The following is a 285,334-nucleotide window of genomic DNA, read 5'->3' as shown; positions in this document are numbered from 1 at the left end:
GGTTCTCCAGGGCAACAAGCTGAGTTTGCTAAGGGAGTGGGTGGCTGTTTGGCTCCTCTTTTGATCAAGTGATTGATCAAAGCTTTTTTGTGAAGTAAGGGCACATAAGTAAACAAACAACACATTCATTTAGTACTTACGACCCCTGGTTCCTCTAACTGTGCGCACTGCACCACTCCTGAACCTTTAGGCCAAGGTTTGACACACAAATAATCAAACTCTCAGAAAAAACGGCATACTTGAAGAAGAAGCACTAACGATTGTCATTGCTAAAGATAAAATGTTGATCTATGACATTGTCCTCACTTCAGTGTGATATCCTCAGGGAGTAACAGCTGAGGTTTATTTCCTGTGCCGAGTTTCAAGACAAAGCCATTGTTTCAGTAGTGTCAAGGCAAAAACTGTGATTCTCAGCAGCTCTGCTGATGACGGGCCCTCCTACAGATACTTGCTCCCACTGTTGATGCTATTTTCTAGCGCTTGAATAACTTCTGAAGCACTCTGTATGCACACACACACGCATACAATTAAAAATGCTAAATCACATCCAGGCACAGAGTAGCTTTCATAACAGCTCCTGCATCCAAGGCCAGTGATGGTGACAGGGTTTCAAATATAGCACCAACTAGAAATAACTCTGTTTATGAATGAAGTACATACACGTACTGGTCCATCATTGCCTTAGCCTGAGATTATTGCAAAGTGCATTTGAATGAAGCTGTTGGTGAAGATTACAAAATGAAATAGTGACCCTTTCGCTTCTTAAGCAAGCAGTTTCTTTAGCCATGAAACAAGGCTTTTTCCACTTTAGCATCCTACTGTTAGTGGTTGTATATAACCCCACATTTCTCCCCACAGTGGAGGATATTTATTGCCCTAAAGTCTATGTTATTCACTGGTGCTCTTCCTTTAGCAGTTGATGAGTCGAGAAAACCCTGAGTCAACCTTCATGATGTCAGTTAAATGGCTGCAATCTTTTTAGCTCCTCCGTTGAATGCAGTGTAATACAGGAGCAACAGTGGCAGGCTGGGCAGCATCACAGAACGCTGATGTTTTATTATCCCAGAGGAAGAGTTAAGACACAAGTTTTACAGTAAAACGTTAAAAGCGAGGAGAATGATATATTCCTCCTTTCTGTAAAGATTATCCACTTAGCACTGACTAGCTGCATCAACTCCAACATCCTGCTGCAGATGGTGTCAGTGCCAGGGTTTTCATTATGCCCAAAAAACTCCTCCACCATTTACTCCTGGCATTAAACCATGTTTTTGGAGATTGGATAGCACTCTAAAAGGGCTTCATCACTTGAAAGTAGAGATGTAAAAGCTCCCAAGACACATTGAGAATGGATTTGATCCAACTGGGCAAACTGTCTCTAGATGTGGTCTAAGGTACAACACTGAACACAAGTGTAATTGCAAGTGCGCTGTGATTCCTCACACAACACCTACATGTACAGACCTACAGACAGGCAGTTATCAACTTCTACCTATGTTCATTTTTGTTTTTAAATCTATAAACTTGTTAATTTTGTGAGCCATGCAAACAATGAGTCATCGACATGAGCTGGACAGATCGATCGGATCTCAGTCAGAGACACCTAGATAGTATCAGAATAAAAATGATAAATGGATTCTCAGACACTGGAGTAGACAAACTCTATGTATTAGTCATATTGGCTATAATAGCTTTAGTCTTTAGTTGATTGAAAAAGTGACTCACTGAAAAATATTACAGTACATCATAATCAATTAATGGATGAGAAAGGTTGAATAAATGGATAATAATCACTGCTGCTGCAAAACTGCTACTACTGTTATCGTCTGAGTCTGACATTGTGTGAAAATTGAAATGAAAACGAAACAGGAGAATACTAAGTTGTGTTATTTTAAGTATCCCCTTTCAAAGCACAAGGACACAGTGTGTCATTGACACAAAGCTACTGAAACCCGGCCCAGCCTATATTATCGAGTTCCTCAGCTGCAGAGCCGGCAGTTTTGACTTCAGTCCAGCCTGTTTCACCGACAAGCAAGGACAGAACCTTCTGTACCGATTCAGAACTGAGCGTAGATTCCATTAACAGGCCAGAAAATTAAATTTTGATGCACAGATTTCAAAAAGAAAAAAAAGCTGTAGCCTGGCCCTGAGTGATATTGATTTTGCGGGCATATGCCAACAGGGGTATTACCGAGTAAATCATTTTGGGTATATATTGATTTGCTAATAGGTTTGTGTATATGTAATATTAAGAGTTTAACCCTACGCTTTGTTATACTTAACTATAAATAAAGAGAAAACACAAATATAGCCAAATATAGAGAACTTCAAATAAGAAAACAAGCGTATTTTTGTATCGACAATTTTAACATAAATACATATCCTTACTGCATTGTTAACTCTGTAAAATAAATTTGTTCATATTTGCGGATGTCGGCAAACATGAACCAGATATCAATAAATCTGTGAAAGGCTAATATTGGCTGATATTTATCAGTCAAACCATAAATCGATTGGGCTCGAGCTGATACTCATGACTCAACATTTATATACTTGCAGCAGGTATTTCTTTGTAGTTTGGGACTTTTCAACTGCTTCTTACTTAACTTATTTCCCTTCTTCCACTTAATCTCGCTGCAGGCTGTCATGCTCAGAATTGGTTTGACAATAACTGAAAGTCTCCCTCTTGTGCTTAATCTTCAGTAGGAGTGAGTTGGCGACCAGATTTTATTCTCATCCAATTAAATATGTATATCTTGTTGGGTGCTTAGAATTTAAGCAGATGCACTTTGGTTGTGGGAGTACAATGCTCTTTAACAAGCATAAAAAACACACAATTCCTGTTATGTCATAGCACACACTCCCAAACAAATGACTAAACATATTGCTGTATTACCCCTCCAAAATGCCTTATCATATATTTTGATAAAGCTCCTCCACACGGAATTGAATGACAGCAAAATTTGATAATTACTTTAAAGGAGATAAGGCAACTGAGACAATGTTGTGAGCATATTTCATCAACACCAATCTATACAGAGAAAGCTGACTGTGGACAACGTGACAGTAAAAAGGATTCATTTCTTGTAAGTCAGCAGTTCATCTGTTAGCACTTTTCATTTAACATTTCCTGTTACTTTACAAAGTAATGTTCGTCATACTTTGCCTGTGGCACGGGGAGGATGCTCTCTTCGGTCGTCTGCTGTTAAACACTGGATTAGTTCGATTTGTATTTATTTTAGAGGTGGTTTTTTGCATGTAACTCATTCTGCCAGGGTTTGTCCTCAACTTTTGGTATTCGAGTTTGGACCACATAAGGCTTTGCTCTGGTGCCCCTACAATGCAAGTGGGCGTGGGCAGAGCCTTGAGCAGCAGCGGCCGAACAAGCAGCTGTTGTTGCCACCCACCAAAGTTCAGAGGCTTGTTTGGCTCATCATCTGAAACTTACAAACAGCAGCATCCCCTATGCTATGCTAATGACAGCATCACCGTGCTGAAGATGGGCAGACACGGCCCTCATTTCCTCTCATTTGGACTAAGACCTGGTGTGAGGAGTATTTAGATCATAGTGAGTGCGGAGCTGACTGCAGGGTAGCAGCATGTTGGAGGCGTGCAATTGAGCTGGACCTCATAATAGAGAAGGACTTATTTTTGTCTGTAAATGAAACATTGCATCCTTTTGCTAAGCAGAGTGATGCGACTGGACGCTGACAGGAAAAATGGAAGGCACAATTTACGTTGCCCTTGGGATAGTTATTCAAAGAGCGCCACCCCAACACCACGATGACCTTTGCCCCTCCTCCTGCAATTATATGAGAGTGAGGCATGGTTTGTCATATATTGGACTATTTATTGTCTGGGATAAATGTCCTGCTAGCCATTGGAGACACAGAAATAGTCCAGCACATAACAGTAACATAACAGTCGGAGGTTCTCTGCACAGAGGTGTTCACAACCGTAACAAATCCTCTGCATTATTCAGGCGAGAGGTGGAACACCCGGGTGCAGCAGGCAGGGGCAGTAGGTGACGTTAAAACTTTGTTGCGGGGATCAAGTGATTTTCCTGACTTGCTACGTACTTTACACCAGGAGTCCAAATGGACAAAGTCCGCAGATAACCCAGCGCCTCTCACTCTGGTATTTGCCTTCACACATGCACCTCCTCCGGCGAAAATTCTGAGGAGTGGTGGAGCTCAGTGCACGTCTGAAAGCAGCTCATGTCTGCCTGCTGCAGGACAAGAATTCCACAAAGAGCTAGTGAAACAGCAGGAGGCCAGGGGAGAAGAAATGGTCATAAACCGGTGCCATTATCCATAGCTATAAAACGTTTGCCTAATGCTCTCCTGTTCCCTGCACTATTCCCTGCTTTCTTAACCTTGCTAACCTCCTGTTCCTTAATTTGTTCAAGGTAGCTCTGTAATGTTGCACCGACTTTAGGAACAGGCTGTTGAGTAAGCTCTTGGGCCCCTCAGGTGACATTTTTTAGCTATGATCTCCATTGTTTTCTTTTGGCTGTTATTGCACAAGATTCCTCACAGGGAGAGCTGTATTGTCGCAGAGGACAACACGGATAAGGTAAAAACTGAAGGCAGAATACACTGCAAAAATAAGTTTGCTCAGACGTCAGTCTGTTTATGTGTGGGGTGTAAGTTGTTTCTAAGGTAGGTGTTTCTGCCTGTAGCAGGAAATGTAAAGCCTTTAGTTCTGCAGCTTATATAGCTTACATACTCGCAAAAGTATACAGACTCCCAAGACGTCTCTATTGAACCAGTGACATTGTGTGGGTTTGGAAGGGTTGCGTTTGTGTTTGGTTGTTGCTTTAAAAGCACTGCTTTCCCTGGGTGTTATTAAAAGGGACAGGATTTCCTGTGGACAACCTGCACAGCCCACCACACCTCCCGAGGAACACGAACACATCTCTCTCACAAGCTTTGCTTTCTTTGTTCCAAGTGTTCTAGACTCAGATGTTTTTGTTAGCGACATCATATAACCATTGTTTGCAAACACAAGGATCATAACAGATTGGTTATAAAATGTCTGGTTTTGGGACATTTCATACTTGACCTTCAGAAATTCCAGCTCGCGTACTTTAGGACCAGCGGCTGATTCACTGTTTAACTTCATGATCTTGTTGGTGAATGGATTGTTATTATGGTCTGCCTAGAAGGTTTAAAATTTCATCGGTTTTTTATCTTTTGAACCCTCGTGGAAGGATATGGAATGAGTCAGGGTGGGAAGACTCGTAAACATGACTGAACATGTACGTTAATCATGCTGATATAAAAATAGTTCAGCTATCTGCCATCCTAAAACCAACCCACCCCTTTCGTACCTTAGAGATCTGTGATCAGCAGAGTCCAGAGTGATGTGATGCTGTTCTGCTGACTCAGGTAGAATTTCCCTTGAGGATGTGCTCTAATTGACTGGCTTCTCTCCAGAGTGGCTGCACCAACTGAGCCTATTCCTGCTATGAGTACTGGCCTTCACACTCAGGAAGAGAAGACTTGGTGATTATATGCTAGTATGGAAGACCCTCATTTGCAGTGTATATACAGTGATTATTGACCCTTTTAAAGCTGCTGCACATTCTTCTGCTATTACAGCAAATTCTTCAGATTTTGTGTCTGTATAAAGGGTCTTACCTGCGTGGGATGGATTCAGTAATTGGCAGGATTGATTTAGTCCTCGCCTTCTCTTCCTGAGAGTAGAAGTGCAAGAAGAAATGTTGGCCACTCGCATAATTGGGCCCACTAGTGTGAAGAAAGCAAGTCCCCAGCTCCTATAGCAAGCACTGAAGTGGTGACAAATTAACGGATCTCTCTCTCGCTCTCTGGTTTCCATTTCTCCTTCTTCACCTCTTCCTCTTTCACTCTACAAGAGATTTGCTGCTATGCTGTGGTCTTCCCTCCCTGGACCATATCATTAATTGAGGCACTGAATCATAACTCCACTGTTTGTCTTCTGTAGGAGACTATAATCATTTGTCTTCCTAGTTTATATTTTTCATTTTCAGATGTGTATTCTGTGAGCTCTACAGGCTGTTTAAAATGTAATTACCTTGAACTTGCTTTGGTCTAAACACTGATTAGCAGCTCTGTCTGCTTGCACTTACGAAAACAAAGAAAAAGAATATGCAATTTATACAGGTAATGCTACAGGTGTTGCTCAGAATAACTTAGAGGAGATCGAAAGCCTAATGTGTGTTAGAATATCCAAATATTTGACTTAAACTTCATCAACAATCATCCTCTCTCTGCAGGTGCCCTTACGGTCGGTCTAGTCCGGCAATGTCAGACCATCCACGGCCGAGACCGGACCTGCATCCCACCGCGGCTGCCCCCAGAGTGGGTCACCACACTTTTCTTCATCATCATGGGCATCATCTCCCTCACAGTCACCTGTGGACTGCTGGTGGCATCACACTGGCGCAGAGAAGCCACCAAATACGCCCGCTGGATTGCCTTCACTGGCAGTAAGTGAACGAGACAGTGACATGCAAAGAGTTATGCTTTACTAGACTCGCTGTCAGCACAGTTCCTCCGGAGCGTTCTCACTTTCCTCTCTGTCTCACTGCATCTGTCTTGACATAACCTTTACTACATTAGTATATTCATGCACATGATCTATTCGAGTGGGGGGGGGGGCGGTAAAATAGATGCGGCTGAATCTGTTGGAAAAATGGTTTTGGTTTAGTTATTCCCTCGTCATTTACAATTTAAGGGTGGATATATGCAGGACATCTGTGTGTTTGTGTTTACAAGACGTGTGTATTTGTTGGTGCGTATGTTTATGAGTGTGTGTGTGTGTGTTTGTGTTTGTGTTTCTTTTGCATGCTTGGTGACGCCTCATGCTCCCTGAAGCTGATTTATTTAGTAATGCAGCTCGTCTGGTACCTGAGTGGGTGGCTTATGTGCCACAGCGTGTTCTCTTCCTCTTTACCTTGAACGCTGCTGCTCGCTGTTTTCTCCTTTATCCCCCCCAAACACTTCTAGCACCAATAATAACTCTGCATCCATCTCATGCTCTGTGGCTGGGTTGGTTTCGTAAGGATGTGTGGGAGGATGACGTCTGATTGGTTAGTTAAGGCAGTAGATGGCCTTAAGCACACTCGTACAGATGGAGCAGTGGCTTGTGAAGTCACAATGCTCTGTACTGTTTGATTGTTTCAAAGCCTGGTGCATTTTTCATGGCACTGTGACGTCTTTGTGTGAAAAGTTGCCCGAGGATTTGAACAAGCATCCATCTCTCTCTTGCCTGCCAAACTAAATGCAGATTCATAGTTAGTTCTCGTAGCTCCTCTTGATCACTTGCAAATATCCAATGAATCCCAGTTTTATGACGTCCGGACCCCACGTCCACAACCTGTCTACCCAGTAAGATCAAATCTGTCTCCCTTACTTAGCTTCTGTTGTTTGTACAGTAATTTTGTTTGAAACAGTTTTAAAAGATGAACATATCGTCTCGTTATAGATTAAATTGTTAATAAAAAAAATGCACATTATCCATCGACGCAAAATTACTGACAAATTGAGAACACATTTTTTAAAATGTTTGCAAATTAACATTTACTCTGAACCATTGCTGCGGCAGTTGATTTATGCCGAGATGTATCCTATTTTTTTTTTTTATTAATCCTTGAGGTGTTTACAGTACGACAGGAGTCAACCTGTGGCAAATTTGATTGGTTGACTTAGTTAAGTGTCCCACAATGCAGACTGCATGTCAGGACAAAAACCAAGCCAGGAAGTCCTGGAAACTCCCCGTAGACACTTTTGTGATAAAATTGTGGAGAGTAAAGCTTTTAATGTTCCCAGGAGCACTGTTGCCTTAAAGGATAATTCCAGTTTACTTCAACCTGGTGTATTTCCCACAAATGTGATATGGCTATATGGATTGTGCTATTAAAAAAATACAACGCACACAATGGCAGCTTCTTTATAGAAGGAAAGAGGGACTCAGTGGAAGCTTTTGCAAATAGTATGAGCCTGATGTTTACATGAATAGTCTCAAATGCTTGTCCCTGAATGTGACTGGAATGAAACAATGACTTTCGTTATTGAGATATTTTTTGCGGGGCAGTTTGCCTTTATTGCTGTGTGTTCAAGGCCGAACACACAGCCTCTGTATTCAGGGAACCTGTGCTACAAAGTGAGCTAGCTTGACACCCCCCCCGTTACGCTTACTTTTAAGGATCTACATCTGACTCGAGTTGCTGAGTATTTCCCCAGTGCTGGGGATTACCAGTTTACCTGATAAAGGTGGACAGAACACCACACAACCTATATCTGTAACAGCAGGTACTGCTCATCACCTGGCTAATACCGTCCCTGCAGTGAAGCATGGTGGTGACAGGGAGGCCGGTCAAAATGGATGGAAGGATGAATGCAGCCAAAAACAGAGAGGTCCTTGATAAAAACGTGCCCTAGTGTGCAAGTGACCTGAGACTGGGGTTAACATTCACATTTCAACACCTGAAATCTGTGGAGATCTGAAGATGACAGTTCAGATACTTCTTCCATTCATTGTGACAGAGCCTGAGAGGATCCACTGAGACTAATGGTGGAATTCACTGGGCAATTACAGGTGTGCAGATCACATTGAGACTAAGCTGTCATTGAGGCCAATGTACGGCACTAAAGGTCTGGTCTAAATAATTGTGAAAATAAGAGAGTTCACCGTCGTACTTAACAAACTGGCGACATCACTGAGATGTTTGAGACCAGGAGAAATCATCCCTTAGGTACTGGACAGCTCTGAAAGATGGGTAAAAATAGAAAGCTAAAAATATTCTCATGAGCTGTCATCAAATGGCTTACACACCGAGGATGTGACCAAAATAAGTTGATGCAGCCACAGATGACTTTAAAGAACAGTCATACTCAGTGCTACCTGTACTTCTGCTTAACACTAATGTGATTGACGTTTAGAATTGATCAAGCGCACAATAGTAACATAACAGGTCCCAGTACAGTTAAGTCTGTTCTCCTGCTGCATGTCCACTGTTGAAGACAAGCAGGACTCAGCGATGGTCTAAAGCAGGATAAATATCCTTTGTGCACTTTCGTCGAAAAACGATCTATTTTCTGCCTGTGATTCTCAGAAATCTCTTTTAATGTCACAGAGCGTTACATAAGTGGACTCGGAGCTGAAATTGAACCTTCAGAATAACATCTTCAACGGTGACTAGGGAGAGGAAAAAATAGGCTTTTTAATTAGTGACCACTTTGTTATCCAGTCACAGACTTTGTACCGACTTCACCCCCCTCTCACTAACGAACCCGACTCACACTGTGCAGAACATCACAGCGTGTCCTTTTTTCTTTTTCTTTTTCGTGTGCGCTGTCTATTATGACTGCAGTGATTCTCAGCATGGGGTCAGCACACTAATTGATCCCACTGGGTTTAATACAGATGTCAGTGTCGTCAGTAGGTTTACATGCATTTAAGGAATGGAGTTACTCTTGTAATCTGTGTTAACAACCTGGTTACTGTATATCCTGACATTATGTTTATCAATATATCTATACTGCAGCTTCGTTGTTCACTTCATTGCATAAACTGTGGCATGTTCCCTATTTTGAAGTTGATACCTTAAAGTCACATCGATGCTACTCGACAGAACAACGTGTGTCACAGTGCGTCGGACTCTCTCTCATCTCCATGAGGCGGAGTCACTGATCTCGGTGCCCGCCATGCCTCTGCTGAGTGTAACAGCTGCTTCAAAGCCGTTTGACAAGCTCTATTGCGTCTCTCTAATGAAGTTGCTAAAATTGAATTCACTTCAGGCAGCATATGTTGAGTACGTTCCGCATCTTGTGTGGAGAACAAAGACTTAAACAAAGGCTGAAGTCAGATGTTTCTATCCCTGGATTTAGTAACACTGTACCTGATGTGCTCCTTTTCAACATTTATAAGGAGAGACATTTAAGAAGTGCTTTTGTTAAAAGGTATAATGCAGTTATAGCCAGATATAGACATGATCTGGTTTTCTCCACTTATGGGTATTCACAAGAGGGGTTATGTTGTTGACAAATACAAAAAACTTGTATCTGCTTTCGACATTATTGCATATTAAAAAACGTTTATATATATATATACTGCTATAATTAGACATATCAGAAGAGTCAGGTTTTTTGTCTGTGCAGAATTGTCTTTGTGTCTAAACCATAAACTAACGTTTTCTCTGTCGCTCCTCCCTCTTCCAGTGATCCTCTTCTGTATGGCGGCACTCATCTTCCCTATAGGCTTCTATATCAACGAGGTGGGAGGTCAGCCGTACAAGCTGCCCAACAACACAGTGGTCGGCTCCTCGTACGTACTATTTGTCCTCTCCATCTTCTTCACCATAGTGGGACTGCTGTTTGCCGGCAAAGTTTGCCTCCCGGGCTGAGGACTGGACCGTGCCCGCCTCTGGACGGACACAGGAGGCTCTGAAAATGTATTGGGATTTACAAAAACACACAACGACTGAAAATCAAAAACACCAAACTCTGGCCAGATGCCTGAAACAGGGAATACTCTGCTCATGTGTCAAGGGACCGCAGCAGCATGGAGTACCTAACGACTAAAAGATGAAAAGGAATCAACGAACAAAATAGTAGAGAGGGACGTGGGCACAAAGGGGGGGAGGAGAGAGAGAGAGAGAGGGCAGCTGAGGCCGACGCAGCACCCTGCCACTGTTGATTTAAAATATGGCCGTGTCTCTGTACTTGTTCTGTCTAAGGGTGCTTAATGTGCCGCTGACATGGCAACCGCGGCCACAATGCTGGCGCACATTTCTTGAGGACCGCTACAGCCACTCCTCGACTCGACTCCCCACTGCCCACCCCCCCGCCGCCCTCGGCACACATCTGCGACGTCACGACTGCTCCTGTTGCTATTTTTGGCTTCTCTTAGCTATTTCAGTTGTGTGTTTTTCTGTTGTTGTACATTTTGTGTTCCTTTTTTTTCCTCCTCCACCCCCCCCTGCCGCCTTTCCACTGAAGTAGTTTGAGTGTAATTGAGGTTCACTGAACTAGATCTTTGAGGGGATATTTTGGGGGGAGGGGTTTCTGCCAGCTAGGCTTTAGAGACGGGTTTCTTCTCGCCTGTTGCGTCCCAGGGCCCCAGGTGTGGTTGGCGAAAGCAGCTGTGGTCCCAGCTGTCTGGGCCGACACACGGGCTGCTGTGGACGAGAGAGGTCGGCGAAGACGCACCCCCTCTGGATTGTCTCCGACCAACTCCAGCTCAGGAGCAGGTGACAACGAGGGGTGACCCCCGCGGGCAACAGTACGTGGAAGTCAAGTATCATAAAGGAGAATGCCACTCAATGTAAGAGCAACCATACTTAAATGGACAGCAATAATCTATCAATGAGTGTAGACGGCGTAACCCATGATACTGATGAACACCTTTTGCCAATAACTATTAGACTGTGAATTTAGAGAGTAATCACCTGGACATAAACACACCTCTTGTATTTGTAGATAAGTTCAGGCACAAGCGCAGTGACCTTCAAAGTATTTCTCAAACATGTACATCTCTGTGGTGTTACATTTAGGCGAACTTGTACGACAGTATTGACATTTACCAACAGAAGGTGTGTAGTTATTATTAATGGTGTGAAAATAACACTTTGGATTGGTGGTATTCTCCTTTAATGTCAGACAGGAAAGAGCCGAGCCAGGAGCATTTGTTTTTTTGTTTTTGTCGGTGAAGGCAATGGGACTGCCGGTCAGGTCCGTGCACGGGGCTGTGCCTCATTGTGCTGCTCTTGAGGCCTGTGAATGTAACACACACACAAACACATGCAAACACACATTTACACACACAACCACCTCACTGTCTGCACCGTGTAGATCCACACACTAGGGCTGATACTAATTGTTTCACTGTTTATCACTGACTCTGCCTATTTTTCTTCTTTAATTAATTAATAATAATTAAATTGTCCGTTAAAGGTTCCTGCAGCCGAAGGTGATGCTTCCACCAAAAGCCCAAAGAGGGATTCAATTTATCGTAAATGATAAAGATGTCATTTTTTGCAAAAAAATGTCTGAAATGACTAACTAATCACAAATGTTGCACATTTAATTAATTTCACACTAATAAACCTCAGAAAAGTGAAAAAATGGCCAACGCAAAACTAAAAAACCTGCTCCAGGCTCCATATTTGTTTTTTAAATTCCATTGTAATTTTTCCATATTTTCTAACTTCAGGGAAAACACAGTGATGTGCAGAGCAGTGTGAGTTTCAGTGCAAGTCCAGTGAAATCCAAACTCGTAACACAACTCTTCTCCAGAGCGCCAAGCTTTGTTCAGCTCACCAAACATTTCAGTTACTCTGTCCTTCTACAGGGGTCCAAGGTTGTGCCTGGTTTACTTTTTCCTTAAAACAACACTTTCAAGATCCTTTTAAATACAAAATAACTCAATTCACTAATTATCATAAATAAAAAATGTAATTTGCAAACATTTGTCAAATATGGATCAAATATAATCTGTTGACAAAGGAGAATGATCGTTGAAAGTTCTGGAGGAATAAGCATCTTTGTTGTTTTGTTTTACACATTTGTAAGCAAATGTCCTGACATGTATTTAATATGGAAAAAAATGTGCTTCCTTCAGATCCGACCGAGTTGTTCTCAACTAATGATAAAATATCATTATCGTTTAATCTACTCGTCATGTTCTCAATAGTATAACTCTCAACTTGTTATTTTCAGATGTCTTGTTTAGTTCTGTTCAACAAAGAGAAACCCTCACATTTGAGAAGCTGTAATTTTTTTTTTACTAAAATGATTTTCAGTCAAAAGAATAGTGTTAATTCTTCCCTTGACCAACTAAATTATTATCTTACTAAAAGTAGTTGCATTTCGGCTTGAAAATAAATGAAGATAGGAATTAATAAGACGGTTTAAGATGAATTTAGTTTCACCTCCCCCACATACACAGTAAATCTCACACATTGGTTCGTACTGTGCGTGTTGACACGCTACTGGCAGGCAGATCTGGTCTTAAAAGGGCGTTTGTGTGAGTGTGTGTGTGCGTGTGTCTGTGTGTGTTGAATCAGTCACAGAGTTCAGTTGCTAAGTCTTAAGAGTTTTGTTTGGTATTTTTGTTTTCCTGCTCAGCTTTTCTCACTCAGTCTGACGATGTATACTGCTAATCTGTACCCTCTGCAGTGCCCTGTCTTTGGGTGGTTCAGTATTGTGCCATGACATGTTTTTGTTTGATAATGTACAGACACAAGAGGCAGGATTTCTGTATTAGGAAGCACTGTGCATTCAACAGTATAGGTAACAGAAGTAGAAGCACCACACATGTATAAAAAAGAGAACTTCTTACCTCATTGTTTTTGTTTCTGCTATTATTTTCTAATGGTGGCAATGTGTGCCCTCTATTTTGTCTCTTGCCTTGATCGGATGTCTTCACATAAAGCCTATGATCATAGGAAATTATTTATCACTGAATAAAAAGAGAAAAACATGGGTGTGCTTGACTCTGGCACAGTCTGAGTGGTTTATTGGGATTATTTAACAGGACGTGGCGGATCTAGCCGGCTCTTACAGATCAGTTCATTTGATCAGAGCTGAATTTTGCTTAAGGTGTTAACCTTGAGTCACGATGTTACTTCTACAGGATGTGGCCCCAATAGTCTTTTTACTCCGACTTAATTAAATCAGAAAAAACTAATGTGATCCAAGGGCAGCCGACAGGCATGCGTCACTAAAGCGCTGTGTGTGTTTTCAGAGAACAACAGTTTGAAAGCGGCTTCAGGATTGATGAGCAACTGAGGCAGAATCTTCCTTTTGAATATTCCTCTATTTTTAAGTTAATGCTGTCGGGGCTGTTTGGAGAAATTAAATCAGTAATGTTGAACTTTTTAATCTGTACTATTGTACATTTTCTTTTCCTTTGTATTAAGGATCAGTTGATCACATGCGTTAGGACTCAACCCATGGATGAGTGAATTTTACTTTCTCAGAGTTTTGTAAATATGCATTTACGCATTGTAACTGGTCAAACTGGGGAGATATTTGATTCTAATAGGTTTTAAATAAGTTTTAATGGACAAGAAAAGGCAATTCTGCATTGTTTGTTTTGTCCACATCATGAAACAATAGTCAGGCCTAAAATCCTCTTCAAACCATAACATGTAGTTTTCACATTGCATTTTCTATGTCAAAGTGAAATCGGTAATGCAATTACTCAGCCAAGTGGATGTTGGCTGCAGCTTTGTATTTTAGTGTACAGTCAAGAGAGAAAATTATCAAGTACACATGTGCTTCCCAAAATGCTGAACTATTCCTCTATGGATACTGAAACCTGCTCTAAACCTTCAACTGAACACAAAATGACCGCAAATAATTTGAAAGTGTTTTTCTACAACAATTGTACTCAGGTTATCCTAATTAACATCTACGGATAGCTTTAACACCTTTCATTCAATCAAACCTTAGTGCCATTCAAACTCAAGAAAACACATTCCTTACATCTTACACAAGTGAGCGCAGAGATCCAGGGGCAGGGTTCGATTCTCTGTTCCACGAAAAGGGTGTTTTCATTTGTTTATTTATGCCTTCATCCAGTGGAGCAAGTCAGTATCTCACTGGAGGTATGTAGCTGAAGATAAGACACCACTCCGCTCAGGACTGCACCTCCTGACCTGCAGCATTTGAGTGGAGTTGAGCAAGATTTCAGACATCCACCGACATCTGTACATTTACAAATCAAATATCTAAGGAGCTGAAAAAGGAGCCGAACACGTCCGACGAAGATTTCAACATGGAAAGATGAGATCTGAGAGCTTTTGAAAGGGATACTCAATTGTCTGGATGTTTTCCAAAGTTCATGTCTGAAAACGGCTTTAATTTAGATCATTGTTATACTGCACTGCTGTAACACAACTTTTTATTGGTTGATAGTAGGGTTGCAAAATTCAGGGAATATTCAAAACTGGAAACTTTCCATGGGAATATACGGGAATTAACAGGAATAAACTGGAAATTGTGTGGGTAACTGTATTTACAGACATAAATATAAACATTTTGTTTTGTCATAGGCTGATTTGAGCCCTGAGGAAACTTTGGGCACTTGACTATATGCTTCTTGTGTCATTCTTAACATAGGTCTTTGCCCAGTATTTGCAAATGTACACAGCCTTTCCTTCTACATTGGCTGGGGTGAAATGTCTCCACACATGAGATAGTGCATGTGGCATTGTTCTGTAGAATTAGATGAGAAAAAAGCTTGTAAAAAAACACTAAAGCAGTGCAAGAGATAAAAATAGTTGGCCAAACAATTGGAATCTTTTTTTTGAAATATTTTACAATTGAAGGATAAATGAATAGAAATAGGCTAGAAGAACAGATGAACAACCCTCAATCAGCTTGCTTATATATTTCCCCCAGTAATATCATTGAAACTTCCCTGACTAGTCCTGCCCACTCCAGCAGGCCTCAATAGCCCTGCTGGAGTGTGCAGAATGCTTGCAATTATCTGTGCATGTAATGGAGAAATGCACAGTGCAGGGTTGAAATTCAACGTGCAGCGTGTGTTGCATTCCATACATCTTTAAAATAGAGTTTTGAATTATGTTTTTAGTGCTCAGCTTTTAATTTGTGTAATTTTTTTTTCTTCAAAATTCCCCAAATTCCCGAGCTGAATATTCCCATTGAAAGTTTCCGAAAATGTTCCGCCCCTTTGCAACCCTAGTTGATAGAGCCCGTCACTGATTCTAGTCTTATAGAAGCTTCAATACAACAGTTCTATCAGTGCAGTGGTCCCCAACGTGGGGGGTTAGGATCCTCTAAACGTTCCTGAGATGAATCCAAGTGGAGGGGTCACAGATGAGGCTGTTAGACTGGATTTCCTCAGGTCAGCATATGTCCAATAGAGAGTAATTGGAGGACTGATCAACTCTGACAGAACAGTTCTCGAGATCCAGATGGAGCTGAGACAAAATCCATCCTCATAGCTTTGGCCGTAAAGGAAAAGTAGATTATAAACTATACTGCTACAATTTGTACAATACCAATTTGAGTCTGGGTAATATTCTTGGAATAAAGAAGCAGATCCGGTGGATTTCTAATCGCTGTCTAAGACTTGTTCCTGCGATACAGGGAGCTGCAGGTTTAGGACCCCGCTAAATCTGTGACTGAGTCAAAGTCTCAATCACAGATTTACCTCAATTAATGAAAAAGGCCATCATCAGCTCCGAGATCTCCCATTCGCTCTTTCACATCTCAATACATTTAAAATCCACACCTGGAGGAAAAGGTTCTCTAAACATCTATCTGATAAATCATGTGATGCAATAAGACCCACACACTGACTGGTGCCTCCACATGACATACTGCATACGTTGTGTTGGTGGGAGTAAGGGCGAGACAGAAATCTGCTGATATCTTGCAGCAACACATGCTCCGTTATTTTGTCCGCTTCCCTCTGTGACCCGAGCGCTGTCCTTCTGTCCGGTCTCCACTAGTGTCAGCTCGCTGCCAAGCGTAAATATGGCCGCCATCTGTTCACGAGAGGCCACGCCAACTCTGTGCCCCACCCGAGGAGAGGATCAACCTGGGGATGATAATGTAACCTACCGACACTCACACCACAAATCTATGTACTTATCTATCTATCGAATGAAAATAAAGATAATATAAGAATCCTGTTTATATAATAATACAAAAGACTCAGATTTCAATAGCAGAATCTGTGATGGCTGGATTCCTTCCATTCGGCTGCTTCTGTAATATTATTGGTGACGCTTGTGCTTTTTCTTACTATGACAAGTCAAAGCATCGGCTGCAGGGTTCGTTGTGGTTGCTAACTTCAGCCCCCCTCAGTATTGATCCGTCGGTAGATGGGAAGCGGATGCTCGGCAGAGGTTTGTTCGTCAGCATCCTTCACACAGCAAACCTGCTGCTGAGGCGGAAACAGAGAGAAACCAAACAGAGGAAAGCTCAGGTGCAGGACCTGTGTAACTGAGACTGATCACGATATTAAAAGAAAAGGAACATGCCGCCAGTGCATTTTGATTCATGTTGTCATAAGATTTTACTTCCTCATCTCTGGAAAACTTCTTCAGCTGTGAATGTGTGTCAAAGACCTCAAGTAAAAGAGAAAATACACTTTTCTGTTTGCCACAAGCTTGAACTGATTCTGTGGGTCAAAGGTCTCCACCAAATCACCGGACCTTGGTCAGTCATCACGTCCGGGATATTACTGTTTACACACGGCCCCTGGTGAAACCCTGAGGATCTGCTCAGTCACTTCAGGTCTGAGTTTCCCCTGGACGTTGATGCGCTGTTGTTGCAGCAGTGGGGAGCGGGGGGGGGGGGGGGGGGGGGCTGCAGGCGCTACACTCTCACGCCCCCAAGAACAAGTCCGCTGACCACTGTTTATCTCTGCTGGGCCCCAGCGTTTATTTTCACGAGGGTATTAATGTGTATTTTGATATGCCTCGTGTGTTATTTTAGATGAGTCACTGGGGGAATGCGTGGGTACATGTGAGAACAGTCTGTGCCTGCGCGAGGGATTGGACTGAATGTGTGTGTGTGTGTGTGTGTGTGTGTGTGTGTGTGTGTGTGTGTGTGTGTGTGTGTGTGTGTGTGTGTGTGTGTGTGCACTCAGAGGAACACACTGAGATTGCTGTAACCTGCTGTGCAAAGATGCTTGGTTCTTTATCTGAAGTTAACAATGCCACCAACAGATGATGATTGACAGTCTGAAAGGGAAAGTCTCTCATGTTTTGAACATTAAAAAATCTGAGTGTTTTGTAAACATTACATAATAGTTCAGCTCCAGTAACAATTAATGCCTGTAACAACACAAGCTTCGCATTCAGCGTTTAATGTTTCCTGTGCCGTCTAATCCGAGAGGGATCACAGATTTATCTGTAGCCTGACAGCCCTCTCTCTTTGTCCCCGGGACTCCGACAGCGATAGGCCAGGTGGGTCAGAGCAGGGGGGGGGGGGAGCAGTGAGCTGGCCAGCTGTCATAATACCTCAGTAATCATGCTGAAAGGCCCCGAAGACCCAAAGAGAAATGACACAGCATTTCCATGTCCTCTGGCTGCCTGCAGCAAAACTTTAAAGACATCTAATGGAAAATGACTTGAACCAAGAAAACATCGTGCTTAGAAAAAAAAGGGGGGGGGGGGGGCGCAGTTTAATTTGAATTCCAATGAGACAAAAATACAGATTAACATATAAGAGAAACCCACAAAATACTCAATAATAATTGCTCAACAGTTTCCGGGAAGTAGGAGGATTTCCTGGTTAGATGTTCTGATTGATATTTACATCTGCATCAGAGATAAAGCTGGAACCAGCAATGGTTAGTTTAGCTCTATGTGATAATTAAAGAAATCTTATACATGATGTTAATCAATGTGTTTTAGTTAATCGCCTCCCAACTTAAGTTCTAGGCTTAAGACATTAGCACATGAGCAAGTGTTTTCTACCTATTATCGATACCATTTACTCTCTGAAGGAGCTGGAGCCAATCCCAGTTGACATTTGACTAAAATACAAGAATTTCATCCTGCAGGTGGTTGAGGAGGAAATATCAGGTGATCGGCAAATCAATAGACATAAGGTTGTCCTCCGGAGACCATTAATATCTCATTGTGATCCATCTAATAACTAGAGTGGGTAGGTCTGGAAAGGCCAAACAGTCTCTTTGTGAAACCATATTTAAATATACTAGATATCAAACTGCACACACTCATAAATATCAGATCTCAAGATCTATGAATTATTCTCTGAGAAGTCAAGGGAAATGTTGAAAGTTGCCCAATCTCACAATGTTAAAGAAAGTGAAAATTAATTCCTGGAGCCACCCCCCCTGATTGTGATTTTCTTTCAAATGGAATGGGCTCTTGCCGGATCCATATCGCATCCTTCCTACCAAGCTTCATGGTAATCTGTCTAGTAATTGTTGTGTAATCCTGACAGACAAACGAGTGCAGAAGGAAACATAATCTTCTTGGAGGAGGTAATTGTGGAGATAATTCACTCAGGACCAAAAGTCTTGGACAGATCGACATAAAAACACGTGAACAATCTCATCCTCACTCCTTTTCCATCTTTCCTCCTACTGTTGCCTCCTCTTTGGTTCTCAGCAGCTCTCCTTCACACTGTAGCTGCCTGCAGCAGTGTAGCCATCATGAAAAGACCCCAGGGTCATAAACAACAACTGCTGAATGGGGACAGAAAGTATTTTATGTGCCAGGGAATATGAATGATTGATGTGGTCCTGGTTTGAGTGAATAGATTCCGGTCACTGCCTCCCTGTAGTCTGGAGAGAAGCTCAACCCAGAGACGCTTTGAGATGCTGTTGTGTTTTACTGTTGTGTGAGGTGTGAGTGCGGTCAGGGGCGACTGGAGGACGTTGCAGCCACTGTGATGATAAAAGAGCCGAATGAATTCTTACTTTCATGCAGTTGCACACTCTGTTGTTTCTTTTAAATGTTCTCATGTCTTATTTTGAGCTGCAGAAGAATAACTTATTTGAAACAAGAAGCTGTTCACGTCCATGTTCTCCTCCGTCCTCCAATGGCCACCAGGAGCATCAGGGCAGCTACTCGGCTGATTGAGTTCCCAAGCAATGGATTTTTAAGGTGAGTTGCCAGATATCGATCGCCTGCGAGCCCCTGACCTCAGCGGGAGCAGCCGCATGGAGGAAAGCTGTTTGTTGAATTCTGCTACAGTATTATCTGCACTGCTGTGCTGCTTTCTGTCCGGGCTTTTTGTGAGAGAGATTATGTCTTAGGTATTTTGAAAAGCAAAAAAAATCAGCCAGGAGGAAGCAGATATAATCAAATGTGGACAAAAATTAAATGGGCCTCGCGTCTGTGCAGGAAGTAAAGTAGCTGTGGAAGCATAAGATCAACATTCATTAGCATCCATTTGTGACATTTTTAAATAATAAACAATGTGATCTGCAGATGAATTTCACTTCAGACCGCTCTGTTGGTTTTGGAGAATACACTTTGTTTATTTGTTTCTCACCTAGATTCCATTATATCCTCATACCCAGCTTTTTATCTCCCTCCAAATACTTGATCGACTGTTCACCGGCAGGGGAGACTTTCCCCTCCCCTCTCATTGTTTGTCCTTGAAGCAGCAGCATCATCATCCCCCCTCCGATTTCATCCTCTCTGGATTGATGCAGCTCTTCCTCCTATATCTCCGAGAGAGATGAAGCTGAGCTGATTTGGGCTGCGGAGGAAGGAAGCAGCTATAAGACCAAATCAGCTGACAAAATCCATCAGACACGCCGACATTCGTCCCGACATTTCCATCAGCTACTGGAGGATTTTAGAAGAAGAGCATCAACTGAACAGATCCTTCCCATTCCCAAATATGTGCTTTGAGAGGAATGTGGGATTGAGTCAAAACGAGTGTATGATACAGTAGGAAAATAATCTTGTGTTGTGTCCAGTGAGCAGGGTCAGTGGTCTATGATACCAAACAACCACACAACTGCAACATCCCTGGTTCTATCTACTCCTGCCGGGGACTTCCCTGCATGTCACCCTCCTTTCTCTCCCATTGTTTCCCTCCTACGTCGTCTAATACAGGCAAGATGCTCAAATAACAAGAAACAGAACTGAAACCATGCAGAGTAACTTCATATGGGTGTGTGTGTGTGTGTGTGTGTGTGTGTGTGTGTGTGTGTGTGTGTGTGTGTGTTAATGAGCAGAGTGAATGTACAGAGAGCTGACACAGCACTGTGCAGATGGGTCCGACTACGTAAGACTAATAAAACACCCACACTCCCACAGTTTCTAGCACATCAGCCACTGGTGTTTGAAAACTGATCGCACCCACACACACACACACAAACACTTGTATCTGTTTTTAGCCATGCAAGCGGTGGAGTCCAGGGTCTCTCAGCTGGTCCCCCGCATCGGTCCAGACCAAAATACCTCAAGTGCTGTTGAATAAACTTTATACTTCTGTGGATTTATGAACCAGAAATCCATGACCCGTCAGATTTGTCCTGTGACCCACAGGCTGAGAGCCATTGGACTACGCCTGGCATCATCCAACCAACCCCGGCCTGCGACACAGAAACCCATGTCACAGGATGCAGATGATTGTTATATTCTTAAAGTACATTTAATGGTAATTATTTATCCTTAAGTAACATTTTAAACATGGTCATTTTTTATGGAGTTTTTTATGGGTTAAAAATGTGAATACATCTTCCTCCACTGACATATTCTTAGGTTTCAGCCACTTGCTGAATTTGCCCCCAACACAGTTTTCTCGTCAACAGGCAGTAACTGAGGGTCTAATCACCATGAAGCAGTGTATAACGTACTCTTCCATCTTAATAAATCAAATGGATCCATCGCCTCGCCGCTCATCTCTTCGTACCGTGCAGCCTCCCTTCTCTCAGCCTCTCACGTTATCTCGCTCGTGCTCTGAGGAGGTTATACATAAATTCAGGCTAATTGATTTAGCTTCAAATCCTCTCATCCTCCGAGCTGCCTTTTTTTTTTTCTGACCTCCTGCTTCCAAACACGAGCGTGGAATGAGATGACTCATCCACTTCAATTAGTCATTTCAACCAAAAACTAAAAAACAACTGCCAACATATCTCATTTTGTTTCTTTATGTAAAGACTTTCACTGGATAGTGTCAGAGGCAGAGATGTTGGGTGATTGCACTTTTCTTGTGTTACTTGACAAGTTGAAAGCACAATAGTCTCTGATGACAAAATTACACAGCGTGCATCACTACTTGTGACTCTGTGACAGCGGGTTTTAGATTTTGTACACAAGATGAATAAAGGTACATTTTCTAGATTTTTCTTGTTTATTTTTTTTCTTTGTCAGTTAATCTGCAGTCACTATTTGCCGTCTGAGTTTCACACACAAGCCGAGTACATCTCTGTTTTCTCTCCTTCTGTCAGGTTGGATCTCAGCCTGACACTGTGTGAATATAGACGGATCCTTTACCTCACAATACCTTCCACCCACATGGGACTGAGGCCCTGTCATCCACCGTGAATGTAGATATCCTGCCTGGAAACTGTTTTATGGGTTTGTGTGTGTGTGTGTGTGTGAGGTGTCTGTGTGTGTGTGTGTGTGTTTGTGACAGCTCTATCTTTGTCGCTGTGCCCCCCCCCCCCCCCCCCCCCCCCCCCCCCTCACCATATTTCCTCGAGAGCTGCTGCGAATCCTCTCAACCGTCAGAGTCACACTTCACACGTTCCCTCTGCTAAACTCAAAACTCCAATTATTTTCATCTCATCTGTCTCGATTGTATTTGTGTTTCTGCCTCATTTTCTTAGCAACTTAACATCATGATGTCTTCAAAGTAAAAGCACGATGTTTTAATGCTGTACAGCCCAGTAGCGAGATGAACTATGACCTCTGAATTATCTGACATGCAATGTATGAAAATACAACACTGGATAATAATCATTCAAACTTATTTCCATACCACACACGTGAACAGTTATACAGCTAATTCAGTTTCGGTATTGGACAAACTGTAAAATCTTTCCTGCATATAAACCAGGTAGGATGAACACAAAGTTTTCTAACTTCAATCAGCACCATAGACTGTTTATAAAAAGCTGTGCACACAACGTCTGGCACACAAACAGTAATAAGTGATAGTTTGAGGAGGACTCACTCAGTAATAACAAGGAATAATGTAGACTAACAGGCGAGATCATAACGGGCACCTCACCAGTAAGTCAAATTCAAATTCAGTCTTCTGGCGCCTCCTGCTGCCCAATGAATGAACACATGGACTTTTACTGCCAGTTCATTTTTTAGCCGTTCAGCTTGGATGCAAAGCAAATATAAAGAAAATAAAAACTGTCTTTACTCTAAACAGATACATTGAGAGTAACATTTATTTATTACTGATATGAATGAACTTATTATATCCTTATTCTGCTTCTATTTTCTGTTATTGGTTTGTACTAAACAAATCTTTTAGATATTTTCTTAATTTCCCCCCTTGCACAGATAAGTTCATGTTTGAATGTTTATGAACATTCGCATTGGAATTATTCCTTTAAATATTGATGTTCTTTTTGTTTTGAGCAGTTACTTAAACTCTAATGTATTGTTGATCCTCATGCAAATGCTTTTTGTCCAATTCAAAGCTTAAAATAGTCCCCAGCACATTTTCCATCTTTCATGTCTTGTATCTGGGCTTCTGGGAGTTGATGTCCATCCTGTTTATGTTGAGTCTTTGACGGCTGGGGAGGTCTGGCTCTAGAGCAGCTCTCCTCCTTCCCCTCCCCTCTGCAGCCGGTCAGACGAGGTGATGGCTCCTCGATGAAAGTGATTGATGGGTGGGCTGGGGCTGCATTTAATCAGAGAGTAACTCAACCCTTTATTCGCAGCCAGTGCTGAAATAACGCGTGAGCAGCAGAGGAAAGACGGCAGCGGGTCAGGACTGGTGGTTGTTTTTGGCCAAGACTTGTGTGAATTAAATTAACAAACTCACAGGCTGCATTGTAAGAGTTACATTACTTTTATGCTTTATACTTCTACTCCAGATTTAATAGAAAATAACTGCACTTTTAGCTTTAGTTACTATATGACTAGAGTTATATAGTTTAAACCTGAAATAGTGTGAGGAGTAATCTATTAGTTGACTGACAGAGTGTTGTTTTCAATGCCAACCATCAAATATTTCAGTTTCTAGCTTCTCAGATTTCATGATATAGTGCTCTTTATTTGATTTATTTTCTTTTGTCATATTTAAATTTAATAATTTTGGGCTGGGTCTGCACTTTTTCCCTCTTTTCAAATTTTACAAACCAAACAATCAAGAGAAAATAACAAATACTAACATTATTCAATCGAAATGTCAGGGGACAACATGTGTATTGAATTTTGAAAACTTTGAAATGTAACATCTACTTTTGAGATATATATTTCCCTTTAAACTGTTGTGGAGTAGAAGTGTGTCATGTTCTGTGATGAGTCTGTGAGTAGCCACAGCATGCAACCAGACACTGAGCGTGTTCCTCCACCTCCAGGTGTCACAGAAAGCAGTGTCTCCCTAAAGGGATTAGTGTCTACCTGCTCTCGCTCAATTGACAAAGATTAACTTCTACTTCTCATGCTGACTTCTTTTATTAATACACAAGGTCAGATTATCCATTGATTCACAAAGACAGAAAAATGGAACCAAGTCATTGGGACTTTTCGCCTCTCGACCCCTGAGACTCACCTTGTGACCTCTGGGATGGATTCTGGGAAAAAGCCAGTAGCCCCATGCAAACTGGGGCTAGGTCCATTGGAGACTCTAAACTGAATGTAGTTGTGAATGGTTGTATGTCGGCCCTGTGATGAGTTAACGCGCCAAACTATGAACTCTCTCTTTTTTTTTTATGAGTTTACTTCCAGAACACTTTGTATACTAAATTAACGGTTTTAGCTTTGAGGGATTAAATCGGTAACTAAACGTGATGCCTCTCCACAGGGACGATGTGTTTCTTCCAAAAATACAAAAAAGAGACACAAGGTTCTAGAAAACTATTTCCACAGCTGTTGTTTAACCCAAACAGGTATAATTGTTAACTGAAGTGAATAAACACATCACACACTTGTCCGCTAAAAGAGGGGAATACAATACAATTTTTCTCTTAAGTGCAGTTTTATACGCAAGAGCTCAGTCATTTGGCAGCTGCTCAGCCCCCCCCCCCCCCCCCCCCCCCCCCCCTTTAATTAGGAGCAGTGCATTTAAGTGTGGGCTCGGGTTTGGCAGTCTGTCTGCTGTCAGCTAAATAAAACATGAAGCGTCTATTTCTGTCTTCTCCCAAAAACACTGAGGAAGTGAGTTGTCCTGTTAACCTGCCTGGTGTCCCGCCAAAGACACATCTGTTACTTCATTTGACGTCTGAACTTTGATTACTGACCATGTGGACACCTTTTCTATGTGAAATTGTACGATAAATCCATAAATACATCACAGTGCTCCTGCAGTTATGGATCCAAAGTTATTGCATAATTGCAAATTGGTTTAAAGACCAGCTCGGCCTGTGACTGGCTGAAAGCAGCAAGTAAAAGAGCAGAAACAACATCATTTATTTACTGTTCAACATTGACTTGATTACATTGATGACTTTATGGTGAATAAATCAATATTTTTTGTTCAAGATGTAAATGTTATATACGCTTAAAAAAAAAATCTGTGTAACAACTATGCTCTGAAGCAATTTTTGTGACAACTTAAGACTTCATTGCATATGAAAACTTATGGAAACTGCGAAATCCACAAGCATATCTCATATATGTATGCCATGTGGTGTTCAGTAAAATCATCATAAAGCCTTTATAAAATACGTTCATTAATGATCATATATGTTATACATTTACAACTTGTGTTTGATTAAAAACTTCTCACATTTCACTCAAAATCTGTTTATTTTAAATGCACAAAGTGTTTGGGTGCAACCTAATCCAAGTGCTGTATTTGTTGTGATAGTGGATTAAATATTAAGAGAGTGCCACAGGGGAAATTATTTATCCCAAATGAAAATGATAAAAAAAAAACTGGCAGCGGTTGGGGGGGGGGGGGGGGGGGGGGGGGGTATATATATATATATAGGAATCGCCAAGGAGCTGCACAAAGAAGAGCCGCACAAAGAATAGCTGCGCGTTGCGTCCACACATTACGGTGCTCAGGTGAGCGCAGGTGACTGACAGGTGAGGAAGGCGACGCACCGGGAGGAACCACGAGCGCAGAGGGAACCTTCAGACCGGATTATTCCACCAGCCGGCCGCCACGGGTGTGCACGTGAGAGGCACACAGGACAATATTAAGGTAAGTAAATTAAATAAAGGTTTTAATTTGCGTCTCAGAGGAGTAGGAAGCAGACATGACACGTGATGGTGACCGGATCCTCGCATCGTTTATTCATCACTTGGACTCCTAACTGCTCATTTATCTAAAAATACAAAAGGATCCTGCTTGAGCACAATGTATTTAGTTGTCATAGTGGCTCATGATGAAACTAGTGGAGTGAATACTGATTCATGATATATCGTTACCAAGTTGTGCATGAGGATAAAGTGACATATGCAGGTTTCATACTCAGAGTCAGATTCAGGGTGCTGTACAAGGACATTAAAAACAACACAGGGACAAAATCTAAATGAAGTGATTTTAAAACCAGAGAGCGCAGTTCGAAACAAATCTTAAGAGAATAAAAGGAGTTGAATAAAAGAGGTAAAAGGAATAAAAAGGATAAATCTGTCAGAGAATTTTGAAAATAGGTTGAGATAAAAAAATTATAGACATTATATGACCTTGTGGAAGCTTAGTTAAAGGTACTTTTGAATACATTGTTGGTTCCAGCATTGTGCTGATAACAGCTATTTACAATAAGATCAAAAACAGAAAATTGTCTTAAATGACAGAGGAGATCCTAAAAGTTCACTAGTCCATATATACCGGCTAATTATGGATGAAATGATAAGAATAAAATAAGTTTTCCCTCAGCGTAAACATCACATACTGTATTTTCAACAAAGAGCTGGAACAAGCTGAGACCCAATTTGAAACATAAGTGAGGCTATTCTGCACAGGACAAAATTTATTGATATAAAAAACAATAACTAATCGATATTTCTTCCTTCCACCCATTAGGACTTCCATGGAGCTGTGTGGACCCACCGTGGGTGACAGTGGGGGCTCTTTGTGCCGGGTGAAGCAGCTTCCCTGCCACAGCGCCCCCCTCTGTCGCCTGCAGGCCAGCGCACACCACTTGCACAATCTCCCCCACCTCGCCCACCAGCCGTGGGTCAACCACCTGACCCCGGCCAACTTCTCCACCCCGGCCGTGGCAATCCGACACCGGGTAAATGGAGCAACGTCGGCAAGCTGCGGCAGCCCGGATTGTGCGGCCCTCAGCCTGGGAGAGGGGGCGCCGCTGGCCCGGGGTGTCTCCATGGGGAAGGTGCTGGTGACGGGGGGAGGAGGGTACTTTGGCTTCCGGCTGGGGAGGGAGCTGGTCCTCCAGGGGATGTCAGTGATCCTGCTGGACATGAACAAGCCCCCCTGTGATGTCCCTGATGGAGCCGTCTTCTATCAGGTATGGGGGAGTGTAAATGGACATTGTCTCGATTTTTTCCCTGCATTTCATGTTCCACAATAACTATACACCCACACTAAATGATTCAGTACAAGCTAGGACTCAATTACAGTCAAATCAAAATAGGATACGATATGAAACATACACTAAGATACAATACAGTATGATGTGCTAATCATATAGGGGATCATTCATATTTACTCATCACATCTTTCTTAGAATCCTTCAAGGAAACAGGGAAGAATCTCACTGATATTTCTGTTTTAAAATCTTGTTTATAGGTCGTAACGGTTTTTAATATGACTCTAGACATAAAAAGCCCTTTTAGCCATTTCCTCTGGTAATTTCATTTTAATATTTAACTTTGCAAATGATGAAAACTCAAACGTAATTCCACTCATATTCTTTCCCTCATTTTAAATGTGAAAAAACATATATTTTCTCTCGTGGTTCTAATCGTTCACAGCAACACAATCTGTTTTTACTTCCAGGTTTAAGTTACATACAATACACAGTACAGTAGTTTACAGTGCTCCACACAGACTTGAAAATCAACTCTAGCGTTTCCTTGCATCAGCCGGCGTTGGTGTGTCTCCCTGGTTAGTCTGCGTTCCGGCTGGAAACAGACACAGGTGAGTGATCCGACTCAGAGCGCCAGCTGCTGACTGAGTCACAGAGGCTGGAGACATGATTCGGGTTTCACCTGCAGGCCCCATGCCACACTTACCTTAATTGTCCTGTCCCTTCACTGGAGAGTTATTCTCATCACCACATGGAAACTGCAAAGCTCCCGACCTGTCTGCTGCTTCTATTTGTCACTGTGGAAATCAAAGTCTTCTACCGCTGCTTGCAGATCAGTTGTTGTTGATGAACTGCAGGTAATTCTTCTTCTCTCTTTCTTACAGAGTGACATCAGAGACTATCCCTCCCTTTACAAGGTGTGTGAAGGTGTCGACTGTGTATTCCACACAGCGTCTTATGGCATGTCCGGACCAGAGCAGGTGACTTCCCCTCAGAACTTGTCAGATTCTTCTTACACTTAATCATTCAAACGAAAGTAAACAAAAAAAGACTCTTTCATAGAATAATAAAGGGCTGCCTGTTTGACTGCACTTATAATTTACTGAATCTGTAATTATTTCATCGATGCAGCGCAAACAGAGCTTTTTTCAGTTATAGACCACGCCTCTCCTATTCTTGTCAAAACCAGGCATCTCCTGTATATGACCCACAATGCAAACAATTTCCCTGATGTCTAGAGAGCGGCTAATGCGTGTTCGACCCACTTCTTTCTAACTCCAGATTTTACATTTCATCCTCCTCGAACTTGGAGTATTTATTGTTGGCCGACAGGTGACATGACAGTGGATTTGATTTTGTGCAGCTCAAGACACAGGAGGCTTCAATCCACCTTTTTTCACTTCAATGTCGTACTCCTCAAAACCTTGAATATTTCGATTTTGTGTGAAAAAGTGTGAAAAAGTGTGAAAAAAATACCGTGAGAGGGACGAACCTCCCTGAAGCCCTCTGTGCTTTGCCAATTCTCAATGAAATCAATCCCACCTCAATACAAATAGTCTTTTGTGCTTTTTGAATTTTAAATTGAGTTTCTTAAGATAAAAAGTATCATGCAAATGTGATGGTTACACAACTGTTTCGTGGTTCTCTCGCCCATTTTCCCCCATGTGACACATCCTGTCAAGGCAGATGGATGTGATGGTCGCAGAGTTTCCTTCTCTTAGAGGTTTTTTCTTGTTAAATGGGAGTTTTTTTCTCCACACTGTCGCAGAGTATCATGTTAATACATCCGCCAAGGAAAGTGCTGTAGGTAAGAAGTAACTCTGTCTTCCTCTTTGTCTCCAGCTGAAGAAAGAGCAGGTGGAGTCAGTCAACGTTGGAGGAACTAATAATGTTATCAATGGTAGGATCACAAACACCAGCCGCTTCATACACATGGCCATAAATCTACCCAGTGATTTCTGAACACTGTTTTAGACACAAAACAAATTCATCCATATCCTTTCATAACGTGATTCCAATGCAAATCATGGGCGACAAAATACATAGTTCTCTATATGTATTCCAGCAATTATTTGAATTAATAAAGAGGCTTCAACACTCAAATGGTCAAATAATAGCTTTTTTTGTATAGAAATCAATTTTCTTGTTTGCTCTCTTCATACCCTTGATGTAAAGATATTTTTCTATAGCAGCATCACGTGTATATTGTTGGTACAGTGTGGTCTGTTCTCTCTCAGTGTGTAAGGAGAGGAGCATTCCCAGGCTGGTGTACACCAGTACCATCAATGTGGTGTTTGCTGGGAAGCCAATTGAGGATGGTGATGAGGAGTCAGTGTCGTATGTTGCCCCCGACGTGGTCGGTGAAAATGAAACAGGATCAAGTTAATCTAAAAAGTGGCCTCCACTGATGTAAAGAGGGGGGTTCACTGTTTCTCTCTGTTCCAGCACATTGACCACTACTCCAGGACTAAAGCCATCGCAGAGCAGATGGTGCTCTCAGCCAACGGATGCTCCCTGAAAGGTGGGAAACCATCAGTGTGTGTAGTGACAGGACGACACTCAAAGAATCCAATGGGAGGAGATTCTGTCCCCGTCGTTTCTTGCCTGAGTAAAAATGTTCTTGTGTTTGTTTGAAATAGCGACGGTGAGAAACTGAGGCAATGGGTAACCATTGAAACTCAGAGTGCAATTCATTACAACAGTGACTCGAGCACATTAAAGGAATGGATCTGTGAGCATGTACAAGTTTCTTGATTGAATTCAAGGGGACTGTGGCGGAGGTATTCGCTGAGTGCTTTGCCAGGACGCTTATGAACATGATACACAATGGAAAAGAACTCACACTATCAGAGAGGAAACCACCTGAGCCTGTCTTTGCTAAAACTATAATTATTGATGCTGACGACTGTCAACGCTTTGGTCTAATTTCCCTCCACTGTTGATATTACCTCATGTTTCAGAAGATTTATATTCTTCATAATCGTTTGGTGAAGTTTATTTTTCTGTCCTGTGAAGGTGGTGAGCGTCTACAGACCTGTGTCCTGAGACCCTGTGGCATCTATGGACCGGAGGAGAGGAGACACCTCCACAGAGTGATGGTGAGGGACTCAAACAAAACCCGCCTTCATTGTGTACTGATATGAAGATCAATTCCTTTTGCGTTGGAGCTGGGAAGAAAATACAGATCTTGTGTCAGTGTCTGAAGCCTCCCTGGGCCAGCCTGAAATGTTTACATTATTGATAAAGCCCTCGGGCGTCTAGTTACAACCACATTTCTTTCCAGTCTTCCCTGTACCTTGCAGAGGTTCTAAGTTTATAGTCGGCTGGTGTTTCGATTCCTAAATTTCTTCCCAATGTGTCTTTGTACAAGATACAGACCCCCACATATTTACATAGTGGCAGCCGAACAACAAAAAAGCCAAATGCTGAAAGAAGCCTCTGTCAATTGTCTCTGAATTAACCCCCTGATCCAGATCTTCTCCAAAATTGAATGACCAAAACCGCCTCAGTTTCATGATAATCCGCTCAGTGGTTGTTGTGTATTCCTGCTGAATAACAGATAAACAAACATAGATGGAATTACCATGACAGGAAATAATATGGGAGTAATGTGGTTTGTGAAAACTCACCATAAAACAAAAAACACAAGAAAATCCATCTGTCCAGTTAGTCCCACTCATCTCTCTCTTTCACTCAGGTGAACGTGGAGCGTCGGTTGTTCAGTTTCCGCTTCGGGGACCCACAGGCCAGGATGAACTGGGTCCACGTGGACAACCTGGTGCTGGCCCACACGCTGGCGGCCGAGGCCCTCACACTGAAGAGGAGCTGTGTTGCTGTGAGTGTCATCGTCCACCGCAGGACAAACACCCACACGTTCATGTGACCGGAAAACTTTTAACTCACAAAGAATTACTCCTAAAAATGTTCATCTCATCCATTTGTCACCTGAAAACATGTCAAACTTAAGTGAATGACGCCACATGAAAGATGAGTAATGGTGTTTTTTCTTGTACAAGAACGGAGAACAACAATGGCGTCAACTATACAATCACTTTCATGCAATCTTTTGTTTTTAACTCATTCATTTCTGGTCCTGTGCAGAGTGGACAGGCCTATTTCATTAATGATGGAGTCTCAGTGAACCTGTTTGAGTGGCTGACACCTTTGGTGAGTTAAAGGAGGAGGATACTGATCTGCTGTGTTTTCCTTATAGTCCACATAATCACTTGCTCCTGGCTATTCTCACTGGAACAGCAAATGTGTATTCATCCGCAGCTGAAAGTAGTCCCCATCAAATAGTAATGATTGCTACAAAACTACAATGATCAGCTGTTTTAGAACATTCCTGGTAATATGCTAGGCAGCCAAAAATTATATTAAGATGAACATTTCCATATTAGTGGATATTGGTAAATATCGCGATAAACGATAAAAAAATCATAATTTATTTTTGTTTAAAGACAGAATTTTGCTCCCAAGTGAAGGTTGAGGGTTAAATGCCTTTTTATGGGCAGAGAAGGACACCTGCTGAACTGTACATTGAACCTTTGTTGATGAAAATTATAGTTTGATAATAACTGATATTCTTTCCTTCAATTGACTTTATTTTATGTTGTTTCTTTTGCAGTTTGAAAAGCTGGGCTACAGCAAACCATTGATAAATTTGCCAGTTTCACTGGTCTACTCAGCAGGTAGCTCATCTCCTCCTCAAACCTGTGCTTCTGGTAGCTTGTTCTCACACCATATTTGTTTAAAAATTATAGAAAGTTTTTGAAATAACTAACTCCAAATGTTTCTCCGCTATTCCCAGCCATCCTGGTGGAATACTTGCATGTAGTTCTGAGGCCGGTGATAAAAGTACCTCTCCTCTTTACCAGAAGTGAGGTAATGATGGAGATCCTGCCTTTTCTGCTCGAGAGCGTTTGTTTGTGTTTTTTATCCTTTATTACCTCTCTCTCTCTCTCTCTCTCTCTCTCTCTCTCTCTCTCTCTCTCTCTCTCTCTCTCTCTCTCTCTCTCTCTCTGTGTGTGTGTGTGTGCTCTCTTCATTGTGTGCCTCTGAGTGAACTCTTTGAGATACATTATAGATGATGAATATGTGACTCTGAGTTGCACATTGTGGAGCTGTGTGTGAACATATGCACGCGTGCCTAAAATAAAGTGTGTGTCTTGTGTGCTGCAGATTAGGTTACCTGCTCAATAATCAGTAGAATCTTGTTTAAGTCTCTCGGACGAGTATTTTCCTAACAGCTCCCCCCCCTCCTTGTCTGCTGCAGCCTCTTATAAATTATGAAAAAACTAAGTGAGCGCTGAGTGGATCGAAACTAAATTTAGCAGATAAGGACATTTCAAAGTGGTAATGGTCACTGGAATCCCTCGAAGAGCATTAGCTGGTCTGTAGCACTGTTAGAAGACATGATGATTACCCTGCATCAGGCTGATGTTAACGATGCATCTTAAGGAGCTGCCGTCGGGGCCTGTAGGCTCCTCATGAATGTGTGATGAGGCAGAAACCAAAGCTGAGTGCCGTGGGCCTTCACCTGGAGATCATCCTCTCAGACAGCTGCTGGCTGGAGGATCGGTGGTTGTCCGGTGAATAAAACATAAACTGCTGCGGGTCGGAACAGGAAGTTCAAGAACACCTATACAGGAAGTGACCTCAGTACAGGGGCTGTTTCCAAGGTGAGCCGAGGTCGGGCAAACCTCTCGGCCGGGTCTCAAATGATCCTGCCAACTCTCAGGTTCCACCGTCGCGTGACAACGCACGTAGTTTCACATGTCACACTAAAATGTAAACAGCACGGAGAGCGGCACCAAGGTTCACTACTCAATTAACTTGGAAGTGATCGATACGCTTAATGAGAAGTCTGATTATTCATATTATCAACAAACCCCATCAAAACATCCAAACCAACATTCTATCTATCTATCTATCTATCTATCTATCTATCTGTCTTTCTAGCATTCTATCTATCTATCTATCTATCTATCTATCTATCTATCTATCTATCTATCTATCTATCTATCCATCTAACTATCTATCTATCTATCTAGCATTCTATCTATCTATCTATCTATCTATCTATCTATCTATCTGTCTGTCTATCTGTCTATCTATCTATCTATCTATCTATCTATCTATCTATCTATCTATCTATCTATCTATCTATCTATCTATCTATCTATCTATCTATCTATCTAGCATTCTATCTATCTATCTATCTATCTATCTATCTATCCATCTATCCATCTATCTTTCTATCTATCTATCTATCTATCTATCTATCTATCTATCTATCTATCTATCTATCTATCTATCTATCTATCTATCTATCTATCTATCTATCTATCTATCTATCTATCTATCTATGTATGCAGGGGCAAGACTCCACAGTTTGTTTTTCTAAATGTGAAGTTTTTACTGGAAGATCAATGTCCCGGACAGAGTGAACTTCGGCTTGGTCGTTTTTTGGAGGCTCAAACTTCTCTGCGGCTGAGATACAACATATGATAAACACCTCATCTACCACTGTAGGTGAGGACCATTGCTGTGAGCCACACCTTCAAGATCGACAAAGCCCACCGGGAGCTGGGTTACTGTCCGAAGCCGTACAGCCTGGAGGACTCCGTGGAGCTGTACCTGAAGTCCCAGCAGCCGCGCTCCACCTCACCTCTCCTCCACCTCTCCTGGAGCTCGCAGCTGCCCCGGCCCCTTGTGCTGCTGCTGCTGCTGGGCTTCACTCTGATGCTGCTGGCGTGGTCCTGCTTACTCAATCAGAGCTGAACTGGTAATGCTGCACTGGACATTATGTGTATTCTGACCATAGATGCAGTAAAATATGCCCTAGAATAATTTTCAGAATGTCCACTTATGTAATTTTATTTGAATTAAGTCAGTAAACTATCTCTTCCACCTTTTTCATGTCGGTATGTGTGAGTGTCTGATTAAAAAAAATGATGAATCCTTCAGACTGCTGCAAAGTGTTGATCCTGAGTTGTGTTGTCTTCGGTTTAGGTAACTCTGATTTCATTAAAAAGAGAGAATTTGTATTACAAACTTTACATTGTTTATTGAGTGTATTTACATAATATACGTAATGATTCTATGATAAGGATCTGTTGAGATTTATGCATCTTTAGAGTTTGATTTATTATTAGGGCCTGAGCTCTGACAGGCACTGACAGACAGTGAGGCCCTATTATTATTAAATTTTTTTCCAGGCAAATAAATTGGCTTTTTGAGGGCTTTAACATGTCAAATTCTTACCAAAATTTGCAGAAAATTTGAAAGTGGTGAAAATGTACGTGAACATTTACGTATTCTGGAAGAATTTTCAATGGGCGTGGAAAATTGGCTCAAAGGTGCCCCCTGAGACGCCCTGAACGTGTTCACATTTACTCGAAGATCGATCTTCGTCACACGGTGTGACTGTGGCGTGGCGTCAAAGTTTGATTACACGCCAATAAAACACAGTGTTCTGTATCTCGGACATACATGGACCATGAATCCTTTGATGCTAAGCCGTAAACAAACAACTCCACTCCTGCAGTGACAGAGTCAGTGGTCATAGATCGAAGGAATCTTTATGTCTTGCAAAGCTGACGTCTCTCTCTCTCTCTCTCTCTCTCTCTCTCTCTCTCTTTCTTTATCTGTTAATTTTGTAACATTTTTAGAAATAAAAGCATTGACAATGAATGACGATGAGCATTTTGCATTTATAATCAGCAACGAGTTCTACGACTGAAGTTCTGCGGATATATAAAATGACTTTGGTATTTGGATGAAAATCCAAATATTTGACATAAGAGCTGAGCAAGTCAGTCTGGGATTTTTTAAATCACAGGATGTCTGTGATTTAAAGATGTTTGAGGATGTGTCTGTGATTTAAAGATGTTTGAGGATGTGTCTGTGATAAAGTTAGAGTATGAGTTTTTGTGCATATTCTGCCAAAAGGGGGCGCATTTGCTCCGCTAATGATTCAGCGGTGATGTGTAATAGATACTTGCTGTTTTCACGTAACTGCGTAGAAACGACGATCCGCTGATTCTACATAATATAAATGAGACTGATCTACAATAAAAATAAACCAAAAAACCTGGCAGCGGTGGGATTCGAACCCACGCCATCGAAATGACTGGAGCCTAAATCCAGCGCCTTAGACCACTCGGCCACGCTACCGCTGAGAAACGAACGAGGGTGTGTTCTAAATTTATACCTAACAGTTTGATATGGCTGGTCTGTTCCGTTTCTTGTGGGATATAAAACATTAAATGCTAAATTACGTAAGTTGACCTTATTTTATGGCTTAAGTGCCTGGGGGCTGTTGTTTTCCTATTAGGGACGGAGCACTGCAGGAACTGACAGACAGTGAGGCTGAAATTGTAAGGATTATTGTTGTTCAGGCAATTCATTAATTGATTAATTGGCTTGTTGTGGGGTTTTGACATGCTCAAATTCTTCTTAAATGTGCAGAAAATTAAAATTAATGGATCTGTGTTGGCACTGATGATAATTATTATAAAACCTCTTCTCAGTTCAATCATATGCTGATAATACTTGTTTGCCATTGTGTTTTCTTTTGAGTTTTTTTCAATGCAGAGCAACCATAGCAATATCTTCATTTCACAATCATAATACGATTTCTTCTTGTCATGACGACTTTATTATTACATTTGTACACGACGCTTGGTCTCAGACCTCTACATCTGCTTATGTAAGACTGTGTGTTTGTGTGTGTGTGTGTACATGTTTATGGCCTGCCCCTTTTAGGTGAGCAGGGTATGCAATCCCCTTGTCTGCAGGTTTAATGGATTTGGAGTCTGGTTGAGAGCAGCGTGGTGAAATCTCAGTTGTGTAAACCCGAATTACAAGAGACAAAGCCCCATTAATGGTTTGTTGGACCACAAGGGGACAGAGTACGAGAGAAAAATACTTTCAGTACAGTTGTGTATTTGTTTTTTCTACCTCACCCTGCCACATGCAGATACTCGTTTTTCATTCTACCTGATAAAATGGTATGACTATGGCAGAACAGGTTGAAACATATCAGTGATATTATCTATGTGGTGTGGTAAGAGACTGGAGGAGATACAACAGGCTCCTGCATCAGTGCTTTTACTAGATAGTTGCAAGCAAAATCGTGTTAGTCTTCATTGAGGACACCTCTTGGTATACAGTGTTGCATTCTGCAGCAGTATACAGATATAGTTCACAGCTTCAGAGAAAAAACATCAGCATCATCACATCACAGGGAAAGTGCGAGTGATATATGAAAAATACTGTTTTGTCACTATGGGTCTCAGCAGTATAATATGTGTCACTTTAAATTCAGTCAACAACAGCTGGGCTCTGGGGGAAAAAAAGATTTTTCCAACATGAGAGAATGTTCCCATGATATCTATGCAAACCTTTTTGATTTAAACAGAATAGGTTATAAGAAAAATCAGCTATAAATGTCTTTCTGCATTTTCACGCCGCAAGAATGATTACAAACATTTTTCTTTTGCACTTCAGATTACATTAAATTTCACTTCCACTCACACTCAACAATCTGCTCTGAATATTAGCGGTAAAGAAAATAAATAACATTTCATCTCCTCTATACATCATATATAAAAATAAATAAAACAGAAAGTGGGATTCAGTCATAACAAGTGCATGGCTGGTTATGTGTTCTACTGGTATACAAAACTGTATTCCACTGATATTTCTCTTGTGACTTTCTAATGACCTTCAACCGCTCAACTTACAAAAACCAACTTGCACTAGCTGTTAAGCTAATTATCATAAACTCCCGAGTCTTTAGCTGTTACACAGTTTTTCATCCTATTACAAACATTCCAACGTTTCAGTTTACACAAGTCTTATATAACAACTACTTCTCAACGCAAACAATATTCAATGTGTGTTTCTCTCCCACAGACCAAATGATCACGTGGTCACAGGGTTGGCATTCTATTAACACTGAATACTGCAGTAGGTGGATATGATACTCATTGAATTAGCCAAGGATCAGTTAGTACGAGTTAATCTAACTATAAATATTTCCATATACAATCATATATTTACTATCTAGTTTTGTTGTTGATCTTTGGAATGCATTATTGCATCAAATCACACAGCAACAATTTTTTTAACACTTCATTTCTGTAAGGACGGAATAAAAGGAACAGTGCTGACTAACATAAATATAAGTGCGGCGACATGACAGGAGATAAGAGGATTGTAGCGTGTCTGAGACGCACTGTGCTTATTGCATCGCAGCCCCTGGATAACATCATTATAAAGCCAGCTCAAAGTTTCAAACAGAGACAAACCACCTCCATCCCCGTGTCCCTGGATGATGATTAATGCAATCACTAGGTAGAATCATGGGAAACAACGTCCCTGTCTGCGCGTCTGTTCTCGCTGAGGTCCTCTCTGGTCTTGTGGATGCAGCTGAAGATCTCCTTGAAGAGAGCCTTGTACTCCGGCTGCTGGCCATCCTCCACGCCCACGCTCAGACCAGACAGAGCCGCTGAGCTCGACAGGCGGCGCCGCGTCCGGATGCTCCCGAAGGGACTCAGGGACGTCTGGACGGCTTTACTGCTGAGTCCGTCTGTCGCCTGGTGGCATCGTTTCAGCAGTTCATCATACTTCACCTAGAAATCAAAGTTTATTTGAAATCTTAACAGTATTCTAAGGAAAAAAGTTTCAGATTAAAATGGCCCTTTAGTAGATATCAAATAACTATTTTCTTCTTGATAGTGCACATACTTAAATTGCATTATATGTGCTATGAATACCTGCAGGGCGCTGTACTGTGCATCCACCTCATTGAGCAGAGAGATGCCCCTCTGTTTCACCGCCTCTGCTCGACGTATACACAGCTGATCGTGGCCGCGTCGAATCTCGTCTGGATTCAAGGCTCTCAAACCGGTGTCGCTGTTACACCTCTGTCGCCTGTATCGTCTCTGCTCCTCGTCCTTTCCTACCTTCTCCTCGGCGTCACTCTGCACTGGGCTGGGCTTTTCCTCTGAGGCAAAGAATACTGTATCAGGCAACAGAAGCTGGTCTGGCCTTCTGACACTGGAGGAAATGGGTGGGGACACAGAGGCATACTTTCAGGAATGGGAGAGGTTATACACTTGATAGGGGCAGATAAAAGTTGTAAAATCGACTGAAGGTCATAAAAACAGAGCCATGGTGATTCAATTTGAATACAGTCCAGTATCAATTCAGTCCTGACCTTTTGGCACAGTCAGCCCGCCACAGAAGCCGCAGCTGTTCCACTTCGGCCTCCAGCTCCTTCTGCCGGGTCCAGCAGCCCGACAGCAGAGACAGCCGCTGCTCCAGATCTACGTTCTCACTGGCGGTCAACTCGCTCTCCTGCTCTGCAGCCTCCCTGCGGCTCCGCTCTGCAGCTATCTGGGCCCGAAGGGTCTGGACGGAGCGCTGCAGGGACGCTCTCTCCTCCTCCGCGTTCTGGCGTCTGTCTCGGTCGTAGAAAGAGTCCTGCGGTACCCAGAGTCCACCCACACGCAGACTGTCAGGTGATAGGTGCCTGATCAGGGACAAATTATATTTCACATTAAAAATATTTTAAGTAGGATGTTATAAGATATAAATTTATGATGGAATAATTTATGCTACATTTCAAAATCCCTTAGTTAGACTTTTTATATTAATGCATTGTATTCTATCACAATCAGCATGATAAAGAAACAAACAAAACCTTTCATGTTGTAAGTCATACAGCTCTTTGAGACAGGAGACACTCTGAGCTCCGAGGTTGCGTCGCTGCTCCGACACCTCTCTCTTGTTCCTCTCCTCCTGGGCGGCCTTGAGCCCGTCCACCTGGGTCTGCAGGTCCTCCATGAGGCTCTGAAGCCCGTCAATGGTCTCTGTTAGACTGCAGTGGAAAGGAGAGAAAACAGGATGCCACACCGAAGCTCTGCATAGATGTTGAGACTTCAAGACTAAATCCTTGGATTTCCTGATCAGCTGACCTGTGGATCTTCTGCTGGGCCAGGCGGCTGTCCTGCACTAGTCTCCGGTTGCCTTGCTCCAGATCCCTGGCGGCCACGTCCAGCTGCTCATACACTTTGGCATGCTGGTCGTTCACCTGACGCAGCAGATCCACCTGCTTGGTCAGGTACTGGTGCACAAGAGAAGGAAGCGTCAAAGATTTAGCTCGATTGAAGTCTGCAGGGTTGTTGTGTTGATATCTTCTCTAAATGACTTGTGTGCATCTAAATGGTTTTTATTCATTTCCAAATTTAAAGATTCTGGTTCCAGCTTCTTCAATGTGGGGATTGAATTGGCCCCTGAAAAATTAAGCATATTTTCAAGAATTGAATATTGGTTTATATAGTTAAATGATTAATTGAAAACTTATTCTACGATGATAGAAATACGTAATAACGTAATAACGAGTCGAATCCTAAAACATTTTAACATCAGTCACTTGCTTATCACATATAAGGTTATTTAAAATCTTTAAACTACCCACAAAAAATGTAATTTTAAGCTCTAAATCGCAGACTGAGGCATTTAAAGTAAAAGTCTTAGGGTTAAATGCCACTGATAATGTGAATAAAGTGCATGCCGAGTTCAGGACATCAACTAAATTGCTTTTCTCTGGAGGAGATCAATGCAACCACTGCTCTGGTGCATTTGTAAATGTGCTCCGACAGAAGCTCAGCGCTGTGTCGCATTCCCGTGATCAGGTGTGAGCACGGCTTTGAGACGGTCATTAGCAGCGTGAGTAAGACCAGCAGCGGACACAGCGTGAGAATGAAGGTCAGAGGGACGTATGGGGATTACCATATCAACCTCAACAAATCCTGAAGCCACCGGCCCGCTCACCGCCGAAAACAAATTAAGGCTCTTATCATCGTTGACCCGCTGAATGCGACGCACTCGAACTCAAATAGATCAGCACTGGAAGCCCCTGCCGTAATTAAACACATGGGCCCTGACATATAAAGGCGAGTTGGGGTTTATTCATGAGCTCTGACCGACAACCCACATGCAAACCAAGAACTGAGCTCTACTGCTTGGAAGATTGGACATACTTCTTCAGGTCAAAGTGTTCAGAACAGTGCACATCAAACTGTAATGTTCTGTATTTTGACCTATTTAGCCCGGTGACTGGTTGCACTCCAACAAATGAGAGAAAAACCAAAAGCTTAACCAGAATGGCACTCAGCCCACCGCATACCTCCAGCAAGGCCCAATCAAGCTGCAGCATATTGTACATAGCAGTTCCCTTAACGGGCCAGTTCCCTGGGAAAATAGTGATTACTTCCTCCCAAACATGTTTCACCTCTATCTCCTGCAGCTGCTCCTGGTTGGTGGAGTACATCTGCTGGAGGGCCTGCTCCAGCTCATGGTTCTGGTCGAGGAGGGTTTTCCCCAGCTCTGCTGCCAAATGGAGATCTGTCAGAGCACAGGAGGAACAAAATGTAAACACGAGATCCGAGACTGTTTTATTGCCCAAACTCAGGCAGCTGAATGAATATAAACCAGCTTTCAGTGGTGCAGCTCTCACTCACACACTAACACACAACTCATTGTTTCATATTATTGCTATTTGGCACATAATCACAGAGGAATCTAAGTCATACCTTGAGATCTTCTTGTGACCCTTACCCCCGCGATACCTTCTGGATTTTGTTTCTCCGAGGTGACATACATTATTTCTAATGTGGTAGTACAAAGTTTATATTTTGTCCATGTTACTATGTCGTCTCATGATTGATGAAACTTGCGTGCTATCTTTTAGTAAAAGTGTTTCCACATTTGTATTCTAGTCAGCAGCACAAACACTTTATGAACTGCACGTTAACCAGAAAACAATCGACACAGGACCAGTGACAGCCTCAGGAAATCCTGGATACACAGAGCTCTCAGGATGTCTCAGCTCTAACCCCATGACCTGCGTGACTCTCTGCGTACTTCATCAGTGAGAAGCTGCAGAGCATGACGAAGTAGTACTGAGTTTAAGTTTGTAGTTACTTTTCCTGTACCTAAAAATATGTGCCACTTTATACTTCTACTCCACTACATTTGACATGCTAGTTACTGTGTTACTAGTTACATCGTTTGTTCTACATTGGCAGGGCAATTAAACAACATCAATAATTATTGCAATATAACTTGAAAGAAACTTAAAAGAAGACATTTATCATATTAAATATAGATATTGACTGATATGAAACTTTGGCTTTATCACACACATCCGTCTTAAAAATATTGAAGAAATAATAATTTATCATCATGATAATTATCGATAAACAATGGGAAATGAACAATATTCTAAATAAAATTCCCCATAAACTTGTTTTTTCACTTTATGCGGCCGTGTCTCAATGCAGATTATTAATAATGTGACACTTATTGTGAGAATTATCGATATTGACTGATGTGAAAATGTTTATCTTGATACAACTTATGGCCAATTCACCCAGTCCTAGTTGATAAAAGTTGTTACAGCCTTTTGTTCTGGTGATCTGATAAAGAAAAAGACGAGAAAAACGTCCACGGCAACATTACACATGAGTGTGTTGCAGGACTTTTTGTGTTGTTTGTTTGTTGTGTCGTGGACTCCTTCACTGACAATCTCCAGTACAATAAAACAAGTATCCACACAGGGTGATGATGATGATGATGGTGATGAACATGATGGTGATGAGGGTGGTGATGATGATGACATGCTTTCCTCTGCAGCCTGTGTGAGTGATGGACAGGGCGCGTCCACGCAGCTCTTACCGTGCTCCAGGTCCTGCGGGTGGTGCCAGGACTCTCCGTTTCCCTCAAACTCTTCCTCCATCATCGTGTCCGTCAACATGTTGGAGCCGCGGCTGGGGGAGAGGGAGGACCCCGCATGACCTGGACCCGGCGCCCCGGCGTGTGTGTGTGTCGGTCAGCGGAGCAGCTCGGCCGCCGTCCTCCGCCTCGGGTCGAGCAGGAAGATGAAATGCATCCTCCCGGTGTGAGAGCAGCGTATAAACCCTCACTCCCTCCAGCAACGTGGCAAATATCTAATACACCACAACATCCGGTAGATGGCAGTTAAACCAAAGAAGAATATTTGTATTATATTGTTAATTAACCGTGAAATATTTCTCAGTTTTATCCGGTTTAACTTTTACCACCATTTACGGATAAAGCAGACAAAGAGAAATAACTGATAAATCTTTTTTTTTAACATTTGTTTTGGTTCTCGTAACTTCCTGCTTTCTTTGGACAGACATATCCCATCAGCGAATCACAAAGCGGCAAACGCAATGAGGAAATAACACCCCGGGCCAGTCGGGTGTTTTGTTTGCCCGTCTCCAAGTCCCGCCCCCCTGCAGCACAGAAGTGCAAAGTCGAGTTTGACAGGTTTGACATGTTTGACTCTCTTAACTCGTCTCACTCATTCAAGAAACTCCCATTTACTCTCAAACACGACACTGCTGGAAGACGCTAAACCCTCCATACGCACCAGCTCTGCAGTTTTCATTGGAATGCACAGTTTGCCCTGCTGAAACCAGCGATGCTAAACAACACCGGTGTGAAATAGGTATATCCTGGTTGTTTGATTGTCTTGTCTCTCCATGGCCGTGCAGGAGAACCTGGCCGCGGGGGCCTACACCGGGACAATGGGCAGAGTCCGGCGCCTGATCATCACCCTCGGGCTCAATCCCGTAGCTCTCGCTTATGCCATGACCACCCTGGGATCCACCATGATCAACAGCATATTCAACTTCTACTATGTCAAACTCTTCCTCAACAAGTACAAGATCTCAGAGGGAGCGTTCCAGCAGTCACAGGTGAGTGGAGCTTTCAAAGAACCTGCCGGCTGTCATCTGGGAAAAAGGATCCGACTTAAAAGTACTTATGCTATTGATTAAGCTGCTGATTGGTTCATAAGACTGATCAACATATCTGACAATGATTGGAAATGGATAGTGCGACTCTGCAGAGGCTGAGGTGACATCTTTAATTGTGTTTGCGGTGTCGTCTGAGCCACTGCCTGAAGCAAACTTCATAAGATTCAAGATTCAAGATTTTTATTGTCAAATGCACAATAATAACATTAAGCAGTGGCTGGCAATGAAATGCTTGAGTCACAGGCTCTCTTCTAGCAATGCTCAAGTAATTACAACCCCCTCCAAAATACAATAGAAATACTATCTTATTGAACCTCCTCTCCGCAGGTGATGTACATGGTTTGGAATGCGATCAATGACCCTCTGTTCGGCTACCTGCAAGACAACTCCCGGGTGGCCTTCTGCTCCCAGCGCCGCCTCTCCATCCTGTACGGAGCTCCCTTCTACTCCCTGTCTTTCCTCATAGCCTGGTTCCCGTGGCGGTCCTACGCCCCTAACGACTGGTTGAGCGGCCTACATTTGATGGTGGCGCTGTGTGTGTTTGATGCCATGCTGACCTTTGTGCTGCTGGCACATAGCGCGTTGTTTGCAGAGATTTCCAGCCACCATCAGAATCGACTAAGACTCATAAAGTACAACCAGGTAAGGATGTTATGAGTCCAACCGCTGCATTCAGCTTTCTACTGTGGGTCCCCTTGCTAACATGACACAAACTCTCCTTGCATGTTGCATTCCCTCTCTTAAATTCCGCAGGTGGCCTCTCTCATTGGCTCCTCCAGCGTCCTTTTCTGTGGTTTGCTGTCCAATAACATGGAGGACTATACAGCCTTCCAAGCCTTCACGGTGTTCATTGCTGTCATAAGCTGTGGCTTCATGCTCTATACAGGCATCCACATTGAGAGCCGCTTCGAAAACAAAGGGTCTAGACCCATAGACCCTGGGTGTGATGACCAGACGTCCCAGAAGTCAGTGTTTTCTGTGTCGCCGCAAACCACATTGATCTGGCAAATCCTGGTCAATCGAGACTTTCAGGTTTTTGTGATCATGAACTTTTTCCAGGTTTTCATGTTGGCTTTCTTCAACAACTTTACCATGATATTTGCTGAGCACCTGATTCCTCCAGATGTGCTTCCACCTCTGGCCAAGAGCATCATGTACGGAGCGGGATTCATCTGTCCACAGGTACAGGCAATGTTAAAATAAGCATTTATCTCATTTTGCTACAACACTGAGGGATAGACAAAGTACAGAGTATTTGTGCGGGTCAAATTGATGAAGCTGCTTTCTCTAGTTGCTTGTTTTGTGTCTATTTATATGTGTTGTCTGTGTGTTGTTCCTATACTATTCCTTGTCTTCCTCCCAGTTGTTGGTATTGAGCTGTCAGAGTCTGCTGCATGGCCTTGGCTATTACAGGATCATCCTCTTCACCTTCTACCTGGAGGCTGCAATGGCTGCTATCATGCTAATGCTCGGTCCTCAGCACTACTATTTTCTGGCCTTTTTCCTCACTATTAACATGTAAGCAGTTAATAGACCTTGTGACATTCTTAAAGTTATTCATTCACTGTATATAATCCCTGCACTGTCGCCCTCCTCTTCTATGCAGGGTCCTGATTCAGGCTTCCTTCAGTCTTTTCGGCTTGCCTCTGGCTGACATCATCGACACAGACCTGCAGAGGCACAACCGCAGGTAACAAAAACAACCGACATGCACACTGAGGCACTTTAGCCCTCACATGAAGATATATAATGTTTGATGTAGCGATGTCTTTGAACCTTTGTGTTTTTCAATACTGGATAAATAAGATAGCATTAAGCATATCCTGCTTTTCCAGCCGGTGCTAAATAAATGGGCAATAAATTAAACAAATGTGTATTTTCTGTTGTTATTAATAGGCAAACAAACTCCGATTATTTGATGATTTTTTTATGTCATGATTCCCCCCCCCCCCCCCCCCCCCATTCTACAGTTCCCCACTCTCCTCAATGGTGTTTGGGACGAATGCTCTGTTCACCAAGCCGGGTCAGTCTCTAGCCCCGATGATAGTGCTCTACGTCCTCAACCAGTTTGGATATGAACAGCTGAAGGAAGAAGGAGGGAATTCGAATCCAAGGTACAGACACTCACTCGCGTCTTCTTGCTTTAAAGATACAAATTTGACCTGAAACCATAACTAAAATCTTCCTCTGTCCAGCGCCCTGGCGAGCCTCCACAATGTGATGTTCTACCTGGTGTGTCTGGTGCCAATGTGCGTCGCTTGTGCTCAGGTCCTGGCTTGGAAGCCGTTTTCCATCCGCAACAGTCACACAGTAGACGCAAAGTACATTGACAACTAATGTTTCAGAGGTGGCTGATTTCTTTAGCTGGGATTTGGGTGAAATTCTTTATTGTTGAGTGAGTGATCAAGAAGAAATTAATTTCCAAATTATTGAATATTTGAGAGAATCCAGGGTGGGTTTGATGCACTTTATCGATATTTACTGTACTCGGCAAATGCGCACTTGTAAACTATCTCTGTCGCTCACCGGCACCAAGTACATACATTTAAAACACCAAAAAAAAGAAAAAAGGAAATCATAATCTCTGTAAGGAGAAGCCTTACTTCCTCTCTGACTTCCATTGCCTCCAAAGACAGTTCCCCTCCATTTATGGCATAGAAGGGAGTTAGATTATTAATGATCATTATTTGAATCTGAATGATTTGTGGTAACTACTGTATATACGATAAGCCCACTGACACTCCTTTCATTAGTAATTAATGTACTGTCTCATCCGCAAAAATAACTGGATAGCTGGACCAAACCATAGACTTCCAACATTTAAGTTTACAGTTACCTCAGGTTCATTTAATCTGAAGAGTGAATAAAATGTCACGGACATGACATTGGATGATTTTTGCCGTGAGCAGAGCAGAGGCAAACATCGTAGCTTTAACTCCAGCCCAGCGCAAATCAACTCGACAATGTGATATTTATTTACATCTGTATTTCAGATGTTCAGTTTACAGTAGACGGCAATGAAGGAGAGGAAGCACAGAAGGGAAGTTTTACCTTAGGTTGTTTGGTTGGATGGTAAAAAACCTCAGTTTTGAATGCTTCACCTCGGCTTTTTTAAGGAATGCATAACTAATGTTATCTGGATGGATCTAGATTCTTTCTGTTGGTGTTTGTAATCAAAAAAAATGGATGAGCAGAATGTGTTTCTACCTGTACATTTGTTATTGTTAGATTTTTTTTTTTTAATGAACCACTTCAAGACCTATGCTTTTTGAACATAGTGTCTTCTGAGCTACATTCAATATACATTCGTCTGTAATATGCCTTTCTATGTGCATTTTGAACTTTCTATGTTCGCGCTACATCTTTTGTTTGGTTTCCATAATTTTTTGATAAAATGTATTTCTACTATATGCTGAAAGTGAAACATGATTTATTATTTTACATGTTTGCAAGTCGGTGATATGTGTTTTGTGTCAAAAAGGTGAATGTTTGAATAATTTTGATATAAAGGGATATTTTCAAAAAGCTGCTTAAATCCAGGGAATCTTACTGTACTGTTCCTTTGTGTGCCCTGTGAAGTTTGTGCAAACAGCTTTTTAGATTTATATTCTTGCACACTTGTTCTTCTGAACACTTATCCTGGCAATCTAAATGTGTCCTTCTTCTTATTCCATATCACTTACAGTACCATTCTTTTTTGAATGTCTCCGCCCCATCAGCCAGTGCCTTGTGAAAACAATATCTCCAGAACGCGTTGAGCGAATTTTATTCAGATTTGATACAAAAACAAAGATCAAAGGTCAATGTAACAGTGATATTTTTGTTCTCGTGAACATGACATATCAGGAACACCGGTCAAAGGTGAAGGACACTGTGTCCTCATTAATACATTATCTTAAGAACACATCGAGAGAATCTTTTCAAATTTGGCACAAATCTTCTCTTTGATTCAAGGATTTAATGAGTTGGTGTTCAAACGTCACAGTAACCTCATATGAATTTGTAAAAAAAGAAAAAAAAGATGGTGACTGAAACTGCACTGGTTTCCAGAGGCATACAACTGTAGTGCTGTTTTCCCCTTAAAATGGGTTATTATCCTAAATGTATGAAAGACACTCCAGTAATACGAGAAGCTTTTGTGAACTGAACTAGATTTTCCTGGTCATCAGAGGTAAACACTGACCTGGTTTTGAGAAGAAATGTTTGAATGTGTTACAAAATACCAGCAGGATGTATAAATATAATAATAAAAATAATGCAGAACTATAAATGCCGTCAGAACACATTTAAAACTTACAAATCGGAGAGGAGAGGAACAGTGTCTTTGTTGAGGTGTGTTTATCTCATTTCATAAAAAAAAAAAAGTGACCCGGCATGCAACCAACTTGCATCCTCTGCTGATGTATCAATATCCTCAGTCACATGAGTGTCCTCCTGCCAGGTGTTGCGTGGCTGCGGAAATCCTCTCTGATGATGGTCTGACTCTGTCATTCAAAATACTTGACCAACTCAGTTGACATTTTGATAGATGTCCTCAGTTGACATGTTGATTTCAGGACTTGCTGGCTGGAATGAATTAATATCATATGCAAATAAAGATTTAAAAAGTGTGTTTTCAAATTGGCAGGAAATATGCTGCAACACAAGTTACGCAGAACTTCCCACATACAGTGCCTTGCATAAGTATTCACCCCCCTTGGACTTTTTCCCCATTATGTACTGTTACTAACTGGAATTCAAATAGACTTAAATAAACTTTTTCCCGTTTGATCAACAAAACATGCATAGTACTTTGGAGGTGCAAAATAAATTTTATTGTGACACAAACAATAATGAGAACAAAAAAGTTGACATCTGTTGGGTGCATAAGTATTCACCCCCCTGTGTCAATACTTGGTAGAACCCCCTTTCGCTGCAATTACAGCTGCAAGTCTTTTGGGGTATGTCTCTACCAGCTTTGCACATCTAGAGATGGAAAGGTTTGTCCATTCTTCTTGGCAAAAAAGATGAAGCTCAGTCAGATTGGATGGAGACCGTCTGTGAACCGCAATCTTCAAGTCTTGCCATAGATTCTCTATTGGATTGAGGTCTGGGCTTTGACTGGGCCATTTTAAGACATTAACATTCTTTAATCCAAACCATTCCTTTGTAGCTCTGGCTGTATGTTTAGGGTCATTGTCCTGCTGGAAGATGAACCTCCGCCCCAGTCTCAAGTCTTTTGCAGACTGCATCAGATTTTCTTCAAGGATTTCCCTGTATTTGGCTCCATCCATCTTTCCCTCTATTCTGACCAGTTTCCATGTACCTGCTGAAGAGAAGCATCCCCACAGCATGATGCTACCACCACCATGTTTCACTGTTGGGATGGTGTGCTCAGGGTGATGGGCAGTGTTGGGTTTTCGCCACACATAGCGTTTTGCATTGAGGCCAAAAAGTTCAATTTTGGTCTCATCTGACCAGAGCACATTCTTCCACATGTTTGCTGTGTCTCCCACATGGCTTCTGGCAAACTCCAAACGGGATTTTTTATGGATCCCTTTCAACAATGGCTTTCTTCTTGCCACTCTTCCATAAAGGCCAGATTTGTGGAGTAGACGACTAATAGTTGTCCTGTGGACAGATTCTCCCACCTCAGCTGTGGATCTCTGCAACTCCTCCAGAGTAACCATGGGCCTCCTGGTTGCTTCTCTGATTAATTTTCTCCTTGTCCGACTCTTCAGGTTGGGTGGACGGCCTCCTCTTGGTAGGTTTGCGGTTGTGCCATATTCTTTCCATTTTCTTATGATGGATTTTATGGTGCTCAGAGAGATGTTCAAAGCTCTGGATATTTTTTTATAACCTAACCCTGCTTCATATTTCTCCACAACTTTATCCCTGACCTGTTTGGTGAGCTCCTTGGTCTTCATGATGCTGTTTGTTCAGTAATGATCTCCAACAAACTCTGAGTCCGTCACAGAACAGGTGTATTTATACTGAGATTAAATTGCAGACAGGTGGACCCTATTTACTAATTATGTGACTTGCAAATGTGACTTGTGAATGCAATTGGTCGCACCAGATCTTTGTTAGGGGTTTCACAGTAAAGGGGGTGAATACATATGCACTCAACACTTTTCAGATTTTTATTTGTAAATAATTGTGAAATCCATGTAATATTTCCCCCCACTTCCAAATGATGCACTATTTTGTGTTGGTCCATTACATAAACTCACGATGAAATAAATTTTAATCTGTGGTTATACCATGACAAAATGTAGAAAAGTCCAAAGGGGGTGAATACTTATGCAAGGCACTTTACCCAATCCACCTATTGACAAATTCTAACCGCAACATTCTGCAACTAGACTTACCTCAGCTTGTACACCGTTTTGTCCTGGAGCGTGTTCGCTTCTGTCCAAGTCCATTCTGTTGTTCATTTCTTGCAGCACACTGTGGAATCTTGTTTTCTTTGTTGATTCCTTTTGCTTGAAAAGAGAAGTAGACATTTATGTCAGTACATAGATATTCAGAGATTTGTTTTTCTGTTTTTAATTTCAAAGAATAGCGAGTCAAAAGCTGCTCTGTCAGTTGTAGTGTTGTAAGATCGGACTTAACGGAGGCCTTGGCTCCTTTTCCTCTTTTTGCTTCTCTTGGCTTAAACAGTTAACACATCAAACACATATTCAAACAGAACATCATACACTCATCTACAACCTTGTCGATTTTTCCCATCCTTCTGCAGCAGATGTTGCAGCTATGCTAGAAAAGAGAGGCAGGGGTTAATTTCACATCAGCACATTTCCCATTTTCAGTCTTTGTATGAACTTGTAATAAATATGGTATAAGTAATGCACCTTTTTTAAAATGATAAGAGTCACGATTGCCGTGCTGTAGATGACCAGGAGGACAAATGAAGAATACAGAAGAATGTGCCATGTCATGGTTTTAACATGTCCTGAAAGCAAAAGGGAAGTTGTCTGTGATTCATCTTAATCAAGCATACAAACATCTGAGTGTAACTTTCAAAGTTCTTCTCTTACGTGTCACTGTAAGAGCCGTACCCAGCCCTACATGCTGTGAGCCGTTTACTGGGTTTCCAGACCTCTGTGCAGCACAGTAGTAGATCCCGCTGTCATTAATATTAAGTGGCTTGATGCCTAGAGATGCTCCCTCCAGGCTGTACTTGGGTGAAATCAGCTTGAGAGGAAAGTGGGAGTTTTCTTTGAAAACAAACCACTTATAATTAAAGCTGTTGGCTGAGCTGTGAGGACTGACAGTACAAGGCAGAACAACCTTTTGTCCTGTTTTCCTCCAGATCTCCCTCTGTCGCTGTGTTAAGCTGATTTCCGTTTTCTCCAAGCTGTCTGTAAAGAGAGACATTTATTAGATGTCAAATTCACTTTTTTAAATCCCCCAAAATGTTCTAAACTAACCAAGAACACCAGCTGTGATGCCTAATTCTTACTGTTAATGTGAAATAATAAGAATTAGAATGACTCGGTAGAGAAAGTACCTCTGCCGCGGCCCAACACTCCCCTGAAATTCCATCAAGACATACAACATTTCACATACTCAGATATCAGTCCCTTTTGAATGCCAGATTTTTGTCATCAAGATCCGTTAATTATTCCTTAAAAAAACGGTGAAAATGTTGAAAAACTTTGAAAATGTTGTGACGTTAAAGAAACTGGAAACAGTAGTCAGCCCCCTGACACAAATCAGCAACACAATTTGATGGGTTCTTCCCAGACCTATATACCAAATGCTTCAATGAAGTTTCAGTTGTTTCAGTGTAATCCTGCTGACAATGAAACAAACAAAACCTCCAAACCAATTACATAAAGTCCGGACAGAAACTAAGTTTACCTGTTAGCAGCAGGTGAGTGAGCATGAGAGAAAAGCAAAGCAGCCAGTCCATGTCTGTAGCTTGAACACTTGTGGGTGATCTCATGATTCCTTGTGTGATGTTTTGTCTAAAGGGCTGACAACATGGGAAGTGAGTAAGCAGCAATTTCTCAACACTTGGTTCCTACTTTTGTGTCGTGCATGTGAGCTTTGGGCTTTTAGAAACATGTCACGTGATTTAATAGTAATATGATTTTATGATGGCTCAATGAAGGGACAGATTCAGGATACATTTCAGAACATGTAGGTTCTACAATCATTTGTGTTGGCACCATAAATGAAAGGAGGACAATACACAGCATGTGGTCCAAAATGGTCCGTAAGGAGCAATTCAGAGACAGATTCTCGTAATATGCTTTGCAATAAATGGAAAATATGCAATGTAAAGAGATGGTCAGAAAATCTTGTTTTGTGTAGGGGGAACAATGAGAACTAGAACGCCAATCACGAGAGAGTACACCTCCACCAAGGCCCAGCAGTCCCCTTTAAATTCAGTCAAGCTGCACCAAATTGCAAACACCGATCCCCCCCCCCATCAAGATCCATGTCTTATTCCCTGGGGAAAGATCCATGTCTTACCCCCCCTTATCTCCCCCCCCCCCTTCTATCGGTATAGTGGTGAGTAGATAACGAGTGCATTATCATTTTTCGGTGAATCATCCGTTTGAGATCATGAAATCAAGTTGATTTCTGGTACTGATGGATTCACCAGTAACCCCCCCCCCCCCCCTCCTCGTGGATTCGGGGCTCGTGTTTCCCACCCTCAGTTCCGCTCGATGTGGGCGGGTCTTATCGCGCTGTCAGTCCGATTTTTGTCCAATCCGAATCCCTGCCTGTGTTTTCCCACGCCCCGTTCCACGTCGACCTGCACTCGCCATATTTCCAATCCTGTCGAGGACCCACAGCCCCGTCCGCCGCCGAGCCGAGCCGAGCCGGAGAAACCTTCCCACGGGATCAACAAGTGTGACCAGGAGGCTGCTTCTGAGCTGAGGGGAGACTTGTCTGCGTTAGCCGCGTCCGCTCATCCATTCCGCCGCCATGAACATCTTCAGACTGACCGGGGACCTCTCTCATCTGGCTGCCATCATCATCCTGCTGCTCAAAATATGGAAGAGCAGGTCCTGTGCAGGTGAGCCGGAGCTTCATCCACCATCACACTCGATGCCCCGTTGTTCTCCTAATGTTTCTGGGTAACTTTGCCTTTCTCAGCTTTGTCCACCCCATCAACTAGCACGCTCCAAGGTTGCTAGCCACATGCTAACTCTCCCCACTCATTCATTTGAGCCGGTGGCTAACGACGCTAGCTAACTGCCGATAACTAATAGAAACTGCGGTGTCTGCATTGCTTCTGTTGCATCTACTACAGACGTGCGGTTATGATCCTGAGTTTTGTGACAACAATATAAAAATGTAGCTTAGCATTAGCTGGCTCAGTGTGAGTTGAGTATGCTAGCTGAACTCTGGGTTGAGCGGGTTGTGTACACAGTTTGATGTCTGCAGCTTTGCAGAGGAAAAGTAATCATTCAAGATTAATATAAGGTTGAAGTTGCTTGTTTTATTCGCTGCAGTTTATACACACCCACTAACACACACACACAAACACTGCTCTGCTAACTTCAGGTTCGGTGCTCGACTTGTTTGGTCTGGCTTCTGACGTGGCGTTCTCCAACGGAAGTAGCTAACCTCCTAAAATAGTTTGTTACTTTCTGTTTGTTTCTTTTATTTCAACTCTACTCAATTCGCTTGACATTAGTAACGTGTTGAGGGTAAAGCTGCACACTGGGCCACACTAGATACCAGTGATTTCTAACTACACCTACCAGTAGGGTTTATGAGAGGTGAAAAGTTATTGGGTACAAGGCTGTGGGGGTTAGGTTCAAAGTGAAGAGGTCATTTTAAGGCAACAGATAACAGATGGATAGTTCTGTTTGTCTATTTGTATGCTTAGATATCATGTAGTGATGTTTTTGTTAAGGTAAGAGGATAAAATGGAAATGATTCAATTCAGAAATATATTTTACTATATGATGCCTAAAGATGCTCCCTCCATGCTGTATTTTCTATTTATATATATATATATATATATAAATAGAAAATCTCAAACGGGTGTTACAGTCTGTAGGGTCCATGATCAGGAATGAGGGAAGCCAATAACAAAAGAGAGACAACAGAGAGGAAGTCAAGCACCAATCGACCTTTAATAATGTCTTTCAAGGTCATACGTGAATGTAGCAGCGACGAATAAAAAATGCAGTTCTTGTGGGGAAGCAAATCTGCAGCGTTGTGTCGAGTTCAACTCAGGTGAACTTTGACCGACAACGTCACAGCGTCCACCTATATCATGGTTGACCCTTCTTGGCTGTCATTGGCATCACATCCTGCGATGATACATAATTCACCTTCACAGACGTTATCACCCACCTGCATTCATGCATGTGAGCCACAATGACCTTGTTCATACATAGTGTAAATCTGCTGAGAGATACCATTCACACAGAGGTGCACTGACAACAGAGGAGATGAAGCAGGTCAATGCTGACCACAAATGATGTGAGGGCACATATAAGCACAGAGGGAGACATGCTCCTGAAGGATGAGGGATGGCTGTGGCCTGAGGTACATCTCAAACAAGTCACCAGACTATCACAGGCTATCTAACACATGTAGACAATCATGCACACTCACAGAGGTTCACCCCCCTGGGCAGGGGCACATGGAGGAAACCCCCAACAATTTTAGCTGGGAGGAGACATTGTTGATCACGTCAGCATCTTACTGCCTTGTATGGATCTGGGATGATATTAAGCTAATTTATAAGATTATAATTGGCAGGGTTGCCATTTGTGTTCGTATTTGTCTTCACCCAAAAACATTAGAAACACTATTTTTTGTGTTATAAGGTCAGTGAAAAAACACACTCCGAAGCAAACCTGTACATACAGTATGTACTGTCGTCTACTGATGCCCTGTAATGTACTTGTATTGCTCATATCTACTTTCTACTATTATTGTCTTTCATTGGCAGTTTTTATATTTTGGCTCCTGGAAAGTTAAGCCTGGTTATAAAGGCCATTCTATATTTTTGGTTAAACTTACCCAGAATAATGTTAGAAAGTAAAACTGATTAAAGTTATTAATAGTCCATATCTAAGTTTCTAAAAGTGCAGATATATCATGATTCCAGTAGATGTCACTGTTCAATAAGAAAATCATTATAAGTCATGATTACTACTAGTGAAGTCATTCTGAAGTTGCTCATGACTTTGGTTAACTTTTCACCTAAATAGTAAATGTGCTTGATTGTTTCTGTTCAAGGTATCTCTGGAAAGAGCCAGATCCTGTTTGCCATCGTGTTCACCGCACGTTACTTGGATCTGCTCACCTCCTTCATCTCCCTCTACAACACATGCATGAAGGTAAGAAACCAGTCGCGCCTCAGCTCTGAAAAAATAATCCCTTGACATTGGTCTCCTGTTATTCCCAGTATCCTGAATGATGTGTGGAATGATTCTGTGTTGTTTACCAGGTGATCTACATCGGTTGTTCGTGTGCCACCGTCTATCTGATCTACATGAAATTCAGGGCTACCTATGATGGCAACCATGACAGTTTCCGGGTGGAGTTCCTGGTAGTTCCTGTAGGAGGCCTCGCTGTTCTCATCAACCATGACTTCTCTTTCCTCGAGGTTGGATAAACGTTTTGTAAATGAATTGCTTATGAGAATACTTGCAAGAATCCCTTTTATAAACATGACATTTAAACGTGACATTAATTACACTCCTGCTCACCTTGTCATCAGATCCTTTGGACATTCTCCATCTACCTGGAGTCGGTGGCAATCCTGCCTCAGCTCTTCATGATCAGCAAGACTGGCGAGGCGGAGACAATCACCACCCACTACCTGTTCTGCCTGGGCATGTATCGTGCACTCTACCTCTTCAACTGGATCTGGCGTTTCTATTTTGAGGGCTTCTTTGACATGATTGCCATTGTGTCGGGCGTGGTCCAGACCATCCTCTACTGTGACTTCTTCTACCTTTATGTCACCAAAGGTGGGTTCTTTACTTGTGTCATCCATTGAGCAACAGTATAGGTGAACAAAAAAGAAAAAAACGTACACACATGTAATATTATATGAAGTCTTTTTATTTGGTGTTCAGTCACAGTAAAAAGTTGATAAAGTGGGGTCGTACAATTCTCACATGCCCGGTTGAACTGCATTGCTTCTTAGAATTAGTTCAGAGTAAGAAATGAGGGACAAAATCCACATTCCTTGAAAACAGACAGATTACACAGTTCCGCTTGAGCTAATAGGAGGCTTCAGCGTTTGGTGAATGAAGTCCGTCTCTTCCAAAGTTACGGTTTTTAGTACAAAATTCACTCTTTGTGCCACTGTCCCTTCTTAGTAGTTAATCTACATACACAGTCCCAGGAAACACATAAAGGGAATTTTGTTAGGGTAGAAAATGTAAATGTCCGCAATCATTTTAGCCTCAGATTTGTCTCACAAAACCACAACAGGATTTTGTCTGTGGTGCTTCGGTTCCGATGACGACTGTCTTACATTTTTTCTCATCCCCCAGTGTTGAAAGGCAAGAAGCTGAGTCTGCCTGCATAAAACACGGAGAAGGAGACAGCGACTCCCAGCAGACTCAGGGGGTTGGGTGATGACATCGTGGAATCTCATGACCTATAGCAAAGGATGCCTGAGACAGAGAGCAACTAACGGGGAAAAACACTAGTCTTCTTGATGATTGCTGATTGAACTGGTAAATGCCAACAAACACCAGAGCTGAACAAAGACCATCCCGAATCAACACCTGGATTTCTGTGTTCAGCATCTTGCCTTAAACTTCTTTTCATAGCTATTCAAATAGGAGAAAGGCTTGTTTTTGTTTTTAAATGCGAGGTGTATACGCTTTTTTCTGTATTTCTTATTTTTATAATGTCACAAATGGAGTCATGTCTGAGAAGTACCTTGTTTGACTTGGTAATGAAATGCACAAATGTACAGTCTTATTAAAGAGAGAGATAAAGAGTAATGTATCTGAGTGCCTGATGAGGATTAAATCCATTTTCTCACGGTATTCTTTTTTTCTACATTAGGATCGTTTATTTTTTATCTCCATTATGTTTTGCATATCCTGTAACACACTCTCTTGTCAACATTTTAGAGGCCAACACATCACACACAAATATATTGCCATTTCATATTTCTCAAAATATTGAAAAAAAAGATTGTTTCTCTTTTAAAAATCTGAACTTTTTGTATTTACAGCTCATTCACTTTAAGATGTAACCAGTAAAATACTTTACTTAAGTGCCAGCAGTCTTTTAGTCACCAGTGTCAGTAATTTCAAACGTGGGTGTCTCCTTTTGGTATGAAACTCCTCGTGTCTTCTTGTTTTTTCTTCAGCTTGCTGTTTTAAAGAAGCCACATTTCAATGTAGTTGTTCTGCAGCTTCAATATAGATTTCATACAAACTTAAGAGCATTGCTTTTTGGATGTAGAGTTAGCACAAACTTTGTTTCTGTCATTATTGCACTCCAGTAACCAACGCACGAACACCAGCGACGGGTCAGTGATGAATGACTGAAGGTCGAGTGCACGTTTCATTCAGGGCTGAGAAGGATCCTCCAGCTCTTCGACTGGTTGGGACTTCTCATTTATGAACTGAGTGTCTGAAGTGTGACAGTTCAACAGATCTGACCTTGTTCTGCTCAGTAATTTGAATAACGGTTGTCATGCTGTTCAATGAATGCATTTATTGTGAATTTAAAGGCCAAATCTTTTCAAAATTGCAATTCCTCAAGCATTATTTCAAGTTTTGATGTCACTTTTTTTTTTGCATATGATCACCTCAATTAAAGATTTTTTGAGAATCGCCCTCCAGTGTCACTGTGATTTTTGAAGAGCTGATGAGAGTGCAGCTTTATCCTATAAAAATATTGTACACATTGAGTTTGAGCTCTTAACATTTTCTCCTTACCAAGGTGTTTGGACAGAAAACCAGGGAACAGTTTAATTTTGATGAACATTTATTCAAAGCTTCTTTACAGAAGACACTTGACAGAATGTTACATGTTTTTATCACATTTGTTGAGGCAAATCGATTTTGGTGTGGATCTGGATCATGGGGTCGGATCCAGGAGTTTTTTTTAAACTCCCTTCAACAATAGGTCATTTTTGTGAATCTCTAAAGCAATACTTATAAACAAATCTGGCATATTTAGTTGCACTGATAACTATGAGTGTAATTTGATGTTGCTTGGTTAAATTACAGGAAACTGTTTGGCCTTACGGGAGGTATCCACTGAAAACCATTCAAGTTTTGTTATGCATTTAAATTGGCTTTTATTCCTAATACTTGTAAAGAGCTGCCGTCTTGAGATAGTCAGTGTATGTCTAGATCAGAATAACTGTCTGTATTTGGCTATTGAGCCACTTGGAAATATAGTCTTTCATGTTGACATTATATAACCATTAAAATAAATATATAAATATAAGATCATAAGACTTCCTGTTTTAAGATAATATAATGATAAAATAAATCGTAACATTAACCATCAGGTGGACTTTGTGCTTAGAAAATCCATTTACAACAGCAGATCCCAGAATCAAGTCATCACACATTCAAGCATCTCTGTCCTAAACCCTGGAGCTTCAGTGGTGCAGACTCAAGGCTCCTGTACATTCCAAGGAAGAAAGTAAAGAGAAGAGGACGAGAGCGACTGTGTTTCCTTCAGTCCTGAGTTTTGGAATCCGTCTCCTTCTCCTGGACGTTAAATGGCTGATAGGAATAATGGAGAAGAGGACAAAATAAAGCAGTGTTTGACATTTAACAGCGGCTTGTGATGCTGTGCCACAGTAAGTACTATTAAAAGTAAAACCTGTAATGTGAATCGATTTACAGTATATTACCTTGATCAGTTGTGGGGAATACTTCAGGACGTTGGCGATGGATACCTGAAAAGCCATTAGGATGAGTGAAACTGTGACAGAGAAGAAGGCGAGACCGCAGAGGATGCACAGCAGAGTCAACCCGGCCACAAACAACAGGGACACTGAAAGAAAACAGAGAAGAAGAACACGTTTTTGAAAATGAAAATTCTACACATTGTAAAAAAAAAAAAACTTTGTGAGGACGATCTTGACTCGAGTGCACCTACCCTCGAACAAAACGAAACCTACTGCCGAAATACCCGCGGTGACCAGAGCAAAGCCGAGGAAAAGTCCAACAGGCAGAGCAGCCATGGCCCCGAACACCATCACTGTGAGGGTCAGGAAGGGATGGCTGCCCATGTACTGCACAAATTTGGTCTTCATCACCTGAGCCATCTGGGGAAGACACCATTCAGTCATTCAGCGGGGAGGGAAATAAAGACTGTGAATAAAGATGCTGCAGGTGATATCATTTGGGGTTACCTCTGAGTTTTGACAGCTTTGACAGCGGCTCAGCAGGGCGGTCCACCGCCCCTGCTGCTGCTGAGAGTCAGATCCACTGGTGCTGGGCTGCATCTCTACACTGTGACCTGAGGAAAACACGGGTCAGTCTGACAGCCACAATCCACCCAGTTAACCCCACAACACTGATGTACAGTCTGGACAGCTGAACACCCTCATCTGAATGTTTTGAAAAGTTCAGCTGGAAAGTACAAACCTGAACAAAGTAGAAAACCTAGTTTGAGACTCAGTGTAAAACCTCCTTCAGCTGTGTGAACCTGTGTCCTGTAAGTCTAACACTCCTACAGCAACAGCAGCAACACAACGTCTTTCTTTTATTCTTCATACTCCTCCACTTCCTCCTCCTCCTATTTCTCCTCCTCCTCTTTCTCCTCCTTCTTCTTCCTCTTCTGCTTTCCTGGAAGAGAGACTCCAAAAGGCTCGCTGATATCATTGCTGCCATCTACTGTTTACTTAATGTGCTGCAATGAAATGTTGAAAATAGGTAGGCCTTAGCAATACTGCATGCCATCCAAAGGTGGCCTGAATCTGTTTTGTGCTATTTGAGCCATATTTACCATTTAGCACATGGGCCAAGTTAGGGTTCACACCTTTCCTAGAGTCCTGCATGTTGGCCAACAATGGCCCACATTTGTTTTTCAGATATTTGGGCCTCATTTGCTTTTTCACAAGCAGGCAACTTTCGACCATTTTGGATTTAGTGGTGGCCATTTCCCACATTTTACTTCGACGAACTTGTCCCAAGGATTTCATCAGATCAACTTCAAATTGATGTGAGTGTCATCACAACAAGATGGAGATATAAACTATCTCCATCTTTGACGCCACGCCGACCGTGGCGTGGCGTCAAAGTTTGATTACACACAATCTAACACAAGGTTGTGTATCTTGGACATACATGGTGCAATCGACTCCACACTAAACATGTAAGACAAGATGCCCGGCCTGATGTCATCTAGACAGAAATGACTTAAAATCACAGCGCCCCCTTGTGGCAACCGGAAATGTCTTGTTTTTGTAACATCCTACACTTGGAAGTATTCCTCCTAGTGCACTGACCGTAACCATTTCAAGTTGTGTCAAAAGGGTGTCAAGACATTGATAATGTAGGCATAAGATAAATGCCTACATGCCTTTTTTTTTATAGCTTTTTAATTTATTTTTATTTTATAGACATTTTTTTAATTTGCAAAACAATTTTTTTTTATTTGCACAGTCACAAAGCCTCCGGCAGGTGTGTGCAACTCTGTGCAACAAGTACAGACTGACTTTGTGATTCATTGATGATGCAGAGCTTGACTTTGCAACCAGGGACACCGCAGCAGTAGTTCTCCAGAAACCCAGTAGAGGGGGTTCCCAACTCACGTCCCAGCTCTCGGAATGAAATGGCTCCTTAAAAGTCATGACAGTGCTTTCTCCCTCTCCGCCCTGTGCTGCTATGAAATACCATCATCATCATTTCCCTGGCAAGACCGAGAGGAATCAGAATATTTAATGACTGAACTTTACCACCACCGCTGATTACTTCTTCAATCAAGGATAGGAATTGCTGGCCGTGCCACCACCAACCACAAATTGAGTCTATCCCCTAGAGTTTTGAGGATAGCATTAGATAGATCTGAGCCCATAGCGTGAGGTCTTGCAGTGAGGGGAATGGCAAGGTGATGTGTTTAGAGCCACAACACAGAGATACACCCTCAGGACCAGTGATGACAACTTATTTGGAGCCTTTATTGCTGCAGGACTTTCTAATTAATCACTCTCCTTTGTATTGAGTACAGGGAAAGAACTAGGTGAGAGAGAGAGAGAGAGAGAGAGCGAGAGCGGAGCGGCTGCATCCACCTCTCCAGACTGCCGAGCACAATGAACTCAGTGAACCAGGCAGTGTGAGCATGTGTGTGCAGCTTGCAGAGGAATCCCCATTAATTAGGCTTTTCTAAGGAAGAAACCACAAAGTGTCATGGAAAAAGGATGAGTCGTTTTTTGCTTAGTCCTGATAACAAACAAACTAACAAACAAATGCATTCAAAAACACAAAAATAAACTCAGAAACAAAATGTGTACATTTTCTGCTTTATTTTTAATTCACTATGTCTAAAAGCATATTTCTTGTGCCAACAGTTGATATATTGTTCACACTATACAGAGTATGGTGATGGGACAAGGCATTAGACTTTGTAATGACACTGCCAATTAAACTTGACTGAGTGAAACATTGTTTTTAGTGGAAATATGAGTGATTCTCTGTTTCTGAGATCTTTCTCTTGCTGAGTCTCAGCCTGTGTTGTGCAAGTTCACTACTCTCATGAACAAGTTCAAAGTTCAGTTCATACAAGTGAACATGAATAGTTCACGTTCATAGTTCACCATTTAAATTCTGAACTAGTTCATATTTCAGTTCATTTCATAGTTTTAAGGTGGACAGTGAGAATGAAAGACTTAACTTGTTAAAGAAAACCTTATCCATCACTACCCCTTGCCTTTACTGTCGGAATGTTTATCAGTGTGTAAAAATCCCTCAGATAATAATAAGGTGCATCGGATCTCGGATGTAGTTGCTGAGTCTGCGTCTCTGCTTTCTCTTGCCATCTGTATATGAGACCGAGAGCTGTTGTGTTGCAGGTATGGCCTGCCCCTTTAAGGAAAGTTTGTAGTGTGTGACGTAGTGCACCAGGGTATTGTGGGAAAATACGCTAAAAGTGTGTTTATAAGGAGAAGTGACGGAGCACCGAGAGGTGATGCGAGTGTTGCTCCTGCTGTATATCCGAGAAATAAAGTGGCCGCATTCCAAGTAAAGAAACATCTCCTCCTCCTTCTTCACGGAGCGGTCCGGACGGCTGGTTACCGGCCAGACAGCGAGCCAAGATAACCAGTGACAGGGGCGGCTCCTGGTACAGGCGACGTAGGAGACTGATTTATCATGACGTGACACATGCAATGTAAAACAATACATAGTGCCGGGAAGAACCAGGAAGCGCCGCAGCCACACACACAAGCACATAATCTCCTGTGGGGGGGTGGTGGCTACAGGCTTGCGTAGGTCAGTCACCTGTGAAGACCAGCATCATCTACCCCTGAACCAGCGCGGAGAAATGGCCTTTTGCCTTCTGCCTTCTGCGCACATTCTGCGCAGAAGCCCATTGCGCACATTCTGCGCAGAAGCCTACTGCGCACATTCTGCACAGAATCCCAATGCGCAGGAATTGCGCGCACAGGTTTTTTTTATTTTTTATTTAAATTAATTTTTTTCCTGTTTTTATATTTATTTAATATAAATTAACATAGTGTAAGATATTTAGCAATTAATAGAAGATGTCCTGCCATTTTTAAGTGTACCTTATTGCCAGCTTGAAAATGGGAAAGAGTGGGATTCGAACCCGGGTCGCTGCCGACTAGGCCACTTCAGCTGATTGATTTACCCCGAACTAAGCACAAAAACGCAATGGACAAATTATCGTGTGTGTCGGTGTCATTTTATGCTGCTTTTGATAAACACTTCAGAGAAAATATTTTCTACTTTACTACATGTATCTGACAGCCTTACTTAAAAGTTACTTTTATATTTTTGGCTTTTAGATACTGGATGAAACCTATTGTTAGAGAATAACCCAGTGGGGGGGAAATATTTTTTGAGAGAAGATTACAGATTCATTCACTATACGGCTCAACAGATCACTCTGATCACTGATCCATGAAGCTTCCTTCTACCAAGTTGTGCGGTACGGAGCCGAGACACTGGCCAGAGAAGAAAACACTTGGAATACGTTGCTTGTTTGGTCTGCATATGTGTGCCATGAGAGATGGGTAACGTAGAGCGAAGTAGAGTTAGTTGGTTTCGGTTAGACTAAATCGCAGACATTTTACGGGCACTGAGCAACGACATGGTGAAAGCATTCGATTTAGACAGCGTCTCTCCTGAGGAGAAAGTATTGAAATGTCCCGAGGGTCAGTGAACAGGTAGGGGTGGGGCACGTGAAAGTTCTAGGCCAATGGCTGTAGGGTTTTGTGGGATGCCAGGCTCTCATTGGCTGATGAGTTGGCATATCAAGGGTGAATGAGGAAGGGGAGTGAAGAATACAGTGGTGGATGATGATAGGAGTGTCAGAGTTACGAACAAGAAGTGTGTCGTGTTCGCTTCGTTGGACTTTAATAAAGTTACACATAAAAGAGAGAAGTTTCCTGTCGTCTATACGCGAGGACGCTACAATATGAACTGGTGGTCCGTTCATATTCATTATTTGTCATTGAGTTGCGTTCAGTTCATCGTTCTCATAAAAGTGAACGTGTTCAATGAGCGCGTTATTTTGCGTTCGTTCATGCACAACACTGGTCTCAGCACAGTTATATACATGTACATCCGTTCGTGACTATAAAGTAAAGTAAAAGAGAAGAATTTTCCATTTCTTCATTAACACCTCTGATGTGCTCTTGAGCAAGGCATTCAACCCCCTGCTGTTCAAGTGGAGCTGTTCACAGATGGACGTCTGTCCGTGTATGACTACATTTATTAGGAAGTAAGTTGTGGCACAACCTATTTCATAAACGTATTGTATTTAGTCAATAATAAGATACAATATTACCAGTTGTTTAACGACAAATGCAGTATTTTAATAAAACTGAAAGATCTGAAAATGTAAGAAGTTGTGCGGCGTTAACTGAGCTCCTGACAACAAAAATAATTTGTACATTGATTTATGATTTCAATTTCAATTGATTTAAAGTTGGCCTGAACTAGCACAATATCATGTAAGCAAAACCACAATAAAAGTATATATATATTTATAATATATACACATTTTAATCTTTATATGTGTTTTGATTTGCAGTAAAGTGGAACTTTTGTTGTTTTTGCGAACATCCTGATAAGTATGTTAAACTCATCTTGTGATTTGCAGCCAAACATTTCTCTAAATAAAACACGGCCTGTACAATAGTTTTGAAATTGTTTTCCTGCTCAACATAATAAGTGAGCTGAAGGCAGCCGAGTTGTTTCATGGCTCCTGGGACTAATGACTCTTGTGACAAGCAACCCACTCTCTTCTACTTGAGGGCAGATTGGAACTGGAAACCTGTGGAATGGAGATATGTTTGAGTGTCGGAGAGCAAATTGACTTCAGAATATATCTACTGGCACGTGCCGAGCCGCTCAACAGATTGCAGCCGAAATGTGATTGATGAGCTGTCGGGAAATTCCAATTTGCATCCACTGATTGTGAAAACTAATCACTGAGAGAGAGGTGGCCGGGGGGGTCAGTGTTGACCGATGCATGTCCACCTCTTGAGTGGCTTGTAAAATGATATAATGAGTTACATTTTGGACATATATTCCAAAGCCGGCAGGGTTTCATGAGAAAACAAGAGGGACCTGGTGCTTTTCCTCTCTTTTGGCTCGTCACCCTTGATACCCACAGCCCTCCATCACACTGTCCACCTCCCTGTCCCTCAGTCCAGGCTTCTCCTCTCTTTGTAGTTTCACAGGCTGGTTCGGCCAACAGCTGGCCGCAGGGGGAACAACATGTCTGTGGAGTCTGCCCTGTGTCACAAGGAAGGTCCTCATTGTCAGTGCTCGTCATTTTGCCAGATGAAGGGAGCCATTTTCAGGTCCACTCCTCCGACCGGGGAGAGAAATGGGCTCAAAGAGCGCTCCCTGGAGGCTGGTAAAGGGCACTGAGGAGTATGGAGTCAGAGCCCTCTCAAAGCTGGCCATCAGCAGCAGCTGCATCACTGCACACACACACACAAACACAGACATGCACGCCTCTCTATAGTGGTGAGGGCACTTATTGACATAATGCATTGCCTAGCCCCTTACCCTAACCTTAACCATCACAACTAAATGCCTGACCCACCTAATTCTAACCCTTAACTTAAAACCAAGTCTTAACCCCTCAAACTGCCCATTGAATTTGTGACAATGTTGGTATTGAACCCCATTGAAAAATTGGCCCTCATAACTATAGATTGACATGTGCATGACCCTGTCCTTGAAATCCCACTAATTTAGAAATTAGCTTTTGACAAACTGAAATGTTTAAACTATATTTTACATAGTGTACCTTAGTGTCTTGGGATGATTTGCAGTACAGCCAAAGAGCCTAAAAGGGAGAATAGTCCGGCACATTCTCTTGAGAAAATGGTGAGTTTTGATCAGCGAGCTTTAGATGTGCTGGTAGACAGAACCATGTATTTGTGTCATACACCTTGTGCGAAGTTGGCTTCATAATATAAACATACTATGAAGGTGCATTCAACCTCCTCATCCAACTCCTGAAAGTAAAAATTTGCAGAATTATTCCTTTAATCAGTCTAACGTAATGCACCCCCCATGCCCCAGTCACATTCTGCCTGTTTGTATCTCTCAGCATATTGTGGCAGCGTTTGGTTTATCATCCACTTCATTATGGACTGGGATTGAATTTGCAATATTTAATCAGCACGTTTCCCACATTCAGTTATAATGAATCAACACCGCCCCGGCATTCAACTTTTCATCCATTAGAAGCAAAATCCATGAGGTGTCACTGAATTACAAAGCCGGGAGGAAATATATGAAAGTTGGGTCATCGGGTTTACAGACTGAAAAAAAAAAAACCTTGCAAGAAAAATGGTTCCGATCATCGAAATGCTGTTGCATTATGTTGTTTCTACTCCTCATCAGATATGCAGTTTCCCTCTCAGCTCCAGTGTTGTAATGGATTGCTGTTGCTGCGGCCATTTGTCCCTTGCATTGTGATACAGTCTTTGAATTATGATTGAAGAAGGAGTGGGTGAAAAGCTGCTGCAGGATGATTGACAGCTCTTGATAAAAGAGAGAATGAAAAGAAAGGGAAGGGTCTAGAAAGGTCATCATTAAAGAAAGGCGATTTTAAAGTAACACCGCCCCATCCATTATTTGCTGCACGTTTTGTGTGAGTCTGACCTGGAGGAGACCTTTGGACTCGAGGAAGAACAAGGGGAAGAGAGAGTCACTAAAAAGAGAGGAAGAATAGGGGTGGAAGTATGGAGACGCAGGAGGACTTCCTCTGTCTCATTAAATCTGTGAACATCCATTTGTATTTCCCATCACTTCACAATGTCTCCCTCGGGAGAGAAAGGAGAATCTTTGCTGCCCATGTGTCACGGCTTTAGTGTCAGCTGCTGGAGTTGCTCATTAGTTCAGCTTTGGTCATTAAGTGATTGTTTTGAACCAAGGGGAGGAATTCATGCCCCAGTAACGATTTTGTTTCAGGGAAAATACCTTTTTTTGGGGGGGGGGGGGGGTTTACCTCCACCAAGGAGTCAAGGGTTTCACTCAGGTTTGTTTGTTTGTTGGTTGGTTTGTGTGATTTTAAGCGAAGATAGGGAAAAAACGACAAGACGGATAAACATGAAAACTTGGTGAAGGGATGCAATATGGGAGACGGTAGAAGCCAATTAAGTTTGGTGCAGATCCAGGAATTCTTTTTACTTCCTTTTAAAAATTGCAAGATAAGGTATTTCTTTTAGATTTTCATTTATTTCCCAGATAATGATCGCATGGATCTTGATAAAAAAAAGGGTCATATATAGATAAAGACACAAATATTTAGAGGACTAATATTAAGAGTTTGGGTAGTTTGGTGCAGCTTGATTGGATTTTTAGGGGAATGTTGGGCTTTGCCAAACTAGTCTACGTTGTTTTAGTGGTTACAGGAGTGCACCACATGGTATAATACCAGTGATCTGTATGCAAGGCTTTGTGGTTTTCCAGTGTTTATGGAAGTCTTTATGATGCAAACACTTTTGTCAGGTGCTTGTGCATAATATCTGCACAACTACACTTCCGGCGTGAACTTCACAGGTGACCTTTTGTGTCTGTGGTTGTTTGGACTTGCAGTGTGTGTGATGCTCTAACCACCCCGAATTATGCACCACTCCAACATCAAGGTGGTGTGGTTGGTTAGATGAAAGCTGTGCAGAGTGTACTACATTAAACAGGTGGATATTCAGGGGGGGGGGGAGGCAGCTGGGGAGAAGGTGTGATGAAAGGGGGATTAGCATGGCTTCATCATCACAGAAAAGCCATTAGTGCTACATGAAGCTGTGAGGAGCTCAGGCAGGTCTGTTGGTTTAAGTAGCGAGCAAAGAAAGACCAGTGGCTTTCACTGGTCTTCTAGCTGTTTTTTGTAACTCCCCAAAAATCTCAAATGCTAAGTTGTGCTAAGTTGAAACTTTAAATAGATTCAAGGTTTGTTGGTATTTTTAATATATTTTCAGCTGAGCACTGTGAAGAACTGTGTGGGAAAAATAAAGGGCTTTTGCTGTCAAGGTCAAGGTGAATTTTGATGCTGTCTTTAAAATCAAAGAAACATGGAGCTGGAGACAAGTCTGGTTCTAAATGAAACCCGACACCTAACCAATCCCTGAGCGGGCACATCCAATAAAGATTAGTATATCAGTCTCTAAACATGCCAGATTTTTTGTATGGAAAGGCATGAATTATTCTCTCTCTCTCTCTCTCTCTCACACACACACACACACAGACACACCCCCCCACACACACACAAACACGCACACACAAACACACACTGTATCCCTCCTCTTCCTCTGAGCTTGTGATTATCACCTGGATTGTTACATTTGAGCTGCTGCTGTGGAACAACTAAGCCCTGTTTGTTGTGTATCCTCCCATTTTGTGACAAACTGTTATCACACGCAAGCAAACATCTCACAATGTCAAAGACGGTGAAAAAATTGATTACCCTTTAATGGGTTCTTTCCTGACACATATCCCTTCGAACCAGATTTCACTTTATTCGCTTTTGTAATTTTGCGTAATCCTGATAACAAACAAACAAACCAGGAGTGGGAACTGATACTTAGAGCTGTCCAGTTGTGATCAAATCACCAAAGAGACATGTTAACACCAGGTATGAAGAAGGATTAGCAAGCCAATCAGAAGAGCACAAGTGAAACAGGCAGATGTGTATAATACTGTAAATAATTAAAAGTATCTGGTTGGATACCAATGCTCAGAATCTAATTGAAAACATTTCTCATGGCCTTCAAACTTTATTTCACATTGTTGATAATATATCCAGACTTTGTTTGTTGTGTATCAATGTATTCAAGCTATTTATTGGAGCTGTATGATATTTACAATAACATGAGCAAAAAATTCAAATCTAGTCTGTGGGTTTGATCCGTGTTTGCTTGTGCAGAACGAGTGACTGTTTCATTTTGGAACAGTACGGCTTGTTTGCCCAAGTCATCTTGTCCCTGAATGCAACCTCCACAGATAGATAAACGCTTTTCATCACCACGGAGAATAAATTGGTCCTTCTGCAGGCATAATTTTCCACCAGCTGCAGTTCTATTCAGTAAGAGGCTCAGGTGTGACAATCCTGTGACTGTTGCCTTGCACATATAAATTGTCACTCATGTGTTTTGCCGTGTCAATGTTCCCTTTTTATTTGAAAAGCAGTTGTCGTTATCATTTCAGCAGCTCATCAGCTGAGTCAAAGTGGGCTGCAGTAAAAAAAAAAACACACAGCAGCAATTTGATGCTATCTGACACACCAGCACAATGCATAAGTTTGTTGTGAAGGAAATATCAGGAACACTGATGTGCTGGAAATCCTGTTACACACGAGTAATCCTCCCCTGGGCTTACCAGAGCTCCAGCGGACATCCTCCAGAGGGGCTGTACGTGTGAACGCAAATCTCAGAGGAGCCGAAGCGACCAGGAGATCCTCTGTAAAATTCACAATGTGTTGATGGGGTTTCTAACAACTGATGGACCCAACAATTTAAAAACAAGAAGAAAACAAATATCTTGGGATTAAGTCTCTGGCGAAGGTTGAAAAAAGTCGACAGTGTTTTTAGTGATCAGGGCCGAGGCCGGTGTCGATCGGCTGTAAACCGAAAACCAGAGATATCTGCTGCAGAATTCCGAGGTCACATCCTGCCTCCGCCTGCTGCACCAGGCCTCACCTGAACGCTCTGGAGATTTCTTTGTTGTTGTGAACCCCCTGCTGTGTTGTGCATGTGTGAGAGGCAACAGAAAACCCACTTCTTCTGTGGCGGTCATGTCGGAAAACAGCTACAGCCTACAGCACACAGAGGGGAACATTAATATTCACACGGAGTCTGTGCAGGAAAACCAGTGCCTCTGGCTGTTTTTAGTAAGAAGGCGTGTTTGCAAAATCTCAAATGATGTGCTAGAGTTTGACTGCTCATTGCTAAAACACATTTAAGTAAATAAATATGTATTTGAGGTCCATTTCTGCTGAAATGAATTCATTCCTAACCCATGCCTATCTAGATAACATCGAATTAAGAGTGACTGGGTAAAAAGTTTGGAAATTGACATTGAAATCAAACATTCTAAAACTAGAATGGCCTTCAGTGGAGCCCAAGGCCCAGCAGTCCCCTTGAGAAACCACATTTCAATTCACGAGATCACAGAGAAGAGGGCTGCGTTTTTTTTTTTTATTTCAATAAGACATACCTCAGCAGTGTGATGCAACCTGACGCACAAGAGCAACAGCTCTGCAGTGTATGCAATTGCTGTGAAGAAAATATCAGGAGCCCTGATGTGCTGGGGCTCCTGAAACACACCACAAAGTATACAGTGCACAAAGGAGAACATCAAAATTCTCCCAGTTTTACCCTGTGTTACATAGGCCAATTCGTTCTAAATGAATATCTAAAAACACATTATTTTGTTGCTGTTAAGGTAAATTAAGCAATAGCTGAGTCCATGATGTGATCACATGAGCACAGAGGAGCAGTTTGGTTGGAGCAGAAATCTGCAGGCTCTCTCCACATGATTTATCGTCTCTGCTTTGGAAATCGACAGACATGTATAATAAATAGTCTTCACGTAGATTTAATGATTTTTTCAGTAGTTCCCTGAGGAAGTAATGTTTTTTTTAAATACAAGACTTAACTATTTTATTTCTTTGACAGCAAAATATAGGCTCACATGCACCCTCTCGCACACACACACAGCAGAGGCCCAATCATAGCAGCAGTGCTCGGGCTCATCCATCTTTATTACTGCAGCAACACACTCGTACGACTCGGCGGTATACACACACACACACACACACACACACACACACACACACACACACACACACACACACACACACACACACACACACACACACACACACACACACACACACACACACACACACACACACACACACACACACACACACACACACAAACACAAAGACATATACTCTCCCTTTGTTTTTTCTCCCGTCTTTCTATCTGTCTCCCTTCATTCTCTCTCCTTGCAACTCTCCTCGTCTGTTGCTTAAGTTTCACATGAGAGACGTTTCAGGGCTGACAGGACATTTATCAGAGGGACCTACTTTATGTCCCTGCAGCGTATGGATGACCTCAGTTTAGACAATGTGGTGATGTGGATTTATTCAAAGCGGCCACTTGCTGTTTGTCTCGTTTAAACAGACACACTGTTCCTCCTCTTGTGCTGCTGGTGATTTAAATGTTTGTGCAGAGAAATGCGTGTTAACACTGAGTTTATTTCCCTTTTTACTTAGAGAGGTGTTAATTGGCTTCAGGAGCTGTGTGTATTGGTAGTTGTTAGACTGTGAGGTCGAGTAAGAGATAGAGATTGTCTAACTGTCCCTGTGGATGTATCCAGGGGGGGTTTGAAAGATGTGAAAGATGTTGAAAGTTGCATCTTGTCCTGTGTGTGAGGGTGTTTGTGTGAGTGTTTGTTCTCATGTACACTACGCTCCATCCCAATGTTGACAGGGACAAAGTGTCAGCTGAGTCAGCGCTGCTGTCAAGACTTAAATTGCGCACACACACACACACACACACACACACACACACACACACACACACACACACACACACACACACACACACACACACACACACACACACACACACACACACACACACACACACACACACACACACACACACACACAACTGGATCCCTCCTCTTCCTCTGAGCTTGTGATTATCACCTGGATTGTTACAGTTGAGCTGTTGCTGTGGCGCAATGAACACGGTATCCTCCTGAAATATAACAAACTGTTATCACACTTACACACACACACACACATAAAATAAATGTTTTCTTGCATTTCTCATTCTGTTTGATTTCCAAGGCAGAAAAAAGACACAGATGATCAGAAGCTCTATGTCTCAATCCTTAGAGATACTTCATTTATTTGATCAAAAATATCGATATATTGACCAGTACTTTTCTGCGTACTTTCTCACAGCACAGTAATACATTCTCTTTATACAGTCAATACATTCATTGGGAGGAAAAAACTGAACTTTGCAAGCCTACAATCACTCCGGTACAATAATAAAAACACAGTTTGGAAACACCGCCATGGAGAGAAGTAAAAGTCTACTGAAAAAAGGTCATTGTGTAGAAAATCACAATCAGAAAAAATACCAACAGAAATGCCAGAAGCGTCAGTTGTACATTCATGGATATATCATTATAATACTGTGCTGTATGTAGTTATATTCATTCATGAGTATAAATACACATTTGATTTCATACATTACAGGCCCTATTGCACAAACACATTAAAGCTTCTTTCTTGTCTAACCCAGGCTTAGTGCGCACACACACGCACACGCACACACACACACACACACACACACACATACACACACACACACACACACACACACACACACACACACAGACACACAGACTTGTCTTGCTATAGTTTTGAGGACACTCATTGATATAGTGCAGTCCCTAGTCCCTAACATTAACCTTCTCAACTAGAACCTAATTCTAACCATCAAACAGCCCTTTAAAATTGTGAGGATCGGCCAAAACAACAACAGTGGTTTTAAACCAAAATTTTGCCATCGACACACACACGCATACACAAACAGACACACACACACACACACACACACACACACACACGCACACACACTGTGGAACGAAGCAGGTAGAGAGAGATAGAGAGGAAACTGAGCAGATCAGAACGTGTGAGAGAGAAAACACAATTTTCCCCTCTGATTGATTTATGTGGTTATCTTTTTAATATCTGAAGAAAATATGGACGCTGGGCGTTTTTCCCCCCCTCGTAATGTGGAAGATTTCTTGGCAACAACCGACCTCACACACACCCACACAGACACACACCACCTTCCTGCTTCTGAGCTCCTCACGTGGGAGACGAAGGAGCACCTGCATGTGACATTCCCCCCCCCCCCCCCCCCCCCCCCCCCCCCGCCGTCTCTCTCAACCCTCTACTTTGGTTTCCCAGCATGCCTGCCTGAATCCCCGGAGGCCGCGGGAATGAGGCACTGGCTCTCGCACAAATGTCACATTAACATGGGCTACACACTGGATGGGGTTAACAAGTAAACATGAATGTCATGGCAACACTGATCTGGAATAAGCTCAAAACCATCCCAATGATCTTTCTTAATGATCTTTCTTAATCCCAGACTTGATCATTAGACACTAGTGATTTGCATGAAAGCACATATTTTAGCCCACATATACTAAATGGAATGACATCGATGGACGGCAGCTCAAGGATCTTGCTTGGTGATTACTGGTTATCGACCCTTTGGCTGTTCATCTCCATTGAATGATACTCAACATCCACCCCCCCGCCTCCCAACCCCCTCACCACGACCCCAACAGCATGGATTTATTTTCTGATATGGAATGATGGAGGGAAGCAATATGCTCAGTACCCACATGCAGCACAAAAGACCGAGGGAACCCGGTTCATGCAAAGTAAAGAGTACGCTTGTGAAATTAACTTTGAGCAAGTTCATTTGACATCACTTGGGAGGAATGAGGGATGAGTGGGAGGTTCGCCGAGTGAAGGAGCTGCCTCGTTCGTTTAGCCGTTCTGAAGCTAATGAATTTGTGTGGAACGAAGAAAGGGGAAGTGAGAGCGGAGTTATGGCCTAAGTGCACGACTGATCTGACAACAGGGGGAGTCGGGGAGTTTAGAGGATTATGTTAAGTCATATTTGATTCGAAAAAAGTAATTGGAAAGACGATTGCTTGAACCAGCAGAATTAGTGCGAAGGCAGCACTTGTCATAACTTAATTTTAAATTCAGCTCTGACTGAAAACTGGAGGATAATTAATAATTTACATTGCCCACCTGGGTCCAGTATTTGCTAAAATTTCCTATTTGAACTGAAGCAAACACTAGATAATTGCAGAGATCTATTGCAGCATGTTACAGACCATTGCAATACTAAACAAGCGGGGGTTTCAGGTCAGGGTCTAGTCCATAAGTTCAAAATCCTAATAATAGGTAAAATTAGGAATTCTTAATAGATACCATAGGACTGTGAGCTGTTGCCATGTTCAAATCATATGGGATGGAGAGCAGCACTGGGAAACGCTTTTGTGTTTTTCATTCATATCAGCTACTCTCAGACATGCCCTGAACTCTAGGTAATCTCATGATGTTCTCCAGAGGGTCTGCGTGGGAGGGTCTGCATGTGAGAATGCAAATGTCCGAGTCAGAGGCTCTGGACGTTCGACCAAGCTAGAAACCTTGTGACAGATACAAAACGGAAGGATACAAATATCTCACAACAGCACGTGGTCTCCGTAGCAGAATGTATACTTCACATCCTGCCTCCTCATGCTGCTATGGATGCTATGATACCTGATGTGTGAAACCCTTGCCTCACAGCTTTTTGCTTTTAGTTTGGTGCTATGACAAAAGAAAGACCAAACGACACACAGGCAGTCACTCCTCAAGTGTCTCAGAAGTTTGAGTGTCAAGAAGAACTTTGTAGGGTACGACTTTATCAGCTATGACAGACCTGGCCACCATAAATCAGCTTTAAAGACTTATCCATTAAAAAAAAAAAGCCTGAAGTGTCTGATCCCTGGAGGCAGGTATTAGCAGAAATCTACCCTTTGGCTCGGCTCCATTCTTGCGAGATAGATGAACACTTCTAATGCCCCAAAGTGTCCGCAGAATGGATGTGCGCTGATCTCTGTGTGCTGTCTACGGCAAGAGGTGTGTGTGTGTGCGTGTGTGTGTGTGTGTGTGTGTGTGTGTGTGTGTGTGTGTTACCATTTATGGTTTGGTACCGCATTGGACCTAGATAACAGTGAGACACAGTTGATGTATGTGACTCTGTTTTGGTGTTAAATGTTACTGGGCTGGCATCAGCCAGCAGCAGAACAAGAATTGATGAATTTGTGACTCTGTGGCCCTAAAAAGGATTCACTGTTGCATCATGGGACAGAAAACCTTGCACAGGGGTGAAACCAGGCAAAAGGACGGAGAACAGACTCTTCTTTCCTCTCTATCTCTCTCATCTTGCTCAGTCTGCCGGAAAGCTAAAGGGTTGAAGACATGTTAATTTTCAGTCATTATATTCATCCAGATAATGGCTAACAGTGAGTCATCAAGGACCATTAATAGTTAACGGAGGACTATCTACTGAAAGCAGAAATTTCCTCTTCTTAATATTGGAAAGGTGATAACTGGATTAATGAACCCTTGGAGCCCAAGTGACCTCAAGACACATGTTTTTTTTTTGTCTTTTGTGAAACTACAATAACAGTCAAGTTTTCCATTAATAGATATTTTACAAAGAATAAGCAAAGCACCTACTCATCATACAACAACCTGTGAGTCTGGAGGTGGGATACCATCCATGGTGAGCACTGCCTTGTTGATGTTCCGCACCACTTGAAGAGATTCAGCACACGCATGAGGAAAGACAGAGTCAGAGTCAGGGAGGGCTGGTTTCATAAAAGCCCAGTTCAACATGCCTTTGAGACGCTGCGTATCACACTGGATATGCCAGCGCCGTTTTTTATACATTTGCTGGGGAGATGGTCTTAACGAGGCGCAACTGGACAAATTGTCTGTGGCTTCTCCTGAGTGAATCACCCCTTGAGGTGCAATGCGGTCGTGCCCGCACTCTGACCGGATCGCTGCTCTGCCGAGATGACTCCCAACGCAGCAAAGACGCAGCTGCTGGAAGCGCGTCACCGTCACCAGTGCACAACAGAGAGTGTCCATAAAGAGAACCAGTGTCACCAGCCATTTGATACGTCACCAAGGATTCTATCCAGTTGTCAGTTTATACTCAAGCGCTGATACAAACAGTGTCTCATAAAAGTCATTGGTGGATGGCGGGGATATCCCTCAACCAGTCACTCACTCAAGCTGAAGTCAGTCACTTACTATAGCTTTATTTTTTTTTTTGCACGGAGGAAACAGCAAACATCATCTGATGCCGGCTGCTGCTTTGTGAATAGTTAATTGAACATGACAGGCCTGCCGAGCACACATCGGCTGTTTGCTCTTCCATCTCGCGAGACTATCACTTTGTTATTCCTCGAAGCTAGCTAAACCGTTACCTCTGTGCTCTCCAGGCGTGTTGACATTTACAGATCTCAAAAAGTCGGACTAAACTAGTCGCAATAGAGACAAATCCCAAAATACGTTTCCCCAGGACTAACGGTGGGGGCAGTTGCCGGTGGCTGAAGACTCACGAGGAAATGCAGATGGGCTTCCCGTTTTTGTCATACTGGTACACAAACATCTTGATGCAGTGGGAGTTGGCTGGTGAGATCCAGGGACTGCTTGTGATGGAGAAGTTGTGGCTGGCGTAGAACGGCGGCGGCTGCTTGCGGCAGTGGACCAGCGCTCGCAGCACGTTGGCTGCCATGCCCCGGAAACGCTTGCTGATGAAGCAGTAGAGGAAAAAGTTGACACCGGTGTTGAGCAAGGCGAGCATGTTCGCCAGATCGGTGAGCATGTGGAGCAGTCGGCCGGCACCTGGTGAGGCTGGAGGGGGGGAGTAGAAGTGGTAGAGGATCATGAGGGTGCGCGGTGCCCACAACACCGCGAAAATGGAGGTGATGGCGAGGAGGATGGCGGTGGTCTTGCCGGTAGAGTAGCCGCGGAGGCGGAAACAGCTGCGTCTTTTGCGTAGCTTACGCACGATGACAGCGTTAAGGGAGAAGAAGACGGTGCAGGGAAGGAGGTAGACGGTGGCACAGTGAGCCCACACCAGGACGTGCTGGGCCACGGTTCTCCTGTTGCTCTCTCCTCCTCCTCCTACACCACCACTGTCCATTCCTGGCAAGCTGTGCCATAGCTCAGGCCACCAGTAATAAGGAGCTGCAGACAACAAGCACCCAATATACACGGCGAAGATCACCCTCCGTGTGCGGGCTGGGTAGGAGACCGTGTGGTAGCGCAGCGGGTGGCAAACAGCGATGTAGCGGTCGACAGTCAGGGGCACGGTGATCCAGATGGAGGTGTGAATGGAGGAGAACTCCAGGACCTGCACGGCCTTGTTTAACGATGGCGGCAGCGGCGTGGCCAAGATAAAATCCTCCAGTATGAAATCGACAAAGACAATCAGGAGCAGGACTAGGATGTCAGCAGCCGCCAGAGCCAGGAGATAGTTGTAGGAGGACTTCTGACGACGCAGCACCAGCTGGGACAGGATGACCACAGTCAGGATGTTAGCTGGGGGGGGGGGGGGGGTGAAGAAGGAAGCGGTGAAGATGATTGAGTAGGCAGACGGAGGAAAGAGGGAAATGATGGAAAGAAGAAAATAAATGATGAGATTGGAAAAGTAATGGGCACAGGTTGGGGAAGGGAAATAAACAGAGAAATTGAGTGTTAGTGTACAGATCATTTAAAAGGAGCAAAATTCATCCAGCCTGCAACGAACCAGACGGCCAAAGACACACAGGTGGACCAGAGTGACTCAGTGGACAAAAGAACAAACATATAAATGAAAGGTTAAAGGTTTGGATGTGTGTTTGATTTGATTTTCAGCACCGTGGCCACTTACCATAGAACAAACAATGCCCCAAATCCTCACTTCCAGCCCACAATATGCAAAAAGGTTAAAATGCTTTATCATCCTTATAGCCATTATGTACCATCCTTCTGCAGCTCCCCGGCCCACTCATCCTCCCCCTTTTTTATTCCTCCTTTTCTTTTTCCCCTTCATCTACACGTGCTGGGTAATTCCAGCAGCACCTGCCTCTGCCTTTGGCCACCTTGTTATCTCAGGAGGGCAACGTGCAGCATCACAGCCGTGGCAGTCTGCTGAGCTCACCAATGCTTCTCACCCCGCCGCTGGCAATTTAGTTCCCTAAAAGAAAGCACAAGGAAGCCCCATCTCCCCATGCATCTTTTGAAATGTTTGGATCCATCCTCCCGACACGTACTGTCATACTTCCTCTCCCATGCTGCTAAATCAAATGTTTCCCTCCCAACCTCGTGTCTGTTTATTCTCGCTCACTTTCTCAGACAGAGCGGGTAAAATGGCCGGAAGGGAACCAGCATTCTCTTATTTTATTTGTTTTTGCCGACCTGGACGCAGACCCGGATGTGATTTGACCAAATCATGACTTCTGTGTGTGTACATGAGTCAGGAGGAGCACGGCTCTCTCCCTCTCACATGGAACTGCTGCTCTGCAATTGAATTGAATCAAGGTCATCACAAGCTTTTCTTTCTTTCGTGTCCTTTTCTCTTCCCTGTTTCCCACTGTGACCACAGGTGCATATTATTCCCGGGTTACTCCCGTCACCTTGAGTTTGCAGGTTGGTGTGAGGTGATTACGTTTAAGGATTTTCCCGAACCTAGAGGAGAGCATCCGCTGGCTTTGTTCACACTGTTACTGGGATATGAAAAACTCAAGAAATGTTTTTAAATCATTTCAATGCAATTAAACTAGTGCTCTCCGGGAAAGAAAATGCAAAATGTTCATAAATATTAAGGCTGATGTCAAATGTACCTTACACCTTTCACCTGGTCATAACTTCTGTCTGATTTGGTGCCATGAGTGAACGGAATTCTGGATTTTTCTGGCTAACAATTAGTTTTTTGAAACCATTATTCCACACTAACGGTCTGTTGATGGCCCTCGGGCCAGTTGTGGTTAAACAAATGGGTAAATGCTGGTTTTGATAAATGGGAAGAAGCCACATCATTTATTTGAATAAGGCCATTATGTCGGCACCATGGGGGTGCAAACACTTTGGATTTCTACTTTTCATCTCACAATGATCATGATAATAGGAAATTATTGTTTTACAGAATTGTAAAATCATATAAAAATATGTTAAACGCCTGAAGCAACATGCTGCAGCTCTTGGCATTTTAAGGCTATTTCTGCAAGTTGCAATGACGTGTTCACACATACCGATCCCAAGGTCAAGACTGATTCAGTTCGTGTGTCAGGTTGTGCCATGTGGCTTTATTTTGAGGAAATGAATACTTTTCTAATCCAAAGATTTCTGATTCATGCTGCAATTCACTGATCTCAACTAACAATCAAAGACACACATCTCTCTTTTGCTAACCAGCCTTGTTTGGTGCAGCTCGCTGGTGCAGCATGAATCGGTTCCCTTCAGATAAAGATTCCTCTGACATCTGACATGCACTTAGCAGCTGTAACTATCCATATAGCATGTCTGTGTGTGTGTGTGTGTGTGTCTCTGTGGTCCTGTACCCCTGCAGTAATAGATCTGGGATTGGATTAAGTATGGCAGCTCCGAGTCTGGTACATCACACTTCACAGTCTCAGCCACTATCAGCTGATTACAAATTACAACACCGGCCCCAGATAATGACTAAAGATGTCCTTGCCAGACTGGAGGATGTGCAGCAGAACACACAGAGCCACATTAACACATGCACGTGCAGACACACACACACACAAACATGCAGATGATTAGGGAGGCACCAATTCATTAACGTATGCTCTATCAATAACCATAAATGAGATGTCAAAGCAATTTACAAGACCCAAAAAGCCAATATATGTGTAGGTGGTGGGGGCTGCTGGATTGCTGCACACTCCTCCGCCGTCCCCTCTGCCTGCACACCCCACTATCCTGGAACAGACAAGTTAAATTGCTTTCTTGTTGAATCTTGGCGGAGTGTAGGATTGATTTCTTGGTTTCAGCTCCTTTCTTTCACTTTCTGTCTGTTTTTGCTCTTTTCCATTTGTCAGTTTGGGCAAATTAATACGAAATAACTGATATGGATCATCTGGATTATAATTATAAGCGCAGTACTTGCAAATAAACAAACTATTTGAAGACATTAAGTTGGAAACTCTATATATTTGTTATTATCTGCCATTTTCAGATTTAATCTAGACAGTAATATCCGAGGTGAATAAAGGTGTAAGTTTATTAGCAAATAGGTAAGAAGAAATCATCAATTCTGTTTATCTTGTTTACATTCCCAAGGTTGCTCATCTGGTGAACTATCCATCTGTCAATACATCCATTCATCCATCCATCCATCCGTTATCTATACTTCAAATCTATACACAAACAAACTCCACTCTGCTGAACTACTCATTCCCTTTTTGAGGATATTGTTTCAGCCTATTGCTCAGTTCAACCACCTTCACCTGCAGCCTCACAGCTGGTTTAACCAATAGAAGTGATGTCATCAGTGCCTGTGTGTACGAGGAGAAGTTTCCTGCCAAGCAGCTCGAAAATCTCCTGTCGGTGATCCATCAACGATCCGATACAACAGACAACACCTTTAATGTAAGACCTCGCTTTGTCGACTGTACCTCTGCCGGTGGACTCTCTCACTTTGCCCCTCTCTCTCTCTCTCCACATTCTGCTAAACACGGCAAAGTGACACGAAATGGGAACGGTGAGGTATTGACTGTCACAGGCTGGGTATTATTCTGTTTGGGTTCCCCCCGAGAGACGGGGCCTTCAACAGACAAACAAAGGGGATCTGTGGCGAGCTTGACATTTCCATTTAGCTCTTGCCAGCTTGCACCGGGTCGCCCATTCATTTCAAGTGACTCCTGCTCTTTGCGTTGTCTTTGGGGCCGAGGGGGTGCCGGAGGGGAGGGGGTCGCATGGAGCTGCTCGGCATTCTGCAGGTGTACAGGCACATGCTGGGCTCGTCTCAGTAGGGGCGGACGAGTTGCGAGGGATGAATGAGCAGAGAAGACACATGAACAGGACACACACACACGTCCATGTGTGCATACAGAGAGATCGGCATCGCACGCCTGGACCCAGACGTTCAGAGACACATGTCCCCATATTTCCCTTTTTTCTCTTTGCACGGAAAAATAAGTCTTGTGCATTTATCTGTCTTTCCGTCCGCATGTGTGACCCCTGTATGTCTGTTTGTGCCGGAGTGCTTTCGTGTCTCCAGCCCCCCCCCCCACACCCATTCATTTAACGAGGGACAGGGCCATTGACGTTGTTTAGCGGGAAAAGACAAGGCAAAGCGAACTCCCTGAGGTGTGTAATGAGGGTGACTCATCCCGCCACTGAAGGGACATGTTCAGAAGGGCTGTCGACAAACGACACTGGCTGGTTAACCCCTCCCAAGCGGTGGTAAAACACAAGCCGCTGCCACCTCCCCACACACTGTAAGGTTTCATCATGGGCATTACATACAGAATATTGTACCTAATAGCCAAAGAGAAATGAAAGCAAGCAGTGTTTGGTTTTTTTCTTTTTGTCATTTGAAGGAAATTGAGGTTTGGCTTTGAAGGCTTATCGGGAGGCTAATAAGATGAGAGGTGAACAGAAGAGGGGGGGTGAGGAAATAGATTGACAGAGGAGGAAAGAGTGGTCCGAGGAAGGTCACAGAGAGTTAAAAAGAGAGAGAGTGAGAGCAGGAGATATAGAGAGGGAATGGAAGGGAAGATTAAATGGAAAGACAGAGAGGGAGGTATGGAGGAGAGGAGAGGGCGGGGAGGAGGTGGGAGGATAGGAAAAGAGAAGGGGGGGAGAGGGGTGATATCAAAGCTTGCTTCAAAGGTCACTGGCACTTTGTTCCTGATGACAACCATTTCCCTTTTGTTTTCTCGAAGTGTCAGAGCGGATATGAAACAGGGCGAGTCCTTAATTCGGCCGAACAAAAACCAGAGTCACGTCCCCTCGACCAAAAAGAAACATACTGTGAAGATTAGAAATATTTTTTTTTCCCAACCTGCTTTCAGAATAAACAGTTAAGCCATGATTTTGTCGTTGAGCAAAATCACTTAATGTTTTCATCCCTTTTAACTTACACTGAAGTGTGAAAGACTTGATTTGATTCCATCAAAAAACAACAACACAATTAAGCTTAATTAGAGATGTGAGAATGAATGTGGACGATAAGGAGAAGCTCATAAATAAGAAAAAATAGCGAGAGAAAGAATGAGAAGAAGAGAGAAAACAATATGAATGGTGACAGATGATTTAATTTTAATGGGCATATTAAGAGAAAGAGGCCCTGGTTGCTGCTAATGATATTGATGCTCTGCTGCCTGCCGCCTCTCCAGCCAATCAATGTAGACTCAGGCAACAGCGAGTCAAAGTTTGGAGATGACTGGTTTTAACTGCATCAGGGCTAAGGCTACATCTATAGTGATACATTTTTATTTGAAAACAGCTTTTTCAACCTCAAACCCTCTCTAACCACACCAGAGTTTTAATCCCTGTATACATATATAGAATCAGAATCAGAATCAGAATTGAGTTGTATAAATTTATACAACTCAAAATCAATTATTCATCTTCCATCGAATTCGGATCTGCACCAAAATCTCAAAGGTTCTCTCCCCTGACCCAAACCACATCCTTCCACCAAGTTGTGTGGTAAACTGTTCCATAAGAGAAAACATAACCTCCTTCCTTTACGGTTCCATCTTTGAAAAAAACTAAAAACGTGAGAGGTAGATCTATAAGAGAGACAAGGAGAAACGAAGAGGAGGAAAAACAAAGATCAGATCTCAGCACTGCAGTCTCCCTCAGATTGATTTATGACCGTTACATACAGGGATCTAGGTTCTCAACAGCAGGGATAGCATCTTGTTGTCAGCTCTGTCACTGCATCAACAACGTCTCTAATTTATTGCCTCAAACAACACCTCCCTCCTTCCTGGCCTCCTCTGTCCTCCCGTGGCCTCTCAGGCTTGTCACCGCCATGAAAATCCGATGTCGTCTTTCCCCCCCTCGTCCCCCCATTTCCCCAAACTGGAGACAAACCAGATCGCGAAAAAAATCTCCACTTCCCTCCGTTTGATTTATTAGATGCTCTCTGTTTTTTCTCCACTCTGTCCATGCTTCAACACAAACCTTCCTCCTACCTATCTCCCCAGTTCTACCGCCCGAACTTAACCTACACTTTTAGAGTGATAGCATCTATTAGCAGGCCTCCATCCCACCACAGGTGCCATTCTACTGGTGCAGGTGGACAGATCAATGGTCCAAACTGAAAATCAATGGGGCCCATCTCTTGATTAAGTAGGGCTGACACACTGGCCAACACGGGCCAATACTGTGACACGTAGCAGGGGGTTGTTAGCGCCGAGCATCCCGGACCCCTTTTCCCTTGGGTGGGTGGATAAGTGGAAGTGGGAGGAGATGTTTTTCCAATTCGCATGTGCGCCGGCCGCACCGCTGACTGTTGACTAAACCACACAAACCGAGCGCACCAACAAATTGTGCAGTGAGAGAACACACATGTTGGGGGGAATAAGTGGAGGAGGGCTGCTCTGAAAGCCTCGCAGCATGCAAATGAAAACACAAGCACACAAACACTTGCTGTCAGGCTCAACACCTAATGTGATACAAGAACACCTGAACCAGTTTCATTGGGGTAAAAGCTCTGAAGAAACAGATAAAAACAATGACATATACTGTTTTTTCAACAGAGTCCAACAAGTTACACGACCAAACACGTCGTTTGTTTCAGCCCACTGAACGAGACAGATGTTTTCTGATCTGACGCAACCTATCAACATCATTTGATCCCACTTCAGACTCCAACGTGGTCAAGGTGTAGTTGAAATAGGAGAAATATGCAACATTTAAAGTCTGTGAAAATCTCCCTCAATTGAATGTAAACAAATCAAGGTCTTGTTTTCTTGTGGGAGAGTCCGACTGTTTCCAAGGTCGAAAACAAACTTCCGTAGTGCTCACAGTGTTTGATTTGAATCATTGAAAGTCATGAGACACATACCCGACTGTCAGGTTTCATGTTAGCCACCATAAAAACATGTCATTTTTGTAATTTCATCCCCCATATGTTCCTATTCAAGTGTAAATAACAATTTTTTTATCAAAAACCTAATTAGCTCACAACATATTTAATATAACATTTTTGAAAAGGACTCGAAAGTGTTCGTCCCTAGCTATTCAGTCGACTTTCAATGGGCTTGCTCCCTCGAATACACATTAATGCTGAACGCACCTAACAGATTATTACAAAGCAACTGCGTTTATGCCATAATTACTTTTTCATGTGCGTTTCATAGAAATGTAGATGCACCGAGCGGAGAGATGTCGATGCACTTGGCTCTGATAGTCAGAGCGGCTTCTCTTGCACGTCTCGCAGAGAATCACTCATCCGCTGATGGAACAGTTTGCAGTTTAAATGCTTGAAGACAAACTGTACGTTACAAAGAGCGGGCTTCTCTCGTGCAATCCTGGCGTGTTCGAGGCCGAGGCACCGGGCCCACTTCTTCATTGTGCTGCTTGCTATGCCAGCACACGTCTGTTCTGTCTCGATCAGTGTGGAGCGAGTGGAGGGAGAGGCAAAGAGAGAGAGAGAGCGAGAGAGAGAGAGAGAAAGAGCGATTAATTAAAAATGTGACAATTCGTCTCGGCTGCGGCGTCTGTAGCTCCCCCACTCAGGGCTCGGAGGTGCTACTTCACTGGCTCTGCTGTTATTAATCTCTCCCTCCCTCTCTTCACTCTGCTCCTCTTCCTCCTCTTCCTCTGGCTGTCCTTCCCCACTCTTCGCTCTCCACCTGTTCGTCCCCTTTTGTGCACAGCTTCAGGTTTATCATTTCTCGAGGTCACACAGTAATCTCTTCCACCACTCGACTTGCATAATCCATTCGCCCATCATCTCGCTTCTCACCCTCAGATATGTGTTCTCGATGCTTGAAGTGACTCCCACCACCCCCACCTCTCTCTCTCTCACTCTCTCTCTCTTTGTCTGTCCATCTGCAGCCTCAGAGGTCAAAGCCTGTGGGAACATGTGCAGCCCTGTTGCTGTTAACTGATAAAACAGTGGCTGCTGATCAAGGCAACAGCCTCCGATCCATCAGGAGTGTTAAATATGTGTGGGTCTGTAGGTCACACTGCTACTACTCACACACGCCGCCCTCATGAAATATTCATGGTTCAGCTTGGGAGGAACGAGCTGTGCCACAATGATCGAATGAGTCGAAACTTGCTGCTGCAAAATATCAGCCGGCTGCACTCGACTCTGCCATTAATACAGACCACTATTGTATTACACACGCTAATTGTTGGCCTGTGATTAAACAAACGGCCTCCAACGTGTTTGTTTAGAGGCAGCGGAATCAAATTGCTCCCCGGGGGGAACTTCTAATGACAGCAGGGGGAGCTGCTCGTGCAAGACTTGACGTCCATGCGGGAGAAATAAATGGGGCTGAGAATTGATCAGGAGGAGAGACTCTCACTTTTACGGAGACAGCAAATCTTGTGGAGCAACTGCAGTCTTGGCATGCGAGCGCTCTTCCCTTTGCAACGCCGATTTGTTTTCAACCAGAACAGCTTCGGGTGTTGAAGGCTACTCAGGGCTGAATGAGATGTTTCCCTCGGTGCAGCGGCAGTGACAGCACAATGAAGAGCAATGTGCTGCCGCTGAATATCTTGTTAAACTTGAAAAGCTCTCAATAAATCGCACAGTGAAATCTCTGCACTTTTCCATTTCATGTGATCTCCAGGTTTTCTCTCTCTTTTTTTCTTTTCTGTCACTGCACACACACACACACACACTCTGCTCCCCCGTGTGAGACTAGGGCAGCGCTGACAGATCACACAGGGAGATGGAGGCTCTGACAGTGACAAACCAATCAGTGGTGGAGACACAACACGGGCGCGTCACTCACTCAGGTCATCTCAAGGGTCCTTGTAACACACCTGAGGTCAAACCCGAGTCATTCCACACATGATCATCAACTCCAGGTCAACACAAAAGACACACACTCAACCACGAGTCCACAATCAGACTTTAATGATGCTCTGCACACACTGTTGCCGTGTTACCTCTTTAATTTAGCGGTGCAACAAAGGGACGGCCATATGCACAAACAAGAAGATACAAAGAACAAGTGCATGCAAAGGTGATTGCCACAAGGTCAGAACGACCAATCAACAGCGTGTGAGCGGAGTGGGGCACTGAGGAGCAGATGTGGAAGACATGCACGCTCCCCAACCTGCAGACAAGTGCACGACAAATCAAGATGCAAAGCGGGACGTGCATCACACAGATCCGGCTCTGGTCAAAAGCAAATTAACACTGAATGAGACGTGCACGTGAATCGGACACACATGCACACACGCATACACACATTAAGGACATCTCTTACCCGGTAGGCCCAGACAGAGCAGCACACTGTAGTAGATAACAGGCAGCGGTCCGAGAGGGCATCCCCGGGCCACCTCGGAGGGGGGCTGCCCCGGGCTCCAGGTGCTCCCATTTGGGGGAAAAACAGGGAAGATGTGGCTGTGCTCCATGGTCTCTTCCTCGTCCTCTTCCTCAGCTGAGCTCTGTGTCAAGAAGCCTGGTCGCCGGTTCGGGAGAGAGGGTGCTCTGTCCTTGGCTGCCAATCAGCATGAGTGTGTGTAAGGGTTTGTTTGCGCGAGACGGCAAGGTTGAGTGTCTGAGGAGGAGGAAGGAATGGGAAGAGATGGAGGAGAGAGTGTGTGTGATGGGGAGAGGGAGACAGCAGACGGGGAGATGTGAGAGATGATATGTGTTAGTGGGTGACGAAGAGGAGAGAGGAGGCGAGAGCAGAGGAGCGGGGAGGTGAGTGTGAAGGTAGAAGTGGAGAGGGGAGGATGCAGCCGGAGTGTGTGAGCGAAGGGGGAATGAGAGCGAGTCGAGAGCGCAGCAGGGGAAGGAGGAGAGAGAGGAGGAGAGAGAGAGGGAGGGAGGGAGGGAGGGAGGGAGAGGAGGGAGGTAGATGGTGAAGAAGGGCACTGCAATGAGCAGAAAGTGAGGGAGGCTGAGGGGTAACGTGTTCCCGACTGTGAACACAGGAAGACAATAAAACTGAAGAGGAGCCAGATGTGACAGATGAGAAAAGATAAATGGAGGTTGAAGCTGACTGTAATAAAAAAAAAAACAAGGACATTGTGTTTGCCCTTGTCATTTCGTTTACATCTGTCAACGTGTCTCTTTTATTTCTTTATTCACTAACCTGGTTGACTTTCACCATTTGTCCCCAGCTACACGTGCACACGCTTCCGAACATGTGTCCACAAGCTGCTTTGCTTCATGGAGACATTAACACGAACCTAACATGCGTTGCAAGTGCATGTGACCGCGCACGTGTGTAGGTGTGTGTGTGTGTGGGTGGGAGTGGGGGCTGCATGGCTCTCAATCTCATTTGCTAGGCAGTGCGAACTATGTGAACCTCCAGCTAAGACGTGTTAATGAGCACAGGGCTGACGGTGGGAAGAACAATTTTTTTCCTTTTTTTTAAGACACACACTGGTTTTGTCTGGTTTTCACTCGCTTTGATGATAACAACACTGAAATATTTTCCTAATAAACTTCATCTGTCCACTTTACAATCTGTTGTTTAGGCAAAAAAAAATGTCTTCCTGAGTTGAAGAATCATCTAGATTCTAGAGCATAATAACAAGCAATGAGCCGAGTCGATATTCTAATGTTTTTCTTAGGAGTTTGATGAATACAATATTTAAGTACAGTTATGGGACCAATTTACACATCTGCTCTTGAAAGTAGTGTCTTGTGTTAAATGATTTAGCAGGTAAAATGATATCTTGAATAATATGAGAAGGAGAACAACAGCAACAAACTTTAGGAAACAAATATTTGATATTGTGTCTGCCAAGGAGGTGGTTTTTCACCCATGTCCATTTATATGTTTGTTTATAAGCAGATTGAAACTTGATGGGTGTTACAACAAATAGCAACAACCTCTCGCTGACAAATATTTGATATTTCTCTTTGATTTTCCCTCTACTATACCAACTAGAAAAGCTACTGTATATTAGTTTTGAGATATTTCACATCACATTTCAGCCATAATATCTCACGTCATACGTTTACTCCACAGGGAAAATACATCGAACTGAAGCTAAAGCTATTGTGTGGATTAACATTAACAAGAACATTAATAAAAGTTTGTTCAAATGAGCTTGTCTACCAGCTACCGCACAAATATAATACCAACCACACCAAACCATTAAAATATTGCAATATTAATATAATTCATGATAACAAACGCCCCAACAGGAACCATTTGTGCTTTCATTTAAATCCTGGCCTGTGCACACTCACTGAAGCATGACAGGACTTTTATATGATGTCTTTAAAGGAGCTCACTTCATTTCCAACCTTTTCTTCTCTACTATTGAGAAATCATATATTATTCTGAAAAATAAACTTTCAAGCCACAGGGAATTATGGTGTGTTTTTTTTTACAATATATAGTGTGTATGGTTGGTATTACTCCTCATTATTCTCACTGTGAGTGGTTTATTGAGTACTTTGGGCCTTTTATGGGTTTTCTGTATGTGGGGAGCAGACACCAGAGCCGCTCTGGCATGAGCACGGTGAAACATCGGGTCCATTTAGAGAGCTGTCATCTCTCTTTTGAGGCCAGGGCCACCACTCCACAGGTCCGAGCTGTCTGAGTGACATATCCCCTAAAAGGAAGAGCATGTGCCTGCGACAGTAGCCTGAGGGAGGACGAGTTTAAAGGGTCATGAAGAAGGAAGGAAAGACAGAGGTTTCTGTTGGAAGAATGGACCTCATGAGTCAACGAGCATGTGGAGAGGCAAGGGATCAAATAGAAAAAACCTGCTTGGAGCCTCAGGTATAGCATCTCTGGCCTCCTCTACTCATCAGATGGACGGCACTGTAGGAAAATAGGAATTCATCACGAGACAGTCCAATAATGGCTGATCTTTTGCTGCACTGGAGTCAGTTGGATGAGTGAAGGAAAGGTGTGAAGGAGCGGGGGTAAGCAAGAGGAGTGCAAAGGAGCAATCACGCGCTCTTAATTCTTTCCCCCTACATGTGAACCAATGAGCTGCGGGGGACTCAGGACGGGGAGCGCCACGATTAAGTGTTAAATAAAATATGGCCTGCTGACGTGAATTGATAATGGAGAAATGTGGGACAGAGGAAGGTGATTCTTCAAGAGTAGAGCGTGTAGCTGTGAAAGACCCCCACAGGGGCAGTGCCTGGCTGCTCGGCAGTACTTAATACAACATCATCATTGGTCCTTGTCACACAAACTCAATTACACGTAATCTTCTGGCGCTTTGATGTAAGTGTGATTGTGTTGTGTGTGGGTTGCTGTGTGCAATTGGATTCGATATACAGATACCGTGTGCGTGTGTGTGTGTGAGATAGTATATCTGATGTGTAATTATAAAGTGTTGTTGCTCTTCAGCCCCAAACCAGGGCAGGTTATTGTTTTCATGTATCGTGGCCATACTTCCACTAGACCTGCATATGTGTGTGTGAGGTCAGGTTATGGTTATGCAGGATATTAGTGTGTGTGTGTATGTGTCACAGAGAAACACGTTCTGTGTGCATGTGTGTTATTAATTCATTTCATCATCATTACACACATTGTCAGGGGAGCTCGCACTGCCGCTCCTCACCGATCTGAACGATCACATGCACAAATGTGCAAAACCCAAACACGTGCTTTGACGTTATTGATTCAAAAGCCACTGCAAATGTGAACCATGTTGACGTTTATGGTTTGTTACCGAGCAGGATAAGACTCGCCTGTGTGGCGCTGACATGTTTTCATCTCACACTTAATTGTGTGCGACCATTGAATATAACAACTACTGGAAGTAACACTATAAAATGACAACAAGGGGAACAAGACAAAGGGCCTGCGAGGTCAGAGCTTATTCGTATTAACTACTGTCTAATCAAAAGTGTTCACTCACCTTTGAGAGGGGTGGGGCGTCACTGTCTCCAGGAAGACATTCATAATAATGTACAATACACATGAAGCTGCTTTCAGACATCCACTGAACTCCACAGAACCTCTGATCTCCGGCCAGCACGATTGGAAAAAAGTCAGCAAAAGGTCTAGAGGAGCAGATGTGAGAACATTACATTACATCACATTTCATTTAGCGGATGATTTTATCCAAAGCGACTTAGAAAGGTACGTTCAACCATGAGGGTCCAAACCCCAAACAACAAGAATCAAGTATAAATTGATTCAAACTGCAAAGAGATACATGTAAGTGCAACTATCTATTAAGATAACACAGCAGGAGATCATCCAGCAGGATCCCCCCCGAGTGAGTGGATGTGTTGAACACATTTCTAACATGTGACAGACACAAAAACTAAAAACAAAACAAAAAGAAAGCCAATATCTGCGTGCTGCACCCACCCCCCTCCCCCCTCACCTGAATGCTCTTACTTGATTTCTGTGTTGTTGTGAACACGTCTGAGCAGAGAATCTCCCGCTGCGTTGTTCATGTGTGAAAGGGACGGCCTCTGGAGTTCACGTCTTAAAAGAGCAATGCATTTTTTTTAGACCCACTTGTTAAGTTTAGGTTTTTGGTCAGTCTTGAGTCGAGGCTTTCATCGTGTGAAAGTTGGCATCGTTTGGTCAAAACAGGTTTGGAAAAATGCAGGAAATCATCAAGTAAAAGAATGAATGGGTTGAAGAAATGGTTGGACATGCAACATTTCCATTGATTTCACAGAGAAAGTTTCATGGATCAAGATGAAACCAAACCAGGCACGTTTAGGGGACTGATACCTATGAGTGTGTGCAATTTGGTGCAGATGCAGATAGAAATCTGGTTTCACAAGGGGACTGTTGGACTCTGGTGGAGGTGTGTGCTGTGTCAGTGCTTTTCTACTTGTGAGATGTTTCCCTCTGGACCAAAGAAGCGGTGAACAGATGGACTGTCATCTTTAACTCACGCTGCTAACATGTCCAAAAAGTAAAGAACCAGCTGACGAAACACAAGGGAGAATAATGGAGACTCCGGCGTGCAGGGAGTCCCGGGGAATTTGTCTCAGCCGCCTGTTAAATCCATCAGAAAGTTGTCACGTATCAGGTAGCATTAATTATGGATGTCGTCTGTGATGGCTGGCCTGTTTGTTTTGTCCGCCGGGCAAAATTGGACTCTGTATTTGAAGACGAATGTGTCAGCGAGGTCACACGTGAGCGACGCGCTGCTCTCTCGTTCCTCCTCTTGTCCAAACAAGAGCCGGCGCCTGACGAATAATGAGGCGGTTGGGAAGAAACAGGAGCAACGGTGAGAGAAAGAGGGCGAGAGACAATACGACTGCAGGATGTTGAATAAAACATAACGGATGGATGGATGACTGGGGGAGCTTTCCACTGCTGCGGCTGGAAAGTCAGCATGTAAAGAACAAAATGACTTTCAAACAAACATAGAACAGTTTGAAACAAAGACTGTGTGTGACAAGACTCCACTTACGGCAATTATTCTGAAAAGAAGCCAAAACAAGACAGGAACCCTGCGACTTTTTTAATTACTGTCGGAGCCACGGTAACGATATCTCACGATATGTTAAATGACTAATTAAAACCGACCTGACTGGAAAAACTGAGAAGACTACCTCAAATGACAGAAGCCATTGTTGAGAAACAAATTTTGGAATACAGTGTGTGAGTCAGCAACAAGTTTTGATTCCCCCTCAAAACAACACATTCAGACAGGAAATTTGCAGAATCTTAGTAATTTACACATCGAGCATCTGCTGAGCAGGCCGGGGCAGGCCGTCCCTCCACTGTCCCAACACCAGGGTACTGGTGCTGGGTCTCTCTGGACTGGGCAGTCCAGCTCTTGCCCCTGTCCTGCACTGGGGACCAGCTGGTCTGAGCAGGTTTTTATAATACCTCTGTCATTAGACTTAGGAAATGGAGACTGTTAACACGGCTGCAGCTGAGACTAAAGCCCCAAGGCCCTGTCTGCAAATTACATTGTTCTCACAAACCATCCCATTGAAGAAGCCCAGTGAGGAGCGACTGTGGCTCTGGAGAGCGAAGCTTCGATGGTCTAGTTTCGGTTGCTCCTATTAGTGAGTTTGTGGACATCACTGCCAATGAAGATCATTTTCACCAGTAAACTTTGATTTAAATCTGCAACAACACTTAACACTGGCTCATAACTCCTCCTCCTCTGGTTTTCATTTCTGCTGAAGACATTCGTTTTTAAGATGTGATTCATTCCAAAAACTTCTCAGCATCTCTGCTCGCAGTTTATCTTCAGTTTCCATCTCATCTTCCGGTCCACTGTGATTTCCACTGGTCTGCTTTAGCTGATTTATGTGCAGGCCCAGTCTGGTCAGTGGCTGTTTGCTGTTGTCCAGACTGATGAGTGTTTGTTTGCAGTGAGGCTTCTGTTATCGATCACAGCAGATGGCATCAAATTGTGTTTGATCAGCGTGTAGAGGAGATCCTGAGCCGAGCATTACATTTTTTTAATCAGAAGGATTTAAAGAGGCCCAATAGCGTCCAGTAGACCATAAATTTAAAAAAAACATTAGACAAAAGTCACGCCAATACTTTTTCTTATGCAACTAATATTTTCTTTCTACCTTTACACATGGGTTAAATCTATCAATAGACTCGTGTGGCAGTTCCAACCCAAAGGTTAAGAACCACCGTAGAGAGAATGTCAGCAATAAAATCCTGAGGGTAAAATAAAATGGGCTCAAATCAAACACTACGGCTGAGCTGCCTTAAAGCTATATCCCACGATTCACCTTCATCTCTTAACTCTGTAGCTCTCATCATAACACGCACTTTCCAATTTTTGTCTATTTTCTGTTTGACTTTTATTTTTGTTATACTCTTAAGTATACAGTATTTCATACTTTTTTAGAACAAATTTCAAGTATTGATCCATATTATATATTTGATCATACATATTTTAAAGAGATACTTCAACCAAAAATGAAAATTTTTTCATTGAATTTTTTTCCCCACTTTGCTGATGGATGGGTTCACAGAAAACTTTAGGACTTTCAGGGATAAACATCGTTAATAGAGGACATTTAGGCTAAAAACATGTAAATGACGTCGTTTCCAGTTGAATTTGAACACTTCACCCATCCCTCCATTGGCATAGTGGTAGATATCGAGTGAATTTTCATTTTTGGGTGAACTATCCCTTTAATTGGTACTTCACTCTACTATCTAATATATGATCTCATCTCATTCTCGTCTTATATTATATTACTAGCATTTCTTCTTTCACATGTGTGCCGCAGACAGGGCAACGGAAACCCACTGTCCCGTGCACCGAGAGCCAGCTCTGTCCTGCAGCGCCTCCACGTGGCCCCCCGCTGTAATCGCATGGTCCGAGGCTGTAAACAGTGAGTGAGTGGGCAGGCTTGTGTGCGATCATCATCCTCCTCCGTCACTTTGGATCCACCATCATCCACAGGCCCGACCCGAGCAGGAGGCTGAGGCGCGTTCAGGGACCAGAGACGGGATCAGGCGGTAGGTAGCGAACATCACAGCTGATGTTGTTGTTGTTGTTGCTGCTGCGGCTGCTGCTGCTGTTGTTGTTGTCTTTGTCGTGACGCGCCCTCAGAAGTGTGACTGAATGTTTTCATGCGACACGGTGGAAAAACGCTGCCTCACGATCCCAGCGTGTGCAGCGGAAACTGGTCCCATCTTTTGTTTTTGTCGCAGCACACGAGCTAATGCTATCTGCAGGCTAAAGGCTCCGCACACATCAAGAGTAGCCTCACACCATAGTAGACTGTATATAAGGTTCAAAACCAGTGTTCCCACCACATCATCATCACACCAGAAACAGTGTGAGTTTACAGTAAACAAGGCCCAGGGATCTTCAGATAAATAATAATTAATTAATTAATAATAATGAATGCCAAATCATAATCGAGTTTTGTAGATGTAAATCATAGATGTAAAATGTATCTTATCATATATCAATTTGTTATCATCTCATTCTTGTGTTTCTCATCTATGAGGCTTTTTAAATGTCTTCTTTCATATCGTTGCTGTGTAAATTCAATATGTAATAGTGTGATAATAAATTATAATGATGACATATTAGACTTATCTCCAAATTAAAACGTTTTGGAATGTCCACCGTCTGGCAAAACAGACATTCTTATAAATGGCTTTCGGTAATTAACCTTTTTTAAATGATATCTCAAAACCCTGTAATGGTTCCCTTACCTATAATAATTGTATTTTTATATCCAAGAACATTCTAATCCAACGACTGACACTGAAAGACCAACGTCTTGTATGACAATCTTGTTTTGCACTTCATTGCCTTGTACAGATCACCCTGTGTGTCATATCTGTAATCTGCTTGTTTTTAAGAGCTCACATTGATCCCTGCAACACCGACCTTGCCTCAGTGTCACCATGGGCTCCTCCACCACATTTGCCGCCCTGCTGTGTCTCCTGGCGGGGGCTCTCGCTGCCATTCAGACCCCCCAGACAGGTGAGGAGCCCGATGAATCTGCAAAGCTCAAAACACAGAGGTGGTAGTCTGAGCAATAGCAAGAGGAGAGAGAGGAGTGAGGAAGTAAAGGAGGTCAAGATGTCAGCGTGACATGTCAGCCTGTTCTCTGCATGACAAAACAGGGAAACACTGAGTGGATGCTGCGTCTATATGAGATTCAGAAAGTTAGTTTTTTAGTACCAACTTTTTTTTAGTACTAACTTTAGTAGTTAGTTAGTACCAATGGAGATGCAGCAGATTTAAGTGAATTCATTTTTGGTTATTGGTTTATTTATTTTGGAGTTGTCTTAAGAGATAAATTCTGTTTATATTTACCACAGAGGCTGCAACCGGTGATTACTTCATTATAATCTTTGTAAAAAATCTGTAAATAATCATATTTGGGAAACTTTTTTAACCGAGAGAAACAAACTTAATATGCTGAATCTGTGTAGACAAACTGGTTCACAGTCTGTGTAGCTTGGTCAGCTGTGCGGGAACCAGCTGAGTCATCCCCTGTTTCTCCAGTGTTTCTGGATAAGCAGCAGGCGAGCACCGTGATCTCCCGTCAGAAGAGGAATGTCGACGGCAGTAACCCTAGCCGGTCTTCCAGCCTGGAGCAGGCTTGCATGGAGAAGGTTTGCAGCTACGAGGAGGCCAGGAAGTTCTTCCAGGACTCGTACCGCACGGTGAGATGCCGAATTTCTCACCAAGCCCTGCCTTGCTTGTTCATTATCTCCCAGTGCCCCTCCCTGTCTCATTAATGCACTGTGTACATGACAGAGAAAGCCACTGCGCAGCCTCAACTGTGCACTTATCTTGCATGTTTTCTCCTGCAGGATATCTTCTGGTCCGTCTACATTGGTAAGTGCTGTGGTAAAATGATTTTCCATTGCTGCACGGCCATAAGTGTTGCATTAGATCTTCTCAGACTCGCCGTCTTTCTGCTTAGATGGAGACCAGTGTGCAGAGAAGCCCTGCAAGAATGGAGCGCTGTGTTCGGACAGCGTGGGAGGCTACGACTGCGTCTGCAAGTCGGGTTTCACGGGGGTCCACTGTGAAAACGGTGAGGAGGAGATCCAAGTTGTGTGTGATCATCGTTGTTCATTTGCCTCTCAGCTGGTGTGTGAGTGCTGCTATCCTCCGCTCTCTGTTTCCACGGTGCAGACCAGACGCTGTGCATCCTGGAAAAGAACAAGGGCTGCACCCAGTTCTGTAAACCAGACTACACCACCTACCAGTGCTCCTGTGCCCGTGGATGGAAGCTCAGCCAAAGGGACAGGAATAAGTGTGAGCCTGCAGGTACGTCTGAGGCAGGGAGAAATAACCTAATGACGACCTAACGAGAGAGAAGTAATCATAACCGTTTTGCAATCTTCTCTCAGTCAGTTTCCCCTGTGGTAAGGTGAGCAGTCTGAGTCGTTGGGATGACAAACAGTCCAGCAACACCCGCAACAACTTTGAGGGAGTTAGCTGTACTTCCACTGAGTGTCCCTGGCAGGTAGGAGCACACAGACTCCCGCACACTGTGACACATCTCTGGCTATCCTTTATGTGTGGTTGATGTTCCTCGTGTCTTTTTTTCAGGCTCTCCTGAAGAATTCAGAGTCGGCAGGCTTCTGCAGCGGAGTCATTCTGAAGGAGAACCTGGTTTTGACCTCAGCTCAGTGTGCAAACAAGTACAGCTTCTTCCAAGTGGCCGTCGGTGAGCAGACTAAACACATTATCACAACTTCCCTACATCAAGGATAGTAAATAATAAATAGACAGCAAATACTCTGACGTCACATGAGAGTGGTTCCATTTCCAATGCAACAAAGTTGTGCAGTTGGACAAAAGACGAAATATCCGTGAAGCAACAGTTAGATCTATAATCTCCAAACACATTTTTTCAAAAAAACACTTCAAGAGTGAAGAATGAAGTGAAGAAAATGACATTTTTATATCGAGTTCCTTATTTAAATTATGTTTCACGCAGGATTTAATATTTATATTCAAACTATCTACATATCCCCAGCCCTAGAAGAATATTCAACTTTCTTCATGTGAATGTACCTTATGAAGCTAATGGTACTGATGTACTGATGTGAAACTGCATGAGAAAAACTGACATAGACAACAGTCTTAATCTAAACATATTACATTTGTGAGAACTAACAGTGACAGAAAAGCTTCAAATCTTCACATTTCTCATTTCCATCTGTACTCTCAGGCTCACTCGAACATTCTCTGGACATTTCACTATAGGGCTGGCAGGAATGTCCACAGCAACTGACTTAGACATTTGTGTTCTCACATACAGCCCACCCAGATAATTCCAGGGGCTTTTTTCTGGGGTTCAGTGTATGTCTGAAAGCAGCGTATGTGTGCCTGAGTTAGGGAAACACCATCCTGAATGTCTTCACTTCCCTTCTCTTCCTCAGGCAGAAGCAACACCAACTTTCAAGACGGAGAGCAGACACTGTACTTTGAAATAATTCACGTCCACCCGCGCTATGTGGAGGGTCGTCCGGAACATGACCTGGCTGTCATCGAGCTCCGCGACCGCATCATCTTTAAGAAGAATGTAATCGCTGCCTGTCTGCCAGAACGGGACTTCGCTGAGAACGTCCTGCTGAAAGGCGAGCTCCCCGCCGTGGTCACCGGCTGGAAAGATCCCCAACAGCTGTCTGCTTTCGAGGGCCCGCTCACCGTTAACTACTTGACGTACAACCAACTGACTCAGTGTCTGGAGAATCACGGCAACCTGATGACCAATAAAATGGGCTGTACTAGCCCTCGGGCCAATGCCGACTGCACCATGAGCTCCGGCAGCCCCTTGCTCACCCTGTATAGGGATGTGTTCTTTCTCACCGGGGTGGTGAGCCAGCCACCGGGGGCCGAGTGCGCCAAAGGCTACATCTTCCAGAAAGTGTCGCGCTACCTCGGCTGGCTGCAGCCGCTCATGGGTTCCCGTTAGATCGGGTAGTCAGGGAGTACATATAATAAAAACAGGGAATAAGGGGAGTATTTCCATGTGTGCAATTCAAGCTCAACCTTTTCATTAGTTTAAATGTTTTGTCTTGTATTAATACCATTCATAAGTTGTAAATAATATCTTACATTTACAAACATGCATATACATACACGGCATCAGTCTCAGTCGAGGTGATTGCTTTTCATTCCTCGACATGTACTTCCTCATTTTACCCACAAGGTGGCTCTCTGTTGACATAAACAGAGCAGTTCTTACTGCACGTGAACTCCAAACTGGCCAAATGCAGCAGCAAGAGATGGAGTGAATTATTCAACATGTGCTTTGTGACGCGGTCAAAGCTTTTAATAACCTTAAGTTGATGTTGTTTGTTGTGACTGCTGTTCCTGGCTGACATGCTCTATGTAACATTCCTGGTAATCACTGTTCTATGAATGTAATAAACCCACATAACCACCTCACCTGATCTATAAACTGTTGGTGTTTTTGGATGAAATATTATTTGTTCAATAAAATATCAGAGGAATGGTGGGATTTAAATATCTGTATATTTGGGAAATATCAGTGAGTCGTAGTTGCAGGTGAGAACTTCTTTGTTTCAACATTTCACAATAGATAAAGAGCTTTTTTTTTCATGCACACGAAAATCGTGTGCATGAAACTGAGATCCAATTGATTAACAGCTGCCACACTGTAATAATGATGAGAATTTAAGCATTTGAGCTTCAAAAAGAAAAGTAAACAAGACAAATGGTGAAGATATTTAAGTCTAAACCAAAGTGTGAGGGTCAGACTGTGGTTGCCATCCTGCCAGCATGGCTAAAAATAGAGACGAGAGCTAAAATAGTGATGAAACGTAAGAGTCAATACAATCAAACATAAAGGAACAAGCATGGTTTAGGTCAACAGACAGTGTTGGACGACATGAAAAGAAATAAGAGATCTGAGAGTGTTCGGCAGGTGATTCCAGTCTGATGGGGCTGTACATTTAACGAATCTTCTATTTCGGTTTTTACCAGTCACATGCAGAAACAGAAAAGCATCAAATATGTTATGCTCATAACTTAAATGAGCCATGCTGTCTAATGGAGGAATAAAAAAAACGACGTAAACTGGTTATAGCTATCCCCAGCTTGTCCCACACAGACTGATATTTGCTTGCCCTCTCTGTCCCATACCCCTGTGTTGTCTGGCAACATTTTCCCACAGACACTTTGCCCTCTGCAGTCTTCTCACAGCCTCCCTGGTGAACAAGGCCTGGGCAGTGTCATGCAGGGAGAGAAAAGGAGAGGCGGAAGAATGGGCATTAGAGAGCGTAAGAGACGCCACATAAGAAAAAACCTGGCCTGCCACTTTTGATCGGGCGCTTGAAAAGGACAGCTCTGAAAGCTGGGGCCCACATTGCCTGTTGCCATGGTACTCACCTAGGAGATGGCTCCTTGCTCCCAAAAATGGCTCTGCTCCTTCACTGGGCCGTCCAGTGGAGATTCATGTGAGTGGAGCTCCTTCCTTCCTGAGTCTGGTCCTGCCAGCTCCATTTATATGCTCAGGCTTACATATACAAACACACTCTAGGATAGGTTCGGCCACACTTCAATACTGAGTTGCTGAAATCAACTCCTGCTTGGCTTTCATTTTTATTCCCTGAACTCAGCTTAAAATCAGAGAAATGGGGAGATGGGCCCATGACATGAATGCTGTTCAGTGTGTGTGTGTGTGTGTGTGGGGGGGGGGGGGGGGGGGGAGACAGGAAAAGGAATCTGAGTGAGAGATGGAGAAAGGACTGATAGATGGAGAGCAGAGACAGACCAGGAGATCCAGGTGTTGACACAGAAGAGAGGTCAGTTATGGTGAGGACAGTTTGACGGAGCTACAGTATATTAGACATGAATGAAAAGGCCTCGGAGAGACACATTAGCTCGGCCATTACTAGTGGGAGGAAGTGAAAGCACTCAATGTCAAAGCTTTCACTCTGCACAAATAAAATGTCACCAGCGCTGGGCGATCAGTGGATGTTACTACAATGTGTTGGTACATCTGGCCACTGGCCTACTTCCTCAGTAATCCTTCGCTCGCCTCAACCCCAAAATAAAGTTGCATGCTGTGACCTCAAATCCTCCCTATATACCCTGTGTGTATATGCATCGCAATGACATGCTTATTTGTGTATTGTGTATAGGGGGTGAAGGGGGCGGGGGACACACACATTAAATGACAGACTTTGGCAAGGATTATCTGTCTGTGTGGTGTCTGATTCCACGCAGGGGGTCAGCAGTGTGTCTGTGTGTTGGAGGCAGATAGACTGAGTTCAAGATCTGTTCGGCTACGCGTCTGTGTGAAGAGCGCTGTGCTATCTGTACAGGCACGTCCAAGATCTAGTCCGGTAATCCCCCCCCCACCAACAACCAAAATCCATGTCCCCAATCTTGTCTCCCTTCAGGGCTCCACAGACATGGGACTCTGCAGTCACATTGGGTGGCAGAGCCCCCCCCCCTCTGCACCCACTTCATCCCAGCCCCCTTCTCAAACTCTGCCACATGCCAGACAGGGCCGCTTTCACTCGGTTGGGTAATTGTGCAGGAGAGTGGACATAAAGCAGGAGCTCCAGAAGTTGGGGATTTGGAACTGAAAAGTGGCTGAAGGAGATGGAGCGAGACAGGCTGTGGACTTTAATATTGCTCAGATGTTGTTAAGTTCTTTCGTTTTTTTTATAGCAAGACTAAAGAGAGTTTACACCAACGCTAGCAGCCCTGTGAGGGTGCACCCAGACTTGGGCATAGTGCTGCCCTAAAAACTCTAACATCCACATTCTGTTACAACTACAAAATGTTGAGTGCATTTGAATGAAACCAAAAGCCACTTCATTAACTCTTCACAATGTTTCCTATGCAGCTGAATTAAATATATTAAAATCCAATACCACCATTGATAGATGAAAGTTGAAAAAATATTAGGAATTACCCAGTCTGTATTTGATTTTACTTGTTAATGAACTACTACAAATATGTGACACAACAAAGTAAGCAAATTTATATATAAATATAGATAAATGGTTATTTGTCTATATATGTCAGTATTGCGACAAAACTGGCGTTAATCCATTAATCGATGGACGGATGTTGAGACAATTCACTTTTTCACGAAATGTCATCCATAACTCTCAAGCAAACTAAAAAGACGTCAGTGCTGGTAACAGATCCTTTACTTTCTCCACTTCTGTATTAAAAGACATTTCTACAAAACTGATAAAAAAGCATCCCTTATTCACCTCTGACCAGAAACCAGGCCTCAAAGCCTTGAGAAACGCCTTAAAAACAGTGTGTCGCTTTCAGCATGTGGACGCAGTGGTAGATACAGGAGGAAGGTAAATCCTGGAGCTGTCTTTATTCCACTGACCTCAACCCGACCTCGTAAGGGCTAAATCCTGTCCAGTGCCATCGAGAAACCAGACGACCCGACAGAAAGTTCTCTGAGGCTCGCTGAATGAAAACAAAAGCGCAATGTTCCATGTGGTGGTCTTTGAAGAGGCCAGATAAAACCTTTGAGTCATGACTGTGTCTGCAAGAAATGTAAGTGGGAGTGCATCTGTGTATTTATGTGTCCTCCAGATACAGCACATGGAACCTAAGTAGGTCACATTCACATGACCTTTGATATCAACCCTCCTTCTAAGGGGCTATGCTACCTCGAAAGGTCATGACCTCTGATGGTTCAGGACCCCGAGCAGCCGGAGGGTTTAAGTCATTGTTCGAAAAACAGAGCAGGATTATCCCACTAACCATACTACTCGGTCCTTACCACACTGCATTTCACCACACAGCACAAACAAATGAAATGTAAATCAACCTTTTCACCAACTCTGGCACATTAACAGGCACATGTTTATTAATGTGTATCGTACATGTTTAATCAACCATTGTTTTTAAAAAATACATTAAAAGTTAAACAACACATAAGTCAGTGTCTGTGTTCACGGGATATTACAGTGATTTAGTATGAAAGCTGGGGGCCTCATAAGAGACACATAAAGCAGCGGAGTATGAGATATCTCACATTTCAGTCCCAAACATGTTCAATCTTTGAAAACTGGAGCCTACACTTCCCATAAGTCAACTGGACACAATCTTTTTGTTTTTAATCCTTTGATTAAGTAAACTCCTAAAGTCTTTAATCTGCCAAACACACATGGTCAGTGCATGACTCTCTAGTGAGCTGACAGAGTGGGGGTGTTTGTGCAAGTGTGTATATCATAAACTGTGTGTAAAGATGGATGATATATCGGCTCCCTGAATGTGAAGCCAAAGTGTCTTGATAGCCACCTGGTGGCTGGTTGCAGTAATGGTCATAACTTCCGCCTCCTTTGGGTTACTGGATGGGATATGAGACAAGAAAAAAATTCAAAGTACACGTCAAATAGATTGTTCTCAAACTCTGGTTTCTGTCATTATAGGTAGTTCTTATCACATCGATGTTTATTTTGTGTAAGATTGGTTTTAAGTAGTTTGTTGATCCTATAAAAACAGGCCGTAATGTAATGATTGACAGCTGAGACTGACTCGCGATTGGTTGAGTGCGTGTATAGGCGGGACATCGAAACCTTGGCTCCATCTTCCGATCATCACTAAGCAGACTGCCAGCAAATGTGCAAGATGTCAACGTTCATATCAGGGATATTTCAACTTGATTTCTAGATAGTGGGAGCAAGTGGAGACATGTCATCCATCTTTATATACACTCTACCGTGTACATGTACTGACACCGTGGACTGTTCAATTTCATGTATTTATAAAGGTGATGATCGGTATGCATCAGTTGGGAGATCAACTGTTCATCTGACCTTTTCCATTAACCAAACAACACCACTATCACACGTCACATCCCCTGCAGCATGTTTTAAGATGGGACGTGCGACTGGGAAAAAAGAAACTCTTTAAAATTAGACTCTCTTCCTGCTAATTTTGGGCACCTGCATCCTGTCATAGTTAATGCATCCTGTGAGGTCACACGCTCTCATTCCGCTGCTTGTCTCTGGAAACAGATGCAGCATTGCGGCCCTGTATGTCGGCCATCCTGCCGTCACTGTGCGGTTCATTGTGTGGAGCCGAGTGGGGTCCTGACAAGGTGAGGCAACTTCTGTGCAGCAAGGACGCGTGTACTGACGGGAGGATGAGACAGAGGAGAGAACAACACGGCACATGTAGTTCACAAACAAGAAGGAAACATGCCAGACAGAGTTTGTGTGGCTCTTGTTCCTGTAGACACATGACACTATTAGAGCATGTACTCTCCTCACACAGCACAATAACTCACCAGGCAGGGCTAAAGTTAGCATAGCGCCTGTCTGTAAAGCTATATTAGTCAGCGACTGAGCCCCACATGATCGTACTGATCTGGACTTACCTTGTCACCCTCTATAAATACTGAAGTCCTCCACTGGCTGCTGGGATCTGAGTCTCCATCTGATGGTGGCACTTACATATGTTAACGATGTGTTTGTGTACATTAGATGAATCGTTGAACATTGTTGAAAATACCTTTTCTCGTTCTGAGAGTATTATTCAGTTTAGTTTAGTCATATAACAAATGAATGATACATGATACATTAATGTATATCAATAATCATATTACAAGAATTACTTAAGTTCATACTTTTCATTATCTTTTCCTTTATACATTTTTTTCTTACTACTTTTTTCCTTTGATAACATTGGAGATGAGTCTTCTACAGTAATATAATGGAAGATGAGTTTTTTATGTAATAGAAGATTAGTCTTCTATGTTATCAATGTAGCCTTCCTCATTTAGAGCTGGATTCCAAGAAACACCCACAACTCCAGCTTGATCGTGTGGAGCAGAGTCCGGGTCCTCAGCATCAGAGATTTCAGACTCAGAATCAAGACCAAGAATTAGCTCCTCATCTTCCTCATCCTGTTTTTCATACATCATCTTTCATTTCAACCGTAAGTGTGAAATTATTGCGACCAGCAATACTAACACTCTGGATAAAGAAAACAAATCAAAAGCATATTTTCAAATGTATATTAATCATTCTATTAAGTATATACCTTAAAATAATTGTAAAATAGCACTTACTGACTTACTTACTCAGATGTGCAAAAGCAGGTGTGTGAAATGAATGGTAGGTGAATACAAAATAACTCATAAAGTTATTGGCCATTTTTGACACATGTGCAATAGAAGGGTAGTCATAGCCACAAAAAAAGTTATTCATAAAGTAACAAAGTAAAAAATTTAAATAAGGATTTCTGGCTGCATCAGGTCACGAGATCGATTTCTGGCTTAACACAAAAGCAATAATATTTTTAAGTCAACTAAATCCTAAGTTTCATCACATGGGACCTGGTAAACAGTCTGTTTTTTCAGTGCATTTCAGTATTTCCTTGATTTGAACAGCTGAGAGAAACAACACGTTAGTTATTGAGCTTTAGAAACACTAGTTGGAGGATTTGATTGCCTTTGGACAGACCCAGGCTAGTTCCTTCCAGTCTTAATGCTAAGCTAACTCGCACCTGAATCCTGCAACACATTAACGATACGGACAAGAAGTATTGCAGGAGTCTTCTCATCAGATTCTCTGTAATAAAACTAAAAAGCATGCACTGTACTCCTTACAGTCTGTGATGTGTCCCCGCAGATGTAATAGTTCCGCTCCCTTCTCTAAATGAGCCTCCCAGCTCAAAATGTCTCATTCAACTTCCCGGCCCCACACTCAACTGCAGTAATACAAAGGAAACAGCCTAATAAATTCTCTTAATTGCATCTTATCCTGACGAGGGATTTAGAGAGGCAAGTTCTTACAAATCCAGTTATGGTGATTAACTATGTGTGGACCAGAGTAATGATTCCCTTTTCTTGTGCGCGACCTAATAAAGTATGAGCACTGGCATTGATGATATACTCCGAGCCTGTCTGCTGATAAACAGAGAGAGACCCATTCATCCCCTGGGCCTCAAGCAGCGACCCCTCCTCCTCTTCCTTTGCTGTCACTCTCCCAGCCTGCACCTGTCAGATTAGTCTCACATCCTCAGCTGCCACTCCGTATGATAGGCCTCCTTAATGCCCAGAGCCCGCATGTCATCTCACTTTGCATGTATTTATGCGTTTTGTGTGTGTGTGAAGGGGGGGGGGGGGGGGGGGGGCTATGAGAAGGCTGTCCCAAGCAGAAAGTGGGTAAAATGTGAGGGTGGCTGGTCGTCGGTTCCCACGCGTCCCCTTATGTTGCTGCAGGATATGGTTTGGTGGCATTAGCACGCAAATGTTAAAATGTAGATTAACGCCTCCAAATCACTGGAGTATTCACAATCCCATAAAATGACACCCGGCTCTGTGAGTGGATGGAGGAGAGGGGCTCGCAGTAATATTTGAAACCAGTAGCACACACACATGGCAGCTCTCTTGACTATAGAGGAGGTGTCATGGCTGCCACACATGCTCCAGTATGGAGACTGCAGTGGAAAACAGTTTTCCTAAACGAAACTGTGACAGCGTTGCCACAAATCGCTTCCATTCGCTCACAGCGTGCACCAGGATTAAGGCAGGATGGGACACCGAGAGGGGGGGTGGAGGTGGCCTGGGCCGCGGGGGGCTCCCTGAAAGCCTCCCTGGTAGATGGACTGGAGCAGCTGAGGCGACAAGCATGTGACCAGAGGCAGAAATAATAAGCATCACAGCAGTTTGTAGCTGCGTCAAGCCACCGGACACAATCAGAGTAGGCCTGGAATAGAGGCCACATTTCTTTTTCAAAATAAGAGTCAAACAGATATTCAAATAAACTCAAGGATTGAAATGGCAGTGGCAAATCAAGCAAATCAGGGTCAGCGCTTCCATCAGTTTGTGCCGTCCGTCCACATGTTGAGGGATCTCAAAAGACTGAACCTTAAATTGTTCATGGTGGTCAGAACTACACCATGGTAGCTGACAGCTATTAGTGTGTGTGTGTGTGTGTGTGTGTGTGTACTTTTTATAGATGTGAGGGACACTTTTGGATCAAACCCACTATTTTTAGAAGATTTTGGCCCACTCACAACTGAAGGGGACTGTTTGAGGATTGAAGGGATAGTTCACCCAAAAATGAAAATTCCCTCATTATCTACTCACTACTATGCGAAAGGAGGGCTGGGTGAAGTGTTTGAGTCCATAAATCAGGTAAGGAGTTTCAGGGGTAAACAGTTCCCAGGCGACCTCTTCTTCAGATATAATAAAACACAACATGCCTCCATACAGCTTGTGAGGTGTCATCCAAGTGTCCCTAACCTCCACATTCATATTCAACTTGAAACAAGGTAATTTACACTGTGTTTTAAGCGTAAATGTCCACTATCGGCTAGCCCCACGATGGTTTGCCAGTGTATATGTGAACGCACCTCGGACGGAACTATCAGAGGACATTTAGGCTAAAAACATTGTGTAAATGGGGCTGTTTCGAATATGAACGCTGTTTACCCCTGAGACTCCAGAAGTTGTTTGTGGACTGCACCCCCGTCTCCAGCGGCATTAGTGGTGAGAAGATATTGAGGGAATTTTTTTTGGTGAACTATTTTCTGATTGAGGGTTACACTTAGGTTTAGGTAAACCTTAGAATCAGGTTTAGGTCAGGATTAGGGGGCTAGAGAATCCATTATGCAGATAACTGTGCTCACAATTTGAGGAAAAAAAGACAGAAATGTGTGTGTGCGTTTGTGTGTTTGTGTGTGTGGACGTGTGAGTGTCGTCCCTTCCATCCATTTATATTGTCACTACAGTAAAACAGATTTGTATTCATATTTCTACAATAACGGTGGGTGACTTATTTTTAGAACAGTGGCTAGGGGAACGAACTTGAACTTTATTTTGAAAGACACCACCGGAAATGAAATCTTAATGGATGAACTTGACACTATTGGCATATTTTCTATGATTTAGCGCCTTGACCGAATGAAAATCAAAACAGCACCAGCTGGACTTAAGCAGAATTTCGCGAATACCAATTGTGCGTACACTTCGTGGACGTGAGATCAAGATCATGCGTGTGTCTGTCCATGTGTGTGTGTGTTTGTGTCCTTTCGCGAGTGTGTAAGAGAAAGCGTTAAAAATGATTTAATAAGGTGCCTCCTCCTGACAGGCTCCAATTCATTTATGGTAGAGTTAAGGAGTTAAAGGGAGGGAGGACAGACACTGTGGCGTCACTGGGGAGCTGTCACTTTCCCTATCTCTCTCTCTCTCTCTCTCTCTCTCTCTCTCTCTCTCTCTCTCTCCCTGTGTGTGAGTGTGTGTGTCTGTGTGCGGAGAGGGATTACCATTACGCACGTTACGCGGAGCGCAGTTCTGGTGATGCGCTCAGTCGGGAGATGTGCAGCGGGGAGCAGTGATCGTCAGCGCGGTTATTCAGCGACACACACGGCCCAGTAGCACCAGCAGGAGCGGAGGAGGAGATCACCTTGTGGTTCTGCACATCGCGGCGAGATAACCCGTGCGTCGTATTCACTTTGGCTTCTGCGCCCTCGTTGCTGGGTGCAGTGGAAGTCAAAGATGCGCACCGCTAAACAAAGGGTTTAGAGGGTGAGAATCTCCGGCACGTTTCCACCCTGACAGTCCCGCTGCTTCCCCCCCCCACCCAAACGTTTGGACCCGTCACGACCCGGGATTTATGCCGATCCAGCCTCTGAGGACGACGGGCTGAGTAACCGGGTCCCTACGGCAGGGAGCGCGGAGCAGGAGGAATCATCTGATCGCGCACCGCTCCATGTGGATGTGGGGGTGAAATAACCAAAGACGGCTTGTTCCGAAATGTGACATTTTTTTCTTTGAAATTATTTCTCCCATTAAACCCGACGAATCAGCGTCTGCCATCGCTCACGATCGGATTTGTTTACATCGATAAAGGTAGGTGCTGGTCAGCATGGAGACCTCAGGATATTGATTGTAGGAACGGGAGGGGGGCAGGGCAGTGTGATATCCTTGAGGATACATGGGTAATTTGTATTGAGACAGAGAGGGGGGACTGTTTTTTCTCCAGTGGATCCCAATGGGGGGGAACTCGGTGTCTAGGGCGATCTGGGTTTGTGTTGTGATCAGGCTGTATCAGGGGCTTGTCACCACACAGTTGCATCGCTGACATGGATGAAGGCGATGCACCAAATGCATAGGTGTGTGGAGCGGAGAGGACGCGCAGTTCTGCAGACGTGTTGCAGGAAAACGCATATTTACGCACAGGGGTTGTCACACGTGGGCTTGACCTCGAGAGGCATTAGACAAAATCATGTAAAGCTGAACTAACGACGCGTCTGTGGAGGACTTTGACCTGTGCGAAATGTATAGTCTGATTGGCTGTGAGGAGGAAATGGTTGGTGTTCTTTCTGCTGCGCCTCCATTTTCATCCCTCAATTCATTTGGATATTTTAGGAGCGTCAATCACTCTTATATTCTGTGGTTTGCATGTAAGATGTCATTCTCTATTTTTGGATCTCCCTGTCTCCCACAAAAACACACACACACACACACACACACACACACACACACACACACACACACACACACACACACACACACAAAATCACACACACAATCACAAACACACACACACACACACTCACAAACACACACACACACACACACACGCACAAACAATGGTCCTACTGCTGCTGCCTCAAACAAACACACTCTTCCAGAACCCCCTAGGGACCCTCCCATGTGGCCAGCATTGTTGAGAGGAGGTGGTGGTGGGGTGTGTGTTTGTGTGTGTGTGTGTGTGTGTGTGTGTGCTTAAAAAATAAAGAAAAAAGAGCATTCTCCATATGTGTGTTTGCATTGAGCTGTTACTTGGGTCAGCTAAAAACCAAGGGTGTCCCTTCACAAGACATGTCCTTCCCATGCTGGCCTGCAGAGGCAGGGCGCTGCAGGATGTCTAACACCGAGAGAAATTGCACTTAAATACCCACTTGGGTCCGATTAAACAAAGTAAGTTAGTATGGAAATGGATGTCGATGTATGGATTGGTCAGTGGACAGATGATACCCGAGCCTCGAGTCACTGTCAGTGCAGCATTTGTGTACTCACAAAGCTCCGGGGCCATTTTTGGAGTGTACTGCTTCCTATCATCAATCCATATTCTGCACAGTGGCGCTATTTATTCCCAGGCTTTGCTTTTCATGAGTTAGTTAGCTTACTCTGGGGAACAGAGGATGATACAGTATCTCCACGGGGCTGATGCCATCTGTTGGATGGTTGTGCATGTGTGTATGTGTGTGTACAGATACATTTGTGAGGACCTACACCTTACGGAGTGAAGACATTTTGGGAAAGTGAGAACATTTTGTGCCTGTTTCTAGCCCACTTGCAAAATGGCTGTTTGAGGGTTAACGTTTGTTGTTTAAGAGTTAGGGTTAGAATTTGGGTTTGGGTTTAGGATTAGGCATTTAGGTTGTGATGGTTAAGGTCAAGGGCTAGGAAATGCACTAAACAGATGAGCGTCCTCACTAGGAGAGCAGTACAAGATTGTGTGTGTGCGTGTGTGGCCTCTTTACATACCCATCACACAGCTGAGTGTATGATCCGATGTGCAGATACATCTTCCCTTCTTTTCCTTTCCTATTTGTGTTCATGTGCTCACCCCTCTTCCTACTACACTCACACACACTCAAACACACTAACAGACACACACAAACACAGACGAACACGCTCCCGGCATAAGGCGCGCTCCAATTCTTCCTCCACACATCCGGCTGCTCCTTGTTTCTCTCGCTCCCATGATCACTATCGCACTCTCGCCCGATCTGATCTCTCTGGGCTCCTGTGATCAAACCCCTCCATTCATCTACAGAGGAAGGCGCTTATTGATATTAAATGGAAGCTCAACGCATGACACAGAGGTCTGTGCCTCAGGTGTCAGGTTGGATCTGTGGGCTTGGGATGCCTTCACATCGGACCGATCGCCCCATTGGTTGTTGATGTAAAGAGAAAGAGAGGGGGGGGGGGGGATTTGAGATTAAACACTGGCACTGTTAATTGCCAAGTCAATTAGCATACGGTCTTGCTGTGAGCCCAGTCACATGGTAATGAGGCCTAATTAGGATGGCCAGGGGTGTTTGAGGAAGGCTGGGGAAAAATATTTCCACTGTCAGTTTTTTCATGATGACACCCTGGAGGCCGATGCAGTAAATGGACCACCCCTCTTCAGTCCCCCCCCCCCCCCCCGGGCCTGCTTTCTGCCTCTGTGTCTGGGAGTCTTATTTTTCCCCCTCAAACTTGTCCCCCCCACCTCCTTTTTAATATTTCACTAGCATCACACGTCATACCCTGACGTCTACTGCCTCTCCCCTTGTCCTTCTTCTTCTTCATTCCCTTTTACTGCCATCTTGTCATCTGTCACAATCAGCTGCGAGGGATTGGGGCTGACATCACGCGTTAAGTCCATCAAACTAATAATGACGTGATTACATGAGAGTGAATCTGTGCAGAGAAATTGTATCAAAGGTTTGTCATGCGCAGACATCAACATGCAGAGTTTGAAATCTAATTTCCGAGCCTTTGCGATCTTCTGCCTGAGAGGTCTCTGTCTGTAGCCGCATTGGTGAGGCTTCCTCTGGCGAGTCACAAGTTCTCAGTTTATAACAACCCTATGTTCTGTCAGTGTCCTTGACTGAGAACGAGACCTATCTGTTCTGGTTAGGAGTGTGAACACATTATGAAAGGATGCATCTTAAAAAGCCCGGCTGGTGAAGTCAGAAGTGAAAAGAAACAAAGAGAAATATGAATGAGAGAAGGAAGCATGTGCTGTATATGTCATATATCTTAGGGCGTTTTTGATACACAGTGAACCTCTTTTCTTTCACCTCCGTTTAAAATGCTGCTTCAGACCTTATACTCCAACTCTGGAAGCTACTTCAAGCCAATTATTCACAGTTAATTCAATCTTGACGAGCTTGAGACAGATATATTATAATTTATTTTAAGAAAGGTGTCTCAGTAATCAGAGCCCCCAAAGTTAATCTGAAGCCCAGATGCATTTTTAAACCAGAGTGGCTTAATTCATTATGACTTAAGGCATTATGTAAGTCCATGCGGCTACTGATGTAAGATATTAATGCATGCAGTGTCAGAACAGGAAGAGGTCTGTAACAAATAGCATCTTCAGAAAGCAGATGCCAGCACAGGACCCACGAATGACCTGCTCACCTAAACAGCCGGCTCGCTGTGTTTCTATCAATATACCTACACACAGATATGTAGACTGACTCTCTATCTCTCTCTCTCTCTCACACTCACACTGTCACACTCACACACACACACCTTTCCATTATCGCCCTTGTCTGAATCAAACATTAGGAGAAAAGAGATTTGAGGTGAGTCGTCAAATTGCAATAATCCTCCCAATTATCACGGCGGTAATTACACAGCATCTGGTCGTGCGCCATGTCTGATAGTTGTTGGAAGTTGTAATTGCACAGGACGGCTTGCTATAGATCTTGGAACACATTTGAATGACTGCAGCGCTGCACAGTTCCACTCTCACACTTGTGTCCCTGTCGTGTGTTCATAGCAGCACTATAAGGAATGCATGATGCATATTTGCCAAATTCAGCTTTGTGTGTGAACGTGCTGCCTTCACAGACACACGTGCATAAAACATTCCACTAAACTGAATTTTATATTTACATGCAAATGGAGCCTGCACACGTGGGCATTGTGCCAGTCTGTGCAAACGTGCATGAGAGTGACACGTGCAAAATGAATGCATGTAACCCCTGCGATGTGCAGAATACAAAGCTAAGATGGACCACCGGGTGCCAGCAGGCTGCTTAGCACTGAGGAAGATGATGAGAAACAGCAGCCATGCAGCAGAAACTGGCAGGAGCTGGATCCCTCTCCCAGTTACATAAGATACACAGCAAGAATAAAGGCAGAGCGGGGAGGGGGGGGGGGGGGGGGGGGGGGGGGGGGGGGGGGGGGGGGGGGGTGGGGGGGGGGGGGAGAAGAGGAGGAAGGGGAACAAGAAAGGAAGAAGGAGAAGCCAAAATGGAAGGAAGAGGGGTGTGCTTGGGATTAGTCGCGGGGGGCTGACAGGAGAGAGATAATGTGGGGAGAGAAGGTGTTGAGGCAAGTCTTCCGCAGAACGTTTTTAAATGTAGCAGAAAGATGAGAGCGCTCTGGCTGCACTGGCAGAGAGGTGGCATAGAAATCTGACAGAACTGAGGGTTCTAAGTGGAGGGGCGGACAGAAATGGCTGCAAGGAGCCGAGTGACAGAGAAGGGAAACATTTCTAGAAATATGGGAGGGTGAGGATGGATGGGGAGGATGAGACGACGACAGCGTCCTCTGTACTGCACAAAGTGGAAGGCCAGGGGCTCTCTCTCAATCTCTCTCTCTCTCTCTTTCTGTTTCCATGACTCATTAGTGACAGGCAGGGAAGAGGATTCCAGTGTGTGTTGCTGTAGGTGTGTGTTATGTCCTGTGCGATCTTCCATGTTTGCATGAGCATTTGTGATCTTGCACGTCGGCTGACTGGCTGCATGTGATCATGTGTGGCCGCTGGCAGCCCTCTGTGTGCATCCTTCATCTGACAGATCACAGCCAGGGCCACCATCTGTGCAAGAGGGTGTAACTGGGTGAGAGGGTGAGTGAAAACGGCTGAAGTCGCGTCTCTTCTCTTGTTGAGAGCTTGGACTTGAACTTTGTGATTTACATTCACGTCACAATAAGGAAGCGACAAAGACAGACATAAAAAAGACAGAGGAGGAGCAGTTAGTCTGCTCGACATGTTGAGGATGAGCGAGCCTCTCTCTCTTTGTCCCCTCTGCCTTTTGTTTTATTCCTGTCGTTTTGAGATGGGGCGTAACCATGGTTTATCAGGGGCTCACCAGAAAAACAACACACTGTTTGAGTTAATTAGGAGGGTGAGTGTGTTTGTGTATTCATGGCCCCTATCGCCCTTGTCGTGTGTGTGTGTGTGTGTGTGTGTGTGTTTGTATACAGCTCCAGCACTGTTTCTTTTTTCCATGCATGTTTTTGGTGACTCATCTCTCTGAGGAGCTGATTGATGTTAACATATAACCAGCGGCTCTGAGAGAAGGATGTAACAGGTCTCTTAATCTGTGAATACTAATTGTCTTGTTGGATAGCAGCTCAGTCACACTATATAGTTTTGCTTGGCTGATTTCAGCAAAATGGAGTTATGGACAAATCTTTATTTTTTTTTTTCCGCCAGGAGAATGTTTAGACGCTGTGGTAACAGACTTCTTGCACACTGGGGGTCAGCGAAACAAGTTGTGAAAACAACACAGGACAACACAACCGATTACGCAAAAACCAAAGGACAGTTTATGACAGAACTTGGTGTAAGGATGCGTTTTTTTTTTTACTGCTATGGTGTTTCCTGCAAAATATTCTTTACTCTATTATACTTGTATAAGTGGTATATACAAGTACAGCTTATACAAGTTGGAACATCTTGAATGATCTGAGCAGGTAGTGTACAGGTATTTTAAAGCGCTTATGCTGAAATCAGTAGAAAACAGCACTGGAGCAGTCGTTGTCATCTTACGGTCAAAATCCGCTCTAGTCTATTTGCTGCAGATCCATCAGACCAGTCCTCTTGAGGTTTGTCCTTCTTCTCTGTGACTGACCCATTTAATAAACTACATGCTGGAGGGGCTGTGTGTGACCTGTAGCTTGGCTGGTGTGTGTTTAAACTGATGGAAGCTGGGGATATCCACTTGTCCTTCATGTGGTATGTAAATACTGCAGTGCAGTCTATTTGTGGACACTGGCAGATTTGTTTAAATATCAAAACTAGAATGGCACTCAGTAGAGAACATCCCCCCCTCCCCCCCGCAACCGCCTGTAGGTCCAACTGTCCCCTTATGAAACCCGATGTATATCATTGCAGATTTGTAATTGGATTTGCACCAAAATAAACACACATATAGATATTCTTCTGTTTTTCATCAATATCCATGACATTAGTTTCTGAGAAATCAATCAAAAATATTCAGATCTCGCAGTGTTGAAGAAAGGGAAAAAACTGTTCTGGATCCGCATCCTGATCCGGATCCACACCAAAATTGAATGGGGTCTTACTGGGGTCATGTACCACCCCTCCACAAAAATTGTGGTTGTGTAGTTTTGTGTGTCATCTTGCTTACAGATAGACCAAAATACAACCTCCTTGGCATAGGTAGCTACAGAAAGACAAGTAAGGCTTTAAGCATAGAAAAACGTTTGTGTGTGTGTTTGTGTGTGTGTGTGTGTGTGTGTGTGTTTGTGTGTGTGTGTGTGTGTGTGTGTTTGGCTGTCTGCCTTTTGTGATGAATAAAGAAAAAGGTAGACTGAGACAATCGATTTGGAATGCATGCTGTTGTTTTTTTTCGGTGGGACACTTCTCTCAAAAGTACACAAGTGTTAGTGTTCGTGCTCGAGGCGCTGTGTATTTGCGTGTGCAGCGTGTCGTGCATCATCTCCAGCCTTGCTAGACGGCCTAGATGCCTGATAGTGAGTCAAACTGCTTGTCCGCAGTAGTTCCTTTCTCTGTATCTCTTGTTTTTTTCATTAAAATATGCATGACGCTGCAGCTCTCCTGTCAGTGCTCTGGTCACCGGTTCACTGGACAAGACTGGACAAATAACACAGCTGAACTCTCCTTAGCAGCATTGTGGCCACTCTGCCTCTGACCTTACTCTTTTGTGGATGAACTGAAGGCAGCTGATCTGGGCTTTTCTGGGTTTGTCGGTTTCTTTTCAGCCATGTTTGTGTTGTTTATTTCAAAGTGTTGAAACCTAAATGCCCTTAAATGGTTAAAGGGAACTTTAGTGTGTTTTGTGCTCAGGAAGGCTTCAGTCATTCACTCTGCCTGAACTACTGCCCTTTGTTTCCTCGCTAAAAACACAGCAGTGGATGATTGTCTGTATTGTCCTGCACAGGCGGATGGTAACTGTGGAAATCACTCTCTTCTGTTCTGTAGCCTTCCAAACATTTATGACCAGAATGACTCACTCCTTTTTTGCTTTGTCTCCCCCCTTTTCCTCCACTTCTTTGACCCTCTCTATTGCCTCTTCTCTGCTCCTTGTTCTCTTCATCATCTCCCTCTCTGCCTTCTGTTCTGTTGATCTCTCAGAAATGGCGTTCCACCCTGTCCTCCTCCTGCTGCTGCTGACTGTTGCTCATCATGCCAGTAGTCAGAACTCCGAGGACTCTGAGGCTCTTCCAAGAGGCTGTGGCTGGGGCCTTGAGCCTCCCTACACACTCCTCTGCGACCTGGACTCCATCTGGGGTGTAGCTGTTGAGTCTGTGGCTGCAGGCGGGATCCTGGCTGCCATCTTATTAGCTCTTGTCCTGCTGTGCCGTTTACGCCACATCAGTGAGGCTGAGAAGCGCAGCGCCGTGGGACCCCTCCTCCTGCTCCTCCTCGGCATCCTTGGCTTGTTCGGCCCTGAGCTTTGCTTACCTGATTGATCAGGATGAGTCGTTATGTCTGCTCCGCAGGGGCCCTTTGGGGTCTCCTGTTTGCTCTCTGCTTCTCCTGCTTGCAAGTGCAGGGTGTCCGTCTGCGCAGGCTAGGCCAGGAGCGTCGGAGCCCTGGTGGCTGCGCCCTCACTGGGCCTGGCGCTGGGTTTGAGTGCAGTGCAGGGCATCATTGCTGCTGAGTGGCTTCTTCTGACCGTGCTGCGGGAGGGACGAGCTGCCTGTCAGTACCTACCTGTGGACTTCTCACTAGCCTGCAGCTACGTACTAGCACTCCTATTGGCAGCACTAACTGCCGCCTCCCTGGCCCTGTGTGGGAAGTCACGTCAGTGGCGCTGCAACGCCATTTGGCTGGTGTTGACCTGCCTGCTTTCGCTGCTGCTGTGGGTGGCCTGGGTGGGCTTCTATCTGTACGGAAATGCCTGCTGGGGAGGTCCCCGGACTGGAATGATCAACACTGGCCATCGCTTTGGTGGCTCAGGGCTGGCTGCTGCTTATCTTCTACGCCATACCTGAATCAGACATCTGCCTGAGAGCCCCACCGCAGCCCACTGCCCCGGATTACTTTGACACCTCCCAGAATTCAACTCGTATGAGGGAGACCAGCTTTGATGAAGATATCCCTCTCTCTCACCGGCAGTTTGTGGAGAACCAGGGCTACGGATACAGCGATGAGAACACTGCAGGTACTCTACCATCCATTATTTTATAGCAGACTGGCGTAATATGTGCACACAGTGCATTCAAGGAATGTAGGCCAAAGTGAGTATAGAACATCAGGAAATTTGCATGTGTTGCTAGAAATAAGTACAGGAGGAAATGTATGTGGTGCAGGATTACACTGCAAGTGTGTCTCCCTCCAAGATTGATGTTGTGAGTCATAGTGAGTAATCTCCGCCACTCTGTGTACTCCATACCAGGCTTGAGGAGCGGTGGCGGCTGCCGGGCAACACAACAGTAACACCGCCACCAGGCCCAGCGCTCCTTTCCGCAGCAACGTCTACCAGCCCACCGAGATGACCATGATCCTAAATGGGGGAGCGGTGAGTACATCCTCCCAGTCTCAGGTTACATGCCGCTTACACGCCACTCTCTCAGCCGACCACGCGACGAGACTGCATGCACATTTGTGCGTTTCCAGACCGTACGCCATTGCACAGGAATGAGGGAGAGGTGTGAGTGTGGGTGTGCATTATCACTTTGCGTGTGTATGTTCACGTGCCTGTGGTTATTGTATTTAGTGGACACATGCATGATGCGTTTGTCACAAATGGTCACTCATCTGTTATTGATTTGTGTATCATTGCCTGTAAATAAGCCACTGTGCTATCTGTCCACTGAGAGATTGGAATGACTGCCAAACAACAGTTCAACACACCACTGGATGCAAAAGTGCTAAAGCAAAACTCTCCTTCTGACTTAAAGACAATTAGTCATCACTGTTCCCAAAGATTGCTGCTAGGTTTTTTGATTAAGTCAACAAAGGGATAGCAGACTTCTCTTTGAGCTGCTCTGCTTAAAATATCATTAGTTTGCGTGAACAGTTTTGTGCATCCATTTGAAAGGAAAGGTGAGCTTAAAGTAGGTCCATTGCATTTGTAAAGCACAGAACTTTGTAAAATTCAGTCATTTAAAAACCGTAACATTTAACAGGTTCTTCCTTGACGCATACCACATACTTCCACTAAGTTTAGCGGAAGTCCGTACTGTAGTTTTTGTGAAATGCTACTGACCAACAAACAAAAATGTCCAGGAAAACCTAAAGTCTTTATACAGCCCTGAGTAATGTCTGCAGGGACAACGTCCACCAGAAGCCGAGCAGAGGTTTGAGCATTTGCCTCTGTGTATCCTGAGAGAGCCAAACCTGAATCACCTTCTCTGATCTCTTACTGCTGTTAGCTACTAAACGCTTATTTTTTATTTATTGCAGTGTGCATGCAGTGTCAGTCTGTACATGTCTGAATATATGATGCTCTTCAGACTGTTTATCATTTTCAAGCTTAATTTGTTCCTTCCTTAGGTGCCCTCTGCCCCTCCAACCTACACAGGGAGGCAGCTGTGGTGAGTAACAGGGACTGGAAAGAGGAAGAAGAAGATGAAGAAGAAGAAGAAGAAGATGGAGAGAGTGAGGAGGGATGGTTCCAGGATGAGGGGACTGCCTGGTTGTTTCGGACATGGATCGCAATCTGTGTACAGACTTTAACACTGACTGTGTGCCAATCAACTTTTATGAAGAATGAGTGTGTGTGTGACTGAGCGGAAAGTAGGGTATGGAGGACAGAGCTAAAGCTCTTCCAGCACAAAAAAATCTCTACAGAAGGGTTTTAGAAACTCAAAGTGTGACCAGAAAGTCGCAAAACAAAACGCACGCTGACTCTGATCAGAAAATATAAACATGCAGTATTCTTTTTCATCTGATTTCCTCTCCTGAGACTGGAGCACTGTAAGCATCCTTGAAAACTGTGAAATGTATTACTCTTTCCTGCTCTCTCTCTCTCTCTCTCCCTCTCTCTCTCTCTGTCAGTTAAGACATCTTTTCTGCTGCGCCTCACAACGCTGGCGCTCAAGTGGAAAAATTTGGCTCTGTCCTCCATCCATCCACAGTGTAGGTGAAGACAAAGCACATGGGCAACTGTACAGCTTGAGCACTGCCCGCTTAAAAAGAATCCAGCCTCTGTGGGTGTGTATGTGTGCAGTAGAATACGAGAGGAGAGAGTGCGTGTCTCGTTCCCTAAAATCTCAACTCGGCCCCTCCAACAAACCTACCCCACCACCACCACCAACAACACCACCACCCATTTCCTCTCTCCCCATCACTGTACTCCTCTGTGGATATGACACCAAACTCCTCTCACCTGCATGGACACTATTGCAAAGACAAACTGTGAAACCCTGAACTGCGCTGGGGAAAGAAGTTCCCAGTGACCACAGACACAACAAAAGTAGCTTGGAGCACCTGACCAGTGGGACCACAAGCTGCTAATGAACTGCTGTTAGATATATACGGTGGAGTAGAGTGGACTCTCATTGGACAACGAGGGCGTCAGTCGTCAACGGGGAGGCACTGATTCATGAATCTAGGTCAGACTGCTGCGCTGCTCTCCCCACATCTCCGGTGGCCACTGGCGCTTTTGAAGCAGCCAGGAGAAACTGTCACTTTATATCAGCAGGAAACAGAGCGAGGAAATGAAATGGTCTCCCGTTCTTAGTTCCTCTATCCGTGTTTAAGTGTGGCGCGTACGTCAGTGTTGTGTATTTTATGCGTGTCAGGAGTTGGTGGTTGGGTGGAGTTGGGATTTCAAAGTCAAGGTTGCGCTCTGGTGCTAACTACTCCTTTCGCACGGCTTCCAAGCGAGGCACAGAACTGCATGCGGAAACCCTGGTGCAGACGGCAGTGAAACAGTGAGGGGACGGTTATATATAGAGAGCGGCTGCGGCTGGTGTGCGGAGATATCCCATAGCCTCACAGAGATCAGATTTACAGTGCAAGGTGGAAAGGACGAGATCAAATGCAAAAAGAGGGAGAAGGGAGGGGGGTGGGGGGTCCATGCGACATTGAGATCTCTGGGACTTCCGTCACTCGGCCTCCAAACAGTGGGAGAAAATGGCTCCCTCCCTGGTCTGTCCCGTGTGTGTTGCTGTGTGTTCTGTGGGGGTGGCCGTGCTGCTCTTCTCTGTGGGGTTGTCTTCTTTATCTGGTGAAGAGTCTCTCTCCCCCTCCTCCTCTTTCCCACTCCTCCTCCTCCTCCTGTCTCTCTGTGGTCGGCTGTAGCTCAAGTCCACGTGCCAAGAAGGACTCCTGTTTCACTGGTGTCTCTGTTTCACACCCGTTCCCTCCATTGTGACACCAGCGCTCTCTTTCACCCGAGAAGCTGTGTACATAGTAGTGGTGTAAAGCTTTGCTTGCTTGTTTACTTTTTTTTTTAAACTGTAGGCCGAGTTTAGACACCAGTGTCATATGACCCACTGGAGAACTGACTACTGCAAACTGTTTTTATTCTGGGGTATTTTTTTAAATGGTTTGCTTCGTGTTCAAACACTGCTTACTGTCACATTATGCTTTTTATCCTGCTGGTGTCTTTTAATTTTTTTAATTAGCATTTTTGGATATGTTTTGCCAACACTTGATATGCTTTTTTTTTTGTTTGATTCATTTTCAGGAAAATACATGATACATGATCACTTATAGGGATTTACAGTGTGTTTGTGTTCTCGGTCAAGACAGTGGTCCACTCTTTGCGGGATACTTACTTTTCATGTTTTCTGAAAAATGACAACGGCTGTGAATACTTTTTGGCATTTCATGCAGTAAACAATGACTTACACTGCGAGACAATTATAATAAACAGAGCAGAGAGGGCAGAATCCATTTGAAGCCCATCAATAGTCATTTCGCTGAACCCCTTGTCTTACAGCAGCCCTCGACAAAGAAAAGATTAAGGGTCAATTCTTCACTGCTGCTGTATGTTTATGTCTTACCCAATAGCTATTCTAAAATAGGACTGGTCAGCAGGCCAGCTCCGTGCCCAAAGAGAGCTCTGTTTGGTTCAGAAACAGGCTGCGGGCCCTGGATCCGTTAGTCGCCGCCCATGAAGGAGAACTGTCCCTCAGGGTTTTGGATGGTCGGCAGTTATGAGACAAAACTCTGGAGCTTAGGGGGGGGGAGGGGTCAATTCTTGTGATGTTTTCACTCAATGTGAAGTACAAAAAAAAAAAGAATAACATGTGACTTCGTAGATTTTGCACTTGTCAACTACCTATCTGTGCATGCTTATCACCATTTCTACATGTAAGACCTTTCTCAGACGTACTTTTGAATACTAACTCTATTTATGTAAAAGGTCATGTGACAGCAATCATAATTTCTGTGTATATCAAATGACACACATTAATGTCTGTGCTTTCTTAAACACAAAAGAGAGCTGGTTCTTGAGAAGCCAGGAGATTCAAGTCAGGGGGAAACGGTCCAAAATAGGAACAAAATGCCAACGACACTGGACCTAATAATAACTTCCTCAGTTAGTTTGAAGACAAGAGGGGAATAAAAAAAAAAAAAGAGAATCTTCCGACTGGTATCGTCTCTGTGTTTAAAATCAAATAGACTGTGGTGATATTTGCACAAAATTTCTATATGTTATATCTGTCATCCCTGGGCAGCCTGTTCAAACACCCATCCTCCCTGGGCTTGACACGTCCCTGCTTGTCCTCTCCCGATTTGTGTTGCCTTCAGACTGTTCCAGTGGGGCAGCTGACAGGGGTGATACTGGTTTCCACAGCTGTGACTGTGCAGTGACGCAGCATGCCTATGTATAGAACTTGATTCCCCGATTAGAAGAAAAACAAAACAAAAAAATAACAAAATGGTTCAATCTCTTGTTTCTGTATCTGATTCAGGAAAAAGCTCAATAAAAGTGTCATGTTTGTAGTTAACTTTGAGTGGATGCTGTGTTTTCATTTTCTTTTCTTGGGTAGTGAAACTTGATTGTTCTTAATACTTGAATCGGACTCGTGTAGCATTGTGTTACATTGAGCATTATTCTCTTTAATAATCATATTAGTTGTTCCTGTCTTCTATTGGCTGGCTGGTAATGGGCGGGGCTTATCAATCAACAATATCAAGTGGCTCAGGTGTGATAAGGCCTCCGAGTAGAACCAGAGTGCGTTTTTTTTCTTTCTGTACCAACCACCAAAAACAAAAACTTGAACAAGAACTCGCTATTGACGCCATCTCTGGTGGGAAGCTCTTGGTGGTTTTATTGCTGACCCCCAGGTGAGCCGTGCACACAACCCACTGCCAGCCAGCCCTTTTCTTCTAACGCACACTTTATACTAGATATAATAAAGGGATAATTAACCCCAAAATTAAATTCACTCATTATCTACTCACCACTATGCCGATGTTAAATTGTTTTCCTTGTAAATCCAATACAATTGGACATTAAGACTAAAAACATGGTGTAAATGACGCCATTTCAAATTGAATTTGAATGTCAGGGCTTACGGACTAATTGGATTTGTTTATACCTAACCCTGATGCTCAAACACCAACCCCTCCATCTGCATAGTGGTGAGTAGATAACGAGTGAATACATTTTTTTTGTGAACTATCCCTTTAAGGACCGAACTGCTATTCCTACTTCTCAAGAAATTCCATTGGGCTATTTTAGATCAAGTCAGCGACTCACATACATAAGATAAGTGTTTTAGGGGTTTGAATAATGTTGAGCATCCCGTTTACATTTAGTAATGGTGTTAATACAACTTATAATCATCAGTTATAATATTTCAGGTTTACTCAGGACTCTCTGTGTGTGAACTCAGTTGGATTCCACTATTCTCCCTCCAGTTGGGAATCGCAGCCCAGAACCAGTTGTTATCTGGCTTCGCTCAGACAGCCCTGTGCCCGCTCCTTCCTGCTGCGGTGTGTGATCCAGTTTCAGTTGGGCCCAGTGCTGCCAGACTCTGCGGAGCTGGCTGTACTATCAGATGTCCGCAGAATGAAATGTGCTGTTTTATCACCTGCGCCCAGTGGCAGCTGTCACCCAGGAATCCACATACCTGCAAAGGAAGATACACGACCCTCGCCATGCCTCACTGGGAGGAGGTGTGCATCAGTGACTGGGATGGTCAGGAAAGCCATTTGTTACAGAACCACAACCTCACTGCTCTGCAGTCACTGGAGAGGAAACCAGAAGAATGCGCTCAGGTAGGCCAGGTTCAAGGAGTGATGGAAACGTGCCATCAGTGCACTTTATTCACTCACTTTAATTGACAGGCAAGAAAAAGACTGTTACCGCCTGCACAATCTTTTAAGTTGACATCAAGGAAAGCAAAGAACTGCAGTCAGTTCAGCAGCTTGCAGTTTTTTTATCCAGAATATTTTTGTAGATAAAATTTGATGAACTTTCCAAGGCTGATGGGTGACATTTAAGATCCTGTTTGATCGCTCCCTGCCACAGAGACAGACAGCTGAAGTTGCCAGACTCAGCAGGGTTCCAGTGAAATGTCAAACTATTCGGCAAAAGACCAAAACACATCAAATATTCTAACTGTGCTGTTACATGGGAATACAGACACAAGATATAAAAAAGAAAAGGATTGAACATCATTCAGTGTGAAATCCTTATAACTGCGGTTGAACTGTGCTTCAATGTATCACACAACTTTTATATCATATACCAAATATTAAAATATAGGAAATGTTATTTTTATTGTATAACAAGTAAAGTTTGTTGATATATTTAATTAAAAAAATACTTTATATTAATGCAGTTTTTCCATCTTTGACATTTATCAGCTTTTCAATAACAAATATGTTCAAATATTTAACTACTGACAAGGATCTATATAACAGGGTTATTATCACTTGTAAAATAGTGAGTGGATCTGAGGAGGATATTGTATTGTGTATTTATTTTTGCTCCACTATCAGATTGTCAGTCACACACCAGTGAACATATTCTTATAAACAGAAGAGAAAATTCTGCTGTGTACGCTGAGTCACCTTTCACTCTGACCTCAGTTCCTGACTTCAATGGAAATTCTTTAACCTCTTTTGTGCAGTAAACTGTACTGCTAAAGAAAAGGGAAATAACAAGTCAAGGAACTATGACTGGTTATATTCCAGTGAGCTGTCAGCCAGAGGTGCTGGGAGGAAATATCAGGTCTGTGACAAGAGGTTTCCCTTCACGACAGTTTCATAGATGAACCATGCTGTTCCTCTGTTGGGTCAGACTCAGTGTTCCATCAAAAAAGAAAAGAAATGAAAACAACTAATCAGACAAGCATCTTTGACCATTTCGAAGCTTGATTGATTTATTACTTGTTGAGTAACAGACTTTAATCGCCGTTAATCGCCTTTACATGCCACAAAACCCTGAACACAGAGCAAATGATTTATGTTAAAGGTACCACGCGTCTAGCTCAGTTTGTGATGTCCGACAAACGACGCGGACACTGCAGTCACGCTGCAGAGGCTGGGGGTCAGCCACTCACCAGCCTCAGGGGTCATCCGGGTGGTGGGGGTGTGGACCACAGTGCTCTGGGGGGTGGGGGAAACCACTTGGATGGACACATCAGAGTTACCAGGTGGGGGGCTTTCTGGAAGATCTGTCATAGCTGATCCCACTGCGGACAAATAAGAAGTGCATCTTTAATTTGACATATTTCACTGTTTGACTTTTTTTTTAAGCACTGAATGTTGCAAATGTTTAAACATGTGTATGACACATCTTTGAGCATTCTGCTGCACTCTGCTCTCCACTGGGGAAAACAGATTGGTGCATTAAAAAAAGAAAACCCTTAAAAAATTTAAAGCTTAGTCCTCAAGTGCTCTACCAAAACATGAACATGAGGCTTCTTTTGTCAAATTTCACTGACTTTATTTTGCACAGATCATTATTTTGAGAAAAATCAAGAATTGAAACTCTTAGACTTGGGTTCGATTATAATCTGAGCATCCTGTCTTTGGTATGCACATGATTCTAATGTCTAAAGGCCTAAACAATTTGTCTAAAGGTTTTTCCACATGATAATTGATAGCTAAAGTCGTGTGGGTTGAAAAACAACCAGTTACTGACACTTACTCACTGTGGCAGCTGCAGAGCTATTGTGGTGACCTTGGTGTTATTGGCCAGTAAAAGACAAAGGATTTGACATTAGGTATGTGGAGCTATGATGAATAGGCTGCTATATTTGACCAGTCGTTCCACAACAAGAGCCATCAACAGATTATAAACATGGTAGTGGAATGTGTTGTGCAATATTTACACAGTGATTACTGTGGTTGTTTCTCTGAGGTGCATCAATAGTATATGAAGCACCAACATCTGGACCATTGACTGTAAATAAAGATGGATGACATTTCTCCACTTCCTCCTACTAGCCTGAAATATCGTATCCAAAATACCCTGCATGCTAACGCTGCTATCTCGCCCATTTGTAGCTACAGTCTGTGCAGTAGTGAGACAGGCTCAGCTGTCAATAATGAAGTAGGTCCCCATTAATATAGCATTGACTAACTAATTAAAACCACTCACTTGGAAAAACATTGCTGTTATAAAAAATGACAGAGAAAAATGTAGTTCACGTGTACTTTGACTTGCAATTTGGTCCCTGTCTCCTCCACTAACATGGAGGAGGTAGGATTTATGACCTATACTGATTGAGGCTTCACATTTGCGCAGCAGTCATGTTGTCCATCCTTATATCGAGACTAATTTACTGCAGCTAACACATTAACTGTCAAATGGTTATTTTGTTTAATGACATACTATTGGCAGCAACGTGAATTTGTAATTGGTTACACCTTCTCTGATTAACTTTCATTACCATTAGGAAGAAAAGGTGTTTGCCAGGCCAGCCTACTACTCTGTTTGAACAGTGCTTGCACTCATGGTAAACATCCACCATGTCAAGCTGCAGTCAAGGACAGGCCTACGGTGATTCATTAGCTGTTGAGAGCTGCACCTGTCCAAAGAGCCATGACCTTTTGACCTTAGAGTATCATTGAGTGTTTGAACTCTGGGTTACTTTGCTCTTTGCCTGATTGTTGTTCTCTTCATCTCTGACAAATTCTGCTTCCAATCTGTGACACGTGAAATGTCAGAAGACGTATTGCATGCTTGTCTCCTCGGGTCAAATGAGACAAGTGCAGCTGTTGTTGGATCGACTGAAAGAGCGCGTATGCACCAATCTCCTCCCCTCCATGCTTATGTCTCACACATTTCTGGTTCTCTCCCATTCTCATCCATCGAGGAGGTCAGAAAATGGCTTCTATTCAGAACAACAGTCCCGGGAGACTCTCTTTTACACTTACACGCCCTCTTACAAACAACCACAAGCACATACAGACATCCGCAGGCCCCATGCTAGAATGTCAGGTCAGCAGTAGTGCTGCAGCAGCTAGCAGCAGCAGCTCTGTGTGGCTGTGGCACCCGGTGGAAGAATGTTCGTCAGCCTGCCGCGGCTGCACTGAGGCCTTTGTTGTGTGGAATGTGTCGGTGTGAAACAAACCTGCGTTTATGACAGTGTTGTCAATTGTTCGTGTGCAGCAAAAACAGAGATGCTACCGTGACTGGCTTGTTGGTGAACGCTGGAGTGCTTGTGTTTGTCATTGGCTGTTTGCACATTAATTGATATCCTCTCATTACAGGAAACTCACATAGTGTTTTCTTACCTGCTTTTGACTGTCATACTAACGCAGCAGTGTCATATTGTCTGTAACATCCATTATTTAATAAAACAGTCGCCTGAGGAGTCTTTTTATTTCCCCAACATAGAACTCGCTCAGTACAAAGAACAGTCAATTATCAGGCCACTGTGGCACAGAATACTTTTGAAAGGAGAAAGTTAAAATTAAAGCAACCTTATGTAACAATTTTACCTTAAAAACTAATAAGAGCAAATATTGCCTTTCAGTGCTCCTCCATACCACATGGGCCTGTTTTTACACACTATCAGGCCCACTCTTATTTTAAAGTCATTTCTTAAAGATAGTTGATGCACCTAAAATTAAATGAAATTCATATTTTTACAATGCCAACGTTGTTTCATGCATTTTTCTAAAACTATCAAAAATACACTGTGTTTGTGTGTGTGTGTGTGTGTGTGTGTGTGTCTCTCACGGTCTTTGAGCCCTAATCCCAGTCAGTGACACTGGACATGGGTCTGCATTCTCAGCTGCTCTACTCTGTCCTTCATGTGTGCACAACACTGTACACACAAACCCACACCCATACTTTATCCTTTCATACATCTCTCTGCCTTCATCCCCCCCTTACCTCTCTGCTCTGTATTTCTTCTCTTTCGTGTCGTGTCCCCACTCAAGATCCGTGGCTCTATCTGTCACAAAAACACAACCTGAGCCCTGCAGATGCTTTCTTTCTCGCCCTAGCCTGTAATTTCCCCTCTCTTCCTCCCACTCTCTCCGCTTGTCACTGTCTCTGTCCCTGGCCTTATTCTCTCTCTGCATCACTGTTCTCGCAATCCTTATCTCACTGCCATGCTGGGTTAGGGTTGGCTATAACTCTGCAGTGTCTGTGTGTGCCTGAGAATGTATTGTACACAATGTAATACATACGCGTATCTGTGTTAATGTGGACAATACTTTATAGGTTGACATCTATGCGTTCATCTTGGTGTGCTGCCCGCCTATCTGTAGCTGTTGTCGGCCACAGGCAAAAAGTCGAGATCAATGATATTGTGTTGCTGGCAAGCATTTGGTTGTACTGCATGCGCGTCTGTGTGTGTGTGTGTGTGTGTGTGTGTGTGTGTGTGTGTGTGTGTGTGTACGCCCTCACCTCTGCGTTCTTGCTGGGCCCAGAACTGCCTGACAGATTTGGCAATGTCGTGGCTCTCTCTCAGTTGTTTTTGCCACTGGCGCAGCTCCTGCACATCTGGCCGCGCTCTGATCTATAACACACACACACACACACACACACACACACACACACACACATGCACACACACGCAAAGGCAATACATGAATGAATCCAGATAAGCCAACATCATCAATACCTTAATTAAATTGCAAGCTGACCAGTACTATGACACCAGTAGTGGCCGAGTGATATGTGTGTATCTCCTTTTCTCATTAAGTGCTTCAACTGGGAGAGTGGCTTAAATGTCCTTAAAAAAACAAAACTTTAGTTTCACAGAAACTTCCACCTGGGGTCAAAGCACCAAAGTATATTCCTCTCATTATGATTTCCTTCTTTCCATTTGTCTCTAAGTCTCTCCTGACTGAAGCATTATCTCTTTTAATAGTTTATTTCATTATATTTCAAGGAGTGTGCTGCTGCATCTCATTTGTTTAATTGGTGATTTTCCCATGAAGCTATTTATAGCTGATATCAAACTTGTAATATTATAATCCTCATTATTATGGTTTCAACAGGAGGGACGTGATGAATTGATGCTTTAATTTAGCTGCTACACGGTTGCATAACGTTGCTGTAAACAATACTGCGGTCTGTGAGAGTGTTATGTAAATGTAATGAGCTGTAGAACTAGGCCTCCTTCTCTTTCCTTTCCCCCCTCCTTTTGTTCACTGGTCAACTCTTGTGTTCCCTCTCTTCCCCTACAGCATTCAGGTGCACCTCTCCTCAGATACGTTCTCTCATACCAACACCCCCCTTCTGAGCACGTCAACCCTCTCCACACACTCTGCCCTCCTCCCCACTCTGTATTCTCCTCCACCTCCCCTCTCCCAGGTCTGCTTCTCCTCCAGCTCCTCCCTCTCCATTTGACCAAAGAATTTTCCCATGAGTTCCCCGACTTGTGTGGCGACAATAGTGTTGCTTTTAGTGGTGGATATGAAAGTGGGCCTGTTACATATGCCTGGTGATGGTTTGAGGGGGGAAGACCAGAGCTCCAATAGTTAATTCACGGGATGTCACAGCGCCGCAACAGGCCCTCTGCTGATGGGAGCAAACTATAGAAATGGAAATAAGGGGTGGGATGGGGGTGGGGGGGACCCTGGAGGCAGCCTTGTTTCCTTACCATTGCCTGAGTGTGTTTTCTTGAGTCTGTGCAGCCATTTCTACTCTCCGTCACTCCTGTTGTTGTGTTGCAAAAACCTACACCCTCCAGATTTAAACTCCTTGATTTTGTCGTCGTCAGATCTAAATGATGGAAATATTTGACAACGCTTTGAAATGTGTCCCACACTGTTCTTAGATAACTGGCTCTGTGAACACACAGGACGTTGACAGTTTCTGTGCGAAAGAAAGAAACAAAGAGCTAAGATCAGTGTGTGTGTGTGTGTGTGTGTGTGTGTCTGTGAGCATTATGAATCCTGTCTGTGTGCATCAGCACTGCTGATTAGCAGTGGCTATTGTTTTGACTGTGTGCATGAAGATGGCCTGAGACTCTCTATGTTGAATACATTGGAAAATATCTAGGACAAAAATTATATATTTCTCATTCATTCACTAAAAATAAAAAAATAAAAATGATATGAACCTTTGATGATCAAATATCTTGTTGCTATATTCGTCTGTAGCACCGCCCACGCGACAGGGTCTGTTTCAGAGTCAGTCCTCTTATGCGGTGTTTATGCATGAAGCTTTGGATTAGAGTGGTTAGAAAAATTAGCAAGGCATTGTAAGCCTGTACGCATTCACACGCATATTTGACATGCACGTGCTGTAAAATCACACAGCAGCACGGAACACTAAGAAGAGGGTCTCCATCCTCCTTTGTCTCTCAAGGCCCACACCATCAGCAGCACAAGCACAACCCCCTACACTCAACAACCACACAGACTCACAAACTGTGCACTGCATGCCCTCATCACACACGCACGAATCCCACTGCACAGCCTCTCTAGCTGCCTCCCTTTTTGTGCAGAAGCTGCCTGTGAGACTGAGCTCCTCGCCCAGTCCCACACTCTGCAGCAGCACAATGGCTTCTGTTCAAGGGGACTCGCTGCAGTCGCTTTAACCAGCCACAAGGACAGGCTGCACGAAGCCACAGCCACCGTGTACTTTAGCTACCCTTCCCTTGTCGGTTGATTCTCCCATCCTGGTTTGACTGGCCACTAATCCAGTGATCTGATTCTGTGGACCCATTAGTGGTTATACTCTAACCCTACTGTCCTTTGTAAGAGCACTTAAAAGGTAAACAAGAATGAAAATAGTGTCTGTAGTTCAGACAGAAGAGGGTATTAGATGAATACCCGTGTAGGCCCTTCTATCGGATTCTGGACCAGGATGCCCCGACAGACCCTCTGCAGGAGGGGGCAGTGAGGACGAGCAGGGCCAGCGGTTACTGGATGTCCTGAGTGCCTGTGACACATTTTCTGCATGAATGCCACTGCATGTGACCTGTCACTGACTCAACACTGGACCTGAATCCAAACCCTTCCTTTATCTCTGCCCTCAGATCATTCAGCTGGAATCACAGACCTACTTCTGCTGTTGACTGCACAGCTCTTTGTGTGCGTGTCTGTGTGTGAGCATGTGTAGGATTCTTTCGATCGGCTCTATTAGTTTATGTCAAGTGAAATACCATTCAGTGCTCTCAGTGCCCCAGTTCTTAACAATAACTGGGCCTGCTCGTCCAAGAGCACTTTCCTCAGCCACAGACAGAGTGTGCCAGGAATGATAATATAGTCAAAATGACTTCAAAAAGCGAAATTAAACAGTAAACCTATGACTTACTAGTCTGTAGTTACCATTAGAACCAAACTATCAATGTCATCATCTACATTAGAGCATCCGAAACACAAAACCATCCAGAACCACACACACACACACAGAGCAAGACACAAGACACTTGGCTTGACCGGACTGTGATTTATTAAGTGAGGGATAATAGCCAAGATGTGGTCAACCACAGTGTGTGTGCTTGTGTGCTTAATGAATTTGCAGGAGACAGTGGAGATAAGTAAGATAAAAAGACCTACTTGACCACAACTCCCATAATATTGACAGTCTAATTGTAATCCCTGTTTATTACACAGCTACCACATACCTCCAACTCAGCTGACTAGACCTGAGAAGTCTAACTGATCCGTGAAGTGTGTGTGTGTGTTTATGTGTGCTTATGTGTGTCTGTGCATGCACATACTGTATGTGTGCATTACTGCAGCAGGCATGGATGAATGGATTAGAGTGTAAAGGAGATTATGCAATATGTTCAGACAGAGCAACTCTTCATAGTTCTACGTAAATGAAACAAGATACAATCGCATTGGGTTGTAGATGTTAACTAGGGTGAGTGTGTATGTGTGTGTGTGAGTTTGTGTCTGTGTGTGTATCATCTTTATTGCTGCTCTTCTCCAGACCAAGTCCTCAATATGTTTGGATGAAAGAGATTAATAATGGAGGGATAAAACTCTACTAAAATACCCTCCTTCCTTGTCTCTTGACCCCGAGTCTGTCAGTCTTTCTAACACACGCACGCACGCACGCACGCACGCACGCACACACACACACACACACACACACACACACACACACACACACACACACACACACACACACACACACACACACACACACACACACACACACACACACACACACACACACACACACACACACACACACACACACACACATTTGCACACATACACATGCACCCACTGCAGTCAGCGCTGCGTCAGGCAGGTTATATAACATCACACAGTGTAAGAATGGGGGGGGGAAATAAGGTGCATTGAGGGAGGCAGAAGAGAACAGAGTATACTGATAAAAGTCGAGGTGTGCAATTTTCATCATAATTATTAATTACTATCATTATAGCTACATGTTAGAATATTTGGGGTTAGGGTTCAAAAACGAATATTAATCATTGAGCCAAATGTGTTTTTTGTGTTTATCTTTAGCAAAATCCCATAATCCTATTATACTCTTGTAAAACCCTCGAAAATATTCTCAAGTACTTAAAAACATCACACTGGGACAGATTAGGGTGAAATGTAACATGTTGTTCACTTAAAAGCGAAATCAACGAACAATACTGCGCATTAAGAGTTTACACTGGGAGAGAATCCGTGACCATGTTGAATTGTCACATGCTGCTTGCGAACACGTCTGTTCACATTCTCTAATGGCGACAGAAGCCCAGAGACACAAACAACAATACACCCATATACATACACACAGGAGCAAGTGAGGTTTTAAAGTGCGTCAGTGCTGCACAGCTGATTGTGCTGATGCCCTCGTCTCTGCTCTGTCGATTGAAATACCATTCAGTGCTCTGACTGCCCCACTTCTTAACAATAACTGGGCCTGCTCGCCAAGAGCACTTTCCTCAGACATGCTGGGAGGGTAACTGGACCGATAATATAGTCGAAATGACTTCACAAAGCTAAATTAAACATTAAACCTCTGACTTACTAATCCGTAGTTACCATTAGAACCAACATATCAAGGTCATATTTACGTTAGAGTAGCTCAAACACATATTTTCCAAGATTTGGCTGCATATAATAGAGAGACTAAATGTAAAGCTTATAAAACGATCAGAAAATGATGCCCCCTCACATGGTGTCATGATGACAAAAACCATCAGTGCTGCACAGCTGATTGCGCTGATGCCCTCGTCTCTGCTCAGTTGCCCAGTGGGCTGCAGCGCCTGTCAAGAGCCTGCCTCAGTGCCTGCCTCAGTGCCTACCCAAAATAACAAAGTAACTCCACCCTGTGTATCTTAAATAAGTCATGTTCCTCTGCACGGCCAAGTCTCAACTCAGAAACCTGATTGTACGGCGTTCACAGCCCCCCAGTGTCTTTTGGATTTTGCAAATTCTGCATTTTCTCATTCTGCATCTTGCCCGATTGCTACACTAAGGCCACTCTGCAACACCATCCGTCCATCCATCCATCGATCCAGAAATGTTCCAAACACACCCTGAGCTTAATCCTTTCCAGATATACCCTCCCATTCTCTCTTTTATGACTCTTCCAGGGTGTGTCTTTCTCTGTCTTTTTAACAAAACCCCTGGGGGAGCCTGTCTGCAGTGCTATCAGTGGACCAACTGAGCCTCTCTTAGTTCAAAGTAAACACAGAGCGAAGTGACAGGCAGCTGACTCCCTGCTGCCACCTTGTGTGTGCAGAGGTCAATTAGATTGTGTGACGTTAAAGGGGAAAAAAGAGGAAGTGTTGCCCCCTGCTGGTGAACAAACGGTCTACATCTGGACACGTGCAAATTTGTGCAAATCTCGTCATGCACACACACACAGACACACAAATTCAATTGCATACAAAAATACCATTAATGGCACCTTACAGCACAGCAGGCGTCTTTTCCACTTATTAAAAGAATACAACTTAATCATCCCACAAGCATGAAGGTTATGAAATAACAAAAAGCTTCTGGTGAGACAAATAAAAACATAACTCCCCCCACTTGCATCCTTACACGACCAGTGACTGGGTTTATCTGTGTGCGGAGAAACTGCGGCTGATTTCCTCTGGTAGCGTCTGTGTAGGTCTATTTATATCGCAGTACAGACCATGAGGCCCATACAGGAGGGAATTAAACCGTGGCATCACTGATGACATAATCAAGCTGCTGAATGAAATTGCAGTCCCTGTGGAATAGGGTTTTTTCAGCAGGAGAGAATTATACAACATCATCTCACTGTAGGCACATGCACGCACAGGAGGGAGCCTATTGTATTTTAACTCACACACACTCTTTGGTGCGTGCGGTAATTGCAGGTCTCCATCCTGCTTCGGACATAAAAATCTATTTCTGCAGTAAAGCTTCTTGATTTGAGAAGTTTGGAAGGTTGTAATTAAACCAGGGAATCCCAGCTAAAGGTATGTGTAAATATATAACCATTATGACTTAGTATGCATCCAGGTAAAGGAAACGTTTTTGTATTTTCTTCCCGACTATTATTTTGAAATTGAGTTTTGGGATTTTGCATAAAGTGTAAAAAACATTTTGCTGAGTCATGTCCAGTGTACCTTGTATCCCCTCCAGAAAGCCTGAATCAGCAGAGCCGCCTGGTCCTCAGTGAGCAGCAGAAACAGAGGGATGGGACGTCTGGGACTTGAAATAATGGGGGAAATAAAATTTGAAACTTTGTGACAGACAGAAACAAGACAGGCAGCCTGTTGAGATACATAGTTACATCACGTTTCTGTGAATGTTACAATAAAAATAATACATTTGTGTTTTGCACAATTAATCCCCTGGAGATTGGATTTTTACCACGGTGAGAAAAGAGAAAGAGAGACATTTTAAAAACCGAAGAGTTTCATTTCTTGATAAATAGTGAGTTTGCAGGTAACAGCTGTCTGTGTGACAGACAGGTGACCGGTTGAGGAGTCACTCACTGCATGCTGAGCCAGTCCTTGACAAAGGGGATGTCACACATGTTCACCGGAGGCCGTCCTTGTCTGCGGGGGTTGTGGCTGAGGGAAGAGTGAGAGAGACACGACGCATGACATGACCACCATTTTTCACACACAGCACTTACAACCGGACATTGGAGACAATCTACTGTGGAGTGAAGAGAGAGTTGTTAAAGGAGGGGAGGGTCTTACTTGTACAGCCACTCAGTTAGGAAGTCACACGGGTTAAATGCTGTCATTTTCCTCTGCAACACAACAGAAGGTGATCAATGACGTGCAACATTGGCCATATTGTACAATTTCTGTCCTTCCACTGCAACCAAACAGGTCAATTCCTTACATTTTAAGTCAGTGGTCATTTAACAATATCACATGCCTGTAGGTGGATAATTTGTCGGGTGTCGATCATGTGAAATTCAGACCTGGAAACAGCCGTGTTTCTGAGCTTCTTTTAACAAAGCCTCCAATCCAGGCAGCAACACTGGAAACACCTCCCTTTCAATGAAGCGTGTGACAGGACCTGACACACACACACACACATACACACACACACACACAATGTACAGACAGGATGAGAGAAATATTTGTGTATAAGCAAAGTATCAACTCAACTCCCCTGTTAGTTGAAAATCAAATTAAGATTTGATTGAGGTAATTTGCTTGCGGCGCCTCATCAAATTGCTTTAATTCTTCCTGTGTACTTTCTGCGTACTTTACAGTAAAAGCCTGCAACCTCTAATACGTTTAATCATGAATACATCTGACTGTTGTTTATTGATTTCTCAGTATATGGAATGCCTGATAAATAGTAAAGAAAAAACACTTTATATTATTTTAATTTGTCTGTAACTGTTAAAAACTGGGGATATGTTGAGATTTTGAGAAGTTGGTAGCAGATGATTAATGGCATCTTTTACAAAATTACTTAAAAATGAGGCTGGGCGATATGGATATATATATAATTTTGCTCCTTAGTGAAGGTTGTGGTTTTTTGATATAGTTTTATCGGCCAGACCCAATATAAACACAGTCATTGATCAATTTTCTTTCAGTCTATAAAGCACTATATGGGTTTGGGCCGGGGAACCAGAGGTTCTTACTTTGGAATTGTGGAGGTGATGTCACCTCTGCTGAGTTACCAGCAACACCAGCGTGGGAGAGAAGCGTGGCAAAGTCTCTCAGAGGGTCACCGTCCTCAGGCACCTAATCAATCAATCAATCACATTTTATTCATATTCACAAATCACAATTTGTTTCATAGGGTTTGACAAGGTGTGATCAGCCTCTGTTCTTAACTCTCAGCAAGTGTAAAGAATATTAATATATATTATATTAACAGGGGGGAAACGTAGAAACCTCAGAGAGAGACACATTTAACTGAGAACATCAGCAAAACAACGGTTTGTGACATAATGGGAAAGTGTGTCAAAGTATTTGTGCTTAAGAAAACCGGAGGAGTTATTGTCAGTAATGCTGGAGGTTGTGAGTATTGTACATCAAGCTTGTTGTAACTGTAAATGAAACCATGGGCTGCTGAGACCGTGTGTGTGTGTGGCTGACCTTGGCTGTGCCGAGTCCATGCGAGACTGTGGAGTTTGTGCTGTTGATGTACTGGGAGAACTGGGAGCCCACTGAGCCGCCGTGTGTCCCACCGGGATAACGGGGCTTCTCCGCTTCACACTCTCCAAACACACAAAGAGTCAACGTAAAGTTACGTGTTTTTAAACTTCAAAGCCACAACTCAGCCAACAACAACAACCAGCAGCAGCTTACCATCACAAACCTGCTGCCACAGGGATTTCACTGCGCCGCTTGTCTTCGCCATTATTCCGCTTGTTTCCTCCTCCACTGGTCGTCAAGGACGGGATAGTTACCAAGGAAGTAGTTGTTGTTGTGCCACGTGGGCAACCAACTTCCGGTGTAAACAAAAGTCTGATTTTCAACTTCCAAGTAGAAAGAAAAGAAAAAGTAAATGGTGTACATACGTTTTCTTATGATCACAGCATTACTGTAGCGTTACTATTTGGATAATACGAAATTAAAATTTATTTTTCTTTAATTCGATTCCTTGGTTTTCACAACAATAAACCCATTTTTCTATAAATAGTAATTAGAAATAAACGAAGATAATAAAACCCATGTGAGCGTTTTTACTAAAGAGATATAATAGATCCATTCGTTTGCACTTATTCGCTTTGTCAATGAATGTCCTGTGAAAGAGGAGCAGGTTGTATGACATGATTCCTCTTTCTGCTCCTTTTAATTCAATATTTTAGATGTAGTCTTCGCATTTAATGGTTTTGATAGGTCGATGAATGAAATAAACATATATTTAAAAAGTTCCCGTATTCGCCACTGGGGAGCAGCAGATAACTTGATGCAGAATTTGAATTGTGTTCGTTAAATGAACAAGACACAAATCTACCCAGCATCTATAAAATATATTATAATTTTGTGTTTAGTGTAGACCACACGGTGAAAATTTTATGAAAATCGAATGCAAGTTGTAAAACGAGGCTAACCTCTTTCTGTCAGTAGTTGGTGCTTTCACTATCACCACATACAGACATAGATCTGTTGAGGTCAAAAACATTAGTTTCTCTTCAGATCGTATAAATCGTTCACCTTTGTAACAGTCCAAGACATCAAAGCAAACTGACAACAATGAATTATTGCTTAATGCATCCTTTTAAGTGTTCTTTTATATAAAGCCTGGGTGGAGTTAAATAGTAAGTCACAAAGAAGTGTTATTCTTTCAGTTTAACATATTCAGACTAATAACATAACAACCTAATTTTCCGCTGTACCTCGCAGAAGGGGGCAAAGTGCAAAAGAGAAGGAATTAAAGAGCAGACAAGAACGGCAGGAGATGAAATAAATGTTCATCGTTTACGAGGATAACAAGCGCCAAGTAATATTTTGCAAAAGAAAACAACTGATGGTGAATGAGTGTAGAATTGGAGACAGTGGAAGAAACGTTAAAACTGACAGAAGAGTTGTGCGAGTATTTAAATAGCACAGTTTAACAGGTAACAGAGGACGAAGAAATATACAAACGGATATATGCAAGAATATGACACTTGACTAGCAGGGGCCCAGTGAGGAGCTGACGACCTTCAATACGAGAAAAAGGTGGCGGATGACACTTTAATTCTAGAGGCAAGTGAGCGGGAATCAGAACTCCAGACAGCAGAAAGAGAATCTTCTAATTCAAAATCTGGAGCTCTTTGAACTGCTGCTGGAACAGGAGAAGAGTTTCAGTGCTGACCTCAATATCAAGCTCTGTGAAACAAATGCTGTTTACAGGCAGACTGGAGTGAACTTCAGGAGAATTAGATTGAGGTCGAAGCAAAGCTGGTGGCTTTGTGGACGGCTTGAACATACATGATACAAGTCATGATACAAGTGTGTACCGAATTTCGTGAAGCTTGGTTAAGCCAGACAGAATTGCTGCGTTTAAGGGGGCGCTGTTGAGCCATTTTGCCACGCCCATTTCGAGTTACTCCAGAATAGATACATCTTCCTCAGGCCGGACACACCCACGAAGTTTTCGAGTATGTTAAAGCCGTCAAAAATGCGATTCATTTGCCTGAGTAATCAAACGAAAAGCAGACTTTTTAACTGAAGTATTTTTACTTACTTAAAACAATTATTCTAATTCCTTTTTTCACTGCTGCTGACACAAGAGACAATGAGATTTTACAAAATCATCATTTACTGCCCTACAACCTCCTAAAAATATATTTTCGCTTCAGTCTCCTATAGAGTATAGCCGTTAATCAAACTTCAAGATTTTCCCAGTGAAGTATTCAAATGTAAATTAACATCTTCAATTCATTTGGAAAGGTTGTCAACTAAGAGGAGACGTCTCCCATATTTGATAACTAAGCGCTTTTCAAATTCAACAGATTTTAACCATTTTAAAATTGCAGACACAAACATATTAAGTATTTGCCCCCACTCAAAATTAAGCTATATGTTGTGATTCCATGGCCAAATTAAGGATAAGTAACAGTGTTTTGGAAATCATTTGCATTTGTCCTGTTGTATTTTTGTTGATTGTTGTTAAAATAAATATCTAATGTGCTCTATCAGGGAAAAGAAGTTCAGTCCTTTGCAAGGTCAGATCATCTAAAAGAAGTTTTAAGGATCAGCAACAGTATCAAACAACAGCAGCTCATAGTATAGCATAGTAATAGTTATTTTCGTTTTTGGCCATAATCACATTATTTATGGGAGTTTTTTCAAAATTAAAGTCTTTATTGGAATATATTCCAAAGCAGTTAAGTCATTTCATGACTGAACAAAAATAGCCATTTATCTTTAAAAAAAAAAGAAAGAAAATAAAGTCCCATGATGGTTAAAAAATGCACTGAATAGCTTAGCACAAAATATACATTGCGGTAAATCATATATTGCAGGAACTAATTGACTTGTTAATAAATAAAATTGTGAAGAAAACATTTTTATACAAAAGATTTTAGACTTCCCCATATTTGCGACCAAAAGTGGTGACTACACAAACCCACATTTGAAAAAAGAAAAACAAATCGTGAAGACCTCTGCCAAACATTTCTCTAACAGGTTATTGCAGTGCATTCTCTGACACTATTCCCCCCCCCCCCCCCCCCCCCCAAAAAAAGCAAAACAACACAAGGAGTAACAGTAGAAATCATAGTAATACAATAATGATAATGACAGGATGATTTCTTATAAAGCAACACTGATAAAAGCTGATTTAAAAAGGACCAACTATCAACAGCAAAATATACAGATTACATTCCTTCAGGGTTTCAGAATAGAGGGAGCCCGTGTGAGGAGGACGTTTAGAACTGAGCTCGAGGGACAGAGTCTCCTCGGGATAGAAACGGGAAAAGATAAATCACACTTGTCAAACAGGAGAAGTTACATTATTTAGGTTTCATCATTGATCTGTAATCTAAGGTACAGGCACAAGACTCAAACTTTGGGAGAGGACACACTCTATAATGTAAATCCAAGATGCATGTAAAAGTTTAACAGTATCGTTCTGAGAGTCGCATGCTAGCATCAATCCTGCAGTCCATCCATCACAATACATGTTTTCTGACAAATGTACGTAGTGTAGAGCCTCTTTAATAATCCCAACACAGAGCGCAGGTCAGAGGTAAAATATAGTGTTTCTGTTTAGTTAAAGGACGACTTGCATCAAGCCTCCACTTGAGACAACATTCAGAGCTTTTCCATAGGCAGCATGTTCAGTTCAAGGAAGAGGAAATCTTACTTGTGGCTATGTGGATGTGTGATGCCAAACTTGAATGTTGTGAACCTAGCTTGTCCAGTATAAACCCGCAGTGAGTGTGGTGCAGTCCAGCAGGCCGTCCAGTTAAAGCCACTGCTGAGACCTGACAGCAACAAAGGGAGTAAAGGGCCTGGACAGCGCCACAAAAAAAAAAAAGGTGCATCCTGTCTCTACCAGGACAATAAAGTTAAATAAAGATAATTAACAACAGAAACCAAACCAGACAGAGATGCAGTGTGTGAAGAAACAGCGGAGATGAGTCGACTCCCCCATTTTAGGTATCCACCCTCCTGTAGAAGTGGAAGGTGCCAAGCGGGGGGGATGGATTTGCCTGCTCAGTGGAGCTTGGCGCCCTCGCAGGCTAATTCAGTGCAACAAGCCTTTTACAAAAAGGGGACTGGAACTTTTAGCTTCTTCCATGATTCTATTCCTCTTCTGCGACATTAAACAATCCACACATAGACTTACCAGTGATTCTTTCAGTATCAAAAAACATGTTTGTGATTCCGTCCGGGCACATTCCTTTATCAACCCACGACCCTTTGTGTTTTCATGGCTTTCATTCAAAAACGTCCACAAAGTGCCACCAAGTCCCCTCCATTTCTAAGAAGTCGGCAAGAGCTATGTACAGATCGGGTGATATGTCATATATGATGAGTGTGTACGGCAGTGGTTGGTTCACTGAGGCCGAGGTTCTCCGTGGACTCTGAAGCGGTACAGGCAGGTGTAGTCCGGGTGACCCCAGTTAGACAGAACCCGCACCTCGATGATGTGGAAGGCTTTGTCGTTCTGCTCCTGAAAGAGAAGAAAGGTGGAAGTTATTCAGAGCTTGGTCACAGATGTTGAACCCCAATTTCTTTGCTAATAGATTTTCGGAAGTGCTTAAACAGTTACCATGACAGGGAAGGTTTGCAGTGACTCCCCATCCTCCTGGTATGTGTAGTGTCCCAGCAGCTTCCCTTCATCTTGGTACTCATCATCTAGACCCTGAATATGAACAAAAAATAATCGTTGGTGCTTGCTTTGAATTAGCAAGTGTCCATCTTTCAGGCTGTGTGTGGGGATTTCTTACGTAGACAGTGAAGTTTCGAGGGGCGCTGGTGATATTTCCAGTTGGAGACAAGGCCTTGGGGATGTGCTCGAGGCAGAAGGACGAGGGCAGGATCCTCAGGGACAGTCGGATCACCAGGTAGCCCTGAGAGCCTTTAAATGCCCAGCAGTTACCTGGGTACACATCAGGCTGAAGAGGAGAAGCGAAGGGACAACATTAGTTACATAGGTTTGTTAGTTTGTTTAACTTCCCACCAATCATGAAATAATAATAATTCTAGTTCAGTCGCATTATAGAAACGTCCCCCCTCGCGAGCTTGGATCGTACGTTGTTCCATTAACAGCAAAACAGAAAGAGTCATAGTGAGGCTCACCTGGATGACAACACGTGGGGACTGGGAGAAGTACCAGAGTGGCAGGCCAAACAGACTCATGAGGGCCGTCTTGGTCTCGTAAGTCTCAGAGCAGCGGGTACTGAGGATACTGCCACCTGCACACACACACGCACACACACACACACACACACACAGTCAAGTCTCCATTACTACACTGATTTGTGCTGATGCTCACGGTGCACATTCATTTATGAGATGTGACAAACAGCTTGTTCTGTATTTCAAGATTTAGTCTTTATTAACAGCATAAATAGCAACGGGATCTAGACACTCAGTAAAGCGCCTTTTATATAACAGATATAAGATTTAAATTCACTGGATACAATATTTTTATTAGATTTTCTTGAGGAATCAAGACAAATGTTGAAGACTAAACCAAAATAAAGTGAAAACTATTTCCGGGATCCGCCCCCTGATCCACCCCAATGGATGTCGCAGATTCAAATAGAAATACTCTGTCAACATTTAATAAACATCAATGATTTATCTATTATAAGTCCGGGTCCAGATAGGACAGCGACTGGGTCTGGTCCGCAGTCGGTGACCCAGGCATTACAGGGTTAACTACTGACTTGTATCAAGGCCCAGGATCAATGTGAAATAAACGTGAGGTTTCCCGCTTACCGCCAGACTCCAGGGCGTAGTCCACCAGGCCTGTTCGGTCATAGGAGTAGAGCCTCAAAGCATTCTGGACAATCAGATTCACTTGCTGAGGGAGAGAGCATGACACAAATATCAGCTTCAAACACACAGCAAACCAATGATTTTTTACAGAGCTCATCTTAGATTATGTTTTTAAGTCGGACGATGATGTGGACAGTAGGAAGTGAACATTCATTACCTCTTCTTTCAGTCCCTCAGCAGAGACAGTGTGCTGGACACTCCCAGTTACTGTCTTGACGATGGTCTTGGCTTGAAACTCTGCTTCGCCGAGGGTCTGAGCTCGGCTAAGCTCCATCTGCAGCGACACGTTTCTCAGGATGTTCAGTTCTAGTGCGGCCAGTGAGGCCTGCAGGTCCGGCGTGCTCACGTAGCGCTGGGACAGCCAGTAGATCAGAGACTCGGGCACCTCCCTCTGCTCCTCTCCTGACCCACCACTGCCAAAGAACAGAACCTGCAACTCCTTCCGCACCTGAGAGGACACCTGGGCTGTGATCTGGGAAAGAGATCGACAGTCGTAATGGAAAAACGAAATTCAAAGGAAACAGTACGTCTGAAATAAACTGGGTCGATGTTATCTGCGTTAGTTACCGTCTCCCGCAGGTTGTCCAGCTGCTCACACTTGCCCTTGCATCCCACAACACCCTGCAGGTCTCCTCTTAATTTACTCAGCTCCAACTCAAGTCTCTGCACCTCAGCGAGCAGAGCATCATGGTCCTCCTGGTTTACTCCCACGCTGAGTGAGAGACAGAATCTGCATGTGAGCTGTCATAGTCTTGAAGAAGTTGCCTTACAAAATATTTTTAAAAAGATTGTAAATTAATGTCTCTGGGTGTTGATACCTGACAGGTGCCGTGGGTGCCACAGCAATGACGACCTCTTTCTCCTTTTCCTCCCTCTCATGCTCAAACTGCTGCTGCTTCAGCTGCACCTCCTACAACACATCACGGATAAGCATTACTGATGATAGCAAAGAAAACACAAAAAGAAAAGCACCTATTTCGTAATCCAGACGCCCTAATAACGGATCCTAAGCTGTCACAAGAGGGAAAAGCGGTTTTGCCCTGTCGACCTTCATGACGAATACTTTCCATTAGATATTTGATACAGAATCTCTGTTCAGATAAGGCACAAAAACAACCAGATCAGCCTTCATACCCAGTTGTCTGTCCTCGTCAGGATATTTTGTCTATTTAACATGGTTGTTCTTTGGTTGTGATACTTGTCCCATCATTTTTACACCAAAATATGTTCCTCCCAGTTACTTATTAGCTCTTTTGCTGGTTTGCTTTTCCATTTCATCCACTGGGTGTTTACTTTACATTTGGGCTGTTTAAATTATTCATATTGAAAAAGTGCCAATGCAGTAACACTGGTACATTTACCATTAAACAACAAAAAAATAACTAACAATGATAAAATGTATAATAAAAACACTTTTCTCCGGCACTCGACAGGTTTAAAAACTGTTTACTTAGCAAAAAAAGGAGAGAATCTGCGGTTTATACCTCAGTCCTTGCAGCCAGAGCCTTGAGCAGCAATTCTAAATCAGCCAGCCGCACTGCCCGACTCTCCTGTTGTTGTTTCTGCTGCTCTTCAGTCTGCATGACACAGGGATAAAGAGGCAAAAAAGTGAGATGCATGTATATTTTTAAGCAAGTGTTTCCCCTTTTAACCCAAATGTTTCAGGTGGAACAGAGTTTCTCCTCTCACCTGCACCCTGTGTGTGTTCTCCTGCTCCAGCTCTCCACGCAGGATGCCCAGCCTCTGCTCCAGCAGGGAGGACACCCACAGTCCCAGGCTCTCCCTGTTGGTCTGAGTGTGTATGTGCTCCCTCAGCGTGCTGTAGAGACCCAGGACGTCCCCGTGACGTTCTTCCTGTTTCTGGTCCCCCTGCTGGATTTGCGACCACAGCAGAGCAAGCTGGCGTTCCACACGCTCAAGACGCTCCAGGTCCACAGAGGAGACTACCATAGGTGGAAGGATCGGCTGAGGAGGAGGAGGAGCAGAATGAAGGAGTAAAAAAAGAGGAGGAGGAGGGTGGAAAATACAGTTTTGTCACCTAAATACAATCCTGCACTGCACCAGACAAGAGATGGCATTTAACTCTAATGAAAGTAAGTGTAAATTTGTTTGGTCACTTCAAATTCTTCAGTTGTAAATGCTTACCGCCTGCAACATACTGATTAAGTATTTGGTCATTTATACACATTCATTAATTGCTCTATAATATTAGTCTGTTCATTATCTTACTGGTGCCTGTGAGACTGGGGTGGCTGGGGTCTGCTGCAGGGGGGTCTCTGGTGTGGGAACAGAGGCGGGAGCTGGAGCAGACACTGGCACCAAGTTAGACAGGAGAGTCAAGGGAGACACTCGTCGCCACTCGGTGAGGTTTATAGCAGGGAGGTAGGCAAGTAGGGCAGAAGTGGACGGACCCCACCACCATAAAGCTGCATGTAGAGAGGAGAAAATAGAAGTTAACCCTTAATCATAAACTCAGAATACTGATTTTACAACAGGAACAAGCACATGCTGAGATTTCTATGTGTCATACTAAACATTTATTTCATCATTAATTAATATAAATCTGGATCATAAATCATACGGCTTACGTACCGCTATCTTTAGACTTTTGAAGGAGGTTAGGAAAAACTAAAAAGTTTGTGTTTCATTATGTACTTGCATGTACTTGTGAGCAAGGCTCAACCGCAGAATGGAGAAACTCACTAAAGGCCCCAGAAGGCCTGACCCCAATCTGATACTGGATTTGCAGTGTGCTCTGGGGAGGTGTGCTGGTTATAAGGTATACTGCCTCACTGCAGGCTGCTTTTCTCTCTATGCACTCACTACACTGTTACACCTATGATATATACCAAAGGAGCATTGAGGGTTCTTGTAAACTCACCAAGGAGGAGCAGAAGAGGTAGGAGGAACAGCAGGAGCTTCCAAAGTTTGGGAAGGCATCTAAAACAAAGAGTCACACACTGCTCAGTTTAACACACAAGCGTATTAACACAGTATTGTTTAAAATGTGCTGAACAACTTCAAAAAGTAATGGTACACAAACTGAAGTAACTTGCATAGATACCATCAGTCTATTCTTGAAAAGGAACAACTCAATTATATCGTCTTTGTTAAGGCCTTGAAAATGCTGTAAATCCCGTATTAAACATTTAATAACTTCAATGACTGATTGTTTTGGGCAGCAAAAACAAGTTGCAAACACAACAATGAGAAAATATCACTTTAGAAAGTAGATCCAGTGAAATCAACAGGTTCACGAGACTGAATTAAAACAGTAAGGTTGGCAGCCAGATAGAAACAATGACTAGGATTCTCATAGAGAAAACAGAATCAATATTTTGAAAAAATGTAGATGTTAAAAACATTTAAGTTCTCTCTTCTGTGCATTGCGATAGTCTCAGGCTGAAAAGGACAGAGGGACGATGGATTCTCACCGTGTCAGAAAGAAGACGTTGAGAAGACACATGACAGACACCAGCTGGTACCATCCTGTTGCAAGAAACCACACGAGTCCCCTGCCTGTCTTCACTGAGCAGATTGAAAACATTTTTAGAGACATTTAGGCTGGGAATGAGAACATGATGTGACCATGTTGCACAAGAAAAGAGCAGAAGATGAAGTGCAGCAGACCTGGAGTTGCCAGGAGCATCCAAAACAGCGAGAGCGACTTTTGAGCCACTGTCCCGACCCCTGAACCCAAAGCTTTGCCCGCTCTCACCACACAGTATCCCGGCTGCAGCAGGCAGTAACCTGGATGAGAAGATGGGAGGGAGGAAAATGTATTTAATTCAGTTTGTGTGGTTCATATATCCACAAAAGGGGCTGAGTTAGAATCTTATTAGGACTAAACCTAGCATTACAACAGTATATTCACAGACTGTCAGCAACATCAAGAGAAGTGGTGGTTAACCTGCGTAAGCTAGGATGCTCCATAGCGCCCCCCCAAGGCGTTGAGACCTGGAGGACTGTTTGAGGAGGATGGAGTGTGTCTCAGAATACTGCTTCCCTTTACAGTCATCACCTGTGTGTGCCAAAACGATGCATGACAAGCAAAATCACAAAAAAACAAAAAGGATGTGTAAATAAACATGTGAACGCATCAGAAGTGAACAAAAACAACAAATCTGCAAATGATCAAAGTAGAAAAAACTTGAACGAATAAAACTTTAAAATTATAAGTAAATCATGACAAAATAAAATGCTTGTGCAGGCAGGTGTGTGGTGGCACACCATGAAGAGCTTGATATATAAAAAAAAAACTAATCGCTACAATCATGACTGACAAACACCTTTATTGTTCCTTCTTTAACTATTTTACTGCCCTCAATATTTAAATCTGGCAAAGAGTGGAAACAAATATTGAACTCTACCATAAAAAGTCATCTCATGAACCAAAAAGCTTTTTTATTGTCAGTTCTACTGACACTGTATTTTGGGGTCATTTCCTTTTCCCATATTTGTATACAAATTTGGAGTGATTTCCACTTCAGCTTTTGTGCTAGACTGGCCGCTTGAACTAGAATGAGAACATGATGTGACCATGTTGCACAAGAAAAGAGCAGAAGATGCATTTTTCTAAGTAGGTGAGAATGAAGTGTAGCAGACCTGGAGTTGCCAGGAGCATCCAAAACAGCGAGAGCGACTTTTGAGCCACTGTCCCGACCCCTGAACCCAAAGCTTTGCCCGCTCTCACCACGCAGTATCCCGGCTGCAGCAGGCAGTAACCTGGATGAGAAGATGGGAGGGAGGAAAATGTATTTAATTCAGTTTGTGTGGTTCATATATCCACAAAAGGGGCTGAGTTAGAATCTTATTAGGACTAAACCTATCATTACAACAGTATATTCACAGACTGTCAGCAACATCAAGAGAAGTGGTGGTTAACCTGCGTAAGCTAGGACGCTCCATAGCGCCCCCCCAAGGCGTTGAGACCTGGAGGACTGTTTGAGGAGGATGGAGTGTGTCTCAGAATACTGCTTCCCTTTACAGTCATCACCTGCGTGTGCCAAAACGATGCATGACAAGCAAAAAAAACACAAAAAAACATGGATGTGTAAATGAGCATGTGAACGCATCAGAAGTGAACAAAAACAACAAATCTGCAAAAAAAACTGGAATGAATAAAACTTTAAAATTATAAGTAAATCATGTCAAAATAAAATGCTTGTGCATGCAGGTGTGTGGTGGCACACCATGGGTTAGGTATAATGATAATGATATAAAAAATAAAACTAATCGCTACAATCTTGACTAACAAACACCTTTATTGTTCCTTCTTTAACTATTTCACTGCCCTCAATATTTTAATCTGGCACAGAGTGGGAACAAATATTGAACTCGACCATGAAAAGTTATCTCATGAACCAAAAAGCTATTTTATTGTCAGCTATAGTGAAAGTGGGGTTTTTTCATTTTCCCACTTTTATATGTTTGGAGTGATTTCCACTTCAGCTTTAGTGCTTGACCGGTCCCTTGAAATAGATTTGGGCTACAAATTTGAGAGGAAGAAAAGCATTTGCAGGTCATGACGGTCAACACGCTGCTGACTAGTTAAAGCGGTTCACACAACCTCTGCTCGCTGGTCCTCACACAGGTCACGCATATCATTAGCTCTTGTCAATCATGGCTACCACAAGAAAGAGAGATGGTGTGTGTGTTGTTGTTGTGTGCATCTGCTTACACAGGGAACCATTGAGATTAAGATGTGATGCATCCTCAGTCACCAGATCCTTGACATTCATGCTTCCACAGAAACTTGTGTGAGCTGCAACATACAGTACATAAAACGCATTAATCTAAAAAGCTAAAACATATTGTGTGAGAAAAAGGTTAAAGAAGGAGAGAGCGGTTTGAGGAGGGAGAGTGAACGCACAAGCCGCGGCCGTGACCTGAGGAGCTCCGGCTTCATGAGGAAAATGAGAAGAGGTGCATGAAACCATTTAACTGGATACACACAACGGAAACAAGAAGAGCTGGAGGAACTCATGCTACAGAGTTGATAAAATGCTCCTGCAGCTAAGAATGGAACCAGCTAAAATCAACAGGATCCTGGAAATAAAACTTGAACTGCTGCCAAACACTGTGGAGCAGGGAGAGAGGTGCACTGCACGTTTGCCAAAACTTGAATTTTGTTTACAGACTCTGAAGAGCTGGAAACCTGCAGGTTTATCTACAGTCAGAGTCTTACTAGTTCGGCTCGAGTGATCATCATCTTCATAACCTCATATGAACTTGAATATAAAAAAAAGCTTATTATCATGTCACAGTTTCGTCCAAATTCAGGAGTGTTTCGGTTGGTGTGGGGTTTTAATTTTCTTCATAAATAGAAAGATAATGTGTGAAAGTGAAGGTTGGATAGAGGAGAAGGAAACAGTGACACTTCAAATTTACTTTTATCCAAATATGAGACTCCTTTTTTCATATTACAAAAACGCAAGAGCAAAAAAGCAAGAGGGAAAATGAAAACAGAAAGTTCATCAAATAGAAGAGCAGCAGACGAGGTCAGGAGCTGCGACCCTTGACCTTTGTCCCTTGTAATAACAGCTGGTACCTTGTCCTTCATAGCCATTAGCTCTGTAGCCCATCATCCTGTGGAGAGTGTTCTGCTTAAACAGCCACAGTTGGGTCACACCGGAGGACGCTGCTCGTCTCATTGAGGCCGACAATGAAACAAGAACACCTGGTGACACATCCGTCCACACTGGCTGTTAGTCAAAATGCACACTTGAGGCATTGCTTGAGGCACAAGTTCGGCAGATAAGATGACTGAGGAAAAGAAGAGGATGACTGACACACCCATTGAAGAATGCCATTGATAGCCCGTTTACAGGAAAGATAATAAGGTAACATGTGAAATAGAAACCGACCAGAAACATTAAGAAATAGAATGGCACTTAATGGAGCACATACCTCCAACTAAGGCCCAACAGTCCCCTTAAATTCCATGCACTCAATCTGCTCATTTCTTTAATCAAGATCCATGATTTATTCCCTAGGTTAACTGAAAATGTTGACGCCCCCTATCTTGCCCTATGTCATCCTTACACTGAGTTTTGTGGTATTTCATCCATTCGATTTAGAGTAATCTTAAAAACAAACAAGGAAACCAACTAACCAACCAACCAACAAATGGACAGGGGGGAAAAGAAGCCCGCTAACGTGGAAACCAGAGAGTGGAGATTACAAATTATCTGCAAAGAGGAGCCAAAAATGAGTCTGTTTTCCCTCATCGACAGGGAATGAGAGAAGAGGAAAAAGAGAGACTGAAGAACCATGAGTAAAGAGCAAAGATTGCCTCTTCTTGTGTACCTTTTCCTTGAGAGCTCCTGGCCTGTGAACCCAGCCACAGCACATTGTTGAAGACCAGGCTGACTAAGGACACGATGGGGGCCAGGACCCGTTTGCTGTAGCGTATACACGTGTTAGACACAGACATCAGGACACCTGGAAAGACACACCACCATACATTATATTCTCATCGTCACAAGTGAATTAAGATATGGACACACTGAGTGGAAGACCAGCAGTGTGCGTTTCAAATCGACAGCTTCTCACCTGTCTTGTTCCTCCGACTCGTGTCTCTGGAGTATATACTTGTGAAGGTTAAAGACGAGGAGGCAGGGCTGTCAATGGAAGCTTCTGCAGACTGAGATGAAGAGTACGGCGACGACCGTTTGATAAGCGAGTCCGTCTCCTGAGAGTGCAAAGAGCAGTCTTTGCAGATGTAGCCATTAGCGAGCGAGGCGTGCGACTCTGAAACGCTGGTGTCGCCGTTTACTCTTGATGAGCAGTGGTCGGTGCTGGAGCTCTTCCCTTAGGGAGAACATTAGAAAAAAAATTGAGAACGTAAATGGTTCAATTCACAAAGTATTAGAGCCATAAATAAGAAACAAAATGTGAAAGAAAAACAATGCTGGTGTTATACTGAGCTAGATCTGGTTGGTTTAATTAATGTATAACAAGGTATTGTAGTATTAATTTATAATCTGAAATCTGTAATTATGATCAAGTACAACTATGAACTTGAGTTAAAGATGAACTCATAACTGCATCTGTTACACAGAAGCAGCAACAAATACATTGTTGTTATCAATTATCAATATTAATTATAGCAGTGTATTTCTTTCTCAAACGTTTTATTGTAAGTGTGCTACCCTCTACAGTTTGTAGTCTATTGTAGATTTGTGTTTTAATTTCATATCCTTAAAATTATTATATCTTAAATTCAATTAAAAGATGCATGAAAAAATTCTAAATTTAATCGCGGCACAAATTCATTCATTAATTCAGTCCCTGCTGACACCACTCGGGGTAAAAACCACACAATTTGGTCCACACAAACACAAATGAAGTACATGATCATTTGCATACAGAGCAGGGAAGTGATATCCGATTACAGGAAGTCACAAGAGACATCGAGGACAAATTTTAATGTCAGATGTGAACAGACTAACTTAGAGATGTCCAATTGCAATCAGATCTCTGAGGACGGATGCTAATACCAGGTCTGAATACTATGTTCTACAACTGACCCCAGTGACCACCCACAGACATGGAGGTGGTGGTGGTGGTTGTGGTGATGGTGCGTCGTCTCATTCGGGACTGGTCCTGGATGGAGCTGTGCAGGGCGGCATCGGACACCGTGTTGCTTTCCTGAATGCTGCCGCTGTTGTTGATCGGGGTGCTAGCAGCTGAGAAGGAGAGGGTTTTCCTCGGGGTGGCTATTTGGCTCAGAGATAGAGACAGTAAGTTGGACTGCTGCTTTTTGCTCCGCTGTGTCCTGGGAGAGCAGAGACAGGAAACAAGTAGAGATGTGAGTGCTGGTGCGTGTTAGGGAGTAGGACGGAGGCAAGTTGAGACGGCTACAAGGATATAAACTCAAATGCCAAAAGACAGAGATCAAATGTGCAGATCATTCAGTAACATGCGAGAGAGATAGCACCCATCGTTAGTCTCACCGTGTCTCTCTCCTGGTGCTGGTGTAGCTGCTGCTGCTGCTGTGGTTCTGCGAGGGATCGGCCAGGCTCTCGTTGCCATAGTGACCGGCAGTGGTCTGCAGACGCAGGCTCCGGCGTGACATCCTGGGCGACTCGTACACAGGAGCAATCTGGTGCTCCTTCTCAAACTCTAACGCTGCTGTGGAGTAGCTGGAACTGAGAGAGAAGGAAAAGTGGGGGAGAAAGAAGAGGAAAGAAGTTTGATGTAAGGAGGTATTGAAACGCAGGTCTGATCCACAAAAATCCATCTTAGGAGACAAACAGACCTCAAGTGACTGTTGATCTCGAATCAGAACTGAGTACTAGGTTTTTTTGTTTTTAAAAACGCAAACAAGAAAAAACACAGCAGCAGGCAGAGCTTGTTCCAGGCGAGTGGCAGTGGGCCTGACAGGAAGTGACTCACTCACAAGGAAGGCAGAAAACAATTAAATAAAAAACAATAGACACAGTGTGTCTCTGAAAAAATAAGTCAAGTAAAAATCCCAAAGTTATGCAAGGCTGAAAAAAACTAAAAAACTACTCTCCTCACTTCAATCCAAAGCCAACCGCAAGTGGCAACACACCATGAAGGTTGTAAAGTTTGACTTTGCCCTACTCCGAGCAGCAGTGAGTCACTGGGCCACACCCACAGAAGCAGAAGAGCCAACACTCAGAAATGAGAAACAGGCAACAGGGCAGCGATCCACTGGAAAGTCTCTGGAGCTGTTACAGAAACTACTTCCATCATCCTGCTGAGCTGACTTTGTCAATCTTATTTCCACACTCATTTGAATTTAACTAAAGCTTATACAACATGGCGGGTGCTGTGTGATCCCTTATCACACAAGAGATTGAACTAAAATCATCTGACCATGCTGCGTGTGTGTACTCGTCACTGGTCGTTCAACTAGGTCAAGCTGAATAGCTCCACAGACGTGCAGGGGAGGGGGGATGAAGAGGAGGGGCAAAGCATTTTATCTGTTGCTTGAGGAGAGAGAACAAACTTCCTGTTAGACGTTTGGAACAGAGGGACCTTCCCAGTTAAAACAACAGCTGGTTGGTTTGGAGACATGAGCACAGAGTGGCCCTGTGCTCAGCGGCAGTATATCAAAGCAAAGCATGCACTGTACATGTACAGTATATGTGCAAGATGCTCACTGGAGCCTTCCGCTGGCTCTAACCCCAGAGGATTACACACTCCTACCAAGAGCCAATTATTTGCTTTCGTCTTCGGCCCGCTTCCTGCTCCAACTGGCTTTTCTCTGGGCACATGACCAGGGCAGCACCTTTCCTCTGCATCCTGGATATAAGTGCATGTGCAAGTGTGCCCTCCTTTTACTCCAAGCACAACAATAGTAAAGTTTCCAAAGCTAGAAGACCAGCATCATGGTCTGTTACTCACAACACACTGCTGATGCCTAGGTTAAAAAAAAGATGCAACAGTCATCATTTTTTTAAATAAAGCTGCGACAAGGAACTTTAACTCTGCCAGTAATTGTCATTCAATAACTCCATTGGTCTATAATTATCCCTTCGTTTTTGTAAATACACAAACTGAAGTGAAATGGTTGCAGATGTATTAACTATGCAACTCCTGCTCTGTGCTCCGTGACCCAAGAGTCTACGGGTGTGTCTGTGTGTGACACGCCCCGCTCCTGGTCTTTCCCAGTCACATTGCAATGAAGCAACATGCAGTCACTGAAAACAAGCAGAAAGAATGTAAACACAAAGTGGTACCATCAGATATGTATGTGCCATAGGGTTGAGCCAAATTAAAGAAAGCTTTGACTGTTGCCATGCCATAGACGCCGAAATAGTTATCATTTTTATTATTATTATGTTTCTGTTACCCATTGTTATACCCGGTTGAGGGTCATTATATTACATAGAAAAGAGGCATATGACAAATTATGATGAGTTTGGCAAATGGCTTGGAAAATGATAAAACGACTGAAGTTACTGTGACCCCTTTGTTAACAACACATATCATCTGTATCCAACTATAGACAATGTGTCTCTACTTTTACTGAACTGCCTGAGAGGAACAGTTCACAACAGTAACAGAAGAACCAGAGGCCATGTAAGGACAGTTGAGCAGAGAGTCACTGTCCTTACAGAGGACAAAATCTAAGTAGAGGAGCGGGATAACAAACAGGATGTAAACTACAGATGAGCCGGGCATCAATTTTCCATCACGTCACACTGCTCGTCACATTCAAATATCAGAACATAGCTGTGGGGCGGGTTGTTATTGTTAAACTGCTGAGAACTCAGAGTTTCAAACTCACAATAATGAATTTCCTTCCAATGGGTCAGAGGAGCCCTACAGTTACTACAGTTAGTAAATATTGCTCACAGTTACATCCTCAGCTAAGAACAACAAAGAACACACAAGTTAATTCATCATATCATAAAATACTGGTTCAGCCCTCACTGATAGTGTCACAGACTGAATGCCTGGGGCGTTGAGGCCCTGTGCAGGGCAGGGCAGGGCAGGGTGTGATGTGTGAGAAAGAAAACACACCTGTCTGTCAGTGTAGCCTTTAACCAGGAGCACAAGTTAATTAAAGCTTTTGCTCTGCCGGACAGTTTATGAGCACAATTACACACAGATCACTTTCAAGTGATCTCAGACTTTTGGACCCCAGGAGAAATCTTTATTTGAACAACACAACCAATTGTCCTGTAACCGGATTTCACAGAACAAAGTGTGTATCTCCTAAGCGAACATGTCCTCCTTCAACAAACTAAAACAACCCATCTACTAATTCCAGAAATGTCTGTTTGTGGAACACATATTGGGAACTGTTCATCTTATTGGCTTCTCTCTTGGCATGTTCATGTTAAGCCAAGAAAAGTGCAATCTGGACACATGATACGTTCAATATTAATAAACAGGCGACCAGCGCTCTGTAGCAGCAGCGCCCGGGACTCATCGATCTAAGACTCTCTAGTCCGTGACAACAGCAACAACAGGTGATTGTCCAGTTCTGCGTCGAGCTTCACCGAACTTTGAATAAACAGGTGAGTAGCTCTCTGTGCAGCAGCAGGGGCCTCTGGGTTCTGCAATCAGTCTTAACTTACTGCAGAGTTTCAGAGATAAAGCTGCAAATATCATTACCACAGGTATACAATAAGGAAATGGCCCATTCCAAACAGGCAGGTTTTAGAATGGGCACCGTACCATGGCTTTCAAAAACAACTGCAGATCCCAGCCTGTTGCATCGAGAGGTGCAAACAATGTTTCTCTGGTCCGGTCAGTTTTTTTTTCACTTGCTCTGTGCATCCAAACTGGTCTGTGTGCTGCACTCTTTCAAGTGGCTCACACAGCCCACGTGATATAAATGAGACAGACACTGCACTTTCAGAAACGAGTGAAGAAGACACAGATGAAGACAGACAGCATGGACTGTAGAGAGACATACGACATCTCCATCCGGACGTTCATCTTGCTAGAGGCTCTCCTTACGTAACACTTGGAGCTCGGATGGTCTTCCCACAGGCAGTGGGCACGGCAGCTCTCTTACAACACACAACTACACGTTGGGTAGATTACATGGGAGTTAATGTGTTAGCGGTTTATGTTTTGCTGTTCACAACCATTATTTATACAAAGCTAAATGCATTTGAACCGGATTAGCTACAAGGTTACTTGGAACCAGAGGGTGATGAAAGATACAACACTATAACAACACAACACGATGTACAATGAATAACAAAGTACTGAGATGCATTTCATAAACTACCTATAACAATTAAAAGATTTAGTCAATTAATTGTTTTATTTGTTTATTTTCTTAGTAAACTTTAGATCATTAAGCTTTTGGACCGTTCATCACACTAAACAATTCATTTTATTCTATTTCTCTGACATTTTATAAACCAAATAAATACTACTGAAATGGTACAGGTCCTTCCAGACAGCAACTGGGTCTCAGCCATTCATCATCGTGTAAATGCAACATTAGAAACGCGTGTGTGTCACTGACCAAGTATCTGCCTGTAATGTGAAAGCCCCATCGATTCAGATTCCCCGCTCGTCGGGATATCGCACCCTGATGTCAACAAGTATCTACATTTTTTTACAGCAGCTGCCAAAACTGCGGCAAAACCAGTTTGTCATCATTTCACCGAAGACATATTCTGCCACAACAGAGGAAAAGTAGCGTCACTTCTGGCGAGTCCGCCCTTTGCTGCCACTAAAGGGAAATGGGAAAAACCTGCCTACTGCCTCTGATTTGCTTAGTGTATGCAAAAACAAGATACCATTCCAACTGGCACAACAAGACGTGACATCAAAAATAAGTTTACATGGAATGAGGTAGTTCTTCACCACCCTCACAGTAGAGGAGCTTTGCGTGTGAACAAATATGCGTCACCTGAAAGATTCAGGAACTAGGAAATATTTTGAAATTTGTGCATGAAAAATTAAATGGCTTTTTTTCCAATGATGTGCATTATATTATGGCACAGAAACTGATGTTATGATCGGACCCAATCAGGAATTCTGGGATGCAAGTCCTCACAACTGCCTCAAACAACCTTTGACAAAGAAAAAAAACACTTCGCTCCAGGAGACTTGCCCTAACCATAAAACGACTTGCCTAATCATAAATGACACCTGAAAAAGAGATTATGGACACCACATGGGTTGTTAATCTCAACTTCAAAGTGAAGTTACAAAGCTATGTAAAATGCTGGTGTCGCACACAAAAACAAAGCAAAAAGACAAAGGGGCACGTTGCTACCAAAGAAACTGAGGAGAAGCAAAAACTGTGTGTTGGCTAATCAATATCTACTGCATCGTCTTGAGTTCGACTTCTTGTCCTAGTTTGCAACAAATTCAAATATATATACATTTTACATGCAACAAAACTTTACACTTGTAACACTTAACAGCCTGGAGTCAGACATTAGATCTTCAGTCACGTTTGTGACATTTTCCACCAGGGAGTTGGTAATCTGCCGTCTCATAAAATGACATTTGTTTGGCCGGCTGCATGATTCAATCACAACAACAGAAATGAGCTTTTCTCCTGTGTCTCTAGTACACAGCACAGAATGTGATTAATGAAAATATGCAAGCACAAGCAACTGCACAGAGTCAGCTCAGTGCCAATAACAAATAATTGTGGAGGCTTCAGGTGCTGTAATTGATTGAAGTGCACTGAGTATTGTGTCAGATCTCCTGCCTGCGGCAAGATGGGAACACGCTGTGTTCACTGCAAATTATACTGGGCCACTGGAAATCTGTGGAAAAAATATCAGTTCAGAGCGCAAACGTAGTAAAAGCTGCCTTCCTGCTTGCTCAGAGTGTTACAGAGTGGAGAGAGTATTTTTTCCCATCGGGAGCTGAGGCCTATATTTAACTGGGAGGCTGGGACAGAGCCTTTGGATTTCCATCACACTATCTCTCGGTGGCTAGAATTTGGCACTGTGATCAGAATCATGCGGCCCACCCTCATTTTCCCTCCTGCAGACTTCACTTTCCTTCTGCCCAACTCCCTCTCTGCCGTGTCCACGCTATAGCATTATAATGCGGCGTTTCATGGTTGCTATGCAGACCGCTCTAAACAGCTCCCTGGCTCAAAAGGAGCGATGATCATTTGCAGAGGCTGGACATTTACCACTGGCAACAAAGTCTGGCTAATGTAGAAATAAAGATAAATTGGACATAAATGATAATCATCCCCATAATTAAAAAGAGACATATGTTCTTTTTTTTATTTGCTTGCAATAAAAAAAAGTATATTTTCTCTGTATTTACATCACAACAATTCCACACAAGCCGTTTTTAGACATGACCTCCGGGTAGAATTCAGAATTGGCCAGAGAGTTTACCCAGAGTTTGTTTTTAACACATGAACAACACAGCTGCAGGTTCTCTGCACAGACACTTTCACAACAGCAATAAATCCTCTGCTTTATTCAGGCGAGAGGTGGAGCGGCGGGGAGCAGCAGACCGAGGCACAAACTGACGCATTAACTCTGCTGCGTAGATTAGATGATTTTGTTTACAGCACCCCAACCCTGTCATCAGCTTGTTTCACCCCAAACTCTCTTGACAGTTGTATTGTGTTGTTAAGGGGCCCATGCAGCAGGTGCAGTTTCGAATTTGGTGCGATTTGGACATGTGATAAATCCAATTAGCATTAACTGTTAATAAACTGATGGCCAGCGCTCTCTAACAGTGGCGGCTGGGACTAATCAACATAAGTGATAAGTTGATCACGACAACCGGCACATTCCAGGCTATGAAGACTGATTCTCCAGTTCGAGCTAACCAAACTTTGCATCGTTGTGCAGCAGCTGTGGCACAGGTTCAGGGTTCTGTGGACTGGACTCCAGCAGCTGCTCTTTCCTTACCACAGCATCGCCATAGACCAAACAACCAGCCTGTTCTAAACATGTCTGTTTGCACTAGTATAGTAGCAGTAGTATAAAGAGCAGTTATAGAAATCCCTGCACCATCAGGCCTTTCAATCTCCCAAGGTATAAACATGTCACAGGATGATTCTCCACAAAATCCAGCTGCTGTCGTTTTGCCTGGTACTCGAATGGGCAATGTTCTGCAACACACTCAGACCAAGTGTCGAAACAGCTGTATCAGCACCGTGAGCAACACCTGTCCAGCTAGCACTCCATGCACTCAGATGGTGACTTGCATGAATGGGTCTCCCAACAATAACAAAAGACTAGTTTGATGGTGTCGTGAAGCAGCGAAGGATCATGGGAGTTGTTCTCTTCAACACTGACCATCACCATTGTCGATGAAAATCTCCCTGATGCAACTCTGGCTCAAATCATAGTCACGGATGAGGTAATGTGTTAAGGTTGTATTCACATTACGCAGCAAACGGGAATGAATGACCAGGATCCATTACGAGTAACCAGTACAAACAGTAGAAGGGGTTTTTTCCTTAGTCATACATCGTTAGCCCCTGGAGGTAGAGAGAGAGAGAGAGAAAGAGAGAGAGAGAGAGAGAGAGAGAGAAAGAGAGAGTGAGCGAGAGAGAGAGAGAGAGAGAGACCTGGGAAAGCCACGGGTTACACAGATATGTTGCAGTTAGAAGGCGAATAAAATTAAACGTCTTGTCACCTTGAATAAAATTGGCGATTTATTTGGGTTTGGTCATTTCTGGAAACATTTTGGATAATGCGAGTACCCACATCAACAAAATATGACACAGGTCTAGTTGTTTTTAGAATTGTTAAATAATATGTACATATACAGTATATAAGTCAGATGGAAAATAAGTCACTTTAAACTAAAAGTCGTGATTGAGTTAGTTTCTACAGGGTGAACTTGAGTTTGTACAAATGTACACTATTTTAGATGAATTATCAGCTGCTACTATTTGGCCACCCACATAGAGTATACTAGATAACTTGATAAGTGTTGCTGCTGACTACTTTCACACTTCAGTGATCACTAGTGCGGGGAAAACACTCAAAGCAGAGGCCCCGGCCCTACTGACCTATTTCCACCATCATAAAATATGAAGGGTCTGTGTGAGTCACAACACACACACCTGCTTTCTGTGAAGACATGTCTGTAGTCAGCCCGGCTTTCAAGAGGTGCAACAGCTCATTACTTAACTGAGAGAGTAAAGAGCCACTGGACAAATTCTACAAGATTTCCCTTACTGAAATCCCTGAATCACTGCATCACACAAGTAAAGATAAGAGCAGGAGCAGTCGTGATGGCAGAAAACTCCTGTTTCACAAATATAAACCTTACTGGATTATAAATCTATGAATAAAAGTATTCCCCTCACTGTGTTTACAGTATTAATATAATTAACACCAGGTTGGTGGTCCGTGTGTAATGCCCTCTCCCTGGTATGTGGGAGTCTCCAAAGAGAGAGTGTGGATGGAAACAGGACGTGATTGGCTGGCTGGCTGGCCTCCTCTCCCTCTTTCTCTTAGACCATTCAGTGCCACAAAACTTGTCAGTGCTCTTTTGAGCTTTGACAACAGATGGGCCAACGGTTTCGGTCACCTGACCCCGTCTGTCTCTGCACTGGGAGCTTGAGATCCGCTGTCTGCCACACACACAACCCAACGGTACATAGACACCCACTGAACACAACCAGCCTCTGAACTCTGAAGGGTTGATATTTCTGATCTTCGAACAAGAAGCAAATATAACATTTACTGGAGGCTTTTCTGATAATACAGGGACGTGTTCTGGTTCTCACAAGAGCTGACTGATCATCAGCGTCTCGGCTGTAGTGGACACAGGCTAATAAAAACCACAGATCTCTCAACTAGCTATAGTCAAGAAGTATAAACTATAAGTCTAATCCTGGGATCAGGGCCACGGGTGTGACAGTGAGGTTCATTAATAGCTTCACGGCTGACTGGCCTCAAAGGGAACGCGATTAGCTTGTTCCAGTCTACCTGGCAGATTCCAGCCGGGCGCCAAACAAGCTCTTGTTCATTCATCTGACTTTGCCTTAGTCTACAGTGTGACTTGTAAGACTAGTTGCTAAGACAGGATTTCACATTGCTGAAATTCACTTGATGTCATGTGATTAAAGTCAGGAGGACATTAAAGCCAGGGTTGGTAATCCTCGAAAAGCTCGCAATAGCAGGCCACAATTTGAAAACATGCACCGATACGTCACGTCAATGCTACAACCCCACAACAAATGATTGCGCACTGCCTGACCCCCCCCCCCCCCCCCCTTGCCAACCTCTGGCCTAAATGTGCAAGGAGACCATGGGAATCAAATGATTGGTCAGGTTTAAGTCTTTAAGTCTTGCGGGGGCCACAGATACCGATTCTTGTATTTTGTTTGTTAGACAACTTCATCTATTACTGTCTTTCGGAACATGGGGAATGTTTCGACAAATAACAGACAGTTTTTCAGAACAACCTTACCAGCAGATCCTTTAGGTGATTATTTTTTGTTCATTTACATTATGACACTGCAGATTAGCTGCTCATCTCAACATGAAAATGCCCAACGGGCAAATTCCTACTGTGTATCAATACCATTCCAGCAGCCTATAAAAACATAAAGCTGCCAACATATTAAATAGAGAGACACAACTTGTTCAGATGGATAGGAAACAGCACAAACTACCAAGAGCCTGCTTACTGCATTTTCCATAGTGTGTCCTGCATTTCTGAAAGACAGAGCTGTAAACCTAATGACAGGGTTTGTTCAAACTTCTGATTTTTTGTAACATGACATTTTCATACCCTCACTTAAACGATGGGAGGCCTCTGCTCACAGCGGTCATGCAATAACTCTCCCTTTCTTAAAAGTCAGAAAGTTAATTAAGTACAGGGGCAAAGTGATATTTCATCAGCTGACACCTGAAATGCCTCCTTCTGCACTTAGACCTCGATGGTGACAGCGCTGGAGACAACATTCCTCCACATGCACAGACCTTTCTGGTGAAGTGTCGACCACACCTACAGCCAGAGTTTTTGCGATGAGGAGTACAAGAAACAATGCGTGTATGAGGAGCACTATTGGAGAGGCAGATCTTCCAGAAACAATATTAACAGACAACAATCCAACACCGAGTGCTAAGCCTTTGACTTCTGAAATGCTGCGGAAAACAAGGAATGCAGCTTGATTCGACAACACAGTCTGTTTTTACCCTGTGCAAGCCTCTCCAGTTCCACTCTAAACACACAAACAAAACTGAATCATGAGGCAAAGTCATCAAAACCACAACCACAGGATTTTTTAGAGGCGGGTACACAGATTTACAAAACTACAAAAAGTTTGAAAACATTGTAATCAAAAGTAAATCACATATTTGATGCTACATGAGTTTGTAAATTGATGTCACTTAAAACAGCAAATCTAAGAAATCTGCATCCTAAAGCAAGTACAGTTGAGTCATTGCCCTTAAAGATCATCTTTAAAACAGAAACACAGCACACCAGTAGTGAATGTAACACATAATTTGGGATAATTTGGCATATATTTTACTTGTGTGATCATGTGCGTAAACTGACACCAGTTACTATAATTGCACCAGTAAAAAAAGATTTAAGACCAAAAGGAATATGAGGTAACTGGTTGATGCTAAACGTGAACAGCATAAAAAGTGATTGAAGAGCAGCAGCATGGTGTTAGGTACAATTTTGGTTCGTGCTGATGAATGATCTGCCGACTTGTGTCACATACAACAGGCTGGGTGGAAATGAAATACCATTGGCTTGACTGTTGAATGCTGCAGCCAATGCACGGCAGCACAGCGCTGAGGTCTCACCTGAGAGAGTAGGTGTAGCCGGTGTTCTCTGGAGCACACTGTGGCGGCGTATATGTGTGCAGCTGCGAAAAATCCATGGTCATTCTTCTTTGTTTAGACTGCAGGAGTCAGGATGCAAGGAATAACACTCTTTAAGCAAAGCCAACATGGTAGAGGAAGGATAGGAAGCAAAAACGTCCATACACACTCACAAAAAAAATATAAAAAAGCATGCACTGCCTTGTTCAGCCCGTCTCTTGCAAAAAAGAAGTGCTGCTAATGAGCTCAAGTTCTGCCGCTGTGTAATTGGATTTTTAGAAATAGATTAAAAGCCACATTTTTACATTAAATTCAGTAAAGCACTGACTTTTTTTGCCTGCCTCTTCCCAAATCAATTCTAGCGCTATTCACTTGGCTGCCCTCCAAGAAAACACAACCGCCAGTGACTGCTAGGCAGTACAGCCATGTCAGAGAACCCAGCCGGGGTAGGCCCTAATGAGAGCTGCTGGACATTCCTGTTCCCCAGGAACACAACAATGCTACTGTGGACAAGAGCTGGCCAACCTCTTCCTGCATGCTGGCTCTGGCTGGAAGCTGACGCAGGCCACGGACGCCAGTGAAGCTGTAATGAATGACTTGTCTCTTCTCTCCCGGTCGGCAAACAGGCGGCAACTGACAGGAATGGCTGGTAGAGACAGGACAGCGGCTGTGACGATCCTCTCTCTCCTTTGTATTAGGCAGTCTCCTCACATAGACAGCTACTCCTACAGTGACTACTTGACTAAGCTCCCCACACAGAAAAGGCAGTATTATGAAACCAAGTAAAACAGCGAGGGGTTGGGCTGAGTTGTCAGCAATGGGCGGGAAACGACAGGTCTGAGGGGTTGAATCCTACTTTAGGTAAACAGGCTGTGCAAATACTCTGTCACCATAAGACATGCGCGGTTTATTACCTAGCTCAACCAAATGCAGTCTAATAAAACAGGCTGGAAATAATCATACCTTCATGAAATAATAATGTAATTATTAGATATAATAAAAATAGCTATTAAGCCAGTTCATGTGAAGCTTTCACCCATGCTCTATACAACATTAGGAATGCAAAACAGATGGCTTTTCTTAACATCCACCAGCAAAAGCTCCATAATAATCTTAATCAAGTTTCAAATCTCTTTTCAGCCGAAAAGAGGGATAAACGGAAACGAATAGCTAAAAGACACGAGTGCTACTTTAATACGACCAGGATTAGTGTTTTTTTTCTCTTTTTAACTGGGGCAATGGATCAAGATAAAAGCCCTCAATATGTACATGAAAATTAAATAGCAACCTCCTGTGGTGCGTCAGCTGAGGTAGAACTGCTGCAGGATGGACGGAGAGTAAGGCAGAAGATTCCTAATTAAACTGCAGTCTGACCACAACAACTCAGTAAAGAGCCATTTATCTTATTCAGCTTTTATTTTAGAATGTGACCAAATCATTTTTAACAATATTATGGAACTTGAGCTCATCAGTCAGGAGACAGGTTGAACAACAACAGACCATGTGGACAAAAAACACACACACACACACACACACACACACACACACACACACACACACACACACACACACACACACACACACACACACACACACACACACACACACACACACACACACACAATTAACTCAGTTATATGTCTAATGAACTGTGACCAAAAAAAGCAAAACCCAGCGGGTGGAAAGTAACTAAATACTCAAGTACTGAACTAAAGTACAATCTTAAGGTACTTACTCTAGTATATCCACATCTGTTCTACTTTGTATGTCTACACATTTCAGACAGCAGTAAGGCACATCCTATACGATGCATTGTTATAAACAATGAACATGGCACAGTTTCCACAGTCCTGTCTTTCACCTCACGTCTGCTTTGCTGGCTCCTTTACGCAAACGGCCTGCAGATATTAATTATCATCATTATTTTTATTATAATTACACTGAGATACATTTAGTCTAATAATAAACTGCACATAGTGTCCGGACAAATGGCACATAAACCATTCTCACATTGCCCAGTGCTAAATTTAGACGCCATGTATTTAGACAACACAGATTCGCAGCCTGGACGCACTGGTCCCATTTATTATCCTCACATTGGACATTTACAAGGAATAACGCGCAGCCACTGGCTTTCTGCTAATGATGGACACGTTAGATGTCCGCTAATGTCGTAGATGTGTGACAGCCCCCGGTTAGAAATAAGGCCTCTCGACCCCAACAGCTGGTAAAGGAGCGCAGCAAAGACAATACATCCAAACAAGTGACACATTCACTGCAGAGAACCGCAGCCACGCGAACCCACAGGCGGTTATTTGCGGTTATAGTATGTCAACTTGCCCGCGTGGTTAGACTCCATGTATGTTGTTATTCTTCAGGAGCGTAATCCACGGGAACAAGACCCACACGTTACTGTCTGCGTGGACGCGCCGCAGACGTCGGCCAGCATCCCGACGCACGGAAACCCAGCGGTCGTTCACTGCCGCGGACCCACGGAGCCTCTCCACTTTCGGGTTTTGCAGCACAAAGACGCAAAAGTTTGCAAGTGGCCGCTGAGTGTTGCGCTGGTGCACAACTAGCAGAACTCCAAAATGGCTTCCCTGGCGCAACAAAGCCAGCAGGACCGCTGCCGAGCTGATCCTCCCACTCCCAGCGCCTCCATTGTCGGCCACAGCGCACACTTTGAATCTATTGGACGAACAGCTCCGTGCTCTGAGAGCAGTCACACTATTGTTTGAGTTGTCAATGAACCACTGGATGGTCCAACTGATTCTGAGAGGTCCCCTGCATCACATCTGTCAAAAAGCGACATCTTAAAGCACGCATCTGACCACATAATAATAATAGCAACAACTGTGACTACTGCTACTAATAATAATAATAGTAATAACTAGTGATGGTGCTGTTGCTAATAATAATAATAAAACAATAACTACTGATGCTGCTACAAAACCTTATAATGATAATGTAACTGCTGCTACTTATAATAATAATAATATAATAACATGACAATTACTGATGCTGCTGCTACTACTAATAACAACAACAACAACAACAAATAATAATAGCTACTAATACTACCAATAATAATATAACTGTTACTACTACTAATAATAATATTTAATAATAGCTATTGATGCTTCTACTAGAAATAACAAATAATAATAACAACAACAAAATATGTATACAAATAATAATAACTGCTGCTGCTACCAACAACAACAGTTAGAATCAAACATTAAACACAGTAGATTTAGGATTTGCTCTCAATACGGTAAAACAATTACAAGGTCACAGATAGAAGGTCACTGCTGTATTCTTTCATAAGTAATTAACAGAGGTCAGGATTTAAGAAAATCCAAATTCCACCCAAGAGCAACCCTACGTAGAAAAATAATAATAATATTATCTGTTAAAAAAAATGCTAAATGTAGTAGTTTCATTTGTAGAATATAAACTACAGGACATACTTACATACTTAGTTTTAGCTAGGGCCTGTCTAGATTGTGAAAAATGACTGAATTAGGATTTTCATTGGCCAATAAACTGTGGCACTGATGTAACTCAAAAGTTATTGCAATCTTCTATTGGTTGAGTCATGGTGAAACAATACAACAAGGGATGTCTGACCACACTGCTCAGACACAAACCAGAGGATAATGTTTCAAAAAAATATAAATGTCCTTGTATTTTTATCACAACGCAAAGAAAACTGTGTCAGACCACTCAGATAAAGCAGAATACCCCATCCTGTTTTTCCTGTTGGAAACTGAACATATATGACTTCGATTAAAAAATGCTTGGTGTGGATTCAAGACAAAGCACCAAGACATTATTATATATGATATGAACTCATCACAGACTTGTTTGCCTATATGAAAACGTTTTCTTTACTGTTATTTCTCTTTATGGTTAAACCGTAAAATAAAAACCTCAGTTACACTTCCTTGCCATGAGGGTTTGATAATAACATCTGAGCACACTATGAACATGCATCCTCAGCTGGAAACTGGGCTCTGCAGTCCACTAATGGAGCACATGATGAGTAAACAGAAGTCGGAACAGGACCAGCGCCAGAGATGTAAACAAAGCACAGCTCATATTCAAACCACTGATATGGCATTTCTGATCAACAGTACTTAATATCACTGACATGTAATATGTATTTAAATGTAAGTGTAATGTGAATATGTAATTGAAATGCTCAGTTCTTCAATAACACAGCGTTTTGGCAAGAAAAAAAACAAACCACAGTTGTTTGTGGAAGAAACCAAACACTGAACCTGCAGACACATCAGCAGGGATTTTTTATCAGCACTCACATGAGCAACACGTTTTGCTCAGTACTTCATTCGGGCAATAATAAGATGAACTGGAAATATTATCTGTCAACCGCTGGCGTAAAACCTCTAATTGATAACGCACAGACAAAAACTCATAAAATGCATGTTGCTAGAATCCCTCAGACAGATTCAAACTGTTTCCAAATTAAGGAATCTCCTTTACAAATTAAATCCGGATCAAGAATAATCACACAGCTAAGAGCTTCATTACCACTTCATTTGGCCTGTAACAAACAAATACTGGGATTTAAAAATCCCCAAATCCACACACACACACACAGAAGCACACTGTTGAACATTCCAGTTCACAGGAAAACACTGTCAGAGGGCATGACAGTCTGTACCAGATTTCACAGACCATATTAAGATTACGAATTTAAAACCAGTTTTCAAGGGAGGAGACCAAGAAAGGGAAACCAGCTCTCTTCCAGGAGGGACAGTATTCAGTACACTCTATAAATACTATAACCCAATGAACTGAATAATATAATTGGTCAAGTACTGCAGTTGCGTACCTGTTCCATATATCCCAGGTAACACTTGATCATACTCAGATTGGAGTTGGTTGTTTTTCAGCAAAAGCAATTTGAACATGAAAAATTAGGTAAACACAGGAATAACACAGAAATAAAACAATTTGTGTGTGTGAAGAGTAATAACGAAAAAAGCTGTAAACAACTAATTTTAGATAATTTCAAGGGGCACTGATTTCCAATTCTGACCTCTCCGTGGCTGAACATCTTATAGAGGACATTTTTCCACACAGACTAAAAAAATATGAATGCTTACATTCGAATTGTTAGGTTTAAAAGTTTATTCATATGTTTTTGAAGTTTAAACTGTGTTCATGAATCTAGCTTCTTATTGGTTAGTTCAGTCGCGTGTGATACGGAAACAGGAACTGTTGTTGTTATGAAGATGACTGTGGATAAAATGCTGCTCAAGAAAGCTATCGGTCTCCCTCCTGTTGTTTCTCCGTGTCATTATTATTAACTGAAGTGAAGATGCCCCCACCTTCTTCACGCCGGTCCTCTGTGTGCGGAAACCACCAGGGACCGAGAGAAACATCGTGAGCAATATGTGACGGCAGGCTCCATAACCCCGACAAATTCAAACACGCCGACATGCGCGCCTGTGGCGGCTTCAAACTAACGCGGAAGTAAACACGGGCGAAGCATCTCGCTCCCTCCCTTCGATGTGCAAGCACCGATGGGAAGCGGGAGGGGACATTTCAAATAAATAATACGGTGAAATCTAATCCACCGAGAAGTTCTCCAACGTGACTAATACAGGATTACTCGAGTCCACATAGCTTCTCCTCCTGGTCAGCAAAACCCTCTGTACTGTGTGACAAGACTTTGTCCCAGTGCGCAGGAAAACACCCAGATACCGACACGCGCTTCCCTGAGGATATATGATCAGAAAAAACCTCCACGCGTGACAGCTCGGGATGTCACGCGTGGACTTCAACAGTTGTTCTCAAAACAGAAGTTCAGATTACTCACGTGTTGAATGAGACCGCGGATGACAGACCTCAGGCCACTGACAAGCTGTCGGTTGTTGTAACTCCCAGTCCACTGCCATGGAAAACGGACCCGGGTCTAACGTTCGTCTTTTTCCCGCACACGGTCACGTTGTCCGTTGCGGACTTGCGTCACCCACGTCAGTCCAAATAAGGTCGAAACGACCATTTATGGGATCTGTCAAAACCACGAAACTGGCGACTCTTAGTGGACACTGACAAAAACAACAGCTACCGCCACGACAACTACTACAACTAAGAATAATAATAATAATAAAAGTAATGATGAATAAGACTAGCAGGTAAATTACTTTACTGTAATCATCAGTAAGCTGTGTACTTTACCCATAACTGCTTAGATGTTTGCCCCTTTTTTCTTTCCAGGGTGATTGACATCGTGCCAAATTATACCCATGTGTCCTCCCCAAAAAGATCTGGAATCTTTAATTGTAAAAACTGAGAATTACCAAAGAAGCTTGATAAAGTTTGACCACTATTTTAATTATACATATAAGAAAACAACATCTTTAGACAAAAAATGTGCTGCCCCATTTACATTGTATTTACACAGATTTGATTTAAACTTTGTTGTCCCTTGGTGTCTTTTCACGTCATCCCTTTTGTCTTGTGCTACAAAACAAACAAGAAAACAATTCCCCTGTTGTTTTAAAATACTGTACATCTGCTAGCACTGCTTTATATCTCTGTCAAGACTGGGCTGGAATAAAGTGGCCAAATGTGTACTTCAGGTTTTACAGTACCTTCACACATTTGCTCAAAGGCTAACCACAACAACAGCTCAAGTCTCCGAGCAATCATTTTAGACTGTGAGAGAAAACCTGAAAAACAGGACACCTGTCATTTGAGGAATGGTCCTATTGTCCCTGAGATCACATGACTGTGAAGGGAAGGATCATTTCACTTGTGCACAGTCTACAGTTCATCTCTTTCTGGTGTGTAGAGCAACTGGTTCTCAGTCTGGTCTACCGTAACAATGGAAATCTTCATTTTTTTACTGTGTATTAGCTACCTCCTTCCTGTGCAGCCCGACGACACGGATCGCTGTAAGTTAATGAAACATTACAATCTTGCAAACTTGTTTTCACCAGTCATGTCAGTATTTGTGATTGTCGGTTACTGTTGGATAACAGTTCTAACCTGTTGACTGCTTTGTTTTTAACAGACTCCTACTGTGAGAGTTGTTTGACGGCAGCACAAGGTGTGGCGGACAACTGTTCTACTTGCCTTTGAGCACATTGCAGCGTTTTCAAATGATTTGATTTATCGAATAATGTCTTGCTTCCTAAGTAAACCAATGGCATGTTTCTCATATGGCAACTGGTTTTCTTGAAGACACAGTAAGTAAATAAAAATGTATATATGCTGCCCTCCAGAGATCGAGAAAACCATGAAGCAAACCTCGGCTGAGAGCAGAGGGACAGTGGTTGAGAACCTCATCAGCGGGGGTGTGTGTGAGAAACTGATGTCCAACAAACATGACCATCACACTAACGACAAACTGTTGTCGTCCTGCAGTCACCTGTTAGGTAAGGTCAGAATGAACATGAACAATGGGTTTGCACTGAGGACTGAAGTGATTTGACTCTTACAAACGGACTATTAACTGATTCTTGAATCCTCCCTCAGATTCTAATTACGACCGGTTCCATGCAGCTTTGGTGGATAAAGAACCAAAGAATCTGGATATAGTCTTGTGTTACGAGCAGTCCACAGCATGTGTAGGGGTGAAACGCCAGTCTTTTGAGGTAGGTTTTGAGGCGTGTATGTAGCTGATTGGGAAAATATACACAGTTAATATATCTAATTAGACTTGGTTGCTCTTATGAGATGTAATATTGTTTGATCTTTGTCGCAGGATTCCAAAACCCCTTTTGAAGAAGGTCACATCGCTGCTCTACTTCAAGAAAACAAGGAAAAAGTACGCTTTGCTCAGCCTGTGCATTCAGGGTCACCTACGGGCTCAAGAGATGAGTTGTGAGAGCAGCAGCATCATTTTATTTGCCACTGAATGTGTGATGGCTTTTTGTTTTTCTGTGAGTGTCATAATAAAGACGTCATTAAAAAGATTGAAAAACATTTGACTGGAAACTTGGACTGTGTGTTATACCTGCCATGTGCATGTGTCCTAAACTTTCAGCTAGGTAAAAGAGTTCAAATGGCCTCAGACCTATTATATTCAATATTTTCCCTTTGTTGAAAACACAGTGTGTCAACTCAGTTAACAATAAACCTACTGAAATGACAAAAATCTAATCCGCACAATTTACTTGGCAGATAAGGATCATGTAGGTTGACTTGATAGGGGACTTTGGGGCCAAAGCTTCTGTATGCATATGTGGCACTTGGTAATTAACCCTACAATCCTTATATAACAATAAAGATCTAGAAATTCGATATAGATATAGAGGCCGTCTACAAAACAGGACCTACGTGGCCTAAAAATGACCCACGTCAGTTGATATATTCTCCTCACAAATTTGCAGTTAATATAATATAATATATACAAATAATATAATATAAATTTGTGGATACTAAATCCAATAATGTAAACCTGGGACACTGAGCCCTGGTAGTCTGGATTTCTGGGCATTCAATTAGTAACCCTGCCCTGCCACATAAATGATCAATGTGGTGAACAGTAACTGCATGATAATAACTGAACTAGTTTGGAACAGCAGATACCTTGAGAGCCTCAGACAGCTCCCCTCATCCCTGGTGGTCCTGGGTTCAGCACATTGGAGAGCACATTGTCTAAAATGATCCACCTGAGCTGCACAGGAATATGGAGGAATGCTGCAGACTGTAAATTAATTAAGAGGTTAATACCATTGGCCTTCGTGATTTCTTGTTGTGATTTGTATTTCAGGGCCCCCATTTGACCCAGATGCCTCAACACAAATACAGTAGACATATTGTTTATCTATGCAAGGTAGTTGTAATCATAATTCACAATCATGTGACACCTTAACCAATGATCCATGATCCACAACCAACAATGCACAATGCACAATTCACAATCTAGGATCCATAATCTAAGATCCACAATCCATGATTCATGATCCACAATCTGAAATCCATGTTTTACAATCTACGCTCCACAATCCATGATCCACAGGCCTCAGCCTGCAAACGCCAGAGCACCAGGATTCAATTCCTTGACATGTATTGATGAGATATTAATGTGATGAAGAGGAGGAGAGTGAAGCTCCGCGTCTCCCTCGACAATCCCTGCCATTTGAGGGCTATGGCTCCTCGGGGCAACGTGGACCGTTGATAGGTGGCGCTGTTCGATCCCGGAAGGGGATGATGATGAGGAGGATGATGATGCTGGTGGTGGTGGGGATGATGATGATGATGTGCGGCTCGAGGAACGTGGGGTCTACTTTGTAGTCGTCGTCTCTCTTACGACACGCGTCAACGTGTAACGCGCAACGCCGGGTCGAAAGGCAAAAAGGAGACATCTGCTTGTATCTGTGAAGGTAAGAAAATGACAAGCGGACATAATCACGGGTTTGTCATCTGTCTCTATGCATCTGCACTAAAACGTCTTTTCTGGTTTGTGAAATTCGAGCGTTTATTTGTTGTAACGCCTTCGAATCTGCCGGTTGTGATCACTGGGGAAACAATGTGGAGCTGGCTGAACTGAAAGCTCAGCAGTGGGTGGGGATTTGAGTCTGTAAAAGATGCGAGGCTGTCCCGTCGGTTAAAAGCTTTTCTGTTAATTCCATCCACACATCCCACGACCTGGGTTTCACTGCCTCCCTGTGCAGCGTCATTTTCAGAAATAGATTAGACTTGACACACGGAATTGGAAGTCAGTCCCCGCCTCTGTGTGATCGAAAGGAATGTCAGGAATGTGATGAGTGCGATTAAAAAAAGAAAAAAACAAAAAAGGACACTAAGCGCAGACAGAGCCTCTTTTGTTGGAGCCGATGTGTCTTGCTCTTCCAATCATGATCCCATAATGCTTCCCAGAGGACATCCACACCCAGTGCAGCCTGGATGCTCCCCATGCGCTGACATCTAACCCCACACTCTCTGTTTGATTTAACAGGCTACATGGTGTGTGTTCCCCTCTCAGAGTGTGGATGTGTGGGGGTCAAGAGATGGAGAGCTACGAGGAGTTCTGCCTGCGGAGTTTGGCCACACTGCGGGAGGAGAAGGGCCAATTCAAGAAGGTGACATGCGAGCCGCTGTGTTCCCTCAAGTCTCACTCCGTCATCCGCTTCTATGGAAGAGCTGTGCTTTCGCCGCTGGTAAGGAGGAGATAAAGAAGGCATGAGAACACAAGAGGCGGCACAGAACAGACAGAAGCCGCAGCGTGTGAGGGTTTTGAAGAGGGTTGCAGATGGCTTGATATCCAGACCAGGTTGTTTTGCTGTCACACAATTGCCTCCGCTGTGTTGTAGCAAAATGTTTGTTTGGTTTCCCTGGAGAATCTGTATATGTGTATATACCGCTTAGCAACAGGAAACTTGGTTATTTTCAGGGGACGTATCAATGTAAAGACGGTCATGGTGCATTCTGCAGATGTGCACACAGATAGTCATACAAACGATTAAATTAAAGGTAACATTTCATTCTTTGTGAGGCCTTCATAAGCAGTTGGAAAGACGGGAGATAATTCATGACGAGGAACATCCTGGCTGTTTGATGTCAGTCAGGAGAATCCTATCTGCCAGTGACTAGTGAAAAAATTCGTTTTCGGAAACAGCCGGATGGTGGAGAGACCAGTGGAAGATTTTTTCTCCCACTCAAAGAAAGAACACACAAAGTGGAGTTGTGTTTGATTGTGTTTTTTAAATACATTTTGCCTATTGCAAACCACATCATGAAGAGTTATCTCGACTTATCGTGTCTCCCGTGTGATGATAATGCTCGAGTCTATTGAAGAGTGAAACTGTACAGGTTGTAGCTCAAGATTCATACGTTGTGTTGGATCAGTGAGTGTGTATTTTCTTTTTCCAGCTGAATAAAGAGCAGCGGGCTGTGATGTGTGGCCACAGAGAACGGGCGGTCCAGCGGGAGGTGGACAGGCAGAACCAGCAGAGGAACCAGCTGTTGGCCCGAGTTCAGGACATACTGGGTCAGGCTCAGGTCAGTAGCACAACATGGCTCTAGGCCAGAAAAAAAAAAGGGATGAGTGAAACAAACATTATTTTACGGAGTCTTACAATGTGCTTCATTTGAAATGTCCAAATATGAAATAGGTCTGTGTGTCAGTCCCAAAATACAGCAAAAACTGTCTGTCCTAGAATCTCCAGCGACATTTGTATACATGAATATCTATGTTGTCTGACTCAACATCAGGCTGTGCCGTTGTAACCTGATGATGGTTGAGTTTTGTCAACTCAACATCCAAAGCAATATTGTCCATTTGCAAATCTGCTCCAATCATTCAATTTCAGGTCTTTGAATAAATGTGATTGGTCAGTTGTTGTCTTCAATAACTCTGTACTCTGTATTGTGGATTCTCCCACAAGCAAGGATGTAAAAAAAACTGAAAAAACTAACATCAACAATTCAGATTTAAGAGTCTGAGGTGATTAATGGCCTGAAAATAGCATGCACACATTTAGTGTCTTGTACATTTTTCAGTCTGGCTTTTATTTGCCTACCAGCACTGACCTATCTGATACATTCTGCTTTTAATTGTTTGTATGTCAGTGTGAGGAATAAATTGTATTAAACCAATGTTTTTATAATGAGATAGGTCATGAGATTGGTTTATATTTTTTCAGTTATTTACTGATTGGTCATATTTACTTGTTATTTCTGCACAGACACACAAAGCACAGACTGAAGAGGTTGACAAGCTGCCAGTTTCTAAATCTGCGACTGTGAGTGGCTACACCCTGGTCACTGACTCACCTGGACTTCCCAGAGAGCCTGGATTTGGGCTTCAGACAAATGATCGGCTTCCAACCCCAATCTCAGAGAACCCCACCCTCAGTGGCTACAATACAGTCGAGGAAGTGAAGGTGATGAGTGAAGAGAAGAGTGAGGAGGAAGAGGAGGATGATGAGGATATTAGTTTGGATAGCCTTCTTAAGAAATCAAGAGAGTATGTGAAGAGAGAGCAGAGTCAGCCGGGGTCAGAAGTTGCCCACACAGTCATCCGGACTCCTATGTCTGAGAATGTCCCTGTCAAGGAGATTAGGACCTCTAGTCCAACTGGGGACACGGACATCGAGTTTGGATTCAGTCTGCATCATAGCCTTATTAGCACACCTCAGAACCTGATCCAGCATCAAAGTCCATACGACCCCAGTTTCCAACAGTCTGGTGGCCTCTCGCCGAGTCTACCTGAACGGTATGCCTATCTCCCCACAATAGAGTCCAGCATTAGTCCCTGTGCACGGAGGCGTAGACCACGCCCAGTCTCTACAGGCAACATCCATATTTCGTTTCCCATTGGCCCAGCAGATCTTATCCCCCGAAACCAAGGAAGGCCAGGGGAAGGTGCTAGCATGGCAAATTGGGGAGAAGCTCTCGCAGGGGCCACAAAGTCCTCCGATCACCGGGGCTCAGTGGGGAGTGAAGGAGGGGCCAGGAACGGCAATCGTCAATCAATTCATTGTGGTAGCATTCCAGTACATGGGGCCTGTAGCCCCATCAGTGCCTCAACGCCCAGCACAATGGGACTCTATGATCCTCCAGCTGAGAGTTTCCGGCGGCGCTGCCACACCCTTGATAGCCAGCTGCATACCTACCCCTCTGGAGTTGAGCACATAGACCGCAGCCAGGAAAGGATCCCTCGTTTCATGGCAGGAGCTACTTGGTTGGCTCAAAGTCGGCGCACCCCTGCAGCTGCCTTAAACCAGTCGTATGACATAGAGAATCCTTCCCCAACTCTGCTGAGGCCCCATGTGGCTTCTGACATGACTCATGTCACACTCAGGATGGAGCCTGATGATCCTCAGGGGCCAAACAATGGACGGATCAGAAATGCACCTGAAGCACAGGCCGGCAAGACAGGTGAATCTCTCTCCCATCGTTTTTACTAAAACCTATAGAGATAACTGTTGTCTTAGCCACATTTTTCTCCCACTGAAGCTTTAAGGTTAAACATCGTTTCATACATGTTTGTGTGTTTGTTGGGGCATGTGCACAGAGGAGACCCAGAGGCGAACGCAGGCTCTAGAGGACATGCAAAGACGTCTGGAGGAGGAGCACGTTTTGCAGATGTCGAGGCTCCTGGCTGAGCAGGAGGAAGAGCAACAGTGCCTCCGAATGGTCAGCAGCTGGAATCACACAATACTTATTCTACATCTTAGAAGAAACCAACATTATGTGCATTATATTATCTTTTGTCTACAGATTAACAAAAAAGTAAAAAAAAAAAAAGTAAAGGTAATGTGCATGTGTTCAGGAGCTGGAGGAGACAGACAGAAGACTGACGGAGCAGGGGTGTGTGCGCTGGTAGTCTGGATTTTTGGGCATTCAAATAGTAACCCTGCCCTGCCACATACATTATCAATGTGGTGAACAGTAACTGCATGATAATAACTGAACTAGTTTGGAACAGCAGATACCTTGAGAGCCTCAACGAATCTTGAGAGCCTCAACGAATCACACAATACTTATTCTACATCTTAGAAGAAACCAACATTATGTGCATTATATTATCTTTTGTCTACAGATTAACAAAAAAGTAAAAAAAAAAAAAGTAAAGGTAATGTGCATGTGTTCAGGAGCTGGAGGAGACAGACAGAAGACTGACGGAGCAGGGGTGTGTGCGCCCTCTGAATGGGGATGGTTATGCGTGGAATCGTAGGTCTGTGAGTGACAGCTGTCCTGTTGTGAGCCCCTCTGGCCACAGCCTTGCCCACACACCAACTGAGCGATCACCTGGACACAGCAGAGGTACAACTTCACAATGCTCACGTATGATCATGTTGATATGACAGGAGACTGCTTGCTCAGAGAAAGTTAGTGAAGTAGTGGAGCTCATTAACTCAAGCCAGAGGTTTTTTGTCTCATAACCTAAACAAGATAAAACTATCATTTTATTGGCATGTAACAATCACAGATGCCAAAAAAACTCATTAGAGCTATAGATGTCCAATACTAACAAAATACTGTCCAACTCTGAGGAGCTAAGAATGGGAGAGTAACGCTTATACAGTAGTTATAATTATATATACTGGTTAGGGATATGGTAGTTTTTGTTTTGATCGTCAGTAGTTAGTTGCCAGCGTAATGCAGGGCTGGTTATACAGAGACAATCATTCAATTCCCATTAACCTAACCCCAGTCTCTATGTCTTTGGACTGCGGGAAGAAGCTGGAGTACCCGCAGAGAACCAAACCATTACAGAGGGGGGAACATGCAAACTCCACACTGAGAGACCCCGGCCCAAACTGGGATTCTAATCTTGCTGCGTTGCGACAGTGCTAACAACGGCACCACCATACCGCCCTTTGGATAAGATAAAAGAAAAACATCTCTTTAGCACATGCTTCGCTGCAGGATTGCCATGTTCTGAGCTAAACAGCAGTATTTGCGAAATAAGCCTGGTCAGTGTGCATTGTACCAGTTAGAAGTGTGTGTTTAAATGTATATGATCTGTTTGTCACTCTCCACAGGTTTTCCCAGTCCTGTCAGTCCCAGTGTGTGCACTCCCTCTGTCCAGCCTCCTGTTTACCTGTGGGGGCCCACTTGGGCGGCCAGCAAACCTCGAGCAAGGCTAAGTCGGGTGGGTATATCTTGTAGAATTGAGGAGGTCAAGTGCACTAAAAAAGGATTTCTGATCACTTTCCTTGGATGTAGATCATAACTCCTGACCCAGTAACCCTTTTCATGGCGGCTTTCCGAATGATTATTCACTGTACTGACACTGGCAATTAATGCAAGAAATGTTTGAGGTCGGCAGCTTCACATTGTATAACAGAAACCGTCCTTTTGTCTGTGAGTGAGCTGCTAATCACTGCTAATCAATCAGCCTATGATCAAATGCAAATGTCCTCAAAACAATTATAGTAAACTATTATAATCCCTGTTCCTTTGTTTTACATCATCGTATACATGTTACTATGAACTATGGGCAATATTCCAAGCAAAGTTTGGTGAGGTCAGCGCTCTAGGTCCACTTCTAGCCCCTGCTGAACTTAATAAATTGTGAATTTAAATAGCTGCATGCACCTGTGGACTTCCCCGGGAAGAAACCTTCGTAACTCTGCAAGCTCGGTGAAGTCTGCACACGTATATTTAATAGATTGACCTTTATTTTTCAAACCTTCTCAGTGGTCCTGTCTTCACATCCACATCCTCTTAAGACTTTGTTGTGATTTGCAGATTCTGACAGCAGAGCAGCAGATGGCATTCTGTCGAATTGGTGCTATCACTCGAGGCTTCCTCACTCGCCGATTGCTCAGGACAGAAAAGGTCAAACACCTGCGCCAGACCATCGTGGTGAGGTTACACACACACAAGGCTGGGCGGCTGTGGCCCAGGAGGTCCAGCGGGTCGCACACTAACTAGAAGTCCGTTGATTCCATGTGCAGAAATGTCCTTGGCCAAGATGGTGTAAAGTGCTTTGAGTGGTCATCAAGACAAGAGAAGTGCTATATAAATGCCGACCATTCACACAAAACAAAACATGCTCAAAATGCACCAATGTTAGTATAATAAAAAGCATGTTTGTGAGTTGGTAAAAAAAACACATGTTTCCACAGGATACACAGGAGTTCATCCGTTCATTCAAAACTGAAGCCCCACAAAAGAGATGCACCCTCTCAGCTCAAGATCTCTCCCTGCAGGAGAGGGTTAGAGCCCAGGTATGAACTTGTAGTTACTTTCTTTAGACAGCATAGGTCCACCTTTCCTTGTGTTTAAATGCATGTTTATCTTTTGCCCCTCAGTTACGTGCAGCCCTATATGACATCCATGACATCTTCTTTGAAATGCCTCTTGGAGATCGATTAGCGTTGCTGCAGCTAGACAGGGAGCTCCGTGCAGAGAGGAAACTTCGAGACTTGGTAAGTAAAACAAAAAACTTAACTGGCAAATCTGTGCAATGTTTAAGTCAGACATTTTTTTCAAACAACCTTTTGACATGCTTTGTTTTATGTCAGTACTTGGGACATAAACGCTAATTCCTGATTGTTGGGAACCTACAGGAAAAAACCAAGTGCCCCAAAGAAAGAGCGGTTCTGTCTGCTGCCACACAGAGGTCTCTGGACAGGAAGAATAGGTAAAATGGGAAAGAGAAATACATCCTTCATTGTATATTGATTTTGCTTTTAGATGTTGATATTTTTTATAATTCAGCGGCCGGTTGTATTTCTATGTCTATTAATTGCTATTTCTTTCAGGGTTGGTGAATCCCCAGCACATCCGAGGAAGATGCAGCAGAAGCCAAAGAGCCCCACTACCAACAGGTGCTAACACAGCTGTGGAATTTAGTTTCACCTTTGTTCTCAATATCTATTTGTGGTATTCATTGTCCCCAGAAAATCGGTTATATTTAGAAAACTTATTTACACCAGTTTTTGTTCATCTCAGAAACACGTTGTTTCTTCAAATCTGGTAAAAACACTCAGTTGGACTCAAACATTACCTGATTAGAATTCACATGTCGAAGGTAACGGTGACCTCAAATTAGCTTGGAAAAAAATGTATGTAGTCTAAAACTGCACCGGTTGGCAGAATCAAACAAGTGCAGGCTGGTAATCATAGTTTTTCTTTCCCAGAGTCTTGAAGCCAAGCCAATGCCAAAATTCTTCTACCCCAGGCCAGCTGAACCGACAGGGGTGAGTTTTCTGCTACTACTGGTTTCACCATGCTTAACTTCTAACTGTATCTTATAATTGCAAATTGCCTTGTCTTCCTATCATATTGCACTACTGAGTAAATGTTGATTGGCTTTTTAGGGAGCTCCTGAATTACAATGCTGATGCTCATGACAGAGGCTATGCACACAAGTCACATTCTGATTTAAATAATGAACTGTAATTCGGAAAATTCACTAACAATTCAAACGGAACATGTGGCTGGCTGTTTCCTCACAGGAGCTGGTACAGAAAGACCCCAGAGGAGAGAGTGAAGCGCTCAGACAGCCTGAAGAAGCAGCACTCCCTCGGTTAACTGGTGACTCAACAGCTCCCATGGACATGAAAAATGTGTCTTTTCGCAACACTGGAACTCCCGCAAGCGCTTCTCACAATATGATGGTCTTTAATCAACCTCCTGAGATTCAAATGATTGTAAACGCTATCACAACACCATTGTTCTCACTGTTGTAGCTATCGTTTTCTAGTGTCAACAACTTACTAAAGGAAAAGATAACTCATGTATTTGTGCTGAAATACAATCCAGAACAAGGTCGGAGTTGAAGGGAAATATATTCAAACAATGAACCTGGGCCTATAAGAACTTTGCCTTTGCTATATGTAATATTTTGGCATGCTTATATTTACCAGTTGTGTTCATAAACGTCTAGTGCTTATAGCTGTTAGTGAATTTACAAACACCAGGTTCATACTGACACTCACTAATGTGATTTAAGTGTGTTTAATGTCTATACATGTTTTGCTCAAGGGCTTTGAAAACCAATTTGTGCTTTGTTTTATTTATTTAATGGTGCTGAGTTTGCTGTAATTTCACCTAAATCAATTCCCTAATAAAAAAAGATGTTGAAATGTATTTGATTACACACTGGAAAACGATCAAATGTATGTTCCTTAACACAACAGCAGATATTCAGTAGAAAGTTATATTTATTTTTTCACCTTTATTTCCGATCGAGAGTTGTGCTTTTGTAATTTTTACATCCTGAATGGAAACAAAACAAGATGAGTCACACGGACAGAAAGAACAGACCCAGAAAATAATCAGTACAGTTCGTTTACATTTTGCAATTTTTTATTATATTTATTCTGATTGTTTGTAGCATTTTTATTTTAATTGAGCTATTAAACTGAGCAGAATCACAATATTAGGCCCCTTGTAACCTTACCTTCACATGTACAATTAATTTATCCTGCATGTGTTATTATTCTGTATCAAATATAAAATATCTGTGCAGGAGAGATTGGTGTATGTGGTATGACAGTAAAAAAAGAGAGTATGACAGTACATGTAAGAGTAAAGTAGCGTGTGTGAGAGAGTATGATGGTACATGTAAGAGAGTATAGTTTGTTTTTAACCCACATTTCATGTATCACAGAGATACAACAGATTTTTGGTGTCCAACCAGTAACACAAGAACAAAGCCTGAGCTGAAATAAGTGAATTCTCGCTCACTGCAGGTGAAATTTTTCACACTTCCTTTTCTGCTTTCCAGAATACACCCATTATCATATATCCAATATATTTAGTAAGATCAAAAAAAGATAAAAAGTAGAATAAAACAAAGTCATCTGAGATCATTACTCGAAAAGATTAATGACATAAGAGTTTATGTCTAATCCAGCCTAATTAAAACTGGTATTCAAGATCTAAGATTCACGTTAAACACCCTTAAAATTAGGAGCACTCATGAGCCAATCAAACAATACACAAGAAACTAAATAAAATCATTGACAGAAAAACATGAAAGCGTATGTGATGGAAATCTGGAAATACAAGAGGCTGGAAACACCAAAGTTATCTACGTGTTTTCAATAAGGGGCTTTCTGCAGAAAGGATCAACACAGAGAGTCCAAGGATCTCGGAGTGAAGATGCAGAGCAGTCAACTGCAAGGATCTTATATAGGAGGACTAAAAGCTGTCTGCCGAGTAGGCACCGGAGAGGCGAGGAATTTTAACATAGGAATCTGAATAACGTATGTTTTCTTTGAAGATAAGCAACCATACATTCAGCTATTTGGAGAATAAACAAACAATAAAGAAGGGTCTGACAGTTTTCAGGTCATGCACAGTTCAGACCATTAAAACAGTCCAAGTCATAAAGTATTTGGACAGGTTGTACATGTATGTAGACATAGGTCATATAAAGCATGTCAGCCACCCTACTTTGGACTATGATCAGTTCATGATGAAAACACGCACTGCCAAAAACAAACATTAAAATCTCTGCATGTAACATACAAAAAACAAAGTCAAAGTACACCCAAAGAGAACAAGGATAATATCTTGACGAAAATGTGTATTATAGTTGTGTAATGTGTATGTTTGTTGTGTTATTCTTGTAATGTGTTGTCGTTGTTTGTCATTGACAGTAAGGAACATTTGTTTGAAAGCTCAGTTTGGATTTTGGTTGGCGTCCAGTTGACTGTAGAATGTCTCCACCATGGCAAGCTCTCCTGAAACATCTAAAAAGCAAACAAACAAAAGCTTATTATGTAAAATATGCACACTATCAATTACGCTACAATGAATAATTCTATCTTGATATGTTTTTTTACCTGGGAATGAGCAGTCATCCGTCCCGAGTGACAGCTGGATTGATTCCTTCAGGGTTTCCTTTAGCTTTTTCAAGATTTTCCCCTAAATCAAAACCATCGCTATTACTTTTCACTCACACAGCCAAATTATGTGTTCAAGATTTGCTGAATCATACGAGCATTAACTGTTTAGATGTGTATTTAGATTCAGACAGTGACTGGAGAACAAGCATCTTTCAGAATGATACACACGCAACTTGAATATTATTACCTTGAATTCTAGATAAAGATATGAAATCTGACATACCCTCAACTCATTTAGTAGCTCCAGCATGTTGTCTTTCGCCATCTTAAACATGGTGTCCTTTTTATCATGCACATGGTCATTAATGGTGCTCCGCATTTTTTCCAGGGAGCCGACTCCTTTAATCACTGCTGCGTCTACAAAACAACACTGTTGTCAAACCCTTGTTTCTGTACAATCATGATGCAAATGTGCATTATTGTGACCGCAGGTTGTACATGCTATGATCTTCTTTATCACCTGTGTAGCATTTCTGCATGTTTTCCTCGATTGTCTCTGTCAGACTGCTGTAGATTGTTTTCTTATCCTCCCGGATGATTTTTTTGAGTTTTGTCTTGAGTTTGTCCTCCTGAGAGAGAGAGAGAGAGAGAGTGAGTGAGAGAGAGAGAGAGAGACAGACAAAGAGGGAGAGAATGAGAGTGTTGAGAGAGCTCAACACAATAAAAAAAAATGTATATGTATAGCCTTCGTAGGTAAAACCAACACATGTGTCTCAGTAAGGTGATTTCGGCCGACTAGTGATGCCAGAGCAGCTTTGGATCCCCATGTTCACACACACACAAATGCACACACGCACGCACTCACACACACTTACACACACACACACACACACACCTCTGTCTTGAGAAAACGCAGTTGCAGATGAACATCTTTGTAGGTGTTAATCATCCCCTCTGTGTCCAGTGAAAACGAATCAATGGCGCCCTTGAATGGTCCACTTTTATCTTCATTTCTGAAGAAGTTGAAATGCTTACGTTATATAATACATCCTATAGATAATTAAACTTTGCAAATAATGAATGTTGTCATTAAGTAATTTCTCACGGGAAGGTCATCCTGAATTCCTCATCAATGCTGCCAGTCAGTTCTGAACTTAAAGTCATGTTGATGTTCTTTTTCCTTCCATTCTTTGCTTTGAAGACGCCATTGTTCATTACAGCAAACTGCAATCTCTTGTAGAAAGCACCACCTTTTTCTCCTCGCTGGGAGGAGAAAAAATATTTTATCATAAATGTATTATTCAAATAGATATGAAGTGTAAAATAAGTTGTTAAATATAAGTATAAATACATACAGGATGTAACATGGAGTGCATCTGTCCTTCGCATGAATCTTGTGATTCTTTAACCCCCTCAGTGAGGCATCGTTCAAAAGTCCTGTAAATCTCATCGATTGCTTTTTGGAGGACTTCGAGTTGATGCTGCATCTTTTCTTGAAGGTCTCTGCAAGCCCTAATTTTACTGTCAGCCTAAAATAAAACACAAATTAATTTGAATTGATGAAATTTACACTAGTCTTGTTTTTGACAATTTTTGATGAAAACAACAACCAGGTGGGGTAGGAAGGACCTGTAGACACTTTCAATATTGATTTGGCATTAAACAAAGTAATTGCACTTTTCCATGTTTAAACTGCATTTGAGCATACACCTATCTGATGTCAATGATATTTTCTTGGAACATAAATGCCAATGAGGAGGATTTAACACAATGACAGAGGTTTCATTACTCGATCTTACCACGCCCCTGCATCTTGTCCCTTGAATCAGAGAGAGAATCCCACAAGCTCCGGACACATAGTTTAATGCCTCTGTGTGATTGTTATTCAGACTTTGCAGAACATCCTGAAGTTTGGGAATTTCTATAAAAAAAAAAGGTTCATTTTTCATTTTAAATGTTTATATTTCAAACTTTGGTTCATACTTTAAACTTGATATACACTTGTCACGTCATTAAGAAACCCTTTACCCACCAGTGTCATCTGGCTGTAGATGTACGCTATTATGAAACTCCTTGCCGCTCACAGTGAACACTTCAAATGAGAATTGTTTCTGAAAAGAATAAGGGTTTGATGATGATGAGGCCTGAATTCAGGACAATCTTTGTTGATCAGATTTTCTGTTGGTCTGCAGAAACTCACGCTGTATTGTGGGTATTCTTTTTGGAATTCTGCGCTCACTTTGCGCTTGGCTTCTTGGTTTCTTTTGAGCACAAGATCACGAACATCAGCTACTGACCTACAAGAAAAGCTTCAGCAAATTAAACAGTCTTTGGACCATCTGAATATAAACTCTGGATTTTTTCTGCAAGGTAGATTCTGAACTACTCTATTGCCTTATCGTTTACAATTATTCTCAATGCCGACACCAGGGTCTGCTCAACAGCAGCACAAGGTCAACAGAAACTCGTTCTTTTGGAATCTTAAATGACTTACTGCACACCAACATCATCAGACTTGGTGCAGATGAAGTGAATGCGCTGACACTCGCCACCATTTCCCATCAGGCTATTGGCATTTTGTAGGATCTCCCAAGCTTCTTTCTCTGATGCTGCTCGATTAATCTCAGCCAAAATCCACACAGTAGAACAACTTCCAACCATCTGACGAGGCATAATATCAAGTTCATTATGAACAATTAATTATCAGTGCATTTTAATAAATTTCACAGTTTCCAGATAATACACACATACAATATTAAATACAATAAACAGTAGTAAATGTGAATAAGTGACCTTTTTCCACATGTTGTCTCTGCCCTTGTTACGGTCTCCATTTCCTGGAATGTCCACAAGTGTGACATGCTGGAGAAGATCCTTGTTAGGCAACCTGACAGTCACGCATTCCACTAAGGGCCAGTACTGTCTCACTCCATTGCCTTCCTCCTGTGAGGCACTTACATATTTGACAATTTTGTCATGTAGCTCTTCAGACTGAAAAAAAGAAGAAGAAGAAAAAAAAAAGAGTAAAACAATTCAAATAATTGCATTCATACGCACATTCAAAGTATGAAGAACAGTGAAACACTCTCATTGAAAGAAATAAAAAAAGGGTTAATATTTGATAATTAAACTTGAAGACGAGAGACAAAAGTAACATTTTAAGTGATTATGAACACACGTATGAATCAATATAAATACTTTTTTCATGTTACTTACAGATTCACATTTCAATGTTTTCTTGTTCCCAGTGAGGAATTCAGGAATTCCTCTGAAATATTTCTTGTCCATGAGTTCTTCAACAGATTTTGATTTCCAATCTTCTCTGTACAGGGCTGTCATCTTTTTATGAGCATCATCATCAGCATCATCATCCAGAAGATTCTTGTAAAACCACAACTCCTCTTTCCAGTCCTTATAAAGAAATTACTCATCAGGTTAGTTGAATTAAATGTTATATAATGTCTGGCAAATTAATATTTGGAGCTACACTGTAACTTCTCAACTTGTAAAAAAGTAAAGATCAACACAGTCACCTCTTTTTTAATGAACTCAATTTCTGCCTCATACTTTTTGCTGTCGTTGTTTGCCTCCACTTTGAATATGACTGAGGTGCATGCACAGACGCTTCCAGAGGGCAGAAGATTCTTCTCTCCAACGATGGCATTTATCAAAGAGCTCTTTCCTGCCCCAGTTCTTCCAAAGACACCGACCAGCATCCTTTTTCTTGTCACCAAATCAGAGATTTTATTCCTGTTGTACATAAGTTTAATTATGGGTTCATTGGCTTTATTAGAATAGACTCTTATCTTATTCAAATGGCACTTGAAACACAACGACTTGATCCAAAGTACTTTACAACACAAAAATAGCAGTGAAATTAAAAACACGAACAAAAATATTGTCATTATTATAACCACTACCTACACCAGTAACAATAATAATGCACAACCATTCAGGCACATTGGAAGGCTAATGAATAAAAAGGTGTTTTCAGATTACTATTACAAGTTTCAGGGGAGGATCGGATGATGGAAAGGGAGAGAGTTCCAAAGGGAATCCAGTTTTGGTACCATCACAAAATGTATTGCAGCACCAAGCATATCATTAAAAAAAGTAGTACTTAGTACTCAGTGTCAGAATTAATCAAGGACTTGTTTTGGGTGGAACATCAACCGGTCAGACTACCATCTCACATTCCTTTAAAAGGCCTCATGCACTTGTACGTTGGTGGATTGCCATCATGTATTTGTCAAAAGAAACATGACTCAGTACGTGCTCATTAGTTTTACTCAGGACCAAATGAAAATTACAGATAATATTCTTAATGCTTTAAATATAATGGGTTACTGTAGTGGACTATAGTTTTAGAAGATAAGAAAGGATTGAGAGTATCCCTTGTATGTTTGAAGGTCTTCTGCACAAGTTAAGATACCAACTGCCAGAAGTTGTTAGCAGATGTAAGTGACCACCAACAGTTGTCAGGGATAGATCGTCAGTAGTGTACCTAGCATCAAAAGTTGTTTTGGCGTTAAAATCAAAAGAGCCCTTCTTTTAAGGCAGCCCACCACAGGTTAACCAGACCTGGGTGAATGTTCCTAGCATCTTCGGGCCCAGTTAAGATCTTTCTTACTGGTCCAGAGACATTGGCTGCAGCGTTCTGCTGTTTCTTTTATGGTCTGGTGCAGGGCTTGTTCCCAGATCTTCGAGCAACGTGATGGTGGATTTTGCATTACGACCCCTGTAGCCAACCTCCACAGGGCGAACTATTGATTTCCAGCCTCGTTGCTCTGCCATAGATGCCATTTCTGCAGACAGCAGCCTTTTCCTCTCATTTGCTTTGTCAACAGCCTCCTCCCAGGGTACTGTCAATTCTATGAAGTAGACAACGCGGATGGTGTTGGACCAGAATACCAGGTCTGGTCTTTGGGTGGTGGTAATAATGTGTACTGGGACTTTTAGCTGCTGGTCTAAATCCACCAGCATTTCCCAGTCTAGTCAATGGAGGAGGCCCTCGCTGTCCCTGTTCCCCTTCTCGGACAAAAGGTGTCTTTGGAGCTGCGCTCTCTGTTTTGGATGGCAAGGCAGGCAGTTCTCTTTGTTTCAATAGTCGCTGCCAGGCATTTGAGTACTTGGTTGTGTCTCCACCTATACCTACCTTGTGAGAGACTTACTCTACAACATGTGAGTATGTGTTTGAGGGTAGCTCGAGTTGAGCATAGTGAGCAGGATGGATCTTCATTCAGCCACTGTTGGAGGTTTTGGAACGAAAGCAGGAAGCTTCTGCCTGTTTCCATTTCCCACTGCCCCTGTTTTGCCTGAGTTACAGCCTGATCACATCTTGTTGCCTCCTCCTGCCGGACTTCCAGGCCTACCAACTTTCGGCATTCTGATGGTGGTACCTTGTTCCCAAAGGCCACCTCTGGCCTAGGCCTAAACCGCCCCTTCCTTGTTGAGCATGGCCCACGACGTCAGCATGCTGGGGTGTTGCCTTTGCCTGTTGAGTTGCTACTTATGGTGTCCATTTCATTCCAGTTGTCAGAGATAGAAATTACTTACTTTAGGAAATCATTGAGCTTTGTCTTCTCTTCCTTTTGAAGTTTCATCTTGACGACTTCCATTATTTTTTTCACTTCCAGCACTATGGATTCCTCTGCCAAATACAAAGTAAAAAAACTATTAAGCAGGACCCATGAGCTACTGTTTCCAAAATTTGCACAATGAGAAAACAAAGTGCCTCATCAGACTTTGACATCGTCGACAGTGCAAAAAAAAGAATTTCGAAAAGAACAGTAATCTTGATTAGCAGGTTTTGCTTTAGAAAAGTAATCTTGTTTAAGAATGATAACTTTGATTTAAAAAGATATCCAGAGAATATTGAGCAAATTTTAACCACAAACTCCTTTGTTTCCTTTGTTATAGAGGTAAGGCCATTTGAACAAATTCATCATTTTAAAATTACATAAAATAATTGTATCTATTTCTATTGATTGAAAATGAGTGCTGCCAGACTGCCACATTTCAAACAGGAGGGCAAGGTCATGTTAACATAATACATGCAGAGAAAAATATAAATAATTATTTTTATGTTATACGGTTAGAATAACTGGAGTAGTCGCTTTTTGACTGTTCATGAAAAACCCCTAACTCTGTCGAAAATTGCTTCTTAGTCTGTCAAGGATTGACAATGTAGAAAGTGGTCTCGTCCTGACTGAGACACAATAGATGGTTCTGACTTTTCAAAGAAGCTGACATTTTGTAATGTTTTAATAAAATATAAAACCTAAATAAGAATGTTTCTTGGGTCTTAATTTAAGACAAAGTTGTTGTTTTTTTGAAGAAATTGTCTCATTTTAAGACTTATTAGGCAGATTCTCAATCTCACATCAGTTATATTTTTTAAATTCTGCTCCTTTAGGAAAAAATGTTCTTATCAAAGCCTTAAAATAAATTACAAAATGTGTTATATTGTTTCTTGGGGTGCCCACTAGATCTTTTGGTCTTTATATAACTTTATTTGCCTTAAATTTAATAGATTTCATGAATAATTTCATAATATATCAATAATACAGTTCTGATTCAATGAGAAAAAAAATCATGAAAATTTGAGAATTTTACAAAAAAAAGTCATAACATTTGAACAGTAAAGAAAAAAATGTTTTTAGGTATAAAGCAGCAAGAAGTTCACTGGAGATCCACTCATTTAGGATCCAAAATCTTGAACCAATATAATTGTTTCTTTAGAAACTCCGAAACGCTTTTTAATAACAATAGATGTAAGTGATGATACCTTACAGTAAACAACCATCAAACATTTCCACCACTAGAAAAGAGGCAACTTCCTTCAAGTCTGAGAGGATCTTTCCTCTTTTATTTGTTGGCTTGATACAGGATAATTGGATTAAATGTAACAATATTTGATATATTTCCAACAGGGCTCTTTTTGCAGTGCAGCCAATTACAAAGATTTAAAAACAGGTACATTTTCAAAGTTTTTTGAATATTTTTACTTTTCATATTGTAGGTTGCTATTAATGAAGATATAACATAAATACCTGCTGCAGAGTTGGGCCGTTTACGTTTAACTCTTGGTGACTGGCATTGGCTGGACTCCTCTCTAGGATCCATACCCATGTTACCTTGTTTTTTAGAGACATACATGTAAAGGGAAGCAAGAAAAAAGTTGTCACAAGTTCTTCTCAAAATATTGAAATGTGGTCTCTGTGTAGATAATAATACGACAAGATTTAAGATGGCTCACTTGTATCATTTGCTTCACTGGTGGACGGCAAAACCTGAGAATGAACATATATATTTGACTCTTAAAATATTTAATCAAGAAATATCCAACAGAAAGACGAAATTTGCTATTCGTACTTGAAATTTTGTGAGAAAATTATTGAGCAAACACGAAAAATATAATCTGTATGACTGCAATAACAGTTACGATTACCCTTACCTGCGACACTGTGTGTAACTTACTTGAGTAGCTGAATTCACGTTTTCCTGTTTTGTTGCAGATGTGTTATATTTTTTATAGTAATAATAGGAAATATTCGCTAATCGATAAGAGCATCGACAATTTTATAAAACTCTTTGTGTCCATCGAGAGGCATCAGCATTATCAGAACCATTAACACAAATTCATGCTCCTTTTTGCTGTCATACAGCGCTTCACTTATTCCACATTTTGTCTTGTAACAGCCTTCTTCCAAAATTGATTTTTCTTAAAATTCTACACCCAATACCCCATAATGACTTGGAGAAAAAATGTTGTTTACAATTTTTGCAAATTTAAAAAAAAAAAAGAACGAAAATATGACATGTACGTAAGAATTCAGAGCCTTTGCTCAATACTTTGTGGAAGCATTTGGCAGCAATTGCTGCCAAATGCTGCGATGCTTCAAGCTTTACACACCTATATCTGGGCAATTTCTCCCATTATTCTTTGCAGGACCTTTCAGGCTCCATCAGGTCGGATGGGAAGCGTCAGTGCACAACCATTTTTACAGATCTTTCCAGAAATGTTCAATCGAGTACAAGTCTGGGCTCGGGCTGGGCCACTCAAGGACATTCACAGAGTTCTCCCGAAACTACTCCTTTGTTATCTTGGCTGTGTACTTAGGGTCGTTGTCCGGTTGGAGGATGAACCTACGCAGGATTCTCTGCAACTTCTCAGGATTCTCTGCAGCTTCTACAGGTGCACCACAGAGAGCATCCTGACTGGCTGCATCACCGCCTGGTATGGCAGCTGCACCGCCCTGAACCGTAAGGCTTTACAGAGGGTGGTGAAGTCCGCCCAGCACATCACCAGGACGGCGCTACCATCCATAGAGGACCTCTACACCCAGCGGTGCAGGAAGAAGAGCAGCCGGATTAGCCATAAACATTTTTGCCTGCTGCCGTCTGGCCGACGGTACCGCAGCATCCGGGCCCGCACCACCAGGCTCAGAGACAGTTTCATCCCCCAGACCATAAGACTTTTAAACTTCTCTCCATGACATAATTGCATATTTGCACTATTGTTGTTTTATTTTCTCCTCAGCTGTTTATATATATATTTAGATATATATACTTTATTTTCTATTTTAAATTTTGATATTCTATTTTATTCTATTTTATACTATTTCTGTTTTAATTTTATTTTATAGGTTGTAATTACTTGAGCATTGCTAGAAGAGAGCCTGAGACTCAAGCATTTCACTGCCATCGACTGCTTAATGTTATTTTTGTGCATTTGACAATAAAAAAATCTTGAATCTTGAATCTTGAATTCGGTCTGAGGTCCAGAGCGCTCTGGAGCAGGTTTTCATCAACGATGTCTCTGTACATTGCTGCATTCATCTTTCCCTCGATCCTGCTACTACCATGCTTCAGTGTAGGTATGGTATTGGCCAGGTGATGTGTGGTGCCTGGTTTCCTCCAGACATGACGCTTGGCATTCAGGCCAAAGAGTTCAATCTTTGTTTCATCAGAACAGAGAATTTAGTTTCTCATGGTCTGAGAGTCTTTCAGGTGTCTTTTGGCAAACTCCAGGGGGGCTGTCATGTGCCTTTTACTGAGGAGTGGCTTGTGTCTGACTAAGGCCCTTCTCCCCCGATCGCTCAGTTTTGCCGGGGGGCCAGCTCTAGGAAGATTCCTGGTGGTTCCAGACTTCTTCCATTGACGGATGATGGAGGCCACTGTGCTTATTGGGACCTTCAATGCGGCAGGCATTTTTCTGTACCTTTCCCCAGATCTGTGCCTCGATACAATCCTGTCTCAGAGGTCTACAGACAATTCCTTGGACTTCTTGGCTTGGTTTGTGTTCTGACATGCACTGTCACATGTGGGACCTGATATCGACAGGTGTGTGCCTTTCCAAATCATGTCCAATCAACTGAATTTACCAGAGGTAAAGTTCAAGTTATAGAAACATCTCAAGGATGATCAGTGGATGCAAGGTGGACCTGAGCTACATTTTGAGTGTCATGGCAAAGGCTCTGAAAACTTATGCACATAAATTTACTAAATTATTAAACAAAAATTGGAATAAGGCTGTAACATAACAAAATGTGGAAAAAGTGAAGCGCTATGAATACTTTCCGGTGCACTGTATCCACTAGTGTTTGTCTAAATCGTCTTTAAAGTGCGGAATATTACCTTTAGCAACTTGAAATGTCGCTTGAATGTTTTCCTTGGTCCAACTTTTGGGATCAATTCTTTGATCTCTTCATCCTCAAGATCGTAAAAGTGGTCCTGATTGATTCCTTGATCTGTACAAATATTCAGGTGAAACAAATTGTTATTGTTTCATTTGTAGTGAAACGGATGTTGGCACATTTGTTGGTTTAATCTTAAAGGATATGTCAGTCCCACAGAGATTAGATCATTGCACATTTTATTTTCTGGTTGGACTTGATTTATTAGCTCAGACAATTCTTTCAGTTACATAAAAACGTACAGAACAATTATTATTCCCAACACTATTATGTCAGTATTAAACTCCTCAACAACAGTGGAGCATTTTTATGTCTGTGTTAGTCGGTGATTCATTAATATATATGTGCCCTATACTTTACCTTTAAAAGTCTCTTTCAAATCGCTGAGACCCCACTCACTTAGTTTGTTACGAACAAAATCATCCATGTCGAAGAAAAGATACTGAAAGGAAAAACAAAAAGTGAATCGGCCATTGTTGCTTTGACATTACTGAAACGTATCCGATTGAATATTGATGAGTGAAAACAAAATCCAGTGGAAAGTATATTAACCCAAATAACCAACTGTTTAAACTGCACCTGTGTGTGATATTGTCTGTGAGGTTTCAACATATTTTAAATCATTCTAGCAACAAGACCATCACCAGAAAGGTTGGACATAACTTTAAACATATTTTAAATCATACTCACAACTAGGTTGGACATAACTTTGAGGATTTAGCATGCGAACAAAACAGAACCGAAACACCTTGAAAACAGCTACACTCAGTTCATTTGAGCAGCCCCTACTGGCCATCCATCAACATCACATGATACTTAAGTTTCGTTTACAGTCAAGAGCTGCATCACGGTGATCAGTTAAATCAGATACAAATATACGTGTGCGTAAGAGGCGAAATAATTATATTAATGAAGAATGTTAAACTATACAGGTTATACAGGAGGAGACTGATCTTCTGTTACTCCCCTTCTAAAACAGAACTTAGTTTTATGTTTCATTAGTTATTGAATCGTTTGTCAAAGCAAAGCAGTGACCAAAGAGTGCAGTGCGTTTCTACACACACTGTTTGATGTAATATCTTCATAATACATTTACTGGTGAATATAATGCAATCAAGTGGTCGTACTTACATGTTCCCAGATCCTCTTCAATGCACATATATGACTCCAGTTGAGCAACTCTTCAAGTTCAGTCACCGCCCTTCCGCCCACAAAGCAGATTCAGCCAGTTTAAAGGAAGAGCTCACTGATAAATGAAAATTCACTCATTATCTATCTATTTTTCAGGATGCTTAAATGCAGCCTCATAAACTCTGTAGCGAATCAAACACTAAATAAACGTCATGTGCTGATCAGGTCCTGAGAACTTGTGAAAAGTGTTCATTGGTTAACGTGAGAGCAGGTCAGCAGGTGAGAGGAGAAGGAAACATGAAGAGAGATGGTTATTGAATCCATATATATATGATTGAATTGGGACATCACACCCGTTTACTCTCCGTCACACATTAAAACATCTCTATTGTCAGAACCATCTTCCGTTAGAACCCCTTTCAAAACAAGAGTCCCAACCAACACCCCGCTTATCACAGGACTAAACATGAATCTTCCATAATAAAGCAACTTAATAAAATAGCGTTCTTTAACAAACGAAATATTTGAATTATGGACAAAAATGAAAACTATCCTTTATCTATCTGTAGCATATTCCCCCAAAAGATGGTCGAAACTTTCAACTGATGTTTCCGGGTTTATTTGAAACTTCGCTCAACAACAGCGTAAGAGCTTGTGCTTCTTCGAGGGTCGCTAAAATATAAAACTTTTCATTTGTGAAGTTACAGATTCATAACACTCAGTCCGAGTCTATACAGGAACTTCACTTTCAAAATAGAAGCATGTAAGAAAAAACATGCTTCTAAAAGAGTAAAAGCTAAATCACAGTTGGTCCGTTTAAGCTTTAGGTGCGGCACACAAGTCTAAACTATATGAATGTCAAATCATTGTGAAGAGCACTGACCAAACTCATAGAATTTATTTTATAGTCAGATTTTTTTTATTCAAAACCTAAATTTGTCAATTTTGATTTTATTAACTGATGAAAAAGCAACCAGTAATCTAGGAAGTTGTGGATGTGATACATCGAATTGCATCTTTGTACATTTGAATCATTGACTGCTGAATCGTAATGGAATCGTGAGGCTAGTGAAGGTGCACTAGTGAGCACCCAGTCATCCCAGTCACGTCAGACAGGATGGCAGCATCTCCCAGCTCCTCTATCAGATAAGCTGGTTTTTCTTCTCTTTGTCGGAGCTGAGAGGTGATATTCAAAGGACTAAGATACCAGGGCCTTGGGTTTACAGCTAATTCGGCAAAACACAAATATAGTTAACCTTTGTTAATGAGACACTACAGGTGAATAGAGTCAAATTTGTATCTAATAATATCACAATCACTACCTTGATATGCAAATTAGGCAATGCAAAAATGAATATATATCAACATTTTACTTTATTACATTACTCACTAAAATCCTGCTAAAACACTAAAATCTTCATAACAAATCTGTTAACTATAAAAGCCAGCATAACAAACAAGAGAACGTGAGATGAGAGAACACATAGGCAGTCTAACCAAAGGAGGGCCCAGGTGTGTCAACAGTTACTCACCTCAGGTGTGTCTCAGCAACAATGATACAACACTGAGATCATATCATATAGTTTATGTCTAATCCAGCCTATAATTAAAACTGGTATTCAAGATCTAAGATTCATGTTAAACATCCTTAATATCAGGAGCACTCATGAGCCAGTCAAGCAATACACAAGAAACTGAATAAAATAATTGACAGAAAAACATGAAAACGTTTATCATTGAAAAGACAAAGCCATTCGGGCCCAGTGACAAAGATTTGTAGCATTTTCACCACAATGTTCCTGGTTTGAACGAGACTGTGGACCTCTGCATGTCAGCCACATTCCTTTGGACTATGATCAGTTCATGATGAAAACGCCCGATGCCAAAACAAACATTAAAATAGCTGCATGTAAGATAAACAAAGTCAAAGTACACTCAAAGAGAACCAGGATAATATCTTGATGACAATGTGTATTATAGTTGTATAATGTGTATTTTTGTTGTGTTATTCTTGTAATATGTTGTCATTGTTTGTCATTGACAGTGAGGAAAATCTGTTTGAAAGCTCAGTTTGGATTTGGTTGGCTTCCAGTTGACTGTAGAATGTCTCCACCATGTCAAGCTCTACTGAAACATCTAAAAAGCAAACAAACAAAAGCTTATTGGTTAAAATATGCGAACTATCAATTACGCTACAATGAATAATTCTATCATATGTTTTCTACCTGGGAATGAGAAGTCATGCGTCCAGAGTGACAGCTGGATTGATTCCTTCAGAGTTCTCTCCAGCTTTTTCAAGATTTTCCCCTAAATCAAAAACCATTGGTTACTTTTCACTCACACAGCCAAATTATGTGTTCAAGATTTGATGAATCATACATGCATTAACTGTTTAGATGTGTTTTTAGATTCAGGCAGTGACTGGAGCAAAGGCATCTTACAGAATGTTACACACACCACTTGAATATTATTACCTTGAATTGTAGATAAAGATATGAAATATGACATACCCTCAACTTCTTTAGTTGCTTCAGCATGTTGTCTTTTGCCATCTGAAACATGGTGTCCTTTTTATCATGTACATGTTTCTTGATTGTGCACCTCATGTTTTCCATGGAGCCGAGTCCTGTAATCTTAGCAGCGTCTACAATAGAACACTGTTATTAAAGCCCATGTTTCTGTACAATCATGATGCAAATGTGCATTATTGTAACTGCAGGTTGTACATGCTATGATCTTCTTTATCACCTGTGTAGCATTTCTGCATGTTTTCCTCAATTGTCTCCGTCAGACTGCTGTAGATTGTTTTCTTATCCTCCCGGATGATTTTTTTGAGTTTTGTCTTGAGTTTGTCCTCCTGAGAGAGAGAGTGAGAGAGAGAGAGAGAGAATTTTCAATGTGTTATTGTAAACATCAAAAAAGGTATTTAAAATGAGAAGAGCTCAATACAATAAAAAAAGAAATATGTATACTTTCAAAAAGGAAAAACCAACACAAGTGTCACATTAAGGTGTTCAGCCGCCGGGTGATGCCAGATCAGCTTTGTATCCCCATGTTCACACACACACACACACACACACACACACACACACACACACACACACACACACACCTCTGTCTTGAGAAAACTCAGTTGCAGACGAACATCTTTGTAGTTGTTAATCATCCCCTCTGTGTCCAGTGAAAACGAATCAATGGCGCCCTTGAATGGTCCACTTTTATCTTCATTTCTGAAAAAGTTGAAATGCTAAAATTATATAATACATCCTTTAGACAATTAACAAATGTCGTTATTAAGTAATTTCTCACGGGAAGGTCATCCTGAATTCCTCATCAATGCTGCCAGTCAGTTTTGAACTTAAAGTCATGTTGATGTTCTTTTTCTTTCCTTTCTTTGCTTTGAAGACGCCATTGTTCATAACAGCAAACTTCAAGCTCTTGTGGAAGAAACTGCCATTTTCTCCTCGCTGGGAGGAGAAACAATATTTTATCATAAATATTACTCAAATAGATATGAAGTGTAAAATAAGAAGTTAAATTAAAGTATAAATACATACAGGATGTAACATTGAGAACATCTGTCTTTCGCATGAATCTTGTGATTTTTCAACCCCCTCAGTGAGGCATCGTTCAAAAGTCCTGTAAATCTCATCGATGGCTTTTTGGAGGACTTCGAGTTCATGCTGCATCTTTTCTTGAAGGTCTCTGCAAGCCCTAATTTTACTGTCAGCCTAAAATAAAACCCAAATTCATTAGAATTTATGAAATTTATACTGGTCTTGATTTTGACCATGCTTGAAGAAAACAACAACCAGGTGGGGTAGGAAAGACTTGTAGACTCTTTCAATATTGATTTGGCATTAAACAAAGTTATTTCACTTCTCAATGTTTAAACTGAATTTTTGCAAATAGCTTTTTGATACTAATGTTATTTTCTGGGAATGTAAATGTCAATAAAGAGGATTTAACACAATGACAGAGGTTTCATTACTCGATCTTACCACGCCCCCGCATCTCGTCCCTTGAATCAGAGAGAGAATCCCATGAGCTCCAGACACATAGTTTAATGCCTCTGAGTGACTGTTATTTAGACTTTGCAGAACATCCCGAAGTTTGGGAATTTCTATGAACAAAAATCATAGTTTTGGATCATAATTTAAACTTGACATACACTTGTCATGACATGAAGAAAGACTTTACCCACCGGTGTCATCTGGCTGTAGATGTACGCTATTATGAAACTCCTTGCAGCTCACAGTGAACACTTCGAATGAGAATTGTTCCTGAAAGGAATAAGGGTTTGATGATGATGAGGCTTGAATTCATGACAATCTGTGTTGATCAGATTTTCTGTTGATCTGCAGAAACTCACGCTGGATTGTGGGTATTCTTTTTGGAATTCTGCGTTCACTTTGCGCTTGGCTACTTCGTTTCTTTTGAGCACAAGATCACGAACTGACCTACAAGAAAAGCTTCAGTAAATTTAACAGTCTTTGGAATTGGGGAACTTCTGTTAAGAGCTTTGTGAACATTTAGATATAAACTCTGGATTTTATCTGCAAGCAGTGGCGGTTTTAGGCACGGGCGAACCTGGCAGGGGAGGGGGGGCGCTCGGAGGGGGGTCTCGCCCGGGGCGCAATTCCATGTAGAATCGCCACTGTCTGCAAGGTAGATTCTGAACTACTCTATTGCCTTATGGTTTACAGTTATTCTCAATGCTGACACCAGGGTCTGCTCAACAGCAGCACAAAGTCAACAGAAACTCATACTTTTAGAATCTTAAATGACTTACTGATCATCGGAATCATCAACATTATCAGACTTGGTGCAGATGAAGTGAATGCGCTGACACTCGCCACCATTTCCCATCAGGCTATTGGCAGTTTGCAAGATCTCCCAAGCTTCTTTCTCTGCTGCTGCTCGATTCATCTCAGCCACAATCCACACAGTAGAACAACTTCCAACCATCTGACGAGGCATAATATCAAGTTAATTATGAACAGCTAACTATCAGTGCTTCGTAATAAATTTCACAGTTTCCAGATAAAACATACATACAATATTAAATACAATAACAGTAATAAATGTGAATAAGTGACCTTTTTCCACATGTTGTCTCTGCTCTTGTTACGGTCTCCATTTCCTGGAAGGTCCACAAGTGTGACATGCTGGAGAAGTTCTTTGTTAGGCAACCTGACAGTCACGCATTCCACTAAGGGCCAGTACTGTCTCACTCCATCTCCTTCCTCGTTTGAGGCACTTATGTATTTGACAATTTTTTCACGTAGCTCTTTAGCCTGAAAAAAAGAGAAATGAATTGAGTCAAACAATGCAAATAATTATATTTATACACATTTTCAAAGTATGAAGAAAACTGAAACACTATCACCGAAAGTAATTAAGATAAAGTGTTCAAACTTGATAATTAAACCTGAAGACGAAACAAAAGTAACATTTATTGGTATTTTATTATTTATATATATATATTTAAACTTTCAAAAACCTTTCACGGGTGAACGAGTGTAGAGAAATGAATTAGGTGCTGCTTTAATGGTTTGAGTTGCATACATGCTTTTGACTAGAAATAAGAATACACTTTGCATTAGTTAAAAAGTAATGACCTGACTAGATACAACTGTTAAAAGACCAGCCACAAAATCTTAACAGCTGACGCACTGTGTAAAATATAAATAAAATACATAGAAATCAATATAAAGACTTTTTTTATCTTACTTACCGATTCACATTTCAACTTTTTCTTGTCCGAACTAAGGAATTCAGGAATTTCTTTGAAATACTTCTTGTCCATGAGTTCTACAACAGATTTTGATTTGCAATCTTCTCTGTACAGTGCTGTCATCTTTTCACGAGCATCATCATCATCATCATCTTGAAGATTCTTGTAAAACCACAACTCCTCTTCCCAGTCCTAAAACAGACATTAAATATCAGGTTAGTTGAATTAAATGTTATATAATGTCTGGCAACTGGATATTTGCAGCTGCACTGTAAATTTTCAACTTGTAAAAAGTAAAGATCAACATGCTTACCTCTTTTTTAATGAACTCAATTTCTGCCTCATACTTTTTGCTGTCGTTGTTTGCCTCCACTTTGAACATGACTGAGGTGCATGCACAGACGCTTCCAGAGGGCAGAAGATTCTTCTCTCCAACGATGGCATTTATCAAAGAACTCTTTCCAGCCCCAGTTCTTCCAAAGACACCGACCAGCATCCTTTTTCTGGTCTCCAAATCAGAGATTTTATTCCTGTTTTAATTATGGATTCATTGGCTTTATTAGAGACGACTTTGACCTTATTCAAATGGCACTTGAAACACAACATTATTGATCCAAAGTGCTTTACAAATCAAAAACAACAGTGAAATTAAAAACAAGAACAAAAATATTGTCAAAATAATAATGACTGCCTATACCAATAACAACAATAATAATGCACAACCATTCAGGCACATTTAAAGGCTAATGATTAAAAACGTGTTTTCAGATTACTATTACAAGTTCCAGGGGAGGATCGGATGATGGAAAGGGAGAGAGTTCCAGAGGGAATCCAGTTGTACTCCCATCACAACAATTATTGCAGCACCAAGCATATAATTAAAAAAAGTAGTACTTAGTACTCAGTGTCTGAATTAATCATGGACGTGTTTTGTGTGGAACATCAACCGGTCAGACTACCATCTCACATTCCTTTAAAAGGCCTCATGCACTTGTACCTTGGTGGATGGCCATCATGTATTTGTCATAGCAAACATGACTCAGTACTCATTAGTTTTACTGAGGTCCAAATGAAAATGACAGATAATATTATTACTGCTTTACATATAATGGGTTACTGTACTGGACTATAGTTTCAGAACATAGGACAGGATTGTGAGTATCCCTTGTATGTTTGAAGGTCTTCTGCACAAGTAAAGATACCAACTGCCAGAAGTTTTTAGCAGATGTAACTGACCACCAACAGTTGTCAGGGATAGATCGTAGTGTACCTAGCATCAACAGTTGTTTTGGCGTTAAAATCACAAGAATCCTTCTTCTAAGGCAGCCCACCACAGGTTGACCAGACCTGGGTGTATGTTCCTAACATCTTGGGGCCCAGTTAAGATCGTTCCTACTGGTCCAGAGACATTGGCTGCAGCGTTTTGCTGTTTCTTTTATGGTCTGGTGCAGGGCTTGGATTCCCAGATCTTTAATCAAACGTGATGGTGGATGTTGCATTACGACCCCTGAAGCCAATCTCCACAGGGCGAACTATTGCTTTCCAGCCTGGTTGCTCTGCCATAGATGCCATTTCTGCAGACAGCAGCCTTTTCCTCTCATTCGCTTTGTCAACAGCCTCCTCCCAGGGTACTGTCAATTCTATTAAGTAGACAACACGGGTGGTATTTGACCAGAGTACCAAGTCTGGTCTTTGGGTGGTGGTGACAATGTGTGATGGGACTTTTAGCTGCTGGTCTAAATCCACCAGCATTTCACAGGCATTTGAGTACTTGGTTGTGTCTCCACGTATACCTACCTTGTGAGAGACTTACTCTACAACATGTGAGGATGTGTTTGAGGGTAGCTCTGGTTGATTATAGTGAGCAGGTTTTGGAACGAAAGCAGGAAGCTTCTACCTGTTTCCATTTCCTACTGCCCCTGTTTTTCCTGAGTGACAGCCTGAGCACATCTTGTTGGTACCTAGTTCCAAAAGCCCTTCTCTGGCCTCGGCCTAAACCGCCCCTTCCTTGTTGAACATGGCCCACGACGTCAGCATTCTGGAGTGCTGCATCTGCCTGTTGAGTTGCTACTTTTGGTGTACTCTCTTTCCCTCCCCTATCAGTTCTTCTCCCGCAGGTCGTGTGTGTGGCACGGGGGTGTGGCTGGCTTCCCCGCTGCAGCTGACATAGCACACCTGCTCTCATTCATCTAATCACCTCTCAATAATAAAGCCTGGTCTTCACTCCACTACGCTGCCAGATAATTCCGTCTCGTTCGGTAGAGCACGCTCACATGATTCTCTCTGCCCTCGTGTTCTTTGCTTTGAGAATTACTAATCTGTGTATTTTTCCTCCATGTACCCAGACTTCCCGTGTGCCTTGCCGCTCGTCATCATCTTCGTTTTCCCGTGGACATCCGAACCAGCCAGCACCCTGCGGCCACAGCCTGCCTCCTTTTGTTCAGACCTGACAATTGGTGTCTGCTTTGGGGTCCAATATAACAACAATCCTTAACACATTTTAGTCCTGTTGTCAGAGATAGAAATTACTTACTTCAGGAAATCATTGAGCTCTGACTTCTCTTCATTTTGAATTTTAGTCTTGACCTCTTTCATTATGTCGTTCACTTCCCACATTATGGATTCCTCTGCCAAATACAAAGTCAAAACATATTAAGCAGGACCCATGAACTATTGTTTCCAAAATTTGGACAATCAGAAAACAAAGTGCCTGATCAGACTTTGACATGTGCCGTACTGCAAAAAAAGGAATTTCAAAGAAGAACAGTAATCTTGTTTAGCATGTTTGGCTTTAGAAAAGTAATCTTATTTAATGAATGATAACTTTGATTAAAAAAAGATTACCAGCGAATATTGAGCAACTTTTAACTACAAACTCTGTCTTATTTGAAGACTTATTAGGCAGATTATTAATCGTAATCGGTTATATTTTTTTAATTCTGCTCCTTCAGGAAAATATATTCTTATCAATGACTTAAATTAGGCCTACTTGTCGTCCCTAAAGTCTCTAAAAGTAGAGTAGGAGCCAGAGCTTTTAGCCATCAAGCTCCTCTGCTGTGGAATAAACTACCACTTTCAGTTCGGGAGGCAGACACCATCTGTTCGTTTAAGAGTAGGCTCAAAACCTTCCTTTTTGATAAAGCTTATAGTTAGAGCTAATTAGAGCGGCAGAACGTTACTTGTTCTATTTTATGACACATGACACACGGAGCTTCTTTTTCCAGCTTCTCCTTCCTCTTCTCCATCCCTGTCCCCCTTCCCCAGAATCCCTTTGCTTTATCACCCGCAGATCCACGGCCTCTGTGGCCGCACCATGGATTGCGGTTTGTTGATCGCGCACCGGGGGTCGTGGTGGTGGATCCAGTGTGGCAGATTCTGTGTCGTGTGGGCTGATCGTGGTGGTGGTGGCGGACCCTGTGTCGCGTTGGACCAGGACTGCGGCGGCGGCTCGTGGTGGGTGGCGGTGGACGGTGACTGAGGACTGGAGTGGCGTTCTGGTCTGGATGGTGGATCGTGGTCCTGCTGGTTGCTGACCATGGACTGTGATTGCAGCGGTACTGCTTGGCATGTCATGTTGGGGTTGTCCTTTGGGACGTTTACCCTGGGTAATATTGTTTCTTAGGGTGCCCACTAGATCATCTGGTATTTTTTCCCCAGTCTTGATTTAACCTTACTTTACTTAAATTTGATAGAATTCATGAATAATATTATTAAATTAAAAGACGACAGTTTTGATTCAATGAGGAGGAAAAAAGATAATATTTGAGAATTAAATTAAAAAAAAGTCATAACTTTTTGACAGTAGAGAAAAAAATGTTTTTAGGTATTAAGCAGCAAGAAGTCAGCTGGAGATCCACTCATTTAGGATCCAAAATCTTGAACCAATATAATTGTTTATTTAGAAACTCAGAAACGCCTTTTAATAACAATAGATGTAAGTGATGACACCTTACAGTCAACAACCATCAAATATTTCCACCTCTACAAAAGAGGCAACTTCCTTCAAGTCTGAGAGGATCTTTCCTCTTTTATTTGTTGGCTTGATACAGGATAATTGGATTAAGTGTAACAATATTTGATATATTTCCAACAGGGCTCTTTTTGTACTGCAGACAATTACAAAGACTTAAAACAGGTACACTTTCATATCAAAGATATTAAATATTATATTATAAAAAAATTATTTTGCATATTGAAGGTTGCTATTGTTGAGGATATAACATAAATACCTGCTGCCGAGCTGGGCCGTTTACATTGAACACTTGGTGACTGGCATTGGCTGGACTCCTCTCTAGGATCCATATCCATGTTTCCTTGTTTTTTATATACATATATAAAAAAGGAAGCAAGAAAAAGGTTGTTAGAAGTTCTTCTCAAAATATTGAAATGTGGTCTCTGTCTAATAATAATACGTTAAGATTTAAGATAGCTCACTTGTATCATTTGCCTCACTGGTGGATGGCAACACCTGAGAATGAACACGTATATTGTACTCTTAAAACATTCGTCGAGAAACATCACTCAAGAAACATCCAACAAACAGAAGACATTTTTTTACTTGAAATCTAGTGGGGCAATTTATTTATCCAAAAATTATTCAGCAAACACAAAAATATAATCTGTATGACTGCAATAAACGGTTCAGATTACACTTAACTGTGCAAAACTGTGTGTAATTTACTTGAGAAGCTGATAGGAAATAGGAAATAGGACAATAGGAAATATACGCTAATCGGTAACAGCAGCGACATTTATATGAAACTCTTTGTGTCCATCTAGTGGCATCAGCATTATCATAACCTTTAACACAAGTTCATTCTCCTTTTCCTGTCATATCCACTGGTATTTGCATATGTTTAAATCGTCTTTACAGTGCAGAATATTACCTTTAGCAACTTAAATTGTTGCATGAATGTTTTCCTTGGTCCAATTTTTGGGATCAATTCTTTGATCTCTTCATCGTCAAGTTTGTAAAATTGGTCCTTATTGATCTCATGATCTGTACAAATATTCAGGTGAAACAAATAGTTATTGAATCATTTGGAGCAAAATGGGTGTTGGCAGATTTGTTGGTTTAATCTTAAAGTATATGTCAGTCCCACAGAGTTAACATGGCTGGATTAGATCATTGGATATTTGATTTCAGGTTAGACTTGATTTAATAGCTTATTGTACTTAGACAATTATTTAAATTACACACACACCTACACAAAAATCATTCCTATCAAGTGAATGATTGTGTCCTTAAGTGTGTGAAAATTAAAAGGGTTTTTATTGCTGGTGCTTCTCATACGTTTTGAACACAGACTATGTGTGCACTGAGACTAATATGTCAGTATTAAACTCCTCAACAAAGGTGCAGCATCTTTATGTCTCTGTTAGGCGGTGATTCATTAATATATCTGTGCCCCCCAAAGATACATGGTTATACTTTACCTTTAAAAGTCTGTATCAACTTGCTGAGACCCCACTCACTTAGTTTGTTACAAACAAAATTATCCATGTCCAAGAAAAGATACTGAAAGGGAAAACAAATAGTGAATCGGCCATTGTTGCTTTGACATTACTGAAACGTATCCGATTGATTATTGATGAGTAAAAACAAAATCCATTGGAAAGTACATTAACCCAAATAACCAACTGTTTAAACTGCACCTGTGTGTGATATTGTCTGTGAGTTTTCAACATATTTTAAATCATTCTCACAACTAGACCATCGCCAGAAAGGTTGGACATAACTTGGAGGATTTAGGATGCAAACAAAACAGAACCGAAACACCTTGAAAACAGATACACTCAGTTCATTTGAGCAGCCCCTACTGGCCATCCATCAACATCGCATGATACTTAAGTTTCGTTTACAGTCAAGAGCTGCATCACGGTGATCCGTTAAATCAGATACCATATACGTGTGCGTAAGAGGGGAAATAATTATATTAATGAAGAATGTTAAACTATACGGGTTATACAGGAGGAGAATGATCTTCTGTTACTCCTCTTCTAAAACAGAACTTAGTTTTATGTTTCATTAGTTATTGAATCGTTTGTCAAAGCAAAGCAGAGACAAAAGACTGCAGTGCGTTTCTACACACACTATTTGATGTAATATCTTCATAATACATTTACTGGTGAATATAATGCAATCAAGTTGTCGTACTTACGTGTTCCCAGATCCTCTTCAATGCACATATATGACTCCAGTTGAGCAACTCTTCAAGTTCAGTCCCCGCCCTTCCGCCCACAAAGCAGATTCAGCCAGCTTAAAGGAAGAGCTCCCTGAAAAATGAAAATTCACTCATTATCTATTTATTTTTCAGGATGTTTAAATGCAGCCTCATGAACTCTGTAGCGAATCAAACACTAAATTAACTTCATGTACTGATCGAAAATTTGACTTTGACGATAAGTTATTAGGACACGTACAGGACTGACGTTTATTTTGTACGTGGTACATGTAAGTGAGTATAGCAGTGTGTGTGAGAGTACGATGGTACATGTAAGAGAGTATAGTGGTGTGTGTGAGAGAGTGTGATGGTCTGTGTGAGCCCAAGTATTAATTATCTCTCAAAGGGTTTCTCATAGTTTGTCAGCACAATTAACTCATTAGATACCACTTATGTTATTGTGCTTTCTGCATGAATCAAAATGTTCTCGTTTGTTTTGAACCCACATTGCACACTGGAGTAGCAGCAACGCAAAAACCTTTAGTGTCATGCTTCATGAATCACAGAGAAATCAGTTTGATCTGTTTATTTTAGTAATAAAAACATTTTTATCCCCATTGATAGACCATCCATGTGTCTGCATGTTCTGTTTTCTTGCATGAATCATTCCTGCCTTTGATAACCTGCACAACCTCTATGCTTCCAACTTTCCTACACTGAGATTGTTTGGCCTGAAAACAGTAAATAACTTTTGCATTGATTTGGTATGACAATGTTTATGTCGCATTAGCAAACAGATTTTTGGTGTCCAACCAGTAACACAAGAACAAAGCTTGAGCTGAAATAAGTGAAGTCTCGCTCAATGCAGGAGACATTGTTCACATTTCCTTTTCTGCTTTCCAGAAGACAGCAATAATCATTGATCCAATATATTTAGTAAAATCTAAAAAAGATAAAAAGGAAGAATAAAACAAAGTCATCTGAGATCATTACTCGAAAAGCTAAGAGTTTATGTCTAATCCAGCCTATAATTAAAACTGGTATTCAAGATCTAAGATTCATGTTAAACATCCTTAAAATCAGGAGCACTCATGAGCCAATCAAGCAATACACAAGAAACTAAATAAAATCATTGAGAGAAAAACATGAAAAGGTATGTTATCATTGAAAAGACAAATCCATTCGGGCCCAGTGACAAAGATCTGTAGCATTTTCACCACAATGTTCTTGGTTTGAACGAGACTGTGGACCTCTGCATGTCAGCCACCTTCCTTTGGACTATGATCAGTCCATGATGAAAAGCCCGATGCCAAAACAAACAATAAAATCGCTGAATGTAAGATACAAACAACAAAGTCAAAGTACACTCAAAGAGAACAAGGATAATATCTTGATGAAAATGTGTAATATAGTTGTGTAATGTGTATTTTGTTGGGTTCTTCTTGTAATGTGCTGACAGTAAGGAACATCTGTTTGAAAGCTCAGTTTGGATTTGGGTTGGCTTCCAGTTGACTGTAGAATGTCTCCACCCTGGCAAGCTCTAATGAAACATCTAAAAAGCAAACAAACAAAAGCTTATTGTGTAAAATATGCACACTATCAATTACGCTACAATCAATAATTCCACCTTGATATGTTTTCTACCTGGGAAAGAGCAGTCATCTGTCCAGAGTGACCGCTCGATTGATTCCATCAGGGTTTCCTCCAGCGTTTCCAAGATTTTCCCCTAAATCAAAACCATCTCTATTACTTTTCACTCACACAGACAAATTACTGTATGTGTTCAAGATTTGCTGAATCATACATGCATTAACTGTTTAGATGTGTATTTAGATTCAGACAGGTTTTGGAGAACAATCTTCTTTCAGAGTGTTACACACACCACTTGAATATTATTACCTTGAATTGTAGATAAAGATATGAAATATGACATACCCTCAACTTCTTTAGTTGCTTCAGCATGTTGTCTTTTGCCATCTGAAACATGGTGTCCTTTTTATCATGTACATGTTTCTTGATTGTGCACCTCATGTTTTCCAGGGAGCCGTTTCCTGTAAACTTAGCAGCGTCTACAATAGAACACTGTTGTCAAACCCATGTTTCTGTACAATCATGATGCAAATGTGAGTTATTGTAACTGCAGGTTGTACATGCTATGATTTTCTTTATCACCTGTGTAGCATTTCTGCATGTTTTCCTCAATTGTCTCCGTCAGACTGCTGTAGATTGTTTTCTTATCCTCCCGGATGATTTTCTTGAGTTTTGTCTTGAGTTTGTCCTCCTGAGAGAGAGAGAGAGAGAGAGAGAGAGAGAGAGAGAGAGAGACAAAGTGACAGAGTGACAGAGTGAGAGAGAGAGTGTTATTGTAAACCTCAAAAAATATATAAATATTTAAAGTAGAGCTCAACAAAATATCAAAAAAATAATATTTAAGGGAAAAACCAAGTGTCTCAGTCAGGTATTTGGCCAACTAGTGATGCCAGAGCAGCTTTGAATCCCCATGTTCACACACACACACACACACACACACACACCTCTGTCTTTAGAAAACGCAGTTGCAGATCAACATCTTTGTAGCTGTTAATCATCCCCTCTGTGTCCAGTGAAAATGAATCAATGGCGCCCTTGAATGGTCCACTTTTATCTTCATTTCTGAAAAAGTTGAAATGCTTCAATTATATAATACACCCTTTAGACAATTAAACTTTGAAAATAATGAATGTCGTTATTAAGTAATTTCTCACGGGAAGGTCATCCTGAATTCCTCATCAATGCAGCCAATCAGTTTTGAACTTAAAGTCATGTTGATGTTCTTTTTCCTTCTATTCTTTGCTTTGAAGACGCCATTGTTCATTACAGCAAACTTCAATGTCTTGTGGAAACCTCCACTCTTTTTTCCCTGGGAGGAGACATATTTTTTTTAAACATTAATATATTATTCAAATAGATATGAAGTGCAAAATAAGTAGTTAAATATAAGTATAAATACATACAGGATGTAACATGGAGTGCATCTGTCTTTCGCATGAATCTTGTGATTCTTTAACCCCCTCAGTGAGGCATCGTTCGAAAGTCCTGTAAATCTCGTCGATTGCTTTTTGGAATACTTCGAGTTGATGCTGCATCTTTTCTTCAAGGTCACTGCAAGCCTTCATTTTACTGTCATCCTTAAATAAAACACAAATTCACTTTGTGTTTTATTTACAGAAGTCATAATTTTGAACATGGTTGGAGAAAACAACAACGAGGTGGGGTAGGAAGGACCTGTTGACTCTTTCAATATTAATTTGCCATTAAACAAAGTTATTTCGCGTCTCCATGTTTAAACTGCATTTGAGCATATACCTATTCGATGTTAATGTTATTTTTTGGGAACATAAATGCCAATAAGGAGGATTTAACACAAAGACAGAGGTTTCAATACTCGATCTTACCACTTCCCTGCTTCTTGTCCCTTGAATCAGAGAGAGAATCCCACGAGCTCCGGACACATAGTTTAATGCCTCTGAGTGATTGTTATTCAGACTTTGCAGAACATCCTGAAGTTTGGGAATTTCTATAAAAAAAACTTTGGGTCATACTTAAACTTGACATACACTTGTCATGACATGAAGAAACACTTTACCCACCGGTGTCATCTGGCTGTAGATGTACGCTATTATGAAACTCCTTGCAGCTCACAGTGAACACTTCAAATGAGAATTGTTCCTGAAAGGAATAAGGGTTTGATGATGAGGCTTGAATTCAGGACAATCTTTGTGGATCAGATTTTCTGATGATCTGCAGAAACTCACACTGCATTGTTTGTATTCTTTTTTGAATTCTTTGTTCACTTGGCGCTTGGCTTGTTGGTTTCTTTTGAGCACGCAAACACGAACATTAGCTTCTGACCTTCAAGAAAAAAATTGGAAATTAAACAGTCTTTGGAATTGGGGAACTTCTGTTAAGAGCTTTGTGACCATCTGGATATAAACTCTGGATTTTATCTGCAAGGTAGATTCTGAACTACTCTATTGCCTTATCGTTTACAGTTATTCTCAATGCTGACACCAGGGTCTGCTCAACAGCAGCACAAGGTCAACAGTAACTCATTCTTTTGGAATCTTAAATGACTTACTGCACACCAACATCATCAGACTTGGTGCAGATGAAGTGAATGCGCTGACACTCGCCACCATTTCCCATCAGGCTATTGGCATTTTGCAGGATCTCCCAAGCGTCTTTCTCTGCTACTGCTCGATTAATGTCAGCCACAATCCACACAGTAGAACAACTTCCAACCATCTGACATGAGGCATAATATCAAGTTAATTATGAACAATTAACTATCAGTGCTTTGTAATGAATTTGACAGTTTCCAGATAATACATACATACAACATTAAATACAATAAACAGTGGTTAATGTGAATAAGTGACCTTTTTCCACATGTTGTTTCTGGTCTTGTTACGGTCTCCATTTCCTGGAAGGTCCACAAGTGTGACATGCTGGAGAAGTTCCTTGTTAGGCAACCTGACAGTCACGCATTCCACTAAGGGCCAGTACTGTCTCACTCCATCGTCTTCCTCATATGAGGCACTTATGTATTTGACAATTTTGTCACGTAGCTCTTCAGCCTGAAATAAAATAAAATTAATTGAGTAAAACAATGCAAATAATTATATTTATACACAATTCAAAGTATGAAGAACACTGAAACACTATCATTGAAATAAATAATGACAAAGGGTTAAAATTAGATTATTAAACCTGCAGACGGGACAAAATTAAAATTTTAAGTGACAATGAACACTTAGGTATTTCATTATTCATATATGTAAATCAATGTTTTAAACATAAACAACCTTACACGGGTGAATGAGTGTAGAGAAATGAATTAGGTCCTGTTTTAATGGTTTGAGTTGCATACATGCTTATGAGTAGAACTAAGAATACACTTTGCATTAGTTAAAATGTAATGACCTGACTTAATATAACTGTTAAAAGACCAACACAAAATCCAAACTTCTGAAAAAGTGTGCGCAATCTATATAAAATCCATATAAATCAATATAAATAATTTTTTTTCATGTTACTTACAGAATCACATTTCAACTTTTTCTTGTCCGAACTGAGGAATTCAGGAATTTCTTTGAAATATTTCTTGTCCATGAGTTCCTCAACAGATTTTGATTCCCAATCTGTTCTGTACAGTGCTGTCATCTTTTCACGAGCATCATCATCATCATCCTCCAGGAGATTCTTGTAAAACCACAACTCCTCTTTCCATTCCTAATAAAAAAATAATCATCAGGTTAGTGGAATTAAATGGCATATAATGTCTGGCAAATTAATATTTGGAGCTACACTGTAAATTTTCAACTTGTAAAAAGTAAAGATCAACATGCTCACCTCTTTTTTAATGAACTCAATTTCTGCCTCATACTTTTTGCTGTCGTTGTTTGCCTCCACTTTGAACATGACTGAGGTGCATGCACAGACGCTTCCAGAGGGCAGAAGATTCTTCTCTCCAACGATGGCATTTATCAAAGAACTCTTTCCAGCCCCAGTTCTTCCAAAGACACCGACCAGCATCCTTTTTCTGGTCTCCAAATCAGAGATTTTATTCCTGTTGTACATAAGTTTAATTATGGGTTATTGGCTTTATTAGAAATAACTTAAACTTCCTTTCAAATGGTACTTGAAACACAACATTATTGATCCTAAGTGCTTTACAACACAAAAACAACAGTGAAATTAAGAACGATAACAAAAATACTGTCAATATAATAATCACTACCTATACCAATAACAACAATAATGATGCACAACCATTCAGGCACATTGAAAGGCTAATGAATAAAAACGTGTTTTTCAGTTTACTATTAGAGGTTTCAGGGGAGGATCGGATGATGGAAAGGGAGAGAGTTCCAGAGGGAATCCAGTTTTACTCCCATTACAAAAATAATTGCAGCACCAAGCATATGATTAAAAAAAGTAGTACTTAGTACTCAGTGTCTTAATTAATCATGGACGTGTTTTGGGTGAAACATCAACCGGTCAGACTACCATCTCACATTCCTTTAAAAGGCCTCATGCACTTGTACCTTGGTGGATGGCCATCATGTATTTGTCATAACAAACATGATTCAGTACTCTTTAGTTTTACTGAGGTCCAAATGAACATAAGAAAGGATTGAGAGTATCCCTTGTATGTTTGAAGGTCTTCTTCACAAGTTAAGATACCTACTGCCAGAAGTTGTGGTCTGGTGCAGGGCTTGTTCGTGGATTCCCAGATCTTCGAGCAACGTGATGTTGGATGTTGCATTACGACCCCTACCACCAACCTCCACAGGGCGAACTATTGCTTTCCAGCCTCATTGCTCTGCCATAGATGCCATTTCTGCATACCGAAGCCTTTTTCTCACATTTGCTTTGTCAACAACCTCCTCCCAGGTTACTGGTAAGGTGTGATGGGACTTTTAGCTGCTGGTCTAAATCCACCAGCATTTCCCAGTCTAGTCATTGGAGGAGGTCCTCGCTGTCCCTGTTCCCCTTCTCGGACTAAAGGTGTCTTTGGAACTGCGCTCTGTGTTTTGGATGGCAAGGCATTGTTGGCAGTTCTCTTTGTTTCAATAGTTGCTGCCATATGAGTACTTGGTTGTGTCTCCATGTATACCTACCTTGTGTGAGACTTACTCTACAACATGTGAGGATGTGTTTGAGGGAAGTTCTGGTTGAGCATAGTGAGTAGGATGGATCTTCATTCAGCCAATGCTGGAGGTTTGGGAATGAAAGCAGGAAGCTTCTGCCTGTTTCCATTTCCCACTGCTCCTGTTTTGCCTGAGAGACAACCTTAGCACATCTTGTTGCCTCCTACTGCCGGAATTCCAGGCCTACCAACTATCGGATTTCTGATGGTGGTACCTTGTTCCCAAAAGGCCTACTCTGGCCTAGGCCTAAACCGCCCCTTCCTTGTTGAACATGGCCCACAACGTCAGCATTCTGGAGTGCTGCCTTTGCCTGTTGAGTTGCTACTTTTGGTGTCCATTTTTGTGACGATTCTGTTTGTTGTTTTGTTGTTCTCTCTCTTCCCCTTTCTTTTCTTCCCATGAAGGTCGTGTGTGTGGCACGGGGGTGTGGCTGGCTTCCCCGCTGCAGCTGACAAGGCACACCTGCTCTCATTCATCTAATCACCTCTCAATAAAAGCCTGGTCTTCACTCCACTACGCTGCCAGATAATTCCGTCTTGTTCGGTAGAGCACGCTCACATGATTCTCTCTGCCCTTGTGTTCTTTGCTTTGAGAATTACTAATCCGTGTATTTTCTTCCATGTACCTAGACTTCCCGTGTGCCTTGCCGCCCGTCATCATCTTTGTTTTCCTGTGGACATCCTAACCAGCCAGTACCCTGCGGCCACAGCCTGCCTTTGTTTATTTGTTCAAATAAAACTCTCCTTTTGTTCAGATCTGACAATTGGTGTCTGCTTTGGGGTCCAACATAACAACAATCCTTAACACATTTTAGTCCTGTTGTCAGAGATAGAAATGACTTACTTCAGGAAATCATTGAGCTCTGACTCCTCTTCATTTGGAATTTTAGTCTTGACCTCTTTCATTATGCCATGCACTTCCCACATTATGGATTCCTCTGCCAAATACAAAGTCAAAACATATTAAGCAGGACCCATGAACTATTGTTTCCTAAATTTGGACAATGAGAAAACAAAGTGCCTCATCACACTTTGACACTAGAAAAAAAGGACTTTCAAAGAAGAACAATAATCTTGTTTAGCATGTTTTGCTTTAGAAAAGTAATCTTATTTCATGAATGATATCTTTAACTTAAAAAGATATCCAGCTAATATTGAGCAAATTTAAACCACAAACTCCTTTGTTTCCTTTATTTTAGGGGTAAGGCCATTTGAACAAATATATAAATTCAAAATTACATCTATTTCTATTTATTGAAAAAGAGTTCTGCCAGACTGCCACATTTCAAACAGGAGGGCGAGGTCAGGTCAACATAATACATGCAGAGCAAAATATAAATAATTATTGTTATGTTATATGGTTAGAATAACTGGAGTATTTATTATTTGACTGTTTTAAAAAAAGCCCTAGCTCTGTCGAAAATTGCTTCTTATTCTGTCAATGATTCACAATGTAGAAAGTGTTTTTTTCCTGATTGAGAGTTGATAAATGGTTCTGACTTTTCAAAGAAGCTGAAATTTTGTAATGTTTTATTTAAAATAAAAAACCTAAAGTCTCGGGTCTTAATTTAAAACAAAGTTGTTGTTTTTGAAGAAATTGTGTCTCATTTTAAGACTTATTAGGCTGATTAATTAATGAATTAATCATAATCAGTTATATTTTTTTTATTCTGCTCCTTCAGCAAAAGATATTCTTATCAATGCCTTAAAATAAATTGAAAAATGTGTAATATTGTTTCTTGGGGTGCCAAGTCTTGATTTAACCTTACTTTACTTAAATTTGACAGATTTCATGAATAATATTATAATATTACAAGACGACAGTTTTGATTCAATGAGGAAAAAGAAAAGATAATATTAGAGCATTAAATAAAAAAAAGTCATAACTTTTTGACAGTGTTTTTAAGCAGCAAGACGTTCGCTGGAGATTCAATCATTTATGATCTAAAATCTTGAACCAATATAATTGTTTCTTGAGAAACTCCGAAACGCCTTTTAATAACAATAGATGTAAGTGATAATACCTTCCAGTCAACAACCATCAAACATTTCCACAACTACAAAAGAGGCAACTTCCTTCAAGTCTGAGAGGATCTTTCCTCTTTTATTTGTTGGCTTGATACAGAATAATTCAATTAAATGTAACAATATTTGATATATTTCCAACAGGGCTCATTTTGTAGTGCAGCCAATTACAAAGACTTAAAAACAGGTACACTTTCATATCAAGATATATTTGCATATTGTTTTATTTTGCATATTGAAAGTTGCTATTGTTGATGATCGAACATAAATACCTGCTGCAGAGTTGGGCCGTTTACGTTTAACACTTGGTGACTGGCATTGGCTGGACTCCTCTCTAGGATCCATATCCATGTTTCCTTGTTTTTTATATACGTATATAAAAAAGGAAGCAAGAAAAAGGTTGTTACAAGTTCTTCTCAAAATATTGAAATGTTGTCTCTGTCTCAATAATAATACGATAAGATTTAAGATAGCTCACTTGTATCATTTGCATCACTGGTGGACGGCAAAACCTGAGAATGAACATATATACTTGACTCTTAAAACATTTAATCAAGAAACATCCAGCAGAACAAAATGATTCAGCAAACACGATAAATATAATCTGTATGACTGCAATAAAAGGTTCAGATTTCACTTACATGTGCAAAACTGTGTGTAACTTACTTGAGTAGCTGAATTCAAGGTTTCCTGTTTAGTTGCAGATGTATTATATTTTTTTAAGTAATAATAGGAAACATTCGCTAATCGATAACAGCATCGAGATTTTTATAAAACTCTTTGTGTCCATCTAGTGGCATCAGCATTATCAGAAAATTTAACACAAGTTCATTCTCCTTTTCATGTCATATCCACAAGTATTAGTTTATATCGTCTTTACAGTGTGGAATATTACCTTTAACAACTTGAAATGTCGCTTGAATGTTTTCCTTGGTCCAACTTTTGGGATCAATTCTTTGATCTCTTCATCCTCAAGATTGTAAAAGTGGTCCTCATCGATTTCTTCATCTGTACAAATATTCAGGTGAAACAAATTGTTATTGTATCATTTGGAGCAAAATGGGTGTTGGCAGATTTGTTGGTTTAATCTTAAAGTATATGTCAGTCCCACAGAGTTAACATGGCTGGATTAGATCATTGCATATTTGATTTCAAGTTAGACTTGATTTAATAGCTTATTGTACTTAGACAATTATTTAAATTACACACACACCTACACAACAATCATTCCTATCAAGTGAATGATTGTGTCCTTAAGTGTGTGAAAATTAAAAGGGTTTTTCTTGCTGGTGCTTCTCATACGTTGTGAACACAAACTATGTGTGCACTGAGACTAATATGTCAGTATTAAACTCCTCAACAACAATACAGTGTCTTTATGTGTCTGTTTTAGTCTGTGATTCATTAATATATCTGTGTCCCCCAAAGTTACAAAGTTATACTTTACCTTTAAAAGTCTGTATCAACTTGCTGAGACCCCACTCACTTAGTTTGTTAAAAACAAAATCATCCATGTCCAAGAAAAGATACTGAAAGGGAAAACAAATAGTGAATCGGTCATTGTTGCTTTGACATTACTGAAACGTATCCGATTGATTATTGATGAGTGAAAATAAAATCCATGGGAAAGTACACTAACCCAAATAACCAACTGTTTAAACTTTAAACATATTTTAAATCATACTCACAACTTGAAGGATTTAGCACGCAAACAAAACAGAACCGAAACACCTTGAAAACAGCTACACTCAGTTCATTTGAGCAGCCCCTACTGGCCATCCATCAACATCACATGATACTTAAGTTTCGTTTACAGTCAAGAGCTGCAACACAGTGATCAGTTAAATCAGATACCATATACGTGTGCGTAAGAGGGGAAATAATTATATTAATTAATAATGTTAAACTATGCAGGCTATCCAGGAGGAGACTGATCTTCTGCTACTCCCCTTCTTTAACAGAACTTAGTTTTATGTTTCATTAGTTATTGAATCGTTTGTCAAAGCAAAGCAGAGACAAAAGACTGCAGTGCGTTTCTACACACACTGTTTGATATATTATCTTCATAATACCTTTACTGGTGAATATAATGCAATCAAGTTGTCGTTCTTACATGTTCCCAGATCCTCTTCAAAGCACAAATATGACTCAAGTTGAGCAACTCTTCAAGTTCAGTCACCGCCCTTCCGCCCACAAAGCAGATTCAGCCAGTTTTAAGGAAGAGCTCACTGATAAATTAAAATTAACTCATTATCTATCTATTTTCCAGGATGTTTAAATGGAGCCTCATAAACTCTGGAGCGAATCAAACACTAAATAAACGTCATGTGCTGATCAGGTCCTGAGAACTTGTGAAAAGTGTTCATTGGTTAACGTGAGAGCAGGTCAGCAGGTGAGAGGAGGAGGAAACAGGAAGAGAGATGGTTATTGAATCGGGACACTATCGGGCTCTATTGTCAGAACCCTCTTCCGTTAGAATTCCTTTCAAAACAAGAGTCTCAACTAACACCCTGCTTATCACAGGACTACACATTAATCTTCCATAATAAAGCAACTTAATAAAAAAGCGTACACAAACAAACGAAATATTTGAATTATAGACAAATCTATCTGTCTGTAGCATATTCCCCCTAAAGATGGTCGAGACTTTCAACTGATGTTTCCAGGTTTATTTGAAACTGTCCTAAACAACAGCGTAAGAGCTTGTGCTTCGTCGGAGGGGCGCTAAAACATAAAACGTTTCCTTAGTGAAGTTACAGATTCAAAAAACTCAGTCCGCGTCTATACAGGAACTTCACTTTCAAAATAGAAGCATTTAAAAAAAAAATCAGTTTTTCTTATATATTTATTTTTGATACAGTAAAAGCAAAATCACAGTTTTTCCTTAAAGCTTTAGGTGCAGCACACAAGTCTAAACTATATTAATGTCAAATCATTGTGAAGAGCACTGACAAAGGCATAGACTTACTATTATAGTCAGACTTTTTAATTCAAAGCCTTACTTTGTAAATTTCGATTTTATTAACTGATGAAAAAGCAACCATGTGCAATCAGTAATCGAGGAAATTGTGGCTGTGATACATCGAGATGCATCGTTGGGTATTCAAATCATTGACTTCTGAATCGCAATGGAATCATGAGGCTAGTGCAGGTGCACTAGTGAGCACCCAGTCATCCCAGTCACGCCAGACAGGATGGCAGCATCTCCCAGCTCCTCTATCAGTTATGCAGGTACTAGTTATGCTGGTTTTTCTTTTCTTGGGTGGAGCTGAGTGGTGATTTTCAAAGGACTAAGGTACCAGGGTCTCGAGTTTACAGCTAATTCGGCAAAACACAAACACAAATATAGTTAACTTTTGTTAATGTACACACATGAGTGACTAACTTTTTGTGCTTAATGTAGAGACACTACAGGTGAATACAGTCATATTTGTATCTATCAATCACCACCTTGAAAAGCAAATTAGGCAATGCAAAAATGAATATATATTAACATTTTACTTTATTTCATTACTCACTAAAATCCTGCTAAAACACTAAAATCTTCATAACAAATCGTTTAACTATAAAGCCAGCATAACAAACAACAGAATGTGAGATGAGACCACATAGGCAGTCTAACCAAAGGAGGGCCCAGGGGTGCCAACAGTTACTCACCTCAGGTGTGTCACAGCAACAATGATACAACATTCTAGTCCCAGTGCTCTCACTCACATGCATTACGTGGTGACCTCACCCGGAGTGCCACGCCTCACAACAGTGTGGCACTAAGCTGCACTCAAACAAATTATATGGAAATTAAGAATATAACCATAAATATATCTGTAAACAATATAACCAATAATGGTGTAACCCAGTTGGTCTAACAAAGAAAACTCAAACAAACAGTAAATGCTTTAATAAAGGAATAAAACCAATTGTTGCAGTTGATGCCACTGCGGCTTCCCCACAGCAACCAGAGATGAACCACTCGCTTTTCAGCATCTTTGTTTCTTTGTCACAGACACAAACATACATTTAAAACAACTTAACTTAAAGTGACAGTAATGATTGGGTTCAGAAAAAAATGTCATATCTATTTTTAGACCATCCATGTGTCTGCATGCTCTGTTTTCTTGCATGAATTATTTTTGCGTCTGTTAATGTCGCATAAGGAAACAGATTTTTGGTGTCCAAGCAGTGAGACAGAACAAAGCTTGAGCTGAAATAAGTGAAGCTCTCGCTGACTGCAGGAGGAATTTTTCACACCTCCTTTTCTGCTTTCCAGAAGACACCAATAATCATTAATTCAATTTATTTAGTAAGATCAAAAAAAGATAAAAAGTAAAATAAAATGAAGTCATCTGAGATCATTACTAGAAAAGCTAGGAGTTTATGTCTAATCCAGCCTATAATTAAAACTGGTATTCAAGATCTAAGATTCATGTACAACATCCTCAAAATCAGGAGCACTCATGAGCCAATCAAGCAATACACAAGAAACTGATAAAATCATTGACAGAAAAACATGAAAATGTTTTATCATTGAAAAGACAAAGCCTTTCGGGCTCAGTGGCAAAGAGCTGTAGCATTTTCACCACAATGTTCTTGGTTTGAACGAGACTGTGGACCTCTGCATGTCAGCCACATTCCTTTGGACTATGATCAGTCCATGATGAAAACGCCCAATGCCAAAACAAACATTAAAATAGCTGCATGTAAGATACAAACAACAAAGTCAAAGTACACTCAAAGAGAACAAGGATAATATCTTGATGAAAATGTGTGTTATAGTTGTGTAATGTGTATTTTTGTTGTGTTATTCTTGTAATATGTTGTCATTGTTTGTCATTGACAGTAAGGAACATCTGTTTGAAAGCTCAGTTTGGATTTGGGTTGGATTCCAGTTGACTGTAAAATTTCTCCACCACGTCAAGCTCTACTGAAACATCTAAAAAGCAAACAAATAAAAGCTTATTGTTTAAAATATGCACACTATCAATTACGCTACAATGAATAATTCTATCTTGATATGTTTTCTACCTGGGAAAGAGAAGTCATCTGTCCAGAGTGACCGCTCGATTGATTCCATCAGCGTTTCCTCCAGCGTTTTCAAGATTTTCCCTAAATCAAAACCATCACTATTACTTTTCACTCACACAGACAAGTTATATGTTCCAGATTAGCTGAATTCTATGAGCATTAACTTTTCAGATGTGTATTTAGATTCAGATAGTGACTGGAGCAAAAGTATCTTTCAGAATGATATACACATCACTTGAATATTATTACCTTGAATTGTAGATAAAGATATGAAATCTGACATACCCTCAACTTCTTTAGTAGCTTCAGCATGTTGTCTTTCGCCATCTTGAACATGGTGTCCTTTTTATCATGTACATGCTCGTTAATAGTGCTCCTCATGTTTTCCAGGGAGCCGTCTCCTGTAAACTTAGCTGCATCTACAATAAAACACTGTTGTCAAACCCATGTTTCTGTACAATCATGATGCAAATGTGCATTATTGTAACTGCAGGTTGTACATGTTATCATCTTCTTTATCACCTGTGTAGCATTTCTGCATGTTTTCCTCAATTGTCTCCGTCAGACTGCTGTAGATTGTTTTCTTATCCTCCCGGATGATTTTTTTGAGTTTTGTCTTGAGTTTGTCCTCCTGAGAGAGAGAGAGAGAGAGAGAGAGAGAGAGAGAGAGAGAGAGAGAGAGAGAGAGAGAGAGAGAGAGAGAGAGAGAGAGAGAGAGAGAGAGAGAGAGAAATAAAAAATAAAAAGTGGAGCACAACACAATAAAATGACAAGTTTCTCAGGTAAATTGAAGTATAAATACATACAGGATGTAACGTGGACTTCATCTGTCCTTCGCATGAATCTTGTGATTCTTTAACCCCCTCAGTGAGGCATCGTTCGAAAGTCCTGTAAATCTCGTCGATTGCTTTTTGGAATACTTCGAGTTCATGCTGCATCTTTTCTTCAAGGTCGCTGCAAGTCTGCATTTTACTGTCATCCTTAAATAAAACAGAAATTCACTTTGTGTTTTATTTACAGAAGTCTTGATTTGGAACATGGTTGGAGAAAACAACAACCAGGTGGGGTAGGAAGGACTCTTCAATATTGATTTGGCATTAAACAAAGTTATTTAATTTCTCCATGTTTAAACTGCATTCGAGCATTTACCTATTTGATGTTAATGTTATTTTCTGGGAACATAAATGCCAATGAGGAGGATTTAACACAATGACAGAGGTTTCATTACTCGATCTTACCACTTCCCTGCATCTTGTCCCTCGAATCAGAGAGAGAATCCCACGAGCTCCGGACACATAGTTTAATGCCTCTGAGTGATTGTTATTCAGACTTTGCAGAACATCCTGAAGTTTGGGAATTTCTATAAAAAAAAAAAACGTTTTCATTTTAAATGTTTATATTTCAAACTTTGGGTCTTACTTTAAACTTGACATACACTTGTATGTTTCTGACATTAAGAAACACATTATCCACCTGTGTCATCTGGCTGTAGATGTACGCTATTATGAAACACCTTGTCGCTCACAGTGAACCATTTGAATGAGAATTGTTCAGATGAAGTGAATGCGATGAGAATCGCCACCATTTCCCATCAGGCTACTGGCATTTTGCAGGATCTCCCAAGCTTCTTTCTCTTCTACTGGTCTATTAATGGCAGACACAATCTACAGAGTAGAACAACTTCCAACCATCTGATGAGGCATAATATCTAATTAATTCTGAACAATTAATTATCAATGCTTTTTAATAAATTTCACAGTTTCCAGATAATACATACAAACAATATTAAAAATACAACAAACAGTGGTAAATGTGATTAAGTGACCTTTTTCCACATGTTGTCTCTGCTCTTGTTATGGTCTCCATTTCCTGGAAGGTTCACAAGTGTGACATGCTGGAAAAGGCCAACATATATGTGAGGATGCTGTTCGTGGACTACAGCTCCACGTTCAACACAATTGTGCCTGCCAAACTTGTCCCCAAGCTCAGGAGCCTGGGTCTTAAAACCCCCCTGTGTAACTGGATCTTGGACTTCCTCACCCCAGGTGGTGAGAATGGGCAACCACACCTCCTCCTCACTGACTCTGAGTATCGGGGCCCCCCAGGGCTGCGTACTCAGCCCCCTCCTGTACTCTCTGTACAAGCAGGACTGTGTAGCAACACACAGTTCCAACATCATACTCAAATTTGCAGATGACACCACCAACCTGGGTCTCATCTCCAACAACGACGAGACCGCCTATAGAGATGAGGTCAGAGGCTTGGATACATGGTGCCAGAGAAAAACCTGTCTCTCAACGTCTGCAAGACCAAGGAGATGATCGCGGACTTCAGGAAGCTGCAGAGGGGGAGGTCACGGTCCGTTACACATCGATGGAGCTGTAGTGGAGAGAGTCTCCGAGTTCAAGTTTCTCGGTGTGTTCTTCACAGATGACCTTACCTGGTCCAAACAAGCGGACTCTGTGGTCAAAACTGCACAAAAGCGCTTATACTTCCTGAGGAGACTCAAGAAGTTTGGAATGGCTGCAAAAACTTTAACAAACTTTTACAGGTGCACCATTGAGAGCATCTGAACAATCAACACTGACCCTCTGAACAGTCACCATGTACATTCTGCTCCCCCACTCATACAAATACACTTACCTCACATATATTCATTTATTTAATATTCCCCACTTCTTCACCCTGTAAACTGTTGCTTCTTTTGTACTAGATGTTGCCTGCCTTGTCACAGGAATTTCACTGCTCCGATGACGCTGTCATTGGTGCATGTGACAACAAACTTTGATTTGATTTGATTTGATTTGGAGAAGATCCTTGTTAGGCAACCTGACAGTCACGCATTCCACCAAGGGCCAGTACTGTCTCACTCCATCTCCTTCCTCATTTGAGGCAATTACATATTTGACAATTTTTTCACTTAACTTTTTAGCCTGAAATAATAAAATAATAGAGTAAATCAATGCAAATAATTCTATTTATACACACATTCAAAGTATGAAGAACAGTGAAACACTATCATTGAAAGAAATGAAGACAAAGGGTTACAATTTGATAGTTAAACCTGAAGACGAGACAAAAATATTTTTTTTAGTGATAATCAACACTAAGGCATTTTTTTTTTTTTTTTATATATATATATATCAACATTTAAAACTTAACCAACCTTACACGGGTGAACGCGTGTAAAGAAATTAATGAGGTCCTATTTTTAATGGTTTTAGTTGCATACATGCTTTTGAGTAGAACTAAAAATATACTTTACATTAGTTAAAATGTAATGAACTGACTTAATATAACTGTTAAAAGACCAACACAAAATCCAAACTTCTGACTCAGTGAGCAAAATATAAATAAAATACATATAATCAATATGAAGACTATTTTTATTTTAATAACAGAGTAACATTTCAATGTTTTCTTGTTCCGACTGAGGAATTCAGTAATTTCTTTGAAATATTTCTTGTCCATGAGTACTTCAACAGATTTTATATTCCCAATCTTCTCTGTACGGTGCTGTCATCTTTCCACGAGCACCAGCATCCTTTATCTTGTCTCCAAATCAGAGATTTTATTCCTGTTTTACATAAGTTTAATTATGGGTTCATTGGCTTTATTAGAAATTACTTCAACTTCATTCAAATGGCACTTGAAACACAACATTATTGATCCAAAGTACTTTACAACACAAAAACAACTGTGAAATCTAAAACAAGAACAAAAATATTGCATTATAATAACCACTACCTACACCAGTAACAATAATAATAGAGAAACAATTCAGGCACATTGAAAGGCTGATGAATAAAAACGTGTTTCCAGATTACTATTACAAATTTCAGGGGAGGATCGGATGATGGAAAGGGAGAGAGTTCCAAAGGGAATACAGTTTTACTACCATCGCAAAAATGATTGAAGCACCAAGTACATAGTTGGTAGTACTTAGTACCCAGTGTCTGAATTAATCAATGACGTGTTTTGTGTGGAACATCAACCAGTCAGACTACCATCTCACATTCCTTTAAAAGGCCTCATGCACTTGTACGCTGGTGGATTGCCATCATGTTTTTATCAAAACAAACTTGACTCAGTACGTGCTAATTAGTTTTACTCAGGACCAAATGAAAATGACAGATAATATTGTTACTGCTTTAAATATAATGGGTTTCTCTACTGGACTATGGTTTTAGAACATAGGACAGGATTGTGAATTTCACTTGTATGTTTGAAGGTCTTCTGCACAAGTAAAGATACCAACTGCTAGAAGTTTTTAGCAGATGTTACTGACCACCAACAGTTGTCAGGGACGGATCGTCAGCGCCTAGCATCAGTAGTTGTTTTGGCCTTAAAATGAAAACAGGCCTAGGTGTATGTTCCTAACAACTTGGGGCCCAGTTAAGATCGTTCCTACTGGTCATGAGACATTGGCTGCAGCGTTCTGCTGTTTCTTTTATGGTCTGGTGCAGAGCTTGTTCGTGGATTCCCAGATCTTCAAGCAACGTGATGGTGGATGTTGCATTACGACCCGTGCAGCCAACCTCCACAGGGCGAACTATTGCTTTCCAGCCTCGTTGCTCTGCCATAGATGCCACTTCTGCATACCGAAGCCTTTTCCTCTCATTCGCTTTGTCAACAGCATCGTCCCAGGGTACTGTCAATTCTATTAAGTAGACAACGCGGATGGTATTGGACCAGAGTACCAGATCTGGTCTTTGTGTGGTGGTGACAATGTGTGATGGGACTTTTAGCTGCTGGTCTAAATCCACCAGCATTTCCCAGTCTCGGGCATGCTCCAATTGCCCACTCCTGGTCAGTGGAGTAGACGCTCGCTGTTCCTGTTCCCTCTTTGTTTTGGATGGCAAGGCATTGTTGGCAGTTCTCTTTGTTTCAATAGTTGCTGCCAGGCATTTAAGTACTTGGTTGTGTCTCCACGTATACCTACCTTGTGTGAGACTTACTTTACAGCTTGTGAGGATGTGTTTGAGGGTAGCTCGGGTTAGGCATAGTGAGCAGGATGGATCTTCATTCAGCCACTGCTGGAGATTTTGGAATGAAAGCAGGAAGCTTTTGCCTGTTTCCATTTCCCACTGCCCCTGTTTTGCCTGAGTTACAGCCTGAGCACATCTTGTTGCCTCCTCCTGCCGGAACTCCGGGCCTACCAACTTTCGGCATTCTGATGGTGGTACCTTGTTCCAAAAAGGCCTAATCTGGCCTCGGCCTAAAACGCCCCTTCCTTGTTGAACATGGCCCACAACGTCAGCATGCTTGAGTGCTGCATCTGCCTGTTGAGTTGCTACTTTTGGTTTCCATTTCATTCCTGTTGTCAGAGATAGAAATTACTCACTGCAGGAAATCATTGAGCTCTGTCTTCTCTTCATTTTGAAGTTTCATCTTAACATTTTTCATTATGTCTTTCATTATGTCTTAGTAAAAAAAAACTATTAAGCAGGACCCATGAACTATTGTTTCCAAAATTTGGAAAATGAGAAAACAAAGTGCCTCATCGGACTTTGACTCGGGCCACCATGCAAAAAAAGGAATTAAAAAAAGAACAGTTATCTTGTTTAGCATATTTTGCTTTAGAAAATAAATCTTATTTTATGAATTATAACTTTAATTAAAAAGATATTCAGCGATTATTGAACACATTTTAACCCCAAACTCCTTGGTTTCCTTTATTTTAGAGGTAAGGCCATTTGAACAAATTCATAATTATAAAATCTAACAATAAATAATTGTATCAATTTCTATTCATTGAAGATGAGTGCTGCCAGACTGCCACATTTCAAACCGGAGGGCAAGGTCAGTTCAACATAATACATGCAGAGCAATAGAAATAATTATTGTTATGTTATACGGTTAGAATAACTGGAGTATTGGATTTTTTACAGTTTTTGCAAAAAAAACTAGCTCAGTCGAAAATTGCTTCTTAGTCTGTCAATGAATCACAATGTAGAAAGTGGTCTCATCCCGAATGAGAGACGATAGATGGTTCTGACTTTTCAAAGTAGCTGAATTTTTGTAATGTTTAATTAAAATAATAAACCTGAAGCAAGAACGTTTTTCGGGGTCTTAATTTGAGACAAAGTTATTGTTTTTTAAGAAATTGTGTCTTATTTTAAGGCTTATTAGGCAGATTCTCTTCTGATATCTTACATCAGTTATATTTTTTTAATTCTGCTCCTTCTTATCAAAGCCGTAAAATTAATGTAATTGTTATATTGTTTCTTGGGGTGCCTATAAGATTATATGGACTTCATTTAACTTTACTTGACTTAAATTGAAAAGATTTCATGAATAATTTCATACTATTACAAGACGACAGTTTTGATTCAATGAGAAAAAAAAACATAATATTTGAGTATTTATAAAAACAGTCATAATTTTAGAAAACACAAGATTTAAAAACCGGTAATATCTGTACAAGGACATTTCCATATCTAAGATATTTTTGCATATTTTTAGTTTGCATATTGAAAGTTGCTATTGTTGATGATCGAACATAAATACCTGCTGCAGAGTTGGGCCGTTTACGTTTAACACTTGGTGACTGGCATTTGCTGGACTCCTCTCTAGGATCCATATCCATGTTTCCTTGTTTTTTATATACATAAATGGAAGCAAGAAAAAAGTTGTTACAAGTTCTTCTCAAAATATTGAAACGTGGTCTCTGTCTCGCTAATAATACGATAAGATTTAAGATAACTCACTTGTATCATTTGCTTCACTGGTGGATGGCGAAACCTGAATATGAACATATACATTTGACTCTTAAAACATTTAATCAAGAAACATCCAACAGAACGAAGACTTTTGCAATTTGTACTTGAAATTGAGTGAGGCAATTTATTTGTCAAAAAATTATTTCAGCAAACACGATAAATATAATCTGTATGACTGCAATAAACGGTTCAGATTACACTTAACTGTGCAAAACTGTACGTAACTTACTTGTGTAGCTGAATTCATGGTTTCCTGTTTTGTTGTAGATGTGTTATTTTTTTTCTAGAAATAATAGGAAACATTCGTTAATCCATAACAACAGAGACCTTTTATAATACTCTTTATCTAGAAGCATCAGCATTATCAGAACTTTTAACACAAGTTCATTCTCCTTTGCCTGTCATATCCACAAGTATTAGTTTAAATCGTCTACAGTGCGGAGTATTACCTTTAACAACTTAAATTGCTGGATGAATGTTTTCCTTGGTCCAATTTTTTGGATTAATTCTTTGATCTCTTCATCCTCAAGATTGTAAAAGTGGTCCTCATCGATTCCTTGATCTGTACAAATATTCAGGTGAAACAAATTGTTATTGTTTCATTTGGAGCGAAACGGGTGTTGGCACACTTGGGTGTTGACATGTCAGTCTCATAGAGTTATCATGGTTGGATTAGGTCATTGCATATTTGATTTCTGGTTGGACATGATTCAGTAGCTCATTGTACTTAGACAATTCTTTCAATTACATACACACCTACACAACAATCATTCCTATCAAGTGAATGAACGTGTCCTTAAGTCTGTGGAAATGAAAAGGGTTTTCTATTGCTGGTGCTTCTCATTGGTATTTAACACAGACTACATGTACACTGAGACTAATATGTCAGTATTAAACTCCTCAACAAAGGTGCAGAATTTTTATGTCTGTGTTAGTCGGTGATTCATTAATATATCTGTGCCCCCCAAAGATACATGGTTATACTTTACCTTTAAAAGTCTGTATCAAATCGCTGAGATCCCACTCACTTAGTTTGTTACAAACAAAATCATCCATGTCGAAGAAAAGATACTGAAAGGAAAAACAAATAGTGAATCGGCCATTGTTGCTTTGACATTAGTGAAATGTATCAGATTGAATATTGATTGATGAGTGAAACAAAATCCATTGGAAAGTAGATTAACCCAAATAACCAACTGTTTAAACTGCACCTGTGTGTGATATTGTCTGTGAGGTTTCAACATATTTTAAATCATTCTCAAAACTAGACCATCGCCAGAAAGGTTGGACATAACTTGGAGGATTTAGCAAGCAAACAAAACAGAACCGAAACACCTTGAAAACAGCTACACTCAGTTCATTTGAGCAGCCCCTACTGGCCATCCATCAACATCACATGATACTTAACTCTCGTTTACGGTCAAGAGCTGCATCACGGTGATCCGTTAAATCAGATTCCATATACGTGTGCGTAAGAGGGGAAATAATTATATTAATTAACAATGTTAAACTATACAGGTTATACAGGAGGAGACAGGCTGATCTTCTGTTACTCCTCTTCTAAAAAACTTAGTTTTATGTTTTATTAGTTATTGAATCGTTTGTCAAAGCAAAGCAGAGACAACAGAGTGCAGTCCGTTTCTACACACACTGTTTGATGTATTATCTTCATAATTAATTTACTGGTGAATATAATGCAATCAAGTGGTCGTACTTACGTGTTCCCAGATCCTCTTCAATGCACATATAGGACTCCAGGTGAGCAACTCTTCAAGTTCAGTCCCCGCCCTTCCGTCTACAAAGCAGATTCAGCCAGTTTAAAGGAAGGGCTCACTGAAAATATGAAAATTCACTTATAATCTATCTATTTTTCAGGATGTTCAAATGCAGCCTCATAAACTCTGTAGCGAATCAAACACTAAATTAACGTCATGTACTGATCAGGTCCTGAGAACTTGAAGAGTGTTCATTAGTTAACGTGTAGGCAGGTCAGCAGGAGAGAGGAGGAGGAAACAGGAATCTCAAGCTCGGTACAAACCAACCGTCTGATCTGGCAGGTGCACACATAGATTTCAGGGGGGGCTTGAACTAGTGCCCTTTTTAATTTAAAAGGGAAATATTATGAAAATTCCTGGCACTCGTATCTCGTGGAGGAGGGAGGATGGGTGAGCGGGAGAGGGGGTAGGGGGGAGCTGGCTCATTAGCTTTTAAAGGAACAGGCTCTCAAAACAGGTCACTCTGATGAGGGCTGTTTAGACAGGGTAAAAAGGTGCTGTTTTAAATGATCCTTGTGGTATTTTGACCAAAATATGTTACAGACATTTCATTAAGACCCCAAGGAACCATATCAACTTGTGGTAAAATAGAGTAAATATGTCCCCTATAAATAAATAAATGTTATACTCCAATGAATATAGTGATTTAATTAAAAAAAAGAATCTGACTTCGACGATTTCCGACTGATCACAAGTTATTAGGACATGTACAGGACTGACGTTTACTTTGTGTTTGTTTGGTTCACTCCAGACTTTGAGAAACATGTTTAAAACTGCGACACAACACCAGACATGACGTGACGCACACAGTCAGGACGTCAACCTCACTGTTGCAGAACAAGCGACGCCCTCTTAATCCAGGAACATCAAATGAATTCATCAGCTTTTTATAAAGATCAATTCTAAGTGAAGTATGAAGACTAACTGGTTGACCTGCGGAGTAATGCGCCTCATTGCAGTGACGCTGCTAGGGGGGTGCAGGTGGGGTCCCTTTGATACAGTAAATGCTATAATCAAAGTTTGTCCTCTTAAGGTTTAGGTCCAGCACACAAGTCTAAACTATATGAATGTCAAATCAGTGTGAAGAGCACTGACCAAACTCATAGACTTACTGTTACAGTCAGATTTTTGAATTCAAAACCTTATTTTGTAAATCTCGATTTTATTAAACTGATAAAAAAGCAACCACATGCAACCAGTAATCTAGGAAATTGTGGATGTGATACATCGAATTGCATCGTTGTGCATTTGAATGATTAACTGCTGAATCGTAATGGAATCGTGAGGCTAGTGAAGGTGCACTAGTGAGCACCTAGTCATCCCAGTCAAGTCAGACAGGATGGCAGCATCTCCCAGCTCCTCTATCAGTTATGCTGGTACCAGTTATGCTGGTTTTTCTTTTCTTAGGTGGAGCTGAGTGGTGATTTTCAAAGGACTAAGGTGTCAGGGCCTCGAGTTTACAACTAATTCGGCCAAACACAACTATAGTTAACTTTTGTTAATGTATACACATTAGTTACTTACTTATTGTGCTTAATGTAGAGACACTACAGGTGAATACAGTCAAATTTGTATCTATCAATCACCACCTTGAAAAGCAAATTAGGCAATGCAAAAATGAATATATATCAACATTTTACTTTATTTCATTACTCACTAAAATCCTGCTAAAACACTAAAATCTTCCTCACAAATCTGTTAACCTTAAAAGCCAGCAGAACAAACAATAGAATGTGAGATGAGACCAGCAGTCTAACCAAAGGAGGGCCCAGGGGTGCCAACAGTTACTCACCTCAGGTGTGTCACAGCAACAATGATACAACATTCTAGTCCCTGTGCTCTCACTCACATGCATTATGTGGTGACTTCACCCGGAGTGCTCAGCCTCACAACAGTGTGGCACTAAGCTGCGCTCAAACAAATGATATGGAAATTAAGAATATAACCAAAAATATATCTGTAAACAATATAACCAATAATGGCGTAACCCGGTTGGACTAACAAAGAAAATTCAAACAAACAGTAAATGCTTTAATAAAGGAATAAAACCATTGTTGCAGTTGATTCCACCGCGGCTTCCCCACAGCAACCAGAGATGAACCACTCGCTTTTCAGCATCTTTGTTTCTTAGTCACAGACGTAAACATACATTTAAAACAACTTAAAAATGCCAGCAATGATTGGCTTCAGAAAAAAATGTCATCCGTATTTATAGACCATCCATGTGTCTGCATGCTCTGTTTTCTTGCCTGAATCATTCTTGCTGAATGCAGGTGAAATTTCTCACACTTCCTTTTCTGCTTTCCAGAACACACCAATAATCATTTATTCAATATATTTAGTCAAATCCCCAAAATGATAAAAAGTAGAATAAAATAAAGTCATCTGAGATCATAATTCGAAAAGCTAGAAGTTTATGTCTAATCCAGCCTATAATTAAAACTTGTATTCAAGATCTAAGATTCACGTTAAACATCCTTAAATCAGGAGCACTCATGTGCCAATCAAGCAATACACAAGAATCTAAATAAAATCAAACAAACATTAAAATCTCTGCATGTAAGATACAAAAAACAAATTCAAAGTACACCCAAAGAGAACCAGGATAATATCTTGATGAAAATGTGTGTTATAGTTGTGTAATGTGTATGTTTGTTGTGTTATTCTTGTAATATGTTGTCATTGTTTGTCATTGACAGTAAGGAACATCTGTTTGAAAGCTCAGTTTGGATTTGGGTTGGCTTCCAGTTGACTGTAGAATGTCTCCACCCTGTCAAGCTCTACTGAAACATCTAAAAAGCAAACAAACAAAAGCTTATTGTGTAAAATATGCACACTATCAATGACACTACAATGAATAATTCTATCTTGATATGTTTTCTACCTGGGAATGAGAAGTCATCGGTCCAGAGTGACAGCTGGATTGATTCCATCAGCGTTTCCTCCAGCGTTTTCAAGATTTTCCCCTAAATCAAAACCATCGGTTACTTTTCACTCACACAGACAAATTATGTGTTCAAGATTTGCTGAATCATACATTCATTAACTGTTTAGATGTGTATTTAGATTCAGACAGTGACTGGAACAAAAGCATCTTTCAAAATGATACACACACCACTTGAATATTATAACCTCGAATTCTAGAGAAAGATATGAAATCTGACATACCCTCAACTTCTTTAGTTGCTTCAGCATGTTGTCTTTCGCCATCTGAAACATGGTGTCCTTTACATCATGTACATGTTTCTTGATTGTGCACCTCATGTTTTCCAGGGAGCCGACTCCTTTAATCACTGCTGCGTCTGCAATAGAACACTGTTGTAAAAAAAACATGTTTCTGTACAATCATGATGCAAATGTGAATTTTTTTAGCTGCAGGTTGTACATGCTATGATCTTCTTTATCACCTGTGTAGCATTTCTGCATGTTTTCCTCAATTGTCGATGTCAGACTGCTGTAGACTTTTTTCTTATCCTCCCGGATGATTTTTTTGAGTTTTGCCTTGAGTTTTTCCTCCTGAGAGAGGGAGAGAGAGAGAGAGAGAGAGAGAGAGAGAGAGAGAGAGAGAGAGAGAGAGAGAGAGAGAGAGAGAGAGAGAATCTTCAATGTGTTGTTGTAAACATCAAAAAAGATATTTGAAATGAGTAGAGCTCAACACAATACAAAAAAGAAATATGTGTATACTTTCAAAGGAAAAACCAACCCAAGTGTCACATTAAGGTGTTGAGCCAACAAGTGATGCCAGAGCAGCTTTGAATCCCCATGTTCACACACACACGCACACACACACCTCTGTCTTGAGAAAACGCAGTTGCAGACGAACATCTTTGTAGGTTTTATTCATTCTCTCTGTGTCCAGTGAAAATGAATCAATGGCGCCCTTGAATGGTCCACTTTTGTCTTCATTTCTGAAAAAGTTGAAACGCTTACGTTATATAATACATCCTATAGACAATTAAACTTTGAAAAAATGTATGTTGTCATTAAGTAATTTCTCACGGGAAGGTCATCTTGAATTCCTCATCAATGCTGCCAGTCAGTTTTGAACTTAAAGTAATGTTGATGTTCTTTTTCTGTCCTTTCTTTGCGTTGAAGACGCCATTGTTCATAACAGCAAACTTCAATCTCTTGTGGAAGGCACTGCCATTTTCTCCTCGCTGTGGGGAGAAAAAATATTTTGTCATAAATATTACTCAAATAGATATGTGAAATAAGTGTGAAATAAGTTATTAAATTAAAGTATAAATACATACAGGATGTAACATTGAGAGCATCTGTCTTTCGCATGAATCTTGTGATTCTTCAACCCCCTCAGTGAGGCATCGTTCAAAAGTCCTGTAAATCTTGACGATTGTTTTATTGAGTTTTTCGAGTTCATGCTGCATCTTTTCTTGAAGGTCTCTGCAAGCCTTCATTTTACTGTCAGCCTAAAACAAAACAGAAATTAATTTTAAATGATGAAATTTACACTGGTCTTGATTTTGACCATTCTTGATGAAAACAACAACCAGGTGGCCACACACACACGTCTGAGAAGGACCTGTAGACTCTTTCAATATTAATTTGGCATTAAATAAAGCTATTTCACTTCTCCATGTTTAAACTGCATCTTAGCATATAGCTTTGTGATGCTAATGTTATTTTCTGGGAATGTAAATAAGAAGGATTTAAAACATGACAGAGGTTTCATTACTCGATCTTACCACGCCCCTGAATCTTGTCCCTTGAATCAGAGAGAGAATCCCATGAGCTCCAGACACATAGTTTAATGCCTCTGAGTGATTGTTATTCAGACTTTGCAGAACATCCCGAAGTTTGGGAATTTCTTTAAAAAAAAATCACAGTTTTGGATCACTATTTAAACTTGATATACACATGTCATGACATGAAGAAATACTTTACCCACCGGTGTCATCTAACTGTAGATGTCTGCTTTTATGAAACTCCTTGCAGCTCACAGTGAACACTTCGAATGAGAATTGTTTCTGAAAGGAATAAGGGTTTGATGATGATGAGGCTTGAATTCAGGACAATCTGTGTTGATCAGATTTTCTGTTGGTCTGCAGAAACTCACGCTGGATTGTGGGTATTCTTTTTGGAATTCTGCGTTCACTATGCGCTTGGCTTCTTGGTTTCTTTTGAGCACAAGATCACGAACTGACCTACAAAAAAATTGGGGAACTTCTTTTAAGAGCTTTGGGACCATCTAGATATAAACTCTGGATTATATCTGCCAGGTAGATGCTGAACTACTCTATTGCCTTATCGTTTACAGTTATTCTCAATGCTGACACAAGGGTCTGCTCAACAGCAGCACAAAGTCAACAGAAACTCATACTTTTAGAATCTTAAATGACTTACTGATCATCGGAATCATCAACATTATCAGACTTGGTGCAGATGAAGTGAATGCGCTGACACTCGCCACCATTTCCGATCAGGCTATTGGCATTTTGCAAGATCTCCCAAGCGTCTTTCTCTGCTAAAGCTCGATTAATGTCAGCCAAAATCCACACAGTAGAACAACTTCCAACCATCTGACGAGGCATAATAATAAGTTAATTATGAACAATTAATTATCAATGCTTTGTAATCAATACTTTGTAATAACAGTTTGACAGTTCCCAGATAATACATACATTTAAGATTAATTTATTAGTCCAAAACACATGCACGCAAAGGCACTCTCATGCAGGTAGGGAAATTTAACTTCTGCTTTTAACCCATCTGGTGCAGGACACACAGAACAGTGAGCGACCATGTACGTAGCCCGGGGAGCAGATGTTGGGGAAGTAAAGTGGCACTAGACAGGGTAGGGAGACTCTTGGATTTTTGGACAGATCAATCCAGGTTCGTCTTTTGTTGTCTCTCCATGGACTCGAACCAGAGACGAACCAGAGACCTTCTCTGCCCATAGTCCAAGTTTCTACCACTAGGCCACCGCCTCTCCGCCATATATTTAATGCAATATTAAATATAATAAACAGTAGTAAATGTGAATAAGTGACCTTTCTCCACATGTTGTCTCTGCTCTTGTTACGGTCTCCATTTCCTGGAAGGTCCACAAGTGTGACATGCTGGAGAAGTTCTTTGTTAGGCAACCTGACCGTCACGCATTCCACTAAGGGCCAGTACTGTCTCACTCCATCTCCTTCCTCGTTTGAGGCACTTATGTACTTGACAATTTTTTCACTTAGCTCTTTAGCCTGAAAAAATAATAATTAATTGAGGAAAAACAATGCAGATAATTATATTTATAAACATTTTCAAAGTATTAAGAAAACTGAAACACTATCATCGAAAGTAATAAAGATTAAGTGTTTATATTTGAAAATTAAACCTGAAGACGAAACAAAAGTAACATTTTAACTGATTATGAACACTTCAGTATTTTATTATATATATATATATCATTATTTTAAACTTAAAAAACCTTATATGAACGATAAAACGATAAACGATAAATGAATTAGGTCCTGTTTTAATGGTTTTAGTTGCATACATGCTTTTGAGTAGACCTAAGAATACACTTTGCATTAGTTAAAATGTAATGACCTGACTTAATATAACTGTTAAAAGACCAACACACTGTGCAAAATCTAAATAAAATCATAGAAATCAATATAAAGACTTTTTCATGTAACTTACAGATTCACATTTCAACGTTTTCTTGTCCGAACTGAGGAATTCAGGAATTCCTTTGAAATACTTCTTGTCCATGAGTTCTACAACAGATTTTGATTTGCAATCTTCTCTGTACAGTGCTGTCATCTTTTCACGAGCATCATCATCATCATCCAGAAGATTCATGTAATTCCACAACTCCTCTTCCCAGTCCTAAAACAGACATTAAATATCAGGTTAGTGGAATTAAATGTTATATAATGTCTGGCAACTGGATATTTGCATCTACACTGTACACAACTTGTAAAAAGTAAAGATCAACATGCTCACCTCTTCTTTAATGAACTCTATTTCTGCCTCATACTTTTTGCTGTCGTTGTTTGCCTCCACTTTGAACATGACTGAGGTGCATGCACAGACGCTTCCAGAGGGCAGAAGATTCTTCTCTCCAACGATGGCATTTATCAAAGAGCTCTTTCCAGCCCCAGTTCTTCCAAAAACACCGACCAGCATCCTTTTTCTGGTCTCCAAATCAGAGATTTTATTCCTGTTGTACATAAGTTTAATTATGGGTTCATTGGCTTTATTAGAAATGACTTCAAATCGTGTTTCAAATGGCACTTGAAACACAACATTATTGATCCAATGTACTTTACAACACAAAAACAACAGTGAAATTGAGAACAAGAACACAAATATTGTCATTATAATAATCACTACCTACACCAATAACAACAATAATAATCCACAACCATTTAGGCACATTGAAAGGCTAATGAATAAAACGTTTTTTTCAGTTTACTATTAGATGTTTCAGGGGAGGATCGGATGATGGAAAGGGAGACAGTTCCAGAGGGAATCCAGTTTTACTTCCATCACCAAAATTATTGCAGCACCAATCACATAGTTCAAAAAAGTAGTACTTAGTACTGAGTATCTTAGTTAATCATGGACGTGTATTGACTCAGTACGTGCTCAATAGTTCTACTCAGGACCAAATGAAAATGAAAGATAATATTCTTACGGCTTTAAATATAATGGGTTACTGTACTGGACTATAGTTTTAGAACATAGGAGAGGATTGTGAATATCCCTTGTATGTTTGATGGTCTTCAGCACAAGTTGAGATGCCAACTGCCAGAAGTTGTTAGCAGATGCTAGTGACCACCAACAGTTGTCAGGGACAGATCGTCAGTAGTGCATCCTCCCAGGGTACTGTCAATTCTATTAAGTAGACAGAGTGGATGGTGTTGGACCAGAGTACCAGCTCTATAACTAGTGAGGATTTGTTTGAGGGTAGCTCTGGTTGAGCATAGTGAGCAGGATGGATCTTTATTCAGCCACTGCTGGAGGTTTTGGAATGAAAGCAGAAAGCTTCTGCCTGTTTCCATTTCCCACTGCCTTTGTTTTGCCTGAGTGACAACCTGAGCACATCTTGTTGCCTCCTCCTTCCAGACTTCCAGTCCTATCAACTTTTGGCATTGTGATGGTGGTACCTTGTTCCCAAAAGGCCACCACTGGCCTAGGCCTAAACCGCCCCTTCCTTGTTGAACATGGCCCACGATGTCAGCATGCTGGAGTGCTGTCTTTGCCTGTGGAGTTGCTACTTGTCTGTCCATACTTGGTGTCCATTTTAGTTCTGTTGTCAGAGATTAAATTTACTTACTTCAGGAAATCATTGAGCTTTGTCTTCTCTTCATTTTGAAGTTTCATCTTGACGTCTTTCATTATCTTTTTCACTTTACACGTTATGGATTCCTCTGCCAAATACAAAGTAAAAAACTATTAAGCAGGAAAAAAATTTGGACAATGAGAAAACAAAGGGCCTCATCACACTTTGACACTGCAAAAAAAGGAACTTAAAAAAAGAACAGTAATCTTGTTTCGCATGTTTTTCTTAAGAAAAGTAATCTTATTTCATGAATGATAACTTTAATATAATATATTTTTTTACCACAAACTCCTTTGTTTCCTTTTTTTAGAGGTAAGGTCATTTGACCAGATGCATCATTTTAAAAATACATCAAATAATTGCATCTATTTCTATTCATTGAAAATGAGTGCTGCCAGACTTCAAATCAGATTTCAGATTTCAAACAGGAGGGCGAGGTCAGGTCAACATAATACATGCAGAGAAATAATTATTGTTATGTTATACGGTTGGAATAACTGGAGTATGTGTTATTTGACTGTTTTTGAAAAAGCCCTAAATCTGTCGAAAATTGCTTTTTACTCTGTCAATGATTCACAATGTAGAAAGTGGTCTCGTCCTGAATGAGAGATGATAGATGGTTCTGACTTTTCAAAGAAGCTGAAATTTTGTAATGTTTTAATAAAATAATAAAGTTAAAGTAAGAATGTTTCTCAGGTCTTAATTTGAGACAAAGTTGTTATTGAAGAATTGTCTCATTTTAAGACTTATTAGGCAGATTCTCAATCTTACATCAGTTATATTTTGAAAATTCTGCTCCTTTAGGAAAAGCTGTTCTTATCAAAGCCTTTAAATAATTAAAAAATGTGTTATATGTTATTGTTTCTTGGGGTGCCCACTAGATCTTATGATATTTTTACCTCAGTCTTGATTTAACTTTACTTGACCTTAATTTAATAGATTTCATAAATAATATCATAATATCACAAAAATACAGTTTTTAGTTAATTTGAAAAAAAAAAACATATTATTTGAGAATTAAATAAAAAAAGTCATAACTTTTAAACATTAATGAAAAAAAATGTTTTTAGGTATTAAGCAGCAAGAAATTCGCTGGAGAGCCACTCATTTAGGATCTAAAATCTTGAACCAATATAATTGTGTCGATAGAAACTGTAAGGGAAATGTAACATGTGACCATAATATAATCATGTTTATGTATACTTGGATTGATCATCATTGAATCTCTAACAAATGTAACTTTGGTGTTGCTGTTTCCTGTAGAACTGAGTGAGTGTTGGCCTGATTACTCCAGTCACAGTAATCTAATTAGTCCGGACACAGTGTGATAGTAACTAGCTATTCAGGCATTATGATTGATGTAAGGAACTACTTTGATGTTCCTTACACAAACTCACCTAACAAAGACCTTACAGCACGGGGGATTTGTGGTGGTTGTAGACACTAAGAAGGGATCTTGGAGACAGATGTTACACTCCAGGGGTCTGAGAGCAGGGGACAGGATACCCGTCACCTATTTCCTTTATATCAAAGAGGCTGATCAATAAGTTTGTTCCTCTCTAGGAGCAGCACTTCAAACATCTTCAAGCTCCTCCTGTGTCATTAACTGTTTAACAACCCCCTCCCGAATGGGTGGGGTTAGCCAAATGTATAAATACCAACCACTGTCTTCTGTCTGGGTGCATATGACAAACTCAACTCTGTTGTATGTACCATGCTCGAGCATTAAATGTGTGACAATACTGTAAGAGAATTGTGTCTCGTTTCCTCCTTGCTAAAGGTGGGATTGTAGAAATTGCCACGACAATTTGGGGGCTTCGTCCGGGATGCCTAACTCATTCACGCTTCAAACCATTCTCAAGACCAAGTTTAAATCTGCGCGCAGTCGGTGAGGGGATTTTCTTTTTATTAATTATTATTGCCCAAGACCCGAAGTCTACCTCTCCTGAAGGGCAAGTCGTAATCGACTCCCAGGGTGAGAAGAGGCTGCTTGTGAGATTATGGAATGAAGATTGTTCGATACGGCATCTGAAATTTTTCTTTGAAGGAGGATACAGTATTGAAGAGCACGGGGTGACGCGTGAGGTAGAGTGACATTACTTAGGGGTGATGACCCATTGATAAAGGAATTAATAAGAATAATATCAATTAATGTCATCTATGTGCTGGTAAGTGAGTGACTGCGAATTTAATTTAAATGGGGAAACTTAATAGCAAACCTTTTACTGAAGTGTGTGATCTAATGGGATGTGCAAAAATTATGTGTGAGAAACATGGTGATGGCTCCTGTAAACAGCTTCTGGTGTGGATAGAAAAGTTTGCATTTTCTGAGAACGGTAGTTTTCGTATAATTCAAAAACAGGCGCTACATGTTGAATTGGGAAAATATGACCAAATGAAGGGTAAAACTAAATAAATTAGATAGCATTGATAATGTGTGATTCAGAATTGTTAAATGTAACAGATAAGTAGTGAGCAGGGGTGCAAGAGGGGGGGAAGGGAAACTAATCAATGTCCTCAGCTCTCACATTCACAGAAAGAACTGGATCTCCTCCCTGCCTCAGCCGCTCATCAGAGCCACCTGAACCAACAGCCTGCTATCTCATACCGAGACCTCCAAGGACAGTCTGCCTCAACAGGACGCACCACATCAGGCGCAGCATTCGCTCCAACTCCATGTCACCAGAATCAGGGTGAGGCTGCTGCAACCATCGCGGCACAAGACAGTCTTGGGTCGGACAGACTCAGTCCCATCTCAACAAGAACAAGAGCAGACGCAGATGCAGTGATGTATGTCTACAGAGGCTGGACACCAGAGGAGATGTGCTGAATTTCCAGTGAACTGTCAGACATAGCGTCACAAGGAGGGCCTGCAATTTTCGAAGTACTGTCCCAAATTGTATAACAGTAAAGGCAGACTTTGAGAGAAACCAGAAGTCTCTTGCTCCACAGCATGAAACTGAAATGGCAAGGGGCCAAGTATAAAGGGACTGGCCAGGGACAGACATGCGCTATGACTGGAGAACAGATGCTGTTTCGCGGACATTTGAAGAGACTCTATGAGAACAACCTGCTGGAAAGGTGGTCAAATCTATTAAAGTCTTCAAAGATAACCGCTGAATGTTGCCACCAGAAGACCCAGACCACTGTGCGAGAGACTGTAACACGACAAGGCTGAAAAGGAGATCCACTGGACTTATTTTTCACGTATCCCAGAGACTGCACAGAGGATGAGGCATGGCTTGAGGCAGAGGCGGAGGAGACTCCAGATTCAGGTGAAACGCACCCCCAACACCACACGTACAAACATTACAAAGAATTGTTTAACATGGCAAAAAGCAAGTGGATCTGAAGTTTTACCTGAAATATCTCTACAGGTAGCAGGCAAAATATCTCATTTCTGGTTGATTCTGGGGACGCAAAACAACATTATCTTCCAAAATTGGGTGGTATATATATATTTTCACTGTTGGGGCATCAGGCACCAAAATTAAATAATCATATACCACACCACGGTCTGTTACCAAAACAGATGGGGATATAAAATACATGTTGACTTGTAAATTTGTTAGGAGGACACCAAATGTGGTCTTAGGCTTGATTTTTGCAGTGTAAACAGGAAGGGGTTTAAGTCACCAGAACATGATATCCATAGTGAATATGTACAACCAGATCATGGTTAGCCACTGTACCTACACCAATGGGACCTGTTACCCACTGGGCCAAGGTATATAACCTCAGATCTGCTTGAAATAGCACACACACACTGCGTCATGCAAGTATCTGACTTACATTGCACAGCAACAGTTAGTGAAGGAACAGACATTAAAAAAAAAAAAAAAACTGGTTCCAGGAAGATTAAAGAAAGCAATTGTATTAGTAGTGATTTGGTGTATTATGATAATAGATTGTAAGCATTGACTGTTGTGTTGACCCCACAATAGGCAAATCTTTAATATACTTAACCCATCACCAGATATATTTCTAGCTAAAGCAAATGATGTGCAGTGGGAAAATTTGGCACACATGGTCACTGAGTGTTCACAAGATTGTAAATGGGAGGATAGGGGAGAAGGAATTCAATATTCTTCCTCAATGCAAACACACAGATGCCCATTTTCAGAGCATTTTTATGGGGGAAAACAAAAATGTGTATTTAGAACAAACCGCTAAATTTAAACAAAAGGTTTGCAGTTTAACAATTGACTCTTCAGAGTTACAAAAAGTGCAACAAAATGTATGGACTAATGATAAGTATGATCTGGGATTATTTTAAACTGAACATCTCAATGTGACACCAAAGAGCACATAACGTTAATGTTCGAGCGCACATCCACTCAATCCAGAAGCAGCAGCAGGTATAACACCAGAATTTTAAAACTGGTAGAAAACCGGAGTCATCATTCCATGTGCACACTCACCAGTAAGAATGCCTATTAAATAGATTAAAATAAAACAAAAAAGAGAGGATAATATAAAAGATTCTCTGGTTCCACCAGAAAGCATGTAGTTTTTGTTTATTTTGAATTGTTTATTTTGCTAATGCATTTTTCAGTGTCCCAGTTCATCCACACTCTCAGTATTGGTTTGCTTTCACAATTCCGGATAAATCATATACGTTCAGACGTATGTCCAAAAGTTTTGTGGAATCCCGCGCAGTCAGGTCACGGGTTAAGCAAGGGAGTCTGGAGGACTTGGCATTACCAGCGGTAAGCAAGTGAGTCTGGAGGACTTGGCATTACCAGCGGTAAGCGCGCTGATATAAATGTTGATGATTCGATGATTTGTTCACCAACAACACAGGCCTTTAACGTCGACACAGTAGCATGCTAAAATATCTTGCAGACCAGGGCCACGAGGCCAGCCTGGCTAAGCTGCAATTTGTCCAGAAAACTGTAACTTTCCTAGGACACAAAATTTCTAGTAGCGGTAAAAACATTGAGCTCAAACGAGTGGAAGCCATCCTAAAGATTCTAACACCACGTTCTAAAAAACAATTAATGTAATTTTTTTTAGGGATGATGGACTACTGTAAACAGTGGATCTGTGATTATGCATCCCTGGAGGCTCCACTCCTGTATGTTATGCATGGCCAAGGACTGACACCAACCGACAACCTGACGTGGATGACAGACGCTGACACAGCATTTACCTAACTACAACAGACTGACTTCGACACCTACACTGGGACCACCAGATAAAAACAGATCATTTACACAGACTGTAAATGAGGAACGGGGTTTCATGACAACAGTTTAGTGCAAACGACCAGTGGCGTATTTATCCTCCAAGAAATTAGATAGCTTGGCATTGGGTCAGCCTCTCTGTCTAAGAGCAGAATGATATCAAGAGGTCACATTGTTAATGCCATATTCTGGATCGTCCATTCTGCTAGAGCAGCAACCTAATTCTATTAACAGCCATTTTACTCTGTAAAGTGTGAAGCTCACACTAAAGGTGATTCTGTTTTTCAACAGGTAATGCTCAAGCAGATACAGCAGCAGAGGAAGCGGCAACTAACCAACATACTGTCATTGATATTCCTTTTTCCTTTCTCTCACAGATTTAGCAGAAGCACAGAGCCATGCTAACAACATAGAGAAAGCAGAATGTAAATGTTTTAACAATGTATGTCAATCTAAGGACGGCCGTCCATGTGTGTTTAAATGTTTATTTGTTGTTTTGTTTGTTTCTGTTTCATTGAAAATTGTCAGGGTTTCACAAATTACTCCTTTACGTTTTATTTCAAAATGTTAACATTTTCTGACAGGCAACACTACAGGAGGCCAGGACGTACAAGCCCCTGGCCAACCGTTTGATCACTTGCAAATGGGTTGCATTGAACTAACACCCTGTGAAGGAAAGGAGCATTGTCATGTGGCTGTTGACATGTTTTCCCTACAGGTAAAGCAGATGCCTCTGCAGTCGCAGAGGTGTTAGTGTGAGAAAACATTCACCCTAGAAATCCCACATGAAATCAACAAGGGGTGGAGCAGTTGAAAGAGAACATTGGAACAATTCAAAACAAATGGTCAAGTGCTGTGATGACACAGAACTCTCATGGATCAAAGCACTACCGGTAGTGTTTACTGACCATGAGAGGGAGGGGAAGGGCCCGAACAGGTATGTACTGTGTGGACATAACCAAAATGTTGAGCCTTATACACACAGGTAAATGCAGCAATCCCGCAACCAGCAGAGAGCCAGTTGCATAATTGGAAACCAGGAGACTGGGTGCTGATATAAGTCCGCCACTTGAGACGGAGGCCCAGGGAGAAAGTGTCGCTTCCCTCACAGACGAGGAACAAAGCAGAAGAAAGACGACAGCTCTCACTGAGATGTAAAACCATACCAACAACCAACAGCTGTTGCAGATAAAGGAAGAAACGGCGAGAAAGAGACAGAAGGAACTAAAAAAAAAAAAAATTAAAAAAAAGAGAAGAAAGACCAGTACCAACTCATCATAAACCAACCCGACAGTAAAATGGACATCATTTATTTTATCTTATAATTATTTAACAGAGCGCACAGACCAAGTGAGTTCAAAACTGACTGTAGAAAATATCCAAATTCAAGATCATTGTGCATGCTAGCTAGCTTCAATGACACAGAATGCTGGCCAGTAAGTAATCCAGAATATACTTTTTGCGTCATGGCAGGAATGTGGATAGCACCGAGGAAAACTCAAACCCAAATAATACTCTTAGAATTTAAATCTGAATTATTGTTCAAAGCCTATATTTTCATCTAAATCCTCTATGTCAAATGTTTCTTCTGTGTACAGGATCCTAGCCAAATAATTACAGCAAATGCTTATTTTAAATCAAACAAAAACTGTTTCTTTTAACAGACAGTCTGCACTGCCAGAGAAGGTGTATTTAGTCTGTGGGGACCAGTGTTACAGCTGCTTACCAAGAGAATCCCACAGTCGTTTGTTCATGTTTTTGATTGCTATTTCTGTTATCACTTGTAAGATTGGTCTGATACGCAAAAAATGCACTTAGGCCATTGTTACCACTATGCAAATTGACCTCTAGCCTATCTTAGACTGGATTCCACCATATGATGACGTTGATAATATATCACACAACTGAAGTACCCTCAATCGTCAACTTCGGACAGAGTGGGATTTCCCCCACCTTATAAAGTGTTATTGATCCATAATGATCAAAATGACGGATTGTAAGGGAAATGTAACATGTGACCATAATATAATCATGTTTATGTATACTTGGATTGATCATCATTGAATCTCTAACAAATGTAACTTTGGTGTTGCTGTTTCCTGTAGAACTGAGTGAGTGTTGGCCTGATTACTCCAGTCACAGTAATCTAATTAGTCCGGACACAGTGTGATAGTAACTAGCTATTCAGGCATTATGATTGATGTAAGGAACTACTTTGATGTTCCTTACACAAACTCACCTAACAAAGACCTTACAGCACGGGGGATTTGTGGTGGTTGTAGACACTAAGAAGGGATCTTGGAGACAGATGTTACACTCCAGGGGTCTGAGAGCAGGGGACAGGATACCCGTCACCTATTTCCTTTATATCAAAGAGGCTGATCAATAAGTTTGTTCCTCTCTAGGAGCAGCACTTCAAACATCTTCAAGCTCCTCCTGTGTCATTAACTGTTTAACAACCCCCTCCCGAATGGGTGGGGTTAGCCAAATGTATAAATACCAACCACTGTCTTCTGTCTGGGTGCATATGACAAACTCAACTCTGTTGTATGTACCATGCTCGAGCATTAAATGTGTGACAATACTGTAAGAGAATTGTGTCTCGTTTCCTCCTTGCTAAAGGTGGGATTGTAGAAATTGCCACGACAAAACTCTAAAACGCCTTTTAATAACAACAGATGTAAGTGATGACACCTTACAGTCAATAACCATCAAACATTTCCTTCTCTACAAAATAAGCAACTTCCTTCAAGTCTGAGAGGATCTTTCCTCTTTTAATTCTTGGCTTGATACAGGATAATTGGATTGAATGTAACAATATTTGATACAGGGCTCTTTTTGCAGTGTAGTCAATGACAAAGTATTTTTTGTGGTGAAGATTTAAAAACAGGTATTTGCGCTATAAAGACATTTTCATATCAAAGATATTTTTGTTTAATTTTATTTTGCATTTTTAATACTTGGTGACTGGCATTGGCTTGACTCCTTTCTAGGATCCATATCCATGTTTCCTTGTTTTTCATGTACATATATATAAAGGGAAGCAAGACATTTTGTGACACAAGTTCTTCTCAAAATATTGAAATGTGGTCTCTGTGTAGATGATAATACGACAAGATTTAAGATAACTCACTGACAAAGTATTTGTTGTGGCAAATATTTAAAAAAAGGTATTTGCTCTACAAGGACATTTTCATATCAAAGATATTTTGAATATTTTTAGTTTGCATATTGTAGGTTGCTATTAATGAGGATATAACATAAATACCTGCTGCAGAGCTGGACCGTTTATGTTTAACACTTGGTGACTGGCATTGGCTGGACTCCTTTCTAGGATCCATATCCATGTTTCCTTGTTTTTCATATACATATATATATAAATGGAAGCAAGAAAAAGGTTGTCATTACATTACATTACATTTCATTTAGCTGAAGCTTTTATCCAAAGCGACTTACAGTAAGTGCATTCAACCCCGAGGGTACATACCAAGGACGACAAGAATCAAGAAAGTACAATTTCTTCAAAAATAAAGCAAAACTACAAAGTGCTATAAGTAAGTGCCCTTTAAGTGCTACTAAAGTGTTAGTTTCCAAAAGTTGTGTTTTTTTTGTTTTTTTGTCACAAGTTCTTCTCAAAATATTGAAATGTGGTCTCTGTGTAGATAATAATACGATAAGATTTAAGATAACTCACTGACAAAGTATTTGTTGTGGCAAAAATTTAAAAACAGGTATTTGCTCTACAAGGACATTTTCATATCAAAGATATTTTTGCATATTTTTATTTTACATATTGTAGGTTGCTATTAATGAGGATATATAACATAAATACCTGCTGCAGAGTAGGACCATTTACGTTCAACACTTGGTGACTGGCATTGGCTGGACTCCTTTCTAGGATCCATATCCATGTTTCCTTGTTTTTCATATACATATATATATATAAATGGAGGCAAGAAAAAGGTTGTCACAAGTTCTTCTCAAAATATTGAAATGTGATCTCTGTGTAGATAATAATACGATAAGATTTAAGATAACTAACTGACAAAGTATTTGTTGTGGCAAAAATTTAAAAACAGGTATTTGCTCTACAAGGACATTTTCATATCAAAGATATTTTTGCATATTTTTATTTTGCATATTGTAGGTTGCTATTAATGAGGATATATAACATAAATACCTGCTGCAGCGTAGGACCGTTTACGTTTAACACATGGTGACTGGCATTGGCTGGACTCCTTTCTAGGATCCATATCAATGTTTCCTTGTTTTTCATATACATATATTTAAATGGAAGCAAGAAAAAGGTTGTCACAAGTTCTTCTCAAAATATTGAAATGTGGTCTCTGTGTAGATAATAATACAATAAGATTTAAGATAACTCACTTGTGTAATTTGCCTCACTGGTGGATGGCAACACCTGAGAATGAACATGTATATTGGACTCTTAAAACATTAGTCGAGAAACATCAATCAAGAAACATCCAACAGACACAAGACATTTTTTTACTTGAAATTGAGTGAGGCATTTATGTGTACAAAAATTATTGAGCAAACACGAAAAATAGAATCTGTATGACTGCATAAACGGTTCAGATTACACTTAACTGTGCAAAACTGTGTGTAATTTACTAAAGAAGCTGAATTCACGGCTTCCTGTTTTGTTGCAGTTGTGTTACATATTTTTTAAAGTAATTATAGGAAATATTCGCTAATCGATAACAGCAGTGACATTTTTATTAATCTCTTTGTGTCCATCTAGTGGCATCAGCATTATCAGTACCTTTAACACAAGTTCATTCTCCTTTTCATGTCATATCCACTGGTATTTGTTTATATCGTCTTTATGGTGCGGAATATTACCTTTAACAACTTGAATTGTTGCATGAATGTTTTCCTTGGTCCAATTTTTGGGACCAATATGTTGATCTCTTCATCCACAAGATTGTAAAAGTGGGCCTCATTGATTTCATGATCTGTACAAATATTCAGGTGAAACAAATAGTTATTGTTTCATTAGGAGCGAAACGGGTGTTGGAACATTTGTTGGTTTAATCTTAAAGGATATGTAAGTCCCACAGAGTTAACATGGTTGGATTAGGTCATTGCATATTTGAATTCTGGCTGGACTTGATTTAATAGCTTATTGTACTTAGACAATTCTTTCAATTCGACACACACCTACAGCACAATCATTCCTATCAAGTGAATGAATGTGTCCTTAAGTGTGTGTAAATTAAAAGTGTTTTTCTCATACGTTGTGAACACAGACTATGTGTGCACTGAGACTAACATGTCAGTATTAAACTCTGTGATTCATTAATATATCTGTGCCCCCCAAAGATACATGGTTATACTTTACCTTTAAAAGTAGCTATCAACTTGCTGAGACCCCACTCACTTAGTTTGTTACGAACAAAATTATCCATGTCCAAGAAAAGAAACTGAAACGAAAAACAAATAGTGAATCGGCCATTGTTGCTTTGACATTACTGAAACGTATCCGATTGAATATTGATGAGTGAAAACAAATCCATTGGAAAGAACATAAACCCAAATAACCAACTGTTTAAACTACACCTGTGTGTGATATTGTCTGTGAGGTTTCAACATATTTTAAATCATACTCACAACTAGACCATCGCCAGAAAGGTTGGACATAACTTTGAGGATTTAGCATGCAAACAAAACAGAACCGAAACACCTTGAAAACAGATACTCTCAGTTAATTTGAGCAGCCCCTACTGGCCATCCATCAACATCACATGATACTTAACTTTCGTTTACAAGCAAGAGTTGCTTCACGGTGATCAGTTAAATCAGATTCCATATACGTGTGCGTAAGAGGGGGAATAATTATATTAATTAGTAATGTTAAACTATACAGCTTATCCAGGAGGAGACAGGCTGATCTTCTGTTACTCCCCTTCTAAAACAGAACTTAGTTTTATGTTTCATTAGTTATTGAATCGTTGGTCATAGCAAAGCAGAGACAACAGAGTGCAGTGAGTTTCTACACACACTGTTTGATGTAATATCTTCATAACACATTTACTGGTGAATATAATGCAATCAAGTTGTCGTACTTACATGTTCCCAGATCCTCTTCAATGCACATATATGACTCCAGTTGAGCAACTCTTCAAGTTCAGTCCCCGCCCTTCCACCCACAAAGTAGATTCAGCCAGTTTAAAAGAAGAGCTCACTGAAAAATGAAAATTCACTCATAATCTATCTATTTTCCAGGATGTTTAAATGCAGCCTCATAAACTCTGTAGCGAATCAAACACTAAATAAACGTCATGTACTGATCAGGTCCTGAGAACTTGTTAAGAGTGTTCATTGGTTAACATTTCAGCAGGTCAGCAGGTGATAGGAGGAGGAAACAGGAAAGTCCAGCTCGGTACAAACCAACCGTCTGATCTGAAAGGTGCACACATAGATTTCAGGGGGGCTTGAACTAGGGAAATATTATGAAAATTCCTGGCGCTCGTATCTCGTGGAGGAGGGAGGATGGGTGAGCGGGAGAGGGGGTAGGGGGGAGCTGGCTCATTAGCTTTTAAAGGAACAGGCTCTCCAAACAGGTCACTCTGATGAGGGCTGTTTTAGACAGGGTAAAAAGGTGCTGTTTTAAATGATCCTTGTGGTATTTTGACCAAAATATGTTACAGACATTTCATTAAGACCCCAAGGAACCATATCAACTTGTCTTAAAGTGGGCAAAATATGTCCCCTTTAAATAAATTAATGTTATACTCCAATGCAGCTAGTGAAGGTGCACTAGTGAGCACCCAGTCATCCCAGTCACGTCAGACAGGATGGCAGCATCTCCCAGCTCCTGTTCCAGTTATGCTGGTTTTTCTTCTCTTGGTCGGAGCTGAGTGGTGATATTCAAAGGACTAAGCTACCAGGGCCTCAAGTTTACAGCTAATTCGTAATTTATAACTGGTTGTTCTTAATGTAGAGACACTACAGGTGAATACAATCAAATCTGTATCTAATAATATCACAATCACCACCTTGATATGCAAATTAGGCATTGCAAAAATATATTTATCCACATTTTACTTTATTACATTACTCTGAAATCTTCATAACAAAACTTTTAACCTTAAACGCCAGCAGAACAAACAATAGAATTTGAGATGAGACCACATATGCAGTCTAACCAAAGGAGGGCCCAGGGGTGCCAACAGTTACTCACCTCAGGCGTGTCACAGCAACAATGATACAACACTCTAGTCCCAGTGCTCTCACTCACATGCATACGTTGTGACTTCACCCAGAGTACATGCCCAGCCTCCCAAAAGTGTGGCACTAAGCTGCACCCAAACAAATGATAGGGAAATTACAGTACATCTACTGCTGTACTTTTAAAGTTTCTATTCATTGATACTTTAAAAAACCTAGTATAAGAGTAAGCTGTAATACATCAGCTTTCATTTTTACAATGACCTCAACACATGAGCTGAGTAGGACCTAGAAGTTTTTTTTTATATTGGAAAATGTTTTTGCGCTGTGTCAACCAGCGTGTACAACAATCATTTGTGTTTCACATGCAGGTTCAAGTATGCAGATTGTCCCCCATGCTTCTCACCTTGTGAACACTAGAGGGCGGTATAAGTCAATGTTTTGCCAAACAGATGTTTTGCTTCATCCCTCCAGTATTTAAGTATCTTTTAACCCTGAGTTCAGCATTAACTATGCTGATGATTGCAAGTTCATCACTACCGTGTTGGTAGTGGTATCTTTAGTTTCTGCTGAAACCATGTGACTCAGCTGGATGAGAATATATTCTGTGTTATGCCAAACGTTCACATTATTTGGTTCAACCCATTCAAAACAAGGAAGGTGGGCTAGACAAACCTCTTTGTATAATGCTGCAGAGTTCAATGGCATCACAATTTGCACCCTCCACAATGATCATACTCTTCACTCGACACATCTTTAGCACAAAATAGAAAATCATAACCATCATGAAGACAGGACTCGCTGCTGGACTGTTCCATTAGATTTCATTACTTTACAACCATAGAATCAAAATGAACACCTCCTTGCCACTATGTCAATACTAAAAGCCCTGGCTACTACATTGGATTGCATGAATGGCGGTAGCTAACTCTGAAAAATATACTGACAACTCGGGTGACTCTGCGAATGAGCGTCCCTGTTCACTTGAGTGCCAAGCCCAGCTGACCAGACCTTTCCATGACCCTGCTCAGTGATGACAGCTGCACCCAGTGTCCATGGAACACCACATAATTCCAGAATCGACCGGACAATGGTTCCTTCAAGACAAGGTCCTTCAAGACAGAGAGACCTGGTCTTCAGCAGGGCCTGACTCAGCTCCAGCCACCCAGGTGTGCCCCGCTCGCACTGGCACAACAACTCTTCTATTTATGATGTGTTTACCTCACTTTACCTCATTTCCCCTCATTTCCCTGGTCTATATTTGCAGTCATGCTGAGCAGTCTGGGATTTTCCTGTTTACAGGTTAACTTTCAAACATCAGACAAATCCAGAAAAACAGATTAGTGGTCACCTTGACTTTGTGGATGTGAGAATTATCAAACAACAACAGGAAAGCTCTCTGTAGCAAATAGACTGAAGGAGTGCCACAAAGATGAGAGGTGCAAAACAAAAAAGCATTTACACAGGTTGGTGCACCTTTGGACTTCAACCAAAAAGAGGCAAATGGTCAAACTGCAGGACACCTGTGTTTGCTCTCGCCTGAGTATGTGTGTGTTGTCGTGGCAAGTAGCTTAGGGTCACGTCCTCTGCCCAGAAGGGGTAGTTTTCGAAGCATGAGCATTAAGAAAGACTGTAAGCTGTACCTGAAAATATAATATCAGTCAGCTATTGTGTGACTTTTACAATTTAGAGAGTCACAATGGTCACCTGAATTTTTTTTTCATTCTTCTGAAGCACTTTTTCAGGACCATTTGGGCAAAGTCATTACAAAAGAAATCTTCAGACTCAGTAGTGAATTTTGTACAAACCCAAAGTAAAAACATTCAAAGCCTCAAGCAAAGAAGACGGAATTGGCCAACCAAAAAGCTGATGTTGTTACAACACTGCTAAGATTTGAGGTTGTAACTTTGATCTGTTTGAAGCTCTGTCAATTCAGTGTGTTTGTGTGTGTACTTGTTTTTGTTACCTCTTCAGGACCTTTGTCAATATAAAACTTTGATCTTGTCATGACCAGGATACCTCATGGGGTCCAAAGCCCAGTGCTAATGATGCAAAATGTAATTTCTGAGGTCCTGTTACGGTTGGTGGTAATATGTGTATTCTGGTTAGGTTTAGGTTGGTTAGGCATGCATAGGTAAAAGGTTTTGGTTCATGCAAAGTCCCATTAAGGATAGCTGCACAAACCTGTGAGTGTCAGTATTCCAGCAGGGGGTAAACACCGCCACTTGTCGCCACGAAAAGCTGTGGCGGTAGTGATGTGCAATGGTAACGGGAAGAGAAGCTTCTGCCTAATGTAAAACAGATTAACTGAGTGTTTATGAATCCAAACTATCTGAGTGATCTGGCAGCTCCTCAAAAGACCAGAAATCCCTTCTAAAGAAACACTGCAGAGGAAGCCTGTGTGAGAGTGAAGCATTTATGGAATGATGCTTTCACAAAGTGAGCGGATCTGATTTAAGAGGCTCCACGTGAGATCTTGATAAGTGGGGACATTTAACACTTCCTCCTGTTAGAGTAACAAGGGTTTGTTACCTGGTAACCAAACACAACCTGCCACAAGTTCAGGATGCATTTGAGAAAGAGGAGAAACATTGCTCTTTATCTTTCTTTCATTCTCTCCAGCCCTCTCACCTACCCTCTGCTTCGGACCATAAATGGCAGGGATGTTGTGTGACGGATGACAACGCAGCCTCTGACTGAACAGGGAGCCGTGGTGCCGCTGCAGAGAGTTCCTGCAGTTTCTCCATTCAGGTCCATTCACAGATGACAAGTCTGGGGGATCCCCCTCTCCCACGGAGCGAAAGAACCATGTTTTGCCTGAAAGCCCACCTCCCCACTCTCCTTCCTTGTCCTCCGACCCAGACCTAGTAACGCTGCTGTATTTTGATGGTGTTTGACAAACCGCTCCTTGGCAACCAGACTAAAGGCACCCAGAGGCCCATCCCTGCAGAAGTATACGGTATCTAAAATTAGCCTCATTTTACATGGGAGAGATACAACTCATCAATCACATGTGTGTGTATCTTACCCTCACATGAAAACCAAGCATTTACACACGTATATGAAGCGCTTAGTTCAAAAATTTCAAAAGGTGACACAAAAGACAAATTCTGAATCGTCCTATGTGGGGTGAGATGATTTGGGAACCATCTCATTTTTAGTTTTGACAACCAATTCCTTGGGACTGAAATTAAACGGTGCCATGTCAAGACACGAGCAATTTTGAACCCAGGCTTTCCACAAGGTATTTTCCACTTCAAGCCCAGTTACAGCATGCTTGGAAAATAAAGTCAAGCTCTGCCCACAGTATATAATAAAGTAGAATTAGGTGTGATATATGGACTGCGTTTTATATAGCATTTATAGAAGCAGACTAACAGTCTTAATAGTTCTATATGAAATTGACACCTCCTCACTCCAATAAATCTGACTGGGCATATGAGCTGAGGGCTGCTCTGATGACAGGTTGTGGAATAAGTAGTGTCGAACACACGGACCCGAGCATGCACACATCCACGAACACATTTACAAATGTTGAAGCGATGAGGCTGTCTCCCAGTGCTGCAGGATTCTGGGAAAGTCAACAAGTTCCCCTTCCCTTCCAACTCTTCCTCCACACCTTGTGTGCCTCTGGCTGTGAGAATTTATTTTACAAGATGGTGTGAATTCAACATTTACTGATGCCATGTTACACCAAGTGTGCTGACAGTCTTCTGAGGAACTACAAAGCTCTTGATGCTGCTGCAGCTGCGTTCGTCTCCATGTGGCTTGAACCAAGTCGCCGGCTGTGCCTCCCCAGCGTGAGAGCTCAGGCAGCGGGGCACATCTGCTGCCAGGCGTGGTGAGATAACTTCCGCACCCTCTGTGTCTTGTGATCTCCTTTTCTCACCCCACCAGCATGGCTACGCATGTGGCTTTTTACCGCCACACGATAAAGACCATCCCAAGGCAAGTTTTGAACGTTCTCTCACGCCCTCAGCTTTCAGATTTTATCCACTGTCAAGTTTGCACTGTGAGCCTATATTACCCTGTTAAAAACAATATTCCTTATTCCTCCGATGTTGAGGAAACAAATCGAACGAAAATGGAGTGGATTAGCACTTAGCAATTTTTTTTCAGAGCCATTGGTTGACTGGACATTATCTCTCATCCCACAATGCAAAACATGGTTATGATTTATCCGGTGTATTAACTTACTTTATGATTGTATTATTATTTATTTCCAGAGTATTTTGCTTTACCTTCTTTGCGATAGAGAGCACAACATCACATCCTTCTCTTCCTGTCTTTTAGTGGCTCGACACTCACCCAATGATGGGCCTGTTCATGCAAGACTGTCCTCCTCAGCCACCAGTATTTGGCCTCCCCTCGTTCTTTGGGTGGTTAACATTTGACTGTAAAGTGGTCAAGTTGGAAAATGTTATTCGAATCTGGGCTGAAGAGAGTGAGATGGGGAGCAGAGAGGGATAAACAGGTGCAGTGGGATAGTTTTCAGAATATGAAGTACCTAAATGATTAGTCACTGGCTGATTAACATTTGTCAGTTGACGTTTCAGTGAAACAACAAATCGCTCGAGCTCACAGCAACGTTTTAAAGTTTTCCCAAAGACCCTGTGAGGTTTGTTGTGTTCGGTCCCCACCATGCAGCTCATCCACAAGGCCCTCATCCTCACAATGAAGGCTGGGTTTGCCAAACTGCCCGGCCTCCTCAATGAATTCTCATGAGTGATGGTTTTATTAAGCTTCTACTTTGGCACATGATGGAGGGAAGGATGGAGGGAAGGAATGGCAAGTGTGGAGACGCCAGGAGAGAGAGAGAGAAAGAGGAGAGAGAGAGAGAGAGAAAGAGGAGAGAGAGAGAGAGAGAGAGAGAGAGAGAGAGAGATATCCAGATTTTCCGAGGCTATTAAAAGTAGCTCGTTCATGACCTGACCTTTTCTCTCACCCCCCCCCCCCCCCCCCCCCCCCCCCCCCCTCTTGTCAGTCCCTCCCTCCTGTAGTTAACACAGAAAACAAACCCAAACTTCTTCAGAGTGGTCAAATGTAGGTAAATGGAACTTTACTGATGAGCGGAGCACACAAAAGAAAAAGCGTTGGTTACTGCGTTTTCTGAGAAATCCTTGTTGTTTGTCTTCATTTGGGTTCATTTGAAACTTTCCAATCTGCCTGGTAAATGTTTTAGGAAAAATGTAATCTTGCTGCGAAGCTGCTAAATACTGGGAGTGGGAGTGGTGCAAAGGCCACGGAAGAGCCAGTGTGAATGCTCTCCCTCTTTCACCATCCATATTGACATAGAAGTTGAGAGATGGAAAGACAGGCGGAGAGACATGTATATTCCATGCACCTGCTCATACACTGGTACCAGCTCACAGGTTACATGTTGAGTTTTTCTTCACACTACTGCAGAGGTGACAGACGAGTTATTGTGCAAAGGCCGGTTTCTTGTGTGCAAAGATTTCGATGCTTTAGAATTACCAGAAACAAATTTGATATGACCTATAGATGGCGCAAGACAACCAGTCATAAATGAATGTCTGCTTAAACCCATGTGCTCAGAGGTGTAACTGAGTGTAAATGTGATTTCTGGGGTTGTGTATGTGCCCTGCTCATATAAATCAAACAGCATTTCACACACATGGGCTCATTGATCTCAAGCACAAATATCTATTGTGTGGTTGAGGAAAATGTACAACTTTTTGAGGTCAGCAGGAAGAAGAGTAGAGCTAATATGAACTGGAGAATTTGTCAACTGGCAGGTTTTTCATGAAGCAGCTTTGATTATTAATCTTCATCCTCTGCCAACTGATGATGAAAATAATCAACAGACGTGCATTGTTACTTACTCGTCCTGAATGTAATCCTTACTTCACGCAGCCATCAGCCAAATGATTTTTATCTTCGCTGTGTAAACAACGCAAAGCTTTACCTGACTGTGGGACCAGCACCCGGACTGTCTGACTATAGCGGCAGTGTTCGTGGAGGCCTGACTGGCTTCACCAGGGATCCTCCTCCCAGTTCCTCCACAAACATTAAGGAAACCTCGAGGAAGAGCAGCTGATTGATTCAGTTTCCACGCTTCCTTTTGCTGGAGGGAGCCTGGGGAAGTCGTGAGGTGACTGGAAAACTAAACATGACAGCGCCAGAGGAAGGTATGACACAGTCAAAGGATGAGGTGAGGGGTTGGCAAGCATTTCAGGCTCCACTGAGCTGCACACATGTAGAAATCCCTCAGCCTCCCTGTCCCAGGTCTTACCACTCAACGTCCTGAAAACACACCACAGGTCAGTATCAATATTTGCTGTACCAGAGCAGGCCTCATAGCCTGTTATTGTGTGGGTGAACTGCCTCCCTGAGTGCCTGCTCACCACAGGCCCTGCTATCTTTGAACCTCAGTGGATATTAGCTAACACGTGAGGCACAAGGAGACAGGTGAGCATGTCACATACTGATCTGCACTATGTCAAACCTTTTTGGCAGGGAGACATGGTAATACTTTTTTGTCTGTCTCCGAGCATTTATTTTACTACCTTGAACTTTACCCTGTGCATTGTGGGTGAAAACTGAACACTAAGACAGGATGTTAGCGCTATAAATGTTATATATTACGACCCCCCCACATCATGGGCTGCACAACTCATATAATATCAGTAAAACAGGGGAATTTTCCTCTAGTGAAATGTATTATTGGATTCAGTAGTTTTCTAGTATACGTGATCATGTGCCTGTTCGACAGATAACATCTGAATGAAAGTCTTGAGAAGCAGAATATTTTTCTCTCGTGTAGAGGAGGTTGAATGCCAGTGCTGGATGAACCCAGTGGCTTCATGCCAAATTCCCAAGTTTATTCAAGCTCTAATTCAACACTGCCAACAAATATTTGAATTTTGGAGAAAAAGCGAAGAAAATCGAGTAGGGAACGTCTCGCCTGTTGAGAAGCACCATTTACACCGAAGTACAGCCAATAAGAGATGGAGCGTTAAGATGCCTCCACATTGGACAGTTCCCAAAAGGGAAACACACACAGATATCATGTTTCATCTAGTTTGTTGCACAAGTGACTGGAGTTGTCTTTAGCTGCCTTTCCCTCCTCTTGCTATCAGGGTTTCAAGGAGTCAGATTTGTGGGGAGCAAACGAGCACATCCACTCAGTCTCATTGACTGTATATGTGCAAGAACATGTTGTCTGTACTGCCCCTGTGTGGGTTTGGCTGTGCTTCTTTTTTTAAGAGGAAGCCAGCAGAGCAATACGCTGAAGTGGGGTTTTTACTCTCTCTCTTCCTGTTAATGTCCCCCCCTGTGCCCGTTCTTTCATGTCAGACTGTCATTGGCGTCCTGCGGGGTCGAGTTTTGGGTCACGTCAGTGTGGTGCCAAGTGTCCTGGTGTCTCCATTGCTGTAAAGCCACACTAACACACACATATGTACAAGGAATTCACACGCGCGAACGGGCAAGCACATACAAAAAAACGCCAGCGCTACACACACGTATGTGACATGCATACTGCACATGTATGCACAAATGTAAGCATGCTCACACAGACTGTAGACTCTATCATGACTCTAGTTTCTTTGCCACCTGATCAATCATTCCAACTGCCATTAGATCTACAGGAGAGGCATTCCATCCTAACAACTGGAGAAGGGGGTAGTGTGTGTGTCTGTGTGAGGGGAGGGGGTGTAGAGGGGATTGAGACACGAGGGGGGGAATTTAAACGTCATGTCCTAAGTGTAATGAATTTGAAAAGTGATTTAGTTTGATTCCTAGCAAATGAGTATTGTGAGTGTGGCTGACGGAATCTGTGGTTTGGTCTGTCCAGATGATTTTCTTCTTTTTGAAATCACCTCTGAGTTTTGTCATTCCTACTCCCATCTCCTTGTCTCAGGCGCTTTGAAACACATCTGGGAAATTTAGTACAGTGAGAAGAAGTACATTTGAAAAGCTAAAGAGAGGGTAGAAAGAAGCTGCCTCCAGCTGAGGTCACGTTCAAGCATGTTTTGCATCATTCTAGTGTAAAAGTAGTAAAGGAGGAGTGAAGTGCAAAGCGTCTGTGGATAAGGTGCCTTATCTCCCTTGCTGTCAGTATCACGCACCCTGTCCCTCCTCTTTGCCTCTCGCTGCTCTTTGAGTTTTATTCCTCCTTTCTCTGTTTGATGAAAGAGCTGACTGTGCTGCTCTCAGAGAGTGCTCCAAGTTAGCGTGTGTGCGGTGCATTGTTCCCCTCTTCCTCAATATGATGAGAAAAGCTTGAAATAACAATGTCTGGGGGTGGAGTGAGACCCTTCTGTTCTCTGTTTCATCTCCCCTCTCTCTCCCTCTCTCCGTCTCTGTCTCTCTGTTCTTGCTTTTCCAGATGACAGTGATGCTCTCCGCAGATCTCCTGCAGGTGTGGGCCTTTTGACCTCTTATGGAACAAATTGCATACTCATCCCTTCACACACACACACACACACACACACACACACACACACACACACACAGAGGCTTGGTTATGCAAGTATAAATGCATGCGGATATAGATATAAATGCTCACATAAAGGTTGTAGCCTGTGCATATTCTGAGGAAATGTAATTACATGCTGCGTTTCCGACTTCACACTTAAAACCCCCGAAAATACCACATTTCATCCTCAGGTTGCAAACTGAGTGACCATCCACAGCAGCAGAAAGACTCAACATGACAACACACACAGGTGCACAAACGTATAAGTACAACTTCAACCTTTCCGGTTTGAGGAGAGGACAAACGTATGCACACTATGCAACTATGTGGACAGGATTATCTCAGGGTCCGACCTGCTGACCTTGAGGAGGTCATGTGTGAGGCGCAGGCTGCAGTCGCCGGCCCCACCAACACCAGAATGTCTGACGTCTCAGGAATCTGTGCCGCGCCGCTCTGCCTGGCCATGCAGCAAAACCCAGAGCTCCACACAGCAGTTGGACCCCTCCGTAAGGCGAGCAGAAGCCTAGGGGACAGTTAAAGAAAAGAGGGCAAAGACAAAAAATTATCAACAACGATAACAAGTTTGCAAGTGAGTTTTTTGCCTGCTGTCTCTCTGTGTCCTCTCTTTTTTTCAAATTCATATCATAAGCTTTGAAGTAAACATTTAGCCAAATAATTCATGCCTAGTCAAGACAAAACCCCATCCTAAATCCTGATAAACATCGTACCGAGAGCATTATTTGGGACCCTTGTTACATATTTATAAATTTTTGATTTACTGTATATCAAAGATATAAAAAAAATGGCTGTAGGGCCTGTGCTAACACACAGCAGGCTGGGTGGCAGGAACAACAGGGCCGTGATTTATTGCAAGAGGGGGAAAAAAACGCTCCCTCCAAAAACTGGAGAGCAGCTCCAATACCATATTGAGCTATTCCGATCCTTCGATGGATATCTTTATACGGGCCTCTCCTTGTCTTCTCTCATGTTCCACATAATTTGGGTGCAAGTGCAACGTGTGCAGTACATGTATGCAAAACATAGCAGCCATATGTGAGATCTGGTATGCAGCAGAAAGACCCATGTTGAGTAGAAAAAAGGTGGAGGATTCGTTCAGGGGAAGCCCAACGTCCAGCGCCGCTCACCCGTCTTGAGCATCCTGTGTGCATCAGACTATTCTCTGCTTTTCTTTGGCAGAAGCAGGTTAGAGAGAATCTCAGCTTCTGTTGTGTGGTAGATTCAATCAGCTGCAATCAGTCGGAGCGTTTGTTTCTATTTGTGCTGCTCTGCATCATGCTCCACACCCACCGTCCCTCCAGGTGGGTGTGGAGGCCTCGCTCATCAATCGGTAGCTTGAACTCATAAGACGTATCAAAGAATAGGAGATTCATTTGAGGTGGAACCCTGGAGTCAGTGTTTACATTATCTGGTCACCTCACACGTAAAGTTGGCCGCATTTAAAAGCCCCATAAAGGCTCTGCCGGGGTTACACATTGCTCGCCCAGCCTCACTGTCTCTCCTCCGGACAACATACCGCTCGTTATCCCTCCATTACCTTACCATCAACACCACAAAAATCTGTGGGTGTATGTGTGTGCGCATGAGCATGTATTTAGTATGTGTTGCCATGTCTGCGAGTAAGCACGTGCTTGTGTGTATATATCTAACTGTGTTTTTGCAGGAGCTTGCATCGGCCGCAATCACTTTTGATGGATATCTACTCTGGCTTTGGGGAGCAGTACGTTTTCCAGTGGGTGACTCATGGGGCTGCTGACGGATGCCTGTACCAATTTACGGCTACTGCCACTGCTGCTGCTTGAGTTCCCCACCCCAAGTTTGTGTGTGTGTGAAAGTCTATGAATAAGTGTCCTGTGTATTGGCTGGTTGCGGTTGTAGTTTCCAACTTCTGCTTGTGGACTTTCCACTCTTCTCTTGAACAGCAGACGAGGAGAGTAGAGGGAGAGTGGGGCAACCAGAGTCCTTTAATGACACTGTCTACAGACACGCGCGCACGCACACACACACACACACAAGCACACACACACTGCATTAGAATGACTCAATCAGGTTTTCCAGGTGACTCAGTGCTGTTGTCAGACTCCGACATGATGATCACACAAGTTATTGATCTCACTCAAAGATAAATGTTCTCTGAGCAGCATGTCATCATGTTACACACCCTTTAATACAGACCAAAGTGCGTGCCATTCTTTTGTAAAAGTGACCTAACTTTAACGTTGAGAATGAACGCACCAATGTGTGGCGGTAACAACGCATCTGCGGTTGAATCACCAGACGAAGCTGTGGCTCTGCAGGTCACACAGTTCAGGTGTCATGTGGGACTTGAACTTTTGAACTTGTAAAGCTCCTGAGGCGTAGACTCTTTACCTGCAACACCTTACTTGGAAGAGCTTTCTTGGATTGCTGCATTCATTTATTAACTTGACAACAGAGTGCCTCAAAGCTGCTTCAACCCTTTGATATCCCCATCCAAGACTTCAGAAGATCAGACTATTACCAATTTTTTGTGTTTTATATATATCCAAGACAAACATGGTGGTTAAGGCGATAACAATGAATCATATCCTGTTATGATTGACGCTGGACAAGTAGGGTTCATTTGGGAACATTTGTGAAGACAGCCGCCTCTCTTCTGCCTGTGCTAAATTCTGCACAGTTGCAGTTATGCAGGTTTGTAATTGTAGAGTAGGTCTTCCATAGATCCGATTGAATATCTACACTAATCTGAAAAATAGAAATGACTGATTTGATTTGAAAAGTGACTCTTCAGACAACATATGATAAATTATATCATGACTGCAAGTGCATTTAACAGTTAAATGAAATGGATAAACCTGTGGTTGCAAAAATAATTAACAGTTCGAAGAGTTCATGGATAAATGGTGAAAAGGACTTAGTAGTAGTGGTGGAGATGATTATAATAAACATCTTTGATAAAAAGTATTTAAAAGTGATGATAGTAAAATTTTAAATGGAGCCTGTCCATACATTTTAACGCTCTGGAGACTTATCTCTCCAGATCCTTGGTTTGTAAATTGAGGGGGAAATCCCCTCCACAGCAGGTATAAAGTTTTTCTACTTCAGGAAACTATAACACATATCTTTGAGCTGAAGTCGTTTTTTGGCTGAAGGGGCTTATTTCAACCTTAATTACTTCAGTAGGCCCCAATCTCATGCATCCACCCTGGCTGAGGAAAGGGTGAAGAAAAGAGAATAAGACATTCCTTAGATCCCCAAAGACGACAAGGCTGTAATATATCACCCATATTTAAGAAGTGTGTGAGTCATCACCGACTGTTTCAAAGCAATCAAAAACTTTTGCTAAAGCCTGCGGCCTGTCAGGGGGACATCCCACCTGGGACTCATTCAGTGAATGGAAATACAGCTCATCCTTTACACATGCTAAACACAGCATATTCCTATATCCCCACATTATGGGTGTCCTTCTCCATTACAAGACAAGAATTATCTTCAGGCTTTCATGAACAATCACGTGACCTGACCACCCAGTCGGCACCCGAGGCTTCTCGGTTTATTCTCTCCAGAGAATAAATGCCAAATTCCTGACCCATGCGTGAAGCCTTTTATCAAAGTTCATCCCTGGTTGGAAGGACTTAACTTCTGTTTTGCTCTGTTTTTATACCTACCAACCTCACCTGGAAGCAAAGAGGTCTAACACACCACTGTGACTCCTGTCTTCATCTCAGGCTATTCTAGGCTGAGGTTACCCAGGGCACCATTTGGCTTTATCCAAATTTAGCTGCCCACAGTATGCCTGGGTTAAATCATCTGTGTTTGGTATGCAAATAATAAATATTCATTAATGGTTCTTCCAGAGCTCCTCAAATTCTTCCTCATTATTTTGTGTCAGCTCTGTAATCCCTACTGGGATTTTATCCTACTTGACTTCTAGAAATAATTCTAAACTAATATTGACGTGTGCTAAAGAAGTGCGCCTGCGGTGGTAGAGCTGCACCAGAGGGCTGTGAAAAGGGTCGTGGAGCCGAGGCCAAACCGCGGGGCTACACAGGGAAGAGAGGGTGGCCAGCGGAACAAGGGCGCATCAAAGACACCAAGATGAACAACCAGCCTTGTCTGCGCTCCTCTCCGCCTTTCACACTCATACCCTATTTTCAGAAAGACCAACATGAGGGCATGCAAAGCCTCCATTATTGTTGTTATCATTTCCAAACAGCAACTTTTTCCGACCCAAAATATATTTAGGGACTCTGCTATATGGTGTGTATGCATGGACTAGCACAGGCACTTGGATGTTTAGTCCAGCAACAACATACACACCTCTTCACAGATCCTCATATGTTTTCGGAAAGTCATGTTCTGTCAGCTTTACTGCAACCAGTGGGCCCAGAGCCCCCTAGCTGCTCTGCCCAGTGGTGTGGCCCAGCTGAAGGATGAACTTGGCTGGGCATGGCCACTCCGGGCGCTGGTCCCATCCCCACATTGAGGTGATGAAGGAGGACTCTGTCCCCCGAACCTCCTCCCCCACCCATGGCCACAGAGGTGAGGAGGCACCCAGGGGACACGCTGGCCAGTGTCTGAGGCCACATTCACACAGCTGACAAGACTTGGCTGGACCGCTCTCAAGGTGATGGTGCCAGCGTGTCTTGCCCGCTGCAGCCCACGGTTGCCCTGCTCAGGTGTGAAGTGCTCCACAACCACGACAGTATAGTCAGGTCAGCATTTCCCATGTCTATCCATCCATGTTTGAATTGACTGCATGCAGGTTCCTGAAAAGCTGGATCCAACCCTGATTCATTGTGAAGGAAAGGGGAATAAAAAGTGTCTATCAAGAAAATCCCACATGGTTTAAATAAACATTATTAAAAGGCTAATATCTGAATGGCATCCAGTTTGTTATTGTGATCTGTTTGATTACACATTTAGATATTATTACAAAATTTCAGCTTGATGGTGGTTTAGGTTTTGGCTCTCTTGAGGGCATCTCTGTTCACTTCGTTGCTCTCTTAAACAGACTCTAAACTCACTCTCAATCCCCAGTCTTCTGGACAGGGTCGTGCATTTGTTTTGATACCACAACAAAAAGACTTAACTGTGCCAGCCTGCCCAGGTGCTGTTGAATGGGGAGTTTCAACAATGGTCATCAACTGAAAGGAGCATCAAAGGCGCCACTGGTGATTTGATGGTGGTTGAGGGTCCGTGCATGAGGGTCGGGCCTCCTGCTTCACAGAGTTGTTTGTGAGTGAAAAGTACTATCATACAGGTTCACCCGGCCTTTGATTTGAGTATTCCACTAAGTGCTATAGCGGCGCTTATGTCAGCTGCATCACTGATCATTGGCCAGCAGAGACAAAGGGCTGAGTTAACCAGGTGTATTGTCCCGAGCTTAATGGCAAACATGGGCAGGAACTGACTGGGATTTTTGGTAGAAAGCTGTAGAGCTGTAGATAAAAGCAAAAAGAAAATAAAGCTGGTTTCTTTTCCCTTTTTTTCCACGGCCAGAGAACCAAACACTGGATCCAGTTATGACCCACATGACCGGCGTAGCTTGCCACCTGTTCGTGGGAAAGCAATGTTCAAGGGAAGAGTTATCAAATCCAAGGGGGGATAAAGAGAGAAAAGAAATAAAGAAGAATGGAAAAGCATTTAGTTTGAGCATGCCGGGCGCATACCGAGACTCAACTCGCAGATTCCAAACACTAGCTGATGGAAGTGAGCCAGGTCGCCTCACACGGGAGGGGAGGAGATATAAAAGAGAAGACAGAAGAAGACAGAGTAAGAGGGGAAGAGATTATGAGAGGAGGGGATTCTCGTTGAGGGGGCATTAAAGAGATTTTCTCTTTAATCAGGAACCTGCAAGATGCTGATGGACGAGGGACAGTGAGTGATGGAAGGAAATGGTGAGAGGGGAGACACAGATAAAGGGTAGTAGCTTCAGGAGCACTGCAGCTGGAGTACCTCAATGCCTGCCACCCCTCACCCCAATAACCCCTGCCTGCCTTCTGTTTGCCCTTGTACCCCACCCCCAGAAACAAAGATGTCCCTACATCTCTCCTTCCTAACACCGCAAGATTTACTGGTGGAAAGGTAAAAGACGAATGCTGAGAGCAGTGCAGGGAACAGGCTATACTCTGTGAATTGTTGACCTCGGCTGTTCACTGACACTGAGGCTTTGAGAGAGGACAGCAGCCAAGCCAGGCCTTGCAAGGATTAATTGCTCATGGAGATGCAATGAGACAACCGTGCCACAAGTGGTTTGTCATGTTCTCTCTACAGTTTCTCTCAGAGCTCCCACCATATCTGTATCCCCCCCCCCACACACACACAAACACACACATACACAGACACACACACCATAATCTGGACACCGAATCCAAAGTTTCAAGCTCAGTGCATGTGTTGAGACCAAGTGAGCCTCTTTGTTCAGTGACACCATCATCCTTCACTCTAGAGGCAACGCACTGACAGACTGTTGATTTGCTAGAAGAGAGATGGATGAAGACACTTTGTACCTTGAAGAGAGAGGGAGGGGAAATGGACTGATAGGACAGAGAGATAGCAAATTTTAGAAGAGGGTGTGTTGTCATTAGTGAAGGGGTGAAAAAACAGAGATAAGAGACAACATCAGAGAAGACCGAGGAGAGAGGGCAGCTGAGAAGACCCAACCTGATTTTGGACCCATTAAGTTCAGGCCAAAGCAATGGGAACTCCATCCTCCCTGACGCACAGCGGCATCACATTCCAGATCACTGTCTCCACTGTCTCTCAGCTGGACATCTCCGACAACCAATCCCCATGCAGGGAGCCTTGTAACCCAGGCCATGAGAGGGTGGGGCAGGGTCAGGGGTTGGGAGTTCTGGGGCTGACAGACAAGAGAGATTGATGCCCGTTGACAAAACTTGAGCCCCACTTGGTCCCAGCAGCAGCTCTGCCTGCTCCCCAGGGGCCAAGGGGGGGGGGGGCGGGGGGGGGGGGGGGGATCAGAAATACAGATACAATCCCCCATCCCCCCAACTCACATACACCTAAATGCTATCCCACGTTCCTGCCCCGTCTTGTTTGATTCTGTCCTAAACTGTAAGAAGAAGCAATGAAAGGCCTCAGTAAAATGAGAAGTCTGACATATATTTTGTTACATCCAGCCGTGAATTCCTGCTGGGTGCAAGGGGCATTGCTGCATATGTGACCATCAGCTAGAGGGGTGCACAGGGCTACCAGGAGGAGGTAAATTGGAGTGAGTCCAGTGGGTGGAGGTGTCGTGGAGGGTAAGTTAATGCAGCGAGAACTGTCACTGATAAGGTTACGCTGAGGAGCAGCACTGGCTGTTGAAACCCACAAATGGCCTTTGAAAGATATTGTTACTCAGGGGCCGACTGGATCAGTGAGGGAGGAGGGGGGTTGATGAAAAAAGAGGAAGCACACAGGTTATGCGTTATTGTTTGTTGTGACGTTAGATTGTTACAACACTTCCTCTTGTAGAAAAGAGTCGACAAAGAGAGGAGAACATGTAACACGGAGCCCGGCTGGGAGTGCGGATCGTTCACTCTCTCCTTCTCTCCCGTCTCTCATTACATGAAGTCATTCATGTGGAACGTGAGAGCCCCCTCCAGCCCTCTGCTCTCTGCGGAGAAAATGTGAGATGCTGGATATATACTCTGTGCAAATATGTACAAAGTTGTTAAATTTCATCTGCTGGAGCAAGCAACTACATAGTGCTCTATTTCTATGTGTGTCTGTGTGCCCTGAAACGGGCCTTTGTGAAGACCTGAGGGGGAGCCAGTGAGTTTTCAATCACAAAGGAAATCGTTTCATGTAACACACTTTATTCACAAAAACTGGCCATAGGTGAATGCAAGAAACAATTGGACCAGTCCAGCACTTTCTCCAAATTTTATTAACATATAATTCCACACCTGTTTGCTTCAGGAATTAGATCTGTTGTAAAAACGAAGTGCTGTTATAATACATGAATTATTATACACAATGTGTGTACCGCATTTTGTATACAGCATGGTTATGTTTTTTATCGATTGACAGATTTTTTGTCTGTGAAAAACCTGGATTGTTTTAATTAAATCAAATCAATATACAGCCTTTAGGAGAATAAGAACAAATATCTTTGTTTTACTCTTTATAAAAAAGTCTAATTTGTTGAATAAAAATAGGTGAAACTAATTCACGATAATAGTAATAATGGGTGCAGGGGCGGACTTCTCACACAAAACACCAGACCTCTAATTTTGTACATGAACCCTATTTTTTTATGTAACAGTTAACAAAACAGTTAAAATAAATAGATTACCAAAGCTCTTTTACTTTGATATTCTACTTCAGATTGTCCTGATATTGTCTGGGGGACGATCTGAGGTGGTGAACTGCTAAATTAGTCCGTGGAAACAGGTAGTTTCCTAATGAAAGTTATCTTGTTGCCTGAATTTAAGTTTCTCTTCGTAATAAAGTTTATTCGCACAGTGTTAATGAGAAATTATTAATGTTTTAGCTCAATGCAGCTATAATTCTTTATCATAAGTTTTATTATTCATCATTACTTCATTAATTTCAATTAATTTAAGTGTTTTTATTACTTAATTTCTTAATTTGTTGCCCCACTAATTCATGCAGAGAAATTATTACATTTGCGTAATGAGCCAAATCACTTCAGCCAACTGACAGATGTTTGTGTTGTTTTTTTCTGGGAAATACTAAATAAGATGGATGCATTTTGCAGCAGAGTCAGGGTTGAACTAGCAGACCTCCCTCCATCTCAGAAGAAAAAGGTGAATATTAAGAGTAAACAGAGAATAACTGGCTGTTTGAAGCTCCCCAGGAGGTCATGTCCACATCCCCGGCCACTTCCACTCTGTTTCCTCCATTGATTGGGAATGTTTATCGCATTAGTGGGAGGTCAAGGATTGGGTCAAGTTAGAGAGGGTCTAGCGGGCTGCCACCCGACAGTCTGGTTTATGATACTGTCCAGAGCCTGACCACAGACATGAAATCCTGTCGAGAGGGCTTCAGTGGATTTCACAGGTCATCAGAGCGTGACCAAAGTTGGAAGGTTGAGAAGAACAAGCAGCTGAGAGAAAAGAAACATGAAGCTTCTTTCCAATACCAAGTTATTCAAGTTTTTCCATCCATTTGCCAACCAGACACCTTTTTACACCTACCCGTTAACATCCTCAGACTGCTATTCACCCACCTGTGTTCAAATCCTCCTCTGTAATTTACAGCATCAGCCCGGTTTTAGAGCACCAGGTCGCTCACATGGAGCTTTCATCTCCAGACAGAGGCCCAGTTCAGCTCCTTTCCCTGTGACCTGGGCCTTGGCTCGGCTTAGCCTTGGGCACAAAGACATCACTCTCATGAATGACAGGGCTCGGACCTCCCCTGCCTCCCCATTTGACCCCCTTGTTGGTTTAATTGTGTGTAATGCCAGGGCCATGCCCCACCCATCCCCAGCAGGCCCCCAGGCTGCCGTGGCGAGGCCCTCGGGCTACAGAGGCCAATTATTTCCTTATTGTTGACACAGACAACCTGACAGTCTCCCTCCCACATAACTCCTGTCCTCCCATGTACTCCTGTCTCTGTCTTTCTCTCTTCCCATCTTTTTCAGGACCACCTAGGTGTTTTCAGGGCCAAATCCAGGGGCCGGGGTGTTTTTATCACGTTGTGCTGGCAGGATCCTCTCTTCTTCTGCTCACGCTCTCCGCATACCAGCGAAAGAGCCATTAACAATGATTCCTGGAGGAATGACCGTGACGGGAGAGTGTGAGAGGGCTAAAGGTCACCTGCTGTAGACCCAGTCATTTGTTTCTTCGTGACCCAAAAGGCTGTAACAAAAAAAGATATTATTATTATGATATCATATTTTTATATTTTCCATCCATTTAAATTTCTTCTTCTAATTATTACTATCTCCTTCCTCAAGATCTGGGTTTCTCTTCATTGTTTCCTTGAGTATGGAGAAGCCCCGGGACATATTTGACTTTGAGAGCTGCGTTACTCACTGCTCTGGTCTTGCTTTCTTAAAGATAGACTTTCCTTAACTATTTTCATGAATGAAGCTGTGACCAGATATAGACAAAAAAACATCTTGTCTGCATTTAGGGAATGAAAGACAAGCCATGTTTGGCATTTATCCTCCTTTTTCAGTAAGTGAGTTGTGTCAGTGACTGGTGATGAGCACTAGTCCCTCAGTGGTCCGGTTTCACAAACAAAAAAATCAAATGAGGCTAGCCATTATTATTTTTCCCAAAAATGTATCAAAACAGTCAGAGGTGGGGTCCGAAAGGTCCTGGTCCCTCTTGTACAGCAAGGACGTATGACCACTAAGATGTCTCTTTCCATTTGGGTGTCTTCTACTTTGTACTTCTATTGTCTGGAGACCCTCTGTCCTAGTTGTCCTGTTGTCCTCACATTCTGTCTATGGCTGTATGTTATTTGGAGTTACAAATAGCTCTTTTGGTGCATTCTGTCCCATAAGAATATTTAAAGCTGTTCAGTTGGTATTGATGCATTACATTGAATGAATGGTGTAACTATGATAATATAGAGTGCCAAGAACAAGCATGTTACTTTTACTCATTTGAAAAATGTGCCCCTGTTCTTTAAAACTATGTGACCCAGACTGGCCTTTTCTTCAAAAGTTTCTAAACTCGCCCCTGGACACAATAGGAGTGAAAAAACAAGTCCTGCTCTGACGAAACATTATCATCCTTTCATCTCAAGCCGTATATGGATGCAAGCCGAAGTGTGGGGAGAAGACAATGACAAGACTGTGAGGGATTGCATTAGTGTGCAGGAATTATGATCTGCACCTTTCTCCAAGTTGTCAGGTATGTCATTGGCAAAGGGATGGAAACCAAAGAGAGCTTCACGATCACACTTTGATGTGAAAGAGGGGGCTTGCCAAGGCCTTTTTGAATTAGAGCGCTTGTGTGAGCGTGTACACAATGTGTGCAAATCTGAGTGCACAGTTTATGTATAAGTATTGGTTCTCACCCTTGTTGCTGTGTCCTTTCTCTGCAAGTCTGTATTAGGAGCGCAGTGGGTTTTAACAAAGCAGCCTTTATGTGGACCCTGAAGTGTGTATATGTGTGTGTGTATGTGTCTGTGTGTGTGTGTGTGCGTGTGTGTGTGTGTGTGTGTGTGTGTGTGTGTGTGTGTGTGGTATGTCTGATTCGATCTCTCTATGTTCTTCAGCCTAAAATGTGTTCTCTCCACTTCTCAGTGTCCACACAATATCCAGCATGTGACAGTAACTGTTCTGCAGGGATACAAGTCCCACCAGGTGTGTGTGATGTGTGTGACAGCCAGATGATTTAGCACCGCAGGTCTGTGCTTTTTAACGAGTGAGAGGAGCCTGCACAGACGGATGGATAAGTTGGACCCACGGGAGCCATAGAGACTCCTATAGAGAGGTCCAAAGGCCGCCTGACTCTGCCCCAGAGACAGTGCTATGACTGGGGTGTCCGTCCAGGCTGGTGTGGGCTGGGGCGGTGTGACGAATGGGACACCTGAGCCAAACTGTAACACCACCAGCGTGGTGGGTCCCCCTAATCACTCTGGCTGCCCAACTTCCAGCATCAGGTTTCAGATTCCAGGGGGTGTGATGCTGGAGCTCTGGCCCAGTGGGGCTAAGGTGTCTGGCTTGCTTTAACAACAAACATTCACAAACACTCCTGCACATACCAGTCAGTGCCCTCCAACACAAACCAAAAAAACAGACAGTTGAGCAAATGAACACATGCTTTTTCGCACATGCATACGTGCACACTTCACATGCACCTCATACCCAAGGGTCCTGGGCCTCGTAACTGTTACTGTGATGAAGTTACGGGGCCATTCAAAGCCAACCTGGGTGTCAGATCAGATCTGGATCACAGTTTACAAGACTAGTTTCACCCAGCAGATGGTAGACAACTGGGATTTTTTGAAATATGATCACTTATATGCTCGATGATGCCCTTCCAATAAAGGGAAATATATGGAGAGAATATACCAGCTGTTCCTTTCCATTCAAATATCTGGCCGGGCTTCTTTAAGGCCGCACGCAATAACACATCTTAGGAAGTAGTATTATTAGTCCCTTACATTCTCACGATCAAATAAACTTTGGCAGAAAGTGAAATGGCCAGGGAATAAACACTTCTCGAAATATGTTATTGAGAGTTAAAGCTGGCTACTTTGTGGTTTGAGAGAGGAGTGGGGTTGGATCTAGGGGTGCAGAGCTCGATGCTCTGTGATGCATTGCTCTGTTGACATTGTAAACTATACTATTAGTTTACCATGTTAATTGAATATCTAATGGCTTGCATAGAGCAGATGGCAGAGGTGAAACATGCCCCCCCCCTCCTGCCCCCACTCTTCTGGTTTTATTTCTGGATCAGCTGCAGGAGGTGGGGTGAGAAAGGAGCAGAGGATGGTCTCTGTGCCCGGGACTGAAGCCTCCCTGTTTGGGCACATGAGACCCACTCCTCCCCTCATCTTTGCCGACATCCACCATGGCCAAATTTAGGTGAGGGGAAAACTAGGCAGGGAGATATTTGAGTAAACTGTGTGTCAATAGTGACGCCTGCCAAACCAAACTCCATTTGCACTTGTTTCTCTGCTTAATCACTCATCTAAACAAGCTTGAGGGTTGGTGGGAAAGGAGGAAGAAGGGCAAAGGGGGCGGGAGGTGGAAAGGTGAGGAGGTAAGAAAGGGGGAGAGGATGGGGGTTTGCCAAAATAAATGCATGAATGCCGTCTTTGACTGGCCGGCATCTTTGAAGTGAGCTATAATTGCAGGCCTCTTGTCCAGCAGTGGAGCCTGTGGCAAGCCAGGCCCTGGCCAAGCTGAGATGTCTGGCTGCGGCGCTGAGGAAACGTCATGGCTTAACAATAAACAAAGTCAAGAGGCCTCAGCTCAGTGCGATGCTGCGTCATGCTTTGGTGGCATGCGGAGTGGAAACACACAAAAGATCATCAGTGGCCACTTCATTCATTTGTTGAAATTCGGAGAAAATCAGCTGTTTATAACCTCCAATTGCAAAATCATTACACTGATATTAAACCGGCGTAGTTACACACTTCTGGTGCGCCGCTTAGAAATCCCCCCTGACTAAGAGATGACGACACGCGTAACAAACCTGCACTACAAGCACGGAGGAGGATCCTCACAAAGCTCCTTTCAGAGCAGCACGTACATTAGGTAACGCTTGAGCCCCCTCCGAACAGCATTACCTGTGTGCACTGTACTCTGCTGCTCCCACAGAACATACTAACTGTAGGAGCATGTGTTTATGTGTTCATGCATGTACATGTACATGGGTCCGTAGGGAGGGGGGTGATGGGGGGGTGAACCAGGGTCCTTGGGACATGAGAGCCGGATGTGTTGGGGTAAAGCTCTTTCTGACCACGGTGACGTTTTTCCACTGGGTGGAGGAGTGTGACAGGATTACATGGGCTGTGATTAATACACAGCCCCTTGATGTCTTATTTAGAAAATAAACTCCCATCGACCTGTGATTATTGCACAGGGCTACATGTTCTCCCTGAAGAATACCTTACACAATGCACCTTTCAGCCCTTTTTACACTGATTTTTGCTATGGGTGTGTTGTCTGGGTTTTCTTTTTTTTCTTCAAATTTCCACTGCAGTACTTGGGAAAAGGGGAAAACCCAGCTTGGTATTGCCTTACAATACCCCTCGGTGTAGGCATATGTAACTTTGTACAATTTTTTTTTTAATTGGAAAAGTAAATGACGCAGATCAGTGAAGTGTTGCAGGCGGTAGAACAGTACTTGTCCGAGCGGGGCTTACAATGGCTGCTAGGTGCTGCTGGTCTTTTGTTACCTCTGCCTAGGAGGATGTGTCTGTGTCTGTGAAAGCGGTCGATCCAGGATTTGTCCTGTAATCAACTTTCTTAACATCACAAGATGGTTTACATTATGGACATTTTTGTAAATTTCTCAGGATATAATGTATGGGGTTTGATATGAAAAATTAAACATGCACTCTACATATGCTTTGCTATTTCCTCAACAGCTCAGCTAGTGTGATTTGATGTTTCTCCCGAATCCACACACGGTGCCAAACATGCATTCCACGTCCTGCGGAGTCAGCGTCCCTCTTTAGCCTGTCTTTTCCCAGCCCTAGGAAATGTAAAACAAAGCCTGGTTTGATGATAATGCATTATCGACACTTTTAGGGGTACGCTGTCAGCCAGATTCTTTCTTGCACAAACCTGAAGCAGCATCGGTTTGTCATCCCCCCCCACACACATTTATGTCCTTGTGGTCATGTCCATTGTAAATCCGGTCTGAGCTGCATCGTGCATCCTCTCGCTGCTCTTTGCAGCAGGCAGATTCTGTCCTTGCTTTGCAAACCCTGCCACTGACTGGAGGAATCCAGGCCCAGGTGGGGGGTTGACAGATGAACACCCCTCCATCGTAGCGCTTCCTCAAGGTCACACACACATACACACACACACACACACAGCCTCTTTCATCAGAGAGCACACACCTGTGCCAGGATCTGGGCCCCTCTCAGCTGCCAGGCTGAACCCCATCGTTGTTGGGATCCAACAAAATGGGAGGTTTTCCCTCACATTCAGTTGCCTCATACAAACATCACACACACCTGCACAACTAAGATTAAACACAAATGCACCCATATTCATTCTTCCCAAACAATAACAAACTGGGCGTTAAAGAACTCATTCACACCACAGATGGCAAACTTGATTATGTGAGCTGCTCTGAAGCTGCCGAAACACTTTAAGTTTAAGTTTAAGATGACAGGAATGAGAATAAAGAAAACTTTAAAAAAACATTGTGATGTTACCTCTGAAAACCCTGTTTGTATGTTTTACATTACGTTGGTACGTCCCTACACTATCTCCAGATATTCCTCTGCAAACTGCATGCACAGCAATATGATGGATGCTGGAACACTGGTTTAAAACTCTCATCACTAATGTGTGAAAATACCTAGATTGATCAATTTACAACTTTACAAAAGAGCCAGAAGAGACACGGAATTACAACATTAGATACGAGAAGGCAAAGATGAGTGTAGAAACAAAGCCTCAAGAAACATTGATGAGCATCTGTGACAAATAATTTAACAGAAATACCATATCATTTGGATGTACAGTAAAATAACACACATTCTGAATGAACAGAACCATGGACTCAAACACGGGTGTGTGCACACTTGCCTCCCATTGTCCAGCCCGTTTGGAACAAACCACATTCGGTGGTGTGGTGGGTTGGGGGGTAGTCTGGGAAAAGAAGAAAGAGCAGCGAATGCCCCTCCTCACCCCTATCCCTCCTGATATCACGGAACCAGGCTCACCTTCCCACTCCCACCAGCCGACTCAGAAGGAAGGGCTGAAATTAGAGCAGCGCAGGCTCCAAATCTCCCTCCATACTCCACACATGCCAGACAGAGGGGAGGAAAGAATAACAGGCTTTCTCTGGACTGCCTCTCTCTCTCTGCCCAATACTGTAGCCCAGCCCACCAGCAGATAACCATTACATCTCATAAAGACATGGAGGAAAGAAGAAGGATGTGGAGAGAAAGACAGGAGGGAGATGAGGCATCGTGCTGAAGGCAGGAGGACAACAAGCAGAGAAATCTATGCAGCACCGAATTGGGAGCCTGAGTATGAAAATACCAGAGTCTGACTGACCAGAAAAAAAGAGAACCAATAAAAGATAGTTTTGAGAGACAAAGATATGGAATAAAAATGCAAGATGAGTAACATATCAAACACACAAAAAAAGAAAATGATGACAGAAGACAGACCTGGATCATATCCAAGGCGAATGAAAAACACACTTGAGCTGCATGCTGATCCCACACACCTAGTGTGTCCCTCTGGGTCTCTTTCATCTGCAGCTCTGAAGCAACACCAGCACACGTGAAAATAGTTCAGGTGATAAAAGTGTGGAGGGGCAGTTTCCCCGAGTCATCCTCAGCTCGCAGACAGCGTGCAGACAGACAGAGAGTCTGCATGTGCAGGGCGAAGATCTCATACCTGGAAGGGAAGGAAGTGGTGACAGGAAAAGAAGGTAAAGGAAAAAGGATCCAGGACATATTGGATTAGGGAAAGGTTTATTCAGATTAATATGAGCACAACAGAATGCCCTGTCATAGGAAACACATTATTCATATTTGAGTAGGAATATGAAAAGATACAATAAATGACGGAATGCATAAAGTTTCTTTAGTTTTGGTCGTATAACTAAAAGAAATAAGGAGCTACAGATGGAAATAGTGCAGCTCAACTTTTTCAAAATTGCCCTTGAGTGAATTTTGATTACTTGATAATTTGTCAAAATTCCCACACCCCAGGGGCCTTTCAGCCTCCCCTGTGCTGTCATCCCAAAACAACTTCTATCTCACGTCTGAAGAATGACCTGCACTGCCTGCAGTCATCTGTAACAGGCTTATGTAACGTCTACAGCACTTCTGTGCTTGTGTGATGACACAGACAGAGGGAGGGAGGGAGGGAGGGAGGGAGGGAGTGAGACAGCAGCCGTGAGCGGAGAGGTGGCTCAAGGCTGTAGCGTGAGTCCAGAGACGTGTTTTGCTGATGTTATCTGGACGGCTGTAAACAATTCGTTCTCAGAAGCAGACTGGCCGAGACATTAGGACATACTGAGCACTGCGACATGCTGGTTGTAAACTTGGACTAACTACAGCTTTAAAAAATACATACACACCTGCACACAAACACATACATACATACTTTGTTTATTTGTTTTGTTGATCTTGTCAGAATTTCTCTGTTTCACCTGCTCTTGCTCCTCTCGCTCTCCCTCTTTGTGTTTCTGCATTTTTTCCTGAAATTGTAACACACTTGTGATTCATGTTTCTTGTGTGGATGTTATCACACCGATCACATTCCCTGTCCTTGCCGTCTTTCTCCTTTTTTTTCCAGCGTGTTGGTCACGGCTCACTGCCGCTCCATCACACGCACTCCCACGCAACCAATAACACACTCATTTTGAGCGTGCTCCTTGAATTCTGCAGGCATTCTGGATGTCTGCCTAAGCCAGTTGGTGTTTGTTTGAAGTGCCTGTTTATCTTCAACTCACGGCAAGTTGGTGCATTGGAAAGAGCCAAAGACATGTCACACACTACAGCACATCCACAGCAGGGTCATGGCTGAATGCATACAGAACAGCAATGCATTTAGGAAGCTCAGCCAAACCTGTCCATCAAACACGACTCAAACGCTTGGTCACATGCGCCCTTATGTTTCTTGGAGGACCTTTGTTTCCGAAAGCCATGCATTCAGCTCGTGAGTCACTACGGTCGCAAAACTCACTTTTCTACTTATTACGTGTAGAATGTGGGCTTTTTGTATGATTTTCTGAGCAGACACACACACACACACACACACACACACACACACACACAAGGAACAACACACTTCTTCCACATTCCTTTTATTTGCTGAGCGCTCAATATGCAGCTCACAGTGTTTATCTGTCTGTTAGCAGACGACTCAACCGACAACGTGTCTGCACAGTCCTGCCATCTGAATTCACTCAGTGATTCACGATTAATATTTCCCCCTCAGACGTCACTAATGAGTAATTTATTGAAGTGTCCTCTTCAACCCTGCATGTTTGTCTGTGTGTGCAGGCCCATCTGTATGGTATCTGTGCACTGGCAATCGATTACTGTTGACTAATATCTTTGGCGCACCCGAGGGTGTGCTGGCAGGTTTATGCACAGTAATGACATTCCTCAGTGTGTCTGTTTTCCTCCTGTGTCTTATAGTGTTGTTCAGAGCAGGACAGCAGGTTGCTTCACTGTAGAGCTCAGCTTTATCCCACTTCCTTTCCTTTCAAAGTGGATGATGGGCCACGATAACGAAGGTATCACTTTTAAAAGCAGGAAAAATAACAACTCTTCTATATGCAATTTAAAAACAAGGACTTCAGCGTGGTGGATACATTTAGCTGATGAGAGTGCAAGCTGAAACAGCATTGGGGTTTTGTTACAGAACAGTAGTTCCTGGCTGGGAACATTCTGAATAATCACAACACATGGGAGTGAACGGAGAAAGGTTGTGTAGAAGTAGCTTGGGGCCAAGCAAGAAAGAACAAGAGAGGGAGGGAGAGCAGATGATGAAATGTGACTGGTAAAGTGATAAAATGGAAATTTGTGGCAGGAAGCATGAGAAGCGAAAGAGGGGTGTAGAGGAGGGTGTGTGTGTGTGTGTGTGTGTGTGTGTGTGTGTGTGTGTGTGTGTATGGTTGTTCTGCTTGTGGATGTTGTAGACGGTAATGTTATACCTCCTCTGTGTTTTGACATTTGAAGAATAATGGAAAAGTTTCATACTGACAAAAAAAAAACAGACCGTTACAAGGACTCTTTACCAGACGAAATAAAGGCTGCAGAATGGGGGCATCGTTTTCCCATGATGCCACTGGCTTCTTCTTACCTGATACCTCCAGCTATTTAATCTGATTATTACACACACATTATTACCAACTCCGACTCGACAGTTCAGCAAAAGTTCGGATGTCTTCAGTGTTTGGTCCAAACAAGAGTCAGCCAGATGGACACTGTTGTTCCGCTGGGGAAATGCTGTCTGCATAATTTGGATCAGAAAGCTGCAGGTGGATGAAGAAACAGAGAGAGAGAGGGGGCTGGAGGTTTATGGACCGAGAATGAGAAAAACATCCACATCACCAACAAAGTGTTCTGTTGTGAGCGTCACCCCAGGTAACCCTGAGACAAGAGAGGCGCTACACTTATTATACAAGAGACCTGAGTGTTTGCCTCTTCATCTCACGTTTGGCTTTTGTTGAAGCTCAGTGACTCAAAACTCTAACTGTTCTGCACATTGTACCTAAACCATTATCAAGTGCTTTCTTTTGTAAACAGGTCCAATAGAGAATAAATACTTATGAATGTCGTAATACATTTATGGCTTTACATGAAGTTCCCATGACTAATAAAGACACCTGTTGGGCATTTAACTCAGAGCAGGGTGTTGGGTTGCACAGCCCGTAGTAAAAGAAAAAGAGTGACAGTTAACACCAATCCACCAGATTATATTGCAGATGTTGGTCTAGAGAGGGATGTTGGTCAAGTCTTTAAAAAAATCTTGTTCCATATCTGTCACATTTCTCTGTGACGTTTGGGGAAATTTGGGAAAATGCATTAAAAACATCCTACATGTATTATGTAGTAAAATACTGTTAAAATTCAGGAGGTTCATGGCATCGCCTTTTTCAAACAGACAGCGTGCGGCCAAATTCTTACCAGTGAGAAGACCGGTCCAAACAGCACTGGCAACAGATGTGAAAAAGGAAAGAAATAATGTGCTCACAGAGAACCCATCCCTTCCATCCGTGTTGCCAAATAGGTTTTCAGGACTATCAAAGTCATGTATAATATTAAAAACAATATGTGTTTCCTTCCAAAATGAGTCAGAGTCTTCTGATCGGTCTCTTTGGTTTCAGGTTTAGTTAAGTTTTGGCAACACAAACTGGCTTTTTTTAGAAATCAAGCTTGCTCGCTGTAAAAGACTAAGATTGGCTAAGATGTAAGGAAAAGATCATGTTCCTGTCTGAAAGGAACAAAGTGATTGTTGTGAAGACACAATACGCTCCCATATGAATATCCAGTATTGCAGCCACATGCTTTGTTGACCCATCTTTGGTGTTGGCCGTTGCCCCCAGAGTCTAATTCGTAGTCAGACAATAGCTAACAATAACCATGACACAGTCACAACTGCTGTCAGGGGCAACTTGGGGTTGAGTATCTTGCCCAAGGACACTACGGAATGCACACTGGAGCAGCCTGGGATCGAACCACTGCCTTTCTGTCTAGTGGACGACCGTCTCCATCTCCTGAGCCACAGCTGCTCTTAATGTAGCAAACCGATAAGCTTCACGGTACAGCGTGTCCATCCGTGTCACCGGCAGCTCTCCACGGCATTTAAGAGAGAGTGAGTGATTGGTTAACCGCTGACGGCCACCTCCACACCTCTCTCCTGCAGCTGGATGCCACCACGCCCACCCTCACAGGGATGTAATATCTTTTCAACAAATAACTTGAACCACGTTACAGCTTTTTCTAATATTTTGTATCACTATCTTTCTTGCTATTTGTGGTCGTCATCTTTTCATAAAAATTTGAGGCTAATGAGTTTTCTCTGTTGTAGTCGAGCAGCATCTTCTTTTCGATCTCCCTCGCTTTGTTGCAGACAAAGACGCCTTTTGTGCTCCAACTTAAGCTCAAGCACCTCAACACTTTCCCCAATCCAGGCGGCTACAATCTCTCTGTCAAGTGTGATATCATTCATCTGGAGCGGATAATGTCTTGGACTCCACCGCCATCTCCCAGATAGGGTTGCTGTGGTCTCGGCCTGACGACGTCTCTGTTGTGGCCGTGTTTGGGAGATAAACCAGGTAGTATCTTGTTTGTGTAGTCTTTGGAGAAGGTGATAGAGTGTGAGTTCATGGCTGAGCTGTCTTGTTATTTCGGAGTCACGTTACAGCTCACTCAGCCGTTATATTGCTGCTTTCTGAACTCAGTCGCGTCTGCATAAGGGTAACGTCAAGAGAGGTTTAGCTTCATGAAATTCCATTTAACAGGTTGTTTAGTTTATTTCAGTCCCAATCCTATCACTATAGTAGCTTCCATTCTTCCTGGGGATGCTGGGTTAAAGCTTTAAAGAAAAGTACAAAAATCTATCCTCATATTTACCTCCTAATTAACCTCAACACTTTTCAACCTCTTTTCCCCTCTTTCCGTGTGACCTTCTCACCTCTTTCTATGTTTTCATATCACTGGCCCCCCTCTTCCAAACACAGGAAACCTGTGCTGGAAAACCCAGCTTGTGTCACTCCACTTTAAAGTGAGAGTATCAAGTAGGAAAATAAATACAGGATAGAGAAAGTAGCTGCAGAACAAAGCAAAACAAAACTGGTGCGGCTGCAGAGCCGGGATCTGGCTGATGTCCATGTTGATAGAAAGCTTTAGGCACAGGCTGGGAGTACGCTAGCGTTTCAAAAAAGCCGCTTCTGATGCTATCACATGCAATCGCTGTGCCATTAGACTGCCAGGCTTATGATTGTTGCTCTGATAATGTTTGCAGAGGTGGAAGGCAGCCATCTTGTATCCAACAACAGACAATGCGACAGGCGGCACAATTGCAGCCAGTGTGGCCCGGCCATGAAGGTATTTTCTTTCAGATTAATATTTAATGACACCCACACAAAGCCCAAAGCGGGAGCTGCTTAAAGATGTGATCAGGTTTGCCCCAGTGTCAATAAAAGTTAATTTATATATTTTGTGGACCAATCCCAAAAAAACGATGACAACTGCGTCTGCCCAAAAGGGACATCGGCCCACCGGGAAAGTTCCCAGTATGCCAGAATGCCAGTCCAGCCCTGCCCGCAACCGACCCAGGCATCGGTCTATGTTCGCTAGCTGATGATCACTCACCTGACTAATCCGGCCAAGTTGACAGAATCCGTAATCTGACAAAAAGACACATTTCAACTGAGCTCTGTCACTGGGCAGCTCCGTTGCCAGCCTTCAAGGAGGGCGCTGAAAGATGATCAGAAAGCACAGGCAGTATAATAATAATGTTTTAAAACTATGCTGCCCTCGCACAAGTGCTGCATTGTCGGATACAGGCTGTCAAATGTTGGAGCTGATTAAACAGAGGTGTACATCACTCCTTGAATCACACATCAAAGACGCATCACCGGCACAGCGACAGGATGGCCCGTCCCATCTTGTACACTTCAAAGAGGTGGAAAAATCCTACACACAGACCCGCTGTCACACAAGCGCCTTTCACTTTGTCTCCGCACACAAACCGGCACACACAGACAATTTAAGTGGCTCATATCAACAGGCCCAAATATCCTTCAGAGGGTAATCTGATATCAGTAAGAACGACTTAAAATGCCACACATAGGTGGGCAAGCGTCAAGATGAAAGTGGGAGATTTCCCAACAAGTCTTAACGGCTTTGTTCTAGAAAGATCCCGAGTGGAGATTTATCTGGAGGAATGTGTGGGGAAATAGCAACCTGCATATTAAGCAGCAAATGCGATACAGAGGACAGATACAGTATATGTTTAGGTGGTGGTGGAGGGGTGTTAAACATTCCTATAAAGTTGGTGTGGGGACAGGCAAGGCTGTGTTCCATGACCGTGTCCACATGTTGACAGCTTTACGCCTGTGGTCCTGTACTTTAACTGCTGCCTTGGATAAACCCAAAAGCCATGGACTCTCACCGCTTGCTATATTAACTGGGAGCAAATCTGGCCTGGGCTAAAGCTCAAAGGTACCGTATGATCACTTTAAGAGAAGAATGAATGCCGTCGATGAAAAACATCAAATATAACACACTTTTGTTTGAATACAGCCAATTAACGCCTGCACGTCTCCGCCCTGAACAGGTGCTCTGTCCTAGATCCAAAAACCAACACAGTAGACTTCAGATTATGCACATCCCACTGGTTGAGTTCACCTATGAACCTCAAACCCCTAACCCCTGTTAAAAATCACACAGCTTGCCTTTCCTCCGTTTACCTCTCATGTCTTAATCACGGAAGAGGAAACATTGTTGGTTTGGCGTTCTCAAGCTGTTTAAAAGGTTAAAGGGTCGTTCCCCCGAATTACAAAAGGAACATATTTTCTCACTTACCCCTGGAGGCTAAAAGCCATGCAAGTAGTTTGGGTTTTATTTGACCAGATTTTGAACTATTAATAATCTGTCAAAAAAACGTTTCATGTTCTGAGCTGTTCCTGGAAAGCACAGCTTTATGTCAATCAGATGGTCCACTTTGATTCTGGAGGTAATTGTCTCAAGTATTGGATTGACACTGACATACATTTCGCAGATACATTCATGTCCCCCAGAGAATAGAGTCTAATAAATTGAGCTTGAGCTTGTCAGGTACTAACGCTAGTTGCTATCACAGCTCCAGCCAATAACCAATAACCATGCTGTATTGTTGATGTGATTATATCTAAACTTTAATCTTTGTTAAGTCGAGTAGTTCTCCCTGCAGAATATTCATTCTACGAGATCTCCCTCACAGAGCCGAATGTGCAGAATCTGTTTGCGGTGAACGTCCGATTCCTGCAGCCCGAAATGTTTTTTTCTAGTTTGGGTAAGCCAGCATTTGTGACTGCGGCAATTCTTTTTATGTTTTATGTCACACTGTTTCTCTCTACAAACAGCATCCATGTAAGGAAGCCCTGTAGAAGATGTTGGAAGGATCTGATCAGTGCATAAACGTGTAACTACACTGTCAACACGCTTGCACAGGAGGCCAACCGTGGAAACAGATGTTTGCTCACCGGAGCTTCAGAGCGTGCTATTTCTCAACATGTGCCGAGTCTTCTGGTCCACACACAGTCCACAGCCAACCTCTCCACACCAGCCTCCTCTGTCCATTACCACCTCTCATCCCACTTACACAGTGTCACAGTAAGACCGTCCAACCCGAGCACCGGCTTTGATGACAGTATTAAGTGTTTCTAAGAGTAGCTCTCGCAAGAGTAGCTCAGTGTTTGCCTTGATCCAGTTGCCACAGGGTGTAGCAATAGTGGAGCATTCTACAACCCACAGGTGTTAATTTTATACATGTGAAGTAGCCGCTTTAATCCGGATCATGGGCAAGCAAACACAAATACACAAGTTCACAGAGTCAATGTTTTTCCAAGGATGAACTGATACGTGTACAACACATGTGCAGGCTACTTTTAGGAGGAGACTTTTCATCTCGGTCCTCCCATACGCCGTGAATGATATTTAGTGGACCACTGAAACTGATATTTCTGAGGAGATGTTCCTGAATTAGCTGAAGGAGGCAACATGTTGTCTTTCAGCTTCAACACAATGTCTTCCCTGCCCCCCCCCCCCCCCCCCTCCGATCCTTTCAGCGGAGCTTCTCGAAGCAGGAGAGCTGCACAGTGAGCGGATTTCAAAAGCAGCAGTCTGATGGGCCTCATTATTTGAAAGAAATAGCTCCAGTGTTCCCCAAAATGTTTTTTTTTCCCCCAATGACAACGTCTGAGAGTACCCACCCTTGACTTTCTCCTCCACTCTGTGACAATGGCACATTCAGTCCTCATTATTTAAAAGTGGTTCGTTCCTCTTCTGTAGGATGAACGAAGTGGTGACCCGTCAATCTTTCTTTTCACACCCCCATGAAAATCATGCCATAACTCATAGTGAAAAAATAACTAAGTTAACAAAAAGCCGAGCAGGAATCGGTGATCCTCTATCTGAACACCCACTTATTTCCGAAACAACAAATATTATCTATGTTGTAGAAAGGTGTCATTATCATTACTGAGTTCCTGCAATGTTACCATGTGAGAAGTGTGTGTTTCCTTTCATCTTCCCGGAGAAGAATGGTCTGGTGGCAGAGCTCAGATATTTGAGAATAAATAGCGTGAAAAGAGGAGTTGTGCCAGACAGGAATGTCCTCCTCAAGGGCATCTGTTGGATGGTGCCCAGCATGCCATGATGGGTGTTCAAATTTGCTGGAGAGCCGCCAAAAAGCAGGAGGAACAAAGAGAGGCTGAAAGACAGGGGAGAAACAAAATTCCTCCAAGACAACTCTCATCTGACACTGCTCGTTTCTCCACACTGCTCCATTTACGAGCAAACGGGAAAGAAAAGAAGACAAAGAGGTGAGGAAAAGATTGACAGATGTGTGAGACATCAGGGGACGATACAGAAGTAATGCAAGACAGGAGTGGGGGGGATACATTGAAATATACTGTCCAGCTATAAAATGAAAAAAGGGCGGAAAAGAGGTTGTGAGGCCGTAAGAAGATATGAAAGAGGAAACAAGCGGAGAAGAAATCTGATTGGCTGGAGGCAAAGAGGCGAAAGAGGACAGAAGACGTGAGAGAAACGGAAGATGGAGAAGTTATTTCACACTTCTCGTCTTCCCTCACCGTGACCCAGTTGGTCCTCTGTGAGATAAACCGACGATGATTACATGTAACAATATACACAAAGCTGGGTTCACTTCCCATTTCTGCTGTTTCATGACCTCATCTCCAATGTTCCCGGTAGTGTGTTTGGTTACTCCTCTCTCTCCTCAGACTCTTTTAGACTGGGAACAGATATTTCACACCCACACAATTACAGTAAAGCTGTATAACGCCCCAGATCCTCCTTATTTTCTCCGGAGAAGGTGCATGTGAGAACGCAAATGGCCGAGTGAGAGGTTTCGGATTTTCTGTGGACTGTCTCCGTCGGGCCTCCGATTATAAAGTGTGTAGAAAGTCAGGAGAAGTCGATGTGTGAACTCAGCTGTGGATCCTCAGCTGGATTCACTGAAGAAGCGGAGCCTTTCACATAGAAGACACCAACGAAGAAGTCAAGAGCACTTGTGTGGATAAGAGGCGAGGCCGGTGTCTGTGTGTTGTAAAGAGAATCACGTGATCTCCGCATCACTTCCTGCCTCTGTCCATCTCTTCCACCTGTCGCCTGGATAACACAGTGGTTTTGTTGCTGTTGTGAATGCGTTGTGCATGTGTGAAAGGCAAACTCTGGGTAAGTCTCCGGACCCGATTCTCCGGATTTCACCTGCAGGTGATGTCTGAAAACGGCTTAAATGTGATGACACACGTTGAAAAGTGCCCGCTATTCTGAGCGGCCATCACCTGGATGTAAGAGACATGAAGACGCACCGCTCAGGAATGGAAACTGAGCAAATGACCTTATAGAATAACACGCCAGATGAGCTTTCAACAGCTCCTTCTCACTTCCCAAAGAGCGGAGCAGGAAGCGATGAGGCCGGCACGTCACGAGTGATTTTCTGTATGTGTGTCACTATGGAAGTCTGCTCAGCTGTGGATCCCTATTAAAGAGAGTGAGCAGTATGCAGCCACAGACGTCTTGTGGCCTTGTTTGTAGCAACAGTAGCTGCTGTCAGTCGCACAGTGACCCTGCTGTTCTGCCGGGGTCGGAGGTGAGAGGTCAATGAGGTGACACTGGGATTGCTGGGAGATATGGAGTGAGCCGGCTCTGCCCCATCACAGCCCCGGCACCTAAACAAAAGGCTGTGACCTCGTCCCCTGGGAAGTTTTTAGACGACAATAAGTAAAGTTGCTGATTTGTATTTTAAATCAATAGCAAGACGCTTCAGCTACAACTCATTAGGCTCCTGGGGGGCTGAGAGAATCGCTGAGGAGATGCTGTCATTTTGCCACCTCTGTGAAAAGCAGAACGATAAATGACCACAGAGCAGAGCCATCGGTGCATTCCACCGTGACGGGATGTGAATCACAGTGCTGACACTGGGGAGACACCCTGCAACTCCTGGCAATGGTGTTACAATGAAGGAGAAGGAAGTCAATGCCAGTAACTTTGAAAGTTCTGGATTTTTTTGGGGGGGGGTTACAGACGGGGTTGATGTTGGCGATGGTGGTGGTGCCATCCCTGGTGCTTGAGATTTCACAGCAGCAGTGTATTTCTAAGCGCTGGCTTTTCACAGTGAGATCTGTTTCATATGGCAACACAAAGGCAGCAATGGCTGCACGCGGCCCCCCGGCACAGTACCACCAGTATTACTGGGAAAGCCACGCACGTTCACAATGGCACCTCTGTAACTGCAATGAGCCGGCACAAGTTTACCTCTGATCTCTCATCACGCGAAGTCACGCTCCAGAATAGAAACTAGAAAAACCTTCCTTAGACTATCTGTCGTCTTGTTTGTGGACTCATGGCAAGGGGCATTTTCCTATGAGAGACACAATCAAACAGAACTTATGCCTGAAATATTTACTTTTTGTGTTTCAATTACATATGAAAGTTCCTTGAAAGTTTAAGTAAGGAAATTAAATAAAGTTAAACTCCTACATAAATATAAACATTGAAAAGGGAATGTTATTTTATTCATTCACACAAACTCAACATGATAGAAAGCACTTCATTACATGTGACAATAACATTGAACTTATGTCATAAAGTCCCATTAAACACATCTTTTTTTTAGCGCAGTTGCCCGACCGTGCTATTAGCGACAGGTCAGAGAGGCCATATTTTAGAAGGAGGCCTTCAGTGTTGCCTTCAACACAAACAGGTGTTCAACAACATTGTCTGACTCTCAGTCTGCCGGTGCCAGTTGTTGATCTTCTCTCCTTCAAGCGCCCCCATCGTGTTACCTCTGTAATCCTACAGGCTCCTTTCACCACCATGGTTGGTTATCGCTCTTTAGACGCACATGAATCTTCATGGGACACAGACCAGATAACTAATGTCTAAGTCTGACGGCCATGTGTGGAGCAAACATGAAGCAATGTTTGTTGTCAACCGACATTTATGATCCTGGACAGATTTAGATTTAGACTTTTTTAACCTTGACCAGGAATCCCACATAGTAATTCAATATAGATTTTTGGGTGACAAATGTTACCTGACACTGTTAAACCCCCCTACACTTTAAGTACTGCATATTACTTATTATTACTTAGTGATACCTATTTTTGACACTTGCTGCTGTATTATTTCAAGTTCACTTCTTTATTTGATTGTGTAGATGCTCTGTGGATAACCAGAAGACTTGCGTGACCTCCCTGTACAATTGGACCATGGGATGCCACCTTGTATCACAAACCGCAGAGCAGTACAGCTGTTGGGAGAGAACATGCCACCCATACTTGTGCCTGGCACCCACAACCAGAAGCTTGTGCCTCACCAGGCCCTGATGAGACCATTTGTCCTCAGTGTGGGAACAAGACATGAAAGGGTGAAGAGAGAAAGAACTGAACGGGGCCACCGCTGCCAGTAGTTCCGGGATTTGATTTTTGCGTCTTATCACGGAGCGGAGATCGACATGGAGAGAGCGCAAGAGAAAGGAGAGAAAAGAGAGACAGAGCAGTGTGGGCATGCCCGCTGTTTGCTTGTTTATCTCTCCTCTCCATCATCCCTGTAGCAGCTCACCCAACAACAGGGAGGACTGCATGCTTCCACCCAACCAGGGCAATATCTTCAAATATCTCTGAAGACATGCATGCAGAAGGATCACTTTCCTTCCAGCTGTTTTCTTTAACTCGCCTGATGTTTACAATCTCGGGGTAATATCCTGCAAAACCGTCCTGACTCTGCCTCCACACACAGCCTGATTCCTCATTGATCTGACTGAGTGAATCAGACAGTCTTATTAAATGGCATAGCTGAAATACAGTGCATGCCACTTGCCTGCATCTCTTCACTGAGTGTCCTTAGTCTCCCTCTTGCTGCCCACTTTTCTTTGTCGACTTCTTCCCTCTCTCTTTGGATTTTATCAGAGGACGCCGCTTTCCCTCCTCTCCTCCACTTTCCCTCTCTCACGCTCTCTCACTTAACCTCTATCTCGTGCTGCTCTCCTCTCCTCTTACATATCATTACCCATTTACACAGGAGGCTCGGTGCCAAGCTCCGTCGTAAAAAGAAGAGCCATTGTCCTGAGACAAATGTTTTAAGCCTGTATTATCATCACATTATCAAACATATTAACATTTTCCTGTTGCAGTATTGGTTTTCCCAAGTGCAAATATACTATCACAGTCCTTCTCCGACTCTCATACACACACGAGCCCTTCAGCAGTCAAAATCTCGGATGAACTAAAAGCTGAAATGCACACTAACGCCACTGGCATGAGAGCAACAAAGGTCTACACAGGCCCTGTTGTCCTGGGACAGTAAGGTAGTTAGCTGTGCCACAGTGGGAACGTAAAGCAGTCAGTAGATGAATGCTATCTTTATATCTGGCGCACCAGAGGTGATTTGAAACACTGCCACTGGACGTCACAGAGCCCCGTTCTGAAACAGAGCCTTTGAAGCACTGAGGGCACCGACAGACTCAGGGCAGCTCTTTGATACGGATGGGGGGAGAGGAAACCTTAAGCATTTAAAGGGAGTATTATTCAGTCACGGGGCCATTACATATTTTGAGCTTTGAGAATGACATGAATTATTTATTTATTTAGTTTATTCTTGGAAACATGTTTACTTGGACTTCACGTGTTAAACACATTTACTGTAAGGAGACACTCACAGAATATCAGTAATCTGCTGCTGTTTCATATTCTACATTAGGATTTTGAGCTAATGGTTAAATCTTTTAAATAAAGACAATTACTGTAGCTACACCACACACACACAGAGACCAGCAATTGTGGTGTTATTCTTTGTTTAATCAAAATGCCTCAGCTATAATGAGGTCCCTTGTTGGACCTGTTTGGGCTTGAGGGAATTAAGCTATCTACCCCAAAGTCTGTTTATTTTACTCCGACTTCCTGTTTTCCTATCACACATCATCTTAAACGCTCTTTCTCACTTCCTGCCCGCGGGAATGCAGGTAAACCAAAACATTACGTCAGTGAGGAACTCATGTCTCGCCACTCCGAGTCCTGGAGGGCTTTCTGAGGAGAACAATAAACACAAAGGCAGGCAGTGGGAGAGAGAGTTAATTACTAAAGCCGATTCGCTCTCTAATGACTGTTTCACTTCTGTGGGGCGTTTTTAATGGGATTCAGGAGTTCGACTGAGCAACAGCCCAATCTGTTTTTAATGGGACTTTGAGCGGTTAGAGTTGACTCTGCTGAGCTCGGAAACCAAACCACTGCTTTTCGCTCCTGCTGCACAGTGAGGTCATTAGGGGCTCGGTAATAAAAGAAAAATGGAGTGATTAGATCAGGAGGAACATTAAAAATAAGTTAATGACACCATCAACGGTTTCACACTAATCAGGAAACACCTTGAAGCATTTCTTTCACCATAACCAGATTTAGTCAGCAGTGAGGGAAGCACTCAAATATCTTGATTAAGTAAAGCACAAATAAAAAGACAAAAGTAAAAGTACCATATTAACGTTTCTACATGAGTAAAGTAAGTATGTATTAAAAGTACTTGCAGATTGTAGCTTTTTCCCAATTGTCATTGTTGTTATGTACAATATTGTCTGCTGTTCAAACATTCGATTTGTAAGGATATTTTTTTATTTTAGAATTTGTTATTCACACTCAAATACATATATGTATATAAATATATATATATATATATATATATATATATATATATAGCTACATGTGGGCTGTGGTCTAGATATACGCCTGTGGAGGACGCTGGGCTGGCGTTAAGCATCCAGGAGAAGTCTCTTGAAATGGGCTTGCCTTTAACTCTGAGCCCCTGACTCCCAGTGACACTGTTGATCAGTGGAAATTCACTCAGATCCTCTCAAAGGCCATTTTCATTTTTCTTATTGCAGATGAAGCAGCCCCCCCCCCCCCCTCACAAACACACGCACACACACACACACACACACACACACACACACACACACACACACACACACACACACACACACACTCACACATACTCTATTGTGTCATTTATCAGTGGTTTAATAGCTCTAGCATAATAGCATAAGGCAGTGAACAAGCCAGCTCCCAAATGGAATCATTCACAGTAGAAAATTACTGTAGTGTGTCTATGAGACACTATCTCATTTCAACTTAATAAAGTTCCATCTGATGGCAACGATTTCAACCTGTCAAGTGTGTAGCAGGGGTTAGAGAGGAGACTCCGTCGAGTGGTGATTATCTGTGCAACAACAGAGAATGATGACAAAGCATTGTGTGTGTCGCCGTGGCCCCCTCGTGTGTGTGTCCGCGGCCACAATGAGTGATCGGCAGAGAGAAAGAGGCTCGAGTCACAGGGCTCACCCTGGACTTATCGCCTGAGCCCCCTACTGCCCCGCCAGGGATTACTGAGCTCTTTATAGAGACCACTTCCCTCCGCACACCCCCGCAGACCCCACACCGTTTAGCACGTGTTCACAGCGTCACACAATGTTCATGTTCTGGGAATACACACATAGTCACAGGCACAAACATCCCAAAAGACTTGCTCATCCACATCTTAGCGTCCGTCATCATCCCCACAGCGAGATTGGTTACATTGAATAAGCTTGTAGTGTGGAAGGGACAGAAAATCCACAGAAGAAAGATCAGTTACACTGCAGGGAATTAAAGTGAATGTTTAGATCATCAGTGATTTCTCAGGGTTTCTCCCATGTGTGTCATCTGTGCACCATTATGTATATATTCCCCACATACTGTGACAGAGAATCGGACTTTATTAGGGCCCGAGCACTGACAGTGGGAGGCCCTATTGAAATTGTAATGATTGTTATTATTATTATTATTATTCAGGCAAATGAATTGGCTTTTTGAGGGCTTTAACATGCTAAAATTCGTACAAAAATTTGCAGAAAGTTAGAAAGTGGTGAAAATGTACGTATTCTGGAGGGATTTTCAATGGGCGTCGCAAAATGTCTCAATGGGGCCCCCCCGAGACCCCCAGAAAGTGTTCACATTGGCCGATCTTCAAAAAAATCGATACACAGGTGTATCATGACCAGTCAAACAAAAAAGTCTCTGGGTGCAATTGGAAAAACGCAGGAAACAGGAAGCCTGCTATTTTGCATTTAGTGGGCATTTTGGCCATATTCCACATTTTTACTTTGACATACTTGTACCAGGGCTTTCATTTCGCTTGTTTTTTGTTTCATTACATAGAAATCAGTGAGTGATCTTCACATGAAACTCGGACCCCTGGACCTGTAGTCGTGCAATTTGGTTCTGTTTTATTTGCGCACTTCACTGTGGTCATGAGACATCATTCTGTTTTACATAAAGTTCACTTCCAAAGTTTTCATATTTCTATTTGTGAGAGGGATGTTGGACGCTGACTTCCTGCTGAAGTCGATGCTCGCCGGCCTTTAGCATTAGAGGCATTAGTGGTTTAAATTGAAATCTCTCAACTGGGAAAGAATTGTTTGGACAAAGAACTTTGTGCACACGGTCATGGCCTCCCAATAGTTTATGATGAAATACCTGCAAAACAAATGACGTTTCCATTAGTCTCAGTTGCATTTTCTGTTTAGAGCCAATCAATCTAATATTAGCAGGCAGCTAAACATGGCTGTCGACTCTCTTGTTGTGGAAAATTGAACCTACTTGTTCTTGCATGCCATCTGGACGTCTTCCCTTATAGCTGGACACACACACACTGCACAGCCACAACAAAAACTGAAAAGACAAACAGCTCCTCAACAATCCAGTGTTCGATGACTGCCGCTGGGCATAGCTCGAATGAACAGGGGGGAGCGAAAGAAGAATTCCTGGACGCTGAGCACATGTTCTGTTTTGCCCTCCTTTTGCCGTTCGCAGGTTGGCAGTGTCAGTCATTTATGCACAAGCGTACGTGCACGGCGGCCTCACTCAGTGGCCCACAATGATTTACGCCTCCAGCCCCGCACGACAATGAGTATGTCATTTAAAATAGCAGGTGTTCCCATGCTGCTTAGCTCATGGAAAGCAAGTTAAAGAGAGAGAGGGAAAGACAGAGGGGTGTGTGTGAGGGGAAGGGGGTAGGACTGAACCTGAATTAAACTAATAAATGGTGCAGTCAAACTGGCATGTAGGTCACCGAGTTTCCCAACCACTGCTGGGCCTGTTTCTCATCCTACGACAATAACTTTGCCAGGCGACTTCCAGCTGTACTGGTAGCAGTTATCCTGTTGCTGTTATTAGCTTTGGTGAAAGTCATGTCAGAGATATTCAGGTCAGACTCAAAACCACTGAGTTTAAAGCATTAGGGTTAGTGGGGAACCATGCAAGCATGTGTGAGTGTGTGTGTGTGCTTCTGTCTCTGCACACACTGCAATGACATCATCCTACTGAGCATTGAGAAAACGTGACAAACTGTGCAAAGGAAAACAGACAAAGAACGAGAATATTTAAAAAAGCCTTTTTGATGGTTTCTCTTGTCTACTCGGGAGACAAAAATGAGGCAGGGGGCTGAGAAGAAGCGCTTGGAACAGAGATGCAAGGCCATGAAAAGTGCATCATGGAGGTGAAACTGGACGTAAAGAGACCAAACACGTTGTATAATAAGAGACATAAAAGGAAATAGGCATAAAGGGCTTTTACAGAAACAAAAAGGGATTCGCTTTTTTTTAGCGAGACATGACAAGAGAACAAATGGGCTGCTGTGAAGTCTGAGGGCCGGCCATGTTAACAGACTGTCAGAGAACCCTCCACAGTCTTTCCTCTCCCCCGCTGTCCCTCCATCTCCCGCTCCTTCCTCCCCCACTGTCATGACCTCCCCTCAAAAGACACTTGGCCAAACTTGCTTCCACTCAGACTGTTGTTTCCCAGCCTCTCTCACAGCATCAAAGATGGTCGTGTGAGGAAGTTCTTCAGAAAATACCTCCACAGTTCAGAAAGGCTTTTCACAAGAAATTAGGAGGAGCTGAGGTTGCTTGTGGGGGGTGGGGGGGGGGGGGGGGGGGGGGGACTTAAACAGTTTACAAAATAAAGTAGCTTGTGATCACCACAACTTTCTCACTTTTGACTTAGGGTTTTGCCTGAGTACATAAGGAACTAGATAATGAGACCTCATAAGGACGGGACCAGTACCATGAGAAGAGGTACACAATGGATTACTGAAATTTGCATTGAAGACAGACAGGGTTCTTCTTCTTCTTCACAAAGAGGCTGATCAGACTATGCAAAGGAAATTACACCCGAGTAGAAAACCATTGGTCCCCAAATAAAAAAAAAAAACCTTACTAGAGGCCTGATAAATATTGGCATAACATTCTTAAATTTGTGTGAATCAGATTGGTTCCAGTTCTTCTGGCAGAGTGCCGAGAGCTTCCTCAAGGATGACCCCAGTAAGCCTGCGCACCTGAACCTCTTCCTGGGCTTCAAGGCCAGCATGACCCACATGGTCTGTGAGGACAGACCAGGATAGAAATGGTAGAGACTGTGGCCAATGTGGAAACACCTCCCATGATCATGAATGGAGCTGTGGGTTACATCAAGAATCACCGCAGCCTGCGTTCCTTCAAGGCGATTTTCGCTGAGCACGTTAGCAAAGAGTGAAAGTGTCGGTTCTAGAAGAAGTTTCAGAAGTCCAAGAAAAATAATTTCACAAAATTCTGCCAGAGAACATGCAAACTATACAACTAATGCCCCCCGGCCAAGCTGGAATTCAAACCTGGAATGCTCTTGCTGTGTGGCGACAGTGCTAACAATTGCATAGTGTTCCAGCAACGCATTACAAAATATTTCATAAAACTTAAAGAATGGACGTTTGTTTTAGCTCTTAAATATTTACCTTTTGTGGTAGTTTAAATATGTCAGGTATGTCTCACAGTGGGTATAACAACATTGATAACGGCGCCATTCCATTAGTTATGAGCTATGAGTCAATATCTCTTTTGAAACGGCTCGTGTCATCCTCAATGACTATTACACAGTTTGAAGCTTCTAAGATTCAGACTGTGGATCTATGCCAGTAACGGACAATTACTACTCCTCTTCACCATCATAGTGTTGGTATTGAGTTG

At 42.2% G+C, this 285,334-nt stretch overlaps 17 protein-coding genes and 1 non-coding gene across 33 annotated transcripts in view; 7 read left to right on the top strand and 11 right to left on the bottom strand.

Annotated features, from left to right (window-relative positions):
• Positions 1-13,477, top strand: part of mosmoa (modulator of smoothened a) — a 16,830-nt gene extending 3,353 nt beyond the window's left edge. The window contains exons 2-3 of the mRNA XM_053442778.1: positions 6,257-6,469; positions 10,203-13,477. Coding sequence (XP_053298753.1) covers positions 6,257-6,469; positions 10,203-10,387 — 398 coding nt within the window. The 3' untranslated portion in view covers positions 10,388-13,477. The remainder of the gene's footprint in view (positions 1-6,256; positions 6,470-10,202) is intronic.
• A 13,136-nt stretch (positions 13,478-26,613) lies between these two features.
• On the top strand, positions 26,614-33,861 carry sdr42e2 (short chain dehydrogenase/reductase family 42E, member 2). The gene is made up of 11 exons (XM_053444129.1): positions 26,614-27,057; positions 27,963-28,058; positions 28,921-28,978; positions 29,316-29,434; positions 29,524-29,599; positions 30,094-30,176; positions 30,776-30,913; positions 31,180-31,245; positions 31,706-31,769; positions 31,889-31,962; positions 33,613-33,861. Exons 1-11 carry the CDS (start codon positions 26,620-26,622, stop codon positions 33,859-33,861), a joined length of 1,461 nt encoding a protein of 486 aa, XP_053300104.1. The 5' UTR covers positions 26,614-26,619.
• A 1,313-nt stretch (positions 33,862-35,174) lies between these two features.
• On the bottom strand, positions 35,175-35,256 carry trnal-uag (transfer RNA leucine (anticodon UAG)). Its single transcript has one exon. It is a non-coding gene; the product is annotated as a tRNA-Leu (tRNA).
• A 920-nt stretch (positions 35,257-36,176) lies between these two features.
• Positions 36,177-42,267, bottom strand: cdr2a (cerebellar degeneration-related protein 2a). The gene is made up of 7 exons (XM_053443234.1): positions 41,830-42,267; positions 40,385-40,497; positions 39,066-39,214; positions 38,792-38,968; positions 38,306-38,620; positions 37,863-38,145; positions 36,177-37,718 (listed from the first exon to the last, which is right to left on the bottom strand). The coding sequence occupies exons 1-7, from the start codon at positions 41,906-41,908 to the stop codon at positions 37,437-37,439; spliced, it is 1,398 nt and encodes a 465-aa protein (XP_053299209.1). The 5' UTR covers positions 41,909-42,267; the 3' UTR covers positions 36,177-37,436.
• Positions 42,268-42,348: 81 nt separating this feature from the next.
• Positions 42,349-46,470, top strand: mfsd13al (major facilitator superfamily domain containing 13a-like). 2 transcript variants are annotated; one of them, XM_053443487.1, is made up of 8 exons: positions 42,349-42,444; positions 42,672-42,875; positions 43,263-43,577; positions 43,689-44,117; positions 44,299-44,453; positions 44,542-44,625; positions 44,906-45,049; positions 45,131-46,470. In XM_053443487.1, exons 2-8 carry the CDS (start codon positions 42,705-42,707, stop codon positions 45,270-45,272), a joined length of 1,440 nt encoding a protein of 479 aa, XP_053299462.1. In that variant the 5' UTR covers positions 42,349-42,444; positions 42,672-42,704; the 3' UTR covers positions 45,273-46,470. The 2 variants fall into 2 exon arrangements, with proteins under 2 accessions (XP_053299462.1, XP_053299461.1); XM_053443486.1 differs by having other exon boundaries at positions 42,398-42,875.
• A 214-nt stretch (positions 46,471-46,684) lies between these two features.
• si:ch211-139g16.8 (uncharacterized) lies at positions 46,685-50,923 on the bottom strand. Of its 2 annotated transcripts, none has more exons than XM_053443489.1 (6): positions 50,781-50,923; positions 49,955-50,278; positions 49,769-49,869; positions 49,629-49,673; positions 49,286-49,399; positions 46,685-47,501 (listed from the first exon to the last, which is right to left on the bottom strand). In XM_053443489.1, exons 1-6 carry the CDS (start codon positions 50,863-50,865, stop codon positions 47,445-47,447), a joined length of 726 nt encoding a protein of 241 aa, XP_053299464.1. In that variant the 5' UTR covers positions 50,866-50,923; the 3' UTR covers positions 46,685-47,444. The 2 variants fall into 2 exon arrangements, with proteins under 2 accessions (XP_053299464.1, XP_053299465.1); XM_053443490.1 differs by having other exon boundaries at positions 49,629-49,668.
• A 758-nt stretch (positions 50,924-51,681) lies between these two features.
• LOC128458629 (ER lumen protein-retaining receptor 2) lies at positions 51,682-56,707 on the top strand. The gene is made up of 5 exons (XM_053443527.1): positions 51,682-51,948; positions 54,135-54,235; positions 54,346-54,504; positions 54,619-54,871; positions 55,403-56,707. The coding sequence occupies exons 1-5, from the start codon at positions 51,858-51,860 to the stop codon at positions 55,435-55,437; spliced, it is 639 nt and encodes a 212-aa protein (XP_053299502.1). The 5' UTR covers positions 51,682-51,857; the 3' UTR covers positions 55,438-56,707.
• A 133-nt stretch (positions 56,708-56,840) lies between these two features.
• On the bottom strand, positions 56,841-58,653 carry LOC128458631 (lipid droplet assembly factor 1). The gene is made up of 5 exons (XM_053443528.1): positions 58,481-58,653; positions 58,246-58,352; positions 57,990-58,158; positions 57,742-57,884; positions 56,841-57,610 (listed from the first exon to the last, which is right to left on the bottom strand). The coding sequence occupies exons 2-5, from the start codon at positions 58,336-58,338 to the stop codon at positions 57,563-57,565; spliced, it is 453 nt and encodes a 150-aa protein (XP_053299503.1). The 5' UTR covers positions 58,339-58,352; positions 58,481-58,653; the 3' UTR covers positions 56,841-57,562.
• A 16,110-nt stretch (positions 58,654-74,763) lies between these two features.
• Positions 74,764-84,779, bottom strand: gpr139 (G protein-coupled receptor 139). Of its 2 annotated transcripts, XM_053444105.1 has the most exons (3): positions 84,623-84,779; positions 80,685-80,687; positions 74,764-75,752 (listed from the first exon to the last, which is right to left on the bottom strand). In XM_053444105.1, the coding sequence occupies exons 1-3, from the start codon at positions 84,768-84,770 to the stop codon at positions 74,764-74,766; spliced, it is 1,140 nt and encodes a 379-aa protein (XP_053300080.1). In that variant the 5' UTR covers positions 84,771-84,779. The 2 variants fall into 2 exon arrangements, with proteins under 2 accessions (XP_053300080.1, XP_053300079.1); XM_053444104.1 differs by lacking the exon at positions 80,685-80,687 and having other exon boundaries at positions 84,623-84,770.
• Positions 84,780-91,621: 6,842 nt separating this feature from the next.
• proza (protein Z, vitamin K-dependent plasma glycoprotein a) lies at positions 91,622-96,170 on the top strand. Its single transcript, XM_053443231.1, has 9 exons — positions 91,622-91,753; positions 92,612-92,735; positions 93,264-93,424; positions 93,575-93,599; positions 93,688-93,801; positions 93,903-94,037; positions 94,121-94,236; positions 94,323-94,440; positions 95,159-96,170. Exons 2-9 carry the CDS (start codon positions 92,657-92,659, stop codon positions 95,692-95,694), a joined length of 1,284 nt encoding a protein of 427 aa, XP_053299206.1. The 5' UTR covers positions 91,622-91,753; positions 92,612-92,656; the 3' UTR covers positions 95,695-96,170.
• Positions 96,171-104,977: 8,807 nt separating this feature from the next.
• Positions 104,978-118,593, top strand: gprc5ba (G protein-coupled receptor, class C, group 5, member Ba). Its single transcript, XM_053444179.1, is given in 10 exon segments — positions 104,978-105,591; positions 112,817-113,130; positions 113,132-113,185; positions 113,187-113,297; positions 113,299-113,584; positions 113,587-113,613; positions 113,616-113,849; positions 114,084-114,106; positions 114,108-114,206; positions 115,184-118,593. Coding segments are annotated over 9 exon segments (1,191 nt in total). The 5' UTR covers positions 104,978-105,591; positions 112,817-112,818; the 3' UTR covers positions 115,229-118,593.
• Positions 118,594-119,961: 1,368 nt separating this feature from the next.
• iqck (IQ motif containing K) lies at positions 119,962-134,963 on the bottom strand. Its single transcript, XM_053442825.1, has 9 exons — positions 132,748-134,963; positions 132,535-132,656; positions 132,075-132,177; positions 131,397-131,494; positions 131,167-131,219; positions 130,957-131,034; positions 130,585-130,669; positions 124,464-124,575; positions 119,962-121,290 (listed from the first exon to the last, which is right to left on the bottom strand). The coding sequence occupies exons 1-9, from the start codon at positions 132,797-132,799 to the stop codon at positions 121,082-121,084; spliced, it is 912 nt and encodes a 303-aa protein (XP_053298800.1). The 5' UTR covers positions 132,800-134,963; the 3' UTR covers positions 119,962-121,081.
• Positions 134,964-135,213: 250 nt separating this feature from the next.
• On the bottom strand, positions 135,214-163,600 carry sun1b (Sad1 and UNC84 domain containing 1b). 8 transcript variants are annotated; one of them, XM_053442819.1, is made up of 25 exons: positions 163,465-163,511; positions 157,599-157,696; positions 147,342-147,536; positions 146,916-147,163; positions 145,939-146,196; positions 145,693-145,827; positions 144,935-145,063; positions 144,065-144,148; positions 143,270-143,380; positions 142,990-143,109; positions 142,295-142,405; positions 142,015-142,134; positions 141,819-141,912; positions 141,266-141,324; positions 140,614-140,810; positions 140,074-140,349; positions 139,869-139,961; positions 139,203-139,294; positions 138,952-139,096; positions 138,542-138,856; positions 138,325-138,409; positions 137,680-137,795; positions 137,328-137,495; positions 137,150-137,242; positions 135,214-137,050 (listed from the first exon to the last, which is right to left on the bottom strand). In XM_053442819.1, exons 2-25 carry the CDS (start codon positions 157,679-157,681, stop codon positions 136,934-136,936), a joined length of 3,444 nt encoding a protein of 1,147 aa, XP_053298794.1. In that variant the 5' UTR covers positions 157,682-157,696; positions 163,465-163,511; the 3' UTR covers positions 135,214-136,933. The 8 variants fall into 8 exon arrangements, with proteins under 8 accessions (XP_053298794.1, XP_053298791.1, XP_053298793.1 ...); XM_053442816.1 differs by lacking the exon at positions 163,465-163,511 and adding an exon at positions 162,974-163,098; XM_053442818.1 differs by lacking the exon at positions 163,465-163,511 and adding an exon at positions 159,957-160,271.
• A 3,193-nt stretch (positions 163,601-166,793) lies between these two features.
• LOC128458198 (centriolar coiled-coil protein of 110 kDa) lies at positions 166,794-175,870 on the top strand. Its single transcript, XM_053442933.1, has 14 exons — positions 166,794-166,981; positions 167,557-167,758; positions 168,471-168,599; positions 169,286-170,480; positions 170,617-170,738; positions 171,197-171,368; positions 172,091-172,200; positions 172,800-172,916; positions 173,180-173,281; positions 173,366-173,482; positions 173,624-173,697; positions 173,819-173,884; positions 174,197-174,256; positions 174,515-175,870. Exons 2-14 carry the CDS (start codon positions 167,591-167,593, stop codon positions 174,588-174,590), a joined length of 2,508 nt encoding a protein of 835 aa, XP_053298908.1. The 5' UTR covers positions 166,794-166,981; positions 167,557-167,590; the 3' UTR covers positions 174,591-175,870.
• Positions 175,350-187,988, bottom strand: LOC128458201 (nuclear GTPase SLIP-GC). Of its 2 annotated transcripts, XM_053442937.1 has the most exons (20): positions 187,684-187,988; positions 186,913-186,994; positions 186,494-186,606; positions 184,113-184,146; positions 183,907-183,990; positions 182,411-182,504; positions 180,388-180,604; positions 180,071-180,265; positions 179,648-179,845; positions 179,349-179,515; positions 179,055-179,151; positions 178,887-178,965; positions 178,654-178,775; positions 178,210-178,383; positions 177,960-178,117; positions 177,750-177,867; positions 177,375-177,483; positions 177,138-177,271; positions 176,852-176,933; positions 175,350-176,758 (listed from the first exon to the last, which is right to left on the bottom strand). In XM_053442937.1, the coding sequence occupies exons 2-20, from the start codon at positions 186,977-186,979 to the stop codon at positions 176,688-176,690; spliced, it is 2,313 nt and encodes a 770-aa protein (XP_053298912.1). In that variant the 5' UTR covers positions 186,980-186,994; positions 187,684-187,988; the 3' UTR covers positions 175,350-176,687. The 2 variants fall into 2 exon arrangements, with proteins under 2 accessions (XP_053298912.1, XP_053298914.1); XM_053442939.1 differs by lacking the exons at positions 183,907-183,990; positions 184,113-184,146; positions 186,913-186,994; positions 187,684-187,988 and having other exon boundaries at positions 186,494-186,577.
• Positions 187,989-189,038: 1,050 nt separating this feature from the next.
• Positions 189,039-199,735, bottom strand: LOC128458200 (nuclear GTPase SLIP-GC). 3 transcript variants are annotated; one of them, XM_053442934.1, is made up of 20 exons: positions 199,582-199,735; positions 198,857-198,938; positions 198,307-198,419; positions 197,855-197,888; positions 197,650-197,733; positions 195,954-196,047; positions 193,734-193,950; positions 193,421-193,612; positions 192,783-192,980; positions 192,476-192,651; positions 192,056-192,143; positions 191,888-191,966; positions 191,685-191,806; positions 191,241-191,414; positions 190,993-191,150; positions 190,796-190,913; positions 190,432-190,540; positions 190,194-190,327; positions 189,909-189,990; positions 189,039-189,819 (listed from the first exon to the last, which is right to left on the bottom strand). In XM_053442934.1, the coding sequence occupies exons 2-20, from the start codon at positions 198,921-198,923 to the stop codon at positions 189,689-189,691; spliced, it is 2,370 nt and encodes a 789-aa protein (XP_053298909.1). In that variant the 5' UTR covers positions 198,924-198,938; positions 199,582-199,735; the 3' UTR covers positions 189,039-189,688. The 3 variants fall into 3 exon arrangements, with proteins under 3 accessions (XP_053298909.1, XP_053298910.1, XP_053298911.1); XM_053442935.1 differs by lacking the exon at positions 198,307-198,419 and having other exon boundaries at positions 199,582-199,649; XM_053442936.1 differs by lacking the exons at positions 195,954-196,047; positions 197,855-197,888; positions 198,307-198,419; positions 198,857-198,938; positions 199,582-199,735.
• Positions 199,736-200,155: 420 nt separating this feature from the next.
• LOC128458202 (nuclear GTPase SLIP-GC) lies at positions 200,156-210,738 on the bottom strand. Its single transcript, XM_053442940.1, has 20 exons — positions 210,414-210,738; positions 209,748-209,829; positions 209,196-209,308; positions 208,779-208,812; positions 208,573-208,656; positions 207,120-207,213; positions 204,976-205,192; positions 204,664-204,855; positions 204,003-204,200; positions 203,702-203,868; positions 203,379-203,475; positions 203,214-203,292; positions 203,019-203,140; positions 202,578-202,751; positions 202,329-202,483; positions 202,119-202,236; positions 201,757-201,865; positions 201,520-201,653; positions 201,229-201,310; positions 200,156-201,136 (listed from the first exon to the last, which is right to left on the bottom strand). Exons 2-20 carry the CDS (start codon positions 209,812-209,814, stop codon positions 201,066-201,068), a joined length of 2,307 nt encoding a protein of 768 aa, XP_053298915.1. The 5' UTR covers positions 209,815-209,829; positions 210,414-210,738; the 3' UTR covers positions 200,156-201,065.
• Positions 210,739-216,690: 5,952 nt separating this feature from the next.
• LOC128458197 (nuclear GTPase SLIP-GC) lies at positions 216,691-242,581 on the bottom strand. Of its 3 annotated transcripts, XM_053442931.1 has the most exons (30): positions 242,506-242,581; positions 241,392-241,506; positions 240,664-240,745; positions 240,165-240,277; positions 239,688-239,721; positions 239,482-239,565; positions 239,134-239,217; positions 238,570-238,653; positions 230,110-230,203; positions 228,774-228,990; positions 228,468-228,656; positions 227,828-228,025; positions 227,181-227,356; positions 226,894-226,981; positions 226,726-226,804; positions 226,523-226,644; positions 226,073-226,246; positions 225,819-225,976; positions 225,610-225,727; positions 225,227-225,335; positions 224,988-225,121; positions 224,704-224,785; positions 223,612-224,611; positions 221,763-221,839; positions 221,034-221,115; positions 220,494-220,606; positions 220,274-220,327; positions 220,033-220,066; positions 219,833-219,916; positions 216,691-218,639 (listed from the first exon to the last, which is right to left on the bottom strand). In XM_053442931.1, exons 3-23 carry the CDS (start codon positions 240,728-240,730, stop codon positions 224,541-224,543), a joined length of 2,475 nt encoding a protein of 824 aa, XP_053298906.1. In that variant the 5' UTR covers positions 240,731-240,745; positions 241,392-241,506; positions 242,506-242,581; the 3' UTR covers positions 216,691-218,639; positions 219,833-219,916; positions 220,033-220,066; positions 220,274-220,327; positions 220,494-220,606; positions 221,034-221,115; positions 221,763-221,839; positions 223,612-224,540. The 3 variants fall into 3 exon arrangements, with proteins under 3 accessions (XP_053298906.1, XP_053298905.1, XP_053298907.1); XM_053442930.1 differs by lacking the exons at positions 241,392-241,506; positions 242,506-242,581 and adding an exon at positions 240,933-241,026; XM_053442932.1 differs by lacking the exons at positions 216,691-218,639; positions 219,833-219,916; positions 220,033-220,066; ... (5 more) ...; positions 241,392-241,506; positions 242,506-242,581 and adding an exon at positions 240,933-241,026 and having other exon boundaries at positions 224,988-225,134.
• Positions 242,582-285,334: the final 42,753 nt, after the last annotated feature.

This window comes from Pleuronectes platessa, chromosome 16 (genome assembly GCF_947347685.1).
Source record: "Pleuronectes platessa chromosome 16, fPlePla1.1, whole genome shotgun sequence".
Taxonomy (NCBI): Eukaryota; Metazoa; Chordata; class Actinopteri; order Pleuronectiformes; family Pleuronectidae; genus Pleuronectes; species Pleuronectes platessa.
This window is presented reverse-complemented; position numbering and strand designations above follow the sequence as displayed.

What these genes read in the sequence shown, in the direction of transcription:
- sdr42e2 (XM_053444129.1), top strand. Translation starts at nt 26,620, where the DNA reads ATGGAGCTGTGTGGACCCACCGTGGGTGACAGTGGGGGCTCTTTGTGC. An exon ending in AACTAATAATGTTATCAATG is followed by an intron (nt 28,979 to 29,315) that starts GTAGGATCACAA and finishes GTTCTCTCTCAG; the next exon opens with TGTGTAAGGAGAGGAGCATT. An exon ending in GACACCTCCACAGAGTGATG is followed by an intron (nt 30,177 to 30,775) that starts GTGAGGGACTCA and finishes TCTTTCACTCAG; the next exon opens with GTGAACGTGGAGCGTCGGTT.
- cdr2a (XM_053443234.1), bottom strand. Translation starts at nt 41,908, where the DNA reads ATGTTGACGGACACGATGATGGAGGAAGAGTTTGAGGGAAACGGAGAG. An exon ending in CCCGCAGGACCTGGAGCACG is followed by an intron (nt 40,498 to 41,829) that starts GTAAGAGCTGCG and finishes GTGCTCTGACAG; the next exon opens with ATCTCCATTTGGCAGCAGAG. An exon ending in TATGACTTACAACATGAAAG is followed by an intron (nt 38,621 to 38,791) that starts GTTTTGTTTGTT and finishes GTCCCTGATCAG; the next exon opens with GCACCTATCACCTGACAGTC.
- mfsd13al (XM_053443486.1), top strand. Translation starts at nt 42,660, where the DNA reads ATGGCCGTGCAGGAGAACCTGGCCGCGGGGGCCTACACCGGGACAATG. An exon ending in GAGCGTTCCAGCAGTCACAG is followed by an intron (nt 42,876 to 43,262) that starts GTGAGTGGAGCT and finishes TCCTCTCCGCAG; the next exon opens with GTGATGTACATGGTTTGGAA. An exon ending in CTGCAGAGGCACAACCGCAG is followed by an intron (nt 44,626 to 44,905) that starts GTAACAAAAACA and finishes CCCATTCTACAG; the next exon opens with TTCCCCACTCTCCTCAATGG.
- si:ch211-139g16.8 (XM_053443489.1), bottom strand. Translation starts at nt 50,865, where the DNA reads ATGAGATCACCCACAAGTGTTCAAGCTACAGACATGGACTGGCTGCTT. An exon ending in CTCTTATCATTTTAAAAAAG is followed by an intron (nt 49,674 to 49,768) that starts GTGCATTACTTA and finishes TCTCTTTTCTAG; the next exon opens with CATAGCTGCAACATCTGCTG. An exon ending in GGATGGGAAAAATCGACAAG is followed by an intron (nt 49,400 to 49,628) that starts GTTGTAGATGAG and finishes TCTCTTTTCAAG; the next exon opens with CAAAAGGAATCAACAAAGAA.
- LOC128458629 (XM_053443527.1), top strand. Translation starts at nt 51,858, where the DNA reads ATGAACATCTTCAGACTGACCGGGGACCTCTCTCATCTGGCTGCCATC. An exon ending in GAAGAGCAGGTCCTGTGCAG is followed by an intron (nt 51,949 to 54,134) that starts GTGAGCCGGAGC and finishes TTTCTGTTCAAG; the next exon opens with GTATCTCTGGAAAGAGCCAG. An exon ending in TCTACAACACATGCATGAAG is followed by an intron (nt 54,236 to 54,345) that starts GTAAGAAACCAG and finishes GTTGTTTACCAG; the next exon opens with GTGATCTACATCGGTTGTTC.
- LOC128458631 (XM_053443528.1), bottom strand. Translation starts at nt 58,338, where the DNA reads ATGCAGCCCAGCACCAGTGGATCTGACTCTCAGCAGCAGCAGGGGCGG. An exon ending in AGGTTTCGTTTTGTTCGAGG is followed by an intron (nt 57,885 to 57,989) that starts GTAGGTGCACTC and finishes GTTTTCTTTCAG; the next exon opens with TGTCCCTGTTGTTTGTGGCC. An exon ending in ATTCCCCACAACTGATCAAG is followed by an intron (nt 57,611 to 57,741) that starts GTAATATACTGT and finishes TATTCCTATCAG; the next exon opens with CCATTTAACGTCCAGGAGAA.
- gpr139 (XM_053444105.1), bottom strand. Translation starts at nt 84,770, where the DNA reads ATGGAGCACAGCCACATCTTCCCTGTTTTTCCCCCAAATGGGAGCACC.
- proza (XM_053443231.1), top strand. Translation starts at nt 92,657, where the DNA reads ATGGGCTCCTCCACCACATTTGCCGCCCTGCTGTGTCTCCTGGCGGGG. An exon ending in GAATAAGTGTGAGCCTGCAG is followed by an intron (nt 94,038 to 94,120) that starts GTACGTCTGAGG and finishes ATCTTCTCTCAG; the next exon opens with TCAGTTTCCCCTGTGGTAAG. An exon ending in CTTCTTCCAAGTGGCCGTCG is followed by an intron (nt 94,441 to 95,158) that starts GTGAGCAGACTA and finishes TCTCTTCCTCAG; the next exon opens with GCAGAAGCAACACCAACTTT.
- iqck (XM_053442825.1), bottom strand. Translation starts at nt 132,799, where the DNA reads ATGGCGAAGACAAGCGGCGCAGTGAAATCCCTGTGGCAGCAGGTTTGT. An exon ending in ATGGACTCGGCACAGCCAAG is followed by an intron (nt 132,178 to 132,534) that starts GTCAGCCACACA and finishes TTGATTGATTAG; the next exon opens with GTGCCTGAGGACGGTGACCC. An exon ending in GGCCCAGCAAGAACGCAGAG is followed by an intron (nt 121,291 to 124,463) that starts GTGAGGGCGTAC and finishes ATTTGTCCGCAG; the next exon opens with TGGGATCAGCTATGACAGAT.
- sun1b (XM_053442816.1), bottom strand. Translation starts at nt 163,027, where the DNA reads ATGTTTCTCTCGGTCCCTGGTGGTTTCCGCACACAGAGGACCGGCGTG. An exon ending in GATGCTCCTGGCAACTCCAG is followed by an intron (nt 142,406 to 142,989) that starts GTCTGCTACACT and finishes TGGCACACACAG; the next exon opens with GTGATGACTGTAAAGGGAAG. An exon ending in ACCTCTTCTGCTCCTCCTTG is followed by an intron (nt 140,811 to 141,265) that starts GTGAGTTTACAA and finishes CTCTACATGCAG; the next exon opens with CTTTATGGTGGTGGGGTCCG.
- LOC128458198 (XM_053442933.1), top strand. Translation starts at nt 167,591, where the DNA reads ATGTGTGGGGGTCAAGAGATGGAGAGCTACGAGGAGTTCTGCCTGCGG. An exon ending in ACCTGCGCCAGACCATCGTG is followed by an intron (nt 172,917 to 173,179) that starts GTGAGGTTACAC and finishes ATGTTTCCACAG; the next exon opens with GATACACAGGAGTTCATCCG. An exon ending in AAGAGCCCCACTACCAACAG is followed by an intron (nt 173,885 to 174,196) that starts GTGCTAACACAG and finishes TTTCTTTCCCAG; the next exon opens with AGTCTTGAAGCCAAGCCAAT.
- LOC128458201 (XM_053442937.1), bottom strand. Translation starts at nt 186,979, where the DNA reads ATGGATGATTTTGTTCGTAACAAACTAAGTGAGTGGGGTCTCAGCGAT. An exon ending in TTTGAAAGAGACTTTTAAAG is followed by an intron (nt 186,607 to 186,912) that starts GTAAAGTATAGG and finishes ATATTTGTACAG; the next exon opens with ATCAAGGAATCAATCAGGAC. An exon ending in AAGAATACCCACAATACAGC is followed by an intron (nt 178,966 to 179,054) that starts GTGAGTTTCTGC and finishes TATTCTTTTCAG; the next exon opens with AAACAATTCTCATTTGAAGT.
- LOC128458200 (XM_053442934.1), bottom strand. Translation starts at nt 198,923, where the DNA reads ATGGATAATTTTGTTTGTAACAAACTAAGTGAGTGGGGTCTCAGCAAG. An exon ending in TGTTCTCAATGTTACATCCT is followed by an intron (nt 191,151 to 191,240) that starts GTATGTATTTAT and finishes TTCTCCTCCCAG; the next exon opens with CGAGGAGAAAATGGCAGTTT. An exon ending in AGCAACTAAAGAAGTTGAGG is followed by an intron (nt 189,991 to 190,193) that starts GTATGTCATATT and finishes TTTTTGATTTAG; the next exon opens with GGGAAAATCTTGAAAAAGCT.
- LOC128458202 (XM_053442940.1), bottom strand. Translation starts at nt 209,814, where the DNA reads ATGGATGATTTTGTTTTTAACAAACTAAGTGAGTGGGGTCTCAGCAAG. An exon ending in GAAACAACATGTGGAAAAAG is followed by an intron (nt 203,869 to 204,002) that starts GTCACTTATTCA and finishes GCCTCATGTCAG; the next exon opens with ATGGTTGGAAGTTGTTCTAC. An exon ending in AAGAATACAAACAATGCAGT is followed by an intron (nt 203,293 to 203,378) that starts GTGAGTTTCTGC and finishes TATTCCTTTCAG; the next exon opens with GAACAATTCTCATTTGAAGT.
- LOC128458197 (XM_053442930.1), bottom strand. Translation starts at nt 240,962, where the DNA reads ATGTCCAACCTTTCTGGCGATGGTCTAGTT. An exon ending in GTTGATGATTCCGATGATCA is followed by an intron (nt 226,982 to 227,180) that starts GTAAGTCATTTA and finishes ATTTTTTTGTAG; the next exon opens with GTCAGTTCGTGATCTTGTGC. An exon ending in TGCTCTCAATGTTACATCCT is followed by an intron (nt 225,977 to 226,072) that starts GTATGTATTTAT and finishes TTCTCCCCACAG; the next exon opens with CGAGGAGAAAATGGCAGTGC.